This window comes from Hoplias malabaricus, chromosome 2, assembly GCF_029633855.1.
Source record: "Hoplias malabaricus isolate fHopMal1 chromosome 2, fHopMal1.hap1, whole genome shotgun sequence".
Classification (NCBI taxonomy): domain Eukaryota; kingdom Metazoa; phylum Chordata; class Actinopteri; order Characiformes; family Erythrinidae; genus Hoplias; species Hoplias malabaricus.
Window position 1 is genome coordinate 82,964,227 of NC_089801.1, and position 260,858 is coordinate 83,225,084.

At 41.2% G+C, this 260,858-nt stretch overlaps 9 protein-coding genes and 1 long non-coding RNA gene across 10 annotated transcripts in view; all 10 read left to right on the forward strand.

Annotated features, from left to right (window-relative positions):
• Positions 1-1,348, forward strand: part of LOC136678695 (GDP-L-fucose synthase-like) — a 1,653-nt gene extending 305 nt beyond the window's left edge. The window contains exons 2-4 of the mRNA XM_066656799.1: positions 578-711; positions 874-1,005; positions 1,335-1,348. Coding sequence (XP_066512896.1) covers positions 578-711; positions 874-1,005; positions 1,335-1,348 — 280 coding nt within the window. The remainder of the gene's footprint in view (positions 1-577; positions 712-873; positions 1,006-1,334) is intronic.
• Positions 1,349-2,913: 1,565 nt separating this feature from the next.
• Positions 2,914-209,727, forward strand: LOC136687421 (myelin-oligodendrocyte glycoprotein-like). Its single transcript, XM_066661826.1, has 4 exons — positions 2,914-3,049; positions 208,228-208,280; positions 208,511-208,858; positions 209,041-209,727. Exons 2-4 carry the CDS (start codon positions 208,235-208,237, stop codon positions 209,184-209,186), a joined length of 540 nt encoding a protein of 179 aa, XP_066517923.1. The 5' UTR covers positions 2,914-3,049; positions 208,228-208,234; the 3' UTR covers positions 209,187-209,727.
• Positions 4,518-17,267, forward strand: LOC136687673 (uncharacterized). The gene is made up of 12 exons (XM_066662193.1): positions 4,518-4,572; positions 4,762-5,109; positions 5,823-5,903; positions 7,152-7,314; positions 8,048-8,209; positions 8,328-8,498; positions 8,879-9,046; positions 11,143-11,316; positions 12,279-12,452; positions 13,926-14,000; positions 14,997-15,037; positions 16,606-17,267. Exons 1-12 carry the CDS (start codon positions 4,518-4,520, stop codon positions 17,151-17,153), a joined length of 2,160 nt encoding a protein of 719 aa, XP_066518290.1. The 3' UTR covers positions 17,154-17,267.
• LOC136687676 (ribonuclease inhibitor-like) lies at positions 21,427-32,271 on the forward strand. Its single transcript, XM_066662196.1, has 12 exons — positions 21,427-21,519; positions 22,582-22,641; positions 22,870-23,217; positions 23,395-23,478; positions 24,949-25,111; positions 25,458-25,616; positions 25,737-25,907; positions 26,047-26,217; positions 28,261-28,434; positions 29,548-29,730; positions 30,975-31,157; positions 32,094-32,271. Exons 2-12 carry the CDS (start codon positions 22,587-22,589, stop codon positions 32,269-32,271), a joined length of 1,869 nt encoding a protein of 622 aa, XP_066518293.1. The 5' UTR covers positions 21,427-21,519; positions 22,582-22,586.
• Positions 34,391-40,958, forward strand: LOC136687645 (stonustoxin subunit beta-like). Its single transcript, XM_066662156.1, has 3 exons — positions 34,391-34,549; positions 38,660-38,706; positions 40,255-40,958. The coding sequence occupies exons 1-3, from the start codon at positions 34,401-34,403 to the stop codon at positions 40,797-40,799; spliced, it is 741 nt and encodes a 246-aa protein (XP_066518253.1). The 5' UTR covers positions 34,391-34,400; the 3' UTR covers positions 40,800-40,958.
• On the forward strand, positions 67,979-69,672 carry LOC136687680 (GDP-L-fucose synthase-like). Its single transcript, XM_066662201.1, has 5 exons — positions 67,979-68,023; positions 68,073-68,146; positions 68,898-69,031; positions 69,204-69,335; positions 69,659-69,672. Exons 1-5 carry the CDS (start codon positions 67,979-67,981, stop codon positions 69,670-69,672), a joined length of 399 nt encoding a protein of 132 aa, XP_066518298.1.
• LOC136687681 (uncharacterized) lies at positions 74,401-128,384 on the forward strand. The gene is made up of 15 exons (XM_066662202.1): positions 74,401-74,540; positions 83,797-83,856; positions 100,011-100,070; positions 101,202-101,543; positions 101,720-101,797; positions 102,339-102,501; positions 106,130-106,291; positions 106,367-106,531; positions 106,640-106,807; positions 107,918-108,091; positions 116,327-116,503; positions 119,578-119,751; positions 123,062-123,217; positions 125,534-125,580; positions 127,817-128,384. Exons 3-15 carry the CDS (start codon positions 100,016-100,018, stop codon positions 128,371-128,373), a joined length of 2,418 nt encoding a protein of 805 aa, XP_066518299.1. The 5' UTR covers positions 74,401-74,540; positions 83,797-83,856; positions 100,011-100,015; the 3' UTR covers positions 128,374-128,384.
• LOC136687424 (uncharacterized) lies at positions 191,949-196,855 on the forward strand. Its single transcript, XR_010800468.1, has 3 exons — positions 191,949-191,966; positions 194,627-194,773; positions 195,594-196,855. It is a non-coding gene; the product is annotated as an uncharacterized lncRNA (long non-coding RNA).
• A 2,809-nt stretch (positions 209,728-212,536) lies between the features above and the next one.
• On the forward strand, positions 212,537-216,014 carry LOC136678704 (ribonuclease inhibitor-like). The gene is made up of 7 exons (XM_066656811.1): positions 212,537-212,622; positions 212,757-212,927; positions 213,063-213,233; positions 213,333-213,503; positions 213,638-213,808; positions 213,943-214,113; positions 215,987-216,014. The coding sequence occupies exons 1-7, from the start codon at positions 212,537-212,539 to the stop codon at positions 216,012-216,014; spliced, it is 969 nt and encodes a 322-aa protein (XP_066512908.1).
• Positions 216,015-250,230: 34,216 nt separating this feature from the next.
• On the forward strand, positions 250,231-257,713 carry LOC136685040 (GDP-L-fucose synthase-like). Its single transcript, XM_066659278.1, has 9 exons — positions 250,231-250,311; positions 251,697-251,811; positions 251,896-252,024; positions 252,457-252,530; positions 253,272-253,405; positions 253,564-253,695; positions 253,835-253,914; positions 254,398-254,497; positions 256,591-257,713. Exons 2-9 carry the CDS (start codon positions 251,764-251,766, stop codon positions 256,644-256,646), a joined length of 753 nt encoding a protein of 250 aa, XP_066515375.1. The 5' UTR covers positions 250,231-250,311; positions 251,697-251,763; the 3' UTR covers positions 256,647-257,713.
• The last annotated feature ends 3,145 nt before the right edge of the window (positions 257,714-260,858 follow it).

Consider the following 260,858-nt stretch of genomic DNA (forward strand, 5'->3'; position numbering starts at 1 on the left):
ATGAATCGTGATTAATCACATGGCCCTTAAGACTAAAGTTTTAATTAATGGAGATTTAAGTGTGAAATAAAAGAACCAATGTAAGATCAACACAATAATATATTTATATTGTATCAATGTAAAAATATAATCACAACAATAAAGTTAAAATGCTAGCAGTTCCTTGTATTTTCAGGAGGGAGATTTTAGAATTACAAGCTCTTAATTTGCTGAGTGAAAGCTACTGGGAGTGTGTGTGTGTGTGTGTGTGTGTGTGTGGTAAAATGATTAATTAGCATTAAAACATAAATAAATAAATCTACTCTAATTAATTCCCACATGTTTTTACCTGTTTATTTTGACAGCACTAATATGAAGCACACGTTTAATGGTTTCTTCCCCTACGTTTGTTAAAGCAGTTATGGTTAAAGGATGTTGAAGGAACTGCAGGACTCCAGGGTCTGAGTCAGGTCTGAGTCAGTCATGAAGAGGAATTAGATTCTGATCAAGCAGAGCTTAGAGTTAGTGGTGGTCTGTTGTAAACGTGCTGAGAGCTGATGTAAACGCCCCGGTTCTCCTGTGTCCCTGCCCTGCGCAGGGCTTGTTTTCAACAGTACGGACGCAAATACACAGCCATCATCCCCACCAACATCTTCGGCCCCTACGACAACTTCAACTTGGACGACGCTCACGTTCTTCCAGCCCTCGTCCACAAGACCTTCACGGCCAAGAGTAAGAGGCGTTTATCCACTTTAGAGAACGGACTCTGATGTGACCAGGGCCTTTATATAATATCCAATATTTACCTACAATTCAGGCATTTATCAGGCTGTTAAAATAGGAACCCAGAGTTTACAGTCTCCTTGAATGTGTGTGTGTGTGTGTGTGTGTTAGGAGATGGCACGGCTCTGGAGGTCTGGGGTTCTGGTCGAGGACTCCGTCAGTTCATCTACTCTCTGGACCTGGCTCGTCTCTATCTGTGGGTTCTGAGGGAATACGACGAGGTGGATCCCATTATACTCTCAGGTACACACTTTATCTTTAATGAAACACACACACGCTCAAGACATTGGTTATAGATGTAGAGGGTATCCAACAGGCAGCGGTCTGATAAAAAAAAATATCACTGTATCCTTCACCAATGAATACTACAAACATATTCTTTATGAATATGAAATATAATTATAATAAGTGTCTGAGTCATGTACAATTCATCCAATGGATAATATCAGTGAGAATGAATACTATGATTGCACCCTATAATAAATAACACTTTCAGTATACATCATGATCAATCTCTGTAGATGGATTTTCTCTATGTTTTTAACCTCAGCTCTGTGTCACAACTTGAACAGAAGAACAGAATTAAGATGAATATTGACTCTTATTCTAAGGGACTAATAAATTACACTTCAGAATATTTTTCTTATAATAAAACTGTAAAATAATTATAAAGAGATTTATTTCACTTGAGAATTTCATCTGTTTCTTACATCTAAAAGTTTTGTCCCTACACTCTCAGAAAAGAGTAACATTACAGGTTCATCATTGTCAAACGGTGTAAAGGAGAGGGGGATATCTGTAATCCTTCATTATAGAACTGTGTCCACTAAAAGAACATAAATCCTGAAGGTGTAACTGGGCAAATGAAATCAACAGAATTTTAAAATCAACAATTATAATAAGCTACAGTTCTGTTCCCTAATTAAAAGTAATCGATAATTACTCTTAAAGATACTACCACTGTTATAACCTCCTCACAGATGGAGCCAGGGGTAAAGGAGGGGTGATAACAATAGGTGATCCGACTTGTGAAATTAGTAGAACAATAGACAAACACAGGAATGTTTACCACAGGAATTTGTAAATGTACAAAGAATAAAGGGCAAGAACTATCTGTGCCTGTAATAGCATTGGAGTAAATGTGGATTTAACATTCATTCATTATCTGTAAGTGCTTATCCAGTTCAGGGTCATGGTGGAATCACTGGGCAAGAGGTAGGAACACACCCTGGAGGGGGCGCCAGTCCTTCACAGGGTGACACACACTCACACATTCACTCACACACTCACACCTACGGACACATTTGAGTCTCCAATCCACCTACCAACATATGTTTTTGGAGCATGGGAGGAAACCGAGGCACCCGGAGGAAACCCACACATACACAGGGAGAACACACAACCTTATTCAGTTCACGGTCACAAGGAGCCTACCTGGAATCAGTGGGCACGAGGCGGGCACAGCCTGGATGGGGTGCCAGTCCTTCACAGGCTGTGGTAAATTCTCAGGGGATTTATGTTGGATTTACTTGAGAAATGTTATTTAAGTGGAAACCTCTGGTAACTGACTGACACTTTTAAAGCTTTTAAAAACAGTCGGTTTTAGGAATCTGCACTGTACATAAAAACAATTTGATAAATATCTGCTTTAAATTCCAGTGAAAATTTCTGGTACAGTTTTGTGTTTTCATTGGTCTATAAATACTGTTATATCCAGTAATATATGTACAGAAATATTATATTTTTTATGATACTGCAGTGCTGTTAATTACATTCATACAATAAAATATATGACGATATGCTGAGTATTTGATGACGTGTATTTCAAAAGTGCATTGGGGGTTTCTGGTAACAATTCGACTATAAATTTTAATCAGAGGAAAACAACACAACAACCAACCGACTCTGTGATGTTTGGGCTTCATAAAGTCGAATAACCTTGTCTTTAAAGAAAAGCTGTGCAGATATACGTTGTACATCAGTTTACTCGTCAGAAAGGGCTTTCAAACTTTCACAATTTGACAGCATTGCATCTCATCTGATCTCAACACTTGCCTTGAACGCCATTTGTACTCACCATTTTGACTGTTCATCTGTAATCTGATTGGCTGTTGCAACCATGACTGACAGTGTCTCCGCCTCCTCGCACCGCCCCTTGGTTCACCGCGCTGTGGTTGCTCGCGCTTGGGTGGGACACGAGATGGAATGTTGAGGGGGATCGGAAACTGAAAGTAACTCTGACCGCGGAAAGAGGAGGTTTGCGTTACAGCGTTGAGGCTTTAATTCGGTGAGTGGAACAACATTAATAAGTTATTTAAAATGTGTATGATACTAACAGCTTTAAAACTCTGAAACATGAGCGTGTTCCCTGCTCTATTTTATCGGCTGAGGTTTAGCACTTCTTCCAGACCACACCTCTCAGCAACGCCAGGGTGGAAATGATGAACATCTGCATGGTGTTAAACCGCTGTGTTTTGGGGGATACGCTGCTGAAGCTGTAGATTAACCCTTTAAAACCTGAACGTACAGCAGATGGATGAAACGCTGGTGATGATCTAGAGACTAAACTGAACTTGGAGCTGGGAGTTGTTTTTGTTTTTAAGTTTTCTTTCAGTGACGAGGTCTTTGGACTCAACTGAAAGAAACAGGATGTGGTTGAACGCTGCATCTATAAACAGATTCTCTCTGTGTTACATTTAGTCAGTGCTGTTGGCTGCTTTATGATTCGGGACCGTTATCCTGCTCCATTTTGTCGTAAAGGAAGTCTCCCTGTGTTCACGCTGGTGAATCTGATTCTTCCTTACCAAACAAGGTCTTCAGAAAATTAAAAGTATTCCTAAAGATTTTCCTCAAGTTCTCTACTCTTCTCAACATTGCCAACCTTCCCTTAAGCTGTTTCTGTAGTGCCTTAATTCCCTCTTTCCTCTTCCCCTACTCGCCTCCACTGCTTTCTAGGAGCCCTTAACTCCTGTTTTAGTTTATCTATTTCTACTTGCTGTCTTGACTTCACTACATCTTGTCCCCTTTCCTTTTTCTGCAACCTACCATACCTTTCCATTCCATATTCATGAATAACTTTACACAAACTATTGAATTTATTCTCTGCTGATCCCTTGAAACATAACATAAAATAACATTTAAATCCATCTTGAACCACCACAGTTTAATTATTATATCCCCAACATGTACATTTAAAGTAATGTCATTGTTGTTTTAAGTGGGAAACAATGAGTATTGTTGGAAAACAAGTCCATAACACAGGTTTGTGTGAAAGAAAACTGCAAATCCTTTAATATTTCTCTCCTTTTCCTTATATCACAACTTATCTCTAAGCTTGCACAATGTAATGGTCACTCACAGCTCAAAAACATCAAGTTTAAAAACCTAAAAATCAAGTTGTGGTGTTTAAAACCGAGTGTTAAATGATGACTGTGTATTAAGACTTGTTTATAAACGAGTCATTGCTTAAAAAATGTGTATATTATTAATAATAACAGTTAATTTATGCATACACACATGTTCACAGCACATATATATGACATGATGTAGTCACCAGGAACTAAGCTTCTAACCACAGCTGTATATCTGTTGTTTCGACCTACACTCATTCTGTGGAACTAAGGTTTTGAGAAATGTAGTTAGCAACTATGCTTTTGGGAATCACACCCATGGCCAACTATTTCATGCCAGTGATGCCTCTAGGAAAACAATATAAAAGGGTGGTGCTACTAAACTCATCCTTTTATTCAGGGAGGATGTTCTCCAGTGTGACTCTGCTGATTCTCTCTGGCTTCATAAAGACTCTCTCAGGTATGTGATCACTTAACAAACTACTCAGAGTGTGTTTAGGTGTCTAAGAATGCTGCATGAAACTGGTTCACACACAAACAAACAAATAAATGAACAGATAAATAACTGTCATGTTTTGGCATTTGTTCATGTTACAGATGAGGTCATTTTTTTGCAGTTAACTATATGTTGTGGTGGTTGTTGTTTTAGTTGCAGAGAGTTTGAAGGTGGTTGTTTCAGAAGATACTGTTGTTGCACACGTTGATGAAGACGTGGTTCTGCCCTGTTCTCTCCAAAACACCACCAGTGCTGAGGATATGGAAGTGTCATGGCTTAAAAAAGAAATGACGGTGCATCTCTACGAACATCGTGCAGACAGAAAGGATAAGCAGGCTGAGTGTTACAGAGGGAGGACAGCCTTATTTAAAGAAGAGCTGAAGAATGGCAACGTCTCTCTGAAACTCTCAGCCGCCCAGTTTTTTGATGAAGGATTTTACACTTGTTTAGTTGTGTCAAGCTCTGGGCCTCAGAGTGCAACTCTTTACCTTAAAGTCATATGTAAGTACCATCACCAGTTTTTTTACTAAATTATTTTGTGTGTATGTCACGCCCTGGCCCTGTCTTGTCTGTTTCCATCATGTGCTCACATAGCACATGGCTATTTGTTGTTGTTGTCACCGCCCTTGTCCCTCCTTAGTTCCTCCCTCTCGTTGTGTCTCATTTGTAATCCTGCCTCCTCGTTGTCTGTTCCAGGTGTCCCTTGTCTGTGTTGTATATTTAAGTTCCTTTGTGTCATTTCCTGGTTGTTGGACATTTGTGTCACTCTCTCTAGTCAGTCTGTCTTGATGGTTCCTTGATTTGCTGCTCCTCCCTTTGTTTGTCAGTCTGGTATGTTTGTTTCTTCCTTGTGCTTTGTGTACTTGTTCAGGTTAGTCTGTTTACCTTTCTTTGTCTGTTTAGTTCTCTCTGTCTAGATTTGTCTGTCCAGTTCCCTCTCTAAGTCCAGGTTATCCTGTCCAAGTCTGTCTCAGTCTTTCTTTAAGTATTTTGTCTGTTATGTTAGTCTTCTTTTGTTTAAATAAAGTCACTGTTATAGCAAGTGTGTCCGCCTCCGTCAGTCCGCCCTGCGATCCTGACAGTGTATACCTGTACATAATTCACTTTCTTTTACTGTAAAATCTAGAAGGAAACAGCTATGGGAATTTTTATTTATATATTGACTAATCTATACACTTTGGGGTTTTTTTTGTCTTGCATTTTCTCATTTTCAGATGTTTTTGCTGCTTGGAAAATTGCCCTGATCTGCACTCCCCTTTGTGCTGGATTAATTGTATTTGTAGCTTATGTGAACAGTAAGTTTTAATAAAAACATTTGTCAAATTATTACCTTAGATTTTCTGAATTCTCACTTCATGCTCTTGTTGAACAACATTGCACCCAACTCCTCCCAGTCTCTTCCCCTCTCTTTGACCACTCAAGCCCTGGATGTGGGGGCACTGCATTTAGCACACACATCCAGTCCAGCCAGAACTTCAGCCTAAGTCCTCCTGAGTTCACCCTTTAACCATCACGTCTCCAGGTGTGGTCTATGCTAGCAAAATTACAAATACGTTTACCAACACCTAAGACACTACTTCTAAACACTTAACCCGGAAACACAACATCACCCAAGTCGCCAAATAGTTCATTTTTAACTAAGACCACATTTTGTTCATTAAATCTGTTTGTCCAGCTCTACATTTCAAAATTAAAACAAAACTTTCTCTAAATACACTAACAAAAACACAGCAAATGCTCTTCAATATATGATGATTCTTTCAAAACACTAGCACTAAGAGGAACAGTCAGTCATAGCACAACACCTGTCAAAATACTAACACTTAATGGAATTACAGAAACAGCAGTATTTTCCATGTGTTACTTCTACCAGCGAACAATAGATGACATCCACTGTATTTTACAATTCACTGGAAGCCTTTATGTATTTTTCTTGAATGTCAAATGTATGCATTTTTGGTAACATCTATCCAAAGTAGAGTTCGTGACAGTGTTGTCCAGTAAAAAGAATTTAAATTACAGTAGAGTCATGAAATCACTGCAAGTTATCAACAAAAAATGCAACGTAGAACCCTATTGCTTTTGTTCATTTCATTTGTTACAAAGAAGTCTGGTCAATTAGTTAAAAATTAATCTAAATTAACATTTAGAACTTATGCTCGACATAATCTTGATGTCAGTATGTGCCCTCAGTTTGTTCATGTACTGTTGCCTTAAAACCACAAGACCGCACATCTAACCACATAATTCTGCCCCATCCAAAAGGAAACTGACCAAAGCAACAGAAAATATCCAAAGTGAACGTGGATTGTTTTTCCTTGACCACAGCCCTGGAGTATTTTTCTGATTTATTTCCCTTTTCTGTTTTCAAATCAGAAATTGGCTAATGGTTAATTTCCTTTTGTCCTTTTTCTTAATATAAATCCATTAATATAAACATAAGGAATTATAGATATTTAGATTCATGGGTGTCATTTTAATAATAGCAGTAACTGCTATATTCACTTCTCTCATCTTTAATAAATCATCTTTATTATTCTCAGGAAAGAAAATAAGGGAAATGTTCACTGGTGTACAATACTCAGCTGTAGCCAAAAGCCTTATCAACTCAGATGAGAAGGATGAGTTGGATTTGAGGGAATACAGCAAAACAGAGGAGGGTTATATGGACATCATCCCAGCCATCCCATATTTCACAAAGGCTCGGTGAGTGGTTAATCTATAAACATTTGGGTATGAATTATTAATGATAAACATATTAGATTCAGGGCAGTACGTTGGTGCAGCAGGTAGTGTCTCTGTCACAACTGCAGGGTCCTGGAAGTTGTGGGTTCGAGTCCTGCTCCGGGCGACTGTCTGTGAGGAGTGTGGTGTGTTCTCCCTGTGTCTGCGTGGGTTTCCTCCGGGTGACTGTCTGTGAGGAGTGTGGCGTGTTCTCTCTGTGTCTGCGTGGGTTTCCTCCGGGTGACTGTCTGTGAGGAGTGTGGTGTGTTCTCTCTGTCTGCGTGGGTTTCCTCTGGGTGCTCTGGTTTCCACCCACAGTCCAAAAACACACGTTGGTAGGTGGATTGGTGACTCAAAAGTGTCCGTAGGTGTGAGTGTGTGAGTGAATGTGTGAGTGTGTATTGCCCTGTGAAGAACAGGTGCCCCCTCCAGGGTGTGTCCCTGTCTTGCACCCAGTGATTCCACGTAGGTTCCAGACCAACCGCCACCCTGAACTGGATAAGGATTACAGACAATAAAGGAATATTAGATTCATATTAGAAATTCTACAGTGTGAAGTTGTGATGGTTTTTATGAACATGCAGGTGGGAGAAAGTGCTGGACTGTGTATTACAGGAACTAAATAACTCAGAGCAGTTCATGACTAAATCTTAATCACATCAACCATAAAAGATCATTTATAATAGACACTCACTCTCTTTTCTTCCACTTGTAGATTCTATGACTGCAACCTTACTGATCAGTTACTGAAAACATTAAAAAAAGCTTTAATGTCAAAAAACTCCTCTCTGAAAGAACTGGAAATTAGTGACGATGACCTGCGGGGTTCAAGACTGTGCATCCTCTCTAGTGGACTGAAGCGATTGGAGGCATTAATGTCAGTGTTACTCAGTCTATTATATTACCTTTCAGAATTTTATAAAACTGAATTAATATTTTTTGGTGTGTAACACGATTTGTCTGAAAGATCCATTGTATATATTCTGCCTTTACAGAATTAGACACTGTAAACTCAATAAAGAATCCTGTGCCACTGTGCGGTCAGTTCTACAATCAGAAAACTGCCTGAAAATACTGGACCTCAGCAACAATATCCTGGAGGATTCAGGAGTGGAGAAGCTCTGTGAAGGGCTGAAGAGTAAACACTGTAAACTGGAGCGACTCGGGTGAGAATTAGTTCAATGAGTGATAAAATGTTAAAGCTTCATCTTCAGCGATTCATGAATGTCTTTATCTAACTTTAAAATATGTCTTAATTTTTTAATGTCATATATAAAATGATATGTTTTTAAACAACTCAGGTTTTCACAAGTGATTTTAACGGGATTTCACGTTTTATTAAGACTGTGTCTGTTTATTCAAAACTCATTTCTCTACATCAAGTCTCTAAAAACCCAGATTTAGGAAGCCAGGAGCTTTAAAGTCACAAAACCTTCACACAGTGCAGACACACCCTAGTTTTTGATTTTAGTTTTATTTTTTATTTGAAAGTAATCTAATATGATAAAATGATATTGGAGTAAATATTTTGACTCCCCTTTTGCAGACTGGTTCGGTGTAAACTTGGTCCCTGTACCATATTAGCATCAGTTTTACAATTAGAACACAACTCTCTAAAGCTGCTGTACCTCAGCAACAATGAACTGAAGGATTCAGGAGTGGAGAAGCTCTGTGAAGGACTGCAGAGTTCACACTGTAAACTGGAAAAACTCAGGTGAGATTTCTCTGAATTACTTCAAGAACCTGTCTGAAGAATCTCAATAAAACATTAAAATGTTTTCAACTCATTGAAGACACCTCTGGGAAGAGTTAGCATTGCTATTACAGCATGTGTCTATGCCAAGTTTGGAATTGTTGTGTAGCTGATTACACACAGAATAACAGAGTGATACAAATGTGAGCATTTCAGTCTATTTAATAACTTATATTAATTTCACTACCACTAAGTATCTAACTGTATAGTCCTGCCCCCATCAGGACAAAGTGGTTTGACTTGTAATTTAAGGCCTGTCATTATGATGTTTATCTTATTGGCTAGCACGATTTGAACCGCAAAAGGTTAATAAAATGGAGGCTGTAGAGGGACCAGAGCTCTGTATTCTTGGTGGATAGTTTGGCATTGTTGTTATACATTCATTTGTGCTTGTTTAATGTTTAATCTTTTAGTAATTTTAAAAGAGTGATTACTTCATTCTTAGTTAATACTATATTTGGTCAATGGTTTAGCTCTACAACTTTGCTTTTGCATCTATTTTTAAGGCATCAGATATAGTACAGATATTGCTGTTCTAGTCATCTGCTTAGTTATCATAAGTTCATGTTTCCTAGATATTTAAAATATACTTTTCCCAGAAATTGATGTAAACAAATAATAATAAAGTAGATAAATGCATAACCTGTGCTCAGATGTGACATCCCCTTTAACTGATGAATACAGCCCCATCTTTTCATTCTGATAAAACTGAATAAACTCTCCAAAATACCCCCCAAACCTAAAGAGAGTTTAATTATTTTCTGAGTGATTCTTCTAAATGTGGTTATGACGTATTCATCCTTATCATTTAACTACCAGATTATTACTTAATCATCAGTAATCACAAAACCATTGGTTTTCTCATTAGGAAACTGACTGGTTTAGCACTGTATATTTTGAAAGGTGCCAGTTTCTTAAGAACTGCTCAGCTCTAATCCATCACTCTGTCTAATAGACACACAACACATAATTTTCACTTCTGTTATTTTTAAACAATAGTATAAAATGTGTGCTAATATGTCACAATTTGGAGCTGATCAATTTTCACATGGCAAATGACCAAAGATCTCAGGTTTTCCTGAAATTTAATGAATTTTCCAAACATCCTGTGGTTTCCAGCTTTGCCAGGCTTTCTTTGTGCACTGGAACACACAGGACAAACCTGTGATGAATTGCAGTGTCAGATCAAAGGTTGTCCTTGAACAAATTCAAGTTAAAAATTTTGTGGATTTCTGGACATCTGTTCAGATAGTTCATATAGAACATGAAAAATGCACAAATTCCGATATGGACAAAACCCAGGTAGGAGCCAATACTACTCAATGAGTAATATGCCTGTCGTATACTTTATTTACTTTATCATTGAGGACAATATTCCTACCAAAATTTGTGAGCACTGACAAATTCCCTTAAAAGTTTTAGGGGGTGTTCCTGAGTCCACTGGCCACACCCAATTCAAATGAGAAAATAATTGCAATTTATTTACCAAATTTTGCTGAGATTTCCAACATTGAAGGCATCAGATTTGCACTTAAGTCAGGTGACACTATACGGCCAGGATGGGGAACACTTTTCCACCAGCAAAGTCATTGTCCAGAATAATATCCACACCTTCAAAATGTAATTCAGTTCTCACAGCAACCAACCATTCCTCTGACCAACTCTGAACATAAATGATATAATGCAATGGTACACTTACAGGGATTGACAAATCAATCCCACACACAAACACAATAGATTCAGAACAGTGGTGCTCACCCAAAACAAGAAAGTATTGGGCTGCACCTGTATCACGTAAGATCTTAACTACCACACAAGCAGCCTCTGCCACTGATGTAACAGGGAAGTGTTGAACACGCCTTTTAATGCAGGAAAGTAAAACTGGATCTTATCTGGTCAGGCCTGAGACGCATTTTACTGACAAGTATGAACAGAACCCTTTCAAAGTGAGCCCAGATGCTATTTGGATACATATAGCAAGTTAATACTAGGTGTAAACAGAACCCTAGTTTTATTACATACCTGTTTGACTAAAATTTTTGACTCTGCTTTTCCAGACTTTCAAGGTGTAAACTTAGTGGAGATTCCTGTGTCAGTCTGGCATCAGTTTTAAAATCAGATACAAACTCTCTGAAGGAGCTGGACCTCAGTAGCAATGACCTGGAGGATTCAGGAGTGGAGAAGCTCTGTGATGGACTGAAGAGTGAACACTGTAAACTGGAGACACTAGGGTGAGATTTCTGTGAATTACATACTTGAGTGGGAAAATGTTACAAAAAATGTCAGGTGTGTATGCAGGGTTTTATAAATCTGACTTTTTGGTGCATGGATGCAGTAGAGCTAAATACAGGGGCTAACATAGAGAGCAAACACAGAGACCTGGAGACCAAAACAGGACCATGAAGAGTGGGTTAAAGAATAAATATGGTGCACAAACAGGAACCACAAACATGGGCTGTAAAAAAAACAAAACAAAACAAAAAACACCAAAGACAAGATACACATGGGAAATAATCAAAACATGTGAAACTAGAAGCATGAGGGAAGGGGGAAATGAAGGACATGAAGATCACATGAAAAGGGGAACACAACCAGGACCCAAAGCTGTACACTTTGGCCCCTTGGGATTATCAGGTTCTTTCTGCATTCTGAGCAGTTTTGAGATATTGTGCTTCAAAGATTTGGCATTCCAAAAAGCAAAACTGTAACGTGGAACTGAAACTCTTTCATACATAAAAATATATTCTAAATGTACAATATCAAAATACCTAGATTTTTTTGGGAAGAGATTAAATGCAGATAAAACTGTTAAATCCTAAGAACTCACTTTTGAATTATAAAGTTTTGGCAAACCATGAAAAAAAAAGTAATGATATTTGAAGGAAGACAGTGAGTTTACTCATAACTCCTTTTTAAATCTTGTGTTGTAACAGATTGTTTACATGTATCAGGAAATTAAACATAATGCTTTAAAAATATTTGATATTTAATGCATTTTTATGACATTTATTATTTCTTTTAATGCATTTCTTGTTTTAGGACCAATACTAGTTTGACAAGTGTAAACCAAAGTCAGATATGGTTTGGATATATAAAGCAAGTTAATACCAGGTGTAAACATACGCCTAATTATCTATCCCTGTCTGTCTTTATTTGTAGGCTATTATATAACTGTTTGACCCTCCTTTTGCAGACTCACTGGGTGTAAACTTACTGGAAAATCCTGTGTCAATCTGGCATCAGTTTTAAATTCAAATCAAAACCTTTTGAAGGAACTGGACCTCAGTTACAATGATCTGCCTGATTCAGAAGTGAAGGAGCTCCATCGTGCACTGAACAGTTCATCTGGTAATTGGAAGGAATTCAGGTGAGGATTTCAGTGAATTACTTCCATCATCACTGTTTTATTGCTATTTCTGATTTCAAAAATGTATGAGGTGAATTGAGTTGTTGAAGGTAAATTTTTTTTTCTGTACTTAATCATGGACTCCAAGTAAACTTCCTGCTCATATGAAACACTGAAACAGAGATGGAACACCTTGATGCACTTAGGGGCTGCATGACTCTCTTCTGTTCAATTCCTTAGTGCCACGCAGCATTCTGACAGCACTATATTTTAATCAAGACACACAAAGGCAGTAGATCACACATGGCCAGAAATTTACACAGAGGAAGGCTGCCTTTGTTAAGCAAATACTAAGAGAAAGTTACTTCAGTTAACATTACTGTCCCAGGGCACAGGGCGACACACACTCACAAATTCACTCACACACACGTTTGTGTCGACAATCCACCTACCAATGTGTTTTTGTAGCTTGGGAGGAAACTGGAGCACCCAGAGGTACCCACGCAGACACAGGGAAAACACACTACACTCCTCACAGACAGTCACCCGGAGGAAACCCACACAGACACAGGGAGAACACACCACACTCCTCACAGACAGTCACCTGGAGGAAACCCACTCAGACACAGGTAGAACACACCACACTCCTCACAGACAGTCACCCGGAGGAAACCCACGCAGACACAGGTAGAACACACCACACTCCTCACAGACAGTCACCCAGAGGAAACCCACGCAGACACAAGTAGAACACACCACACTCCTCACAGACAGTCACCCAGAGGAAACCCACGCAGACACAGGGAGAACACACCACACTCTTCACAGACAGTCACCCGGAGGAAACCCACGCAGACACAGGGAGAACACACCACACTCCTCACAGACAGTCACCCAGAGGAAACCCACGCAGACACAGGTAGAACACACCACACTCCTCACAGACAGTCACCCAGAGGAAACCCACGCAGACACAGTGAGAACACACCACACTCCTCACAGACAGTCTCCCGGAGGAAACCCACGCAGACACAGGGAGAACACACCACACTCTTCACAGACAGTCACCCGGAGGAAGCCCACGCAGACACAGGGAGAACACACCACACTCTTCACAGACAGTCACCCGGAGGAAACCCACGCTGACACAGGGAGAACACACCACATTCCTCACAGACAGTCACCCGGAGGAAACCCACGCTGACACAGGGAGAACACACCACACTCCTCACAGACAGTCATCCGGAGCGGGTGGTGTATATTTGGCCAGTTTTATCCCAATCATTATTTGCGTGTGTGGGTGCTCTGGAACTCCTGAACCATGATCAGGCCCATGATCTATGTAACATATTGATTTTATAAACATTATAATAATAATAAACACCCCTCTTGTGCTCGGGCCCTAAATAGAAGGATTTAACTTTACAATTTTAATTTTAATTGTTTTTTACAAGGTATCATTTATTTAACAATAGATTATTTTGTCTCTCTTAGCTGTCGACTTTATAAACTTGAAGTAGAGGAGGAGCGCTGTGAACGAGTGCAAATGCAAAGTGAAAAGGAGGAGAGGTGAGATTTCTTTGAATTATTCACTGACTCATAACGTTTCATATTTATCATCTGTGTTTCAGACTCTGCGTTTGTAAAAACGATTTTAAAATTGTCACACGGTTTTAAGTGCAGTTCACAGTTTACTTCTCTGTGTACACGGATTGCTTTGTTTACAGGAATGTCTTAAAATGTAAAATAATAATGATACAGTACAGAAATGCTCCACATACTCAGTGTGAGCAATAAGTTCAGAAATTTATATAACTGCAGAAATGAGTGTTTAGGGTTTAAAACACTGTAAATATGATGCAGAAATTCCTGAAACCCACAACAACATTTGCAGCCTATGTCTCCCACCATGTTACACCTTCAATTACACAATCACATTACTCTTCCCCACTCAAGTTCAGCATTTTTGTTTATCTACAACCACTTACTAGATTTTTCAGCTACATCTGACTGCTCCTTCATTTCTTTATAGAACTGCTAGTTTTATTAAATAGACTATCCACTGGCTTTCAGAGTATAAGAAAAAATCTGACCTCTGTGAAGTTACTGCAGTGCAGTGCGGAGCCTTAAGTTAAGTGTCTACGTTTGCTAATCTCCTGCAACACCCCATTTTACCAATAATTTGCTCTCCATTACACAAATTTAATTGCCTTGCTGCCACTAGCAATGGGCATACTGTGAACCTCTAATCACCTCTTACCAAATGCACCTGCTGAAGACCTACACTTGATTATACCTGTATTTGTTGAAGTGCTTTGGTAAAAGGTCAGTTTGAACTATTCAGAGACATCCCATATTTCTTTAATAATGTAATAGAAGGATATTTTACACTGAAATGTAGTGAAAATACAATTATCAAAACCCTTTACTAAATCACAGATACATGAAACGCGCAGAGAAAATGCATCACCTGTGAAAGAGGAGAGTGAAACTCAAACCAAAACATAGCCTGAGTGGGATTTTAAAGTTTTGGTAAAAATTTGGATGTATGTTTTCTCGTTTCAGAAAGGACCCTGCACATATGACCCGAGACGAACTAAAGCCATGTAAGTTCACGGTGTTCAGTGTAAAGTTCACACATGAATTATTAATTACCAGTATTTATTAGCCATCATTAATGGGAATATATTATAATCACTTTATAGTCAGTTGTTCAGTGCATATTCACATTAATGTGTGGATCTGGAGTCCACCAATCCACACACTGTGAAACAAGACCACCCAGTCAGTCTTCTGTGAACTGCCTCACTGAAAAAACAAGGGATAAACCGAGACATTCTGATTGTTCTCCATTCAACGAAAGGTTTAATAAAAACCCTCACTCCACCTGTATGTTTAAGAGAATCAGATCAGAGTACAGCTGTCATTTCTCTGATTCATGTTCAGCTCTGTCTCTGGAGGCTGCTCTTAATCGTGAGAGTGTAGTGGAGTTTGTGGAGATTAATACACTGTAATAAATAATATAAGATTTATAAGTATATAAATAATATATAGAGAGAGCTGTGATGATAATGAGGCACTGATGATGTGGAGGAGAAAGAGAGTGATCACTGGAGTCTGAGCACTGTGTTCACTATAGACCAGTTTGGAATGTATGTCACTATTACGTCACGGGCAGCTGTGTACGCATTGTGGTGGCAGTAAAACACCATGATCAAGTGGAGCATGTCGTGTTGTGCTGTTCGATGCCAGAATCAGAACAGAAAAGCAAATTACCTTCATTTTTATAGAATAACACGGTCAAAGACGCCCTTTGAGGCAAAATCAGATGTTTATAGTTACAAGCTCTTAAAAGGACAAACTGGACTGATGAAAGCATCCAATACTCTCGCCTCTGTGGGGCACATTTCATTTCAGGCAAAGTTTATCTCAAGTGTTTATCACACAGCAACATCAATGATGTACTTAATAACAGCAAATTAGTGAAAGCAGCACCCACAAAGTTGGCATTCTCAGCTGTTACATAATGGTAAATACCAAAGGCAGTACGTCGGTCTGTAAAACACAAAAAGCATCCGTCAAATCTGGGTATTCAGTGTCCTGGACATTGTAGGCATAGAGAGATGTCATGCCTTGAGTGTTTTTGTTGTACACACTCCATGTTTTTCCACAAGTGATGTGAAGATCTCGGGCCACTGTATCTTTGGCCATTTAGTTTGTTCCTTGACCCACTCACCCAACAGTGAGTACGGGTCCAGAAACCTCGCCCTGTTACTGAGAGTTATCTCATTAGTGTAGGACAACCTCTCTTTTACTCGTAAGCTAATAAAATGACAGGAGAAAGCATCTGAATTAGCCACATTTCCATTTTCCTTCACTTGACACCGCTATTATCACTGTGACATTCTGCCACCAATTAAGCTCCTCCCACAAACTACGTCATTTCTGTTTGTAAACAATAAAATGGTCTCTAACTGCACAGTGGAGGAAAAATAGCATTCATCAATAGATTAATAAACACAGTAAGTTAATTAACTGTAAAATAATCACTATTAACATCATTAAAATTTTATTAAGCTTGTTTTGTTTTGTTAAAAGTTTTTTTTTCCTCATCATTTCTCAGATCTCTCTTTGTGTGTTGTCTCTTCTTTTTTGTTGTGTATCTTGTGTGCAGATGCCTGTAAACTCACACTGGACCCAAACACAGTGAACACACTCCTTTCTCTGTCTGAGGGGAACAGGAAGGTGAAGTGTGTGAAGGAGAAACGGTCGTATCCTGATCATCCAGAGAGATTCAGTGATGAGAAGCAGGTTCTGTGCAGAGAGAGTCTGACTGGATGCTGTTACTGGGAAACTGAGTGGATTGGGAGGGGCGTCGTGGATATTTCAGTGGCGTATAAATCAATCGGAAGAAAAGGAGACAGTGATGAATGCGAGTTTGGAGCGAATAAAAAGTCCTGGAGTCTGATCTGCTTTAACAACAGTTACTCTGTCTGTCACAATAAGAAGCTCACTACTCTCCCTTCTCCTTCCTCCAGCTCTAACAGAGTAGGAGTGTATGTGGACTGTCCGGCCGGCATTCTGTCCTTCTACAGTGTCTCCACTGACACACACACACTCACACACTTACACACATTCACCACCACATTCACTGAACCCCTCTGTGCTGGGTTTGCTCTTTGCAGTCCAGACTCCTCTGTGCGTTTGTGTCAGATAGAATAATCATGTAAGAATTCTGTGTTTCAGCATGTGATTTGTTCCATTTTTGCAATCCATACACTTTCAAGAATTATTTTCATATGTTTCCTTTCATCTTTTCTTTTTTTCTCATTTCTTTGTGACACATACTCATTGTAATAAAATGTTTGATTTTTAAGTCATTGGGCCTTATTCTTGTGTCCTTTGTAAAACCAATGTGTAATTTACAAGTAAAATGGACCTTCCCAAAAACGTTCTGCCAGCTTCCTGTGTGCTGCATAAACACCAACTATTTCAGTAGAATGTGTGTATCTTTGTGCATAACAAATGTTAGCAAATTTGGAGGCTGTGCATGTTTATTTACAATTAACATAACATTAGCATAGTTCACTCCCATGAATTGTGCTTGGCAAAAGAAAACAACTGTTCTTAGTGGAAATAGATATTTTATTGATGTGCATTTAACCCGGCAGCTTTTATTTCATTCCGTTTATTTTTGTTGCTCACTTTTGAGAAATTATAGCGAGATATTAGGTGGACAATGCTGTTTAAAGGCTGAAATACACAGTAGGGTACAGAGTTTTAGGCACTTGAGAAAATCCATTCATCCAATCCATTACTGCTGACGTTGCACCGATCCGCCTGTCAATCTCACGCTCCATCATTTCCTCACTCGTGAACAAGACCCTGAGGTATTTAAACTCCTCCACTTGAGGCAGGATTTCACTTCCAACCTGAAGAGAGCACTCCACCCTTTTTCTGAGTACCATGAACTCGGACTTGGAGGTGCTGATCCTCATCCCTACCGCTTCACACTCGACTGCAAACTGGTCCAGCAAGAGCTGGAGGTCCCGGCTCGATGAAGCTAACAAGACCACATCATCCGCAAAAAGCAGACTTGGAATCCTGAGACCACCAAACCGAACACCCTCCGCCACTTGGCTACGCCAAGAAATTCTGTCCATAAAAATTATGAACAGAACCGGTGACAACGGGCAGCCCTGACTGTGTCCAACTCCGACTGGAAACAATTCAGACTTACTGCCAGCCATACGAAGCAGATTCCTGCTCTGTTTGTACAGGGACTGGATAGCTCGTAGCAAAGAGCCCAGTACCCCATACTCCCCGAGCACCCCCCACAGAATACCCCAAAGGACACAGTCGAATGCCTTCTCCAGATCCACAAAACACATGTAGACTGGTTGAGCAAACTCTCATGCACCCTCCAGGATCCTAGCGAGGGTAAAGAGCTGGTCCTGTGTTCCACGACCGGGGCGGAATCCGCATTGTTCCTCCTGGATCCGAGGTTCAACTACCAGTCGGACTCTCTTCTCCAGTACCCCCGCATAGACCTTACCGGGGAGGCTGAGGAGTGTGATCCCCCTATAGTTGGAACACACCCTCTGATCCCCCTTTTTAAAAAGGGGAACCACCACCCCAGTCTGCCAATCCAGAGGCACTGACCCCGATGTCCACGCGATGTTGCAAAGACGTGTCAGCCAGGACAGCCCCACAACATCCAGAGCCTTGAGGAATCCAGGGCGAACTTCATCCACCCCTGGGGCCCTACCGCCAAGGAGTTTCCCTACCACCTCAGCCACCTCAGCCCCAGTGATAGACGACCCCCACCCCACCCCACCCCCGGGGTCCCCAAGCTCTGCTTACTCTGCAGAAGACATGCTGGTGGGATTGAGAATATCCTCGAAGTATTCCTTCCACCGACTAATGATGTCCCCAGTCGAGGTCAACAGTTCCCCACCCCCACCATATACAGTGTTGGTGGAAAACTGCTTTCCCCTCCTGACTCGCCTGATGGTTTGCCAGAAACTTCTCGGAGCCGACAGAAAGTCGTTTTCCATGTTCTCATCGAACTCCTCCCACACCCAAATTTTTCCCTCAGCGACAGCGGAAGCCGCCAGCCGCTTGGCTCCTCTGTACCTGTCGGCTGCCTCCGGAGTCCCCTGAGCCAACCAGGCTTGATAGGACTCTTTCTTCAGCTTGACAGCCCCCCTCACCCGCGGTGTCCACCACCGGGTGCGGGGATTGCCACCCTGACAGGCACCGACAACCTTGCAGCTACAGCTCCGTTCAGCCGCCTCAACAATGGAGGTCCCGAACATGGCCCACTTGGACTCAATGTCACCAGCCTCCCCCGGGATGCAGTCGAAGCTCTGCCGGATGTTCGAGTTGAAGATCTTTCTGACAGGTTCCTCTGCCAAACATTCCCAGCAAACCCTCAGTACTCGTTTGGGCCTGCCAGGTCTGTTTGGCATCCTCCCCCGCCATCTGATTCAACTCACCACAAGGTGGTGATCAGTTGACAGCTCAGCACCACTCTTCACCCAAGTGTCCAGAACATATGGCCGCAGGTCAGATGATACGACTATAAAGTCGATCATCGAAATGCGGCCTAGGGTATCCTGATGCCTGGTGTACTTGTGGACACCCTTATGCTCGAACATGGTGTTCGTAATGGACAAACTGTGACGTGCACAAAAATCCAATAACTGAACACCACTCGGGTTCAGATCAGTGGGGCCGTTCCTCCCAATCACGCCCCTCCAGGTCTCACTGTCATTACCCACATGAGCGTTGAAGTCCCCCAGCAGAACAATGGAGTCCCCAGAATGAGTGTTCTCCAGCACCCCCTCTAGGGTCCACAAGAAGGCATGGTACTCTGAACTGCCAGTTCGGTGCATAATCACAAACAACAGTCAGAGCCCTTTCCCCAACCTGAAGGCGCAGGGAAATTACCCTCTCGTCCACTGTGGTAAACCCCAACCTACAGGCGCTAAGCCGGGGGGCTATGAGTAAGCCCACTCCTGCTTTACTGGCAACTCCAGAGTGAAAGAGCATCCAGCCCCTCTCAAGAAGATTGGTTCCAGAGCCCATACTGTGTGTCGAGGTGAGCCCAACTATATCTAGCCGGTACCTCTCAACCTCGCGCACCAGCTCAGGCTCTTTTCCCACCAGAGAGGTTACGTCCCATGTTCCAAAAGCCAGTTTCAGTAACCGAGGATCAGAACGCCAGGGCCCCCGACCCTGACCGCCACCCGATCCACAATGCACCAGACCTGGATTACTACCTCTCCCACAGGTGGTGGGCGCATGGGAGAGCACTTGAGAAAATGAGATTTAAAAACTATTTATCTAAACAGTAAGAGTTTATTTGCTCTTACACTGAGGGGGTTTAAAATCTCCAGCAGCTCTGCTGTGTCTGATCCACTCAAACCAGCACAACACACACTAACACACCACCACGTCAGTGTCACTACAGGGACCTGGAAGTTGTGGGTACTAGTCCGGCTCCGGGTGACTGTCTGTGAGGAGTATGGTGTGTTCTCCCCGTGTCTGTGTGGGTTTCCTCCGGGTGACTGTCTGTGAGGAGTGAGGTGTGTTCTCCCTGTGTCTGTGTGGGTTTCCTCCGGGTGACTGTCTGTGAGGGGTGAGGTGTGTTCTCTCTGTGTCTGCATGGGTTTCCTCCGGGTGCTCCGGTTTCCTCCCATGCTCCAAAAACACACGTTAGTAGGTGGATTGGTGACTCAAAAGTGTCCGTAGGTGTGAATGTGTGAGTGTGTGTCGCCCTGTGAAGGACTGGCGCCCCCCTCCAGGGTGTATTCCCGCCTTCCACCCAGTGATTTTGGGTAGGCTCTGGACCCACTGCCATGCTGAACTGGATAAGGGTTACAGACAAAAAAATGAATGTTTATATATAACATATATCACATTTTTGGACCAATTTTGAATACTTGCAAATATATGTATAAATATTGTGAAGTGTATTTGAAATATAATGCTTTTACATATGGGTGGTTATGTTTTTTTTCAACAAGTATTTTAAAGAAGCAAAACAATGTAAAATTAAATGTAGAATGAACAATGTAAAAAATGTAGATTAAACTACACCCTCTTCTGAATAATTCAGCGTTCAAATACTAATAACACTCTGGTCTTGATGTGCCAGAAGATATTTATTCCTGAAATCCATACCATAGTAAAACTTCAGCAATACATTGCATTTTGCAAAGAGTTGTGTCTGCCTCATTATACATACAGTGACAGGTAGTGCCTTTACAGATAACAGTGACTTTTTTCCTCAGAATGTTTCAGACTTTAATCACAGAATTTTTCTGACTTTATTTTCAGAATTCTGACTTTCTTTTTTCTCCAATGCCGTAGCCGTAATACTTCATCGTAGTTATCTGATTGGCTGTTGCAACCAATGACTGACAGTGTCTCCGCTTCTTCGCACCGCCCCTTGGTTCACCGCGCTGTGGTTGCTCGCGCTTGGGTGGGACACGAGATGGAATGTTGAGGGGGATCAGAAACTGAAAGTAACTTTGACCGCGGGAAGAGGAGGTTTGCGTTACAGCGTTGAGGCTTTAATTCGGTGAGTAGAAAAACATTAATAAGTTATTTAAAATGTGTAAGATATTAACAGCTTTAAAACTCTGAAACATGAGCGTGTGCCCTGCTCTATTTTATCGGCTGAGGTTTAGCACTTCTTCCAGACCACACCTCTCAGCAACGCCAGGTTGGAATATATAAACATCTCTTTGACGTTAAACCGCTGTGTTTTGGGGGATACGCTGCTGAAGCTGTAGATTAACCCTTTAAAACCTGAACGTACAGCAGATGGATGAAACGCTGGTGATGATCTAGAGACTAAACTGAACTTGGAGCTGGGAGTTTTCTTTCAGTGACGGGGTCTTTGGACTCAACTGAAAAAACAGGATGTGGTTGAACGCTGCTTCTATAAACAGATTCGCTGTGTTACATTTAGTCAGTGCTGTTGACTGCTTTATGATTCGAGACATTGTGTTGAAAAGGTTCACACTGAAATGGAAACATATCTATGGAGGTATATTTTGTGCAAAACACCTGAGCACCAGTCACACTTGTGTACCAGTAACTTTGAAGTCACAGTTGCAAGTTGTTTTCCCCTCTCCCGCAAATACATATAGACAATTACACCTTCACAAATTCACACACAAGAACAAAAAACTATCATACACTTAGTTTTGCTACAGTTTCAATGATGAAATAGTGCAAAACACATTCATACATTGGTATAAAACCTGTGCAATCCTTTCCTTTCCTGCACCTCTAGGTGTTGACAGCTCTTTTTTTTTTGTTGTTGTTGTTGTTATGGAGGGGATCAGATTATTGGTGTTGGACAATTCAATAATCGCTGAATATTGGTGGGGACATGTCACTTCCGTCTATGCTAATTCTACATCCTTGGTATTGATTAATATAGTATTTTAGTAATAAATAAATAAATGTACTGGAGTTTGGGGAGATATAACGTGTAGAGTGTTGTTAATGTAACGTACAATAACAGCATTTCAAAGTGGCGTTTGAGTGAGTCGTCCTTTCAACAGTGTTTTGTCGGTCTGATGAACCCTGATGAACCTAAACTAAAAGTTATTAAACTCATCTGTTTATTCAGGGAGGATGTTTCTCTGTGTGACTCTGCTGATTCTCGCTGGCTTCATAAAGACTGGGTCAGGTATGTGATCACTTAACAAACTACTCGGAGTCTGTTTAGGTGTCTAAGAATGCTTCATGACACTGATTCACACACATGGGCAGTCCTCCCCCACCACAGAATCATTCATTCATTCATAAACAGATAAATGAACAAATAACTGTCAGACTTCATGTTTTGGCATTTGTTCATGTTACCGATGAGGTATTTTTTGTAGTAAACTATATGTTGTGGTGGTTGTTGTTTTAGTTGCAGAGAGTTTGAAGGTGATTGTTCCAGAAGATACTGTTGTTGCACACGTTGATGAAGATGTGGTTCTGCCCTGTTCTCTCCAAAAGAACATCAGTGCTGAGGATATGGTAGTGTCATGGCTTAAAAAAGAAATGACGGTGCATCTCTACGAACATCGTGCAGACATGAAGGATAAGCAGGCTGAGAGTTACAGAGGGAGGACAGCCTTATTTAAAGAAGAGCTGAAGAATGGCAACGTCTCTCTGAAACTCTCAGCCGTGCAACTTTCTGATGAAGGATTTTACACTTGTTTAGTTGTGTCAAGCTCTGGGCCTCAGAGTGCAACTCTTTACCTTAAAGTCACATGTAAGTACCATCACCAGTTTAAACATCACAAACATATAACTAAAAATAAATAATATTTTCATGTGAAACACTGTATCTAATTAATTACCGTATACTCGTAAATGGAGAAGTAATGTGTACGTCAATACATACTTTTACATTATAGCTTATTTATAATGCTTCTGTAATATTTTTCAGATGTTTTTGCCGTTTGGAAGATTGCTCTGATCTGCACTTCACTTCTCTCTGCTGCATTAATTGTATTTGTTGCTTTTGTGAACAGTAAGATTCATAAAAGATTCCTTAATTTCTATATTCATACTCAATTAACATGTATCAATTATAAAGACAAAGGTTTTTAGTAAGGTGAAAAATACAGAATTATAATGAAAAGTAATGAAGAATATACTTTCTTGTTCATTACAGTCAGTAAACTATCAGTGAGGCTTTACTGAGCTGTCACTGCACAAGGTTTAAATCATTATAAATTAACGTTAGTAACAAGCTTGAGGTTAAAATCTAAGCCCTCAGTTATGCTTTTGTTGTTGTGTCAATGCTGTGTATTTTCTGGTTGGTAGATTACACCTGGGAATGAAACCAAGAGCCAATATTGTGTGCTCACTCAGGCCCAGTCCACACGGATCTGGAGTTTTAAATACGTCTTTTCTGCCCCTCAGCCCCATGTAATCATGGGATACCACAGTGTGCTCCAATTATATACTTCAGAATCTCTCCCAGTGCAGTGCGTCCTCTGGGGACTTTTCATTTTTTAACAGTTTTTGCCTCCCACATAGTGTAGCTTCAGCTTTTGGGTTTGCTACAAGTGTAATTTTCATCTCATCTGATCATAGCCTGCAGTTCCAAACAGGGACTCATAGAAGATACCATTGTGTAGAAAATTGTAGGGGTTTAATTTTAATGTGTGTGTTTCTTTCTCATGCCATTATTTCCAAATGCTTTGACCTTGTTTAATTAGTTCAGCCCTGTGAAGAAAGTTTGGACACGTCTGTTCACTTTACAAATTTCAGAATGAAAATCCTGTAACCAGTTATTATGCTAAACATGGCATGCTCTGCTAACTTTAGTGGATTTTTATCAATTTCAAAATGTTGTGGAAAATGCCACATTTTAGGATTTTATGTGCTAGAAATAAGCAGCCACAAAATGGATATTTCATGAGTACATCACCAACTGAATGAAATCATACCAGAGCACTGCTTGAAACATGTTTTAAAACAAACGACACATTGCTGCCATCTAGACTCAACACCCTTAAATGCATTCACCTATATCCATGAAGCTGTCCAGAAAGCCATAGCTGCTATTTGTGTAAACCTTCCTCCGAAGCAGTGTGTCATGTTTTACAACACGTTTTGAATTGTGCATTGGTATAATTAAGTGTTGATTCCTGAGCAGTGAATATCTTTGTACATGAGTACATTAGTTTAAAATGTAGTAGTGAATGGTGTATTCTTTACAGGCCAGAGTGGGTAATGTGCTGTTGTTTTCCATGTGATTGCCTTTCTATGTTATAATTATACTGAGAGAATTAATTTGATAAAAAATTCTCAAGACGTTTTGCAGGAAGGTGGATTTTTTTAAATCCTAGATATAATTCATATTTGTGGCTATAATAAATGTTTTTAAATAGTTTTGATTAAAAAAAAAATAGCACTCATAGATTATAATCCTTACTGTTTTTACATGATATCAATAAATGGTTCATTTCTCTTAAATCATCTTTATTCTCAGGAAAGAAAATACAGAGAATGCTCACTGGTGTAAAATACTCAGTTGTAGCCAGTAAGCTCATCTTTTCAGATAAGAAGGATGAGTTGGATCTGAGGGAACACAGCAAAACAGAGGAGGGTTACAGGAGACTCATCCCAGTCATCCCACGCTACACAAAGGCTCGGTGAGTGTTTAATCTGTCAATATTGATGAATACCTGATTAATGAAACACATATTAGACTGCAAATCTGTAGCAGTGTATTCCTCTTCTGCTCACTCCACAGAGTTTAAGTTGTCTTTTAAAATCCTTCCTTGCTTTCTGAGATTCTTATCAATCCCAGAGGCACTGTGAAGTCGTGATGTTTTGTGTGAACATGCATGTGGGAGAAAATAAAGTGCTGGGCTGTGTATAAGAATTAAACTAATTAATCTAAAAACCAGCTCAGTTCAGTTAATAACTAAAGGTGAATCACAACAACAACAGACAAATTCATAAACTGACGCTCTCTCTTTTCTTCCACTTTTGTAGATTAGCTGGCTGTAATTTCTCTAAAGAGTTAATTATCACCTTAAGAAATGCTTTAGTGCCAGACAACTCTCTGGAAGAACTGGAAATTAGTGACAATAATCTGCAGTGTTCAAGACTGTGGATCCTTCTTGATGGACTGAAGAAACTGCGCACACTCAAGTCAGTGTTACTCTTTTAAAATAGTATTTTATGATATTTCAGAATTTAATAAAACTAAATTAACATATTTTTTGTCATGACTTGTCTGTAAGATCCGTTGTATGTATTCTGCATTTACAGAATTACACACTGTAAACTCAATAAAGAGTCCTGTGACACTCTGCAGTCAGTTCTACAATCAGAAAACAGGCTGAAAATACTGGACCTCAGCAACAATGACCTGCAGGATGCTGGAGTGGAGGAGCTCTGTAAAGGACTGAAGAGTTCACACTGTAAACTGGAGACACTCAGGCCAGTATTAATGATAATTGTTTATAGTCTTTTTAGAATGTTAGCTCAAAAATAATAAGTGATTAAATAATCTTTGTGTTTAATTGTTCTTCTCTGTAATATCACCTTACACAGTAATTTGTTTACACTCTCTGTACAGACTAGCTGTGTGTAGTCTTCAGGAAAAGAGTTGTGACCTTCTGAGATCAGTGTTACAACAAGAGAATTCTCTGAAAGAACTGGACCTGAGTAACAATGATCCGAAAGACGCAGGAGTGGAGAAGCTCTGTGAAGGGCTGAAGAGTGAAAACTGTAAACTGGAGCAACTCAGGTGAGATTTCAGAGACTTAGTTCAATGAGTGATAAAATGTTAAAGGTTCATCTTCAGCGTTTCGTTAATGTCTATTTCTAACTTCAAAATATGTCTTAATTTTTTATAGGAGAAAGATAAACTGGCTAAAATTGTACCTTTCCATGTTTTTAAACGACTCCGATTATCACAAGTGATTTTAAAGGGAGTTGACCTTTTATTAAGACTGTGTCTGTTTTCTCAAAACTCATTTCTTGACATCAACTCTCTAGAAACACAATTTGAAATTAGAAACATTGTTTTTCTTATAACCTCAGCCCCAGTGTGAGCTCTGTATTTAGAATGTGGTTTAACTGAGGAACTGAGTCACACCACGCACTCAGTTCGTGGAGAAATGTATAGTCTGAGCATGTGAGAATCAAATCTGTGGAAAAGCAGGAATAATCTCAAGGCTACAGGTCCATCTTCATTAAGAGGTTTTGCTTTGCCCAGGCCACATATTCCAACTTCACTGGATGAGGCCAAAGAGAAAAGAAGCATGGAAGATTGTAGCAAATTACATTTTGAATTGTGGATAAAGAACCTCAAGTTCTGAACAAATTCAAACTAAGTTGCAGACACAGGGTAAAAACATGTTAGCTCACACTTACTATCATATTCAGTAAGTAATCTACATTAAAAACGTAATATTATAGCAAATGACGTTATACTCACAAATGTTCTAAAATGTTTGTTACTAAATGTTCTGTTAAAAGTGGTAATGTCTTTTGAAAGAACTTATACAACATCGACACAAAAAGTAATGAGTGATAAAAAATAGCCAAAGATTAAATGAAATGGATTATGTTAAATCTACAGATCACTACACTGTGTAATATGAGCGGTAAACATCAGCTCTCAGTAACACTGTCATTAAACATGTGATTACATACAGTGTCATAGACGCACAACAGTTGATAAAATAATGAGGCTGCCTGTGTTATTACTTGGTTTGAGGAGGAGAAACATTAAGTTTTTCTTGTCTTGGAGCTCAGGCTGTGCCCGTCTGTCTCCTAGCAGTGGCATCGATGTGTGTTTCTCAGAGACACTGTGTGGACAAGGGCATTCTGTACAGACATGTTACAGTTTTATTCACACAAACCAAAAATAATGACAGATTTTGCCTAATGTAGTGAAGTAAAAGGTGAGATATTTGACTTTTGAATACAGTGGAATTAAAGTAAACTGAATTAAAATATTCAATCCAAAATGAAGATATTTCAGTAAATTACAGATACATGAGAAAACGTAAGCATGGTACTGTTTAAGACTGGGGTAAACGTGTAACATTAGCCAGCTAGTGTCCTACTCTGCACAGTCTCTCTTGCTATGGTCATGGCCTGTGATTCTCTGAGATGAGAAGCAAATGCATGAATTTGAGGTTGTGGTTCACTCGCAGACCCCTGCAGCTCAGTGGGATAGGCGGCCCCCTGCAGTTCACTGGAACAACACCCATGATTTGACGAGAATAGTATTGTACAGCCTGAAAACAAGAAATGTGAAATGAAAAGTAAATCAGCAGTAGGTGATGCTGCTCTTTTTCATTTTAATTTTGGTAGTGAATGTGCAGTTATCTCTGAAAACGACCTTTTAAATTGTGACTTTTATTTACCCATATTTGTGTTTTGTCAGATTTGTAGCATATTGCAGTTGAAAGGGAAAAGCCAAATTAATATTGCATTTTTATTTCAATTTTGAATAGTTTCTGTTTGATCTGTAACTGTGGTGAGCGGCCTGCTATCACTGCTGTTATCTGCTGCTGGTGTCAACCGGCAGAGTCCTTCTCCAGTTAAGGGCCTGCTATCAATGGATATCTACTGGAATCTACAGTCACTGTAAAATTGTTTAATGTGTTTTAATTCTGTGGCTCAGTGCTGCTCACAGCCCGGATATTGCTGTGTGTCTGTTTGTCTTTGTTGTTTATACAATCTTTGTTAGCATTTTAGGTTCTTGAAAAGCAGTATACACCAATCAGCCAAATTATAGAATGGTGTTTGAGTAAATATTTTGACTCTTCTATTGCAGACTAGCTCAGTGTAAACTTGGAGGTGAAAGTGGAGAACCCTGTACGATATTAGCATCAGTTTTAAACACCACTCTAAAGGAACTGGACCTCAGCTACAATGACCTGAAGGAATCAGGAGTGGAGAAGCTCTGTGAAGGACTGAAGAGTCAACACTGTAAACTGGAGACACTCAGGTTAGATTTCTGTGAATTACTGCAATGAGCTGGAAACATTTTAAACCTTCATTAAGAGATTAATAAAATGGTTAAAAATAAATTGGCCATATTTTTTTCTGTTCTTAATAAAATACAGAATAAGATGTAAAATATCTTATGCCCGGTCTATTTCTGTAGTCATCTATCATTTGCCATTTAAATCCTAACCCAAACCAATAAGGTTGCTATGGTCATTTATGATCCAATCAGCAACTAGCTTCACCTAACACTGAAGGTTACTCATTGGGCTCCGCCCGTGTGTACCCACCTCAGCAACTGCATCGCTAGCTTTTCACAGGGGTCATCAGGTAGATACCTCCTCTAGTCTATGTTTGACTGAATTAAACCCACGACACTTCCAGAAGGCTTGACAGCTTTACAGTTTTACCGTAACCTTTACCTTTACCAACCATAAATCCACACTGGCCTCCTGTGTGACTAAGGCTGTATCTAGCCCCACACGCACCATCAATGCATGCTCAGTGCCACCAGTTCCATCACTGGCAACCGCAATAACACACACAGCATCCCACTCAGCTCACCTGTCCTCTATGTACATAAAACACATTTGCAGTATGCTTCACCAACTTGTCTGTGCTGTCCTACACTAGACTTTTCAGCTACTTCAGATAACTGACATAGTTCACACACATAGTTTTTGGCCCCTGATGCCAAACTGCACAAGCAGGGATGAAGCAGACCTGGCTACAAATCCCCTAACACCTATCTTCACTGGTCTTACATGCCACCCGCTTTCCCTCACCTCAGCCTCTGAGTCATGTACTAAGTCCTCAAATGGTATTGTTAGCTCTATAAAATAAATTGGCCATTCACTTTCAGATTACAACATCATGTCTGGCCTCAGTGTAGTTAACCCCCTGGAGCCTGAGGCCTTTCAGTCATGTTTGAGATGATCTGACATGCCTTGACATTTTTACAAATTTCACCTACCTAAAAAAGTTTGTCCCCAAACAACTACACATGCTAATATTCAACACAAACCCAGCAACAATAATGCGAGTGAAGTCACTCCTAGTTGTTGACTTATCTCTCTTTTTTATTTTAATGTATTGATTGACTCTCCTTTTGCAGACTGGCTCGGTGTAAACTTGGAGGTGAACGTGAAGTTCTATCTTCCATATTAGCATCAGTTTTACAATTAGAACACACCTCTCTAAAGGAACTGGACCTCAGCTACAATGACCTGCAGGATTCAGGAGTGGAGAAGCTCTGTGACGGACTGAAGAGTCCACACTGTAAACTGGAGTCACTCAGGTGAGATTCCTGTGAATTACTTCAATGAGTAGGAAACATTTTAAAGCTTCATTAAAAGAGATTTAGTTAGAGAAATTGTTAAACATAAATTGGCCATATTTTTTCTGTTCTTAAAGACTGGCTCACACAAAGATTTTCACACATGGCTTTGATTTCACTTCACATTATTTCACATTTGGACACAGTTTATCACATCTGGTGAGTGGTGGTTATGGAGGGGGACACAAATGTAATGTAACAGAATTTCTTAAAACAGAAGAAAATCAAACAAAGCAAGACTGCCAAAAAAGAAACAAAAGCTACCAGAGACTAAGACTAAAGACAAAGATAAACTAGAGACAGAGCTAGTGAAAGGAAACCTGGGAACTAGACTAAATACAGAGAACTAGTGTCAAACATGAAACAAGTAAACAACAAGAAAACTACAGACCGAGACCAGATAAACAAGGCTAATCTAAGGAACAGAAGAAGACCAATCAGAATGCAACTGGCAGTATCCTGACACTAAGGCCAAATTAGTGCCACCAAAAGTATCAGACTCTCTGACAAGTCGTGGGTGGAGTATCTGTGGCTGAGACTAATGTAGAAAGACCCATGGATTAAAATATGTTGGTCATCTTTGTAAAGCAATGAAGAAAATTTGTGGAGTCTCTGCTGACTCGGGTCTAAACGTATTATCCCTCCAGTGTAAGATTCTGACATTAAAAGTAAATTGCTCAGGTGCTCTCATGAAGGGGGGTGGGGGTAAGGGACAAGAAAGAACAGAGGTGTACACATAGAGGTTTATTTACATGACCAGGACACTAAGCATGATTCTGCACCACAGCACCATAGGAAACAAAAGGATCAAAGTAATATAAACAGATCACACAAGACTACAGGTTATAATACTTTAGAAACAAATGAGCAAAAACTAAACTAAGACCGCCACTAACAAGGAAACAAGCTGGAAACACAGAAGGACTGAGGACCATAGAAACACCATGAATTAGGACAAACACTAACAAAATGGGCAAGCTAGAAACATTTGTGAATTAGTAAATGTAAACTGTGGGCCAAAAAGAAAAGGATTATGTAGAAAGAAACCCTAGAGTCAGGAAGTCAGGGGCTTTAACGTTACAAAACTATAACACAATGCAGAAGAACACTCCTAGTTGTTGATTTCTCTCTCTTTTTATCTTTTTTATTTTAATAGAATCGATACAGAATGATGTTGGTTAAATATTTTGACTCTTTGTTTGCAGACTGGTTCATTGTAAACTTAGCGGTGAAAATGGAGGCTCCTGTACTAAACTAGCATCAGTTTTACAATCGGGTCACACCTCTCTAAAGCTACTGGACCTCAGCTACAATGACCTGCAGGATTCAGGAGTGAAGGAGCTCTGTAAAGAACTGGAAACTTCACACTGTAAACTGGAGACACTCAGGTGGGATTTCTGTGAATTACTTCAGCGAGTTGGAAAAATTGAAAAGCTTTGTTAATGCCTATTTCTGACTTAAAATAGGTGATAGACTAAAAGTAAATGACAGAACTATGCTGTGATCTAATAAGACTGATACCCTTTTTAAAAATACCATTTTTTTCTGAGAGTGTAAGTTGTGTTTGAAGATCCACTAGGTGTATAATTACAGTAAATCTGTTGTTGTCCACTCTCACCTGCATTGACCACCAGTGTCTGACCACAGACTGGTTTAGTCCAGATTTGATCTGAGTGGTTGATCATCATCAGCAGAGCAGTGAGTCTGGACCTGTTCACACCAGGCAGTAACCTGAGTTTTGAGAGATCTAATAATAATAATAATAATAATAAGTGTATAGCACAAAGTACGGATGTGAACTCAAATCCTGACACAGCAGTGCTGCTGGAGTTTTTAAACTCCTCAGTGTCACTGCTGGCCTGAGAATAGTCTATGAACCAAAAACATCCAGCTGGCAGCGTCCTGTGTCACTGATGAAGGACTAGAGGGCGACCGACACACACTGTGCAGCGACAGATGGACTGTGGTTTGTAATTGTAGAAGTACAAAGTGCTTTTGTATGGTCAGTGGAGCAGAATAAATGGACAATGAGTGTAGATACAAGGAAGATATTCCTTTAAAGGCACATTTACACTGTACCTATAGTGACCAATTCTATACCTTTAATATACCTTTTTTCTGAGAGGGTACATTGTGCGTCCAGAGGAACAAAATTTACTCAGAAAGAACACACACATTTAGGAAGACAGGCACCTTATATATTACAAAACTATGACAATATACAAACAGGCACTCATAGTTGTTTGGTCAATTTCTTCCTGTTTTTGTCATTTGTAAGTAATCATTATATAACAGGGTCTGAATAATTTTTTTCTTTTTTGCAGACTGTCTATGTGTAATCTGGGAGAAGCTTCCTGTGTCAGTCTGGCATCACTTGTAAATTCAGATCAAAACTACCTAAAAGAACTGGACCTCAGTAACAATGACCTGGAGGATTCAGGAGTGAAGGAGCTCTGTGAAGGACTGAAGAGTTCACACTGTAAACTGGAGACACTCAGGTAAGACCCCTGAGAATTACTTTACTGTGTGGAAAAATGTCAAAGCCCTATATTCAGAATTTAATTAACATCTGTTTCTGGCTTAAATGGTTAAATATAAATTAGTCAAATTTTCTGTTCTTAAAATGAATTTCACACATATTTTAAATTGAATTTCACATTTGGACACTGTCATATGTGGAGAAAGGAGAGGAAGTAAGTAAATGTTTTTTAAAGATTTATTTACAAGAGGTGTTTACAAAATAAAACAGAAACAAAACCAGAAAACTCCACAGAAGTAGTATATGTACACTTGGAAAAACCCAAAGGATGGCAGAAAATGTAATGACTCAATAGACATGCCCAGGTAAATGGAAATATGGCTAATGCCGATAAGAAGCAGACAAACATAAAATAACAAGGGCCATAGGTAAAGACATAAAGACCTGAAGTGAAGAAGTAGTGAAATGCTTTGACAACTATCTGCACCGAATCATTCAAATGCATATTATTGTTGGGCAATGGAATTGCTTCAGGAGAGGGCTGGACGGTGCTAGCAGGCCAACATTGTAACAGTAGGATGTTCAATAATCAATAGTATGTGCAATTTGATGTGCATGCTGACACACACTTTTTTATTGCTAATGGCTATTAATCCAATAATTTGATCTATTAAAATGTTTAAATACCTATACATTCCCCTAGTATTATAAGGTTCTATATTTGTTCTGAGCTTTCAGATAATGTGCTTAAATTTTGCATTCCAAATATCAAACATGTGAAGCAATCTGATCACGAAAATGAGAAACATTGTAAAAGTATTGTAAAGGTACAATATCAAAGTTCTATCAAATATATAAATGATTATTTTGGAACAGATTAAATACAGACAGAGATTAATCTGTATTTAATAGATCTGAATAGAGTTATAAGGTTCTAGCTGAAACATGGAACATGGAAGTAATGGTTTTCAAGGAAATTATAATTTAAAAAAAACAGAGTTTCTGCTCCTCGCTCCTCACTGCTGTACGCTCAGGGTCGGGGTGAACAGCGAGCAGCTCATTATCGTTTAAAGGATCATTTAAAAACAGTTCCTTCACTCCCACCACCCACAATTTTCCTGCTGGTCGTTGGGAATAGAACAAGCCACCTTTCAGTCCTCAGACCTCCTCTCTAACCATTAGAGCATTAACTTTAACACATTTATTTTTAACACAGATTAATCATTTTAACAAACTTGACCATGAGTTCCTCCCATAATTCATTAGTTTTACAGAGTCTAGTGACGTATTAGCGGTTTCATTAGGAGATGTACACACAGTGTCACTTTTGCTGAAAGCAGTGGATAGATTATTATTTTTATGCTGAAATATGGTTGAAACCTCTTAACTAGCTCTAACCCAGTCTAACTCTCTTTCATTGTCAGTTTTCTCATATCCACTGATCACAAAGGGAGCACTTTGCAGCATTACAATTAAAGACGTTAGTCCATTTGTTGCTCTGCATACTTTCTTATCCCCATTTCCCCCTGTTCTTCAGCGTTCAGCATTCAGAGCAAGTGTGATGTGGCCGGTGGGTTCTCAGTGCTGCAGTGACACTGACGTGGTGGTGGTGGTGTGTTAGTATGTGTTGTGCTGGTACGAGTGGATCAGACACAGCAGTGCTGCTGCATAAGAAATAATAAGAAGTCACAGGCTCTAGATATTTCACCCATGACCAGCAGCAGATCTGACAGGTCTGAAACTGAGTGTCTCAGTAGAATGTCTCGAATTTAACCTGAGCATGGATTTGATGAAGCACCATGTAGAGAGTATGTTTTAAGTCAGTAACTGATTCCCACTGTAAAAAGACTGTGCTTTTAGTGGAGCTTGCAGTAGGTGCTTATAGTGACCAAATGACCTCTGCACGTACAATAGTTGACCTCATTAAGATTCTAAAGTGACATCATACTATCGATCTCATTTGGACCATGTTTATTGTGTTAAAGAAGTCATGATGTTAAACGCTGTCCGAGAGGTCACCTGATATTAAGACAGACTCTAAATTTAAAACATGGGTCAGATTTTGATACGTGATTACAGAGGTTTTCTAAACCACAGTTAATAAACCTGTATGTTAATTATTTACCCCACTCTCTGCAGATTGTCTGGTTGTATGATCACAGAGGAAGGCTGTTCTTATCTGTATTCAGCTTTAAAAAACATACAAAACCAGTCCTTAAAATTGAAAGAACTGGATCTGAGATACAATCACCCAGGAGCAAAAGGAAGGAAGAAGCTCTTCAATAAAACAGAGAAACTGAGGTATGTAAAACATTTTCAGGTTGGACCCCCGTACACCAGAGAGGTTTGTTTACCTGCAGATCTTATGTAGTGGACAATGTACTTATTTTGTACTTGAGTGAATTTGGGAATTACTTCAAAATTACTTTTTTTTTTTTTTTTTATAATTGACTCAATGTACAAAAGTCTTTACATTTACTTACGCCAAAGACACAAATACAGTTATCATCAATTTTAATTAATATACGGAATATAAATTAACCTTTTTGTTTCCATAATACACCCTACAGACTGACACACAACATTGCAGCACACATTTTAGAGGCAGCCTAATGCAGTGGTTCCCAATTTTATTCTGTAGTGCCCCATTTGTAGATAAGAATATATATGAAGCACACATCTTTTGCTTTCAGAATCTGAAATGTATTTGAAAAACTGTAATTCATACAAAACTGCAAGTAAATTGACAAATCATTTTAACTGTGGAATTATTACAAGTGACTAAAGCGCTTTTGTAAGTCGCTCTATATAAGAGCATCTGTTAAATGCTGGGAATGAAAGTGACATGCATTTTATATATATCTCATTCATTTGCCATGCTACAGCCCCCACTATTGAAACCACTGGCCTAATGATTAGCAAAGTGGGCTTGAGAGATGTAACACGCCTACTTAAAGATGAGAAGACCTGGTTATAAAGTGTGTTTATGGGGAAGTGCTTTGGTTTGAAAATAAACCATATTCCTTTAGATAATTTAGAGAAAACACACTCCATTCCTCTCTATATTACTTTTTTTTTCTTTTTGACATTTGATGGTTTAAAGGAACCAGAATTTAAACTAAATCAAAAGGAATAAGCCCATGTGAGCAAGCAAAAGGTGAAATAAAAGAATAAAATGAAGGAGGAAGAAACCTACTAAGGAACTGTTATCGTCCTCTTTCTATGCTTGTTTTTAATGACCAGGGGTAAGAGAGGACATAACATGAGATGTGTGAAAATTAGGTACTATTGATGGCAGTTAAGACAATCCACACAGCTGCTGCTCTTAATTAGATTTAATTTGACACATGTAACAATACAAAAAAAAAACATGGAAAAAGAAAGAGCACAAGATGACTTGACAAGTGTCCACAAAAAGGTACAAAGGTGAGTTAATTCACATAGCTGTCACACCTGTCTCTGTGGACATCTCACTTCCTTCATTCATTCATTCATTTTCTGTAACCAAGGACTGGCGCCCCCTCCAGGGTGTATTCCCGCCTTGCGCCCAATGATTCCAGGTAGGCTCTGGACCCACCGCGACCCTGAATTGGATAGGGGTTACAGATAATGAATGAATGAATTTTCTGTAACCACTTATCCAGTTCAGGGTCACGGTGGGTCCAGAGCCTACCCGGAATCATTGGGCGCAAGGCGGGAATACACCCTGGAGGGGGCACCAGTCCTTCACAGGGCAACACAGACACACACATTCACTCACACACTCACACCTACGGACACTTTTGAGTCGCCAATCCACCTACCAATGTGTGTATTTTGGACTGTGGGAGGAAACCGGAGCACCCGGAGGAAACCCACGCAGTCACGGGGAGAACACACCAACTCCTCACAGACAGTCCCCCGGAGCGGGAAACAAACCCACAACCTCCAGGCCCCTGGAGCTGTGTGACTGCGACACTACCTGCTGTGCCACCGTGCCGCCCAGGATTACCACTTGAGTCTGTGAATTACTCTGGAGACTTCAGTTCCCATGGTTCAGCGGATGATCACATGACTCCATCAACCAATGGGAACTCTTTGGTGCGCTCCTGGTCACCTGAGTTTTAAGTTACAGCTGTTTTGTATTTGACATAATCATTCATTTAGTATATAAACCCAGGCTTTTGCATCTGCCACTTGCGAAGTATTGCTAACTCTTTGTTACTTACTGAGCGAACCTTGTTTATGAAAGCCAACCCATATATGACAATTTCTTACGTTTTCTCTTGACTCCGTGTTTTTGGATCCAGACTACCAGTGTTTGATACGTTGTGTTTTTGACCTCAGCCTGTACCTCACTATTCTTTAGATTGCCCTTTTGGTTGTGACTGCTCTCTCTTTACGGTGTGCTTTGCACTTTATCTTCTCTGAAGTAAAGCTCTTCCTGCTAAAAACCCGCGAGCGTCTCTCCTGTTTACGTAGCCTGACAATAGCCAACACACTCAGGTGGACTACTGACGGCGCCAAAGAAAAGAAAACAAAACAACTTGCCTGCCTATCCTACTAACTTCCCTAAGAAGAAAAAAATACATATGTGCTACTCGCCCCTTACCTAGTGTATACAACAAACAATTAGCTATCAGTACTGTTGGGTGTTTTACTAGCCTGCCCACACTGAGATAGTAAACAACTGAAGGTTAGCACATAGTCACATTTGCTTACATAAACAAACAAAAACAACAAGGCCTCCTCTCCCCAGCTCTCTCTCCTTTATTCCAGTATGGGCCACCTTTAAACCAGAAGCCCCGCCTTCACTCCAGAAACAGCTCGTTTCATTGGTCAGATACAGGGACTGCTGTTGATCACCTGTGATAGGACAGGATTAAGAGAACAAGGAAAAAGGGGTGTGGAGAGGAAAAAAAATCAGACAGCCTTTCTGGCATGTAACGGGACTCATGGTGGGACGTATCATCCTCTAGTCACACACAATATTAAATAATAAATATAATAATAATAATAATAATAATAATAATCAGTGTGACATTTATATCACCCTTCAAATACCCAAAGTCACTTTATGAAATAGGGGGGAAAAAATTAAGATTGTTGTTTGTGAGTGAGTGGATGTATTCAGTTAAGAGATATTTTAAGCAGTACTTTGTAGAAAGAAAGAGATGTACAGGAGCAAATGAGAAAGTTAGCGTTCTGGAGAGAAGGGTCAATAGAGCTTGAATTTAAAATGCTGTAGGCTGAAGCAGATTTGGAATCTGAACACTTAGTGAAGGTCTTTGATAAAGGTTTGTGCTGAATGAGTCCCGTCACAGATCCAGAAGTTTCCAACAATCATTTGTTATCACTATCTGAGTACACTAGAGTGTACAGTGTGTTGTCATTCCAGGTCTAATAAATTCTGATGCTATCCTAATCCATATCGTCCATCACCTGCAGATCCCAGTGACTAATTTGGAATCCCCCCTGTTCATTGTTGCTCTCAGTAACAACCTCCATTAGGAAAGGGGCCATCAATAAAGTGAATCCTTCTCTAAATTTAGGAACCAGTTCTAATCAGATTTTTGTCTTAGACAATTCAAAATATGCTATGGCCCTAGGACTTCCTTGTCTGGAGGTAATGGTGCTCGGTGGTTCTGTGGGAGCGGTTGGATCATGGGCTGGGTCTGAGCTGATTGTAAAACACGGAGAGGTTTTTAACAAACAACACAGTCAGGTTGCCTCCTCATAGACATTACAACTGTTCCATTGAATTAATAAGGGTACTACATTAACTAAGGCCAGGATGTTTATACCCTTACTCTTGAGGAAGATTGTGTAAGAATACATCCTAATTTGGTGCCACTTCAACCATTGATTTCTCCTGTAAATTGTAGGGATCAAACCAGCCCAAGCCCCCTTCTCTAATCACAAGGCCACGGCTGCCCCCATAATGTTAAACAGTCTGTTAGTCTGTCCAGTTCTACTGGGTCAAATGCAGAGAAAACTAAAAATGAATAAATCCAGAAGATTTAACACTGTATATGGTATTACTGAGTGTTTTCTGCAGTAAAAAAGGGATGTATTGACTGAGGTATATGCAATGAGCTAATTATCTGAGGTTAATGTGGTTTAAGGAGGAATAGTTAGTTATACGAACACCCAGTGTCAAAACTAAATCATGATTATAATACACTGTATATTGTATAATATTGTACCACAGTGTTCTCTAACATTGGATTTAGTAGCAGAATCCACAGTAAATGGTGAAGAAAATATGTTACTTTGAAGTGGTGTGAAAATCAAATCATATTAATAATCACGCATGCAGAAAATACAAAGTCAAACTAAATTTGCAGAGTCTGAATTGAGCTAAGAGCATGAGCAGTGTTTTCCAAGCTCAGTTATAAGTTGTTATAAAAGTAAGTGTGTTTCTTCTTTTAGGTTGGACCATGCAGGAGAGGACCGAATTAAATCAGGTCCAAAGAAGTGTAAGTTCACTGCATTCAATGCTCTTACATGAATAACATGCTAATAATCATAATCATAATGTAAACTTTCCATGAAAATTTTGGGCACTTTGGGAATTTATTGGAATTTATAGGAAATATTGGATAATTTAAAGGAAGTATATCATACACTATCATCAATGTATGTTTTTTGTCAAAAGCAGACATGAAGGCATAACAATACAAATGATAACTATGACACTTGTGATGTCATAGTTGATGCATGTGGCATTCTTCTGTTAAATAAAACGACAAAGTGTAAAAACACTAAAGCTCTTCAAAATGTTAAATGAATAATTAATAAGTATTAATTATTAGTTACAGAAACTGTAACTAATTGAGGCAAAAAATATAGATAGCTTTCCAAGGCTAGCGTAGTACCAGAGCACTACATAAAGTCAGGTAATTTTTGATTAGGTTTATATTTTTATTGACAGTAATCGTATTGAAACATTTAAGCTGCTTGTGTGTTGTGTATCTGATTGTGCGTTGTGTGTCTGATTGTGTGTTGTATATCTGATTGTGCGTTGTGTGTCTGATTGTGTGTTGTGTGTTTGATTGTGTGTTGTGTGTTTGATTGTGTGTTGTGTATCTGATTGTGCGTTGTGTGTCTGATTGTGTGTTGTATATCTGATTGTGTGTTGTGTATCTGATTGTGTGTTGTATATCTGATTGTGTGTTGTGTATCTGATTGTGTGTTGTTTATCTGATTGTGTGTTGTGTGTTTGATTGTGTGTTGTGTGTTTGATTGTGTGTTGTGTGTCTGATTGTGTGTTGTATATCTGATTGTGTGTTGTGTGTCTGATTGTGTGTTGTGTGTCTGATTGTGTGTCGTGTGTCTGATTGTGTGTTGTGTATCTGATTGTGTTGTGTATCTGATTGTGGGTTGTGTGTTTTGTGTCTGATTGTGTGTCGTGTATCTGATTGTGTGTCGTGTATCTGATTGTGTGTCGTGTATCTGATTGTGTGTTGTGTGTCTGATTGTGTGTCGTGTATCTGATTGTGTGTCGTGTATCTGATTGTGTGTCGTGTGTCTGATTGTGTGGTGTGTGTCCGATTGTGTGGTGTGTGTCCGATTGTGTGGTGTGTGTCCGATTGTGTGGTGTGTGTCTGATTGTGTGCCGTGTGTCTGATTGTGTGCCGTGTGTCTGATTGTGTGTTGTGTATCTGATTGTGTGTTGTGTATTTGATTGTGTGTTGTGTATCTTGTTGTGTGTTGTGTGTCCGATTGTGTGTTGTGTGTCTGATTGTGTGCCGTGTGTCTGATTGTGTGCCGTGTGTCTGATTGTGTGTTGTGTATCTGATTGTGTGTTGTGTATTTGATTGTGTGTTGTGTATCTTGTTGTGTGTTGTGTGTCCGATTGTGTGTTGTGTGTCTGATTGTGTGGTGTGTGTCTGATTGTGTGCCGTGTGTCTGATTGTGTGCCGTGTGTCTGATTGTGTGTTGTGTGTTGTTAATCTGATTGTGTGTCATGTGTCTGATTGTGTGCCGTGTGTCTGATTGTGTGTTGTGTATCTTGTTGTGTGCAGATGCCTGTAAACTCACACTGGACCCAAACACAGCGCACAGACTCCTCTCTCTGTCTGAGGGGAACAGGAAGGTGGAGGGTATGAAGGAGGAAAAGTCGTATCCTGATCATCCAGAAAGATTCAGTCACTCTATGCAGGTTCTGTGCAGAGAGAGTCTGACTGGACGCTGTTACTGGGAAACTGAATGGAATGATGGGATAGGGGGTGGAGTTAATATTGCAGTGGCGTATAAATCAGTTGGGAGAAAATGTAAGAACAATGGGTTTGGAGAGAATGAAAAGTCCTGGAGTCTGAGCTGCTGTGGCAGATATTATGATGTCAGTCACAATGATATCAGCACCAATATCCGTCCCTCCTCCATGCCTAACAGAGTAGGAGTGTATGTGGATTGTGAGGCTGGAATTCTGTCTTTCTACAGCGTCTCCACTGACACACAACCACTGAAACACATTCACACATTCACCACCACATTCACTGAACCCGTCTATGCTGGGTTTAGGGTTTGGGATTCAACCTCCTCAGTGCGTTTGTGTCAGATAGACTAGTTGTGTGTGATTCTGTAAATGATTTGATGCTTTATGCAGTGTTTATTTGCATTTCTATTGAAACCTAACAATAAACATCTGGCTATATCCTGTTCAGAATGTTCTTACAATATGTAATGCTAAGTCATTTTTTTGTACTCTGTAATTACTTTTCTCTGTTTACACAATAAAAGAAACATTTAAAAATCAGGCAGAGTTTCTTGTTTGTTTTTCTGTTTACAAACATCAAGGTATCAAAGCCTGTGGCCCGGATGAACTCTGTCAGTGTGTGCAGCGAGCCTGTGTACCAAAGCCCACAAAGTTATACTGCTGAACCCAGTCAAACAGCCGATAACTTCTTTGAATTATCTCATGTAACAGCTGAAGTGAGTCTATGAGAGAATGCCCTTATACATTGACAATGAGGGACACATTTCTTAGATTAATTAATACATTTGTCTGAAACATTGCCAAGTTATTTGGCCAAAAATGTGCTCTTGAAAGCATTTTTTTATTTTTTTTGCATAAAAAGGTTGCATGAAATTAAATGTACATTCAGATATAAAATGTATGAATGAGTACATGTTTCTCAAATTATAATCTCTGGATATAGATGTTTAATTTACATGCAACCTTTTGAAATAAATTCAAAGTGTCATTTGTCATAGTGTAGCTAGGTGTTAACATGCATTGTCAGCAAACATTTGTTAAATTTTCTGGTTTCCTCATTTTTTTTTAAGAGCTAGCATGCTGTATTATTAAGTAGACAAAGGTACAATAAAACATGGCACTCTAGTTTATTATTAATGATTACAGTGTAGGAATAGTCCAGAATGGCAGTGGACAATTCAAGTTTCTGGACCTTCAGGTGTGCATACATTAAATGGCCTATTGTATCTCAACTGTGGAGCAGAATTTGCAAAATGTTTTTCCGGACTGACTTCCGGCCCGGATGTAGAACAGGCATTTTCCCTTATTGACTGACTGACTCCTAATGTTAAAATGTGCAAGAGCAAGTAGGAACGGTAAGACACCTTAAGTTAGTTCAGCGATGTTACACATAGCACTTTTCCACCAGCGAGGAAATGGTATGGTTCCACTTTGTGAACTACATTTGGAAACATTTGGCACATTTCCACAGACACAAACTGGTTTTCAAACCAGAAACAGTAGGTTCCTCAGCGTGGGCGCGTGGAGATTCTGTAACTAAAGAAAGAGCTCAGAGACTCGCACACAGCGTTATCACCCAGTGGAGATGGATGGGGTAAATAAGATGCCATTGGAAATAAGAATCTGTTCCTAATGACTTTCCCGGTTAATTAAAAGTTAAATAAAAATAAATGGAATATCCCATCTGTCTAGCATCATATCTCTGATCATTTTCTGATAATTCCTATCACTTTGCCATGAGTGCACTGTCTAGAGGTCAACCTCATTCTGAACAGATCTTCACAACCTATACAGGGTAGGGCATGCCCAATTCATAATCAGTTTACTCACTGCTATCCTATGACTTTTGACACGCCAGTACATGCGGCTCACAGATGAAGTGTAAGGGTCCAGTGCCCCTCCTACCTATGTCCTGAGATTTTAACTGACAGCCTGTAACTGCATAAAAATAATACCATTCTGTATCTTCAATATTCCACTATGATTATTTAGGTAAGTAAGCATTTCATGAAGTAAAAACCTAAGGAAAACCCTAATGTATTCCCCATCTCACTTTTATGCAGATTCACAATCAACACACGAAAACACACTCAACATGCAAACTGTGCACTGATTAGTGGGAAATATTTAACAGAACAGAATATTTAACAGGTAGAATATTTTTGGAGATCCTGTGGTTTTTAAGATAGAACAGTTCCATTCTGGGCGGCACGGTGGTGCAGCAGGTAGTGTCGCAGTCACACAGCTCCAGGGACCTGAAGGTTGTGGGTCCGATTCCCGCTCCGGGTGACTGTCTGTGAGGAGTTGGTGTGTTCTCCCAGTGTCCGCGTGGGTTTCCTCCGGGTTCTCCGGTTTCCTCCCACAGTCCAAAAACACACGTTGCAGGTGGATTGGCGACTCAAGAGTGTCCGTAGGTGTGAGTGTGTGAGTGAATGTGTGTGTGTGTCTGTGTTGCCCTGTGAAGGACTGGCGCCCCCTCCAGGGTGTATTCCTGCCTTGCGCCCAATGATTCCAGGTAGGTTCTGGACCCACTGCGACCCTGAATTGGATAAGCGGTTACAGATAATGGATGAATGAATGGACAGTTCCATTCTGCTGCACATGTTCCTCAATCAGATTTTGCAGTGCTTTGACCCATGATTAAAAAGTGTGTTCATTTACCACAAATTATTCCATGGACTTCTACTAAAACTATAACATTTTCAAAGTACAATTATTTTACATTACACTAAAGAGTAAACTCTTTAACATATAACGATTGTATACTGAAAGACTCGTGTTCAGTCTTAACTTCAGTAGAGAGGCTGGTTGTGGGTAGAGGTGTGACATGCAACACTCATCAAATATGTGAGCTTCACAAGTAAAAATATAGACTCTGAGATTATTTCTGTTCTTTGGTGTAGGTCAGGGTTTCCTGATAAAGACAGAGCTGAACTTTTCAACTGAAGACTCCTCTGAGAGACTCTGAAGATCCAGCTCAGAATCAGGTAACTGCTCTCACATTTCTGATGGGTGTCATCACTGCTTCATGAGTGTGTCCTGGACTTCAGTCTGAAACATGGTTTAAGTGAGTGTTCAGTGATGTGAGTGGTGTGATCCTTTAGTGAAATATCTGTGTAAGAACATGAGCAGGTTCTGGGTTTTCCTGTTATCATTTTACACTCAATAGCCAAGGAATTAGGTGCAGTAGGTTTAAAAATGATAAAACACTTCATTGTCTTCAGCATAACCTCACAGCTTTAGATTTATTTTAAAAAGCAATTCATAATATAAGTTTACTTAAAACAATGTGGTTAATAATTCAGTATCCATGGCAACTTTACATTGGAGCATACCAATTTCTTTTAGTGCTGTTCTATGTTGATTCTATGAGCTGAAAATCTGTACTATGGGTGCAGACAAGCTATCAATCAACCTTAATTTAACCTCAGAGTACACTGAGGGTGACCCTCATTTACAATGTAGCTAAATAGATACAGAAAAATGAATTGATACATTGAAATCAAATAAATGCAAATGTAAATCAAGTAAATCTAAAACAATAAAAACAATAACACTAAATAAACTAAAAGGTATTAAACTTGTCTTTTTATTCAGGGAGGATGTTCCCCAGTGTGACTCTGCTGATTCTCTCTGGCTTCAAAACTACTCTGAGGGTGTTTATGTGTCCGATGATGCTGCATGACACTGATTCAAACACCCCATGAAACAACAAACAAACAAAAGTGAAACAACATTTGTAAACATTTAAAATATAATGACGTTCAGTTGTTTTAGTTGCAGAGGGATGGAAGGTGGTTGTTCCAGAAGATACTGTTGTTGCACACGTTGATGAAGATGTGATTCTGCACTGTTCTCTCCAAAAGAACACCACAAGTGCTGAGGATATGGAAGTGTCATGGCTTAAAAAAGAAATGGCGGTGCATCTTTACGAACATGGTGCAGACAGAAAGGATAAGCAGGCTGAGAGTTACAGAGGGAGGACAGCCTTATTTAAAGAAGAGCTGAAGAATGGCAACGTCTCTCTGAAACTCTCAGCCGTGCAACTTTCTGATGAAGGATTTTACACTTGTTTAGTTGTGTCAAGCTCTGGGCTTCAAAGTGCAACTCTTTACCTTAAAGCTGAAGCTAAAGGTAAGCTCTTCCACAAGTTTAAATATCCTTTACATACACTGTATGTGAATCTCAGTTTTACTGCTAATGAAAAGGACTCCGTGATCACTTGTGCTTTAAGATTGATCCAATCTGCATTTCACTCTCTTGTTTTGGATTACTTGTATTTGGAGCTATAATTCTGAAATGTAAGTGTTATCAAACAGATCTTCTTAATTATTAAAAAAATGAAATTAAAATGTTTTGAAATTATACAAGTAAAGCATTCGTAATTAGGTCTCATCATTTATTTGGATATTGGATAACAACTTTATTATAATAAATGATGACACAAACATGACATAATTAATGTATTACAGAGTGTGCAATTTGGAGACATACTTTGAAATAGTATTTATATTCATAATAATGTTTCCTAATAACTTACAGTAATTATACAGGATGTTTTTTAATCAGTTTTATTATCAGCATTTGTTTTCCTGAACTACATTTCTGAATATCCACTCACTGTCCACTTTTATTAGACACATCTACCTTATATCTACACTGTAGTTCTAGACTGTAGTTCATCTGTTTCTCTGCATACTGTGTTACCCCTCTTTCCCCCTGTTCTTCAGCGCTCAGGACCCCCACAGAGCAGGTGTGATGTGGTGGTGGATCATTCTCAGCGCTGCAGTGACACTGATGTGGTGGTGGTGTGTTAGTGTGTGTTGTGCTGGTGTAGAGTGGATCAGACACAGCAGTGCTGCTGGAGTTTTTAAACCCTGTGTCCACTCTCTGTCCACTCTGTGAGACACTCCTCCCTCGTTGGTCCACCTTGTAGATGTAAAGTCAGAGACAGTAGCTCATCTGTCGCTGCACAGTGTGTGTCGCTCGTCCTCTAGTCCTTCATCAGTGACACAGGACGCTGTCGGCTGGATGTTTTTGGTCGGTGGACTGTTCTCAGTCCAGACACTGAGGGGTTTAAAAACTCCAGCAGCACTGCTGTGTCTGATCCACTCTACACCAGCACAACACACACCACCACCACGTCAGTGTCACTGCAGCGCTGAGAATGATCCACCACCGCATCACACCTGCTCTGTGGGGGTCCTGAGCACTGAAGAAAAGGGAAAAAAACTTGCACATTTATTTCTCATAATGTAATTTCTAACTTGTAGATTCTGCATGCACAAAATCAGGAGAATTAAAATCTACAATCCAAACAGAGGACATCTATGAAACTGCCAAGTGAAAGCTGGGCAACAAGATTACTCAGCGGGGGCGGGACAGAACAGCCTCAACATTTCTACTGATGAACAGAGAACACACTGAATGCAAATCAATTCTTTCTGATATTTAAAAAAAGATTAAAATAAGGTGTATGTATTAAAAAATATGATTGTATAGTGTCACCTAATCACACATATGACCTACTTTCTGTGCATCTCATCTACTGCAGTGACAGATGACAATCTGAGACATTTCATAATAAACTGCTTTGTTCTGACCAAGTGTTTGTTTGTTTAATCAAAAAGTAAATAAATAATGTTCACATATATGCTCAGACGTGTTCGTGGGGGCTTAATACTCCAAAATAAGAGCCACTATAAAATACAAGTCAGGTGTATAAGTACCTCATCTTTAAATCTTCAGTATTACATCATATGAAAATGTTATTATATTTATGTTATTTATATTATATATTTTATTATATAATTACATACATTTCATTTAATAAAATAAGATATTTGCTGTTAGGTACAGTGATGACATTTGAACAGATCTCACTGTAGTTACAGTCTGTTATAGAGAATCAGTGTGACACAGCTTTACATTAGGGTTAAGTACGTACACCATGTCACTACTTTAGTGTTTAACTCTCACTGAGATCCCAGTTTTTGAGAAAAAGACTTTTTTAACTGTAAATATTTGACCATTACTTTACTTTTAGCAAAGCATTAAAAGCATGTGATTGGATCTCAATGATTAATTAAACTCCAGCAGACGCAGAAGTTTCTTGTTTCTTATAAAAACCTGTCAGGAATGGTATGAATATGAATAACATGGGAAAAATGTTAAATGTTAGGGTAAGTTTAGGGTCAGATTGTTGGCCTGCATTAAAGGGGACATAGTCCACATGTTCTCCACAAACAAACACAGTTCTGAGGTCTTAAAGGAGCAATCTGTAATACCTTTACTGTACTAAATGATAAAATATCCAGGGTGTGTCATCATTAAAGAAACACTCAAAGTTGAAGCAGTAGACTCTCGAACAGTACATTCTTCTGAAAGGAGGTCGATCCCAGTTTTTCCCACAGGCCATAGTCTGACTAACAGTGACCTAACTTCAGAAGAGAAACAATCTGTACCTGAAACAAAGTGGATAAAGCAGTCTGTGAGTAATGAGCAATGAGCCTAAATATGGAAGCTATGATACATAGTGATGTCATGTGGAACCCTAGTTAAATATTAAAGCAAGGTAACAATATGCAGTTAAAAAGAAATAAAAAAACACCTTAATTCTCTGTAATAACCTTCAGTGTGGGGTATTTCTTGGTGTTACGGAGCATAGCTTCATGTTGGTCATATTTTCTCTAAATTATTTACAGTGGTCAGGGTTCACTTGGTCATTCATTGCAAACAGTGCTGTGTTTCACGGTGGGAGAAGAGTGCCTCTCCAGTCCATCAGGGGGCACCATTCATTTCTGAGCACTTTGTAGTCTCTAAGTTTCACTGACTGTGGAACACAACTGTTCTCAAAACGACTGGAAAACAGGACCGTTCTCACACAACAGACATTTATAGATATGATATTTATTATCATATTTAATAAAATGTCCATATTCTACTGTGCTGGGTTTTGAAGAAACTTATACGGAGTATATTTTTTGCACTCAAAACATCACAGAATTAATGTTTATGTGCTGAATTTAACCAAATATGAAAAAAAGAAAACGTTTCCACTGTGGCCTGTGGGACACAAACAGCATATTTATTTAGTTATTTCTGTGTGTGTGTGTGTGTGTGTGTGTGTGTGTGTGTGTGTATGAGGACAGATAATCAACTTAGTAACACCCATCTCTGTTCACTGTACATCTTCACTGTCTGAAAAAGCTCTTAAATATCTCCAGCTGTTTAACAGAACTGAAATCTCCCACAACGGGATTCAAACTTGAGATTGTCACTGAGCACCGTGTGAATCCTCGCTCCACCACATTCACAGTAGGATTGGGGGAAAACAGCTGGTAAATCCAACAATGACACGCCACCGGCTCAAGCTCAGACCGAGAGGATACGCTTATAAAAAGAAGACCAACATAAATAAGAAAGGGAAAATTCCCAACACAAAGACAACTCAAAATATAAAGGAATCAAATACACATTGATAACCTCCTTCTCTAACATTCTGTGCACTGTTTGGACGTAGTGCACTATGTAGGGAGTGTGGTGCTATTAGGGAAGTTCCTCTGTACTGAGTGGCGCTGGCAGAACAAGGCTCTGTTTACAAATGTGACGCGACTGAAAGGGTCAGTGTTCCTCGTGTACATTTCTTTAATCTTAACGTCTGAACGAGAACTAAATATTGTAATAGTAATGGAGTCCATTCCCATGTGGAAATGCAGAGCCGACTGTACAGGGCTTTCTTTCTTTTAAAATTTCATTCATTCATTCATTATCTGTAACCCTTATCCAATTAAGGGTCGCGGGGGGTCCAGAGCCTACCTGGAATCATTGGGCACAAGGCAGGAATACACCAAGTCCTTCACAGGGCAACACAGTCACACACACACATTCACTCCTATGGACACTTTTGAGTCACCAATCCACCTACCGACGTGTGTTTTTGGACTGTGGGAGGAAACCGGGGCACCCGGAGGAAACCCACGCGGACACGGGGAGAACACACCAACTCCTCACAGACAGACAGCGGGAATCAAACCCACAACCTTCAGGTCCCTGGAGCTGTGTGACTGTGACACTACCTGCTACGCCACCGTGCCGTTGCAGCACAGATTTAATCAAAAGATTAAGCACATGGTTAAAGGACAATATTGTTGATTTTCTGAGGATCAATAAGGGAATATATTACATACACTGCTTCAAGTTTTGAATAACAGTGACTGTTTAATATAAATACCTGGGGCTGTGTGTGTGAGGGGGGAGTAGTGGTGGTGGGGGCTGTGAGTGTGTGTGAGGGGGGAGTGGTGGTGATGGTGGGGGCTGTGAGTGTGTGTGAGGGGGGAGTGGTGGTGATGGTGGGGGCTGTGAGTGTGTGTGAGGGGGGAGTGGTGGTGATGGTGAGGGCTGTGAGTGTGTGTGAGGGGGGAGTGGTGGTGATGGTGGGGGCTGTGAGTGTGTGTGAGGGGGGAGTGGTGGTGATGGTGGGGGCTGTGAGTGTGTGTGAGGGGGGAGTGGTGGTGATGGTGGGGGCTGTGAGTGTGTGTGAGGGGGGAGTGGTGGTGATGGTGGGGGCAGTGAGTGTGTGTGAGGGGGGAGTGGTGGTGATGGTGGGGGCAGTGAGTGTGTGTGAGGGGGGAGTGGTGGTGATGGTGGGGGCAGTGAGTGTGTGTGAGGGGGGAGTGGTGGTGATGGTGGGGGCAGTGAGTGTGTGTGAGGGGGGAGTGGTGGTGATGGTGGGGGCTGTGAGTGTGTGTGAGGGGGGAGTGGTGGTGATGGTGGGGGCTGTGAGTGTGTGTGAGTGGTGAGTGGTGATGATGGTGGGGGCTGTGAGAATGTGTGTGGGTGGATTGGTGGTGATGGGCGTGAAAAATTCTGAAATGTTCCGCATCCTAATACACAGCTGTGGTTTCTTTTTTCTCAATTGACATGAACACACACACAAACTAGAGCTGTGTAAGGGTTTCAGTTCCTCCTGAGGATCGGGCTGCAGTCCCAGACTGCTTGAATGCAAAGTGCAAATGAAGTTGGGGATGATGATATGCGCCCAACCTGTAGTAGTTAATCCTAAAAGGGACTATCAACTGAAAAAGCTGCTCAAGCGTGTCACTATTGAGGGCATCACATCAGTGTTCAATTCTCTCGTCACTGCTGGTGTGATTGTTCTCCGCCCTAAATCAGCGGTTCATACCCTAATTTATTTGGTGAAGAATAATAAACTCTAGTGCTCCAGGGGGAATCTGGGGAGTGGAGATTAGTGTAAGACCTGCAGGCAGTAAATTCTGAGATTAATCCTGAGATTCATCCACCCTCTCCAGAAGTTCCAAATCAGCACATAGTCTTACCCCAGGCACCTGTTAAACCTGTTAACCGCACTTTTTTATGTGATTAATTTAGTGAATGCGTTCTTCAGCATTCCAGTGCACCCAGAAATCCAGCACTGGTTGGTATTTTTATTAAAGGGTAAACTGTGGACATGGACCCGATTGCCTCAGGGTTATTCAGAATCACTGATCATTTTTAATGCAGCACTTAAGGCTGATTTAAGGATCTATTTTTCCAGGAGGCAGTGCACGTCTTCAGTAGATTATTTGTTGGTGTGTTTGTCTGATGCTGGAGCATGTCATGAAGATAATGTTGCATTGTTGTGTTCTCATGGGGTTGTTTATAATTAATATTAATGTGCACAGGTGCATATTTCTCCAGCAAAACTGGTGATCCTAGCTTCTAGAGACATCATGGTGTTAAAATAAAATAAAATAAAAATGTTGATGTTGGTGGTTCAACATGAGGTGTTAATGGTTTTTGTCAGAACAGGAAACATGTGATTTGTCAGCTGCACGCTGGTTACTTGTGGCCTTGTTGCTTTAAGTGCTGAATGTTACTATTCAGCGTTGTACAATTTTAAATCCAGAAACTTTACTCCCTACATCAGATGATGGAGAACCTCATGACTGTTTAGCAGCCATTTCACAGGTGTGTTCTCCCAGGTCTGATTTAACTGATGTTCCAATTCATAACGCTGATCTCAATTTGTATGTGGACGGATCCGCGTCTCGCGATGACTGCGGAAAAAACAGAGTGGGATTTGCAGTTGTGACCTTGCATGAGTGTTTGTGTTCTGGCAGGCTTTCGAGTTCTCTATCAGCGCAAGCAGCAGAATCGGTGGCTCTCACAGAAGCATGCAAACTGGCTGAGGGTAAGACTGTGAATATTTGGACTGACTCCAAAAATGCATATTCCTGTGTGTTTGATTTTGGAATGATATGGTCCTACAGGAATTTTCTGACATCCACAGGGAAACACATTGCACATCACACATTGGTGGCAGCATTATTAAAAGCACTCCTGTTACCGAAAGCTGTTGCTGTGATTAAATGCCAGGCTCACACAAAAGACACTTGTCTGAGGAAATGCTTTTGCAGATGAAGCAGTGAAAAAAGCAGCTGGTAATGACCTAATGTTTTCTCTTTTCCAGGAATCCTGTGTTCCGGAGCCCCACCCTCTCACACTCTCACACACAGAACTAACCTCGCAGGCCTCAGAGGCAGAGCGTTCTGCTTGGCGCAAAGCAGGCTGTGTTTTCAAGGACGGAATGTGGCAAGCTTTAGATGGTAGGCCTTGCCTACCCTCTGCTTATTTTCCCTATTTTGCAAACTTGTCTCATGGGAGAGATCATGCATCTAAAGGGGCTATGGTATCTGCAGTACAGCGAATCTGGTACACAAGAGGGGTCACTATTTTTGCACAAAGAGTTTGTGAAAAATGTCTCATATGCGCCCAGCACAATGCAGCTGAAGGCATTAAAATAACACCAGGGGCACATCCTCCACCCAATGAGCCATTTGAACATTTGCAGATGAATTTCATTGAACTCAACCAGTGTGAGGGGAAAAGGTATTGTCTGGTGGTAGTGGAAATGTTTTCTAAATGGGTTGAGTGTTTCCCTATCAGCAAACAAGACGCTCAGGCAGTGGCCAAAGTTTTGATTCAGCACATTATTCCTCGTTGGGGTATTCCTCCACGCATTGGGAGTGACAATGGACCAGCTTTTATCAGCACAGCACTCACTCAGGTAGAAGAGAAATTGGGCATTGATGTGAAATTACACTGTGCATATCATCCACAGAGTGCAGGAGCAGTCGAGAGAGAGAATGCAACAATCAAAAGCAAGCTTCAGAAATGTTGTGTAGAAACAGGGCTCAATTGGGTGCAGGCATTACCACTGGTCTTGATGTATATGCGGATGCGAGCCAGAAACAAAACTGGTTTAACACCTTTTGAAATTTTGTTTGGCAGGCCACCGAGATGGGGTTTGGATCCACCAGGCCACGTGGACGATATGGGACTCTTGGAAGATCACATGTCGTCCTATTGTAAGAAATTACTAACAATTCTGCGTTCTGTTCACTCACAGGCAGCAGCTGCTTTGCCTAAGCTGTTGGAGGGGAAGCTACACTCTCTAGAACCAGGAGATTGGGTGGTGATAAGGGATCACAGGCGTAAGCACTGGAAGAACCAACGGTGGTTGGGGCCTTTCCAAGTCCTGCTCACTACTGAAACTGCGGTGAAGGTCGAGGGACGCGCACCCTGGATACATGTGTCGCACTGCAAAAAGGCACCAACCTTACAGAGGGACGACAGCGACGCCGCGAAGCAAGAATGAAAGATTACCAACTGTTAATCATTTGGGTGAAATTGTTGGGACCGGCACTGGCTGGGTCATTTCCAGGTTCAGACTATCCCAGCGGCACCATACGTTCAGGTACAAATCTTTGGTATCAAAAAGCTAAATACGCTGTAACAACAGCCACAAATTCATCATGTTATGTCTGTATGGGGGCACGGGACGTTCCAATTATCATGCCGTTTACTTACAAGGCATCCACTTGTGCCAAATACATGAGGAAAATGCATCCAGATCCATTAAAGGTAGAATGCTTACTGCAGGGGAATAAAGGTAAAATGTGTAAGGATGAAGACATCCTAGATCAGTCAATAAAGGGGGGGCTTTATGTCCTAGAGATTGTGCTCTAGCAGCTGGCTCCGGAACGTTCAACTATTCAGTTATACATCGTGAATGTCCCACATGGCTTAACTCCTTCTTAAGGTTGTCCCCTACAGAGATGATTGAAAACCCAGATGATTATGTTGACAATTTGAACGCTCCCTATGAGTGTTACACTAGAAACTTGTCAAAAGATGTAATGTGTGTTGTAGCAAACCGCTTGTGACCCTGTGCGATAGAAGTGGGACATTTTCCAGGGCATTGCTCCATCATGTGGGTGGTTGATCAACATTAAAGAGTGTTTCAACTGGGGTCTGATCAAACAACTACATTTCAGAACATGTATGATCTCTATCCCCCATGCTACACGCTCCTGGTGACCCAACGGAGACCAAGGGCTGACATATTTTGGCGGTGTGGTAACGGAGGTCATCTTAGATCGACCCTTCCTTCAAACTGGACCGGTACATGTGCTCTGGTCATGGTGGCAGAGCCAACACTTATTTTTCCTGAATCCAAATTGTCTAACTTTCCGACTAAAAAGGTGATTCACAGGGCCAAGAGAGATTTCTTGGGGGACCGTTTGATTTACTTAGATGCAATAGGCATTCCACGTGGGGTCCCCGATGAATTTAAAGCGCGGAACCCTATAGCAGCAGGGTTTGGGTCCATTTTCATATGGGTAACGATGAACAAAAATGTGGATTAGATAAATTTCATATGGTATAATCAACAGCGTCTGGCCAATATGACTCGTGACACACTGAAAATTCTGGGGGAACAGTTGCATTACACTTCACAAATGACATATCAGAACCGAATTGCCCTCGATATGGTTTTGGCTGAAAAGGGAGGTGTATGTCACAGGTTTGGTGATCACTGCTGCACTTACATTCCTAATCACACAGCAGCAAACGGGTCATTCACTAAGGCAATGAAGGAGTTAACAACTTTTACTGAGGAGTTGTATGAATTTTCAGGTATAAATAATGACTGGATGGCTTGGTTTGATTCCTATTTTGGTAAATGGGGAGCATTGGGGCTGAAGCTGGCTGTCGCAGTAATTACTTCTCTATCAGTATTTGCACTAATCGGATGTTGTATTATTCCCTGTGCCAGACGCCTAATCATCAAAATTATTGAACGAGCTGTTGGTATACAATTCAGTACGGTGAGTGCAGATGTGTACATGGAGCTTGACCCTGCAGCCGAGAAAAATCCGCTGGATGAGATGCCTCTTGAAATGCCCCAGCCACTCCATGCCTCATTTGATGAGGAGTAAATGTTTCCATTTATTTTTCACTTATTAATGCTGATTTCAAGTTGATTTTATAATTTTATAAGTTTAAATAATCATTTGATTTAATCATTTGACATGTAATCATTAAATATGTTTGATTTTTACGTGCATTAGTTATGATGCCTAGACTGAAAGCTTAGCTAGTCTATGGTTGATGTTATCTTTTGCATTTTCTTTTGCAATATTATGATTAAAGATTTTAAATCATAAAAAGGGAGGAATGTAATGGAAAAATGCAGATTAACACTAATGAGTAATGATTAGTAATAACTAATAACATAATATATATGGGGCTTGATTAATCTTGGTGGATTCTTACTAAATTATGTAGGCCTTAGTGCTTGGAGGTGAAGGGACTTATTGCATTGTGTGGTTACGGTGACCTGTGGGAGAAAGACGCTGAGCAGATTAGAAGGAAGGCAGTCAACAACTGAAGGACATTCTCACCATTTCTCCCTGGCAACTATAAAGTTGGAGATAATGAGGAACCAATAAGGGAATGTTTGGGTTAAAGGAATGAGAAATGTTGATGGTGTACGTGACTGGGGCTCTATATGTACGACTTGATTTTGTTCAATAAACTCGTGAGATAAGAGAGAATCTTTGACTGCGTTTTTTATTCCTCTGTTATCTCACGAGTTTATTGAACAAAATCAAGTCGTACATATAGAGCCCCAGTCACGTACACCATCAACGTTTCTCATACCTTTAACTTAAACATTCCCTTATTGGTTGAGAAATGGTGAGAATGTCATTCAGTTCCTTCTAATCTGCTCAGGCCTGTATTTTTCCACAGGTCACCGTAACCACACAATGCAATAAATCCCTTCAACTTCAAGCACTAAGGCCTACTATATGACTAAGAATTAACCAAGATTAATCAAACCCCACATCATTTGTCATTAGTTATTATGAATCATTATTGTGAGTGGTGGTGATTGTTGGGGCTGTGATTGTGAGTTTGGGGGGAGTTGTGATGATGGTGGGGGCTGTGAGTGTGTGTGAGGGGGAAGTGGTGGTGATGATGGTGGCTGTGAGTGTGTGTGAGGGGGAAGTGGTGGTGATGATGGTGGCTGTGAGTGTGTGTGAGGGGGAAGTGGTGGTGATGATGGTGGCTGTGAGTGTGTGTGAGGGGGAAGTGGTGGTGATGATGGTGGCTGTGAGTGTGTGTGAGGGGGAAGTGGTGGTGATGGTGGGGGCTGTGAGTGTGTGTGAGTGGGGAGTGGTGGTGATGGTGAGGGCTGTGAGTGTGTGTGAAGCGTGAGTGGTGGTGATGGTGAGGGCTGTAAGTGTGTGTGAGGCGTGAGTGTGTGTGAGGGGGGAGTGGTGGTGATGGTGAGGGCTGTGAGTGTGTGTGAGGGGTGAGTGGTGGTGATGGTGGGGGCTGTGAGAGTGTGTAAGGGTGGATTGGTGATGGGGGTGAAAAATTCTGAAATATTCCGCATCTAATACACAGCTGTGGTTTCTTTTTTCTGAATTGACATGAACACACACACAAACCAGAGCTGTGTAAGGGCTTCAGTTCCTCCTGAGGATCGGGCTGCAGTCACAGACTGCTTGAATGCAATGTGCAAATGAAGTTGGGGATGATGATATGTGCCCAACCTGTAGTAGTTAATCCTAAAAGGGACTATCAACTGAAAAAGCTGCTCAAGCGCGTCACTATTGAGGGCATCACATCAGTGTTCAATTCGCTCGTCACTGCTGGTGTGATTGTTCTCCGCCCTAAACCAGCGGTTCATACCCTAATTTATTTGGTGAAGAATAATAAACTCTAGTGCTCCAGGGGGAATCTGGAGAGTGGGGATTTGTGTAAGACCTGCAGGCAGTAGATTCTGAGATTAATCCTGAGATTCATCCACCCTCTCCAGAAGTTCCAAATCAGCACATAGTCTTACCCCAGGAACCTGTTAAACCTGTTAACCGCACTTTTTTATGTGATTAATTTAGTGAATGCGTTCTTCAGCATTCCAGTGCACCCAGAAATCCAGCACTGGTTGGTATTTTTATTAAAGGGTAAACTGTGGACATGGACCCGATGGCCTCAGGGTTATTCAGAATCACTGATCATTTTTAATGCAGCACTTAAGGCTGATTTAAGGATCTATTTTTCCAGGAGGCAGTGCACGTCTTCAGTAGATTATTTGTTGGTGTGTTTGTCTGATGCTGGAGCTTGTCATGAAGATAATGTTGCATTGTTGTGTTCTCATGGGGTTTTTTATAATTAATATTAATGTGCATAGGTGCATATTTCTCCAGCAAAACTGGCGATCCTAGCTTCTAGAGACATCATGGTGTTAAAATAAAATAAAATAAAAATGTTGATGTTGGTGGTTCAACATGAGGTGTTAATGGTTTTTGTCAGAACAGGAAACATGTGATTTGTCAGCTGCACGCTGGTTACTTGTGGCCTTGTAGCTTTAAGTGCTGAATGTTACTATTCAGCGTTGTACCGTTTTAAATCCAGAAACTTTACTCCCTACATCAGATGATGGAGAACCTCATGACTGTTTAGCAGCCATTTCACAGGTGTGTTCTCCCAGGTCTGATTTAACTGATGTCCCAATTCATAACGCTGATCTCAATTTGTATGTGGACGGATCCGCGTCTCGCGATGACTGCGGAAAAAACAGAGTGGGATTTGCAGTTGTGACCTTGCATGAGTGTTTGTGTTCTGGCAGGCGTTCGAGTTCTCCATCAGCGCAGGCAGCAGAATCGGTGGCTCTCACAGAAGCATGCAAACTGGCTGAGGGTAAGACTGTGAATATTTGGACTGACTCCAAAAATGCATATCCCTGTGTGTTTGATTTTGGAATGATATGGTCCTACAGGAATTTTCTGACATCCACAGGGAAACACATTGCACATCACACATTGGTGGCAGCATTATTAAAAGCACTCCTGTTACCGAAAGCTGTTGCTGTGATTAAATGCCAGGCTCACACAAAAGACACTTCAGAAGTGGCACGGGGAAATGCTTTTGCAGATGAAGCAGTGAAGAAAGCAGCTGGTAATGACCTAATGTTTTCTCTTTTCCAGGAATCCTGTGTTCCGGAGCCCCACCCTCTCACACTCTCACACACAGAACTAACCTCGCAGGCCTCAGAGGCAGAGCGTTCTGCTTGGCGCAAAGCAGGCTGTGTTTTCAAGGACGGAATGTGGCAAGCTTTAGATGATAGGCCTTGCCTACCCTCTGCTTATTTTCCCTATTTTGCAAAATTGTCTCATGGGAGAGATCATGCATCTAAAGGGGCTATGGTATCTGCAGTACAGCGAGTCTGGTACACAAGAGGGTTCACTATTTTTGCACAAAGATTTTGTGAAAAATGTTTCATATGCACCCAGCACAATGCAGCTCAAGGCATTAAAATAACACCAGGGGCACATCCTCCACCCAATGAGCCATTTGAACATTTGCAGATGGATTTCATTGAACTCAACCAGTGCGAGGGGAAAAGGTATTGTCTGGTGGTAGTGGATATGTTTTCTAAATGGGTTGAGTGTTTCCCTATCAGCAAACAAGACGCTCAGGCAGTGGCCAAAGTTTTGATTCAGCACATTATTCCTCGTTGGGGTATTCCTCGACATATTGGGAGTGACAATGGACCAGCTTTTATCAGCACAGCACTCACTCAGCTGGAAGAGAAATTGGGCATTGATGTGAAATTACAATGTGCATATCATCCACAGAGTGCAGGAGCAGTCAAGAGAGAGAATGCAACAATCAAAAGCAAGCTTCAGAAATGTTGTGTAGAAACAGGGCTCAATTGGGTGCAGGCATTACCACTGGTTTTGATGTATATGCGGATGTGAGCCAGAACCAAAACTGGTTTAACACATTTTGAAATTTTGTTTGGCAGGCCACCGAGATGGGGTTTGGATCCACCAGGCCACGTGGACGATATGGGACTCTTGGAAGATCACATGTCGTCCTACTGTAAGAAATTACTAACAATTCTGCGTTCTGTTCACTCACAGGCAGCAGCAGCTTTGCCTAAGCTGTTGGAGGGGAAGCTACACTCTCTAGAACCAGGAGATTGGGTGGTGATAAGGGATCACAGGCGTAAGCACTGGAAGAATCAACGGTGGTTGGGGCCTTTCCAAGTCCTGCTCACTACTGAAACTGCGGTGAAGGTCGAGGGACGCGTACCCTGGATCTACATGTCGCACTGCAAAAAGGCACCCACCTTACAGAGGGACGACAGCGACACCGCGACGCAAGAATGAAAGATTACCAACTGTTAATCATGTGGGTGATGTTGTTGGCACCGGCACTGGCTGGGTCATTTCCAGGTTCGGGCTATCCCAGAGGCACCATACGTTCAGGTACAATTCTTTGGTATCAAAAAGTTACATACGCTGTCACAACAGCCACAAATTCATCATGTTATGTCTGTATGGGGGCACGGGACGTTCCAGTTATCAGGCCGTTTCCTTACAATGCTTCCACTTGTGCCAAATACATGAGAAAAATGCATCCAGATCCATTAAAGATAGAATGCTTACTGCAGGGGAATAAAGGTAAAATGTGTAAGGATAAACACATCCTAGATCAGTCAGTAAAGGGGGGCTTTATGTGTCCTAGAGATTGTGCTCTAGCAGCTGGCTCCAAAACTTTCAACTATTCAGTTATACATCGTGAATGTCCCACATGGCTTAAGTCCTTCTTGTCCCCCACAGGTATAATTGAAAACCCAGATGATTATGTTGACAGTTTGAACGCTCCCTATGAGTGTTACACTAGAAACCTGTCAAAAGATGTAATGTGTGTTGTAGCAAACCGCTTGCGCCCCTGCGCGATAGAAGTGGGACATTTTCCAGGGCATTGCTCCATCATGTGGGTGGTGGATCAACATTAAAGAGTGTTTCAACTGGGGTCTGATCACACAACTACATTTCAGAACATGTATACTCTCTATCCCCCACGCTACACGCTCCTGGTGACCCAACGGAGACCAAGGGCTGACATATTTTGGCGGTGTGGTAACAGAGGTCGTCTTAGATCGACCCTTCCTTCAAACTGGACCGGTACATGTGCTCTGGTTATGTTGGCAGAGCCAACACTTATTTTTCCTGGATCCAAATTGTCTGACCTTCCGACTAAAAAGGTGATTCACAGGGCCAAGAGAGATTTCTTGGGGGACCGTTTGACCTACTTAGATGCAATAGGCATTCCACGTGGGGTCCCCGATGAACGGGGTCATTCACTGAGGCAATGAAGGAGTTAACAACTTTTACTGAGGAGTTGTATGAATTTTCAGGTGTAAATAATGACTGGACGGCTTGGTTTGATTCCTATTTTGGTAAATGGGGAACATTGGGGCTGAAGCTGGCTGTCGCAGTAATTACTTCTCTATCAGTATTTGCACTAATCGGATGTTGTATTATTCCCTGTGCCAGAAGTCTGATCATCAAAATTATTGAACGAGGTGTTGGTATACAATTCAGTATGGTGAGTGCAGATGTGTACATGGAGCTTGACCCTGCAGCCGAGAAAAATCCGCTGGATGAGATGCCTCTTGAAATGCCCCAGCCACTCCATGCCTCATTTGATGTGGAGTAATTTTTTATTATTATTTTTTTTTTATTCATTCATTCATTCATTCATTTCATTCATTTTTCATTTATTCACTTTTCATTTATTAATGCTGATTTCAGGTTGATTTGATGATTTTAAAAGTTTAAATAATCATTTGATTTAATCATATCACGTGTAATCATTTAATATGTTTTTTTTTTAATGCATGAGTTATGATGCCTAGACTGAAAGCTTAGCTAGTCTATGGTTGATCTTATCTTTTGCATTTTCTTTTGCAATATTATGATTAAAGATTTTAAATCATAAAAAGGGAGGAATGTAATGGAGAAATGCAGATTAACACTAATGAGTAATGATTCATAATAACTAATGACAAATGATATGGGGTTTGATTAATCTTGGTTAATTCTTAGTCATATAGTAGGTCTTAGTGCTTGAAGTTGAAGGGATTTATTGCATTGTGTGGTTACGGTGACCTGTGGAAAAATACAGGCCTGAGCAGATTAGAAGGAACTGAAGGACATTCTCACCATTTCTCAACCAATAAGGGAATGTTTGGGTTAAAGGTATGAGAAACGTTGATGGTGTACGTGACTGGGGCTCTATATGTACGACTTGATTTTGTTCAATAAACTCGTGAGATAAGAGAGAAACTTTGACTGTGTGTTTCATTCCTCTGTTATCTCACGAGTTTATTGAACAAAATTGTCGTACATATAGAGCCCCAGTACGTGGTCACGTACACCATCAACGTTTTGTGTCTTAGGTTCATCTGACTGTGGAATACAAATGTTCTCAAAACAAATGGAAAAATGAAACTTTCTGACACTACAGAGACATTTAGGTGATCTCAGTATGGTAAAGTATTTAATAAAGTGTCCATACTTTACTGTGGTGTATCTTAGGAAAGTTTATACTGTGTATTAAAACATTGCTTTGAAGATTTGATTGAGAAACACACTAGCATGACTGAGGTCAGGTTCTGATGTTGAATAATTCGTTGTGGATCACAAACCATTGCAAAAGTACAATACCTCTGCTCCCCAGTACAGTGCTGGGGGTCTTTATCCCCCTCTGGCTGATACGTGGCACTGAGCATGCTGACATTACGCTCATGTGCAGCTGTACTATCTAACATGACTCATACAGGGAATATATACAATCAGTATGAGCACAATGTAACACCTGTGTCCACCAAATATGAACTTTACTGTAGTATTTTACAGTGCAATTAATATTTATGTGTTGAATTTAACAAAATAAGAAAAAATGCACCGACTATTGCCTGTGGAAAACAAACAGTTTATTTATTTATTTATTTATTTATTTATTGCAACTGAAACTCAACAAGTAAATTTTCACAAATGAGAGAGAGAAATACACATATATATTAAAATATCCTCCCAATTCACACACACAAATATACATATATCAAGGACAACACTTTTAAAGCTGGATAATTATTTTTCTGAGGGGAGGTCATCCTGCCAGTAACACCCATCTCTGTTCACTGTACATTGTCTGAAAAAGCTCTTAAATACCTCCAGCTGTTTAACAGAACTGAAATCTCCCACAACGGGATTCAAACTTGAGATTGTCACTGAGCACCGTGTGAATCCTCGCTCCACCACATTCACAGTAGGATTAGGGGAAAACAGCAGGAAAATCCAACAATGACACGCCACCGGCTCAAGCTCAGACCGAGAGGATACGCTTATAAAAAGAAGACCAACATAAATGAGAAAGGGAAAATTCCCAACACAAAGACAACTCAAAATATAAAGGAATCAAATACACATTGATAACCTCCTTTTCTCTAACATTCTGTGCACTGTTTGGACGTAGTGCACTATGTAGGGAGTGTGGTGCTATTAGGGAAGTTCCTCTGTACTGAGTGGCGCTGGCAGAACAAGGCTCTGTTTACAAATGTGACGCGACTGAAAGGGTCAGCGTTCCTCGTGTACATTTCTTTAATCTTAACGTCTGAATGAGAACTAAATATTGTAATAGTAATGGAGTCCATTCCCATGTGGAAATGCAGAGCCGACTGTACGGGGCTTTCTTTCTTTTAAAGTTGCAGCAAAAATTTAATCAAAAGATTGGGCACAGGGTTAAAGGACAGTATTGAACTGCAATCACAGAAAATGTTGAATTAATGGCTAACGCAGATGATCTCACTGTTTTTATCAGAAACCAAACCTTAACCCTAAACAAATGGAGTTACACACAACAAACCAACACTTCAAAGATCATGAAGTGGTAGCAGGAGCAAAATTAAACATTGACAAAAGGTATTTGGTTGGAGAATATGATCCCCACCTTTAAATATTATGTTAAAAGATCAAATAAAAATGATAGGGCTGAATATTCCTGAGAATTAATGATCTGATTATAACTGGGAGTTAAAGGAACAGAAATGAATTCTGAATTGCAACACTGGGATATAGTAAATTATTAAACACGGACACAGGTCATTACAGGTCACCTCATTCTGTAATAAGCTTTGTTCCTAGCGACTGCTTTCCCACCCACAGATAAATGTATTCAACGGATTAATAAAATGTGTGTATGGTTTGTATGGGGTACCACTGGGGAGGTGACAAAAAGAGAGGTCTAGTACAAAGTGAAACAACTGGTGGTAGAAGTGGGCTCTAAATTAAAAATTGCTTTTTGTAAAAATGTTGCACACACTGTGAACAGAACACAGCCTGGGTTGGTAATGTAACAACATGGACCACAAAAAGAGGAAGGGCCAGGCAAGGCATTCCTTATTTCAAGTTAATTTATGGAGATTTCCTGGAAGAACACAAGCAATTAAACGTCGACTGGGTCACTCTTAGAAGTAAAAGTATTTATAATAAAAGAACATCTGTTCCTTGAATGTGGACGAGCAGCAGGAATATGGACTAGAATGAAAGATCTGGGCTTTAATGTGGATATTAACTGTAAAACTCCAATGTATGGCATGTTCGATGATACACTCTCAAAGAAGGTAAGAGATATTTATTGGTTTATATTATGTACAGTTTATAACAAACTCTGTAAAACCAGATGTAAAATGATTATAAATCAAATTCTAATCCCTGCGGAGGTTGTTTTTAAACAGATGTTGTGTGAATTGAAAAGACTGAGAACAGTGGACAGAAGAACAAAAGACAAACATCGATGGACTCTTACAATGATAGAAGTTTGGTATGAATTATGTGGTATGTACTGTTTTTACATGTTAAAAGAAAGAAAAGGTGTATTATCTTGATGTGTTGTGGTTGCAGTGGGATGCTTTGATGTTTTTTTTATGAAGTTCCTAATAAAGTATGTATAAAAAAGGCACTTTTCAGGACTTTGCTTTGGTATTTCTCCAAATTCCCACGTTAAAAACACATGAAAGTTTAACTCTGTGCTTCTGTAAAGTTGTTCTTAAAGACTGCCTTGTAGTGCACTGATACAATACGAGACTAAACTTTTAATGACAGGGAAGGTGTGGACTTTCCTTAATTACAATTATGTATCTTTGCTTTTGACCAATCAGGATTTGTGTTTGTTTCTAGGCATCTGTTGACAAGGGATAATAAAGTTTGAGGACACTTTGGATGTTCAATATCTGCACAATAACCAGCCCTCCTCCAGATAATCTGAGTCACATTTTACTGTAACATGCTCTGTAGGCATGCACTCAGGTCACGTTAACAGGGAGGGAGAGTGAATGCTCCACGATGCTCCCTCTACCACTTAAGAAACCTGTTTGCTCTAAGATGCTTTTGCCAAACCCAGCCCAGAGCAGTGAGGTTGCAGTTGTCAGGTCGTGACTTACTGTACCATGAGTTTTGGGTTTAGATCAGAGTTGGGATTGTGTAGTAGGTAACACTGCTGAGATCAGACACAGCAGTGCTGCTGGAGTTTTTAAACCCCTCAGTGTCTGGACTGAGAACAGTCCACCGACCAAAAACATCCAGCCGACAGCGTCCTGTGTCACTGATGAAGGACTAGAGGACGAGCGACACACACTGTGCAGCGACAGATGAGCTACTGTCTCTGACTTTACATCTACAAGGTGGACCAACGAGGGAGGAGTGTCTCACAGAGTGGACAGAGAGTGGACTCCAGCAGCAGTGAATGACCCATTTTGAGTAGTGCTTTTGTACATGTGCTCATTGCAGCCCCATCTGTAAGTGGTTTTAATCTTGTGACTGGATTGAAAAATCCGCTGGATGAGATGCCTCTTGAAATGCCCCAGCCACTCCATGCCTCATTTGATGAGGAGTAATTTTTTATTATTATTATTATTTTTATTCATTGCCTATGCCTAGACTGAAAGCTTAGCTAGTCTATGGTTGATCTTATTTTTTTGCATTTTCTTTTGCAATATTATGATTAAAGATTTTAAATCATAAAAAGGGAGGAATGTAATGGAGAAATGCAGATTAACACTAATGAGTAATGATTCATAATAACTAATGACAAATGATATGGGGTTTGATTAATCTTGGTTAATTCTTAGTCATATAGTAGGCCTTAGTGCTTGAAGTTGAAGGGATTTATTGCATTGTGTGGTTACGGTGACCTGTGGAAAAATACAGGCCTGAGCAGATTAGAAGGAACTGAAGGACATTCTCACCATTTCTCAACCAATAAGGGAATGTTTGGGTTAAAGGTATGAGAAACGTTGATGGTGTACGTGACTGGGGCTCTATATGTACGACTTGATTTTGTTCAATAAACTCGTGAAATAAGAGAGAATCTTTGACTGTGTGTTTCATTCCTCTGTTAGCTCACGAGTTTATTGAACAAAATCAAGTCGTACATATAGAGCCCCAGTACGTGGTCACGTACACCGTCAACGTTTTGTGTCTTAGGTTCATCTGACTGTGGAATACAAATGTTCTCAAAACAAATGGAAAAATGAAACGTTCTGACACTACAGAGACATTTAGATGATCTCAGTATGGTAAAGTATTTAATAAAGTGTCCATACTTTACTGTGGTGTATCTTAGGGAAGTTTATACTGTGTATTAAAACATTGCTCTGAAGATTTGATTGAGAAACACACTAGCATGACTGAGGTCAGGTTCTGATGTGGAATAATTCGTTGTGGATCACAAACCATTGCAAAAGTACAATACCTCTGCTCCCCAGTACAGTGCTGGGGGTCTTTATCCCCCTCTGGCTGATACGTGGCACTGAGCATGCTGACATTACGCTCATGTGCAGCTGTACTATCTAACATGACTCATACAGGGAATATATACAAACAGTATGAGCACAATGTAACACCTGTGTCCACCAAATATGAACTTTACTGTAGTATTTTACAGTGCAATTAATATTTATGTGTTGAATTTAACAAAATAAGAAAAAATGCACCGACTATTGCCTGTGGAAAACAAACAGTTTATTTATTTATTTATTTATTGCAAATGAAACTCAACAAGTAAATCTTCACAAATGAGAGAGAGAAATACACATATATATTAAAATATCCTCCCAATTCACACACACAAATATACATATATCAAGGACAACACTTTTAAAGCTAGATAATTATTTTTCTGAGGGGAGGTCATCCTGTCAGTAACCCATCTCTGTTCACTGTACATCTTCACTGTCTGAAAAAGCTCTTAAATACCTCCAGCTGTTTAACAGAACTGAAATCTCCCACAACTGTGACTGATTGGCTGCATGGGATATAAGTGTGTAAAAAAATTCCCTACTTAAATATTGAATCTGTCTGCAAAAAAACAGAACGTGCAGAAGACTTTTGCCTGAGTGTCCTGCAGAGGACCCCCACCGTAACGCCCCTACCTCAACACACACACCCACGCACTGCAAGCCGCCCCTCCCCGTGTTGTATGTATCGATGGTGTGTTGAGGTGCTTTAACAGGGTTGCGATTTAGCGTTACCTGAACAGGTGAAGGGGCGGAATGATACATGAGAGAGCGAGACAGTCAAGTAGTGCCCTCTTGGGTGTGACGCGATATAAACCACCGCAGGTCGCGTGTCCCGCTCAGAATTCATCAGCAGCGCGCGCGAACCTGCTCTGAGGTAAAATAACCGCTCCATTTTCGAAATAACCTTCAGCTTCACGGCGCTCATAGTCTTAATAACCGTCATTAAACTTCTCGTTGATATTAATGAAGCTAATTATAGTCTTCATGAGGCTCGCGCGCCGTTATTCTGAATCAGACTTTCAGGATAAGATTTTAAAAGCCTTTTGAACCTTAAAACTTCATTCTGTGAGTGTGTTATTATTGGTGCGAGAGAGAAATTTACACAGGAGACAATGTCAGGATAAAAAAATATAAAGAAGGCAAATACGTAGGAAATATAATTAAACTAAATAAATAAGTGAATAAATATTAACTTTAAATCAATACATAAAATTACAGAGAAAAATAAGTACATAAGGAGAAAACCTATTTTTACTTAACAAAAATGTATAGTCCAACAAAATGAACAAATGAAAATAAAAGTAAATACATAAACCGATAATAGAGAGAGAGTGTGTGTAAATAATGCTTTCCTATAAAAAAGAGATAAAAGGACCTTTCATGCATAATTTGTATTTTTCCCAACATTTTAAACTAAATAAATAAATATTTTACGATTAAAAAAAAAAAAACAAATTCACCACTTTTTCAAACACAAATGTCCCTGTGAATGTCTAACAGTATAAACCCATAAACTTTATTATGACTATTAGATTATTACTTTTAACATTGGATGATAAATTATTGATAGGCTTTCACTGCTAGACTGTTGCGGACATTGTTGTAATTGCATCCCCTCATAATCCAATGTGGTTGCCGAGGGTTTGCTAGGTAGTTGCTAGGGTAAGCATGGTGGTTGCTGAAGTCTTGTTATGGTGTCCAAACTGATTGGTAAATAGATACTAGGTGAATTATGTTGCTCTGATCTCTAAATTTGTTTCTAGGAGGTTGCTAATTTTTCATTAGGGGCTTGCTATGATATTCCAAGGGGTTTGTAAAGAGTTGGTAGGCTGTTGCTATGGTATCATTGGTAGGCTGTTGCTATGGTATCAATGGTGGTTGGGTTCAAGGTCCCTACCCCAGTGTTAGATGATTTCTACAGGATCAAAGGTTGCTGCTGTGGTGTTGTTAGGTGGTTGTACTGGTGTTGCTAAATGGTTGAGATGGTTTTCATGTGGTTACCATTGTGTTACTAGATGATTGCTTTGCATTCCATAGTGGTTGCTATGGTGTTGCTGCCACACTGAATAGGGAACTACACTGTAAGGGTGTAAAAATAACAAGTGTTCTGACTGCAAACAGTGGTTGACCTGCTAAACAGGGAAGGATAACTTGTTTGTGTACTGTGAAGGAATGTTTATGTGAGAAATGTGCATTGTGACATCATTGCTTGCAGTTACACTGAATGTGTGGAATGTTTCTCCAGTCGTGTTCTATGGAGAAAAAATACTGGATTTGATTGGTCCATGCCCAGTCACTGTATGAGTCAAATGCACTAGTGTTGTGTCTGATCCACTCTACACCAGCACAACACACACTACCACCACCACCACGTCAGTGTCACTGCAGCGCTGAGAATGATCCACCACCACATCACACCTGCTCTGTGGGGGTCCTGAGCGCTGAAGGATGGTGGGGAAAGGGAAGTAACCATTATGTAGAGCAAGAGTTGGCCTACAGTCTTTAATACTTTACAAAGCAGAACAGGTCCCAGTCCCAGTTCCCTATTTCCTTCCTTCAATATTCATTTGCATAACCTGTTTTACTTTCATTGATAATAAGTCAACATGTCATTAGTGTCCACAAAACCTGCATTGTTCAACACAACGGAACGTTTACTCAGTTTTTAGAAACTACAGCTTCATACACACAGCTCTGTATTCAGCCTCCACTCAGACTCTGAGCCTCAGAGCTGTAGAACACTGCTATAATCCTAAGATCACCACATGTTGATGTGTTTGATGTGATTTTGATATGTTCACTACTCTACTGATCTCTGATTGGTTATTATCATTACATCACACACCAGGGCGTGGCCTTTTCTTTAGAGCGGGATACACTTGAATATTTGGGTTTTTAAAAAGTAGCAGATTTCCCAACAGCACTGCCTTATGTTTCCAAAATGTATACTTTATAAAACAGAGGTGTATCTACAGTGTGCTGCCCACGCTCCAGTTGAAGCTTAAATGGTTTTAAAGGAAGGTTTTCATGTCCTAAATAAACTTTTAAATCCAGTCTCTTGGGTACAGTTCCCGCTCGCTACAATTAACCCATTACTGTAGTGTGTGAATGTGTTTATTTTCCCCACAAAGCCTGTGTTGGTCTTACATTAATATCAAGACTGATCTACTGAGTTTACTGAGATCTCCTGTTATTGTGGATATTTCTGAGCCTCACTCCTCTCTTGTTGTGCTCAGATGGAGGGACAGACAGAGGGACAGTCGGGGGGTCAGAGTGGACGGGTGTGTGTGGTGGTGACCGGGGGCAGTGGTCTGGTGGGGAGAGCCATAGAGAGAGTGGTGAAGGAGGAAGGAGGCGCGAAAGAAGGAGAAGAATGGATCTTCCTTTCGTCCAATGACATGGATAAATGAATCAGAGAACCATACGTAATTCTTTAACGTTAAATGTCTAAATGAGGACTCAGTGTTGACAGAAACAATAAAACCATTTAAAATATCACTGAGTCAATGAGTAGGTCCCCAATATGGCGGCTCCTCTACACTGTGATATCAGCTGCAACACGTGGATAGTGACATCACTGGGGTCTAAAACAACTCATCCCCATCATTCGTCCTCAGATCCATAACGGACCCCCTCACCCGTCCAACTCTGGTTACGCCCACGCCAAACGGATGGTGGACGTCTACAACAGGTGAGGAATTATGGACTGACCGTCTGAAGTTTAACCCTTTTAAAGTCTACAGTAGCATTGGTTATGATTATACTGTTCTTTAACAATCACAAACTGAGCCCCCATCCACTGGTGGCACTGTTTCACTGAACGTAAATAAAATTGAGTAACAATAACAAATAAAAACGTTTTCTGAAATGAATCGTGATTAATCACATGGCCCTTAAGACTAAAGTTTTAATTAATGGAGATTTAAGTGTGAAATAAAAGAACCAATGTAAGATCAACACAATAATATATTTATATTGTATCAATGTAAAAATATAATCACAACAATAAAGTTAAAATGCTAGCAGTTCCTTGTATTTTCAGGAGGGAGATTTTAGAATTACAAGCTCTTAATTTGCTGAGTGAAAGCTACTGGGAGTGTGTGTGTGTGTGTATGTGTGTGTGGTAAAATGATTAATTAGCATTAAAACATAAATAAATAAATCTACTCTAATTAATTCCCACATGTTTTTACCTGTTTATTTTGACAGCACTAATATGAAGCACACGTTTAATGGTTTCTTCCCCTACGTTTGTTAAAGCAGTTATGGTTAAAGGATGTTGAAGGGACTGCAGGACTCCAGGGTCTGAGTCAGGTCTGAGTCAGTCATGAAGAGGAATTAGATTCTGATCAAGCAGAGCTTAGAGTTAGTGGTGGTCTGTTGTAAACGTGCTGAGAGCTGATGTAAACGCCCCGGTTCTCCTGTGTCCCTGCCCTGCGCAGGGCTTGTTTTCAACAGTACGGACGCAAATACACAGCCATCATCCCCACCAACATCTTCGGCCCCTACGACAACTTCAACTTGGACGACGCTCACGTTCTTCCAGCCCTCGTCCACAAGACCTTCACGGCCAAGAGTAAGAGGCGTTTATCCACTTTAGAGAACGGACTCTGATGTGACCAGGGCCTTTATATAATATCCAATATTTACCTACAATTCAGGCATTTATCAGGCTGTTAAAATAGGAACCCAGAGTTTACAGTCTCCTTGAATGTGTGTGTGTGTGTGTGTGTGTGTGTGTGTGTTAGGAGAGGGCACGGCTCTGGAGGTCTGTGGTTCTGGTCGAGGACTCCGTCAGTTCATCTACTCTCTGGACCTGGCTCGTCTCTATCTGTGGGTTCTGAGGGAATACGTAGAGGTGGATCCCATTATACTCTCAGGTACACACTTTATCCTTAATGAAACACACACACACTCAAGACAGTGGTTATGTAGAGGGTATCCAACAGGCAGCGGTCTGATAAAAAAATATCACTGTATCCTTCACCAATGAATACTACAAACATATTCTTTATGAATATGAAATATAATTATAATAAGTGTCTGAGTCATGTACAATTCATCCAATGGATAATATCAGTGAGAATGAATACTATGATTGCACCCTATAATAAATAACACTTTCAGTATACATCATGATCAATCTCTGTAGATGGATTTTCTCTATGTTTTTAACCTCAGCTCTGTGTCACAACTTGAACAGAAGAACAGAATTAAGATGAATATTGACTCTTATTCTAAGGGACTAATAAATTACACTTCAGAACATTTTTCTTATAATAAAACTGTAAAATAATTATAAAGAGATTTAATTCACTTGAGAATTTCATCTGTTTCTTACCTCTAAAAGTTTTGTCCCTACACTCTCAGAAAAGAGGAACATTACAGATTCATCATTGTCAAACGGTGTAAAGGAGAGGGGGATATCTGTAATCCTTCATTATAGAACTGTGTCCACTAAAAGAACATAAATCCTGAAGGTGTAACTGGGCAAATGAAATCAACAGAATTTTAAAATCAACAATTATAATAAGCTACAGTTCTGTTCCCTAATTAAAAGTACTTGATAATTACTCTTAAAGATACTACCACTGTTATAACCTCCTCACAGATGGAGCCAGGGGTAAAGGAGGGGTGATAACAATAGGTGATCCGACTTGTGATATTGGTAGAACCATAGACAAACACAGGAATGTTTACCACAGGAATTTGTAATTATACAAAGAATAAAGGGCAAGAACTATCTGTGCCTGTAATAGCATTGGAGTAAATGTGGATTTAACATTCATTCATTATCTGTAAGTGCTTATCCAGTTCAGGGTCATGGTGGAATCACTGGGCAAGAGGTAGGAACACACCCTGGAGGGGGCGCCAGTCCTTCACAGGGTTACACACGCTCACACATTCACTCACACACTCACACCTACGGACACATTTGAGTCTCCAATCCACCTACCAACATATGTTTTTGGAGCATGGGAGGAAACCGGAGCACCCGGAGGAAACCCACACATACACTGGGAGAACACACCAACTCCTCACAGACAGTCACCCGGAGGAAACCCACGCAGACGCAGGGAGAACACACCACACTCCTCACAGACAGTCACCCGGAGGAAACCCACACATACACTGGGAGAACACACCACACTCCTCACAGACAGTCACCCGGAGGAAACCCACACATACACTGGGAGAACACACCACACTCCTCACAGACAGTCACCCGGAGGAAACCCACGCAGACACAGGGAGAACACACCACACTCCTCACAGACAGTCACCTGGAGGAAACCCACTCAGACACAGGGGGAACACACCACACTCCTCACAGACAGTCACCCGGAGGAAACCCACGCAGACACAGGGAGAACACACCACACTCTTTACAGACAGTCACCCGGAGGAATCCCATGCAGACACAGGGAGAACACACCACACTCCTCACAGACAGTCACCCGGAGGAAACCCACGCAGACACAGGGAGAACACACCACACTCCTCACAGACAGTCACCCGGAGGAAACCCACGCAGACACAGGGGGAACACACCACACTCCTCACAGACAGTCACCCGGAGGAAACCCACACAGACACTGGGAGAACACACCAACTCCTCACAGACAGTCACCCGGAGGAAACCCACTCAGACACAGGGGGAACACACCACACTCCTCACAGACAGTCACCCGGAGGAAACCCACGCAGACACAGGGAGAACACACCACACTCTTTACAGACAGTCACCCGGAGGAATCCCATGCAGACACAGGGAGAACACACCACACTCCTCACAGACAGTCACCCGGAGGAAACCCACGCAGACACAGGGAGAACACACCACACTCCTCACAGACAGTCACCCGGAGGAAACCCACGCAGACACAGGGAGAACACACCACTCTCCTCACAAACAGTCACCTGGAGGAAACCCACGGAGACACAGGGAGAACACACCACACTCCTCACAGACAGTCACCTGGAGGAATCCCATGCAGACACAGGGAGAACACACCACACTCCTCACAGACAGTCACCCGGAGGAAACCCACACAGACACTGGGAGAACACACCAACTCCTCACAGACAGTCACCCGGAGGAAACCCACTCAGACACAGGGGGAACACACCACACTCCTCACAGACAGTCACCCAGGGCGGGACTCGAACCCACAACCTCCAGGTCCCTGGAGCTGTGACAGACACACTACATGCTGCAATGACATTATTCCCAGTTTCTACAATGTAGTGTAGTAAGGTACACTGAAAAATATAAATATATTTCTATATTTATATTTATAGTTTTATAGCGTTGACCTTATTCAAACTCCTCTAATCTCTGATATTTGACTTAATGATATTAATTAAAGTTTATAATTGGCTTAGGCAATTAAAACATTACTAATTAGTTTGAGAGTGAATAATAATCACGCTAAGTGAGTACGTCAGGATTTTCAGGAAAATAATGAACAAATTGCAAACACTGTGATTTCAAATAATGAGAGTTTTATTAATAAAGAGAAGATATTTAATTAACATAGCGTAGCCTTATAATCTCACGGTATCATCGCAGGGAAAACCGATTTTGACCTTAAGGTGGGCTAGGCGCTACTGTCTTGTGATTAAATTGTTGCTAACTAAGGTTAATAAAGGGTAAATTATAAAGAAGGGTTTACTTTAGACATTAGCTCCTGGAAAAGGTTTGAGATACGCTAGCTTACTCGTTTGCCGTTTCACCGAGCCGTCGCGTCCTGCTGTTTAATCTCCGTGCTCTGGGGTTGTTCTCGTCGTTCCCACGTGGTGAGAGACAGGCCCGCTTATGGGAAGATCTCTTTCCGGTTGAGTTGACAACTTTCGGCTTCAGGCTGAGCTGCGTCGATCGAGATTTCCCCTCTTTGGAGTTTCGCAGTCGTGGCTGGTTTTCCACCGGAATGGAGCGGCTTTCTCCGAGTATTAGCTCGTCTCGTTGTTCAGTTTTCCAGGAGTAATGTCTTCAGGAATCAGCTTATAACGTTAATATATCTGCTATCGACTAATCAAAAGGTTGATATCTTATTCTGGCCACAAATAAGTTTCACCCGCTTTGATCACTCGTGAGATCACACTTCTATGGGTAATAAAACATAAACAAGATTAAAAGAAAAGAAGATATTCAAATTACTCGACGTATTAGTAAAACTTCATACTCTTAGCTAATTTCGAGACGTCTCTCGTAAGCTTTCAATGAAGTCTCTGAGGTTTTCCTTTGTTTCGTTGTCGGCGTGGAGAAGAAAGCGTTTCTTCGTAGTTTCAAAGTTTCTCGGATGTTCTCGCCGTTATTGTTGTCTTTTCTTCTCCGTGAGCTGTTTCTTTTTGGCTGCTGAACTCTTCTGAACTTCTCTTGAACTTCTTCTTTTTTGTCTGAATACTCTCTGTTCTGCGTTGCTGCTCTGTGTTTTCAAGGCTGGCGCGGTCACGCCCTAACGGGAGGCGTCCTCTTTCTGATTGGACACAAATTCAGTCTCACGTGACTCTCGCGAGGGGGAGAGAGTAGAAGGGGGTTTGAGTCATTGGTTCACAGAGAAAGAATATGAATTTTGCGTATCGAAATTCTTATACCTGTTATCAACATATAACAATGAGTACACTGGACTATTAATATCAAACGTTTACATAAGGTTCCATCTTTACGTCCCATTTATGATGCTATGCTGGGAAAGAATATTAATTCGTTTAATACTATTCAGAGGTAGGATTTCTCTTCATGATAGAAACAGTCCACAATATACAACATTTCATTAGGAGGTAGGCATTCATCTGAGGGTACAGAAAGTGACATTAATACATTTATTTATACATGAATAATTCAGAGTTCGGCTATTTTCCGCTATGGTTTCGGCGACTCCGAGCGAGGCGTAGTTTCGCCAGTGTCCATTTGGGGTCGCTGTTGATCCATGTGTAGGTTGTCGCTTAGATGAGTCAATGGGGTTCAATTCGAGGTCACCCCCTCTGAACATCTGTTGATTCCCGTGGAAGATAACGAGACATTGAGGTGCCACTTTGTCCCAAGCGGGATTATAACCCTTCCTTTTGTTTGAGGTCCCTCTCTTAAAAGCATTATAAAAATTGGTTATCTCGACAGTTCCTGTTAGTTAAAAGAGAGAAGGGGGGTGTTGGGGCCATGTGTTACTTTAAAGGGTTCTTTGATGTTTTAGCTTATGTGTGTGCGGGCTGTAGGGTCTTGCACCCTGTGGTTCGTGGAATGCTGACTTAAGGATCAGACGAAAGTCCTGGTCAGAGTGAGAAAGGTTTAATTCGAAGCCTTTCATTTCATTATTTCTTCATTGTCCGGTATTCATATTTGGCCCATACTCCACTACAACAATAAAAAGTCATTCATTCATTCATTAGTTGCCAGTAAGCACTTATTCAGTTCGGGTCAGAAGGAGCCTGGATGGGGTGCCAGTCCTTCACAGGTTGTGTTAAAATCTCATGAGATTTATGATGGATTTCCTTGAGAAATGTTATTTAAGTGGAGGTGTCTGGTAACTGATTGACACTTTTAAAGCTTTAAAAAACAGTCGGTTTTAGGAATCTGCATTTTACATGAAAACAGTTAGAAAAATATCTGCTTTAAAACTCCAGTGGAAATTTCTGGTACAGTTTTGTCTTTTCATTGGTCTATAAATACTGTTATATCCAGTAATATATGTACAGAAACATTATATTTTTTATAATACTGCAGTGCTGTTAATTACATCCATACAGTAAAATATATGACGATATGCTGAGTATTTGATGAACGCCCCTGATACAACAACCAACCCACTCTGTGATGTTTGGGCTTCATAAAGTCTTTAAAGAAAAGCTGTGCAGATATACACTGAACATCTGTTTACTCGTCAGAAAGGGCTTTCAAACTTTCACAATTTGACAGCATTGCATCTCATCTGATCTCAACACTTGGCTGTTGCAACCCTGATTGACAGTGTCTCCGCACCGCCCCTTGGTTCACCGCGCTTGAATGTTGAGGGGGAACGGAAGCTGAAATTAACTCTGACCGCGGAAAGAGGAGGTTTGCGTTCCAACGTTGAGGCTTTAATTCGGTGAGTGGAACAACATTAATAAGTTATTTAAAATGTGTATGATACTAACAGCTTTAAAACTCTGAAACATGAGCGTGTTCCCTGCTCTATTTTATCGGCTGAGGTTTAGCACTTCTTCCAGACCACACCTCTCAGCAACGCCAGGGTGGAAATGATGAACATCTGCATGGTGTTTAACCGCTGTGTTTTGGGGGATACGCTGCTGAAGCTGTAGATTAACCCTTTAAAACCTGAACGTACAGCAGATGGATGAAAAGCTGGTGATGATCTAGAGACTAAACTGAACTTGGAGCTGGGAGTTGTTTTTGTTTTTAAGTTTTCTTTCAGTGATGGGGTCTTTGGACTCAACTGAAAGAAACAGTATGTGGTTGAACGCTGCTTCTATAAACAGACTCTCGCTGTGTTACATTTAGTCAGTGCTGTTGGCTGCTTTATGATTCGGGCCGTTATCCTGCTCCATTTTGTTGTAAAGGAAGTCTCCCTGTGTTCACGCTGGTGAATCTGATTCTTCCTTACCAAATAAGGTCTTCAGAAAATTAAAAGTATTCCTAAAAATTTTCCTCAAGTTCTCTACTCTTCTCAACATTGCCAACCTTCCCTTAAGCTCTTTCTGTAGTGCCTTAATTCCCTCTTTCCTCTTCCCCTACTCGCCTCTACTGCTTTCTAGGAGCCCTTAACTCCTGTTTTAGTTTATCTATTTCTACTTGCTGTCTTGACTTCACTACATCTTGTCCCCTTTCATTTTTTCTGCAACCTACCACACCTTTCCATTCCATATTCATGAATAACTTTACACAAACTATTGAATTCATTCTCTGCTGATCCCTTGAAACATAACATAAAATAACATTTAAATCCATCTTGAACCACCACACTTTAATTATTATATCCCCAACATGTACATTTAAAGTAATGTCATTGTTGTTTTAAGTGGGAAACAATGAGTATTGTTGGAAAACAAATCCATAACACAGGTTTGTGGGAAAGAAAACTGCAAATCCTGTTAGGGACGCGGGGTGCGGACAGACTGAGGGCGGACGCAAACGCTAATAACACAGACTTTATTAACAAGAACTTAACAGAACAAACACAACACGACTGGGGCATGAAGCGAGCATGAAACGGGCGTGAAACGAGCACGAAACGAGCAAGAGAATGACACGAAACAAACCATACTAAGCACAATACAAAGAACAGAGCAAACGAAACAAAGAACACTACAAAGAACAATGAACGACCCCAGGAAGTGCGGGAAGGGGACTTAAATACACCAACAAACGAGAAACACCTGAAACGGATAACGAGGGTAATGAACAAGAAGGCGGAACAAAGGCGGGGCGTGAACGACAACAAAACAAAGCCATGTGCTGAGATAGGAAAACAGACGAAACGAGGGCGTGACAGATGCCCCCTCCTGAACGCGCAACTCCCGGGGCGCGTAACCTAGACCCCCCAGAAGCTGGCGCAGGAGGGAGCCCGGAAAACAAGACTGTAACAAACACAGGAAATAAGGCTGGAGACAAGAGACTAGACTCTGGACAGAACAGAAGACTGACAAAGGGGAGAAACCAGTGAACAATCTAGAAACGGAGATAGGAAAGAACTATAGACGGGTGGCAAAGCACTGAAACGAAGAGAACGGACTGGGGACAGAACTTGAGCGGGGACAGAAGACTGAATTAACAGGGGATGGGACCTGGGTCTGGAAAGGACTAGACTGAACGAGAGTGTTTACATGAGACTGGACAGGAGTGGACAAATGTGACTGATATTCAGGATTTTGAATAAATGCAACCCTCCACTCCACCGACATTCAGGCTCCAGCAGTACACACAGTGCTCTCCCCACTCCACCCATATTCAGGCTCATCAACATAAATGTCTTTGAGCAAATGAAGCCTAAAACTCAGTCATAAAATGGCATTCATTCATTATCTGTAACCGCTTATCCAATTCAGGGTCGCGGTGGGTCCAGAGCCTACCTGGAATCATTGGGCGCAAGGCGGGAATACACCATGGAGGGGGTGCCAGTCCTTCACAGGGCAACACAGACACACACACACTCACACACACATTCACTCACACACTCACACCTACGGACACTTTTGAGACGCCAATCCACCGGCATCGTGTGTTTTTGGACTGTGGGAGGAAACCGGAGCACCTGGAGGAAACACACCAACTCCTCACAGACAGTCACCCAGAGCGGGAATCAAACCCACAACCTCCAGGCCCCTGGAGCTGTGTGACTGTGACACCTACCTGCTGCGCCACCGTGCCACCCACTTCAGAATTATTTTCTTATAATAAAACTGTAAAATAATTATAAAGAGATTTATTTCACTTGAGAATTTCATCTGTTTCTTACATCTAAAAGTTTTGTCCCTACACTCTCAGAAAAGAGGAACATTACAGATTCATCATTGTCAAACGGTGTAAAGGAGAGGGGGATATCTGTAATCCTTCATTATAGAACTGTGTCCACTAAAAGAACATAAATCCTGAAGGTGTAACTGGGCAAATGAAATCAACAGAATTTTAAAATCAACAATTATAATAAGCTACAGTTCTGTTCCCTAATTAAAAGTACTTGATAATTACTCTTAAAGATACTACCACTGTTATAACCTCCTCACAGATGGAGCCAGGGGTAAAGGAGGGGTGATAACAATAGGTGATCTGACTTGTGATATTGGTAGAACAATAGACAAACACAGGAATGTTTACCACAGGAATTTGTAATTGTACAAAGAATAAAGGGCAAGAACTATCTGTGCCTGTATTAGCATTGGAGTAAATGTGGATTTAACATTCATTCATTATCTGTAAGTGCTTATCCAGTTCAGGGTCATGGTGGAATCACTGGGCAAGAGGTAGGAACACACCCTAGAGGGGGCACCAGTCCTTCACAGGGTTACACACGCTCACACATTCACTCACACACTCACACCTACGGACACATTTGAGTCTCCAATCCACCTACCAACATATGTTTTTGGAGCATGGGAGGAAACCGGAGCACCCGGAGGAAACCCACACATACACAGGGAGAACACACCACACTCCTCACAGACAGTCACCCGGAGGAAACCCACACAGACACAGGGAGAACACACCACACTCCTCACAGACAGTCACCCGGAGGAAACCCACGCAGACACAGGGAGAACACACCACACTCCTCACAGACAGTCACCAGGAGGAAACCCACGCAGACACAGGGAGAACACACCACACTCCTCACAGACAGTCACCCGGAGGAAACCCACGCAGACACCGGGAGAACACACCACACTCCTCACAGACAGTCACCCGGAGGAAACCCACGCAGACACAGGGAGAACACGCCACACTCCTCACAGACAGTCACCCGGAGGAAACCCACGCAGACACAGGGAGAACACGCCACACTCCTCACAGACAGTCACCCGGGGGGGGAACTCAAACCCACAACCTCCAGGTCCCTGAGGTCCCTGGAGCTGTAACAGAGACACTACATGCTATCCATCAGTTCAATTGCCCCTGTCAAATACAACAAATAAATTAACTAAATGCACCAAACTCCTCAGTCACTCAGATCAGGAACTGTAAAAAGAGTGAATCATGGGAGGAAACTGTGGCCAAATTTGGCAAAATGATTAAGTTTTCATTCATTGTCTGTAACGCTCAGTTCAGGTGTATATATATATATATATATATATATATATATATATATATATATATATATATATATATTATATAGGACAACAATGCAAGCTTTAATTCAAGTGCCTTCATTTGGTAGAAAAAAAACCCACACATTAAGAAATTTATTTTCTTCATCTTTTGAATGAAATAATGTGTGCCACAATTATCGGCACCCCTGGTGTTACTACTTGTACAACCTTCTTTTGCCAACAAGACAGCACTTAATCTTCTCTTATAGCTCTTCAGAAGATGGAGAACACAGAAAGAGGGATCTTCGACCATTCCTCTTTGCAGAACCTTTCTAAATCATCCAGAGTCCTGGGTCTTCTCCTATGCACTTTCCTCTTCAGCTCACCACAGGTTTTCTATTGGGTTGAGGTGTGGGGACTGAGAGGAGCTTGATTTTGTGCCCCGTGAACCATTTATGAGTAGATTTGGCCACATGTTTGGGGTCATTATATTGCCGAAAGACCCAGTGACGACCCATCTTCAGCTTTCGGGCAGAGACCACCAGATTCTGATTCAAAATGTCCTAATATTTCAAAGAGTTCATGATCCCATGATCCCATGATTACAAGGTTCCCAGGTCCTTTGGAGGAGAAACAGGGCCACAGCATCACCGATCCTCCCTCATACTTAACAGTGAGCATGAGGTGTTTTACTGCGTACTCATCCTTGGTGTTACACCAGACCCACTTAGAGTGTTTGTTGCCAAAAAGCTCTATCTTGGTCTCATCTGACCAAAGCACACGGTCCCAGTTAAAATCCCTGTACCGCTGGCAAACTCCACCCGTTTACACTCATGAGTATAACTCAGAAAAGTCTTTCTCCGTGCATGCCTCCCAAACAGCTTGTTGGCATGTAGATAGTGCCTGATGGTTGTTTGGGAGACCTCGTAATCCCAAGATGCTACCATGTCATTCAATTCTCTTACAGTGAGCTTTGGAGAACTTTTTACTTCTTTAACCATCTTTCTCACTGTGCGTGGTGGCATGACACTTGTGTCCTCTTCCAGGCTTGTTTGTCACAGTTCCAGATGGTTTGAAATTTTGATGATTGCTCTGTAGATAAGGACATCTGCAGGTGAGGGGCTATTTTCTTGTAGCCATTGCCTGATTTATGAATGTCGACACACATCTGCTTTACTCGAATAATGTGTTCTCTTGTCTTTCCCATGTTTAAGAGATGAGTAAGAGAAATAGGCCTCTGTGTAACGCCATATTTGTACCCCAGGGAAACAGGAAGTGATGAATTACTAATTAATGGTTCCTAAATACTTTGATCCACTTTATACACTACAGTAGAAATGATGTAAATAGTTCATATACATTTATTTACAAGAAATTGTTAAGGTGCCAATAATTGTAGAACAGGTCATTTTATGGGAAATAAAACCGGGTTCGATTCCCGCTCCGGGTGTCTGTCTGTGAGGAGTTGGTATGTTCTCCCCGTGTCCGCGTGGGTTTCCTCCGAGTGTTCCGGTTTCCTCCCACAGTCCAAAAACACACGTTGGTAGGTGGATTGGTGACTCAAAAGTGTCCATAGGTGTGAGTGTGCGAGTGAATGTTTGTGTGTGTCTGTGTTACCCTGTGAAGGACTGGCGCCCCCTCCAGGGTGTATTCCCGCCTTGCGCCCAATGATTCCAGGTAGGCTCTGGACCCACCGCGACCCTGAATTGGATAAGCAGTTACAGATAATGAATGAATGAAATACTGTCAATGCTAGGGGTATAATAGAAATACTTTATTAAGAGGAATGATAATAAGTTGATAAACATAGCATACTCCTCAAAATATCATGGAATCAATGCAGGCGGAACCCATCCGATTTTAATAGTTGGCTAGGCTATATGACTTGTGACTGATAGGTGTTGCTAAATGAGATTTAATTAATATGTAAATTTATCAAGAGACTTAAATAGGCATCAGCTTCTGAAAATGAGGAATTTACTTGCTTACTCTTGTCACTGTTATAACAAAGCCAATGGGTCCAGCAGATTTAATCTCCGTTCTTCCAGTTCTTGGCTTGTCATGGCTGAAGGTAGGCTTGCTAGGGAGGAGATTCCCTCCAGGATGAGTAAGCCAGTTTTGGCGTCCTTAGAGGGTGTGACGTCAGTTGGGGGATTCCCTTCACAGATTACTGCTGGCCTGGCTGGATCATCCCCGGAGTGAGGGGGGCGTCAAAGAGTAGCTCGCTGTTTCCTCAAATCCTCAGAAGCGATGCCCTCAGAAGTCAGAGTATAACGCTAACATATCAGCTATCAACTAATCTCAGAGGTGGTATCTTATTCTGGCCAAAATAAGTTTTGATCAGTCATAAAATTACACTTTGATTGGGCTACAAAAACAACAAACACAAAATAAAAGATACGTTGAAAGTTACTGACCGAGCTAATCAATGTTTTCACTGTTTTAACTTCTGTATTGCAATGCTAACTGACACAAGACGCCCCTGTTAGTTCTCACGAAGATTGGTCTTTTAAGAGTGTTCTGGAGAGTCGGCTCCGTCAGCTTCAGAAAGGGAAGAGCATAGAAGCGAAGGAAAAGCAGAGTGCAGTGTGTAGAAAAAGCTGAGAATAAAAAAGCAGAGTCGAGAGTCAAAAAAGCAAAGAGAGCAGAACTGAGCAACTCCTTTTTCATAGGTGGCGCGGTCACACCCACTTGGGAGGTTGCTGTTCTCTGATTGGTTCCTGGGTTTGGGGAGTCCACGTGACCGTCTCAAGTTCCAGAGAAATAAAAATCACTTATGGTTTGGCGAAAATAGAACATCCTGGAATTAAAACTTCGTATATACTTGAATATAACATAATGAGTATACTGATGCAATTACACCAACTATTCTAGTTACTACAGATTATTTAACATTCTTTTAACTTGATAGGAATCTTTCTTCATGATTAAAACATTCACGTCACTCAATTATTTAGTAGACAGTCACCTGAGAATAACAGAGGATAACATTAATAACACATTGCATAATACATGCTTAGATTCAACAGAAACATATGCGTCTGAGATAATTCTCTGTTAATGAGAGAGAAAAATGATTAGGGTGGCATATGATTTCGCAAATGTCCATTGGGTGCACTGTTGGTCCATGCTGTTTGTCTGGTTTGAACTCGGGTTGAGAGGTCACGATTAGGAAGTCCTGGGGCCATCTGCCGATTTTGCGATAAGATAAGCGTTCGGCAGTCCGACGCTGGAGGGTAATAAATGCTGGGGGTTCCGGGGTTCTCTCTCTTCTCGGGTGAGTTCTGTAATCCCGTCTTGAAGGCTCTGATTGATCTTTTAGGCTTAATGGAGTCAAAATTGGGAAACAGTGTCCGTATGAATCCTTCTTGCGAGCATCTCCCGGTCACTGAAAAGGGGGTTTTATAGTTTTATAACTAGGTGTGTGCGTGGCTGCTATCACACACACATTCTGTGGAATGTGAGGTCTTGATGAATCATTCAATGTACAGTGGGACATCTGTGCACACATGGCCCAAAGATCCCAAAATATCCAGAAAATTGACTAAATTTGTCCACTTTAAATGGGCACTTTGGAAAGGACTCTCCGCTCACTCCGTTATCTGTAGCTCATTTCACTGGCGCTTTTCCAACAATATGGGAATGTAAGGACACCAACGAAAGGTGTTCAAGAGCCTCTGTAACATGGAGGTAAACAGGGTAAGGACACTGACTTCGCCTGTTTTAGTTGGTGTTAGTTAACGTTAGCTTGACTTGCTAAACTCGGTGGCTCAGATTATACTTGGCTACGTAGCTGCATTACGGAGGTTTATAGTGTCGGATGAATTCGAGTTCGACTTCGATCACATTTACAAGAATAACGGTACCTCTAAATTTGAGTTTAGCTTATTGCTAGGCTATTGTCATGAATAATGTTGGTTATTTAGCTAGATACTGTCATAACAGTCAGTCATAACGGTGTTTTACCGCGGCGTTGTTCAGCTGTTGTCCACCAGTGACGTCACGGTTGCGGTTTTCGTAGCGAGCTCAGGTTTTTCTGTCAATTTAATAAAATTGTCAGTTTTAAAGCAGATTAAGCTGCTATTTTCATTTTAATTCATACTTATATATGTCAGTAACTACAATAATTTAAAATATTCATGGAGGTCCATTAAGTGGTGCTTAGCCTTTAATATCGAATTTACAGCTTAAAACCACAGAAATCTCTGCGTGAAAGGAACACTGAGTATTCATTCATTCACTCACTCATCTTTTGTAATTACTTCATGTTGAGTAGAGTCACAGAGCGTCAGAAACCCGCCCGGAATCAAGTTAAATTTTGGAACTCAGCTGAAGGGAATGAAAAATGTATATTAACTGTTCTGTACATCTGTAAGTGTGTTACATTTGATCATCTTGTCCCCTTTATGCTACTGGACTGTTTACCAAGTACTTTCTTGTTTCAACTGGTATTGCATGTGCACACACACACACACACACACACACACACACACACACACAGGGCAGATAAAAATAACATGTAAAAGGTGTCGTTCACAATAGTTAAAAAGTCTACTTATTGGATAAAGTATTAAAGCCAAACTCAATTGCAAGAGTCTGTCAATTAAGACACAAAATGATCTATAACACTATAATAAGAGAGACACTGTGGCCCACTAAGAGAGGTCTAGGGAGGATACATTTTTTAAGTAATTTAAAAAAGGGTCCCAAATGTATGAAATTTCTGTGTGGAACTACATTTACCACAGTACACATTTTTTTAATCCATGGTATGAAAGGGAGATACCGGAGATTCCCATTTCAATATTAATCTTGTAGATAAAAGTGTGGCAAAAGACCCAAATTCAGCCTTCCCAGCTGAAAGGGAAATTGATGAGGGAAAAACACCAAACAAGGCAAGGAGGGCATTAGGTTCAATGAGTTTCCCTATAATAAATTCAGAAGATTCCTCCTCACCTCTGATGTGTTTATGAAACCCCAGTGTCTGTAAATGAGTGAAAAAACTAACTGGATCACTAGTCTTTCTCTTTCTGTCGCTCTCTCGCGCTCTCTCTCTGTCTCTTCATGAGAACAGAGCACTGAAAGTAAACACGGGCAGTGCAGTGCAGTGGCTCTGAAGTAAATGGTGGATTTATTAAAATCCCCAACCTTGCAAAGTAAAAGTTTCACTTAGACATTTATCATCAGACTAGGAAATTGTTATAGAGAAAATTAACAATACAGTGCAGCTTATGTCTGAGAACTGGAGGAATTAATCAAATTCATTATATATATATATATATATATATATATATATATATATATATATATATATATATATTCAGTAATTCCATTCAAAAAGTGAAACTTGTATACTATACTCATTCATTACACACACACTGATATATTTCAAGTGTTTATTTATTTTAATTTGATGATTAAAAATATAGTTATTAAATATAATTTAATAAAATAATTATTAGACATTGGTATTACATTTTTTTTATTATTAGACTTTTCAGACATTTTCATTCATGTGTGTGTGTGTGTGTGTGTGTGAGAGAGAGAGAGTTGGGGCCAGTAGGCGGGACCTGAAAGTAAATATAAACCTTGTGGTTGCAGTTGATCTGTTACTGCAGCAGAAGACGACACCGATTCCACACTTCAGCGTCTCAGACAGCGGTAAGTCCAAGTTCCTTTAATGTGTGAAACCAGCTGTGTTTAAATACACACCTAACCTCTCAGTGATGGTGGAAATAGTGAATGTTAAACTGCTGTTTGTCTAGATAAGCTTCTGTAGCTGTAGATTTGTTATTTTAGTTGCTTTTGCTGTTATTTGAATGTAATTGCTGTAATAACCTGTAATTTCTCTTTGTTCTGTTTGGTGTGTGTCAAGCTTTTAACACTTGGTGTATTGTCGCGTTAATGCAGGGGTGAACTTTGTCCCATATCTTTGTTTAATTAAGCAACTGTTTTAAGATTTTTCATGTAGACTCAGAAGACATCTATCTGTGGTAGTGTAACTCTCACTCTCAGTGAAAGTGGGGTGGGGGGGGGGGGCAGAATGTGCTGCAGCACCCCCAGCTTTTCAGGGTTCTTAGAAATTCAACTGCTAAAAACAACGTAGTAATAAAATTCTAAATAATTGAATATGATATATTTTGGGCAAATACATGTTTTAGATATGTAGATATTAAAAATACATAAACTACAAATATTCAAGGGTAAAGTAATTTTTTGGGAATATTAATCCTTTGTGTATTATCAGATGGCTTCTCGTTCTACTTTTTTTTTTCGTACATTCTACATCCTATGTCAGTTCCGGGTGAGAGTATCGCTGGCGTCGGCCTGTGACTGGCGCTTCTCCCCGCCTGTGTTTTATGTGTCTTCAGTATTGTTCCATGTGACTATTTTTATTAACACAACTGTACGAACGCGGTCACCGCTGTTGCACTGCAGTGCTGCCGACTGACTGTGGCAGTCATTAGCGTTGCTGCTCTGCTGTTCACGCTGGCCCAGTGTGGCCTCTGCCTCCGTTGATGCTCTACTGTGCCGCTAACTGAGTATCGTCCCCGACACTGCTCTGCTGTGCAAGCCGGCCCAGTGTGGCCATTTGCCGCTTCTGCTCTGCTGTGCACGCCGGCCCGATGTGTCCTCTGTCTCTGCTGTGCTGTTAGCCGATTGTGATTATCATCCCTGGAGGTGCTTTGCCATTCATGACACTGTTTTCCACTGCCATCCGTGTGTGGTTGCTGTTCTGCTGTGCTGTCATCCCCGCTGCTGCTCTCCTGTCCACAACTTACCAGTTTGGCCACTGTCTCCACTGCTACCCTGTTGTGTATGCCGGCCCAGTGGGGCTGCGTCTCCACTGCTGCTCTGTTGGGCACACTGACCCCGTGGAGCCGTTGTCTCCGGTCAAATCTGGCTGTCATCCCCGCACTGTCTTTGCTTCTACTCTGCTACACGCCGACCAAGTAACTATTTACCACCACTGTTCTTCTGATTCTTCATCTAAATCAAGTGTAACTGCACCTACTGTTGTTGCCCTACATTGCCAATCCTCTCTTCTCTAATAATGAACAGTTAAACCTACTGCTTTAACCACCAGTAAAGCTGGCATACTGTGGCTGGCTGCTATGTTCACCGGGGTTCTAGACAACTGCGCAACAGAACTGTCAGTTTTTTTTAACTGGTGGAACAAATATATGCTCATTCTGGACTACATCTCATCCAGCTGCACATTCTGTATATCGTACCCCTATCCTTTCTAACTTGCGCTCTCTTACCCCCTCTCATCCTCTGTCTTCTTTTGCATTGTTGAAAGTTCACTCTCTTTCTAACAAATCATCTGTACTCCAAGAATTTATACTAGATAATAATGTTGACATGCTTTCACCTCACTTGCTGCTAATTGGTGACTTTAATATTCACATAAATAATCTTTAGTAATGGTAATGGTTTTCTGACACCTCTTCATTTTCAATTCATACAACACATACATTTTCCCACACATGACAAAGGCCATAGTCTGGACCTTGTCTGTTCATCTTCCTTTGTCCTCATCACTTTCCAATATCTGATCACAGGCTTATTCTGTTCACAGTGCTGATGGCTGTCCCTCATTGTTCCAATCAAAGATGCATTTTCTTCTGTTAGACACATTCTGTAGATCCTCTTATTCTTAACCATTCTATTGCCAGTATTTTCCTGTTGATTCTGCCCCCCCTTCTCCTGAGGAACATGCCACACTGTTAAATTCTGCACTCTTTGAGTCGCTTAATACACTAGCCCCTGTGAAATCTAGAACGGTGACTTTTACTTCTTCTTCTCCCTGGTACACTAATGAATTATGCATCATGAAGCAGACTGGCCATCAGCTGGAGAGACTCTGTAGGAAATCAAAACTCTCAGTTCATGCTGAGGCCTATAGGTAGGACCTAGCTGCCTACAGAGATGCCTTACATTCTGCCAAATCAGCCTATCTGTCCAGCCTTATTAACAATGCTTATACAAATCTTTTTTCACCAGTCACCAAACTATTTAAACCTCATGACGGCGCTATAGCTGCTTCTCCGGCTCTTTGTGATTCATTTCTGCATTTCTTTGAATCTAAAGTTGTGAAGATCAACAGTGATCTTGTGTTTCTGCTGCTAATGACTCTTCACTTTCCACTTTGACCTTCTATTCACCAGGTGTACACATCCTCCTTTTCTCTTTCTGCTTTTCATAGTGTTGACTCCTTTTTCATTGCTAATATTTTAATGAAATCTAAAGCTACAACTGCTTCACTAGATCCTCTTCCTTCATCTTTAACTACAGCCTGTCACTCTGTCCTGGTCCTTCATCTCACAACTCTTATTAATCAATCACTGCATACTGGCCTGGTTCCATCTATCTACAAAATTGTAGTATTTGTAAATTGTGTTTGTAGTTTCTACCAGTGGCGGATGCTGGTCTTTCAAGGAGGGGAAGCTCAATTTCGGCCTCAATTTCTACCCTCCGTTCCTTTTCAAGAAAATGATCTGTGACCCTGTCGTACCAACAAGGCGTCTTTTCCAGGGACTTGACTAGTGTCCTCTCAATGGCCAGCAGAGCTAGGCTTAAACGGCCTTGGCCCATGTGAAGTGTGTCCGCCTGTGAGTGCTTTGTGACGGTGGAGGGGCTCAGCAGCACCCGCTGGACAGAAACTGTGATAGAAGTCAGAAAGAGTGATAGAAGTCAGTCTCCAAACACAAGCAGCTACAAAAAACCCACCAGAAATAGAAGCTCAAATTGTCACTAGCCGTTTTTAACAAAGAAAATGCCGCTAAAAGGATTAAGAAAATCTCCGGTTCAACTCAGAACAGAATGAAAATTTAATGTTCCCACGGATCTTCGCTGCTTCGCTATTGAACTCTGTGGACACTCAACTGTTTAAAGCACTGTGAAGCTACGGGAATGATTGAGAGGAAAGCTGCGTCTTTACCAGTGATAAGAAGCTGATTCTGAACAAAAGTTGAGCACTTTGTAGTGCATATTTATTCAATGACATATATACACACAACTGTATATATCTGATCACTTATTTTTTGACATTTTAGGGAAAGCCGAGCTTCCCTTGCAGTCTTAGAGCAATCTCCTCTGGTATGTGCCTACCAAAATTGGTCCTGACAAGGTGAATCAGTGACAGAATCTAGTATTCAGTTCAGACACTGAATTTTGAATAAAACTAAAAATGAGAAATTAAACCAGCCTGAAGACTATATCTGTTAGAAGACAGGAATAAGTGTCAATTTATTGATCCCCTAAGGAAAATTGTTTCTGTGGATTTAAAACATCTGTGGCTGTGAACACAAACACACATACACTAGTGAGCAACTATTAACACACAGTGATGAATTACTTTAGTCACACACACTAGTGGCTGTGAACACACACACACACAAACAAAAGAGGAGCAGTGGGCTGCCAAACACCTCAGCACTGGGGAGCTGTTTGGTTTTAAGTGCTGAAATTGTTGACACCTACCAAACCACCAGAACACTTATGAATGATGAAAACATAGAAAACTGCTGATGAAGTTATAATTAAAAGAAGTAAAGAGGTTTCAGCATCACAAATAAATTATATTATTTATTTAAATAATAAGGACACAAATAAAGCTAATAGTTCTGTGATTAAAAGGACACGTCACTAAATATAAAATCTAACTTTTATAATCAGAACATTCTGAAATTTATACTAGTTATGAAAAAGCTTGATCTAAATGATTACAGAGACATAAGGTTCAATCATAAAACAGAAGAGTACAATGATGAAACTTTAGACTAAACTTTAAATATTTAAAGCATCAGCATTAAAGCATCATGATGCAGGTGGTTTAGAACTGCAAATTACAGAATGATTTTATAATATTTTCCTCAGAATTGAGTGATTTAAATTTTTTTCATCTACTTGATCTAAAAAAAATGATGACTGACTACAACATTTATGTCTTTCTTTTTTTTATTGTTCCTCAATGCCAGAAGGTTGGAATTTTAAAAATAAGATTTTTTGTGGCATGTCCCCGTGATGTGTATTTGTAAGATTATAAAATCTTTATTTTATAATTATAAAATAAAGATTTGATTATTTTTCCACTTAGAGAAAAAAAAAAAAAAAAAAAACAGAAAAAAACCCACTTGGTTTCAACAGAAACTACGGATACTGGAAACCTGTGCTAGCATTTCTCCTGTGGTGTTGCTTTCAGTGTGTGAAGAGTGTAAAATTGACTCTGCATTAGTTTTGTTCAGTGTTGACTGCTTTCTGCTCCTGGAGCGTTAGTTTCAGTTCTCCACCATTTCAGTGAACAAGGGCGTCTACCTGTGTTCATGTTGGGAACTCTGTGTAAATTACTGTTTCAGGGCGTTCAGAACTGAACTTTATTGTGGAGCCAAAGATATTTTAACTTTTCCTTCAGATGTTAAATAACTCCAGGTCTGGGGCCTTCAGAACTGTGTTCTGTTCTAAAACGTATTAATAACAGTCTGATTAATCACAACACAACAAAACTTATCAATACATATATTTTAGAGCTTGTAGACGATTGCTCTAGATTTATCATGTAACTCAAACCAAACGCACTGCTACACAAAAATTCTATTGTGATAACAGGCAGACACAAGTTTCCAAATCACAATTTTTTAGCCCCAAAGCAAAGAAACATGGATATTTAGTTTATTCTGTATTTCTGTAAAAAGCTGCAGAAAATTACTTTTAAAGACTCTTCACACTAACTTCTCCAGTGACAACACCTCCATGCCACAAAACAACTAACCACCCTCAGTGGATGCAGCCTGGAGAAAGAGAAGTGAAGAAGAAAAACTATGCAGTGCACAAAACAAACACAAGTTTGAGCAGACTAAAATGAATTAACCCTGACCTCCCCAATGCTACCTGAAGACACTAGCCAAAATAAGGTGACCTTGGGCTAAAAATGTACACAATAAAATGCCCTAGTACAAAAACTAGTCAGACACAAAACAGTAAATTGGACTTGGAGACAGGAACACTTACAAAAACTAAAACTAGACAAAATAATAAAATGGCAGGTAGCTGGAAGTGTAGGCCTTAAATAGAAATATGTTTACACTACTTTGTGAACACTAATCATAAACTGATTTATCAGCACTCAGAACTAAGTGGAATCCCTATTTAGCACCACAGCCAGGAAATGACCCTAATCAATGTAAAGCACTCATTTATAATCTTTAAGCTTATCCAAAAATGGATGTTTTAACCAAAGGAAAAGGACCATCTTGTTCCAATAATGAAAACCATTATGATCAAACATTAAGTCCTCATCCCCACGATTCTGTATATTTAAAAATGTTTCATTATCATCTCTCCATTTTTGAAAATGTCCCTGTCCAGACGAATACAAAAGTCATAGTACCTCTTAAAGAGAGACAACAAAACACCACAAAACATGAGAGAAACAAAGAGGATTAATCCCAAATCACTACACTGACGGCATAGGCAGCTGTTTAAGTGATCAGCATTTTAACAGACAAACAGTTTTCATGAGGCTGATTATTGAGACAATGTAGTTAGAGAGCGATTGTGTCATGGATTGTTCCCGCCCAGTGCTCACAACCATTAACTTCCATCACAGTCAGCGCCATGGAGCCCCCTCTTCCCATTTTTATGGAGATTGATTTATTTCGCTCTAGGAGAGGAGCAAAATATATGGGAGTTGTGCTCGCATTGCATCATGGGATTGCCTTCGCAGAGGAGGAAGGGCTTGAAGCTGCCTTAAAATTTGGCCAGATTAAATTCTCAGTAGGCAGCATTTTAAGGTATCTAAGTACTGGGCCAAAAAATTCAAATATGTGTGGACAGGGCCTAAAATCAAGCCCACACACATCTCTGGTTACCAGCAGGAGATGTAAAAAGCAAATCAAGAGGAACTGAACTTTTTTTTTTAAAGAATTTACAAACCCTGTGAGAAGCCAATGAGAATGCAGAAGACACCAATTCAGTAATCCACTGTCAAATGCAGAGAGAGGAAAGAACAGCATCAGAAAAGGCAAAGAACCAGGGAGAAATGAAGGGGTAGAGCATTTCCAAATGGCAGGTTGTGTTGAGTGTTGGAGTATGCAGGGGTTAGTACTTACAGGGTGAACCAGTGAAAGGGCCATGGGTGCCCAAGGCACAATGTTGTGTGAGAGTATGAGGGCATCAACATCGATAAAATATCAGTGTCAGTCACAGCAGTAAGAAACACAGAAGACTTTCTGTCTTCTTAATCACTTTAGGGAATTTTATACATGAACCTTAAAGTTATCACATACAATCCAAAGTATACATTTTCTCCAAACAAATGCACAGTCTTTAGAATCTAGGTTATGTCCTAAGAGGAAAATAAAAAGTTATTTTAAAACTGAAGATGAGAAATGAAACCAGCCTAAAGACTATGTTTCTTAGAACACAGGAAGTTAGCTCAGAATGTTGAGAACAATTGCAAACTGCTGATGAAGGTATAATTCATGGAAGGACAGTCCCCTTAAAGCAACAGTGGGTATTATGTTCACCTTAAAATTGCAGCTTCAAAATCATTGTGCTAATCCAATGAGCTGTAACATTGAGAATAGGACATCTGTCATTGCTACTGCGGGCTCTGCACTGCAGAAACTGCACTATGTAGAGGCATAAGGTTCATCCATAAAACAGAATATTAATATGAATATATCATAGAAAAGTCGATAAAGAACCTGATTTAAAATATCACAGTATCCTTCAATCCTTCACCAAGACATCCTTCAAACGTATTCTTGATCAGTGATACATCTGAATATAACAATGCTGAGTCATGTTCAGTTCATCTTATAGATAATATTCGAAACAATACTACAGTTGTATTCCATAATAATTTACACTTTACATATAGCTCATTATCAAACTGCAGGTGGATTTTTCTCAAATTTTTAGCCTCACCTCAGTGTCACAGACTTAACAGAATAAAGACAAATATAAACTCATGTTCTGAGAGACTAATAAATTACACTTCAGAATCTTTCTCATGTTTAACAAAAGTGTAATTTTATATAATCTATGATCTAAATATAATCTCCACAGAAAACAGGAAAGGAAACCACAAGCAGCCAATGTCCGCTTTTCAGCAGCAAAGCTACAAACCTCTTTATTATTTTACCTCAAAGTCAAGGAAAATGATTAAAAAAACATACAAATGTATGACAGTCTAAATGAAGCATTAAAACATAGTTCTGATCTAACATTTACAGGTTCCTGCTCTGAATATTAATTTCTCAAAGTGTTTAAGTTAAAAAAAGGAAATGAAAGCTATTCCTTAATCTATGGTTTATTATTAATTACTGTTAGTTTTAGTTTGAAAAATATTTAGTTTGACCAGCAGTGTCCAAACAGTTTTTAAATAGGCGTTTGCCCATTTAAAGTGGTGCTTGTGTGTGTGTGTGTCTGTGTGTGTGTGTGTTTGTGTTTGTGTTTGTGTGTGTGTGGTATGGAGAAGGCTCAGATTTGTGTTTCAGATTTAACACAGTTATGTCATAAACCATCATTATTATGTGATATCAACAGTGTAACTATTTCCGCTTACCCATTAACAGCTTAAACAGGTGAAGGCTGAACATGTAACACTGAAGTTTATGCCCCGTTCACACTGATCTAGATATTTTAAAAACTGAGATTTTCCTCTCTCTATTTTTTGAAAATATCCCCATCAACATGAATATGACAACTGCTGCATTATCACTCCAGTCCAGTATGGGGCCTTAGTACCTCTTTGATACATCAAAACACCACCAAGCCTGAGAGAAAATGCTTTAATCCTAAATTACTCCATCCTCCCTCTGTAGTGCACTACACACGTCCTGAAACAACTGAATCTAGATGTTAACAGTGCAGTATATATTTCTAACCCACATCATTTCTATTTATTCATCTCTGTGAATCTGAACTTTAGTGCTGTCTGTGTGTGTACAGTGTAGTTTGTGACTGATGTAGTTCACTGTAGAGGGAGTGAGGAGGTGTGTGTACAGTGTAGTTTGTGACTGATGTAGTTCACTGTAGAGGGAGTGAGGAGCTGTGTGTGTACAGTGTAGTTTGTGACTGATGTAGTTCACTGTAGAGGGAGCGAGGAGCTGTGTGTGTACAGTGTAGTTTGTGACTGATGTAGTTCACTGTAGAGGGAGCGAGGAGCTGTGTGTGTACAGTGTAGTTTATGAGTGATGTAGTTCACTGTAGAGGGAGCGAGGAGCTGTGTGTGTACAGTGTAGTTTCTGACTGATGTAGTTCACTGTAGAGGGAGAGAGGAGCTGTGTGTGTACAGTGTAGTTTGTGACTGATGTAGTTCACTGTAGAGGGAGAGAAGAGCTGTGTGTGTACAGTGTAGTTTGTGACTGATGTAGTTCACTGTAGAGGGAGTTAGGAGCTGTGTGTGTTTGTGACTGATGTAGTTCACTGTAGAGGGAGCGAGGAGCTGTGTGTGTACAGTGTAGTTTATGACTGATGTAGTTCACTGTAGAGGGAGCGAGGAGCTGTGTGTGTACAGTGTAGTTTATGAGTGATGTAGTTCACTGTAGAGGGAGCGAGGAGCTGTGTGTGTACAGTGTAGTTTCTGACTGATGTAGTTCACTGTAGAGGGAGAGAGGAGCTGTGTGTGTACAGTGTAGTTTGTGACTGATGTAGTTCACTGTAGAGGGAGCAAGGAGCTGTGTGTGTACAGTGTAGTTTATGACTGATGTAGTTCATTGTAGAGGGAGTGAGGAGCTGTGTGTGTACAGTGTAGTTTATGACTGATGTAGTTCACTGTAGAGGGACTAAGGAGACGTGTGTGTACGGTGTAGTTTGTGACTGATGTAGTTCACTATAGAGGAAGTGAGGAGCTGTGTGTGTACGGTGTAGTTTGTGACTGATGTAGTTCACTGTAGAGGGAGCGAGGAGCTGTGTGTGTACAGTGTAGTTTGTGACTGATGTAGTTCACTGTAGAGGGAGTGAGGAGCTGTGTGTGTACAGTGTAGTTTGTGACTGATGTAGTTCACTGTAGACGAAGCGAGGAGCTGTGTGTGTACGGTGTAGTTTGTGACTGATGTAGTTGAGTATAGAGGGAGAGAGGAGCTGTGTGTGTACAGTGTAGTTTATGACTGATCTAGTTCAGTATAGAGGGAGAGAGGAGCTGTGTGTGTACAATGTAGTTTGTGACTGATGTAGTTCACTGTAGAGGGAGCAAGGAGCTGTGTGTGTACAGTGTAGTTTGTGATTGGTGTAGATCACTGTAGAAGGAGCGAGGAGCTGTGTGTGTACAGTGTAGTTTATGACTGTTGTAATTCACTGTAGAAGGAGTGAGGAGCTGTGTGTGTACAGTGTAGTTTGTGACTGATGTAGTTCACTGTAGAGGGAGCGAGGAGCTGTGTGTGTACAGTGTAGTTTGTGACTGATGTAGTTCACTGTAGAGGGAGTGAGGAGCTGTGTGTGTACAGTGTAGTTTGTGACTGATGTAGTTCACTGTAGAGGGAGTGAGGAGCTGTGTGTGTACAGTGTAGTTTGTGACTGATGTAGTTCACTGTAGACGAAGCGAGGAGCTGTGTGTGTACGGTGTAGTTTGTGACTGATGTAGTTCAGTATAGAGGGAGAGAGGAGCTGTGTGTGTACAGTGTAGTTTAGGACTGATCTAGTTCAGTATAGAGGGAGAGAGGAGCTGTGTGTGTACAGTGTAGTTTGTGACTGATGTAGTTCACTGTATAGGGAGCAAGGAGCTGTGTGTGTACAGTGTAGTTTGTGACTGGTGTAGATCACTGTAGAAGGAACGAGGAGCTGTGTGTGTACAGTGTAGTTTATGACTGATGTAATTCACTGTAGAAGGAGTGAGGAGCTGTGTGTGTACAGTGTAGTTTATGACTGATGTAGTTCACTGTAGAGGGAGCGAGGAGCTGTGTGTGTACAGTGTAGTTTATGACTGATGTAGTTCACTGTAGAGGGAGTGAGGAGCTGTGTGTGTACAGTGTAGTTTTCTGACTGATGTAGTTCACTGTAGAGGGAGTGAGGAGCTGTGTGTGTACAGTGTAGTTTGTGACTGATGTAGTTCACTGTAGAGGGAGAGAGGAGCCGTGTGTGTACAGTGTAGTTTTTGACTGAAGTAGTTCACTGTAGAGGGAGAGAGAAGCTGTGTGTGTACAGTGTAGTTTGTGACTGATGTAGTTCACTGTAGAGGGAGCGAGGAGCTGTGTGTGTACAGTATAGTTTGTGACTGATGTAGTTCACTGTAGACGAAGCGAGGAGCTGTGTGTGTACAGTGTAGTTTGTGACTGATGTAGTTCACTGTAGAGGGAGCAAGGAGCTGTGTGTGTACAGTGTAGTTTATGACTGATGTAGTTCATTGTAGAGGGAGTGAGGAGCTGTGTGTGTACAGTGTAGTTTATGACTGATGTAGTTCACTGTAGAGGGACTAAGGAGACGTGTGTGTACGGTGTAGTTTGTGACTGATGTAGTTCACTATAGAGGAAGCGAGGAGCTGTGTGTGTACGGTGTAGTTTGTGACTGATGTAGTTCACTGTAGAGGGAGCGAGGAGCTGTGTGTGTACAGTGTAGTTTGTGACTGATGTAGTTCACTGTAGAGGGAGTGAGGAGCTGTGTGTGTACAGTGTAGTTTGTGACTGATGTAGTTCACTGTAGATGAAGCGAGGAGCTGTGTGTGTACGGTGTAGTTTGTGACTGATGTAGTTGAGTATAGAGGGAGAGAGGAGCTGTGTGTGTACAGTGTAGTTTATGCCTGATCTAGTTCAGTATAGAGGGAGAGAGGAGCTGTGTGTGTACAATGTAGTTTGTGACTGATGTAGTTCACTGTAGAGGGAGCAAGGAGCTGTGTGTGTACAGTGTAGTTTGTGATTGGTGTAGATCACTGTAGAAGGAGTGAGGAGCTGTGTGTGTACAGTGTAGTTTCTGACTGATGTAGTTCACTGTAGAGGGAGCGAGGAGCTGTGTGTGTACAGTGTAGTTTGTGACTGATGTAGTTCACTGTAGAGGGAGTGAGGAGCTGTGTGTGTACAGTGTAGTTTGTGACTGATGTAGTTCACTGTAGAGGGAGTGAGGAGCTGTGTGTGTACAGTGTAGTTTGTGACTGATGTAGTTCACTGTAGACGAAGCGAGGAGCTGTGTGTGTACGGTGTAGTTTGTGACTGATGTAGTTCACTGTAGAGGGAGAGAGGAGCTGTGTGTGTACAGTGTAGTTTATGACTGATCTAGTTCAGTATAGAGGGAGAGAGGAGCTGTGTGTGTACAGTGTAGTTTATGAGTGATGTAATTCACTGTAGAAGGAGTGAGGAGCTGTGTGTGTACAGTGTAGTTTATGACTGATGTAGTTCACTGTAGAGTTAGCGAGGAGCTGTGTGTGTACAGTGTAGTTTGTGACTGATGTAGTTCACTGTAGAGGGAGAGAGGAGCCGTGTGTGTACAGTGTCGTTTTTGACTGGTGTAGATCACTGTAGAAGGAACGAGGAGCTGTGTGTGTACAGTGTAGTTTTTGACTGATGTAATTCACTGTAGAAGGAGTGAGGAGCTGTGTGTGTACAGTGTAGTTTATGACTGATGTAGTTCACTGTAGAGGGAGCGAGGAGCTGTGTGTGTACAGTGTAGTTTATGACTGATGTAGTTCACTGTAGAGGGAGTGAGGAGCTGTGTGTGTACAGTGTAGTTTGTGACTGATGTAGTTCACTGTAGAGGGAGCGAGGAGCTGTGTGTGTACAGTATAGTTTGTGACTGATGTAGTTCACTGAAGAGGGAGAGAGGAGCTGTGTGTGTACAGTGTAGTTTATGACTGATGTAGTTCACTGTAGAGGGAGTGAGGAGCCGTGTGTGTACAGTGTAGTTTGTGATTGAGTTATTTCACTGTAGAGGGAGCTAGGAGCCGTGTGTGTACAGTGTAGTTTATGACTGATGTAGTGTACTGTAGAGGGAGAGAAGAGCTGTGTGTGTACAGTGTAGTTTATGACTGATGTAGTTCACTGTAGAGGGAGAGAGGAGCTGTGTGTGTACAGTGTAGTTTATGACTGATGTAGTTCACTGTAGAGGGAGTGAGGAGCCTTGTGTGTACAGTGCAGTTTGTGATTGAGTTATTTCACTGTAGAGGGAGCTAGGAGCCGTGTGTGTACAGTGTAGTTTATGACTGATGTAGTGTACTGTAGAGGGAGAGAAGAGCTGTGTGTGTACAGTGTAGTTTATGACTGATGTAATTAACTGTAGAGGGAGCGAGGAGCTGTGTGTGTACAGTGTAGTTTAGGACTGATGTATTTCATTGTAGAGGGAGCGAGGAGCTGTGTGTGTACAGTGTAGTTTATGACTGATGTAGTAAACTGTAGAGGGAGCGAGGAGCCGTGTATGTACAGTGTAGTTTATGACTGATGTAGTTTACTGTATAGGGAGAGAGGAGCTGTGTATGTACAGTGTAGTTTGTGACTGATGTAGTTCACTGTAGAGGGAGTGAGGAGCTGTGTGTGTACAGTGTAGTTTGTGACTGATGTAGTTCACTGTAGAGGGAGCGAGGAGCTGTGTGTGTACAGTGTAGTTAGTGACTGATGTAGTTCACTGTAGAGGGAGCGAGGAGCTGTGTGTGTACAGTGTAGTTAGTGACTGATGTAGTTCACTGTAGAGGGAGCGAGGAGCTGTGTGTGTACAGTGTAGTTAGTGACTGATGTAGTTCACTGTAGAGGGAGCGAGGAGCTGTGTGTGTACAGTGTAGTCTCTGACTGATGTAGTTCACTGTAGAGGGAGAGAGGAGCAGTGTGTGTACAGTGTAGTTTATGACTGATGTAGTTCACTGTAGAGGGAGAGAGGAGCTGTGTGTGTACAGTATAGTTTATGACTGATGTAGTTCACTGTAGAGGGAGAGAAGAGCTGTGTGTGTACAGTGTAGTTTGTGACTGATGTAGTTCACTGTAGAGGAAGCGAGGAGCTGTGTGTGTACAGTGTAGTCTCTGACTGATGTAGTTCACTGTAGAGGGAGAGAGGAGCAGTGTGTGTACAGTGTAGTTTATGACTGATGTAGTTCACTGTAGAGGGAGAGAAGAGCTGTGTGTGTACAGTGTAGTTTGTGACTGATGTAGTTCACTGTAGAGGAAGCGAGGAGCTGTGTGTGTACAGTGTAGTCTCTGACTGATGTAGTTCACTGTAGAGGGAGAGAGGAGCAGTGTGTGTACAGTGTAGTTTATGACTGATGTAGTTCACTGTAGAGGGAGAGAGGAGCTGTGTGTGTACAGTATAGTTTATGACTGATGTAGTTCACTGTAGAGGGAGAGAAGAGCTGTGTGTGTACAGTGTAGTTTGTGACTGATGTAGTTCACTGTAGAGGAAGCGAGGAGCTGTGTGTGTACAGTGTAGTCTCTGACTGATGTAGTTCACTGTAGAGGGAGAGAGGAGCAGTGTGTGTACAGTGTAGTTTATGACTGATGTAGTTTACTGTAGAGGGAGTGAGGAGCTGTGTGTGTACAGTGTAGTTTGTGACTGATGTAGTTCACTGTATAGGGAGTGAGGAGCTGTGTGTGTACAGTGTAGTTTATGACTGATGTAGTTCACTGTAGAGGGAGTGAGGAGCTGTGTGTGTACAGTGTAGTTTGTGACTGATGTAGTTCACTGTAGAGGGAGCGAGGAGCTGTGTGTGTACAGTGTAGTTTGTGACTGATGTAGTTCACTGTAGAGGGAGCGAGGAGCTGTGTGTGTACAGTGTAGTTTGTGACTGATGTAGTTCACTGTAGAGGGAGTGAGGAGCTGTGTGTGTACTGTGTAGTTTGTGACTGATGTAGTTGACTGTAGAGAGAGCAAGGAGCTGTGTGTGTACAGTGTAGTTAATGACTGATGGAGTTCACTGCAGAGGGAGCGAGGAGCTGTGTGTGTACAGTGTAGTTTGTGACTGATGTAGTTCACTGTAGAGGGAGCGAGGAGCTGTGTGTGTACAGTGTAGTTTATGACTGATGTAGTTCACTGTAGAGGGAATGAGGAGCTGTGTGTGTACAGTGTAGTTTGTGACTGATGTAGTTCACTGTAGAGGGAGCGAGGAGCTGTGTGTGTACAGTGTAGTTTGTGACTGATGTAGTTCACTGTAGAGGGAGTGAGGAGCTGTGTGTGTACAGTGTAGTTTGTGATTGATGTAGTTCACTGTAGAGGGAGCGAGGAGCTGAGTGTGTACAGTGTAGTTTGTGACTGATGTAGTTGACTGTAGAGAGAGCAAGGAGCTGTGTGTGTACAGTGCAGTTAATGACTGATGGAGTTCACTGCAGAGGGAGCGAGGAGCCGTGTGTGTACAGTGTAGTTTGTGATTGATGTAGTTCACTGTAGAGGGAGAGAGGAGCTGTGTGTGTACAATGTAGTTTGTGACTGATGTAGTTGACTGTAGAGAGAGTGAGGAGCTGTGTTAATTTCTCACAGAGATAGAGAACAGTGGCTTTTCTGAAAAGCTGCACACCACTGTCATGTAACTGTCAACAATGCACCACTGTCAAGAGTTATTTAAAAGTCTCTATCTTGGCGAGCACTTTGATTTAAAGTGTTGTTTTTGTGTGGCAAGAGACAAATGCAGACAACCACCTCAGGTTTTACAAATACCTGTATCTATGCGGATGTGAATGTGGGTCTTAGTTTACTCATCGAGCCCAAACCTCAGTGGTGGTGATGTTAAACTGCTGTGATGTGGACATAAGCTGTTGTAGCTGAAAATTAACACTTTAAAGTGAATTCATAGCAGAGCTGCTGTCATTTTAATGTGACAGAAAATTCTCCTTCCACCAAGAGCTGTGTGTCCTTCAACTATTAATAATTTCATTAATCAAAGCCTCCGTGCTGGATTTTATCTGAGGAGGAATGTGTTTGTGCTTTGTGAGAGATACACAACATTTGGCAATATTGTCCCTTTCTCTCCCTCACATGCTCAATGTTGCGTTTTTTTTTTTTTTTTTTTTGAGTCTATGCTTTATCAAATTAGAACAGGATCTAATATGATCTTTTGTAATTCATTTCATTTTTACATTAATTGGAAACTGTGCAGCTGTAGGGAGGATGAGGACACGGAAGTACATGCAAGGAATCATTATTTAACAAAAACAAAACCAAACACAACAAAAGAAAGACACTGGAAACTAAACTAGGAAATACTAAAACAAAGAGGGAAGAGAAACATCCAGAAAACAACCGTGAACCAGTGTTGACGCACATGAGACTCTCTGACACAAAAAAGCACATACATTTACACACAAGACCACTGGAGCACTGAAACCAAAGGGGTATACATAAGAAGCACAGACAAGAAACACATGGGGAGAATAACAAAAGGGCAGGACCAGAAAGGAGGCACAGCTGGGAGCACAAATGACAGGGCTAAGGCGGGGCTAGGGTGGAGCTAAGGGAGGAGATGGGAACCAAACAAAAAAATAATACTAATTGAGCCATCTGTACCCCTGTTCTGTTTTAAATTCAGGAGAGAAGTTGTGTGTGTGTGTAGTCATTTGTACATTACCAGTATGCTACTGATTTTCTTTATTCAAGCAGTGAGTAAAGAATATCAGTGAAAACAGTCAATTTAGAAATCTGTTTTGTCCACATTTAAACAATACATCATAGTTAAGTGTACTTAAATTAATGCAACTCAAAGCTGTCAGTCAGATAATCAAACAACTGTGTAACATATCTGGCAATCTTAGTACACATTTTCATTCTATTGCTTTACTGTGGAAATTCTACAAGCTGTGAACATACATCTTTACTACAGTGGATGTGCTTTAAAGCAGAGGAATTCACTGATTTTAACCTGTGTTAGGCTTGAGGAACAGTTGACATTTAATAAATTTGTCTTTCAGGGAGGATGTTCCTCTGTGCGACTCTGCTGATTCTCTCTGGCTTCATGAAGACTGGGTCAGGTATGAGATCATTTACCAAACTACTCTGAGTGGGATTAGGTCCAATAATTCTTCCTGAAACTAATTCACGTAGGGAAACCACCCCTGCTCCCACCTATACACACACACATACACACGCACACACCCACACACAAAATCAGTAATAAAAAAATATTTAAAACATTAAAATTCCAAAGAACTGTGTCACACTTTCAGCTTTTGTTCACAGATGAGGAAATATTTATTCATTCATTCATTCATTCATTCATTCATTATCTGTAACCGCTTATCTAATTCAGGGTTGCGGTGTGTCCAGAGCCTACCTGGAATCATTGGGCACAAGGCGGGAATACACACTGGAGGGGGCGCCAGTCCTTCACAGGGTGGAAATATTTATGCAGTTCATCATTTGTTGTGGGGCGGCATGGTGGCGCAGCAGGTAGTGTCGCAGTCACACAGCTCCAGGGGCCTGGAGGTTGTGGGTTCAATTCCCGTTCCAGGTGACTGTCTGTGAGGAGTGTGGTGTGTTCTCCCTGTGTCTGCGTGGGTTTCCTCCGGGTGACTGTCTGTGAGGAGTGTGGTGTGTTCTCCCTGTGTCTGCGTGGGTTTCCTCCGGGTGACTGTCTGTGAGGAGTGTGGTGTGTTCTCCCTGTGTCTGCGTGGGTTTCCTCCGGGTGACTGTCTGTGAGGAGTGTGGTGTGTTCTCCCTGTGTCTGCATGGGTTTCCTCCGGGTGACTGTTTGTGAGGAGTGTGGTGTGTTCTCCCTGTGTCTGTGTGGGTTTCCTCCGGGTGACTGTCTGTGAGGAGTGTGGTGTGTTCTCCCTGTGTCTGCGTGGGTTTCCTCCGGGTGACTGTCTGTGAAGAGTGTGGTGTGTTCTCCCTGTGTCTGCGTGGGTTTCATCCCACAGTCCAAAAACACATGTTGGTAGGTGGATTGGTGACTCAAATCCACTCTGTAGATGTGAGTGAATGTGTGTGTGTGTCTGTGTTGCCCTGTGAAGGACTGGCGCCCCCTCCAGGGTGTATTCCTGCTTTGCGCCCAATGATTCCAGGTAGGCTCTGGACCCACCATGACCCTGAACCGGATAAGCGGTTAGAGATAATGAATGAATGAATGAATGAATCATTTGTTGTTGATGTTTTTATTGCAGAGGGCTTCAAGTTAGCTGTTCCAGTTGATCCTGTTGATGGTCAAGTTGGCGAAGATATGGTTCTGCCCTGTTCTCTCCAACCTAGCACCAGTGCTGAGAATATTTTACTGTCATGGCTTAAAAAAAACATGACCGTTCATCACTACGAACACGGTGCAGACATACCTGAAGAACAGGATAAAATTTACAGAGGGAGGACAGCATTATTTAAAGAAGAGCTGAAGAATGGCAACATCTCTCTGAAACTCTCAGCCGTGCAACTCTCTGATGACGGAATTTACACTTGTTTTGTTGAGCCAAGCTCCGGGCCTCAAAGTGCAGCAGTTTATGTTAAAGTTAAATGTAAATACCATCAGTCATTGCAACATTACACATATTTATCTAAAAATAATTGTCCTAAAATATTTTTCTTGTGGAATTGTGTACATTTTATTTACTTTAAATATCTAAGGAAATTTATGTAAAAGAACACTTGTGTCTCATAACTTATTTATAACATCTGAATTGTTTCCCCCTAGATGTTTTTGCTGCTTGGAAGATTGCTGTGATCTGCACTTTACTTGTTGGATTAATTTTATATGTAGTTTTTATGAGCAGTAAGTTTTATTATAAATATCTTTCAAATTATTACATAACATCAGTGTCCAACAGTGAGTAGTGTTGAGTAGAGTAGGTACCAAAAAGCTGGCACAGAGACATGTATACCACAAGTTCCAGGCATCTGTGGCATGTGAAAACCATGTTTCTGGCTGGTAGTTGCTCCAGGCATGAAGCTCTTTTTCATATGTCTGATTGTTTTTCTGTGGAGTGGAGTGGAGTGGTCCATGTTGCTCATTAGCATAGAAAAGCAGTGCCTTCAGGCTGCTTTTTTCACCCACACCACTTGCAGTGTGAATATATTTTTCAAAATTCAAAGTGAACATTCTCGACAGTGACCAACCCTAATCTTGGCATTTTTGTAAATTTAGTGCATTTTCATTTATGCTAAAATACTGGGGGAAAACAGCCGAATATGTCACATTTTAAAGGTGATGGAATTCCTAGCTGAAATAACTCAGTATTTTGTGGATACCATTTATTAGTTTAATTAGTAAACATGTTGTGCTCAATTGTCTCTAAAATCATGTTTGTTTTCAGGAAAGACAATAATAAGAAAGCTCACTGGCATATATTACACAGTCAAAGCTAATAGGATTAAAAATTGCCGTGTGAGGGATGAGTGGGATCTGAAGAAATACAAGGCAACAGAGGAGGGATATAGTAAACTCATCCCAGCAATCACAAACTGTACAAAAGCTCGGTGAGTGTTTATTAATATTGATAAATTACTGATTAATGATCTACACTTTACATTATAAATCTGTATATATGTATTCCTCTTCAACATATCCCACACATTTTACATTGTCATTTAAAGAAATCTGAAAATTGTGAACTTACTATGGTTTATATGAACATACAGGTAGATTAAAAAAAGCTGAACTGCAAATAAGAAAATAAGCAAATTCCATCCATCCATCCATTATCCACCGCTTATCCGGATCCGGGTCGCGGGGGAAACAGTCGGAGCAAAGAAACCCAGACCTCCCTCTCCCCAGCCACCGCCTCCAGCTCCTCCGGGGGTATACCGAGGTGTTCCCAGGCCAGTCGAGACATGTAGTCTCTCCAGCGTGTTCTTGGTCTGCCCCGGGGCCTCCTCCCCGTTGGACATGCCCGGAACACCTCACCAGGAAGGCGTCCAAGAGGCATCCGGACCAGATGCCCGAACCACCTCAACTGGCTCCTCTCGACGTGGAGGAGCAGCGGCTCCACTCCGAGTCTCTCCCGGATGTCCGAGCTCCTAACCCTGTCTCTAAGGGAGAGTCCAGACATCCTGCGGAGAAAACTCATTTCAGCCGCTTGTACCCGCGATCTCGTTCTTTCGGTCACTACCCAAAGCTCGTGACCATAGGTGAGGGTTGGGACGTAGATTGAACGGTAAATCGAGAGCTTTGCTTTTCTGCTCAGCTCTCTCTTCACCATAACGGACCGGTACAGAGCCCGCATTACTGCTGACCCTGCACCGACCCGCCTGTCAATCTCACGCTCCATCTTTCCCTCACTCATGAACAAGACCCCGAGGTATTTAAACTCCTCCACTTGAGGCAGGATCTCACTTCCAACCTGGAGAGAGCACTCCACCCTTTTCCTGACTGAGTACCATGGACTCGGACTTGGAGGTGCTGATCCTCATCCCTACCGCTTCACACTCGGCTGCAAACTGGTCCAGCAAGAGCTGGAGGTCCCGGCTCGATGAAGCCAACAAGACCACATCATCCGCAAAAAGCAGACATGGAATCCTGAGACCACCAAACCGGACACCCTCCGCCAGTTGGCTACGCCGAGAAATTGTATCCATAAAAATTGTGAACAGAACCGGTGACAACGGGCAGCCCTGACGGAGTCCAACCCCGACTGGAAACCAGTCGGACTTACTGCCAGCCATACGAACCAGACTCCTGCTCTGTTTGTACAGGGACTGGATAGCTCATAGCAAAGAGCCCAGTACCCCATACTCCCTGAGCACCTCCCACAGAATACCCCGAGGGACACGGTCGAATGCCTTCTCCAGATCCACAAAACACATGTAGACTGGTTGAACAAACTCCCATGCACCCTCCAGGATCCTAGCAAGGGTAAAGAGCTTGTCCTGTGTTCCACGACCGGGGCGGAATCCGCATTGTTCCTCCTGGATCCGAGGTTCAACTATCAGTCGGACTCTCTTCTTCAGTACCCCCGCATAGACCTTACCAGGGAGGCTGAGGAGTGTGATCCCCCTATAGTTGGAACACACCCTCCGATCCCCCTTTTTAAAAAGGGGAAACAACACCCCAGTCTGCCAGTCCAGCGGCACTGCCCCCGATGTCCACGTGATGTTACAAAGACGTGTCAGCCAAGACAGCCCCACAACATCCAGAGCCTTGAGGAACCCGGGGTGAACCTCATCCACCCCCGGGGCCCTACCGCCAAGGAGTTTCCCTACCACCTTGGCCACCTCAGCCCCAGTGATAGACGAGCCCCCCCCGGGGTCCCCAAGCTCTGCTTCCTCTACGGAAGACGTGCTGGTGGGATTGAGAAGATCCTCGAAGTATTCCTTCCACCGTCTGGTGACGTCCCCAGTCGAGGTCAACAGTTCCTCACCCCAACCATGGAAAACTGCTTTCCCCTCCTGAGTCGCCTGATGATTTGCCAGAAACTTCTCGGAGCCGTTCGAAAGTCGTTTTCCATGTTCTCACCGAACTCCTCCCACACCCGAGTTTTTGCCTCAGCGACCGCCGAGGCCGCGAACCGCTTGGCTCCTCAGTACCTGTCGGCTGCCTCCGGAGTCCCCTGAGCCAACCAGGCTTGATAGGACTCTTTCTTCAGCCTGACTGCCCCCCGCACTCGGTGGTTGCCACCCCGACAGGCACCGACAACCTTGCAGCCACAGCTCCGTTCAGCCGCCTCAACAATGGAGGTCCGGAACATGGCCCACTCGGACTCAATGTCACCAGCCTCCCCCGGGATGCAGTCGAAGCTCTGCCGGATGTGGGAGTTGAAGATCTTTCTGACAGGTTCCTCTGCCAAACGTTCCCAGCAAACCCTCAGCACACGTTTGGGCCTGGCAGGTCTGTCCGGCATCCTCCCCCGCCATCTGATCCAACTCACCACAAGGTGGTGATCAGTTGACAGCTCAGCGTCTCTCTTCACCCGAGTGTCCAGAACATATAAAGTCGATCATCGAAATGCGGCCTAGGGTGTCCTGATGCCAGGTGTATTTGTGGACACCCTTATGCTCGAACATGGTGTTCGTAATGGACAAACTGTGACGAGCACAGAAATCCAATAACTGAACACCACTCGGGTTCAGATCAGCGGGGCCGTTCCTCCCAGTCACGCCCCTCCAGGTCTCACTGTCATTATCCACGTGAGCGTTGAAGTCCCCCAGCAGAACAATGGAGTCACCAGAATGAGTGTTCTCCAGCACTCCCTCTAGGGTCCCCAAGAAGGCATGGTACTCTGAACTGCTGTTCGGTGCATAAGCACAAACAACAGTCAGAGCCCTTTCCCCAACCCGAAGGCGCAGGGAAATTACCCTCTCGTCCACTGGGGTAAACCCCAATGTACAGGCGCTAAGCCGGGGGGCTATGAGTAAGCCCACTCCTGCCTTACGTCTCTCACCCTGGGCAGCTCCAGAGTTAAAGAGCATCCAGCCTCTCTCAAGGAGATTGGTTCCAGAGCCCATACTGTGTGTCGAGGTGAGTCCAACTACATCTAGCCAGTACCTCTCAACCTCGCGCACCAGCTCAGGCTCTTTTCCCACCAGAGAGGTTACGTTCCATGTTCCAAAAGCCAGTTTCAGTAACCGAGGATCAGAACGCCAGGGCCCCCGACCCTGACCGCCAACCGATCCACAATGCACCAGACCCAGATTACTACCTCCCCCATAGGTGGTGGGCCCATGGGAGCGTGGACCCATGTAACTCCTTCGGGCTAAGCCTGGCCGGACCCCATAGGTGAAAGTCCGGCCACCAGGCGCTCGCCAAGGAGCCCCTCCCCCAGGCCTGGCTCCAGGGTGAGGCCCTGGTAACCCTACTCCAGGCAAGGGAGGCTGTGTCCATGCTTGTGTTTTATTCATCCGTGTCTTTATGGATCACTCTTTGTCTGGCCCATCACCTAGGACCAATTTGCCTTGGGAGACCCTACCAAGGGCTATTGCCCCCAACAACATAGCTCCTAGGCTCACGCAGGCACGCAAACCCCTCCACCACGTTAAGGTGGTGATCCAAGGAGGAGAATAAGCAAATTCATCTTAGAAAAAGCTCACTGCAGTTCATGGCAAAAAGTGAATCCTATGAACAACAGATCAGTTCAAATACAGACTCACTTTTTTTCTTCCTCTTTTGTAGATTAGATGGCTGTAATCTCTCTGAACAATTATTTATTACATTAAGAGAAACTCTTCTGTCACCAAACTCCTCTCTGATAGAGCTGGACCTTAGTAACAATAACCTGCAAGGTTCAGGACTGGAGATCCTCTATCGTGGATTGAAGAAACTGGAGACATTAAGGTCAGTGTTACTCATAATCTATTTTATGATCTTTTAGGATTGAATGCTTTTATTGTATGTATTTTTCTTTTACAGACTAACGATGTGTAATCTTATTGAAGAGTCCTGTGACATTTTGCAGTTAGTACTAAAATCAGAAATCTCCTGCCTGGATCTCAGTAAAAATAACCTGCATGACACAGGAGTGGAGAAGCTCTGTGTTGGACTTAATAGTGTGAACTGTGAACTGAAGACACTGAGGCCAGTATAACTGATAATCTGTTTATATTTTGTCCTTATAGGATTTGAACAAAAAATATATAAATATGCATTAATAAAAATTTATTTTGTTTCTCTCTCTCTGTACAGGCTAGCTTTGTGTCGTCTTGGTGATGTAAGTTGTGAACAGCTCAGTTCAGTTTTACCAAATTCCTCTCTAAAAACACTGGAGCTCAGCTTCAATGACCTGTGGGATTCAGGAGTGGAGAAGCTCTGTAAAGGACTGATAGATCGACACTGTAAACTGGAGACTCTCAGGTAAGATTTCTGTGAATTACTTCAATGAGTGACAAAACGTTAATTTCATCTTCAGTGTTTTTTTAGGCACAATTTACCCTTCAGTGTACCCTAACTGATTTGTCTGCATCAACTGTTTTCATATATCCTCAACACTGGTGTAAGCAACATTTACAGAAATTGGTGTAACTGAGAAAATGATGAATTTACACTGATTTGTGCACTTGTGAAATTAGTGTTTGGCACAAATAGTGTCAAACAGTAACATATACATTTGGAAACAGCAGTGCTGTGTCTAATACATTCTTACACACACGCACACATACACACACACACACTCTCTCTCTCTCTCTCTCTCTCTCTCTCTCTGTCATGTCCACTACTATGTCAGAGTCATAGCTATATTAACTTAAGCAGTTGTCTGTGATGGTCTCTTTTCTCTGATTCTAACCAGGAGATGAAAAGTGAAGAATGCAGGGAAAACAATTTCTTTAAAATCACTTGGTACATATTTTAAAATATAGATTAAAAAATAATATTACATGTGATCATTATGTTTAACATTTAGCAAAGTTTAACTGAAAATAATAGAATCATGATAAAACACTTCTCAATAAACAACAGCATCTCATCTAACTCCTCTAAGAAGTGTTTGAGCTTAGTATAAATGTTTGACTGTCTTAGAGTGTATGGAAAGCCCATGTGTTTTCTTATTGTAGAATAAAATACAGTGATCTTATGCCATAAAATCCTGTATTCAAATTCATTTGTACATTTGTTGATTGAATATAATTTACCTTAAAAAGTGTACAACAGTACAGAAAGCAGGCAAATCACACACTACATCCACTGCTCATGCACAAGATTTTCTTTGGCTTTCCTTGGTGACACACCACCCTAAGACAGAACAGTTAGTGTGGTGATTGGTTAAAGGATGTTTACATAAGGGTTTCCACTATTAGGGCCCATTTTTCCATCAGCACTGTGAGGAAATACTGGTGAAATACAGCATTTCTTTGTTAAACTTTAGGACGAGAGACATACTTTGTACCTGTACATTGAAAAACACTCCTTGTGTGTTTCTTTCTGTGTTATTTGTAGAATGTTTGAGTACAATGTCTATTTTTGCAGGCTCGTTATGTGTAAACTTAATGAGGGTACTTGTTCCACTATGGCATCAGTTTTAAAAACAGATAAAAACTCTCTAAAGGAACTGGATCTCAGTAACAATGACCTGAAGGATCTAGGAGTGAAGGAGCTCTGTAAAGGACTGGAGAGAGAACACTGTAAACTGGAGACACTCAGGTGAGATTTCTGTGAATTGTTTAAATGAGTGGTAAAATGTCAATACTTAATTGTCTGTCTTTATTTTTATGGTACAAAAATTGTTAATTTGTTAATTGTAGATTTTTTGTGGTGAAATCTGATTATATATATATATATATATATATATATATATAAACACACACACACACACACACACACAAAAAGTCAAAAAGTACTGTGCAAATGTTTTAGGCCCCAGAGTTTGAGTGTCAGGCTCGAGGGGGTGCGGACTGACTGAGGCGGACGCACTCGCTAAAACATAGTACTTTTAATTAACGAAATATAACAAAACAAAACAAAGAGACTTTAACAGAAGGACAAGAAACGGGGAGCCAAGCAGGCTAAACGGGACACGGGGAGCTAAACAGGGAAAACGGGACAGACAGACTAAAGAACGAAATGACAGAGGAAATGAAACGACAACGTGGAAAACAATAACGGAGGAACTTGCAGAGACAGACAGACTTGATAACACGACTGACTTGACACAGTACAAAGAACGAATGACCAACAAACAGGAAGTGCAGGAAGGGGACTTAAATACAAAACACAGACAAGACGCGAGGAGGCGGAACAAAGGCGGGACTAGAACAACAACAAACATAGCCATGTGCTAAAAGAGCACATGGCCGGGGAATACAGACGACATGACGAGACGAGGGCGTGACAGATGACCCCCTCTGAACGCGCAACTCCCGGGGCGCGTACACCTAAACCCTGCAGGAGCTGGCACAGGAGAGGGCATGAAAAACAAGACAAGACAACTAACCAATGGGTGACAGGACTCAGGACAAAACAGGAACAGACACTGGAGCTGGGGACATGACAGGAGACTGAACAAGAGACTGGACAGGTGATTTACAAAATGGAACAGGAGACGGGACTAGGGACTGGAACAGACTAGACAGGATGGGAGTGGAAACACAAGGCTTGACAGGAGACTTGGTTGCACATTGGACATGACACTGTATGGGAACAGGGACTGGACAGAAGACGGGACAGGTGACAGGACTTAAGACTGGACAGAGGGTTGAAACAGGGACTGGACAGGAGACGGGACTTGAGACAAGACAGAGGGTTGAAACAGGGACAGGACCTGAGGCAGGACAGGTGACAGGACTGGGTGCTGGGAATGGACGGGAGCAGAGACTGGTGACGAGACAGGGGACAAGACACTGGACAGGATAGGAACAGAACCGTTAGACTGGACAAGGGTATGTGATTGGACAGAGGCTGGGTGTTGGGACTGGACAAAAGACCGGACAGAGGGTTGAAAAGGGGACTGGACAGGACTAGGCAGGGGAACAGGGACCAAGACGTTTACAGGAACAGACACAAACACAATGACAGGGACCGGAACAGAGATAAAGGCTGACATAGGTACTGGGACAAGGACAGAGACAGGGACCAGGACAGGGACAGACAGGGGAACCAAAATAACATGGGGGTGCCCAGGACTGGCAAATGTCTGTGGGGCAGTCTGAGGAACCAGCCTGGGCACAGTTCTGGGGATCGGCCCCGAAGTCCCTGGGGCCGACCTATGGACATGACCAGGAGCGGCCGGGGCCACAGTCACTGGTGCAGAGGCAGCCTTCGCTGGGACAGGTATGGCCGTGGAAGCCGCCTTCGCTGGGACAGGTGTGGCTGGAGGCGCCGCTTTCACGGAGACAGGAGCAGCTGGAGGCGCCGCTTTCACGGAGACAGGAGCGGTGGGCACCGCGTTCATGGAGACAGGAGCGGCGGGCGCCGTGTTCACGGAGACAGGAGCGGCAGGTGCCGCTTTCACGGAGACAGGAGGGGCGGGCGCCAAAACAAAGAGACTTTAAAAGAAGGTCAAGAAACGGGGAGCCAAGCAAGCTAAACGGGACACGGGGAGCTAAACAGGGCAAATGGGACAGAAAGACTAAAGAACAAAACGACAGAGGAAATGAAACGACAACGTGGAAAACAATAACGGAGGAACTTGCAGAGACAGACAGACTTGATAACACGACTGACTTGACACAGTACAAAGAACGAATGACCAACAAACAGGAAGTGCAGGAAGGGGACTTAAATATGCACCTGAGACAACAAGGGGGCAGGGTAACAAATGACACAGACGAGGAGGCGGAACAAAGGCGGGACTAGAACAACAACAAACATAGCCATGTGCTAAAAAGAGCACATGGCCGAGGAAAACAGACGACCTGACGAGACGAGGGCGTGACATTGAGATTTAAAAAGCTATTTATCTTAGCAGTAAATGTTAATTTGCTAAAAAAAAGAAACAAACAACAAATAACACCCAACATTAGAATAAACCCAATCACATTATTCCAGTGTGATTCTCTGTGTGTGAATGTGTTTAACTTTGTCCAAATCTCTCCTCATGGAGTTTGTATTATTTGAGGTGATCACCCAGTACCTAGTTTTAGTGGTGAATTAATAATGGTTTTAAATAAAGTGTGCTGTTGATTTAACAAATTCATACAAATCAAGGAGAATCTGAACAAAACATTGTTAATCAAACTCATTCTCACCTACTACTTTATAGAAAAAAAATTACAATCCCAATTTGAATGATGTTGGGACATTGTGTAAAACACAAATAAAAACATAATATCCATCCATTATCCACCGCTTATCCGGATCCGAGTCGTGGGGGAAGCAGTCGGAGCAAAGAAACCCAGACCTCCCTCTCCCCAGCCACTGCCTCTAGCTCCTCCGGGGGTATACCGAGGCGTTCCCAGGCCAGTCGAGACATGTAGTCTCTCCAGCATGTCCTTGGTCTGCCCCGGGGCCTCCTCCCCATTGGACATGCCCGGAACACCTCACTAGGAAGGCGTCCAGGAGGCATCCAGACCAGATGCCCGAAGCACCTCAACAGGCTCCTATTGACGTGGAGGAGCAGCGGCTCCACTCCGAGTCTTTCCCGGATGTCCGAGCTCCTAACCCTGTCTCTAAGGGAGAGTCCAGACACCCTGCAGAGAAAACTCATTTCAGCCGCTTGTACCCGCGATCTCATTCTTTCGGTCACTACCCAAAGCTCGTGACCATAGGTGAGGGTTGGGACGTAGATTGAACGGTAAATCGAGAGCTTTGCTTTTCTGCTCAGCTCTCTCTTCACCATAACGGACCGGTACAGAGCCCGCATTACTGCTGACGCTGCACCGATCCGCCTGTCAATCTCACGCTCCATCTTTCCCTCACTCGTGAACAAGACCCCAAGGTATTTAAACTCCTCCACTTGAGGCAGAATCTCACTTCCAACCTGGAGAGAGCACTCCACCCTTTTCCGACTGAGTATCATGGACTCGGACTTGGAGGTGCTGATCCTCATCCCTACCTCTTCACACTCAGCTGCAAACTGGTCCAGCAAGAGCTGGAGGTCCCGGCTCGATGAAGCCAACAAGACCACATCATCCGCAAAAAGCAGACATGGAATCCTGAGACCACCAAACCGGACACCCTCTGCCACTTGGCTACGCCGAGAAATTCTGTCCATAAAAATTATGAACAGAACCGGTGACAACGGGCAGCCCTGACGGAGTCCAACTCCGACTGGAAACCAGTCTGACTTACTGCCAGCCATACGAACCAGACTCCTGCTCTGTTTGTACAGGGACTGGAGGGCTCGTAGCAAAGAGCCCAGTACCCCATACTCCCTGAGCACCCCCCACAGTATACCCAGAGGAACAGGGTTGAATGCCTTCTCCAGATCCACAAAACAAATGTAGAGTTGTTGAGCAAACTCCCATGCCCCCTCCAGGATCCTAGCGAGGGTAAAGAGCTGGTCATGTGTTCCTTCTGGATCTGAGGGTCAGTCGGACTCTCTTTTCCAGTATCCCCGCATAGACCTCACTGGGGAGGCTGAGGAGTGTGATCCCCCTAAAGTTGGAACACACCCTCCGATCCCCCTTTTTAAAAAGGGGAACCACCACCCCAGTCTGGCAGTCCAGAGGCACTGCCCCCGATGTCCACACGATGTTGCAAAGACGTGTCAGCCAGGACAGCCCCACAACATCCAGAGCCGTGAGTAACCTGGGGCGAATTTCATCCACCCCTGGAGCCCTACCGCCGAGGAGTTTCCCTACCACCTCGGCCACCTCAGCCCCAGTGATAGACGAGCCCCCCCCCAGGGTCCCCAAACTCTGCTTCCTCGTAAGATGTGCTGGTGGGATTGAGAAGATCCTTGAAGTATCCACCGCCTAATGACATCCCCAGTCGAGGTCAACAGTTCCCCACCCCCACCATATACGGTGTTGGTGGAAAACTGCTTTCCCCTCCTGAGTCGCCTGATGGTTTGCCAGAAACTTCTCTGAGCCGACCGAAAGTCGTTTTCCATGTTCTCACTCAACTCGTCCCACACCTGAGTTTTTGCCTCAGCGACAGCCGAAGCCGCGAGCCGCTTGGCTCCTCGGTACTTGTCGGCTGCCTCCGGAGTCCCCCGAGCCAATCAGGCTCGATAGAACTCTTTCTTCAGCTTGACAGCCCCCTTCACCCGGGGCGTCCACCACCGAGTGTGGGGATTGCCACCCCGACAGGCACCGACAACCATGCAGCCACAGCTCCGTTCAGCCGCCTCAACAATGGAGGTCCGGAACATGGCCCACTCGGACTCAATGTCACCAGCCTCCCCCGGGATGCAGTCGAAGTTCTGCCGGATGTGGGAGTTGAAGATCTTTCTGACAGGTTCCTCTGCCAAACGTTCCCAGCAAACCCTCAGCACGGGTTTGGGCCTGCCAAGTCTGTCCGGCATCCTCCCCCGCCATCTGATCCAACTCACCACAAGGTGGTGATCAGTTGACAGCTCAGCGCCTCTCTTCACCCGAGTGTCCAGAACATATGGCTGCAGATCCGATGATACGACTATAAAGTCGATCATCGAAACGCGGCCTAGGGTATCCTGATGCCAGGTGTACTTGTGGACACCCTTATGCTTGAACATGGTGTTCATAATGGACAAACTGTGACGAGCACAGAAATCCAATAACTGAACCCCACTCGGGTTCAGATCAGCGGGGCCGTTCCTCCCAATCACACCCCTCCAGGTCTCACTGTCATTACCCATGTGAGCGTTGAAGTCCCCCAGCAGAACAATGGAGTCACCAGAATGAGCGTTCTCCAGCACCCCCTCTAGGGTCCCCAAGAAGGCATGGTACTCTGAACTGCTGTTCGGTGCATAAGCACACACACCAGTCAGAGCTCGTTCCCCAACCCGAAGGCGCAGGGAAATTACCCTCTCATTCACTGGGGTAAACCCCAACGTACAGGCGCTAAGACGGGGGGCTATGAGTAAGCCCACTCCTGCCTTACGCCTCTCACCCTGGGCAACTCCAGAGTGAAAGAGCATCCAGCCCCTCTCAAGGAGATTGGTTCCAGAGCCCATACTGTGTGTTGAGGTGAGCCCAACTATATCTAGTCGGTACCTCTCAACCTCGCGCACCAGCTCAGGCTCTTTTCCCCCCAGAGAGGTTATGTTCCATGTTCCAAAAGCCAGTTTCAGTAACCGAGGATCAGAACACCAGGGCCCCCGACCCCGGCTGCCACCCGATCCACAATGCACCAGACCCAGATTACTACCTCTCCCATAGGTGGTGGGCCCATGGGAGAGTGGACCCATGTAACTCCTTCGGGCTAAGCCCGGCCAGACCCCATGGATGAAAGTCCGGCCACCAGGCGCTCACCAAAGTGCCCCTCCCCCAGGCCTGGCTCCAGGGTGAGGCCCCGGTAACCCTACTCCGAGCAAGGGAGGCTGTGTCCGTGTTCTTAACTTCATCCTTGTCTTTATGGACCACTCTTTGTCTGGACCATCACCTAGGATCAATTTGCCTTGAGAGACCCTACCAGGGGCTATTGCCTCCGACAACATAGTCCCTAGGCTCACGCAGGCATGCAAACCCCTCCACCACGTTAAGGTGGTGATCCAAGGAGGATAAAAAACATAATATGATGATTTGCAAATACTTTTCAACCAATATTCAATTGAACACACTACAAAGACAAGATATTTAATGTTAAACAGATAAACTTTATTGTTTTTGAAGTATATTTAAACATAAGGCCTTAAGTGCAGTATTAAGAAATGTTCACTGTTCTATGTGTTTAGACGCATTGCTCTGTGTCTGGGCTCCAAAGAGAGAAATGTTTAGGATAAGCTGTCAGTAAAGATAGAAGACTATAAATTTTACTCATCCTTTAGTCCCTTAAACATGCAAATGTAGACCAATCTTTACATTCACCATATTTGGAAAGGAGAAAGAACCATATAGATCGGGGTCCTACCCAAGAGAAGGGAGAGAGAATTTGAGGCCTGATCCAGACACCTCTCTCACAGGATCCTTAAGAACATGTAAGACACTTTTTCTGTAAATAAAGATGTATTTACATTTTTAACCGTGTCTGCGGAGATTCTTTTTCATCACCTGTCTTCACAATACAGCAAAGTTAACAACATTTTTTTGGCCTGCAACAATTTCCAAAAGAGTTGGGACAGGGGCAACAAAAGATTGGGAAAGTTGAGGAATGCTCAAAAAAAACCCTGTTTGGAACATTCCACGGGTGAACAGGTTAATTGGAAACATGTGAATGTCATGATTGGGTGTAAAGGGAGCATCCCTGAAGGGCTCAGTCATTCAAAAGCAAGGTGGGGCAAGGTTCATCACTTTGTGAACAACTGTGTGAGCAAATTGTTCAACAGTATAATATTTCATCATCTACAGTCAATAATATCTTCAAAAGATTCAGAGAATCTGGAGAAATCTCAGCGAGTAAGCAGCGAGGCTGAAAACTATCATTGAATGCCCGTGACCTTCGATCCCTCAGGTGGCACTGCATTAAAAAGCGACATCATTCTGTAATGGATATTACATGGGTGCAAGAACACTTAAGAAAACCATTGTCAGTGAATGCAGTTCATCGCTCCATCTACAAGTGCAAGTTAAAACTCTACTATGCAAAGCGAAAGCTATATATCACCAACACCCAGAAAAGCCTCCAGCTTCTCTGGGCTCAAGCTCATCTGAGATGGACTGACGCAAAGTGTAAAAGTGTCCTGTGGTCTGACGAATCCACATTTCAAAATGTTTTTGGAAGTCATGGACATCAGGTCCTCCAGGGACCAAAGAGGAAAAGGACTGTCCAGAATGTTATCTGCACAAAGTTCAAAAGCCACCATCTCCAGTGGTATGGGGTGTTAGTGCCCATGGCATGGGTAACTTGCACATTTTATTTGTATGTCTTGCTCAATGGCAGGCAGGGTTAGGTCAGAGAGTCTGCCTTCCCCAAAGAGACTCCTGAGCCTGTTCTTTATGATCTTCCATTTTGAAAATGATCTTTCCATTGAAGCTGTTGTCACTAGCAGTGTGTGTAGCAGAGGTTTGGCCTTGTGTTCAGCACTGCATGAGTGCTAACAGGAGGAGGAGGATGGAGGAGTAGGGCAGGAGTTTGTGAGTGCCAAGGCTCAGATCGGGGCATAATTCTCACAAGAATTCAAATAAATGCCTGTCAGATATCAAAACACTTTTGGGGGAGGAATTGATGACAAAGAAGGCCATTTTTATTTTTAAATATGGATGAGGGCAGCACGTTGGTGCAACAGGTAGTGTCTCTGTCACAGCTCCAGGGTTCTGGAGGTTATGGGTTTGAGTCCCGCTCCGGGTGACTGTCTGTGAGGAGTTTCTATTGAATGTACTATGTAATATAAAATGTAAGAGGCTGCAATATTTAATGTGGAACCTTTCAAAAAGTTTACACAAGATATCTTGTTTGTCATTAAAATGACAAAATAACAACAAAAAAGTGTTTACAAGAGCAGCAGCATCATTTGGCCTATATTTAGTTTATTTTCATTTTCAAGACTTCAGGAGCTCTGGAACAACATAAACCCACAATCGGTGCTACTGGGGCTGTGTCTTGGAGACTGTTGCTGTTTGATTGAGGCTGTACATGAGTTCTTCAAACTACCTTCATCAACTACAATTTTTAAATTGTAAATAAAATATAAATATGCACACCTAGTCTGGACAGTTTTATGAGGCACATACTGGTTTTGTATTTGACAAGGCTTAAAGCATATCACACTGCCTTCAGATACACTCAAAATATCATCAAGTTTGAATTATATAAAAAATATATTTCAGGATTCTTGGACTTTTGGCACAGTGTTTGTTATTTGTATGTAATATGTATATATCAATATTTGAGTCAAATGTTTTAACTATCTATTTGCAGACTCACTATGTGTAAACTTAGTGAAGATTCCTGTGTTTATCTGGGATTGGCTTTAAGTTCAAATCAAAAGTCCACTCTAAAGGAACTGGACCTCAGTAACAATGACCTGCAGAACTCAGGAGTGGAGAAGCTCTGTGAAGGACTGGAGAAGTCAAACCATAAATTGGAGACACTCAGGTGAGATTTCTTCAATGACTGGCAAAATTAATTAATGTTTTTTTTCTGATGTAAAAAGATGCCTGAAATGAATTAAATGAATAAAGAAAAATGGGCCTTTATCTCTTAAATATTCCAGAAGTTTCTCTAGCTGAACATTACATTCCAGTGTAATTAAATCTTTGATAAAATTTTGCACATTTTGTGTTAAGAAAATAACTCAGTCTGGCCAAAGCTCCAATATCATGTCTCATCTATTTGTTCAGGTGATGCAAAAGCTTAAAAAGCAGGTGTCACAGGGCACTCCAAATTAGTTCTATCTAAACTTTAATAACTCGTTGATTACATTTTGCCTGGGATTTGGAGAAAACTGGATCAAGGAAGTTTACCTTATAATGTCATGTGGTGAGAGGTCCATTAAAGAATTTACAAAAATAGTGGTTGTCCCTACTTTACGTACAAACACCAGTTGTATGTACCAGAATATGTTCATTCCCTTTAACCCATGAAGTTGCTAGAGCTGTTCTAGAGTCCACCAGGAAAAAGTAAGATATGCTTTGACAAAAACACAGCATCAAAACAAGTTTGAGCAGTGTTACCTGCGTTGCACAACCATTCTACAGGTCCCTAAGATGTAAGAGAAAAAAATCAATTGACACAAATGATGTAATTGTAAATCCCGATAGAAAAAGATAATCTAACATCTGCCACATCAACCTTCTGATAATTTACCTTTCTCATTCACCTCAGCTCCATTCTTTTAACTCCATAGCTGACTCTTTTATGAATATGCCCTGTACTGTGTACTCTCCTGAATCTGATCATTTTGATATAGGCTGCTCAATTGTCCCATGGGCCTGTTTGCCTAATTGTGGAGCTCTTCTTCAGTTAGACACCAAAATACACTTACACTCCAATATTCAGAAAGATCTTAGAAAACTCATCCAGAAATGTTCTTGTGTTCTGACATTCCTTCATGTACATCAGTAATCCAGCATGATATTTATGTCAGTGATCACAATTCCATTAAGCACCATCTATACAGAGAAAATCCTACTAAGCATGCCATCTTAAAACAAGAAATAGTGTATTTGCTTAAACATGGACTTAAATGCCCAATTCTAGACTTTCATCTTCCCCATGTTTGTTAGTTCTTTAATCATATGGTACTTACTGGTTTTGTACTGAATATAGAAATGTAAATGTTATCAATAAGCCAAATTAATTTCCTCTGCCCTGTATAATTGTGGCTGTGTTGTGGAAATAATTGGATTAGGCTGGATCTGCAAAGTTTCTGACCAAGTTCAACTTACTACAATTGTATTGGCTAGAACCTCTTATCTCTCATGCCCTAGAGACATTAGTGTTTGTCACCCCAGTGCCCAGTTGTGAAAACAAAGTTTTTACATTCATTATAAACCTTAAGGGAAGATTTTCACTTACTTAAGGATTAACTTAGGTGCATGGTATAAAATTCCTCAGGCATTTCACTTAAACCTAGGTGAAACCTAGGAAAGCCTAAAGGGGATTAATGCAGTGACTAAAGATTGAGGCGGTATTTGTTGACTGTTTCCATGACAACGATGCCTTAGGAGAAAAAAAGTGAAGTAATGGCTTTTAAAATAAACACATTGGAAAGGAGAGGAGCAAACAAGAAATGAAAACCTAACAGTACACAAGAAGAAAAATATATTATTTTAGAAGTATAAAGTGAAAGAAATAAAAGAAAAAATCTCTGCTATCAGAGCTGTAAATTGCAGGTTACATGGATGCACTGTGTGGAGAATCAGAAGTCATCTTTTAGCTCACTAGTGATTTCATAAATTGAAATCTGTCTCTTAATAACTGCTCATCACAAGGGTCTACAGAATTGTTTGACCTAGGAACAGCTTTGAAATCCTCCAAAAAGACCATGTTTCTATATTTTCAGAATTAAGAGAACTTTTACAACCCTTTAATAATTCTAAGAGAATTAACATTAAAGGAACTTTATGCAACACTTATCAGTTTTTAAAGGAATACTTAAGGGAACACCCTTGAATCGAAATGCATATTTGCCCTTTTATAAAGGGACTTTTACTGTAAGGATATGTTAGAGGAAGGTATCATCAGTGACTGTATTTTTATCCTTAAGCTTAAGAAGCTGGCTGAGTTGAATGAACTTTTCTGAACAATCTGTAGAACAGTATTTCTGTCCGGATAACACATTGTTTGGAGCAATGATGTCATTAGACCCATTTTAGGTGGGCTAGAGCCTCACATCTGCCAGCAAGCCCAGTCCTTCCCTCCACTCATAAATATCTAGTGACATCAGAGAGCACTTAATTAAACTGACTTGTGGTTAAAATAGTGGGACATTAATATGAAATACTGAGGCGTGTGGTGAGGTGGTCATCTGAGTGTGTACATAGTGTATTTTACAATGGGTTTGAAAATGGCTCAGCCAATCAGATTTTAGGACTGGAAATATCCATTTTATAATTTTATTTTTACCTCAGTATAGTGGGGGGCATGATTTGAGATTGTGACTAAGGCCTTGATGTGAGTTATGTAAAGTTGGATTTTTTATTTTTGAAGTGGAGATGCGTTACGCTTGGGACATAACTTGGGTCTTGTGCCTGGGCCTACCAGATTTTGTTGCATATAATATTTCATAACACTGTTGCATATTTTAAATATGAAAATGACAGTACTGCCCAATACATTTAAAATATTTCCCTGTTGCCTAATGACGGCTTCATTTTATAGTTATACATAATGTATGCATAGGTCTGGCATTGCAGCATTTGAACTATGCACATGTTCAAAATGGATTCAGTAATAAGCTGTGGGACATGATCATGCTGAACTTATGATGAGAGTAAACATAGATGATTACATAATCATTAACCACTATTAGGACCACCCGTGTTCTGCTGGAAAATATTTAAAAAATACAAATTTAGAAATCCAGGGCCTTTAAAGGTTACAAAACTCACACAATACAGACTGTCACTCCTAGTTGTCTATTTCTCAATGCTTTTGTTATTCATAAATAGTTATTATATACATAAAAATATTTGAGTAAAATTATTTTTTTGATTCTCCTTTTGCAGACTTGCTATGTGCAAACTTAGAGAAGGTCCCTTTGCCAATCTGGTGTCAGTTCTAAAAATATATAAAAACTCTCTAAAGGAACTGGACCTCAGTAACAATGACCTGAAGGATCCAGGAGTGAAGGAGCTCTGTAAAGGACTGGAGAGTGAACACTGTAAACTGGAGACACTCAGGTGAGATTTCTGTGAATTAATCAACAAGTGGTAAAGGGTTAAATCTTCATTTTTGTAGCGGTGTCAGTAATTATTGATTAATCATTTAATTTTTTGATTGAATTTTATTATGAGTGATCTGCTACAAAGGTAATATATCCCTCTTAATTTGTGAAGAAATCTATCTGCAATTACCCTGGTTTAAAGTAGATTCTTTGTATGGATTATAGTCAAATTTCTATTAGCAAAATTCCATACAGAAACACAACACACTCAAATGATATGAAAAGGGGTTATTTATTTAGATAAACAATAAACATTCATAACATAACATATAATTATTAAAGCCTTATAGGCTGGACTATTTGGCAAACCAAAGCCCTTATATAACCTTTAATAATTTATAATAAAAAGATTAATATATGTATTATATAATATATGTACTGACTAAATACTAGGGGAAGTAAATAACTAATGATTAAGAGGAGTGTGTCTGAGAGTCTTACTATACACAATGGAAAAGTTCTCACAGCAGAGGGCTCCAGTTGGGTAATTTGTAAAAAAAAAAAAAAATATATATATATATATATATATATATATATATAATTTTTTTTTTTTAATGGATGATCTGGACCTGGAAACAGGCTCTTGGTTCCTCAAAACATTAGAGGCACCGGTGGTTCTTGGTCTGGGCTGGCTGGAGTTTTTTGTAGCAGCAGGTTCAGTGACCCTTTAACATGTACTTCAATATAAAATTCTAAATAGGCGTTTAGACTGCTGTTGATTAAACCAGAGTAGTCTGGAAGTGGTGGTGCGGAGGTGGTATTTTGCAGTTTGATGCATAGTTCAACTGAGTATCATCAGTGTGTGTGTGTGTGTGTATATATATATATATATATATATATATATATATATATATATATATATATATATATATATATCAAACAATGTATTAACCCACATCTATATTGGATATATTGGACATTGGAAAGTTTGCAACATTATACAGTCTTAATTAAATAAGGAATGCACACAAATGTTTAAATGAAACATTTTTAAAAAAGACAAAGAAAAGTCTCTTTTTGGTCTGAGGTAGTGTGGCATTGCATTTTGGAGCATCGGCATGAGGGCGCTGTTGTTAGTACAGTCACTCCACGTTGTTCCTGAAGGCTTCCTACTCAAATGAGTAGTTCCTTTCGAATTTACATGTACATTCTGTTGCACACATAAGTTTGGTTTGACAACAAAAAGTGATAGGAGAAAGTCCTTTGAAGGACCTGCATGGTTGACCTATATCTAGTAGCAACAACCACCTGTCATTTGATGGCATGACCCCTTTAAAAATAATTATTTGCACTGGATGGAATTCCAGAGCCCTCCTTATATGACTTTTCCTAGAAATGTCCTTTTAATAATTTATATAATTCATTCCTTTTTCACTCCTATCTGTAGGGATAGGCTCCCTGTTGGCAGCAATTTCAAAGCTGTGATTCTCTTTTCTACTAGTAGGTGTCAAAAATGTTTAATTTATTCATTATCTGTAACCGCTTTTCAAGTTCAGGTCCACGGTGGGTCCAGAGCTCTACCTAGAATCATTGGGCGCAAGGCAGGAATACACCCTGGAAGGGGTGCCAGTCCTTCACAGTGCAACACACACTCACACATTCACTCACACACTCTTACATCTACAAACACTTTTGAGTCTGCAATCCACCTACCAATGTGTGTTTTTGGAGTGTGGGAGGAAACCGGAGCACCTGGAGGAAACCCACACAGACACAGGGAGAACACACCACACTCTTCACAGACAGTCACCTGGAGGAAACCCACGCAGACACAGGGAGAACACACCACACTCCTCACAGACAGTCACATGGAGGAAACCCATGCAGACACAGGGAGAACACACCACACTCTTCACAGACAGTCACCCTGAGGAAACCCACACGGACACAGGGAGAACACACCACACTCCTCACAGACAGTCACCCGGAGGAAACCCACACAGACACAGGGAGAACACACCACACTCCTCACAAACAGTCACCTGGAGTGGGATTTGAACCCACCACTTCCAGGTCACTGGAGCTGTGACAGAGACATTATTAGAATAATAACAATATAAATTCATATAAAGGGTGGTACGGTTTTTAAATTTAAACTATTAATTGTCATATTTAATTTTGTTGATTATGCATTAAATCTTTTATTTTACATTTAAATAATGTAAGCCATATTATAAGCTTAATTCTTAAGAAGTGGCAATATGATTAATCATGAATGATTTCACAATTAATTTATTTTTAAATTCAGAATTGATTTCATGCACCAACACACACAATATTGGCAAAAGAATTAGGTCATCTGCCTTTGCATGCACATGAATTAATTAATCAGGTGGAGGTCAGTCAATTTCTTCCAAACCAAACTTGCTCATCCATGTCTTTTTGGACCTTGCTTTGTGCACTTGTGCACAGTGATGTTGTAACAGGAAGGAGCCATCCCTAAAGCCAGATGGGCAACAAGTAAAACTGATTAGTGAGAACTGAGGAATCTGTGAGAACTAAGACACAAGCCGTGTTCAGTCTAAAAAAAATAAAAAACAAAAAAACAAGCAAATACACAATGAGTAAACATTGCCTAACATAACTTCTGCTGTTGTTGTGGTTTTCAAAGCCACATGGTTAGAGACATGGTTTTGCTATGCCTCTGGCTCCATTTTATGAGGGAGCTGTGCGAGTGTAAAAGTGAACAGATAAAAATGCTTCGAGCCATGTTTAGCCGAGTGAAGTCTAGTTGATCCCATGCAATGGAAAAGCACCATAAGTTGCTAGCATTACAGTCCCACATCCAGTCTCATTATAAAAGAGATTACAGAGACAAAATAATCAGTGCTGATGTCAATGCTTGTTTTACCCTACCACATGCATCTTGTGAGTTTTTATTGTTTTTTAATTATGTTATGTTTGGATTAACAATAAAATCCATCATTTTCATTTTCTGCATTCAGACAAAATAAAATGAAAAAGACAAGTGATTTTTCTGCTTTTAAACAATGTATCCTTGGTGTTATATTAAGGACTTCAGAAAGAGAATGTATAAGGTTTCTAAGAACTATGAATATTGTGTCATTAAATACTGTGTATGTTGAGTGATCACCCAGTTTTGAGACTTACCCATAGATTATAATATTGGGTGACTTTTGTCAATTTGTTTCTATTACACCCTGTTCGATACAGACTTTTGGTAAAAAAAAAATTCAGTTTTTAGTTTTAGTTACTAAACCCCAGCTGACAATTCAGTACAATATATTTTCCTCTGCTCTTTGCAGATTGTCTGGTTGTATGATCACAAAGGAAGGTTGGAATTCTCTGGATGATGCTCTGAAGCCAAAACAGTCACAACTGAAATATCTGGATCTGGATTACAATCACCCAGGAGACACTGTGAAAAAGGATCCAGGCTACTGGTATTGGGGCATACTCAAGTATGTAGAATTATGAGTTTGGGCAGTAGTCAGCTATTTAGACAGTTCCAGGTAGCACACCAGAGGGGCTTGTTTACTGCAGTGACTTACTTCAGTGCACAGTATACTACATTTCGAACTTAAGTAAATTAGGCAATTGCTTTTAATTTTATTTAAAATAAAAGTCCTTTGTTTATATTTTTAATTGACTCAATGCTCAAAAGGTTTGCCTTATGTCCTTATACCAAGTACATAGCTACAGGCAACACCTCATGTAATTAATATAACGAATATTACTGAAGCCCCCCCCCAGGGTGTATTCCCACCTTGCGCCCAATGATTCCAGGTAGGCTCTGGACCCACCACGACCCTGAATTGGATAAGTGGTTACAGATAATGAATGAATGAATGAATATTACTGAACTGACCTTTCACTTCCATTACGCACTCTTAGATTGGTAAAAAAAATAGACTGTCCCTCTTGAAAATCAAGTATCTCCAAAATACCAACTAAATCAGTTCATATTAAAAAAAAGCCTTCTTAACTTTCAGTGAAAGTCAGTGTAAAAAGACTTTATTCCAGGAGTAATTTTGGAGCATTTCTATTGGGCCATTCATTATGAAATTTTGACACAGTGTGAAGGACAGCTGCTGTGTTGATGTAGTAAACTGAAAATTGACAAAATTGCAGATCTGGACAGTGTTGATAAGAATGTAGTGTATCTGAAATCTAGAGAACCTAAAGCTTACAGACCTATATTTTTAGTATGCAATCTTTTAATCCTTTAATCAACATCCTACGTTTCTGTTGTTTAGGTGATGGGTCAAATTTAACAAACTCATTTGCTATTTAATTTCTCATTTATAAATCACACACAGCACTGTGGCATAGCATTGCATTTCAAAAGTCAAACTGTCAGGATTGCGGGCGCGGACTGACGGAGGCAGACACACTCGCTAAAAACACAGTGAACTTTAGTTACAAAATATAACAAAACAAAGACAGACTTGGACTAAACAAAGAACAGCAGAGATGGACAGACTAGACTGGGAAACGACGACAGAGTATATGAATGACGGAAAACAAGTAACAGCAGAAACAGACAGACTAGACCAGGCAACACAACATGGAAGACAAATCGAGTAACAGCAGAGACAGACAGACTAATCCTAAACATGGAGAGCTAAAGCAAACAGTAAACAAGATGACATGGCAAACAAAATGAATGACCGACAAGAGGAAGTGAGACAAGGGAACTTAAATACATTACATAGACAAGAGACACAGAGACAGAGATAACGAGAGGGCCGGATTACAAATGAGAATGACGAGGAGGAGGAACAAAGGCAGGACAAGGGCTGAGACATGAACAATAACAAACAGAGCCATGTGCTAAGAGAGCACATGGCAGGGAAAACAGACACGACAGGACAAGGGCGTGACACAAACAGATACGACATTCCAAGTTATAGATGTGAGTGTGTGTTTCATGTTATGTTCTGTCTCGTAGTCTTGTTATGTATTCTTCCACTGTTTTTATTCTGTGGTTATGTTTCCATGAGTTGGCTGCGTTTTTTTTTCTTTGTTTCTTTCATTGTGCTTGTGTTCCTGTTGTCTTTTCCTGACTGTTCCCCAAGCAATTATATTTTGATATTTATAAGTGTGTTTTTCTTGCTCCAGGTTGCCAGTTATTGTCTGCTGCATTTTCTCTCTCAGGGTTTTTTCCATGTGTTTCCTCAGTCTACCTACCTGTGTTTCGGCTATGCTCTCTGTGTTGTGTTCCTGGTTCCTAGTCTGTTTCCCCTTTTGTGTTTATTTTTAATATTTCAATTTCCTTTATACTGTTTCCACCACACCAACCTCCTATGCATTACACTGTGATTAATAAGCTTTATTGTGGATATGCTTTATTGAATAATTGGATAGGATTAATTTGCTTCAGTTTGAAACAATCATATTCCTTTGGATAATGATATATATATATATATCATTATATATATATAATGATATATATATATATTATATATATATTATTATTATAATAATAATATTATTATTATTATATATATATATATTATTATATTATATTATATTATATATTATATATATATTATATATATATATATAACTAAATATATATATATATATATATATATATATATATATATATATATATATTTAGTTACTAAATAATCCTTGAAGAACCATTCTTCAAGATAGTGTAGACATCTATCTATCTATCTATCTACATATGAATGTGTACAGTGAGACTATGAGATTAAAAATGAGCCAAAGTGGGTTTTTAAAGTGTAGGATAATTGTGTTTCTTCTTTCAGGGTAGACTATGCAGGAAAGAACCGAATCAAACCGGGTCTACAGAAATGTAAGTTAACTTACATTCTCCCGCAAAACTTGGATTTTCTCCCAAAAATATTTAAAATATATCCAACTACATTAAGCTCATCAGCTGTATCTGAACAATGAGCAGGTTCTAGATTAGTTGGTTGAAGGCAGTTTATATTTCTGATTGGTTGTCAACAAGAGCTGTTCTACACTTTGTACATCACTGAATGTACTCGTTTCAAATGCTGCATGTGTGTGATCAGACTCGCTGTGTTCTTGGGTCTGTCTTAGCTCTCTGGAACCTTTATTTCCATTAAACACCACAGATGAGGCCATGAAGATGTAAGTGAGGAACATAGGTAACAGCACAAACACATGCCTAAGGCTGTTATTTCACAGCGACACACAACCTTGAAGGTTCTACTGCTTTTATACAACTGTGAGTGAAATAACTAGGGTCATATATAATTTCTGTATTTTACAAACCTTTCTTTAGTGTCAGCTACTGCATTCATTTATACAAGAAATATGTAAATAAATAAATAACACTGAAAAGAAATAATCAGTGTGACCCTGAAATGGATAACTGAAAAAGATGGTGATGATGATGAAGAAATTATTTTTATCTGTATTAAATTTAAATTTAATTAATACACCTGACTGGTGTTAAATATGACCTGAAGTTTTATATACTGGTCAAACACACCTTGTGGAGAGCTGCAGCATAATATGGAGTAATACAGTGGTTGGGATCTGTGCTTTTATCACCACATAACAGGTTGGAACACTACTCAACCAATTAGATTGCAACAAGTCAGCTCCTGATTTCTTTCCCTTCTTTCCCATATTCCATGATCAACTCTGAGAGTTGTAACTGAAAATAAAAGTAATTTAGAAACCACAGCAATAAAGTGGAGGATTATGTAAAGTTAGCAAGCAGGGTCAAGAGTGCTGAGGGGTACAGTGCATAAACGTCACTAATGCTTAGCTAAATCAATAACTACAGAATTCCAAAACTTCTGTTATAGCTGGAAATAGGGCCAGCTCCATAATAATTCATGTGGATTTAGAATGGGATATCATAAAAGCTCCTCTAGATTTAGTGTATGTTTCCCAATTTTTTTGGCATATAGTGTATATTACATTGTGTTTACCATAATTATGTATATGTATAATGATTCAGCAAGCTTGCTTGTGGTTGGAATTTGTAGAACCAAAATTACAGTAATACAAATATCCTCAGAAAAGCAAATATATTACAAATACTAATGCCATTTTATTCTTTCTGCCTAACTTACTCAACTGTGTGTCATTTCAAATCTCCCTCCAACAAATTCCTCAAAGTTGGCAGTTAAGGACACATCCAGATAGACCAACCCACATTTGTAATAGATTGATTAAAACTTAGAACTGAGACCTTGTTTGCAGCCGCACTGGATCTAAGATCATTGGCTGATTGTTAATGTACAGTGATTTGATTTAAAACCTTACTGGAATTTCTCCAAGATACCATTTATATTTAAAAAGCTATTTAGCTGGTTAAAAACTACTTTTTCTCATATCTCACTCATGAAAGGTAAGTTAGATATAGGCCTGTAATCACTTTAAAGACTTTAGCCTGTAGTGGTGGTGGCGTGTTAGTGTGTCTTGCACTGGTACAAGTAGATCAGACAAAACAGTGTTACATTTATACCATTAGTCATTCCTTAATTTCTATTACAGTATGAGCAGTTAATATTTTTTATACAAAAAACAAACAGAAATTAAAAATCATTTCATTTATTTTTTTCATTTGTCATCTGTTCACTCTTTCCATTCAATGAAAAGTTCAACAGAAATCCACTGGAACTGAACCAAACCCAACCCTCAGAGCATCTTTATATTTAAGAGAACCAGATCCTAAAACAGTCATATTTCTTTCAAACGTGTTCTAGTTAGGAGTTGGTCACAGTCAGCTTGAGGCTGCTATTAATTGTGAGGGTGTAGTAGAGTTAGTGACGGAGATAAAAACACTTAAATAAATAATTAATGGTGAACGTGTAGAGAAAGGTGTGAGAATAATAATGCAGCTCAATATGTGAAGGTGAAAGAATAATCACAACGACCTGTGACCTGTTCAGTATAACACTGCACAGTGAAGGAAAACCAATTTCATCCATCAATTTCTGCTTACCTTTGTCCTCTAATAATTTTTATGGTAGTTTTGTTTTCTCATTTGTTCTGTTCTTATCTTTCTTTATTTGTGACTTGTTTTCCTCAACTTGTGTTGTGTTCAGATGCCTGTGAGCTCACACTGGACCCAAACACAGTGAACACACACCTCTCTCTGTCTGAGGGGAACAGGAAGGTGGAGCGTGTGATGGAGGATATGTCATATCGTGATCATGCAGAGAGATTCAGTGGCTGGGAGCAGGTTTTGTGTAAAGAGGAACTGACTGGACGCTGTTACTGGGAAACTGAGTGGAATGTTGGAGAATCAGGGGAGGGGGTTTATATTTCAGTGGCGTATAAATCAATCAGGAGAAAAGGAAACAGTGTTGATTGTAGGTTTGGAGAGAATGACAAGTCTTGGAGTCTGTTCTGTTTTAATAACAGTTACTCTGTCATTCACAATCATAACAGAACTGCTGTCTCTAGTCCTCCCTCCAGCTCTAACAGAGTAGGAGTGTATGTGGACTGTCCGGCCGGCACTCTGTCCTTCTACAGCGTCTCCACTGACACACACACACTCACACACTTACACACATTCACCACCACATTCACTGAACCTCTCTATGCTGGGTTCTGTGTTCATGATATTAAGTCCTCAGTGCATTTTTGTAAATTAGAATAGTGTGTATGTTTGTGTGTGTGATCTAATGATTTGTACAGTATATATATATATATATATATATATATATATATATATATATATATATATATATATATATATATATATATATATATATATATATATTATAATTCTATTTCTTCTATAAATATAAGTATAAATCTAATTCTTCAATCTGTCAATTAGATCCCCTTCTGACTATTCTTATAAAAAGACACTCCCTTCTTTGTCCCCCCTTATCATGGATATCATCCATTCTTCCCTTACCACTGGAAATGTTCCCTCTCTTCTTAGAACAGCTGCTGTTACTCCTATACTCAAGGTATACTCTGGTTTAGAGCCCCCTTTAATTTCTAAAATTCTCAAAAAACTAGTTCCAGCCCAACTCCATACCAATCTTTCCTGTTATCATCTACATAAACAATTCCAGTCTGGCTTTCATCCCCTTCATAGCACTGAAACAGCACTCCTTAAAGTCACTAATGACCTTCTCCTTGCTGCTGAGTCTGGTTTACTTTCCATTCTAGTATTGCTTGACCTGGGTGCGGCTTTTTGACACAATTTCACATACCCTCCTTCTGGATAGACTTTCTTCTATAGGCATCACTAACATGCCCCTCAACTGGTTTCTTTCATATCTTTCGGGCCACACTCAGTACATTCAGGTAAAATCATTCACCTCTCATTCAGTCCCTGTTACCACATGCGTACCCCGGGGCTCTGTTTTGGGGCTTCTGCTGTTCATTATTTACCTTCTTCCCCTTGGTTATATTTTCCTGCACACATTATATCAACTTACACTGTTACATGGATGACACCCAGCTCTACCTCTCAAACAAACCTAACGCCACATGTCCATTTTCCTCCCTCACCAATTGCCTTCTTGAAATAAAATATTGGTTCACTTCAAATGTTCCCAAATTAAACGGTAATAAAACCGAATTTCTTTTAACTGGCACAAAATCCACATCACATAAACTCCATAACTTCTGTATCTCCATTGAAAACTCTATCTCCTTTTTCCCTCAGGTAATGAGTCTGGGTGTCATCCTTGATAGTGCTCTCTCTCCTTTACTTCCCACATCAACAATTCTACCCGGTCTGCCTTTTTCCATATTCATAACATTAAACATTAACTTTAATATTTTAGATACAAATATTTTTGTATTATTGTGATTGTTTCTATGTTTGCAATTTAAGGTGACATTGAGTGTCAAGAAAAATAAAATTTATTATTATTATTATTAGCCCTGTGAAGGACTGGCGTCCCCTCCAGGGTGTATTCCCGCCTTGCGCCCGATGATTCCAGGTAGGCTCTGGACCCCCCGCGACCCTAAATTGGATAAGCGGTTACAGATAATGGATGGATTATTATTATTATTATTATTATTATTATTATTGTTTTATAGTTTTATTCTTGTAGCTTTTATGCATTTTCTTGGTCTCACACACACAGTAAATATAATAATAATATTTTACCTTCTGCACATATATTTTTTCTAAGATTTTGTTCTTTCTGTCTACAGTGTTTTTCTGTGTTTTCTGTGATTTATTTTTTTACAGAAATTCTTTATCTGTTACAAATTTTTTATTGAAATAACAATACTTGTAAGATTCAAAATCCAGTGTTAATTTGCTTGGTGGATGAGGTTGCATTTGTTACTGAGAACATTCTGAATGAAAAGCTGGTAGATCCATTACTATATTGTTGTGTATTCTTGCAGTATTTCCTTGGTTTTAAAAATTAATTAATACATACATCATGAAAACAAACATATTTCTTAAATAAAGTGTTTTTTTCTTGTCTTCACATGTACATAATTCTCAACCTGATTCTGCCTCTAGATTTTATTATTATAGGCTCGGGAATATTTCTGTCGTTTGTTTTTCTCATTTCCACTTTGCCTTTTTTGTAATAAAGTCCAAATTGCTCATGTCTGCCTCTAGCTTTTGCTTACATCCAGTAAGAAGCTGATATTGCTTTCTTTATGTGGACTTCACACAATACTGGGGATTGAGTTCCCTCAAAAGCAAAATTTCTTTTCTAAATTATTGTGTTAAAAATGTGGTCAGTTAATTAATTAATGTGGATTATTTCAATATAAAAGAGTTTAGGGTCTGTAATAGCCACCTGTGTAAGTGTCATTTATCTCTCTGAGAGACCACATAGATAATCAAATGGCTCAAAATGTGTGAAATATCAATGCTTTTAGCTGTCACATAGGAATTAGATGCAGCATTTGTGGAATCCTGAGCCACAATCTGCAGTGAAAGTACAATTTAGGCTTTAGATGCCATAATCTGTCTTATTATTCACTATATCACATTCCCCTGAGTGAGCAACACATATACAGAAGGAAAATAAAAATGCAGATTTCTGCCCAGAACAGTTGTTTTTTTTTTTTATTATTATTTGCTTTTCTTAGAGACCTTGAAGGCTTTTTTTTTTTTTTTTTGCTGGGATTCCTCTGTCTGAGCACTTCCTTATATGGTGGTTATTTGAAATTCATGGGCATATATTATGGTAATGATATGCTAATTGTAAATAAATGTGCAGGTGTACCCAATTTGTTTTCACTAACATTCATACATCCTACTAATACAACATGAGTTTGTGCAGCATTTGTGAATCTGACAGAATATTTTCTGCAAGGTCCATTTTAGTCGTAAATTACTTGCAGTTTGCTCATGTTTGTACGATAATTTCATGAATAAGGTCATGAATGAATGAATCGGTATTGAATAATATGCTGCAGTTACATGCACGTGGGTCTCTCTCTCTCTCTCTCTCTCTCTCTCTCTCTCTCTCTCTCTCTCTCTCTCACACACACACACACACACACACAAACACACACACAACTTCTGAATATTCACATCAGTCAGAAACAGCTCTCAGGTCTTCAACAAAAAACAGTCCTCTAATGTCCAATTATTATATAATAGATAATGTCCAATCTTATGAACCCAGAGGAGACATTGTGTCATGTATTGTGGTGTTAACAGAGGCACTCTTGTGAGTCTTGTGTACCCATTTCCCATGGAAGATAAAGAATGCTGCACTGACCTGGCTATGTGTGTGGAGCATCCTGAACTTAATGTGGAGGTGACTTCTGGCAGAGTTGCTGCTCTGTTTGCATGGATAATTCTAGCCAGAAAATTATTACTATTAAGCACCCATGGTCACTGCACTTTCCACTCTGGGTGGTAATGCCTTCTATGACCTATTCCCTTTACACATGTGACACTATGGATTGACACACTATGGATGTGACACATGTGACACTATGGATTGAGGAATGATAGATGCCTTGCACAGGAGTTTCTGCCTTTTTCCAGGATGCCATTGTAAATACTAATCTATTCTTAATGATTTTGCTGGTTAATTGCATATTGAATAAAAATAAAATTAAATATGGGGTATCCTATCTGTCTAGCATCAAATAAAATCAAAAAATAATTTTCTGATAATTCCTATCACTTTGCCATGTCTCCAAATTCCACAATCTGTAATACATTATGTCATGTTTGTGTTATCATTGATTATAATTAAGTTGTTATCCAATATCCAAATAAATGATAATGACCTAATTAACAATGCTTTACTTTTACAATTTCAAAACATGTTAATTTGATTTTTTAATACTTAAGAAGATCAGTTTAATAACACTTACATTTCAGAATTATAGCTCCAAATACAATTAATCCAAAACAAGAGAATGAAATGCTGATCGGATCAATCTTGCAAAAAGTAAGAACACCTGAAAAAATATTTAATGTTTCAGAAAAGTTAAACCACAAGTGATAACAGAGTGATTTTCATTAGCAGTAAAACTGAGATTCACATAAAAGTTTTACAAAAATATCCTTGCTTTCAGGGCAAATGTAAGGGATATTTAAACTTGTGACAAAGCTTACCTTTAGCTTCAACTTTAACGTAACGTGTTGCACTTTGAAGCCCAGAGTTTGACACAACTAAACAAGTGTACATTCCTTCATCAGAAAGTTGTACGGCTGAGAGTTTCAGAGAGATGTTGCCATTCGTCAGCTCTTCTTTAAATAAGGCTGTCCTCCCTCTGTAAGACTCAGCCTGCTTATCCTTTCTCTCCACACAATGTTGGTAGAAATGCACCTTCATTTCTTTTTTAAGCCATGGCACTCCTATATCCTCAGCACTGGTGTTGTTTTGGAGAGAACAGGGCAGAATCACATTTCACCAATGTGAGCAACAACAGTATCATCTGGAACAACCACCTTCAAACTGTTGTTTGATACTGTTGATACTTGATACTGTTGTTTCACTTAGGTTTTGTTTGTTTGTTATTTCAGGGGGTGTTTGAATCAGTACCATGCAGAATTCTTAGCCACATAAACCCACTCAGAGTAGTTTGTTCAGTGATCACATAGTGACAGAGTCTTTATGAAGCCTGAGAGAATCAGCAGAGTCACACAGAGAAACATCCTCCTTGAAAGACACATTTAATGCTCTTTTAGTTTATTTAGTGTTATTGTTTTTATTGTTTTAGATTTACTTGATTTACATTTACATATATACGATTTCAACGTATCAATCCATTTTTCTGTATCTACTCAGCTACATTGTAAATTAGGGTCACCCTCAGTGTACTCTGGGGTTAAATAAAGGTTGATGGATACATTGGCTCATCAGCACAAACATCATCTGTTCATCAGATCGACATAAAGTCTACAGATGCCCTTGAAACTAGTGAAACCATCTGCTTTAAGGTGCACCCATAAAACAGATGTTTAGTTGTGTATGCACAGCTCATAGAATCAACATAGAACAGCATTAAAAGAAAATGGTACACTCCGATGTAAAGTTGTCAGAGTTATATATGAGTTGCAATGAAGAATCCATCCATCCATTTTCCACTGCTTATTCGGGTCCGGGTCACGGGGGAAGCAGTCCGAGCAAAGAAACCCAGACTTCCCTCTCCCCAGCCACTGCTTCCAGGTCCTCCGGTGGTATACCGAGGTGTTCCCAGGCCAGTAGAGACATATAGTCTCTCCAGGGTGTTTTTGGTCTGCTTCGGGGCCTCCTCCCCATTGGACATGCCTGGAACACCTCACCAGGAAGGCGTCCAGGAGGCATCCGGACCAGATGCCCGAACCACCTCAACTGGCTCCTCTCAACGTGGAGAAGCAGTGGCTCCACTCCGAGTCTCTCCCGGATGTCTGAGCTCCTAACCCTGTCTCTAAGGGAGAGTCCAGACACCCTGCAGAGAAAACTCATTTCAGCTGCTTGTACCCGCAATGTCGTTCTTTCGGTCACTGCACAAAGCTCCTGACCATAGGTGAGGGTTTGGACGTAGATTGAATGGTAAATCGAGAGCTTTGCTTTTCTGCTCAGCTCTCTCTTCACCACAACGGACCGGTACACAGATCGCATTACTGCTGACACCGCGCCGATCTGCCTGTTAATTTCCTGCTCCATCTTTTTCCATCAGCTCCCTCATGAACAAGACCCCGAGGTACCTCCTCCACTTGAGGCAGGATCTCACCTCCAACCTGGAGAGAGCACTCCACAATTTTCCAACTGAGTAAAATGGACTCGGAGGTGCTGATCCTCATCCCTACCGCTTCAACTGGCATCCCCACTTGGCTGCAAACTGGCCCAGCAAGAGCTGGAGGTCCTGGCTCAATGAAGCCAACAAGGCCACATCATCCGCAAAAAGCAGACATGGAATCCTGAGACCGCTAAACTGGACACCTTCCACCACTTGGCTATGACGAGAAATTCCGTTCATAAAAACTATGAACAGAACCAGTGAGAACGGGCAGCCCTGACGGAGTCCAACTCCAACTGGAAACCAGTCGAACTTACTGCCAGTCATATGAACCAGAATCCTGCAGCACTGCCCCCGATGTCCATATGATGTTGCAAAGATTTGTCAGCCAGGACAGCCCCACAACATCCAGGGCCTTGAGAAACCTGGGGCGAACTTCATCCACCCCCTGGGCCCTACCGCCAAGGAGTTTTCCTATCACCTCGGCCACCTCAGCCCCGGTGATAGATGTGCCCTCCCCGGGATCCCCAAACTCTACTTTCTCTATGGAAGATGTGCTGGTGGGATTGAGAAGATCCTCGAAATATTCCTTCCACAGCCTAATGAGGTCAACAGTTCCCAACCACCACCATATACAGTGTTGGTGGAAAACTGCTTTCCCCTCCTGAGTCGCCTGATGATTTGCCAGAAACTTCTCTGAGCCGACCGAAAGTCATTTTCCATGTTCTCACTGAACTCCTCCCACACCCGAGTTTTTGCCTCAGTGACAGCTGAAGCCATGAGCTGCTTGGCTCTTCAGTACCTCTCAGCTGCCTCGAGAGTCCCCCGAGCCAACCAGGCTTTATAGGACTCTTTCTTCAGCTTGACTCCCTCACCCGGGGTGTCCACCACCAAGTGCGGGGATTGCCACCCTGACAGGCACCGACAACCTTGCAGCTACAGCTCGGCTCAGCTGCCTCAACAATGGAGGTCTGGAACATGGCCCATTCTGACTCAATGTCACCAGCCTCCACCGGGATGCAGTCGAAGCTCTGACGCATGTGGGAGTTGAAGATATTTCTGACAGGTTCCTCTGCCAAACTTTCCCAGCAAACCCTCAGCACACGTTTAGGCCTGCCAGGTCTGTCAGGCATCCTCCCCCGCCATCTGATCCAACTCACCCCCAGGTGGTGATCAGTTGACAGCTCAGCACCTCTCTTCACCTGAGTGTCCAGAACATATGGCCATAGGTCCGATGATACGACTATAAAGTCGATCATCAAAATGCAGCCTAGGGTATCCTGATGCCAGGTATACTTGTGGACACCCTTATGCTCAAACATGGTGTTCGTAATGGACAAACTGTGACGGGCACAGAAATCCAATAACTGAATACCACTCGGGTTCAGATCAGTGGGGCCGTTCCTCCCAATCACGCCCCTCCAGGTCTCACTGTCATTACCCACGTGAGCGTTGAAGTCCCCCAGCAGAACAATGGAGTCCCCAGAATGAGTGCTCTCCAGCACTCCCTCTAGGGTCCCCAAGAAAGCATGGTACTCTGAACTGCTGTTCGGTGCATAAGCACAAACAACAGTCAGAGCCCTTTCCCCAACCCGAAGGCGCAGGGAAATTACCCTCTCGTCCACTGGGGTAAACCCCAACGTACAGGCGCTAAGCCGGGGGGCTATGAGTAAGCCCACTCCTGCCTTATGCCTCTCACCCTGGGCAACTCCAGAGTGAAAGAGCATCCAGCCCCTCTGAAGGAGATTGGTTCCAGAGACCATACTGCGTGTTGAGGTGAGCCCAACTATATTTGCTGGTAACTCTCATCCTCGCGCACCAGCTCAGGCTCTTTTCCCATCAGAGAGGTTACGTTCCATGTTCCTGATATTCGTGTACTGAATTATTAACCACATTATTTTAAGTACACTTATATTATGAATTGCTTTTCAAAAAAATCCAAAACAGTGAGGTTATGCTGAAGACAATGAAGTAAACATGTGTTTTATCATTTTTAAACGTACTACACCTAATTCCCTGGCTATTGAGATTAAAATGATAACAGGAAAACCCAGAACCTGCTCATGTTCTTACACAGATATTTCACTAAAGGATCACACCACTCACATCACTGAACACACTCTTGAAGACTGAGGTCGAGGACAAACTCATGAAGCAGTGATGACACCCATCAGAAATCAAGACCAGTTACTTGATTCTGAGGTGGTCTTCGGTAGCTTCAGTAGCAGCTCTGTCTTCATCAGGAAATCCTGTCCTACAACACAACAGAGAACAGAAATAATCAGAGGATCTCTATTTTGACTTGTGAAACTCACATCTGATCACAGTGTTGGATTTCACACCTCTACCCAGTCCCAGCTCCTCTGCTGACGTTAAGATTGAACACTGGAGTCATTCAGTATACATCAGGAATTGTTATATGTTAAAGTGTTTACTCTAAATGTAATGAAAACCAATACAACTTTGAATGGAATGGAATTGTAATGGAATTGGAATCTATTTTAAAACCCACAGGATCTCCAAAAATAGTCTATCACAGAACTTTTCATGAACCAAAAACTAGTGTTTCCAGAACCATATGTTCTTAACAGAACATAAAGGCATTTACCAGCCATTTTTTGGTTTGGTGGTTTGTTAGTTTTAAGTTGGTTTTGTTAAATCTTCCCAACTTATTAAATGTATATCCAGTATATTCACTGCATAAGAGTGAGGCAGGGAAAAAATTGCTAATTTATTTCTCATAGTGTAATTTCTAACTTGTAGATCCTCCATGCACAATATCAGGACAATTAAAATCTACAATCGAAACAGAGAACATCTATGAAACTGCCAAGTGAAAGCTGCTCAACAAGATTACTCAATGGGGGCGGGACAGAACAGCCTCAACATTTCTACTGATAAACAGAGAACGGAATGCAAATCAGTTCTTTCTGATATTTAAGAAGGATTAAAATAACGTGTATGTATTGAAAAATATGATTGTATAGTGTCACCTAATCACACATATGACCTACTTTCTGTGCATCTCATCTACTGCAGTGACAGATGACAATCTGAGACATTTCTTAATAAACTGCTTTGTTCTGACCAAGTGTTTGTTTAGTTATTTACTTTTTGAATAAACAATGTTCATGTATATGCACAGACATGGTCTGGGGCTTAATACTCCAAAATAACAGCCACTACAAAAAAACGTTAAGTGTATAAGTACCTCATCTTTAAATCTTCAGTATTACATCATATGAAAATTTTATTGTATTTATATTAATATTATATTATTATATTATATTTTATTATATAATTACATGCATTTAATTTAATTAAAAAATAAGATATATGCTGTTAGGTACGATGATGACATTTGAACAGATCTCACTGTAGTTACAGTCTGTTATAGAGAATCAGCGTGACATAGCTTTACATTAGGGTTAAGTACATACACCATGTCACTACTTTAGCGTTTAACTCCATGAAAAATTCAGTGCACTCCCTGGACCCTCACTGAGATCCCAAAACTTGAGATTGTCACTGAGCACCGTGTGAATCCTCGCTCCACCACATTCACAGTAGGATTAGGGGAAAACAGCAGGAAAATCCAACAATGACACGCCACCGGCTCAAGCTCAGACCGAGAGGATACGCTTATAAAAAGAAGACCAACATAAATAAGAAAGGGAAAATTCCCAACACAAAGACAACTCAAAATATAAAGGAATCAAATACACATTGATAACCTCCTTCTCTAACATTCTGTGCACTGTTTGGACGTAGTGCACTATGTAGGGAGTGTGGTGCTATTAGGGAAGTTCCTCTGTACTGAGTGGCGCTGGCAGAACAAGGCTCTGTTTACAAATGTGACGCGACTGAAAGGGTCAGTGTTCCTCGTGTACATTTCTTTAATCTTAACGTCTGAATGAGAACTAAATATTGTAATAGTAATGGAGTCCATTCCCATGTGGAAATGCAGAGCCAACTGTACGGGGCTTTCTTTCTTTTAAAATTGCATTAATTCATTCATTCATTATCTGTAACCCTTATCCCTTTTAGAATTAACTACTACAGGTTGGGCGAATATTATCGTCCCCAACTTCATTTGCACTTTGCATTCAAGCAGTGTGGGACTGCAGCCCGATCCTCAGGAGGAACTGAAACCCTTACACAGCTCTGGTTTGTGTGTGTGTTCATGTCAATTGAGAAAAAAGAAACCACAGCTGTGTATTAGGATGCGGAACATTTCAGAATTTTTCAGCCCCCATCACCACCAATCCACCCTCACACATTCTCACAGCCCCCACCATCACCACCAATCCACCCTCACACATTCTCACAGCCCCCACCATCACCACCACTCCCCCCTCACACACACTCACAGCCCTCACCATCACCACCACTCCCCCTCACACACACTCACAGCCCCCACCATCACCACCACTCCCCCCTCACACATGCTCACAGCCCCCACCATCACCACCACTCCCCCCTCACATACACTCACAGCCCCCACCATCACCACCACTCCCCCCTCATACACACTCACAGCCCCCACCATCACCACCACTCCCCCCTCACACATGCTCACAGCCCCCACCATCACCACCACTCCCCCTCACACACACTCACAGCCCCCACCATCACCATCACTCCCCCCTCACACACACTCACAGCCCCCACCATCACCACCACTCCCCCCTCACACATGCTCACAGCCCCCACCATCACCACCACTCCCCCCTCACATACACTCACAGCCCCCACCATCACCACCACTCCCCCCTCACACACACTCACAGCCCCCACCATCACCACCACTCCCCCCTCACACACGTTCACAGCCCCCACCATCACCACCACTCCCCCCTCACACATGCTCACAGCCCCCACCATCACCACCACTCCCCCCTCACATACACTCACAGCCCCCACCATCACCACCACTCCCCCCTCACACACACTCACAGCCCCCACCATCACCACCACTCCCCCCTCACACACACTCACAGCCCCCACCATCACCATCACTCCCCCCTCACACACACTCACAGCCCCCACCATCACCACCACTCCCCCCTCACACACACTCACAGCCCCCACCATCACCACCACTCCCCCCTCACACACGTTCACAGCCCCCACCATCACCACCACTCCCCCCTCACACATGCTCACAGCCCCCACCATCACCACCACTCCCCCCTCACATACACTCACAGCCCCCACCATCACCACCACTCCCCCCTCACACACACTCACAGCCCCCACCATCACCACCACTCCCCCCTCACACACACTCACAGCCCCCACCATCACCAACACTCCCCCCTCACACACACTCACAGCCCCCACCATCACCACCACTCCCCCCCTCACACACACTCACAGCCCTCACCATCACCACCACTCCCCCCTCACACACACTCACAGCCCCCACCATCACCAACACTCCCCCCTCACACACACTCACAGCCCCCACCATCACCAACACTCCCCCCTCACACACACTCACAGCCCCCACCATCACCACCACTCCCCCCTCACACACACTCACAGCCCCCACAATCACCACCACTCCCCCCTCACACACGTTCACAGACCCCACCATCACCACCACTCCCCCCTCACACACACTCACAGCCCTCACCATCACCACCACTCCCCCCTCACACACACTCACAGCCCCCACCATCACCACCACTCCCCCCTCACACACACACAGCTCCAGGTATTTATATTAAACAGTCACTGTTATTCAAAACTTGAAGCAGTGTATGTAATATATTCCCTTATTGATCCTCAGAAAATCAACAATATTGTCCTTTAACCATGTGCTTAATCTTTTGATTAAATCTGTGCTGCAACGGCACGGTGGCGTAGCAGGTAGTGTCACAGTCACACAGCTCCAGGGACCTGAAGGTTGTGGGTTTGATTCCCGCTGTCTGTCTGTGAGGAGTTGGTGTGTTCTCCCCGTGTCCGCGTGGGTTTCCTCCGGGTGCCCCGGTTTCCTCCCACAGTCCAAAAACACACGTCGGTAGGTGGATTGGTGACTCAAAAGTGTCCATAGGAGTGAATGTGTGTGTGTGACTGTGTTGCCCTGTGAAGGACTTGGTGTATTCCTGCCTTGTGCCCAATGATTCCAGGTAGGCTCTGGACCCCCCGCAACCCTTAATTGGACTATCAGCTGAAAAAGCTGCTCAAGTGCGTCACTATTGAGGGCATCACATCAGTGTTCAATTCGCTCGTCACTGCTGGTGTGATTGTTCTCCGCCCTAAATCAGCGGTTCATACCCTAATTTATTTGGTGAAGAATAATAAACTCTAGTGCTCCAGGGGAATCTGGAGAGTGGAGATTTGTGTAAGACCTGCAGGCAGTAAATTCTGAGATTAATCCTGAGATTCATCCACCCTCTCCAGAAGTTCCAAATCAGCACATAGTCTTACCCCAGGCACCCGTTAAACCTGTTAACAGCACTTTTTTATGTGATTAATTTAGTGAATGCGTTCTTCAGCATTCCAGTGCACCCAGAAATCCAGCACTGGTTGGTATTTTTATTAAAGGGTAAACTGTGGACATGGACGCGATTGTCTCAGGGTTGTTCAGAATCACTGATCATTTTTAATGCAGCCCTTAAGGCTGATTTAAGGATCTATTTTTCCAGGAGGCAGTGCACGTTTTCAGTAGATTATTTGTTGGTGTGTTTGTCTGATGCTGAAGTCTGTCATGAAGATAATGTTGCATTGTTGTGTTCTCATGGGGTTATTTATAATTAATATTAATGTGCACAGGTGCATATTTCTCCAGCAAAACTGGTGATCCTAGCTTCTAGAGACACCATGGTGTTAAAATAAACTAAAATAAAAATGTTGATGTTGGTGGTTCAACATGAGGTGTTAATGGTTTTTGTCAGAACAGGAAACATGTGATTTGTCAGCTGCACGCTGGTTACTTGTTGCCTTGTTGCTTTAAGTGCTGAATGTTACTATTCAGTGTTGTACTATTCCAGAGCCTGCTCCTTACACAGGATGATGGAGAGTCTCATGATTTTTGACAGCCATCTCTCGTGTCTGCTCCTGGACATCTGTTTTAAAGGATATTCCAGTTCCTAACACTGATTTTAATTTGTTTGTTGATGGGTCCCATGACACTTGTGGAACGAATCAAGTTGGCTGTTGTGTGTCTGCATGAGTGTTTGTGTTCTGGCAGGTTGCCAGGGTCATTCTCAGCTCAAGCAGCTGAATCGGTGTCTCTCACAGAAGCATGCAAACTGGCTGAGGGTAAGACTGTGAATATTTGGACTGACTCCAAAAATGCATATTCCTGTGTGTTTGATTTTGGAATGATATGGTCCTACAGGAATTCTCTGACATCCACAGGGAAACACATTGCACATCACACATTGGTGGCAGCATTATTAAAAGCACTCCTGTTACCAAAAGCTGTTGCTGTGATTAAATGCCAGGCTCACACAAAAGACACTTGTCTGAGGAAATGCTTTTGCAGATGAAGCAGTGAAGAAAGCAGCTGGTAATGACCTAATGTTTTCTCTTTTCCAGGAATCCTGTGTTCCGGAGCCCCATCCTCTCACACTCTCACACACAGAACTGACCTCGCAGGCCTCAGAGACAGAGCGTTCTGCTTGGCGCAAAGTAGGCTGTGTTTTCAAGGACGGAATGTGGCAAGCTTTAGATGGTAGGCCTTGCCTACCCTCTGCTTATTTTCCCTATTTTGCAAAATTGTCTCATGGGAGAGATCATGCATCTAAAGGGGCTATGGTATCTGCAGTACAGCGAGTCTGGTACACAAGAGGGTTCACTGTTTTTGCACAAAGTGTTTGTGAAAAATATCTCATATGCGCCCAGCACAATGCAGCTCAAGGCATTAAAATAACACCAGGGGCACATCCTCCACCCAATGAGCCATTTGAACATTTACAGATGGATTTCATTGAACTCAACCAGTGCGAGGGGAAAAGGTATTGTCTGGTGGTAGTGGATATGTTTTCTAAATGGGTTGAGTGTTTCCCTACCAGCAAACAAGACGCTCAGGCAGTGGCCAAAGTTTTGATTCAGCACATTATTCCTCGTTGGGGTATTCCTCGACGTATTGGGAGTGACAATGGACCAGCTTTTATCAGCACAGCACTCACTCAGCTGGAAGAGAAATTGGGCATTGATGTGAAATTACACTGTGCATATCATCCACAGAGTGCTGGAGCAGTCGAGAGAGAGAATGCAACAATCAAAATCAAGCTTCAGAAATGTTGTGTAGAAACAGGGCTCAATTGGGTGCAGGCATTACCACTGGTCTTGATGTATATGCGGATGCGAGCCAGAACCAAAACTGGTTTAACACCTTTTGAAATTTTGTTTGGCAGGCCACCGAGATGGGGTTTGGATCCACCAGGCCACGTGGACGATATGGGACTCTTGGAAGATCACATGTTGACCTATTGTAAGAAATTACTAACAATTCTGCGTTCTGTTCACTCACAGGCAGCAGCTGCTTTGCCTAAACCATTGGAGGGGAAGCTACACTCTCTAGAACCAGGAGATTGGGTGGTGATAAGGGATCACAGGCGTAAGCACTGGAAGAATCAACAGTGGTTGGGGCCTTTCCAAGTCCTGCTCACTACTGAGACTGCGGTGAAGGTCGAGGGATGCGCACCCTGGATCCACGTGTCACACTGCAAAAAGGCACCAACCTGGGGACGACAGCGACGCCGCGAAGCAAGAATGAAAGATTACCAACTGTTAATCATGTGGGTGATGTTGTTGGCACCGGCACTGGCTGGGTCATTTCCAGGTTCGGGCTATCCCAGCGGCACCATACGTTCAGGTACAAATCTTTGGTATCAAAAAGCTACATACGCTGTCACAACAGCCACAAATTCATCATGTTATGTCTGTATGGGGGCACGGGACGTTCCAATTATCATGCCGTTTCCTTACAATGCTTCCACTTGTGCTAAATACATGAGAAAAATGCATCCAGATCCATTAAAGATAGAATGCTTACTGCAGGGGAATAAAGGAAAAATGTGTAAGGATGAAGACATCCTAGATCAGTCAATAAAGGGGGGCTTTATGTGTCCTTGAGCTCTAGCAGCTGGCTCTGAAACGTTCAACTATTCAGTTATAGATCGTGAATGTCCCACATGGATTAACTCCTTCTTAAAGTTGTCCCCTACAGAGATGATTGAAAACCCAGATGATTATGTTGACAATTTGAACGCTCCCTATGAGTGTTACACTAGAAACTTGTCTAAAGATGTAATGTGTGTTGTAGCAAACCGCTTGTGCCCCTGCGCGATAGAAGTGGGACATTTTCCAGGGCATTGCTCCATCATGTGGGTGGTTGATCAACATTAAAGAGTGTTTCAACTGGGGTCTGATCACACAACTACATTTCAGAACATGTATACTCTCTATCCCCCACGCTACACACTCCTGGTGACCCAACCGAGACCAAGGGCTGACATATTTTGGCGGTGTGGTAACGGAGGTCGTCTTAGATCGACCCTTCCTTCAAACTGGACAGGTACATGTGCTCTGGTTATGTTGGCAGAGCCAACACTTATTTTTCCTGAATCCAAATTGTCTAACTTTCCGACTAAAAAGGTGATTCACAGGGCGAAGAGAGATTTCTTGGGGGACCGTTTGATTTACTTAGATGCAATAGGCATTCCACGTGGGGTCCCTGATGAACGGGGTCATTCACTGAGGCAATGAAGGAGTTAACAACTTTTACTGAGGAGTTGTATGAATTTTCAGGTATAAATAATGACTGGATGGCTTGGTTTGATTCCTATTTTGGCAAATGGGGAGCATTGGGGCTTAAACTGGCGGTAACTGTCGCGGTAATCATTTCTCTATCAGTATTAGCACTAATCGGATGTTGTATTATTCCCTGTGCCAGACGCCTGATCATCAAAATTATTGAACGAGCTGTTGGTATGCAAATCAGTATGGTGAGTGCAGATGTGTACATGGAGCTTGACCCTGCAGCCGAGAAAAATCCGCTGGATGAGATGCCTCTTGAAATGCCCCAGCCACTCCATGCCTCATTTGATGAGGAGTAAATTTTTATTATTATTTTTTTTTTATTCATTCATTCATTCATTCATTTCATTCATTTTTCATTTATTCACTTTTCATTTATTAATGCTGATTTCAGGTTGATTTGATGATTTTATAAGTTTAAATAATCATTTGATTTAATCATTTGACATTTAATCATATCACGTGTAATCATTTAATATGTTTTTTTTAATGCATGAGTTATGATGCCTAGACTGAAAGCTTAGCTAGTCTATGGTTGATGATATCTTTTGCATTTTCTTTTGCAATATTATGATTAAAGATTTTAAATCATAAAAAGGGAGGAATGTAATGGAGAAATGCAGATTAACACTAATGAGTAATGATTAGTAATAACTAATGACAAATGATATGGGGTTTGATTAATCTTGGTTAATTCTTAGTCATATAGTAGGCCTTAGTGCTTGAAGTTGAAGGGATTTATTGCATTGTGTGGTTACGGTGACCTGTGGAAAAATACAGGCCTGAGCAGATTAGAAGGAACTGAAGGACATTCTCACCATTTCTCAACCAATAAGGGAATGTTTGGGTTAAAGGTATGAGAAATGTTGATGGTGTACGTGACCACGTACTGGGGCTCTATATGTACGACTTGATTTTGTTCAATAAACTCGTGAGATAAGAGAGAATCTTTGACTGTGTGTTTCATTCCTCTTTTAGCTCACGAGTTTATTGAACAAAATTGTCGTACATATAGAGCCCCAGTACGTGGTCACGTACACCATCAACGTTTTGTGTCTTAGGTTCATCTGACTGTGGAATACAAATGTTCTCAAAACAAATGGAAAAATGAAACTTTCTGACACTACAGAGACATTTAGATGATCTCAGTATGGTAAAGTTTTTAATAAAGTGTCCATACTTTACTGTGGTGTATCTTAGGAAAGTTTATACTGTGTATTAAAACATTGCTCTGAAGATTTGATTGAGAAACACACTAGCATGACTGAGGTCAGGTTCTGATGTGGAATAATTCGTTGTGGATCACAAACCATTGCAAAAGTACAATACCTCTGCTCCCCAGTACAGTGCTGGGGGTCTTTATCCCCCTCTGGCTGATACGTGGCACTGAGCATGCTGACATTACGCTCATGTGCAGCTGTACTATCTAACATGACTCATACAGGGAATATATACAAACAGTATGAGCACAATTTAACACCTGTGTCCACCAAATATGAACTTTACTGTAGTATTTTACAGTGCAATTAATATTTATGTGTTGAATTTAACAAAATAAGAAAAAATGCACCGACTATTGCCTGTGGAAAACAAACAGTTTATTTATTTATTTATAAATAAATAAATAAATAAATAAATAAATGTGAATGAAGATTTACAGCTGTAACCCTCAGTCAGTGGAGGACCAGCATGAAGCTCTGCTCCAAAACACCAAACAATGCCTCACACTGAAACAGTCTTTGAGGGTTTTTACAGGGAATAAATGTGTGTTTTATATTGTATTTTTACAGGATATTTTGTACTGTGTGTATGGTTGTCTTGCTTTTCTAGTTTCCTAGGGTTCCACATGGCATCACTATATAATGCAGCCACCATTTTGAGAATTACTCAATCAAAAACAAGAATGTTTACATTTTTAATTTGTTTATACCACTATATGTTTTTTCATTTAGACGCTATGATGCACTATGAGTGCAGAATTGATGTTATTATCTACATTATGCACTACATAGGGTGGAGAGAGATATAAGATTCAGTTTCTTTGTGGTGTGAAAACAAGATGTCTCCAGTCTCCCTTTTTCAGACAGCTTGTCCCCCTGCTCTACGAAACACAACAGGCTCCCTTTAACCTGCTGATGCCACGAGGTGATGGGCTTCTGTGCTTTTAAATGCTACGAGACCCTCTCCAGGGCAGAAAGAGTGGGTAAATATTCCGCCAAAGTGGGGTCCGGAGTTTTGGGAAAGTGTGAAGAAGGCTCTCTGCTCACTTTTTCTCCCCAGCACTTTGTTATTGTGGTTTTTTCTCTTCCAAACTTAGGAGAATGGTTTAAGCCATCTTTTACATTGCTGTCTGAGATTGTTGTCCACAAAATGACAGACACAGCAAGCACTTGAATGGAACCCTATAATGTTTTTAATTTTTTTGCTGATGGCTTTTTACTTCAAATGCATTATTCTAAATCTTTTATGAATTGTTTGTGGGGTTTATTTAGAAAGCTGTTGTAAATTATTTTGAGGCCAGTGGGAGTTTTTACAAAAACAAACCCAACATTTATATATAGATAAGATAAATTATAAAATGTTAAACTCACCTGAAGTGCCATACTGAGGTTTGATCTCTACAGGGAATGTTTACTCATTGTGTCTATTGTTATTGATGTCATTGATTTGATGTTCTGATTTAAATATATTTAAAAACTGATATATAAATGTTTAGCAGAAGTTTTGTGTTTCCTCTTTTTTTCTCAAGATGTTAATTTCAGAAAATAATTTGTTTGGATTTAAATGCAGTGTGTGGTCTTTGTTTTTCAGGAAACACTGATGTGTCCTGGAAGTGTTTTCTATTCCTTCTTAGACTCCGTATTTTAGTTTATTTATATAGTGTTTTGATGCATCAGTCTTAATCATCAGTTTCAGAACAGAACACAGCTCTGGAGATTAACTTCTGAAGGAAAAGTTGAAATATCTTTGGCTCCACAATTCATCTCTGAACGCACTGAAACTCTGATGTACACTGTTTCTGCAGATAGTTCAAAAAAAAGTCTAAAAACCTACATTCAGAAAACATTTAAGCACTTTCAGAACTCACATTTCTTTTATGTTTGGGCTCCACACAAACATGAGCCAAACTCTATAATGACACAAGATACGTTTAGTTCATTATGAATAACCACAATATAATGAGCCTTTAGCCATTCTTTAATTTATCATCAACATTTTATAAGGCACAACTTCAGCCTCGATATTAACAAATTAAAAATAGATTGGGATTTCAGTTCTTATCAATTTTATCTCAACAACTGCTTTCCCCAAATGTTGTAATAATGTATTCCCTAGTCGTATGTAAGCAGCATATTTACAGAGGACTAAAGCCTGTTGAGTTTGTTACTAAACCAGTGTTTGAGGGTCATTACAGGGAATGTGTTTTGGTTTTTATAGCTTTGTGAATGTTATTGGTCAGATTTCACTAAAAGGCTAATGAGAATCTACAGGACAGTCTTCACTGTGTGGGACTTGGTGCCATAATATTCCAAACCTGTTTATAATTAGACTGGGTGAGTGTGTCCTGTGAAAGACTGGCGCCCCCTCCTGGGTGTGTTCCCACCAGGGTAGGCTCCTGACCCACTGCCGCCCTGAACGGGATTACAGACAATCGTTAATTTGTAATTAATAATGGAGCTACTTGATGTGTTACTTTATTAAATGTTAATGAGTGAACTCTAACGTTAGTGAGCTTGTATTTAAACACATGCTTTGCTCACACTGTAGCCACTGTGACTTTTAAACAGATTATATATTCATCATTTTCCTATATCTTAAATCTCACTTAAAAATATAGCGTTTAAGTTATTTATTCTGTTCCTTATAGAGGATATGTTACTGATACAGAGTCTAAATGTAGAAATTTTCCATTTCTTTTGATTTGCTGTGACTTTAACAAATTAAGAAACAAGCAGCAATCTTGGCACTGACTGTGGACTGCTCATATCCACCCCTCACTCCAGTGCAACGGTGGTGGCTTATCAGCCTGTAGAGGTGAGGACAGCCAGGGTGAAGTTCTAAATGCTTACTAGGTTAGTCACCACAGGTTAGAAATGTAGGAGTCGAGTGTTGGGCAGAAACACAAGTAAGTTTAGCTTAAGTTTAAAGTTTTAAAACTTGACAAGCTGGAGCTCAATACCTCCCTCTTCAACTCACTGCTGGACTGCTGTGTGCTCAGTCCCCTGCTCTGCACCCTGCTGACACATGACTGCACAACAACCTACAGCACAAACCACATTGTGAAGTTTGCAGACGACACAACTCTGGTGGGTCTCATCACCAAGGGAGATGAGACTCACTACAGGGGGGTGGTCAACCTTCTGACCACGTGGTGCAGGAACAACAATCTCCTGCTAAATGTCAGCTAGACCAAGGAGATTGTTGTTGATTTCCAGAAAGTTCATACCCAACACTGACCATCGATGGTGCTGCGGTGGAGAGAGTTAGCAGCACCAAATTCCTGTGGGTGCACATCAGTAAGGACCTCCAACACTGCCTCTCTGGCAAAGAAAGCACAGCGACACCTCTACTTCCTGCCCAAACTCAAACAGGCAAATGCTCCACCATCCAACATCCTTTCCAGCTGCATCACTGTATGGGACAGAAGGTGCACAACAGAGAACAACAGGAAGGCACTGCAGCACATTGTGAACACAGCTGGATGAATCATTGGTGGCTCTCTACCTTCCCTGCAACACATATACACCACCTGCCTCAACCGCAAAGCGATCATTATTGTGGGTGATGTAAACCACCCTGCACACAAGATGTTCAGCGTCCTTCCCTCTGGAGAAAGGTACACAAACCACCAGATTCACAGATGCTGAATTCTCTCTCCTCAGCCACTTGCACACTGTCAGTAGAAACCTTCTGCTGCTATTCTAGTCTTACTGAATGTCTTACACTATTTCAACTTGCTGCTACCCATGACATTTAGGTTTACACTGATCTTACTCTTTACTGTTTATCTGGTCTTTATTGTTTACTTACACAGCAAATCCTCCACTGTTAATTCAGCACTATTAGTGTTAACACTGAGAGTGTTAAATTATTACACTAACAGTGTCAATTCAATTGATTTAACACTGGTGAAGCTGCTGTGTAGTTCATTTCTTATTTTAAGATTAGGAATTTGTTTTCAACACCGAAGGATAGTGATAAACGAAATTTTGATTATTTTTTATGTCTCGTATATGTGATGAATTAGAAATTAAGTCGACTTTGACTTTGACTTTGACTTAAATGTCGAAAGTTAGGCCCGCCCACTGCCAGATGATGGATGATAGTACTGCAAGGCATATAAAATATATATAACTAGTTAAATAATTAATTAAATGATTGGTAATGTTAAAAATATTAAAATGTGCATTTAAATTACTATTAAATAAATAACATAGAATTATTTAAGCTTTTATTTCAAATTGTAATTTTTTTCAAATTTTTGAATCCTTTTACATAACTAGGAACTAATGATTAACACCTACATCACTCCTATTAACTACTAAAGAGCACTGACTGATTACTCAGTAAGTAATAGTGAACTAATGTTTATGAAAGTTCACTATTAAGTAAGCAATAATTAGTTGTGTGGTGATGGTGGTGGGGGCTGTGAATGTGTGTGAGGGGGAGTGGTGATGGTGGGGGCTGTGAATGTGTGTGAGGGGGAGTGGTGATGGTGGGGGCTGTGAATGTGTGTGAGGGGGAGTGGTGATGGTGGGGGCTGTGAATGTGTGTGAGGGGGAGTGGTGATGGTGGGGGCTGTGAGTGTGTGTGAGGGGGGAGTGGTGGTGATGGTGAGGGCTGTGAGTGTGTGTGAGGGGGGAGTGGTGATGGTGGGGGCTGTGAGTGTGTGTGAGGGGGGAGTGGTGGTGATGGTGAGGGCTGTGAGTGTGTGTGAGGGGGGAGTGGTGGTGATGGTGAGGGCTGTGAGTGTGTGTGAGGGGGGAGTGGTGGTGATGGTGAGGGCTGTGAGTGTGTGTGAGGGGGGAGTGGTGGTGATGGTGGGGGCTGTGAGTGTGTGTGAGGGGGGAGTGGTGATGGTGGGGGCTGTGAGTGTGTGTGAGGGGGGAGTGGTGGTGATGGTGAGGGCTGTGAGTGTGTGTGAGGGGGGAGTGGTGGTGATGGTGAGGGCTGTGAGTGTGTGTGAGGGGGGAGTGGTGGTGATGGTGAGGGCTGTGAGTGTGTGTGAGGGGGGAGTGGTGGTGATGGTGGGGGCTGTGAGTGTGTGTGAGGGGGGAGTGGTGATGGTGGGGGCTGTGAGTGTGTGTGAGGGGGAGTGGTGATGGTGGGGGCTGTGAGTGTGTGTGAGGGGGGAGTGGTGATGGTGGGGGCTGTGACTGTGTGTGAGGTGGGAGTGGTGATGGTGGGGACTGTGAGTGTGTGTGAGGGGGGAGTGGTGGTGATGTTGGGGGCTGTGAGTGTGTGTGAGGGGGGAGTGGTGATGGTGGGGGCTGTGAGTGTATGTGAGGGGGAGTGGTGATGGTGGGGGCTGTGAGTGTGTGTGAGGCGGGAGTGGTGATGGTGGGGGCTGTGAGTGTGTGTGAGAGGGTGGTGGTGATGGTGGGGGCTGTGAGTGTGTGTGAGGGGGGAGTGGTGATGGTGGGGGCTGTGAGTGTGTGTGAGGGGGGAGTGGTGGTGATGGTGGGGGCTGTGAGTGTGTGTGAGGGGGAGTGGTGATGGTGGGGGCTGTGAGTGTGTGTGAGGGGGGAGTGGTGATGGTGGGGGCTGTGAGTGTGTGTGAGGTGGGAGTGGTGATGGTGGGGACTGTGAGTGTGTGTGAGGGGGGAGTGGTGGTGATGTTGGGGGCTGTGAGTGTGTGTGAGGGGGGAGTGGTGATGGTGGGGGCTGTGAGTGTGTGTGAGGGGGAGTGGTGATGGTGGGGGCTGTGAGTGTGTGTGAGGGGTGAGTGGTGATGGTGGGGGCTGTGAGTGTGTGTGAGGGGGGAGTGGTGGTGATGTTGGGGGCTGTGAGTGTGTGTGAGGGGGGAGTGGTGATGGTGGGGGCTGTGAGTGTGTGTGAGGGGGGAGTGGTGATGGTGGGGGCTGTGAGTGTGTGTGAGGGGGGAGTGGTGATGGTGAGGGCTGTGAGGGGGAGTGGTGATGCTGGTGGGGACTGTGAGTGTGTGTGAGGGGGGAGTGGTGATGCTGGTGGGGACTGTGAGTGTGTGTGAGGGGGGAGTGGTGATGGTGGGGGCTGTGAGTGTGTGTGAGGGGGGAGTGGTGATGGTGGGGCTGTGAGTGTGTGTGAGGGGGGAGTGGTGATGGTGAGGGCTGTGAGTGTGTGTGAGGGGGAGTGGTGATGGTGGGGGCTGTGAGTGTGTGTGAGGTGGGAGTGGTGATGGTGGGGACAGTGAGTGTGTGTGAGCGGGGCGTGGTGATGGTGGGGACTGTGAGTGTGTGTAAAGGGGGAGTGGTGATGATGTTGTGGGCTGTGAATGTGTGTGAGGGGGAGTGGTGAGGGCGTGAGGGGGCAGTGAATGTGTGTGAGGGGGAGTGGTGAGGGCGTGAGGGGGCAGTGGTTTGTAGCAGCAGGTGGGATCTGAAAGTGATTATAAACCTTAGGGTAAGGAGAAGACGCTGGTTCACTGCTGTGATTTTGACAAAGGTAAGTTAATTCAAATTTGTGATTGAATGTACTTAGTTTTCATTTCAAAATTTTGCAGTGAATTAAATTATTTAAAATAATACACATTCTACAATGAATCCTATAATATTCAAGCTTGACTATTTAGTTAATAACGTAATTAATGTAAACTGACAAAGATGGTGGTGACTCAGTTGGAGAATGGGAAAAAACAATATGAAATATGAAAAAAAAACAATTTGAAATCAAATATTTGAAAATATGACATTACAATTTGAATTTTCTTCATTTTTTACATCAACAATGTGCACAAAATTAAATAATGTACATCAGTGGTTCTCAACCACTGTCCTACGTACTTTAGAGAATCAGCTGAGGTAAGTCATGAACTAGTTACCCTAACCTTAACTTCTGCAGTACACTTATGGCCCACAGTTGGCCTGGAATGACGGCGTTGACTCAGGGTGAGTCTGGCTGCCTCAACTCAGCCACCCCTCCACTTTACATGGGCTGGATGTCTACATTTGGCCAATGATCTGACCCAAACTGCACTCAACAGTGCTGTGAACCAGAAGACCAATGTAAAAAAAATTGTGAGGGGGAAGTTCTTGTTTCAGAGGTTGAGGCGAGGAAAATTGTTGTCTAGTAACTCAGTCATGGCTTTAACAACAACCATAAGTGTGTTGAATGGCACCATGTGGTTGCATCAGTGAACCGTGGTTAACCGGCTCATTGACCACAGCTAGGTCTTCTAGTAATGCCCAAAAAATTCAATATGACAGACGATGCACTAGCTGTTCATACTTATAATTAGCTGCAGATATTACCAGCCCATAACAATTTATTGTCTGTCTATTTATTATGAACATTAATTTATATAATAAATTAAACTTAATAAAGCTAATTCAAAGTGTTAATTTTCCTTAATCCATCCTTAGTCTTCAGTTCTTAGTGTTAAGCTATGCCATATGGACTGTTATATGTGAAGATGGTTTACGCTTTACTTGGAATTCTTTATTTTAGTACACGATGCCTCTATTTCACATGCCTTCCTTAAATGTACACTCATTTTTTTGCCAAGTATTTCTTGTATTATATTTGTATTTCAAGTATTATAAATCACAGTTTCAGTGTGAGATGTTGCACACGTTACACCATTTCAGGTGTTGCTAGTACACAGTGATTAGTACGTACCTAAAGTGGTGGAAGTGGACCAGCGTAGGGTCATGGGCATTGGAAGCTCAGTGATGTGTCGTGAATATATCCGTACAGCTTCATACACACTGTGTTCTGATATGTTTAAAGAAAATATAAAATCACTAAAGGCTAAGTAATCAACGCAGTGCAGCTTCTTTAGAAAGTAGGTGATATCCCGAGCGGTAAATAAGTTATTTTAAAACTAAAATGAGAAGTGAAACCAGGCAGAAGATTTTTATTAGAACACTATGATTATTCAGCACATTTTATTTTAATTTAAGGAAGTGAAGATGTTTGAGAATCACTGAAGCCTTAAGGATGCAGCTAACCTCAAACCTAAATGATATAGGAACTAGTTCTTTATCACCTAGCTGATAAATAAATATCATTCTAAATGTATAACAGTGTCTTAATCATGTATACTTCATCTGATACATAGTATGGTTGTACCGTATGATAAATGTCATTAATAAATTTGTAGTTATGCATTAACAATACATGTAATAATTGTGCAACTACTGGTTATATATTGTGTCTGGTATGTTAGTACAACCATATACCAGAGAGGGCAGCAAGACACTGTGGTGTGTACTGTTTCTAAAATTGTAGATTATTTAAAAAATTTGATGGAAGGAAAGCATTAATAATCTACAAAGATAGTGCCCACCCTGAAGAGTACCTTTTTAAAGACGCTCCCTTTTGGGAAAAGGTTTCAAAGCATTTTATGTAGAATATAGAAAAAGCAGCCAATTTCCACTTTTCAGCAACAAATTCTCAAAGCACCTGTTTTATTTTAAGACTGAATCGGCTCATTATCAGCTTGTTTCAATCAGTCAGTATACTGAGATCACATAATATATCAATATATTGACACAGTATCTCAATATATTTACTTAGTATCACAAATTAATGAGATACTACCTCAATACATTGACTTAGTATTTCCAAATGGCTCTGGATAAGAGCATCAGCTAAACACCTCAATGTAAATGTAATGTGAGTTAGCATCGCTGAATTTCCTGTTGCTTTAGAAAACACTTCACTGAACTCAGAGCAGAGCTGCTGCTATTTTAGTGAGGTGGTTGAAACAAGCTGATAATGAACTGATCAGAAGGTGCAGTCTTCATGCTTCAGTGCAGTGTAAAAAAAAAGCAGATAATTTGAGACTCTGCTGCCGAAAAGTGGAAGTCGACTGTGGTTTCCTTTCGTGTTTTCTACATTGAAAATATTTAGTTCTATGCAAATTAAAATTAAACAGAACTGTTTTGTTAAACCAGAGGCTATTCTTATTTCTGTACTCCTTCTATTTTGACACTGAGGGCAAGTTAAAAAATAGAGAACTTCCACAAACAAATCTATATAATGGAGGACACTCATATACACAAACTCAATGCTCACAATAAAACAACAACAAAGCATTATTAATAAATAGTATAATGGAGTTGAAAAGTCTGATAGCGGAGTATTGTTTGTAAAATTTTGAAACCTTTGAAACCTTTTCCCACAAGAGAGCTTTTAAAAAAAGGTACTCTGTGGGGTGTGTGCTACCTTTGTAACTTTTTAATGCTTTCCTTCCATTCTTTTGGAGTTTATAAAGTTTGCAAACATCAATTTTACAGGCAGTGCACACCACCCTCTATAGCTACACTCTCACATACCGTTGTAATCCCACACCCGAACACTTATAATGAACATTCATGAAATGCTAGTTTTATTTCCTGAAACATTCAGGGAAGAGTTTTTTTGGGTGCTCATTGGTTTTCCAGAAACTTTCTTTTATTTTTTAATCTCTTTAATTTTTTGTTGTGTGTTACCATTCTGAGGAAATGACCATGTGGTTTGGTGAAGAACTGGTGTGGTTTATATTTGATTAATCCAACTAGAATATAATCTCACCTGATCTTTTAGAACTAGGTCAAACATTAACATTATTCAGCTCATGACTGCAAAGTGTGCGTCTTTATCCTGTACATTATTCTGTGTATTTACGCTAAAATGGATAATATCCAAATACATAGTATTTTTAAAATGGTAAGTTTTAGTTTAAATACTGAACAGGATGAAGACACATTTAAACAATGTAACAGTTGACATATTTAAAAAGGATCCGTTTAGATCATATTCTAGTTGAATGAATCAAATATAAACCACAAAAATTAATGGGCATTTTCTTAGAAAGGTAAAGCACAACAAAACATTTAAGTTGTATTTCCAAGAGTTGCTAGAAAACCAATGGGCAAGAATAATCCTTGACCTTTGGGGAACCAAATACTCTTAGATGTTCATATAGACACTTAAGATATTTTCATCATTTCACAGTGTGTTTGTGGTTGTGTGTTTGGACACTCAGCTGATGTCCGTGTTCGATGCATGGAGGTAGGTGTCACACAGGCCTTGATCCGGTAAAGTTTGAACTGAAGGGTATTTCAGACTCCTATCTAAGGAAGCCCATTTCTGCCATATAAAATAATATTTAAAAAGAAGACATCAATTATTTTCATTAATATGTACGTTGCTATCCTAGTATTTCAAGATTCTATCTCATTATTTTGAGATAGCATACTATCAAAAAAGTGTGATACTACCTCAAAATAGTGAGATAGTATCTTAAAATATTGAGATGGCACCAGATATAAAAGGAGGTTCCTGGAAAACATATGGACACTCAAAAATAATTCTTCCCTGAATATTTCGGGAACCAAAACTTTTAAAAATGTTCATTTTAAAACTTATTTACGGTGGTTTATTAAGAGAAGATCCTCATACCAGTTTACCCCTTATTGTCTTGAGCTCTGAAATTACAACTCCCAAAAATATGATACAACACCACCACCAAACACAATAACAACACCCCACTTACTTGCCTTGTCTCCAACAAATCCTAAAACACTTCTCTGTTATTCTACGTTTACAGTGTATTTCCTCAACTACAACCACTGACTAGACCTTCCAGCTAATCCTGATAACACCTTCAAAGCTGTCCGTAATTTGGTGGCTACAAATCCCCAAACACCTATTTCCACGGGTCCTACTGGTACGTTCCCTCACCTCAGCCGCCAAGTCTGGGCACTTTGTCTACTGCTGCTCAATTGGAATTGTTATATCTAAAATATTACAAAATCCGGCAGTGTATAATAAAAAAAACAAAAAACTTATAATGAAAGTTCAAAAAAAAAGTAGCCATCACCACATCTGTTCTGCCTTAACCTATGTGTGTAGAATTGTTAAATGCAATGCTGTGTGCTTTTGATGCTTCCATATTACAATAGAAATAAATATAATTATTAATGTTCTCTGTTTTAGGACTGTGTTTCCTGATGAAGATAGAGCTGAACTTCTCTTCTGAAGACTCCTCTGAAAGACTCTGAAGATCCACCACAGAATCAGGTAACTCCGGTCTTGTCCTGGATTTCTGAAATTTTAAACTTCACTTTAAAAGTGGTGTTCATGATTTTAGTTAAAAATAAATAAATAAACATGTTTTATAAAATTCTGAGGATATTTCCTCTCCATGTGCTGTTCTCCAGTCAATTTGTGCTGGAAACCAGTTTAATGTGTTTAAGAAGCCCCATTGTGTGTAAACGTGTAAAAAGAAAAGCATAAAAACAAAGTGTCTCGGTCCGGTATGCAAGGCTTTCCTTCTCTCTGCTCACAGCAGAGAAACAGCATCTGGAAGATTTAGACAATGAATAGACTTTTTAAACTGAGCCATTTTTATTAGGCCCTCAAGAAAACTAATTCACATCACATCTCAAGTATGTTCTGCGCTGCTTGGGAGATTCTACGAGCTGTGCATGCACAACAGGGATGACCCATAAATTAAATGATTTCACCAGTTTTTAAGGGTGTCCACAGACTTTTTGTGCTGATGAGCCAGTAATAAATGTGATTACACTTGTCTTTCAGGGAAGATGTTTGTCTGTGTGACTCTGCTGATTCTCACTGGCTTCATGAAGACTGGGTCAGGTATGTGATCACTTACCAAACTACTCTGAGGGTGTTTAGGTGTCCAAGAATTCTGCAAGGCCCTTTTCAAAAACAGTAGAGCAGTTAGACTTCAACTTTTGGCTTTGTTCATATAGATGAGGTAGCATTTATGCAATTATTTGATTCTGTTGTTGTTTTAGTTGCAGAGAGTTTGAAGGTGGTTGGTCCAGACGATACTGTCACTGCTCACGTTGGTGAAGATGTGGTTCTGCCCTGTTCTCTCCAAACTAAGACCAGTGTTGAGGATATGATAGTGTCATGGCTTAAAAAAAATGTGACGGTGCATCTCTATGAACGTTATAAAGACAAACCTGAGGAGCAGGCTGAGTCTTACAGAGGGAGGACAGACTTATTTAAAGAAGAGCTGATGAATGGCAACATCTCTCTGAAACTCTCAGCAATACAACTTTCTGATGAAGGAATGTACACTTGTTTGATTGAGTCAAGCTCTGGGTACGGACATTCAAAAGTTTACATTAAAGTTGAAGGTAAGCTCCATCACTGGTTCAACACAGAGAAACAAATATTTTTGCTGTGTGATGACCTGTGGTTTAAAATTCTCTCTGTTTTTCCAGATGTTAGTTTTCCTGCTTGGAAGATTGCTCTGATCTCCCTTTCACCTCCTTTTGTTGCATTTATTGTATTATTGACCTATATTGTGAACAGTAAGGATTTTTATGAAAGTCTTTTTTAAACATGTATTATTTTAATACTCGGTTAACATATGGAGAAATTATGCACTGGAGCCTTCATACATTTTCTTTAAGTATGACATTTCTTCACATTGAATTACTGGCTCTGTGTGCTAAGTATCAGTGAGGTTCTCTAAGATGGGACGGCTTATATATCACTAAAACAAGAACATTTGATCAAAACTATATATATTAATCTATATAGTAATATAGATATAGATATTTTACTATATATTACTTTATTATATAAAAAATAAGAAAATAAAAATACAAACACAAGAAAGTCCATACAATATACATATTAGTATTAATTGATTTTGACAAGACTGTGAGAAGTGTGTTGTGTTCTCCCCGTGTCTGTGTGGGTTTCCTCAGGGTGCTCCAGTTTCCTCCCACGCTCCAAAAACACACGTTGGTAGGTGGATTGGAGACTCAAAAGTGTCCGTAGGTGTGAGTGTGTGAGTGAATGTGTGTGTGTTGCCTTGTGAAGGACTGGTTCCCCCTCCAGGGTGTGTTCCTACCTTGCCCAGTGATTCCAGACCCACTGCAACCCTGAACTGGATAAGGGTTACAGATAATAAATGAATGAATGAGAATTTTGACAAGAAAAATGATGTAAACAGTTTTTAAATATTTCAAATATTCCAAATTTTAACATGAATATTTTAGCCTGGATTAACATCCTGATATATTATGGAAATATGGGATTTCAGACACAGACTCTTTTAATACTTTACCATAAAAAATATTGATTCATTATCTGTAACCGCTTACCCAGTTCAGGGTCCAGAGCCTACCTGGAATCATTGGGCGCAAGGCAGGAACACACCCTGGAGGGGGCACCAGTTCTTCACAGTGCAACACAACACACACATTCTTTCACACACTCACGGACAATTTTGAGTCACCAATCCACCTACCAACGTGTGTTTTTGGTCTGTGGGAGGAAACACAGACACAGGGAGAACACACCACACTCCTCACAGACAGTCACCCGGAGCAGGAATCGAACCCACAACCTCCAGGCCCCTGGAGCTGTGTGAGTGTGACACTACCTTTGTGCCACCCATTCGTTTGTTTGTCATCTGATCATAGAGTACATGTCCCAGCAGTGGTGTGGTACTGTGTAGAAAATTACTGGGGGTTAATATTTTACTCAATGAAAATTATCATTTTTTTCTAAATACTTTGACTATGTGAATGAATGAATTCAGCCATATTCAGGAACTTTGGACAGCCTTTTTTTTTTATTAACTTTCAAAATTCATATTTTCTACAGGTAACATTTTTCTTCCTAGTGGTTATGGAACTGGGCGTGTAAAAGTTTCAATTCTCAGAGCTGGCAGGTCATGACTGAAGTGTCCTTGAGCAAGGCACATAACCCACAACTGTTCCCCGGGTGCTGTGGCTATAGGGCTGCCCACCACTCCGGGCATGTGTGCTAACTGCCCCCTATAGTGTTCACTAGTGTGTGTGTAAATGTGTGTTTCACTGCACAGATTGGGCTAAATGCAGAGAATTATCTGCGTTTTTTCTCTGCACAGTGTTTCATAAAGTGATTCTAATTCTGGTTTAACATCTTGGGGGAAAACTATGTGTTATTGGTTCTAAATGAAAAGTAAAAGTTCTGAGCTATTAAAATTTCTAAAATTTGATTTGCATTATGAAAGCACCGGTATTTGTAGTACTTTCATTTTTTTCAGACGATAGCAGTAAATGCTGTACTGATTTCTCTCTAAATTTACTTTTAATTTTAGGAAAAAAAATAGAGAGAAAGTTCACTAGTGTAAAATACTCAGCCATAGCCAAAGAGATTATTTACTCCAGTGTGAGGGATGAGTTTGATCTGAAGAACTACAACACAACAGAGGAGGGTTATATGAAACTAATCCCAGCGATCACCAACTGCAGAAAGGCTCGGTGAGTGTTTAATCTGTTGAATCAATTAAAAATGAAACATATGTTTTGAATCTGTATCTGTGTATTCTTCTTCTGCTCACTCCACAAAATATACATTGTCATTTAAAACACTTTCTTGCTTTCTGAGATTGTGAACATGCAGGTTGGAGAACATAAAGTGCTGGAACGTGTATGATAAGAACTAATCATTTTAAATCATCTCAGCGCAGTTCCTGATTATATGCAGATTATAAGAACAAAATATCTATTCAAATATACTCTCTTCTCTTCCACTTTTGTAGATTAGCTGGCTGTGAACTCTCTCAAAAATTAATTTTGAAATTAAAATTAGCTCTTCAGTCGGAAAACTCCTTTCTGAAAGAACTGGATCTCAGTAACAATGAGGGTTTAGGGTTGTGGGATCTCCTTGATGGACTGAAGAGTTTGGAGGTTCTTAGGTCAGTTTTACTTAAAAGCTTTTTATGAACTTTATGCATAAAACTAATCTAAAATATAATGTACTATGATTTATTAAATTGTTATGTCCATTGTATGTATTTTGGTTTTACAGACTTACAATGTGTAATCTCAATAAAGAGGCCTGTGACACTGTACAGAAGGCCCTAAAATCAGAAAACCAACTGAAAGAGCTGGATTTTAGCTACAATGACCTGCAGGATGAAGGGCTGGAGAAGATCTGTGATGGACTGATGAGTGAGAATTGTAAATTAAAGACTCTGAGGCCAGTATTACCCATTCGGTTAACAATTTATAAAGATGCAGGTTTAAAGCCCATGTATATGCTCTTAATTCATTATAAACTAATCATGACCTAATAAAGTATGTAAAGCTATTAATCATTATTTAATATTTTAAAACACAAGTTCCTAATTCATGATTAACAAATAATGAATAAATCAGGAATTCAGTTGTTATACATAAGGTTTGCACTAGCTACAGCAATAATGTACATGTAAGTAGAATACTTACAAAAGATTGTATGTCTTAGGTGTTCTACAATCACACAATAAAACATCCGTCAAAAGGTTGCATGAAGTGAAAGCATTTACATCCATAGATTTAAGTGTAACTTAAGCGATTTAAGAGTAACATGTACTCATTCTCAATATTTATATTGATGTAGATGATTAAATTCCATGCAAACACGTAAAATTATGTAATTTCAAAATGTACTTATATTCAGTGTAGGGATAGGTATTTTCCAAGTGAACAACAAAGCACTTTTGTCTTGATAAACACTTTTGCTATGTGCATTAAATGTAAATATATGTGCTAATATTAAAGATGAGGAAGTTATTATTCACTTTTACTGAATGTAAGTTTATTTACAATAATTTAGTAAACCAATCTTCTCTAATCCCAGCTGCTGCTGTAATGTTCCTTATGTAAATCCCAGTAAATTCAGAAAATGCATTGGGCCTACAAATGATTTTTAAACCTTAAGAAACAGCAGTGACTTTATTACTCACATTTTATTAGAGATGATAATTACATAGAAACATATAACTATAATATAGCATTTTTGCAGCCCCTAATCTAAACTGTAAAATTAAGCCATTCATAAATTACTGATCATTTATTAAGTCATTTATATGTTAATTGGTCAAAATATATGAAATATTTTACATCTAAAGTTTAAAAAATGTAGTATATATGAATAACAATGCTTTACTAAAATTGTTTGTTATGTAATATACAAATTAATTTTTCAAACTTGTTTTGTAGCTCTTTTGCTAAAAGTTGAACAAAAAAATTTATCGACATTTACTCAGTGTAAAAAACCTGTTTTTTGTTAATGTTTAACAAACATTAGTGTACACTTAGTCTCATGTTGCCAGACTCTCTAGGGACAAGAACCACCTACTACAGCAGGAAAAGTAATCCAAAAAGACCAATCATGAGTCTGCTATATTGGCATGAAGTGTAGATTCACATTGGACCAATAGCATGTTATTATATGGGTCTTTACTCTCTCTGCACAGACTAGCTGAGTGCCGTCTTACAGAACAGGCTTGTGAAAATCTGGGTTTAATTTTACAACATGAGAAATCCTCGCTGAAAGAACTGGACCTCAGCTACAATCCTCTGAAGGATTCAGGAGCAGAGAAGCTTTGTGCTGCACTGATGACTTCACATTGTAAACTGAAAACACTCAGGTGAGATTTCTGGGAATAACTTCAAATTTAAAATAGTAAAACCTTATCTTTAGTGTTTCATATACATCTATTTCTGACTTAAGGTTATGTGAATAAAGTGAGTTCAAATATTTAAGCAAAACTAGCTAAAATGTGCTGTTTCCATGTTCTAATCAGAACTGATGTAACTGAATTAATGAGACCACCACTTACTAGGGCCAGCCATAACCATAAAGGTACAGGGACAGACTTGAGGCTGGAGGGTTGCCAGCTCAATCCCCTGGAACAGCAGGGAAAATTCAGCCTTGGATCAATTGATGGTTCAACCATGGATGGGTTAAGATCTATTATTAACTGATTGTTCAGGCACAATAAGTTTTCAGTATTAGAATCATACTTCATACCATACCTAAATCAGCTTGTGTTTTCATCAACCAAATTTGAAAAAGAAAATACACTTTTGATGAAAGATGTAGAGAGAGAACAGCGAAGTTAAGTCTAATTTATTTGTATAGGGCTTTTTTTTAAAACCTGATTGTGTCAAAAAGCAAAATAGAGGGCTGCGTCAGGAATGGCATAAAAACTGTGCCAGATTGAAGGTGCGGATCGCGGTTAATCTGCTGTGGCCATCCCTGACTGGAGAAAGCAGCCAAAAGAAGAAGAAGATGGTGTCACAAAGCATCTTTACAGACATTAAGAAAGGTGTGACAAACCTGTGGAGCCTTGTAAATTGTGCCTCAATAAATAAGTAGCAACAATGGCTACTGCTTATGTCTCAACTATAAATTCATTCATTCATTCATTCATTATCGGTAACCACTTTTCCAATTCAGGGTTGCGGTGGGTCCAGAGCCTACCCAGAATCACTGGGTGCAAGGCAGGAACTCACCCTGAATGGGGCGGCAGTCCTTTCAACTATAAATGATTTGGGCAATACATTGATGCAAAATTGGTGTCCTTGTCACACAACTCCAGGGTTTCTGGTTATTGGTTCAAACCTTGCCTTGGGTCACTGTTTGTGAGGAGTGTACTGTGTTCTCCCAGAGTCAGTGTGGGTTTCCTTCCATGGTCCAAATATACATGCAGATAGGTGGATTGTCCTGAAGAAACTGTAGCTGGCCCACCTCAAAACTCTCACCATGTAGCCCTAATATCAGTTGTGCTTTGAAAAGCAGATCAGAGACTTCACCTTTTCACTGCCGGCAACTATGGACCCTCAAACTCACCACAAATTTGCAAGACCAATCCCTGTGTCACAGGATCTCCACAGACAACACACCATACTCCACACAAACAGTGACATGAGATGAGGTTTGAAACCTCAACTCCATTGTATGTACAAGTAATCATAATATAAATCATATTTGAGGAAAAGCTTTGCCCTTTTCATTTTGCAGACTTGCTAAGTGTGAACTTGGTGAACCTTCCTGTAACTCCCTGAAGTCAGTTTTAGAAACAGATCAAAATTTCTATCTGAAAGAACTGGACCTCAGCAACAATGACCTGCAGGGTTCAAGAGTGGAGAAGCTCTGTGAAGGACTAAAGAGTTCACACTGTAAACTGGAGACACTCAGGTGAGAATTATTTCAAAGTGTAGTAAAGCTTTCTTCAGCTTTTCAGCTGCTCTGTTTGGTTGTTTTGGGCTTATCTAAGGATTTTTAATGGAGCTGTTGGGGTGGGGAGAGGTGGTGATTTCAGGACATTTATGTTGAATAAATAACATAGATGGGTAAGATATGCTCAGATGTGAAATAAAATGTATTCCCATTTAATTACAGCCTCATTTATTTCATGCTAAAAATGAAAAAAAAAAAAAAAAAAAAATATATATATATATATATATATATATATATATATATATATATATATATATATATATATATATAGTGTGTGTGTGGGTGTGTGTACAGCATCAGAGGTGCACACTATGTTCAATGCTCACATATGAGCTTTCGTTTATGTTGACTTGAAACAGATAGTTTGGTCAGCCTTGTGATTGGTTAGTGGATGCTTACGTATTACGCACAGTTAGGACTGATTTTCCATTGAACTGTGGGGAAATACTGGTGAAATATAGTGGATATTTCCACTGTATATTAGACTTTGGGATGGGATTCCTATGCCATACTTTGTACATGTACATAGAAAGACACAGAGATTTAAAAACCAGGGGTTTAATAGTTACACATCTCAGAGACAATGCAGAAAAAACACGTGTAGCTGTCTATTTTTGTCTGCTGAAATTAATCATGATATAACATGGTTTGGATAAATATTGTTTTACTCTACTCTTTCAAGCCTCACAATGTGTAAAATTAGTAAAGGTTCCTGTGGCATTCTGGCAACAGTTTTAAATTCAGAGAACAACATTCTAAAGCATCTGGATCTCAGTAACAATGACCTGGAAGATTCAGGAGTGGAGAAGCTCTGTGTTGGACTGAAGAGTGAACACTGTAAACTGGAGACACTCAGGTGAGATTTCTGTGAATTAAATCAATGAGTGCTAAAATATTGAAGCTTCATCTTCAGTGTTTCACAGACATTGATTTCCAAATTAAATCAATGACTTAAGTGAACACATTTGTTAAAGGTAAATTGGTCAGGTTTTCTCTGTTCTAAAACAAAGACTAAAAGATTGTCACACATGATCTAAGGGATCATTATATTTCACATTTGGGAACAGTTTACCTGTGTGCCTGTGTATGCTAATTGTTATGTCTAAATCGAATTTCTAAAAACTTAGTTTAATTAAATAATACACACAATTGTGAGTCAAATTGTAAACACATTTAGCTTTTGTGCATGTTTGTAGACTATTTGCTGTGTTGTGCAAGATAATATGACACAAACGTATAACAGCCTGTATATGGCTTTACACATAATCTGTGTAAAGCCTCCCTTATGGTTATCATCTTTCTGAAATCAGAATAAAGAACACAGGACCCCGGTGTAGGAACCAGGAACCAGAATGTACTTGTTTTCAGCTGCAGTCAAGCAGATACCATCAATTTGTGGTCAAACATTTATTAACAATTGCCATCAAGAATTCAAGAGAGTTCAAAGCAGATGCCTGTAAAATCTTGAAAATACTGTAAACTTATATTTAAATATCAATTAATATAAAAAAATTATTTTCAGGTCAAATTGTGTGACTAATTAGTTAATTCTTTAAACTGATAAACAGCCCTATTTCTAGTAAATTCTGTTCGACACACATTGTTGGTTAAATGTTTTACAGAATGTTTTAATTTTAGTTACTAAACCCCAGGTGATAATTCTGTATTGTATTTTATACTCTGTCTATACTATGTCTTATGCAGTTTGACTGGTTGTATGATTGGAGTGGAAGTCTGTACTTCTCTGGCTTCAGCTCTGAACTCAATGCCCACAAGCCTGAAAATACTGGACCTGAGATACAATAACCCAGGAGAAACCGCACTGAAACGGGTCTCAAATAAAAAGGAGGACTCAGAAAATATCAAGTATGTACATATGTATAGCACCCATTTTTCAGCTAGAACCCTTGGGTAGAACCCATTTTTCAGAGTCAGCTATTAGAAACTTCCAGGGAGCATCGTATTAACTCAGTATACAAAAGACTTGATCTTAAATGTCTTTAAGCCATGGGCACAACTACACGCAGTGCCATATATGATCAATATGCGTAATGTAATGAAACTGATATTTCCCTCCCATAATGCTCCCATAAACCTTCTAAGCGTCTTAAAAATGTATTTGCTACACTTTCAAAAATTCATAAAAAAAATATACCACCAATAAATGTAAATAGCATATCTGTTGTCTTGGCTTCTTATCAGAACTAAAGGCCAATTCATGCTTCTGATTTGACTCAAAGCAATGTTTTCACCATAGCCCTATGCCATTGTGAACATTTATACTTGTGAAATGGTGTTTCCCTATTGTTCTGCAGTAATACCTCCACAGCTCTAGGGCTGAGTTACAAATATATTCCTAAACCCTTTGTACTATGCAATGGAGTGGTGTAGTATTAATTTTTTTAAGTGTACTTGTAGGGAGTAGGGTGCAAATTATAACAGCATGAACCAATCATAGTCATTGGAGTCTGTGTTGCCACAATGCCTAGTTAAGGTATAATGTAGGGTTCACATCTATATGCTGGACCCTAGTGTTGTTTACAGTGAATATTCAACACAGAAACTTAAACTGGCCTTAAAGAAATGCTAAAACCTCCTATAATGCTGTAATTTTCTTTTTACCCATTTAATCAACATCCTAAATCTCTCCTTTTACCTTTACTTTAGGAAATTGGTCATATTGAATTCCCTACTCCAGAGATTTAAAAATACAACACACAACACTGCAGCATGGCATTACATGTTACAAGTTTGCCAGACTGAATGATAATCCTTCAGATAAAGAAAAATCTATTGTTTCTAAATTATCATTAAATTTAATAATGAACAGTTGCTGCAGAATGTCATGAATTAATAGAAGGAAATGTTCCTTTGAAGTGTAGTGGGGTGAAAATAAAAGTCCCAAATCACTATATAATAAAGTATGGATGCCTGGAAAATGCAGTGACAAAATATCACCTGTGAATGTGCAGTTTGAGACTCTGAGACTAATAAAGAGATTGTGGGAGTTTAAAGCTCACACAGAAGTTGAATAAATGTGTTTCTACTTTCAGTGTGGATAATGGAGGAGAGAACCGAATCAAACCGGGTCTGAAGAAATGTAAGTTTATGTGTTTAGTTTAATATGCACATAGGAATTACTACTCGAAAACATTACAACAGGCAGCCAGTTAATGGTTAAAACAAACTTAAAACAATTTATATTTCCATCGATATACCTCTTGTTAGAAATTTGGCTGCAGGTGTCAGGAGGCTTTATTCAGATTCTGAGATTATTTATATGCATGCAGAAAAACACAGGCACAGTTTGGTCATCAGTATTACACTAAGATTTTATACTATCTTAATATATTGACTTAGTATCTCAAAATATTGAGATAGCAACTTGCATATTAATGAAAATGATACGGGCTTCCATAAATAACTATAAGAGAGGTCAGTTCAAGGAGAATGAAAACAACAGACTGTAGTGGAGTATAGACCGGATAACGAGATCAAAATGAAGAAATGAAAAGTTTTGGATTAAAACTTTTCCATTCTGAAGAGGACCTTCCGTCTGCGACCAAGTCACATTCCACAAACCGCAGGGGTGCAAAGACCCTGCAGCCCGCACACACATAAGCTCTAACATCAAAGACTGGAGCGGGACACTTCCCAGCGACACCTGGCCCCCGACACCCCTCCTCTCTTCAGGAACTAAAGATAACAAGTTTATAATGCTTTCAAGAAAAAGGACATAGAACAAAGAGGGGAGTTTTACTGCCCCCTTTTACGACAGGGGCGCCCTTTGACTTATCTAAACCCCCGTTGACTTATCTACACGACAACCAACGGCATGGACCAACAGCGACCCCAAATGGACACTGGCGAAACTACGCCTCGCTCGGGGTCGCCTAAACAAATAACGGAAATGAAATCAAATTCTGATTAATGTGCATAAACAATATGTATTAATGTCACTTTCTGTGTCCTCAGATGAACGTCCACCTTCTAATGAAATGATGTGTATTACTGTTGTCAATCATGAAGGAAGTTTTGTCTCTGATTAGAAAAACGAATTAATACTTCTAACGTATCATCGTAAATGGGACGTAAACACAACGTACCCAAGATGAAATCTTATGTAAATGTTTGATATTAATAATCCAGTACGCTCATTGTTGTATATTACTAACATGTATAAGGAATTTCAATACGCGAAATTTATATTCCGTTTCTGTGAATCGCTGATTCAAACTCCCCCTCCTCTCTCTCTCTCGTGAGAGTCACGTGAGCCTCGAACTCGCATCCAATCGGAAAAGGACACCTCCCATTAGGGCGTGACCGCGCTGGCTTTGAAAAACAGTTCAGCTCGGCACACAGACAGTGAGTTGAAAACAAAAGGAGAGTCGAGTTGGGACAGCAGGAGAGAGAACAACACAATTCAGTTCAGCGGTTCAGCTCAGAAGATCGGAAGCTCAACTCATCTCAACTCTTTGTCTCTCTCTGACTCTCAACTTCGCTTCCGCTCTGAACGCCTGCACGCGTTCTCTTTGTTCTCCTTCAAGTTCAACCTCTCCAAGCGAGACGCCTATCTCTTCTTCACGCCGACGAATGAAACAAAGAAGAACCTTAAAAAGACTTCATCAAAGCTCACAAGAGACGTCTTGAATTAGCTAGAGTATGAAGCCTTACTAATAGGTCGAGTGATTTGAATATCTTCTTTTCTTTTAATCGTGTTTATGTTTTATTGCCCAATCTAAGTTTAATCTCATGACTGATCAAAGCAGGTGAACTTATTCGTGGCCAGAGTAAGAAAACACCGCCGAGATATAAGAAAGTCGTAGAATAAGTAAGTCTATTGAATCGATTTTCAGTTCTGGATCTGCAGTAACTAGCGAAACTTTCGTCCAAAACGTCCATATGGTTGGACACTCCTGCTCAGAACAGTAAGCCAAAGAGAGGATCCTGCCGCCTGCGTCATCACGCTCCGAGTACGCCGAGGCGACTCAACCGACGAAGAAAGACCTCCACGCTGACTCAGCCTGGAAACCTTCGCGGGAGAACCGCGAAATTAAGTGAGACGCCTTCACTCCCAGGACCTCAGAGAGCCTCTGTATCCAACGAGTGGTGAGAATCGACGAAAAAGTAAGCTTAACTTACACATCTCCAGAGCTGAAAATTGAATCAAGTCTCTTGATAAATTTTTGTATTAATTAGACCTCAGTTAGCAACACTTTAGTCACAAGCCAGAGTGCCTAGCGTATCGTTAAAGTCGAATCGGCTTCCCCTGCAATGATGCCGTGAGATTTCAAGATCACGCTATGTTAAGTAAATATCCTTCTCTTTGTTAATAAAACCTTCATTATTTGAAATCACAGTGTATACAGTTTGTTCATTAATTTTCCTGAAAATCCTGAAGTACTCACTTAGCTTGACTATTACCCATTCTCAAACTAATTATTAACGTTTTAATTGCTTAAGCTAATTATAAACTTTAATTAATATCATTAAGTCAATATCAGAGATCATAAGAGTTTGGATAAGGTCAACGCTATAAACACAAACTATAAATATAAATATAAAAATATATTTATATTTCACGGTGTATAACCAACATACACTACAAGACTTTACCACTCAGTAATTCACAAATAAACAAAAAGTATTTTTCTATGATACATGCAAGCATGCAGAGCACACCAGTTAAACATTTTATACTCCAGGGTATTACTGTGCATTACCATGGTCAAATCTTAATGATCATTATTATTTTTAACTGCATGGAATAAATGAAGAATTTAGTGTTTCTATAAAACAATCCTTTAAATTAGTGGAACATGTCATTTTTATGCACATGTGCTTCCAATTTAAGGCTGAATGCCACTCAGTTTTATTAGGGGTCCAAGCACTGCAAGTGCTGGAGCCCTATTGTTTTTGGTCTGTTTCCTCTTCTTCTTCTTCTTCTTCTTCTTCTTCTTTTTCTCTGATGAAACACGATGGGCAGCCCAAACCGTAGGTCCTACAGACTTGTCGTTTGGTCAACTGGTAGTAAACCCTCCCGCTACTCAGGCACTAAGAATCAGCCCAATCAGCCTGATGGTGGCGCTATAGCGACGCGGAATGCATCACTCCCTATATCTCCTACCCCATGTGGCGTAGAGACGAAATTCTTTTTTTCTCTGATTCCTCAGGTCAGACCCTACAAAAAAGCCTCAAGAACCCATAAGCTCCGTCTACTTACATTTTGAGCTAATTTGCATAAATTATGCAAAATCACACATATTTTTGAGCACGAACTAGTCTCTGGAAATGTACCCAATATGGACATATGTGGTATCAGCAGAATCCTAAGAAACTGAACTTTAATAATTATTCAAAAAAAGTTGGAATTTCATCACTTGTTGGCTTCCAGACTCCACCCAAATACAGGGGTTGAGCTCGCGTTCCAAAAATCACACAAATACAGCTATAACTCACAAACACTTTCTTTGAAAGTTACGATACTTCACATGCTTGATCCCTATAAGGGCTGAAAGACATAAGTACTTGGATGTGCAACTGCAAGTCTAGGGGGCACTATAACAACAAAACATTTATTACGCTTCACAGGATTATCAGATTGACATGCTGAGTGGTATGCATGTAGTGGGTGATGTTTTGAATGAGATTTTATGACGATGATGTCATATTCAAAAAAACATGTCCGCCATCGGCCAATCAAATTTCAGCAGCTGTTTAATGACCTTCACAAGGTCCTATCATCATGGGACTTGCATGGTCTGTTCATGGCAGCACTTCCTAAGCACATAAAAAGTTTCATAACGCTAGCCACTAGGAGGCGCATTTCAAATTATGGAATATAAAAATATGGAATATCTCAGCGAAAATTAAACATATCAACAAGCAGTTTGCTTTCTTGCATACTCTTCATAGTGTCTTACAACTTTGCATTTACAACTATTGTCAAAAAATGCATAGTTTATCCACAATAGACAGGTATGTGAAAATGGAGCTTTTCGAACTCCTCCCTGGAAATTTGTCTTATCAATAAACACCTGGTATTTTTCATATCTCTATAGACTGTAGGTCAATAATTATTTAAAATAGTTGGAACTTTTGACATGCTGTTGCGGCAGTAATTTAACAAATATGCATGGGCAGGGCTCCATGCACTCTTTGAGCTATAACTACAACAAACTGAACCTAAATCAAACGCAACTTGGTGCACATATGTATGTCATTACTCTGAAGTAGTCTGCTAAATATGCCCGCATTGCACAGAAAGGGGGCGCTACAATTAGACAACAACTGGTTGCATAGGTTCATAATTGATTACACTGCCACCTAGAGATGCAGTACCAGCAAGATGAGACAGATCTTTTTCTTACCTTATGAATAAAGCATTTGTGAGTTACAGCTGTTTCTTATGCAATGTTTCAACGGCCAGCTGCACATCTCTATTTCAGCAGAGGCTGCAATCACACAGTAAGGAAAGTTCCACATATTTTTGACAATTACTAAAGTTCAGGTTCTTACGATTCTCATGATACCACATATGTCTATATTGGGTTTTAACCCAAGGACTAGTTCTTGATCAAGTATATGTCGGCTACATCTCATGTATGCCTGCAGACTCTGTTTTGCAGATTCCCACCTCAGCCCCTCCCTCTCCTCCTCACAGACTATCACCTTTTCCCCTCCCCTCCCCCCTGCCAGTCAGAGAAGGCCAGAGAACACAGACAATTGACTGCAGATCTAAACAAATCAACCATAACATTATGACCACCTCTTTATTTTACAGTGTTTTCAGCTCCACTGTCCACAGGAGAACTTTGCAGATCTAAAATGACAGAGAGGGGTCCACCTCTTGCTCTGCATACTTTCATTGCCCCTTATCACATGTTCTTCAATGGTCTACACAGCAGCTATGCTGAAAATGTATGAGCTATTGCCTCTGCCTTCATTTCTATAATGTGGACCAACAGAGTAGGTGTGTGTAACAGTGTGGACAGTGAGTGGACACAGGTTTTAAAGTCTCCAGCAGCACTGCTCTGTCTGATCCACTCATAAAAGTACAATACACACGGCCATTACACCACAATGTCAGTGTCACTACAGTGCTGAGAATGTATGAGCAACTGTCTCTGAATGTATATCTATAAGTTGGACCAGTAAAATATGTGTATCTCAGTGTGGACAGTGAGTTGACACAGGTGTTAAAATCTAAAGCAGCACTGCTGTGTCTTATCCACTCATAAGAGCACTACACACACTGACCTATCACCACAATGTCAGTGTCATTGCAGTGCTGAGAATTCTCCACCACCTAAATCATATCTGCTTTGTGGGGGTCCTGAACATCAATCCTTGGTGAAATTCCAGATTCACTTCTGTGCTCTGTGCTGTCTCTGTAACCCAAGCCCCACGTTCACCTGTCTGCAGACCAGAAATTCACCAACTCATTCACTACCACTCCCTCTTAAAATCCTGCTCTGCTGAGACACCAGAACACCAAGGATCATATGTAAAAGCTCTACAAAGTCTATACTAAAGTGTGGCTCCTGTATCATGGCATGTCATATGCTAACCTCTTGCTCTGCAAAAGATTTCTCACTTTCACACTGGTCTTCAATGGTCAGGACACCCATACAGCAGGTATGACTCAGGTGTTGGAGTTGTAAATCCCTCAGCATCACTGCTGGACAGAGAATAGTCCACACCCAAACACATCCAGCAGACAGTGTCCTGTGTCCACTGATGACGGACTCAAGTACAAGCAACTCCACATCATATCTGCTGTTTGGGGGTCCTGAACATTAGGGTGAGAAACCAGGGTGCAACTGCAGAGTGACATCTGTGCTCTATGCTGTCTCTGTCATCCACTACTCTTCCATCTCATGCTACACCTCCAAAGAGATGCCAGTACAGCATGGAACACCTTACAAACACTACTCAAACTTCCCCAAAAAGCCCCTACTATCTCAGGACAGCTCACATGCTAGCACATTGTTCTTCTACAAGCGAATACAAGCTTGGACCCCGGGAATTGTCGCTTGCGGCTATATTTATTATTATTTCTTTCACACTTCATGTCACTGTAAAGGCATCATCTGAGATCCAATCTGTGGCTCAGATGTAGATTTCTATATGTAAACCTTTATTTTGCATTTACTCAGGCCTGTATACATAGGATCACATATGGCATCCCAGAGTATGTAAGCATACTTTGCATGGCTTGTTTTTTGGCAATACTGTAAATTATCACTCTCTTGCCACTTTCACATATTAACTCTCTAGAGAAACCCTGGAGTATCAGGTCCCGATATGTCCTAAAGTGATCCTTTTTTTAATAAATTTTACATTTTAATAAATGAAGCAATAACAAATACACCTAATACACACATTTATCGTGGTTTAAATGTTATTTTCTCTATCTTCTCTTTACCTTTTTTTGTGTGTGAGTGTGTATGGTAATATTCATCATTGTTTCATTTTATATTAGTTTTCTTTGTGTATTCATTGGTAATAACTTCTTTTCTGCTGCACTTTAATCACTCTTTTAATTTGTTCTTGTTTGTTTTAACTTTTTCTTCTTTTATATATTGGTTTCTTTCATGTGTGTTGTGTTTCTTCTTGTGTGCAGATGCCTGTAAGCTCACACTGGAGCCAAATACAGCACAAGCACGTCTTCATTTGAAGGAGGGCAACGAGAAAGTGATCCGTGAAAGGAAGACCCATTCAGGTCCTAATTACCCAGAGAGATTCAGTGACTGGCCGCAGGTTCTGTGTAAAGAGAGTCTGACTGGACGCTGTTACTGGGAAACTGAGTGGGAAGGGAGGGATGTTAATGTTTCAGTGGCGTATAAGTCAATGGAGAGAAAAGGGCGCAGTGAGAAGAGTGCATTTGGACGGAATGAAAAGTCCTGGAGTCTAATCTGCTCTAATAACAGTTACTCTGTCCGTCACAATAACATCACCACTGATCTCCCTCGTCCTCCCTCCGGCTCTAAGAGAGTAGGAGTGTATGTGGACTATGAGGCTGGCATTCTGTCCTTCTACAGCGTCTCTACTGATACATACATACACATTTATACTTTCACCACCACATTCACTGAAGACCTGTATGCTGGGTTCTGGGTTTATTACGACTGCTCAGTGACCCTGTGTAAAATGGAATAGTTGTTTTAGTGCTGTACAAGATTCTACCATGACTGATTACACCAGGGTCATGTTTCTAGTACAGGAGGTGTAACCATTGCTGAACCTGATACAAATGGACAGTGGAAAACCTGTGGATCCATTTGTTGTTTGCTGAATATATGCTGTTAAATCTTTCTTTTTTTTTTTTTAGAGTAAAGATATGTTATTATGTCCTTAGACTTATATATTGTTTTGTTGAGGATTTATAAAAGCCTGCTTCCAATGAGGGTTAGGCACCATCTGATACCCAGCCATCCACATGTTAGCATTGATACAGCAGTTAACCTTCGTGTTTTAGTTAATATTGTTTATTAACTGTATCTTTGTTTTGTTTGTTGTTTTCAAAGCAAGGCCTGACTTTAACACTGATCCCTTTGTTGTAGTTTCATTTTTTTCTTTATAGATATTTTGTTATTATACTTTTTTTTTGCTTTCAATTGTGATTTTTAAAAATATTTTAACCAAATAATGAGGAATAATTATCTCTTTTTGTGGTGAACATTTGTTCAGGTCTTTTCTACTTATATTATGTACTTTTTAACCCTAAATAAAACATTCATAATTCCTTTAATAACAATAAAAACACATGTTTAATCAATACACACACTTCTGAGATGAAGCTGGTGTTACTGATGTTGGACTGCTCAGCGTTCTTGACCGTGTGAAGCCCACTCTCAGCAGTTAGTGGTCAGTGAGGTGTGGCCGAAGTCAGGCAGCAGAGTGGATCAGCGGTAAGGGATGGGCACACAGCTGGGACACACTCCAGCCACCAGAGGGAGACAGCACGCACCTCCCAGGGCCAATCAAGTCCAACGACCTACACCTGGGCACAGGGCTTTATAGGAGCTCAGATGGAGGCACTCTATGCTGTGTCTTTGTCTCATGTTTGGCAACAAGTTTTGAACTCCCCCTGATTATCTTCCTTATTTTGAACCTATGAAGTATTCTCCTGGGGTTCTTCCTCTCTCTCTCTCTTTCTCAAAGCAGGAAACACCCTTACATTCCTCTTTCAGTGTGCTTTTAATTAAGAAGGTTGTTAATTTCTTTATTTTGTCATTTTCTGGAGAGAGATTTTGTGACTTCCTTGGTTTTCCCACCTGTCGTCGCAAGAATAGTGTCGGTTTGGCCTGGGTTCAGTCCCTGAATAAATAACTTAAATTTTAAGTGAGATTTAAGAAATTGGAAAATGATGAATATATAATCTGTTTAAAAGTCACAGTGGCTACAGTGTGAGCAAAGCATGTGTTTAAATACAAGCTCACTAACGTTAGTGTTCACTCATTAACATTTAATAAAGTAACACCTCAAGTAGCTCCATTATTAATTAACAATTAACAATTGTCTGTAATCCAGTTCAGGGCAGCAGTGGGGCTGGAGCCTACCCACTGGGTGCAAGGCAGGAACACACCCAGGAGGGGGCGCCAGTCCTTCACATGCTGCTTACATACAACTAGGGAATAAATTCATAAAATATTACATTTGGAGAAAGCAGTTGTTGAGATAAAACTGATAAGAACTGAAATCCCGATCTATTTTTAACTTGTTAATATCGAGGCTGAAGTTGATGATAAATTAATGAATGGCTAAAGGTTCATTATATTTTGGTTATTCATAATGAACTAAACATATCTTGTGTTATTATAGAGTTTGGCTCATGTTTGTGTGGAGCCCACACTCAGCTGTGTGTTTCATAAAAGAAATGTGAGTTCTGAAAGTGCTTAAATATTTTCTGAATGTATGTTTTTAAACTTTTAGCCTCAGTGAATCCTGAACTATCTGCAGAAACGGTGTACATCAGAGTTTCAGTGCGTTCAAAGGTGAATTGTGGAGCCAAAGATATTTCAACTTTTCCTTCAGAAGTTAATCTCCAGAGATGTGTTCTGTTCTGAAACTGATGATTAAGACTGATGCATCAAAACACTATATAAATGAACTAAAATACGGAGTCTAAGAAGGAATAGAAAACCGTTCCAGGACACATCAGTGTTTCGTGAAAAACAAAGACCACACACTGCATTTAAATCCAAACAAATTATTTTCTGAAATTAACATCTTGAGGAAAAAAAAGAGGAAAATTAAAACTTATGCTAAACATATATATCTCATTTTTAATACATTTTTAAATCAGAACATGAGTTTAACATTTATTTTATTAAATTCTTTTTTTAAATATAAGGCAAAACATTTGCAAAAAAAAAGAGATAAAAATCTGGCCTCAAAATAACTTACAACCACTTTCTAAATAAACACCACAAACAATTCACAAAATATTTAGAATAATGCATTTGAAGTAAAATCCCCTCAGTAACAAAATATAAACATTCTAGGGTTCCATTCAAATGCGAACCTGGTGAGATGTGAGACTGAAGACACAAGCTGAATCTCATCTCTCTCCACCCTATGTAGTGCAGAGTGTAGGTATGACTTCATCTTCATTCACAGCTTTTTAATTCTTTAGTAGCCAGGCTTCAGCTGGTCATTCAGAATTTCTTCAGTGCAACAGCACAATTGGCAGCAAACCAATCACATGTTTCCTTGATGGCTGCAGAAACACACAAACAAGAGTTTCGGGTTTTAAACACTGATTGTAGACCATCTGTTGCTGCTCATATCAGATACAACAAGACCACTAATGACCAGCAGTGGATCTCAATCTTAACTTAGAGCCATCCCTTGGTCTTTCTGCCCTCAACTCATGGGAAATAAAGTCCACCATCTTGAAGGACTTATAATATTTATTTTGGGAACTTCCCCTAGTATATTTTTAAAATATTACTGAAATCAAGGTGGCGCAGCAGGTAGTGTCGCAGTCACACAGCTCCAGGAACCTGGAGGTTGTGGGTTCGATTCCCGCTCCGGGTGACTGTCTGTGAGTTGGTGTGTTCTCCCCGTGTCCGCGTGGGTTTCCTCCGGGTGCTCCGGTTTCCTCCCACAGTCCAAAAACACACGTTGCAGGTGGACTGGCGACTCGAAAGTGTCCGTAGGTGTGAATGTGTGTGTGTCTGTGTTGCCCTGTGAAGGACTGGCGTCCCCTCCAGGGTGTATTCCCGCCTTGCGCCCGATGATTCCAGGTAGGCTCTGGACCCCCCGCGACCCTAAAATTGGATAAGCGGTTACAGATAATGGATGGATGGATGAAATCAAGGTGGTGGGAGGGACTAGCAAGCACTTGGGAAGTAATAAGATATTAGCAAGCACTTCACATACCATGGCAACAGCATAGCAACCTTAGCAACCATCATTAAGCTTATAATAATATCTATATATTTTTATTATTATTAATTGCACAGTAGCAACTAAATAAATAAATCAAGTTATTTGCTCCTTCACTTGCTGTAAAGGACTGGCGCCCCCTACAGGGTGTATTCCTGCCTTGCGCCCAATGATTCCATGTAGGCCGCCGCCCTGAACTGGATAAGTGGTTACAGATAATAAATGAATGAAAAAAAAGCTATTTGCTCTTGGGCTCCCCTACAGTTAGAGTGTAATTCTCTTTTATTACAGCACTGTTCTAATAATCAACAGGAAGAATGGAGTTCTATCCTCCTGCTAAAGTTACATAGCACAGTTTCTGCAGGACTGAGCCTGAAGTAGCAAAGACAGAGGCTTTCTTCTCTGTTTCAGCTCAGTGGAGCAGCACAATGATTTCGAAGCTGTAATTTTAAGGTATAAACTTTACATAGTGTTCCTTTCAATAGTTACCAGAGGAACTGAGGGAGGGTCTTAGTTGGTGAACAAACACTTTCTCTTCAAACCTTTGTTTATACAACACCTGGACAACACTAACTACCAGCCTCTGTTTCACAGCTAGGTTTATGTACAAGTCCTGGCTCAGTTCAGTGTGGTTAACTTGACTGAGTCAGGTTCAGTCTGCAGTCGTCATCATCATTAGAGAGGAGGGGCTAATTGTGCTCCACAGCCCTGTTAGACCCTCCTCATCCACCAGAGGGAAACAGAGGGCTACACTAAAGTCACCAGGGTCAGACACGCCTGTGCCTTTTGGTATTTAGAGTGTCTCTGAGGCACTTAATCTTAGTCTTTCAGTGTTCTTTCAGTGTTTGTTGCAGAACAACTCACACAACCGTGAAATATTAAAGTGGGGTTAGGTGGCATTCTGGGAATAAGAGACAAGAAGCGCTGTCCTCCCTGGATGGGCTTGAGGCTTATTTCCCACATTCTCCCACATCCATTTGGAGTATGACTCTTAAACATCTGCATTTGAAGGGGCCCTACAAGAACTGAGGGGTAGGGCTAAGGGGTGAAATGGGACTCTGTCTTAAGTTCCCACATAGAAAAGCTAGGTTATTTCCCACATTTATGACTGGTCTGACATTTTAGAAGCAGCACTTCCCTACTGTGTGACACCCTGTGATTATTAATCAAATTAAACTGCTACTATCCCACAGTGGAATAGGCCTCGAATTAAGGGTGGATCCCATTTCTTATTTTTACCCCTACCCCTCATTTTCGAGTGTTATCTTGCCCCTTTTGGAATGGAGTTACATGGTGTAGTGTTTAAAGCTTTCATCAGAAGCAGCAATTCAGAGGCACTCTGCTGCAATATCATCAAAGTTCTTTATGACTTTAGTGTAGTTTAAATTTAAGGTGTCGCACGTTTTCAGAAGAGTTCCACCATCAGATAATCACCCACTCCACACTCTTCTGTGATTATGGAGCTGAATTCAGCTCTTATTCTACGGCTTTTCATTCAAAACTTCCAGTTCCACCTTAAATGCTGCTGTAGCCACAGGAGCTAGACTGTAAATGCTTCACTATTTTAAGGTGGAACTGGAAAGTCAGAGATAGCAGGTTCTATTTGTGATGTGTTCTTCTTTTTACGAAGTAAAGGGCTGTAATCTACTGAACATACATTAAACTGATGTAATACACTGGTGATCATAGAGTTTTAAAGGAGAAACACTGACATCTTTAGTCACTGCTCAGTGCAAATCTGTTTCAAAGAGTGTAGTTAGCCCTCACCTTTTTTGAAGTCAGTAAAGACAAAGTCTGGACGGTAGCGGCGGAGTTTGGCGTTGCTGGCTGTTTTCTTCAGCTGATCGTCTGATTTACTCGAGTCGTACTGACCACAGAGTCAAGGACAAAGTACAAGTGAGCATTCCTATTTCTGAACTTGAGAAACTGGTCTCCTCTGTCCCCAGACGTCTGTTGAGTGTTGTAAGAAGAAGGGGGGATGCCACACAGTGGTAAAAAAATGGCCTTGTCCCAACTTTTTGGGGATTTGTTGACGCCATATTTTTCCCTTAAAATGATACATTCTCTCAGTTTAAACTTTTGATCTGTGGTTTGTGTTCTATTCTGAATAAAATATTAGATGTTGGCACCTCCACATCATTGCATTCAGTTTTTATTCGCAATTTGTTTAGTGTCCCAACTTTTTTGGAATCTGGTTTGTAGAGCAGTGCATTAAATTCTACCAGCCTCAATAAAAAGTATTTTTCACATACTTTTCCAGATATAAAGCTGGGTGTCGTCTGTGGGGAGGTGGAAATGAACCTATCAATGCTCCTATAAATCAGTTACATTTTTGGAAGATCTGACAGAATATGATTTTTAAGGAACACTTTGTAGTATTTTATCCTTAAAATTGCAGCTTCAAAATCATGACTTTTCACTGAGCTTTCACAGGAAAGCTGTCATTGTTAATCCAGGTTCTGTACTGCAGAAACTGCACTGTGTAATGCCTGGACAAGGTTAGAAAGCATGTATAGGAAACTGTTTGTATACTTTGAACCACCCTGACCCCTCACTACTTCACTCTGTAGGCCTCCAATGAATCTGTCCCTCTGCTGACATTATATATATATATATATATATATATATATAATCATCTTGATACGCCACAGCTGTGAGGTGGATGGATTAATTCGGCAAAGGAGAAGTGCTCACTAATACATATTTAAACAAATATTTGAGAGAAAAAGGCCTGTTTTGAACATAGAAAAAGTCTTAGATCTTTGTCAGCTGATGAAAAATGGGAGCAAAAACTAAAGTGTTGCGTTTATATTTTTGTTCAGTGTATATATAAAAAAGCAGGAAACTTTCAAGGGGTGAACACTTCACATAGACACTATGTGAACATTTATCTCATAATGTAATGTTTAACTTGCAGGCTCTACATACAATAGGTCGGGACGATTAAATTCACACAGGGAACATCTATGAAAACTTCAGGTGATAGCTGGCTGATTAGACTACTCAGTTGGGCTGGACAAAACAGCCGGTAACACTTTAAATTGTAGCCCGCTAATTACTGGGTAAGTACATTCCTGTTTGAGCAGCTACAGCTCGGTTTAAAACACTCTGCACTTTTTATTCTGTAACGGTACATTAGTTCTTTTCTTTTATTGTACAATTTTAAATTGTTTGAATCATTTTTATCATGTTTTCTTTTAATCTTTTTTATGTCATTTCTTTTATTGCACCATTTTAATTGTTTTAATGGAATTTTATGAGTTTTATTTTTGCTTTTAATTTTACTGTTTGGTTTTTTTTCTGTAAAGCACTTTGAATTGCTCTTGTATGAAAGGTGCTCTATAAAGAAACTTGCCTTGCGTTACCTTCTGAGCATAAATATAAATATGTAGATAATATAGGCAGTATGCAAGTGACTATTACTGTTATTTTTTTTTCTAACAAATAAGTAAATTTACTATTTTTTTTATTCAGTGTTTCTGAATGTAATTATAGATCATTTAAATTTATTTACAGTGCACCTACTGTATAAAAGGCCCTTGAAATTAGTGTTATTAATTTAGAATACAGACTACAGAGTCCTACAGCCATGTTTATCATACATTTTTGTAAAGGAAAGAAAAAAAATGTTTTATCCCAATAAAAGACATCCTAATTGTGTCCAAATATATTTTAAAGCATGTCAAAACACAACCTGAGCCTGGACTGCAGCCTACATTTTAAGTCAAACCCTTACATGGGGTGTGGGTGGTGAGGGGTTGTGAGTGGTTGCTGGGCAAAAAAAAAAAATTAAGAAAAAAATAACTTTCTAATCTACTCTACATCTTCTAGTTGGTATATAACGCTTGTTCAGAAATCTGAATCTAAACCTTTTATTCTTTTCTTTATTATATCCTTCTATAAATTATACAGTTATGAGAAATTATACTGAATGGATTTTTGTATATTTGTTGAGTTTTTCATTAAAGGAATACAATAAGAAATATAGCCGCAAGCGGCAATGGCGGGTCCTAGCACGGATAAGCCACATCAGAGCACTTTGACAGTCTCAGCCAACAATGAGGCCTTTGGGAGCATGGGCCTGTTTGGCCAAACAAGGGAAATTTGGGTGTAAGATATTGTTGTAGATGTCGTTATAATGTTTAGCAAAAGACATGTGAGATGTGACATGTGTGTGTTATGACCGGCGAGTGCTGGTTTCAATTATGATAAATATTTATGTTCATATGTTATGACCTTTCACTTGTGCAGATGAATAGGATTTCATGAATGAAGTTGAACAAAGCAATATTTGGTCTTAGAGTGCCATCTGCTGGTGAAAGCGTGTACTTTTGACTCATGGAGCTGCAGAGGAGTTCATGTTAGAAATGCACACACACACTTTTTAATCGTCTACTGCTCTGTGAATATGTAACTAACATGGACATATGTGGTATCAGCGGATTCCTAAGGACCTGAACTTTAATAGTTATCAATAAAATGTTAAACTTTCATCACCATGTGGCTTATAGGCCCCTCCCAATAATAGAAATCCAGCATGAACACAGAAACAGCATATAACAAAATAAACTCTAATTGTAGCATCACCTTTTGGTAGATTTGAGTCATATTATACACAATGCTTCAGAGTAAGGCTCTAAATAGTTATGTCAGGTTTGGTCTTGATTGGGCTTAGTTTGTTTAAGCTATAGCTGAAATAATTTATAAATCGCAGCACGGCTCAATTTATTAATTTATTGTGGCACTGGTTTGACTAAATGTTGAACTTTTTTGGATAATTATTGATCAACAGACTCTGCAGATTCCAACAAGGTCAATTGTTTGGGAACAGAGTGAAAATCCAGGGACTAGTATAAAAAAGTTAAATTTTGAACAACTGGTTATTGAGAAAAGACGATGCATTTTTTGACAACACTTGCAATTACAAAGTTGTTAGGCCCTGTGCAGAGTATACAATGAAGAAAACTGCGTGTCAATATGCTTAAATTTTGCTGAGAAATATCAAATTTTCTTGATATAGCGCCCCCTAGTGGCTATCGTTATGTACATTTTTGTGCACTTAGGAAGTGCCACCAGGGACATATGAGTCAATTCTCATAATGATTGGACCTTGTTAAGGTTGTCAAACAGCTGCTGAAATCTAATTGGCCGATGACGATCACAATTTTGCCCGAATCGCGTTGTTCTTAAATTTCCACTTATAGCCTTGCAGGTAGAAGCAGCATGCCAAAGGGGGTTCCGATCTGCCTTACGTATGTTGAGTTATAAATTTGTAGCATTTAGAGCGCCCCCTATATGAATATTGGCTTCTCCTTTGACATGGTACCTCAGAATCATGTTTGAAAGTGTAATATGAAATTTGAACACATTTGAGTTAAGTATGAAATTATTATGAATTTTTAAGCAACACATATGAAAAGCCGAAGAGGTTCATTTGCATATGGCGGCCATTTTGAATCGAAATTTTAAATTTTTTTGGATAATTCCTGACCTTCGAACACCTGTGAAGATTTTGGTACCAAGTTCTAGGGAAATGGACTAAAATCCAGGGACTAGTTCACAAAAGTACATTTTACAATTTATCAATTTTAACTCAAATTTATTGTGGGCGGAGCTAAGTTTTGACACATTTTAGATACAATAAGATGCAAGGATTCAGAGAAAAAAAGAATTTTGTTTCTACGTTATACGGTTTAGGAGATATGGACGTAAAGGCGTTTGGTATTGCTATAGCGCCACCTTGAGGCCAATACGTATAATTTTCCATAGTTCTCTAATTGCACCTCAGCTGTACCTTGCCTTAAATTTTGGTGGCTCTGGGCCTTACGGTCTTTGCTCCAGAATGAGTTTTAGTCGAGAAAAATAATAATAATAATAATAAATATAGCCGCAAGCGACAATTAACGGGGTTCTCGCAGAATAGGCCTGTTTGGAAAAAATAGGCCTACATCGCTGATATGGTATCCTTAAAATCATGTCCTTAAGTAGAATCTGAAATTTGAACCCATTTGAATAAAATATGGAGGAGTTACAGACGTTCAAGTAAAACATACGATAAGCCGAAGAGGTTCATTTGCACATGGCAGCCTTCTTGAATCGAAATGTCAACATTCATTCTATAATTATACATGGTCAGACTCTTGTGAACGTTTTGGCACAAAGCTCAAGAGAATTGGACAAAAATTCACAGACTTGTGGAAAAAAGTAAGTTTAGCTAATTATGCATATTTGCTCAAAATCTAAGTGGGCGGAGGTAAATGGTCCAAATGGCAGATTAGTTTGAATTAAGCCAAGGAATCAGGGAAAAAAAGATTTCATCTCTAGGCCTTACGGTGTAGGAGATATAGACCTAAACGCGTATCCCTTTTCTATATCGCCACCATCTGGCCAAAGAGTGTCATTTTCCTTGGCTGAGTCATGTCATACCTGCTGTACCTTGCTGGCAAGTGAAGTGTTTCTGGACCTTATGGTCTTTGCTCAACATTGCATTTTGCCTCAGATCCACTGTAGTTCAACATCACAATGTATAGTCTTATATGAGAAAGCTGTTATTTCTCACCAGCAGATGGCAGTCTGTTTGGATCAGAAATATTTCACAAACAGAAATATTTGAGCGTGTACTCCTATGTGGATAATTACCTTACATGGGCATATGTGGTATCAGCTGAATCGTAAGGATCTGAACTTTAATAATTATCAAAAAAAACTTGCACTTCTATTACTATGTAGCTTACAGGCCCCTCCCAAAAAGAGAGATCCAGCATGTATTCCACAAGTCAAATGTATGCTATATATGTACACATATATACACCTATAACTCAAAAACGCTTTCACCAAAAATTTCAAAATTTCACAAGCTTGATAAGCCTGAGGAGCAGATGTCATAATTAAATTGTGGTGCCACTGCAATCCTAGATGGCGCTATAACACAAAAAATACTTTTTAATAAGTTATTGTCCAATTGTAGCGCCCCCTTTGGGTGGATTTAGGCCATAATAGACATGCTCCTTCAAGGTATGGTCTTACATAATCCTATAAAGTTTGGTCTGGATTGGGCTTCTTTTCTTGGAGTTATAGATGAAAGAACCTATAAAGCAGCTCACACTTCAGTTTATTGACATGTTGTAACAACACAATGTTAAAAAGTCATACTTTTTTTTAAAGATTGTTGACCTACAGACTCTACAGATTGCAACAAAACCAATTGTTTGGGAATAGCTTCAGATTCCACGGACTAGTTTGAAAACCTCAATTTTCAAACAACTGGCCATTGAGAAAAAACAATACATTTCTCGACAATACTTGCTATTACAAAGTTGTTAGGCAATATACAGAGTACAGAGTCCAGCAAACTGCATGTCAATATGCTTAATTTTCGCTGAGATATTACATATTTTCTTGTTATAGCGCCCCCTAGTGGCTATCGTTACGAAACGTCTTCTGCTCTTAGGAAGTGCGTCCATGGACATGCCAGTCAAGTATCATAATGATTGACCTTTGTCAAGCTTGTCAGGGAGCTGCTGAGTTCTGATTGGCCGATGACGTTACAATTTGGCGAGTATCGACTTGTCCTTTATTTTCCACTTAGAGCCTTGCCTAAAGCAGCTGTATGCCAAGCGGCGGACCGATCGGACTTGCGGATGTTGAGATATGAATTTCTAGTATTTAGAGCGCCCCCTATGTGAATTTTCGCACCACCGACGACATGCTACCTCAAAATCATGTCCCTAAGCAGAATCTGAAATTGCAACCCATTTGAGTAAAGTATGCAGAAGTAACAGCTGTTCATGTAAAAAGGGCGATAAGCCGATAAGGTTCATTTGCATATGGCAGCTACATTGAATTGAAATGTCAATGTTTTTTTGATGATTATTAAGCTTCAGACTCCTGCGAACGTTTTGACACCAAGCTCAAGAAAATTGGACAAAAATCCACAGACTAGTACGCAAAAGTAGGTTTTGCAAATTATGCAAAATAGCAAAAAATCTAAGTGGGCGGAGCTTAGTGGTTGTATCGACCTTTTTGATTCGGCAGGACTCAAGGAATCAGGGGGAAAAAAAATTTCGTCTCTACGCCTCACGTGGTAGAAGCCCCGTAAGAAAAGGTGTTGTCCTTCGCTGTAGCGCCCCCATGAGGCCAATCAGTCTGATTTTTTTGCGCCTGAGTAGCGGGAGGGTTTACTACCTACTGGCCAAGCCTCAAGTCTGTAGGCCTTACGGTTTGGGCTGTGCGATCACTTTTAGTGCAGAAAAAGAACCGGAATAATAATAATAATAATAATAATAATAAAAATCCTAACAATTATAATAGGGTTTCAAGCACTTCGTGCTCGAACCCCTAATAACAAATTAAAATCAGAAATATACTGATACTATATACTAAATATAGCCGCAAGCGACAATTAACGGGGTTCTCGCAGAATAGGCCTGTTTGGAAACAATAGGCCTACATCGCTGATATGGTACCCTTAAAATCATGTCCTTAAGTAGAATCTGAAATTTGAACCCATTTGAATAAAGTATGGAGGAGTTACAGACGTTCAAGTAAAACTTGTGATAAGCCGAAGAGGTTCATCTGCATATGGAGGCCATCTTGAATCAAAATGTCAACATTGTTTCTATAATTACCTAATGTCAGACTCATGTGAATGTTTTGGCACCATGCTCAAGAGAATTGGACAAAAATGCACAGACTTATTGACAAAAGTATGCTTTGCATTTCGTGCTCGAACCCCTAAATATAGCTGCAAGCGGCAATGGCATGGTCCTAACACGAATGGGCCTAATTGGGACCTTTGGCCAGTCTGAGAGGTCAATGAGGCCTTAGGACACATGAACCATTTAGGCCAAACAAGGTAAAAATGAATCTATGATTTTGTTATATCTTCAATTAGCAGCTAACATTTGGAAATGTCTCATGTACTTACGAAGTGCCCCATAGACACCCTGTAAATATTTCTTTATGATTGGGCCTTGTTGGGCCTTTCAAAGAGCTGCTGAAACCTCAGTGGCCAATGGCAGCCATTGTGTATAGTAAATATCAACAACAACATGGAATCGGATTAAGTACATCACTCACTAACTGCATGTCACGTGTCCATGAGGTGTCCATTAAAGCAAGGATCTGCACAATGAGGCCTTAGTGTTGGTGTAAGGAGCATCAGTACAGAGAGACCATAAGCAGTTTTGGACAGTGAGGTTTCACAAGTGCTAATGAACCATTTGTTTTAGTTTAGCAAAGGACATGATATGACTGGTGAGCACCGTTTTTAATTATGATAAATATTTTTGTTCATATGTTATGACTTTTGACCTGTACAGAGAAATAAGTTCTTGAATGTAGATGAACAAAGCAATATATGGTCTTAGAGTGCCACCTGCTGGTGAAACAATTTACTACTGTCCCATAGAGGAGCTGAGCTGTTACAAATGCACATACAGATTTTTCAATCAGGTACTGCTCTTTGAATATTTCACTCACATGGACATATATGGTATCAGAGGAATCCTAAGGACCTGAACTTTAATTATTGATAATAAAATGTGGAACTTTCATCACTATGTGGCTTACAGGCCCCTCCCAATTACAGAAATCCAGCATGAACACAGAAACTGCACATAACATGTAATTGTGCAATTGTAGCTCTCCCTTTTAATGGATTTCTGTCATATTGTACAGGCTCCTTCAGGGTAAGACTCTACATATGTATGTAAATTGTGGTCTTAATTGGGCTTCATTAGTTTGAGATACAGCTGAAAGAATGTAAAAACTCAGCACACTTCGACTAATTGATTTATTGTTTCAACAGTGTGTCCAAATGTTGTACTTTTTTGGATAATTATTTACCTACAGACTCTGCAGATTCCAACAAAGTCAATTGTTTTGGAATAGAGCCAAATTCCACGGACTAGTTCGAAAAAGTTCAATTTTGAACAACTGGTTATTGAGAAAAAAGGATGCATTTTTTCACAACACTTGCAATTACAAAGTTGTTAGGCCCTGTGCAGAGTATACAAAGTTGCAAACTGCGTGTCGATACACTTAATTTTTGCTTAGATATATCACATTTTCTTGATATAGCGCCACCTAGTGGCTATCGTTACGTAATTTTTTATGCACTTAGGAAGTGACCCCAGGAACATACCAGTCAAGTCTCATGATGATTGGACCTTGTTAAGGTAGTCAAACAGCTGCTGAAAACTAATTGGCCGATGACGATCACAATTTTGCCCGAATCGCGTTGTCCTTAATTTTCCACTTATAGCTTTGCCCATAGAAGCAGCATGCCAAAGGATGGTTCAAACTGCCTTGCGGATGCTGAGATATACACTTGTAGCATTTACAGCGCCCCCTATATGAATATTGGCTCCTCCTTTGACTTGGTACCTCAGAATCATGAGAGTAAGTTCAATATGCAAATTGAACACATTTGAGTAAAGTATACAATTGTTATGAATTTTTAAGTAAAACAGACGAAGAGCCGAAGAGGTTCATTTGCATATGGCGGCCATCTTGAATCCGAATTCTAACATTTTTTGGATAATTATTAACCTCCAGACTCTTACAAACAATTTGGCACCATGCTCAACAGAATTGGACAAAAATCCACAGACTAGTTCGCAAAAGTAGGTTTTGCAAATTATGCAAAATAACAAAAAATCTAAGTGGGCGGAGCTTAGTGGTTGTATTGACCTTTTTGATTCGGCAGGACTCAAGGAATCAGGGGGAAAAAAAATTTCGTCTCTACGCCTCACGTGGTAGGAGCCCCGTAAGAAAATGCGTTGTCCTTCGCTGTAGCGCCCCCATGAGGCCAATCAGTCTGATTTTTTGCGCCTGAGTAGCGAGAGGGTTTACTACCTACTGACCAAGCCTCAAGTCTGTAGGCCTTACGGTTTGGGCTGTGCGATCGTTTGTAGTGCAGAAAAAGAACCGGAAGAATAATAATAAAAATAAAAATCCTAACAATTATAATAGGGTTTCAAGCACTTTGTGCTCGAACCCCTAATAAATATAGCCGCAAGCGGCAATGGCGGGTCCTAGCACGGATAAGCCACATCAGAGCACTTTGACAGTCTCAGCCAACAATGAGGCCTTTGGGAGCATGGGCCTGTTTGGCCAAACAAGGGAAATTTGGGTGTAAGATATTGTTGTAGATGTCGTTATAATGTTTAGCAAAAGACATGTGAGATGTGACATGTGTGTGTTATGACCGGCGAGTGCTGGTTTCAATTATGATAAATATTTATGTTCATATGTTATGACCTTTCACTTGTGCAGATGAATAGGATTTCATGAATGAAGTTGAACAAAGCAATATTTGGTCTTAGAGTGCCATCTGCTGGTGAAAGCGTGTACTTTTGACTCATGGAGCTGCAGAGGAGTTCATGTTAGAAATGCACACACACACTTTTTAATCGTCTACTGCTCTGTGAATATGTAACTAACATGGACATATGTGGTATCAGCGGATTCCTAAGGACCTGAACTTTAATAGTTATCAATAAAATGTTAAACTTTCATCACCATGTGGCTTATAGGCCCCTCCCAATAATAGAAATCCAGCATGAACACAGAAACAGCATATAACAAAATAAACTCTAATTGTAGCATCACCTTTTGGTAGATTTGAGTCATATTATACACAATGCTTCAGAGTAAGGCTCTAAATAGTTATGTCAGGTTTGGTCTTGATTGGGCTTAGTTTGTTTAAGCTATAGCTGAAATAATTTATAAATCGCAGCACGGCTCAATTTATTAATTTATTGTGGCACTGGTTTGACTAAATGTTGAACTTTTTTGGATAATTATTGATCAACAGACTCTGCAGATTCCAACAAGGTCAATTGTTTGGGAACAGAGTGAAAATCCAGGGACTAGTATAAAAAAGTTAAATTTTGAACAACTGGTTATTGAGAAAAGACGATGCATTTTTTGACAACACTTGCAATTACAAAGTTGTTAGGCCCTGTGCAGAGTATACAATGAAGAAAACTGCGTGTCAATATGCTTAAATTTTGCTGAGAAATATCAAATTTTCTTGATATAGCGCCCCCTAGTGGCTATCGTTATGTACATTTTTGTGCACTTAGGAAGTGCCACCAGGGACATATGAGTCAATTCTCATAATGATTGGACCTTGTTAAGGTTGTCAAACAGCTGCTGAAATCTAATTGGCCGATGACGATCACAATTTTGCCCGAATCGCGTTGTTCTTAAATTTCCACTTATAGCCTTGCAGATAGAAGCAGCATGCCAAAGGGGGTTCCGATCTGCCTTACGTATGTTGAGTTATAAATTTGTAGCATTTAGAGCGCCCCCTATATGAATATTGGCTTCTCCTTTGACATGGTACCTCAGAATCATGTCTGAAAGTGTAATATGAAATTTGAACACATTTGAGTTAAGTATGAAATTATTATGAATTTTTAAGCAACACATATGAAAAGCCGAAGAGGTTCATTTGCATATGGCGGCCATTTTGAATCGAAATTTCAAATTTTTTTGGATAATTCCTGACCTTCGAACACCTGTGAAGATTTTGGTACCAAGTTCTAGGGAAATGGACTAAAATCCAGGGACTAGTTCACAAAAGTAAATTTTACAATTTATCAATTTTAACTCAAATTTATTGTGGGCGGAGCTAAGTTTTGACACATTTTAGATACAATAAGATGCAAGGATTCAGAGAAAAAAAGAATTTTGTTTCTACGTTATACGGTTTAGGAGATATGGACGTAAAGGCGTTTGGTATTGCTATAGCGCCACCTTGAGGCCAATACGTATAATTTTCCATAGTTCTCTAATTGCACCTCAGCTGTACCTTGCCTTAAATTTTGGTGGCTCTGGGCCTTACGGTCTTTGCTCCAGAATGAGTTTTAGTCGAGAAAAATAATAATAATAATAATAATAACAATTATAATAGGGTTTCAAGCACTTTGTGCTCGAACCCCTAATAATAAGAAAAAACCCGACAATCGCTATAGGGTCCCCACACTACGTGCTAGGACCCTAATAAGAAAAAACCCGACAATCGCTATAGGGTCCCCACACTACGTGCTAGGACCCTAATAATAAGAAGAAGAAGAAAAAACCCGACAATCGCTATAGGGTCCCCACACTACGTGCTAGGACCCTAATTAGCTTTAATGTCTCCTTAGAAAAAGAAGAAACACCCTTATTGATCCCCTTACAGAAACTGGCTAACCCTAACCCTGTGTCTCCCTCTGGTGGCTGGAGGTGACCTAGCAGGTTGTCCAGCTCCATTCTGTGAAAACCTGCTGAGGCCATAATTATTTATGTAATTAAAAATACTACAATTAAAAGATTAATTAATACACTGACTTTATTTACAATCCTTCACTGAGAAAGTTCATCAGAAGAATTTTATGCAACCTTCAGGCCTATTTTAACAAAGTATTTACACAGCATTTACACTGTATTAGGTATTGTAAGTAATCCAGGAATGATTTAAAGTGTAGAGGAGTGTGTGCTTATGTTATATACAACTACTAGTCCATTTTAATTAAGGGACTTGGGCAAATTCTGATATCAGCAGCGGGCCCAATCCCCTCTGGATAATGACTCCAAGTTACATTGGTTTCATACGTCTTTCTTCACTTCTAGGATTTTCTTTATGTTTGAACATAAGGTCTACAGGTGAATCTGTTATATTTAGGTGATTGTGTGTTTTGTATGTAATGGTTACAAACAGAAGGAATGGAGTGTAAAAGAAGGAGGGTGATTGATTTTTCACACCTAAAAACTAGTGGTGAATGATTAATTTTACCCCTACCCCTTGTTTTCTAATGTAATCTTGACCCTTGGAGCTGAGTTACAGGGTGTAGTGGTTAAAATCATAGTTTACGAAATGATGAAATTCCACCTCAAATGTTGCAGTAGTGTCAGGCAATTTTGTCAGAATGTGTACTGGGGAACATTTAATAGTCAGCTGTAAATTAAAGGTTTTAAAATTAAAGGCCACATTTGTACCTAATGAAAGTGGTCCAGGTGAACCTCAGACAGAGTCATGGGCTCCAGAAGCTCAATGATGGGCAAGAACCCAGGTTTAGAGCATAACCTGAAATCAGAATCAGAGAAGTTGGGAACACTGCAGAGGGGGCAATCCAACCTGGAGGAACATGGTGGCCTTGTCAGGGTGGTCCAGTATCTTTTGAGAGAGAGAACAGAAGCATGGGAAAGTCTAACTCCAGGAAAAAGATATAACTGATTGGAGGAGTGTGTCTGCATTCTTATCTACATGTCTTTTTGGTGCTGCAGACAGCTGTTCTACATTCCACTGTACATTCAGTGTACCTTAGGTGCTTTACACCGTCACTACAACATTAACCAATCAGGTATGTGCATTGGCCTGCCTTCATGTGAGTGATAGAGCTATGCCTATGATACAATTCAGTTTCTATTCACTCCATTGGCTCTTACACAACAAACTACCATTAGCTCTGATCTTGAGGTGCTGCTATAAATCAGTGTAATTTTTGGAAAATCTGACAGAGAACATGAGATTTTTAAAGGAACACTGGGTATTGTTTTAACCTTAAAATTACAGCTTCAAAATCATGACTTTTCACTGATCATAACAATGCAAACCCTCAAAAACAATGGACTACTTATTAGAAATAACCATATTATAAAACAGTGAACTTGACTCATGTTCAAAAACAATGGACAATTATGGGAATTTTGAATGTCATTTACAGAAAAAACTATACAGTAAAATCACTTCATATTTTATAGGTACATAGTGTCGTACACACAGAACTGATATATTTTGGTTGTGTGGACTACTTATTCAAAATAACCATTTTATAAAGCAGTAAACTTGAGTCATCATTAAAAACAATGGAGAATTATTGTGATTTTGAATGTCATTTACTCAAAAAGTATACAGTAAAATCACTTCATATTTTATAGGTACATAGTGTGGTACACTCTGAACTGATATCTGTTGGTTGTGTGGACTACTTATTAGAAAAGACCATATTATAAAGCAGTGAATTTCACTTATGTTAAAAAACAATGGAGAATTATAGGGATTTTGAATGTCATTTACAGAAAAAACTATACAGTAAAATCACTTCATACTTCATAGATACATAGTGTGTGTGGAATGGATTTTAAAACTGAAGTGTGGAGGGTACGGCTGAAGAAGTGTGGGTTCACTCAGCAATGAACAGGCAGGACTCGAAATAACTCTAGAATAGAGAATAGAATAAAGAATAGAATATAATAGGAAAGAATAGAGTAAAAAAAAGAGTAGAATAGAATAGAAAAGAAAAGAAAAGAAAAGTAAAACAAAACAGCGCATTAGCACTAAACCGAGCTAGTTTGTCCATACTGCACTTCCTTCTACCTTCCCCTGGCTACCGCAGCCAAATCCCCCTGCTTTTAGGAACTTAGCCCCACCCCTCTCTTAATTGGACTAACCCAACTCTGGCAAAGGGGTAACAAAGTTACTTACAGGAAGATATTTATTCCCTTCAATATAATCAATAACTGATATCCCCAGCATATCTTATTCCAGCTTCACTGGTAAGTATTTATCTATGTACATAGTTTGTTAGTATTTTTACTTATTTGCTTTTTCCTTTCACAGGTTCCCAAATCCAGCTCTTCCCTCCCCCTCTCTATACCTCACCGTGGGCCCTTCGGCTAGCACAAAGAGAGACAGGAAATTCGCTGCCATTCCTGTAGGAACAGGAACTGACACACAAGGTAAGTAATAATACCAGCATACATTCCTTAATGTATATTCCAGTCTTGGTGATGGGGCTAATTCACTGACCTCGTCACAGTGTAGTAAACCCTGAACTGATATCTGTTGGTTGTGTGGACTACTTATTAGAAATGACCATAGTATAAAGCAGTAAACCTGACTCAGGTAAAAAAAACAATGGACAATTATAGGGATTTTGAATGTCATTTACATAAAAACTATACAGTAAAATCATCTCATATTTCATAGATAGATAGTGTAGTAAACCCTGAACTGATATCTGTTGGTTTTATGGACTGCTTACTAGAAATGACCAATATATAAACCTCTTAAATGCCGTTACTTTTGCTTTAAAATGAAGGGTATAAGCTCAGGTATTCACGCTCATTGAGTATTACCGGTTTGTCGCTAGTGTACGCGCACTAAAATCTGACGTGCGGCTAGTTTAACCGTGTTTTCTCAAACGGCGGCTGGCTTAACCGCAGTGCGGGCGTCGTTGCGGAAAAAGGATGGACGTGTTGCGCTGTTACAGCGTTGGGGCTTTATTTCGATTTAATTCGGTAATTTGGGGAGATTTTAATGTTATTTCAGATTTAGCCTCTTCATGTCGAATATTAACAGCTTTAAAACTCTGAAACCTGTGTGTGTTTCCAGCTCTGTTTTATCTTCGGGCTGGTTTTAGCACTTCTTCCTGTCAACAACACCAGGGTGGAAAATATATTCATTTTTTATTGGTAGAATTTCTTTTTTTGCAGTGGTGACATTTGTTGAGAAGGCTGAGAGCAGGGATTGTAGTTGTGTCAGGGGTGATGGGTCTTTTGTTTTTCGCCATCTCCTCTCAGCAGCTCTGAGGTTAGTGCGCATTGATCGAAGGGAGTCAGTAAGCCATGGGTGGGGCTGCATGGGTCTTGCGGGTCTGGTAGTAAGAGGGCACAGGCGATCTAAGCATTAAAATATTAAATTTAAAAGGTTGTGGGTTCAAGTTGCGTTCTGGGTGCTCTGGTTTCCTTCTGCGCCCCTAGAGAGCAGGTAAGATTTGAGTGGTGTATAATTCCAGCTGCAGTGACACTGACGTGGTGGTGGTGTGTTAGTGTGTGTTGTGCTGGTGTAGAGTGGATCAGACACAGCAGTGCAGCTGGAGTTTTTAAACCCTGTGTCCACTCTCTGTCCACTCTGTGAGACACTCCTCCCTCGTTGGTCCACCTTGTAGATGTAGAGTCAGAGACAGTAGCTCATCTGTCACTGCACAGTGTGTGTCGCTCGTCCTCTAGTCCTTCATCAGTGACACAGGACGCTGTCGGCTGGATGTTTTTGGTCGGTGGGCTCTTCTCTGTCCTGCAATGACACAGGGATTTTTAAAAACTGCAGCAGCACTGCTGTGTCTGATCCACTTTCACCAGTGCAACAGCACCACCACATCAGTGTCACTGCAGAGCTGCTGAGAATTATCTACCGTCCAAATCATGCCTGTTCTCCTGTGGGGACCATTGAAGAACAGTGTAAAAGGGGGTTAACAAGGTATGCAGAGCACTGCAGTCTGTAACTGATTTGTTGTCAGTGGAGCTGAGAATGGACAGTGAGTGTAGAAACAAGGAGATGGTTGTAATGTTATGGCTGATGGGTTTATTTGGCTTTAGTATTCTTAACAGTATTTGCATTTACGAATGGGCTGTTGGTGTAAGCTGCTATGAAAATGTTATTTTAATTATTTAAATATAATATTCACTGTTGGGTTTTCAGTGGATTTGTTCTTAACCAATAGGAGCGCAGAGACAGCGCTGGGTGTGTAGAGTATTATTTAGAGTTATTGTGTAGTGGTTTAGTGTTTAATGTGCAGTTCTCCACTGTAACAGAGGGTTTATTTGCAGATTTGAGGCTGTATGTAGGTGTATGTAGACAGTTTATTAGACAAAAGCCTTATAGCTATTTAAGTTACTCTTGTTTTGTTGCCTCTAGTACCACCATATTTACAGAGTGTATGTGTCCACAAACCTATGGTCATAAAGTTTATTTGAGGTAAATAAGGTGATAGTATGCAGAGGAATGAGCCGGTGTCCACAAACTATTGGTGATTTTGTGTATTAGAGATAAATGATCTAAGAGCTGTGTTCTGTTCAGTCCCAGTGGACCATCAGACTGTGGTGTTGGCTCTGTCTGATTCTGACAATGTGAAATATACACAGCACGCCTTCTTCTGAGGGAACACCCCAGCTCTGTTTCTCCTCACTCTGTGTTAGGAAGTGGTCAACACTGAAGAGCAAAGAAAGCTTTGCTTGTAAACACAAAAGAGGAGTGTACAATTAATAAAAGAGAAGCATGGAAAGAAAAGAGTGGTTTATATAAGAACTCAAAGCAATATTATATTAATTTTACATATTAATTAACTTAATCTGACAGCTGATTAAAGAGTGTAATATTTTGTGCTATAATATTGTGTTTCTTCCATGTAACTTTTTAAACACAGTGAAATTTCCCAGTGTTGTGTTAGACTTATGTGCAGGCAGTGTCAGGGGACCTCACATCATGAAAACATGTTGGTATTTTGGAACCACTCAGATAATGTCACACACATTTCTTTGTGATTTTAAAGGCAGTTACGTGGTAGGTGTATTTACCTGGTGTAAAATGAGAGATTAATGTTTTGATTGTTGTGTATTAGGTGGTACTTTGTAGTATGTCATTTTCCTTCATGTGGAAAGATGAGTTCTGAGGCACCGTGGCGGAGGGGGGAACTCCACGTGAGTGGGTGTGGAGCTTAACTGTAAACTCCTTTCAGCAAGAGCTGGATGTTTTGAGGAGAAACTTGGTGAGTAAAGCTTTCTTCCCTTTCTCTCTCACTCACTCACTCATTCTGTCTCTCTCCCTGTCTCATTTGCTCATACACAGTGTACACACACAAACCAAATAAAGAATTTTTAAATTTATTAGCTGGACTGATTAATAAAGTCAGGCTGCAAATGCTTTCATACCAATCATTATATAATAATTTTAATCTTCAGGAACCCTTGTAGTAACATTGAGTTCAGATAAAGTTCCCTTACTTCAGCTTATGACAGATAAACTAAACATTAACTGGATGTTTCTCCAGTTGTCAGAATCAAAATTTGAAGTTAATAAAAAGTTAATAAATCTAACTTATTCAGTGTTTTTTATAGATGTCCAGTTCCACCTTAGATTTTGCAGTAGTCTGAAGAGCTAATGTATTTACTTCACCATTTAAGGGAGGAAAGCGACATCTGCAAAGTACTCGTAATGTTTTCTGCTTTTTGTGAACCAGATGTTTATAATTAGTTTTGTCAGTTGATTAAAATATTTAGAGTTAATCACAATGACGTTCTGTGATTAATCATGTGAGTGTATATATCCAGTCAAATGTTTGGACACGCCCACTCAGCGAGGGTTCACTTTGTTTTGGGCCGTTTCCCACATGCTGTGAAGGTACAACACCAGCCAAAAGTTTGGAAACACCTTTTATTCAATGGTTTTACTTTGTTTTTTTTTTTATTATTATTATTATTATTTTCTATGTTGTAAATGAATGAGGAAGAAAATAAAACCATGAAGGAACACATTTGGAATTATGTAGTAAACAAAAAATCTTAACCAGAATGTGTTTTATACTTTAGACTCTTCACAGTAGCCCCCTGTGGCTTTGACGACAGCTTCACACACTCTCTCCGTTCTCTCAGTCGGCTTCATGAGGTCGTCACCTGGAACGGTTTTCAGTGAACAGCTGTGGCCTCGTCGAGAGTTAATCTGTAGAACCGCTCTCTTCTGAATGTGTCTGAGACTGTAACTGGGGTTGTGCGGAGGTAGGGGCTGGTACACAGTTCTGTACAGTGACTAGCTCTACTCCACCAATCACTGATGAGATGATGTGTCTAAACTTTTGACGGGTAGTGGATATATATAATGCCTGAGGTCTTACATAGGTTTGCTGGTAATACTTGTGTTAAATGTAAAATATAAAAACATTTCATCATGAATATAACAAAGTCTTTGGGTACTGTAGGGTTTGATTGGCCGCTCAAAATAACAACATATGAAATAATAAAACAGCCTTATTTTACTATAAAAGGTGTTTAAGTGCAGAAACAACTGAAATACCTGCAGCAGAAGAGAGTGTTTGAGTGTGTGTGGGTGCATCAGGAGGAGAGAGGACACAGTTCTTTACAGTGTCTCTCAGAGCTGCTGGTTTGGACATGAACATTACCCAGTGTTTGTCTGAGAGTTACAGTAGGGCTCAGTGTTTGTGCTGTACTTTCTGAATCTAAATTACACCGCTGTAAATATTGGTCTGCACTTTTTTATTGTATATAAAATCTAACATGTACTTTATGCAAGAAACACAAACCGTAGGATGAATTTTAAACTGTACACAGCCCAACACTATTAAGTAGTATTTAACCCTTTAAATTACAGCTTCAGAATCATTGTGATGCTCCACTGAGGTGTAAAATGGAGAATAGAGCCTCTGTGGTTTCTACTCTGGACTCAGCACGGCAGACACTGCTCTATGTAACTTTTGGAGGATGTTTTGTCTGACGTAATATAAGTTGTTTATGAGGAGAATGTGGAAAATTAAAACGTTACAGTTCTTTCAGAAAAGAAGCAAATTCATTAACAGCCTTTGTTTCTGAATTAAATTTGAATATTTGTGTTCACAAACTTTTGGTCATAGAGTGCATTTAAAATAAACTATCAGCTGTGTTCTGTTCCTGTTTCTGGGATAAGAGTTCAGTCCTGTGGTGGACTGTCAGGCTCTGGCTGTGGCTCTATCTGATGAAGTGAGACACAGACTACACACATTCATCTCAGGACATACCCTAGTCATGTTGTTACATCCTTCACATCTATTAAAACTCTCAAGCAAATGAATTTGTCTTTATTGGTGTTCAGCTGCTGATATGGCAACTTTTAATTAAAAATTTTAACCAAGAACTAGTGATTAGATGATTATCTCTCTCTCTCTCTGTGTACTTTAATGAGTCTGCATTAATAGTGACGTGACGAGGCTGGATTTTAACAGACGATCCTCTGAGTTATAAAACTGCTTTAATGAGGGTTTAACGTGTAAAAGAACAGTTTTAAATTTCTCAAAACTCTTTTGTAGCTTGATGTTGAAGTTGGTTTTCATTTCAATAGAGGAATTATATGAATTTAGTAAAAGCTTGTTATAGCAGGGAAAAAGGCCTCCACTGTTAGTCTTTCTCTAGTGTAGGTTGATGTTTTAGTGAACACTTTTTTTTTAACACAAATATTTATATTTGTGAATAATGTTGTGAATTTATTATGATTTTTTTCAACACAACACACTAAAAAGGAAAAGAAACAGACGCACATTTAAGGGAGGAAGCAAAAACGGAAAAATAGTGAAAGAAAGAAACACACTTCATACAATTTCACAAATCAGCCAACATGTCTTTAACAAATGCAATAGCTTCAGACCATCGCTCAATAAAAAAAGTCCAAAGATCTTCATTTTTTTGTGTAGGGTTAGGGTTAGATGAACCTGGATGAGCTTCACATCTGTGGAGGAGGGGGAGGAGGCAGACAGCTCTCTCCACTGGTTTGAATGTGTATTGTAGCTCCTACTTTATACACTTGTATAAATTGTATAAATATTACAGATTGTTCCTTTGAAATGGTTCAGAGGTAAAATTTGTGTGCGTCTGCCTTCTCTCTCTGTGTCTGTCTTCTCTCTCTCTTCTCTCCCTGTCTCTCTCTGTCTCTGTCTCTCTTTCCTCTTTCTGTGTCTCTCTCTTTGTCTCTTTCTGTGTCTCTATTTTTCTTTCTCTCTCTGTCTTCTCTCTCTCTCCTGTCTCTTTCTCTGTCTCCTCTCTCTCTCTTTCATGTCTCTCTGTCTGTCTCTCTATTTTTCTTTCTCTCTCTCTCTTTCCTGTCTCTGTCTCTCTCTCTCTCTCTGTGTCTCTCTCCCTGTCTCTGCACATGCGTGGGCGTCCGAGTGAGCGGAGTGCGGTTTGTGAGAGCGACCGGATCTTTTTTCGGTTTATTTACGTTTTCCAATTCTTTTTTTCACTAGTTTTTTGTCTTTAGTGTGTTTGTTTGTTGTTTGGGCACAGAGGGGTGAGGGGTTTAGAGTAAGGATGTATATCTTCACCACTAAGGTCGATTCGATACACTGCCACCGATACGATATAATTGCGATACACTGAAACCCCTTGTCGATACGATGCGATACAAATCACTCCTGTTCACGATATGATGCCATTCAAAAATGATTTGATAACGATATGACTTAATTATATGAGGATTTGGTTTGATAAGTGATCATTCAATGCAGTTAGTTGTGGTTTGAGGATGTATTGGCCTAACCCATCAGTTTTCTTAACTCAATAGCACAATTCTACTTTACTCTATAACAATTTAAGGGATGTATGCATCTGGTTGTTTTCAATGGAGCAAAATCAATACATAATATAAAAAAATGCATAATTCAGTATATTCAGACAGAGCATTAATTTATTCAACTGAATTATTCAGTTATATTCTCATCTATATTTATACAAAACGTATAAAACTTAAGATGAACAGTTTTTAAAAGAACTGTATTAACAATGTGCATAGTGAAAATTATGATCTGCAACAGTCTGCTAGACTTAACTGCTACACAAGGTTTCAGATAGTTGACTGAGTAGTGAACATAAATGGCTCTAATTCCATTTTACAAATAAAAATTAAATAACGCAAAAATAAAACTATTATTGCAGCATGTAGCAGCTGCTGTAAACAATACTTTCACTAAGGTGCTCAAATAGAAGTATTGCTTTCCAAAGTGCAATGTCCATAGTACTCCTGTGTACTTAGGAAAAAAAAGTATTGTGTGATTTATATTAGAAATGGAACATGTAAACAATACTAAAAGTGCCAACACCTTTCTTCACTTCATGATTTATCTCACATGGCTTAGTGTAAGGTTTTTCTTTAGAAATATTAACTGGTCAACATGTTCTGGGAGTAGCAGACTACGCTGAGCAGTCACGATGTCACCGGCTGTACTGAATACACATTCAGATGGAACACTTGTTGCAGGGATAGATAAGTAGGTTTTGGCCAATTTGGACAGAAGAGGGAGATCCACCTGCTCTTTCCACCACTGCAACACATCACCATGCAGATCTAAACAATCCCTCCCCCTGTACTTGGCAGTTTCCTCCTTAGCTCTTTCTCTTGAACTCTTCTGTGCTCTTGGAGAGGAGAAACTTCCAAACATCAGGTCCAATGCTGACTTCTTCATGGGAGGCTCTGGGTCATCATCTAGAAAAGAAAAGAAAAATTTAATACAATTTGACAAGAACTATATTATATCAAAATACATTTGAATAAAAACAAGCATTTACCCTCGTCTTCCTTCTATCTGTGGGAGCTCTGTTCATTCTCTGGGTTGGTTGCCTGTCTTTCATTCAGCCTGCCATCCTCTTCTGCCTGAGAATAATGAGCAGATATAAACAATTACACTTTTTTGTTTGTTTGTTTGTTTGTTTTTTTTGTTTTGTTTGAATTTTACAAAATCATATAAAACACATCAGTTTGACATGGCAGAATGAATTTAGGAATAAGAATAAACGTAATGAGCATATTACCATGTTCTCCAATTCAGCTGTTATTCCCAGGTATACGGTGTCCCTGGTGTGGTCATCATCCAGAAATTCCAGTGCCTTGAAGCGGGGGTCGAGTGCTGAGGCTTTCCAGAGAAAGTCTTGAATGTATGTGTAACGGGTGCTGAAGTCCTGTCTAAACTTATCTTTCATCTCAGAGATGACTGGCAGGTCACTGTCATCAGGATTAAAATGCTCCAGCAGTTTGGCCAGTGTTGGGGCGATGATGGAAATAGTGGGCGTCTTTTCTTCACTGAGACACTTGGTTGCTGTTTTCAGTGGTGTCAGCAGCTTAATGATCTCAGGCATCAAGGTAATGTCCTCCTCAGTGAGATCAGGTAGGTTCTCTCCTCGACTCCTTGACTTCATCTTCCTTGTTGTCAAAGTCACAGCAGCCTGCTGCTCCCACAAACGCTCCATCATGTCCAAGGAACTGTTCCACCTTGTGGTGACATCATGAATCAGCTTGTGGTCTTTTAGTTTTAACTGGGCTTGCACTTCATGCAGAGCTCCACAGGCTTTGGGGCTTTTGTGAAAGAATGTTACAAGTTTCCTTATCTTAACCAGCAGTGCTGAAACAGTTTCAACCTTGAGAGCTTTTTGGGAGGACAGATTAAGAGTGTGAGCAATGCATCTGATGTGTGGCTCCATGTCTGCACCTGCTCCAGCCAGTAGCATGTTCCTAGCATTGTCAGTTACTAAAGCAGGCTTCTTGTCTTCAAGTTTCCATTCACAGCAAACATCACGCAGAAAAACTGACAGATTCTGTCCAGTGTGGGCTTCATCATATATTCTTGTTTGTAGAACATAGTTTTTCATATTCCACTCATTATCAATATGACGTGATGTGACTGTGATATATGAATGAGTGGCACATGATGTCCAGCCATCCACAGTGATAGCAACTTGTTTGGCATTACTGAGGGATTCCATCACCTCTTTTTTCACTTTTATGTACAGAGAGGAATTTGTGTCAGTAAAAAATGCCCTTTGTGGTATTTTATACCTTGGGTCTAAGATGTGGACCAGTTGTTTAAATCCCTCATTCTCTACGACGCTGTAGGGCTGAATATCTTTGCAAATAATGTAGGCTATGGCATCAGTTATGGCTTGGGAGCGAGCAGAGTTAGCTGCCATGGGTGTGTTTTGCCTAAATAAACTTGCGATAGACCTGTCACCTCCTTTGCTACTGCTCAGTGTGGCTCGTGTTTCAGCAGGATCCGAAGAAAACGAGGGGGTAGCGACCGCAGAGATGTCCACACCGTGCCATCTTTTCATGTGTGTCGCCAAGTTCGTTGTGCTACTAACGTATTTGATAGACCCACGGCATTGTTTGCAGATTGCGTGCGTCTTGTCAAGTTGACCACCTCGCTTAAAAAAACCCGAAATATTGCCACACGTTTGATTTGTGTGTCTTTTTTGGTGCATTAAATATCTTTGTCGTTGCTAATGCTCTTGTTTCCCTCCATATTTGTTGTGTACGTCTGCGTGCATTCGTCAGTACCTGAGGACACGATGGTGCATTTATGTTGCCTCGAAAAAGTAAGAAATCAATAAAAATAAATGTTGCCTCTGAAAATACGTTAGAATAAGGAATAGATACTGGAAAACAAAACACCCGATTTAACCATGGTATTCGCCGATGCAAAAAGGCTAGAGGAGATGCACCGTAAATTTGCCCACAAATTAAACCCGATGCACGTTGAATCTACCGGTGCAGTCGAATCGCAGACATGTGTGCCGAACCACCGATGTGAATCTCCCCGTCCCTAGTTTAGAGGCAACGGGGTGAGGGTTTTTTCTCTAAGCCTCGGCCGGGTGTAGTGGGGGGTATGGGGTGGATGGGCCTAGAGGAACTTACTCGCCGGCATGGCGTCAAAGTGCCGGTCGGAGTGGACTGCTCGGTGGAGGAGTGTAGTTTGGCGGTGGGGAAGGTGGTGGGACGCACGGGTAGAAACAGGCATTGTTCTGAAAGACACACAGCGGTGTTTCCCCTCGTTAATCCGGCGAGGAAAGTTGTCCTCAGCAACGTCCCCCCCGTTTGTTAAAGACGAGATGTTACTGCGTGAGCTCTCCAGACACGGACAGATTGTCTCCATCGTTCACACAGTCCCTTTCTGCTGTAAATCTCCTCTGCTGCAGCATGTCTCGTTCAGGAGGAGGGTGTTTATGGTTTTAAAAAGTAATGATGAGGATTTAAATTTGGCTATGAAGTTTAGAATTGATAACTTTGACTATGTAGTTTTTGCCACGACTGCTGCTATGAAGTGTTTTGGGTGTGGTTTAGAGGGACATTTGGTGAGATCATGTCCGAATAAGGCCGCAGAGCCTCAGCCCGGACCGAGTCGCGCCGAAACAGCTCCCGCCGGCAGGAAACAGCCGGAGGCCTCGGCTGAAGGAGACGTGGACGGGCTCGGGGCGAATGATGGAGAAGAACATAGTGGTCGTGAGGGTGAAGGGAATAGGGATCAGGAGCAGACGGACAGTCAGGATGTCACTGAGGAACAGGGGGATGTAGGGGCAGAGCAGGTGACTGAAATGGAGGTGGGTGAACAGGTGCTGAGTGAGGAAACGAAGGGGAAAGAGTCTGTGTTTAAGAGGCCGGCAAACAAGGCTAAGTCCAACAGACGTTCTAAAAAAATCAAAGCCAACTAAACCCTCAGCATCTCCATCTCAGTCACAGGCGGCAGGGAGTGAGTCCGAGAATTCGGCGTCGGAATACGAGTGCGACTCCTCGGACTCCTCTCTCACTGAGAAGAAGGCGGGTAAAGCGGGGTGTACAGCGTGGAGCAGGTGCGCATGGTTCTAGATAACACCAAAGGTAAAAGGAACGTCAAGGTTGAGGACTATTTTCCGAATCTAGAGCTGTTTATTAAGTCTGAAAGGTTTTATGAGAAATGAAGGGGAGGGGGGGATAGGGGAGCCCGAGATACATCGGCTTAAAAAATTACTGTTAAAAGTCCGTACGCAACTAGAACGCGATGATGACGCGAAGACCTGAGCTCTGTCTCGTGGCTCTCGCACTGAAGTGTTTGATAGCCGCTTTTCTTTTAGTGATGTGTGACATTAAAATCTCGACACTGAATCTGAACGGGGCGAGGAAAAGAGCGGCACTGTTCGAGCTGCTGAGGGTTAAACGGGTGGACGTTGCTATGGTACAGGAGACACACAGCGACAGGCGAAATGAGGCGGACTGGCACAGGGAGTGGGGGGGCACGGTGGTGATGGGACACGGGAGTTCCACCACTGCTGGAGGAGCTGTGCTCTTCTCAAAGGGTTTTTTACCGCAGTCTTGTGATCACGAGGAAGTGGTGGAGGGACGGCTTTTAAAAATTACAGCTACGTTTGAGAAAGTTCATCTGGTTTTAGTGTGTGTTTATGAACCTGTGGGGTTCACTGATCACTCTCTGGTGATCGGTAGTGTTTATATAAACTCTGTTAAGTCTAAAAGTGCGTATTGGCATTGGCACACACAACTCTTGTGGATGATTTTCATTTTAAAACTTGTTTCAGTTCGTTGTGGGACATGTGGAGGTTGAACAGGGACAGGTTTGAGTCTATGCAGCGGTGGTGGGACATCGGTAAAGTGCAGATCCAGCAGTTTTGTAAACAATACACTCTCAATGTCACCAACAGCATCAAACACTCTGTCACTGAGCTTGAGAAGGAGATAGTGTTTATTCAGAATTTGGTGGAGTCCAGTGGGGAACAGGGTCACATCCAGACGCTTCAAAATAAAAGAACATCTTTGGCAGATCTGCTGGGGGTGAGAGCGCAGGGAGCATTGATCAGATCTCGTTTCCAGCACATCTCTGAGATGGATGCCCCATCAAAGTTTTTCTTCAGTTTGGAGAAAAAGAACGGACAGAGCAGGTTCATTCACTGCCTCCGCTCCGCTGACGGCCGGGAGCTGACGGACCCAGCGGAGATCAGAAGGCGGGCTGTGGGCTTTTTTTCGGAGCTGTACTCTAGTGAGTATAGAGTGGACGGGTTAATTTCACAGCAGTTCTATGACGGCTTACCGCAGGTATCACCTGAACAGAACGAGGAGCTAGAGCGGGTGATAAACATGCAGGAACTGCAGGGGGCGTTGCAAAGCATGGCAACAGGCAAGGCTCCGGGAATCGATGGCTCAATGACAGCCTGCTCGGAGGACGACTGCCGTTGAACTGCAGGAGAGCGGTCCTCGCCCTGCTGCCCAAGAAAGGCGACCTCAGCGAGGTTAAAAACTGGAGGCCTGTGAGTTTGCTGTGCGTTGATTATAAAGTCCTCTCTAAAGTCCTGGCGAATCACCTGAAGGAGGTGATTGGGCAGGTCACACACGGATCAGGCTCACTGCGTTCCTGGCAGATCGATCCATGATAATATCTCGCTTATTAGAGACATTTTGGAAGTGTCTGTGTCGTGCCCCCCTTTTGGGCTCCTCCTTAGATCAGGAAAAAGCCTTTGACAGAGTGGAGCATCAATATTTGTGGAGTACTTTTGATGCATTTGGTTCCTCACCAGGTTTTACTTCCATGATAAAGGTGCTTTACGAGGACATTGAGAGTGTATTGAAGGTCAATGGTGGGTTGTGTGCCCCTTTCACCGTGCAGAGGGGAGTCAGACAGGGCTGTTCATTGTCGGGGATGCTGTATGCTCTGGCCATTGAACCAATGCTCCACTATGTGAGGAGAAACCTCAGTGGAGTTGTAATGGCTGAGAACATCCCACGGTTTTATTTAGCTGCGTATGCAGATGATGTAGTAGTAGGAGGAGTCACTGGAGCCAGAGACATTACTGTTTTAAACAACACTTTTAAGGACTTTGCTCTGATCTCCTCTGCGAGAGTGAACTGGGGGAAGAGTGTGGGTTTGCTGGTGGGGGACTGGGACGGTGGAGAGCCAGCTTTGCCAGAGGGACTAGTTTGGTCCAAGGGAGGTTTTAAATATTTGGGGGTGTTTTTAGGAAATCAAAATACTGAAAAGAAAAAGGGAAGGTGTGTTACAGGACGTACAGAACAGACTGAGTAAATGGAAATGGATTTTACCGAACATGTCTTTTAGGGGTAGAACACTCATAGTCAATAATTTAATAGCGTCGTCCCTCTGGCATCGTTTGGCCGTCCTGGAACCTCCACAGGGCGTTTTAAAGGGGATTCAAGCTTTTATTGTTGATTTTATTTGGGACAAACTTCACTGGGTCAAGAAAAGTGTCCTATACTTATCTAGAGATGAGGGGGGTCAGGGTGTCATACACCTCGAGAGCAGAAGGGCAACTTTTAGGCTCCAGTTTTTACAGAAAGTTTTATACGGTCCTGCGCAGGCCCTGTGGAGGAACGTGGCGAAGGCTGTTTTGCGCAAGGCTGGTGGACTGGGCCTGGAGGAGAGCGTCTTTTTAGTGCACCCTGATCAACTGTCTTTTTATGGACTCCCTCTCTTTTACAGCAGTGTTTTTAAAACATGGACTTTATACGAGGTGGAAAAACAGACACCAGCAAACTCTGTCTACTGGCTTCTGAGGGAACCAGTCCTCCACGGGGCTCCACTCTCACTGACAGACGGGAGAAACCATGGACAGTCTGAGAGGATGAGGAACGCAGGTCTGATCACAGTGAAGGACCTAATAACATCTACTGGAGTGGACTGTGACAAACCTGATGCTCTGGCACAGACTGGGGATGAGGTCCTGCAGGGTCGCTCTGCAGATGCTCTGCAGGTTTCAACGGGCTCTCACCGACGACGAAAAGAGACTGCTAAAGAACTGGGACTGTCTACAAACAGGTCAGGAAACAGAGGAGCCCTTCCCCTGTCTGTGGATCAGCCCCAGACTCCCGGCTCCTGACTCTGGGAGCCCCCTGCTGAAAGTTTCGCCAACTTTTCAGTTTTTCTTGATTTTCATTTTACAAAACCAGTTTTTATTGTGGGTTTTCTATATTCTCTATAGTCTCTGAAACAATGTCAGCTGCTGAGTTTTGTCCTTGGGTCGGCTCAGATTCAGCCGTAGTGACATTTTAACTGTGTTTAAACGGCTGGTGAAAATCCAAATCATAACTGATGTTAAATACTATTCTACCGTGTTTGGACAGGTTTGAACGCTGCTGCAGGGGTCAGCCCTCTGCGTGCACCTGCGACCCGCGTTGTTGTGTCTAACGTTCTGCCGTTCATTGAGAATGACGCGATTATGAAAAAACTGGTCCGGTTTGGTAAATTCACCAGTGCCATGAGAATGATTCCTCTCAGATATAATACTGCAGCTGTTAAACATGTCCTGTCCTTTCAGAGACAGATCTTCATGTTCCTACACAATCGTGATCAGTACATTGACGTGAGTTTCAGGGTTAAACACAGGGAGGGCTCGTATGTAGTGTTCGCTGGTACAGAAAGACTCCGCTGCTTTGAGTGTGGAGACATCGGCCGTGAACATTTCGGCTGCCCACACAGAAAAGAGCAGGGGGTGATGGGTCTCAGCAGAGTGATTCAATAGAGTTTCAGCAGGTAGGGGACAGAGGTGAGGAGGTAGCTGAGGACTCGGGGCCTGAGAGCAGGCCTGAACCCATCCGCTCTGCAGGTGGAGAAGTGGTAGATGGTGATGGGACTGAAATATCAGTGAATGAAACTCACAATACCAACAGTACTATCACTGCTATTATATCTGTGAACACACCCAGTGACCTCTCTGACTCGGTCGGGCCTAGCGTTAGCTCCCACAGAAAGGCCCAGTGTAAGACTGATAAACCCGTGGAGGAGGGTGGACAGTCAGTTTTGAAGCAGAATGAAGTTACTGCAGGCTGGGTGTGTGATGAGTGTATAGGCGACTCGGGGGACGCTGTGCTGGACTCTGAGGAGGAGAGTGTTTTATCGGACTGTTCAGGGCTGTCTGAAGTATCAGCCAGTTTGTCCTGCAGGCCGGTCTTTTCAGCTCGGGCCGGTCCGTCTGAGACCTCTGCTGGAACACCTGGGCCCTCAGGTGATGTTTATTCATTCTCAAAGATTAACCTTTTTTTCTGGAAGTTACGAAAGGTAAAAGGAATGTGTCTTTAGACAGTTTCTTCTCAGATTCACAGACGTTTATTAGATCAGTGCAGTACCTGACTGTCCTCTTTGGGTTTTTACACGGACTTTGACAGAGGCTTGTGTCTGAGGAATCTGCACTGGACTCACAACTGACGGAGAAACAGAGTGGGGACTCGGGCTCTTTGAGCTGGATGTGAGACTGAAGTGTTTGAATCTGAAAGTCGTTATATATTTCTGTTCAGTTTGTTTGAGTTTGTGGTGTGCTGCTCAGATACTGTGATGGATTGTGTGTTGTGTTTTTTTTACGTGGTTTGTTAGATTAATATCTATTTTTGTTAAATAAAGTAAAATGAAAGTCAGTCTCTCTCTCTCTCTCTCTCTCTCTCTCTCTCTCTCTCTCTCTCTCTCTCTCTCTGAGTCTCTTTTCCAGTTCTCAGTAAGACAATAAAAAAATGACAGGGGTCCAGCCCCAGCCTCATGTACACTGTGCTCCACATGACATCACACGTCCCGTGATGTGAATATCACACATTTTCATATTGTGATTACACTGCTAAAATAATACATCATGCAGTAGTAGTAGTAAAGGTGTGCAGTGTATCAGAGTGTTCTTCTGTGAGGTACATAGAGATCCTGTGTTTATTTCTGTTCTCAGACAGAGCTGAACTTCTCTACTGAAGACTCCTCTGAGAGACTCTGAAGATCCAGCTCAGAATCAGGTAACTGCTCTCACATTTCTGATGGTTGTCATCACTGCTTCATGAGTGTGTCCTGGACTTCAGTCTGAAACAGAGTTTAATTGAGTGTTCAATGATGTGAGGAGTGTGATCTTTATTAAATATCTCTCTATCACTTTATGGGTTTTTCTGACCTCATTTTTAATGTCAGCAGCTGGAGGAATTATGAGCAGTAAGTTTACATCAAACAAATAAAGACAAATGATGACAGAAGAACAGACCTTTACCTCACTGACTAAACTGGAATGTTTTCTCCCTTATTTCTGTGTCTTTGGTTAAATGTTATTTACAGAAATAAGGCAAAGACAGATGATCTTAAAGTGGCCTGTCACGAGCATGAAATCTGAGCTGGTAACAACTGTCACACAGATAATACAGATGACTACTGTCCATGTGACAGAATCCTGAACAGCTCTTTGTTAGATGGAGTATCACTCTCCAGGAGCAGAGCCCTAGTCTTGCCCTGTGTTCACACTAGAGAACTAGTCACTCACTGAAACCCCTTGTCACTTGTAGAGTGTGTGGAAGCTTGAAGATCTGAACTGGATTTGTCAGTGTGTGTCAGTGTGTGTGCTGCCTGCTGCCAGGTTGTGGCTAAGACCCTCTGCTCTGGTAGAAATGACTGTTTCTCACATTCTAGTGTGAAGAGGAGGTTAGGTTTAAACAGTAAGTAAACTTTAAATAATGTACTGATCAAACAAATCATTAAAATCACCTCTCTCTGAACTCACTGTTTATTTTATCAGCTCCACTGAACACACAGGGGCTCTGCTTACTTTGTTAACCCCCCTTTCACTGAGCTGCAGTGGGTTCACCTTAAAGCAGATCAGTTCACTGGTTTTAAGTCGTCTACAGAATCATTAAAGTTCTGATGAACCAGATGTAAAAGGTATTACACTTGTCTTTCAGGGAGAGGATGATTCTCTGTGTGACTCTGCTGATTCTCTCTGGCTCAGTGTCAGGTATGTGATCACTTACCAAACTACGCTGTGTGTGTTCAGGTGTTCAAGGATGCTGCATGAAACACAGTCAAACACCTGAGTAACACTCTGAAAAATCAACAGAAATAAAACAGCATTAAAATGGTTTATATTTTTAAACACAAAAAGCTGTCAGAACTCAACTTGTGGTTTTTGTTCACATTTCACAGATCAGTTAATAATCATTAGTTAATTATTTGTTGTTGTTTTAGTTGCAGAACGCTTTAAGGTGATTGGTCCAGAGGAGGCTGTTGTTGCTGACATTGATGAAGATGTGGTTCTGCCCTGTTCTCTCAAACCTACCACCAGTGCTGAGAATATGATGGTGTCATGGTTTAAAAAAGATGTGATCGTTCATCACTATGAAAATCATAAAGACAGAAATGATGTACAGTCTGAGTCTTACAGAGGGAGGATAGACTTATTTAAAGAAGAGCTGAAGAATGGGAACATCTCTCTGAAACTCTCAGCCGTCCAACTTTCTGATGAAGGAACTTACTCTTGTTTAGTTGTGTCAAGCTCTGGGTATGAAAGTGCAACACTTTATTTAAATGTCAGAGGTAAGTTCTAACACTGGTTCAAACATCACAAACTTTGCTTGAGAATAATTGTTCTATAATGTTTTTGATCTAATTCAGTATCTAATCCATTACAGTTTAATCTTAATCTAAAACTGATTTGTGTTCATACACATTACTGCACTGTTATTTATTTATAACATTTCTCTAATGTTTTTTCTCAGATGTTCCTGCTGCTTGGAAGACTGCTCTGATCTGGATTTTAGTTCTTCTTCCTCTTCTTTTTGTATTAATTATATTTGTAATGATCATGAAAAGTAAGTTTATTGTAAATATCTCAGTTTTCACTAATTATGTTAATACTCAGTGAATGTGTAGAAATTGTGACGACAAAGATATTTAATCAAATGAAAACACTGTAAAAGAATAATTAATGAAGAATATTAAACCTCTCATATCATTAATTCCAGTGTAATCCTGCACTGAGGAGAAATGCTCAGTGAACAGTTCGGCTCATGATTAAATCCATAACGATGAGTGACCTGCGTCTGTCTGAGGGAGCTCTCTCAGTGAGACTTTACTGAGCCGTCACTGCACAAAGATAAAGTGTTACTGTCACAGTCATTGTTATAAAATCAGAAGGTTCTTCTCCCACACCTCATTCTTTAGTAAAGTTCATGAACACAGACACCACTCAGTGCGGTAAACATCAGGAATCTTCTTTCACTCTGTACTTCCACAAACAAAGCTCAACAAACTGCTGCAGGATCTAAACCTCTCACGTGTGTTTAATGGGACGTGTCCACAATCACTGACCACTTCACTGCTGAAGAGGGATAGAAGGTCAATACACAAGACCTACAGGGAAACTAGTGGCAGTGGGAGTGAAGGAACAGTGCTGTCCTCCTCCATCAATCCATGGCTGAGGTGTCATTGAGCTTTGAGCACCTAACCCCCAACTGCTCCCCTGGTGCCGGGGGTGGCTGCCTGCTGCTCTGGGTGTGTCCACAGCCCCTAGTGCACTAGTGTGAGTGTGTTCACTGCCCCTAGTGCACTAGTGTGAGTGTGTTCACTGCCCCTAGTGCACTAGTTTGAGTGTGTTCACTGCCCCTAGTGCACTAGTGTGAGTGTGTTCACTGCCCCTAGTGCACTAGTGTGAGTGTGTTCACTGCCCCTAGTGCACTAGTGTGAGTGTGTTCACTGCCCCTAGTGCACTAGTGTGAGTGTGTTCACTGCCCCTAGTGCACTAGTTTGAGTGTGTTCACTGCCCCTAGTGCACTAGTGTGAGTGTGTTCACTGCCCCTAGTGCACTAGTGTGAGTGTGTTCACTGCCACAGAGGGGTTAAATGTGGAAGACACATTTCGTTGTACAATGACAAATAAACGTCAACATTTTATTTTTGTATAAATTTAAGGCTGAACCCTTTCACATCGCTCATAATTCTCACTTCACGTCACTCCATGTGGCACACTTCATTCATTCATTCATTCATTGACTGTAACTCTTATCCAGTTCAGGGCAATGGTGGGTCTGGAGCCTACCCAGAATCACTGGGTGCAAGGCAGGAACACACCTTGGAGGGGGCGCCAGTCCTTCACAGGGGAACACACACTCAGACATTCGCTCACACACTCACACCTATAGACACCTGTCCACCTACCAACATGCGACGGTGAGTCTTGATCCTACCTAGAATCACTGTCCTTCACAGGGCATCACACACACACACACACATTCACTCACACAATCATACCTACGGACACTTTAAGTCTCCAATCCACCTACTAACGTGTGTTTTTGGAGTGTGGGAGGAAACCCTTTTTTTGTCTGGTTTAATTATCAGGTTAAAAAATAACATGCAGTGAAAATGTTTTTAAAAACTGAGAACTTAAGAACAGCAGAAATGTTTACATGTTATGGTGCAAAAATATCAAAATCTGATTTGTTTAGCGGCACGATGGCGCAGCAGGTAGTGTCACAGTCACACAGCTCCAGGGACCTGTATAAACTTCTTGTATAAAGATTTAAAAATTAATACAATGATGAAAGCTTATATATTTACTGTTAGTTATAAAGGACTTTCTAATCCTAAAGTCTTACTGTGCCCTTTTAACCTTATTTGTGTTGATTTGAAAATTGGATTTTGGATCATGATCCAGTTTGATCTTTTTCTGTGGATCCTAAAAACGGATGCAGGGCCTTTGGAGGAAAATTACCCTCACCAGACCTAGCTATGGAAATTGGTTCTTTTTTGTAGAGCCATTTTTTTTACTAGTCACTGTTCCTCACACAGATTCTTGCACTACATTTCACTGCCACCTGAGTCCAGACTGGACATGACACATTTATATGCCTTCTCCTTAATTCATGAAGCTGTCCAGAAAGAAATGGCTGCTCTTGAACAAATAAACTCTATCTTTATGTGATATAACTGTGTACTCCTTCCTCCAGAACACTCTTTCACTTTTTACAATGTGATTCAAATGGTTTATTAAGACGACTGTTGGTGACCACTGGGACTACGTCTTCGCACAGTTCTAAATAAATATTGTGAAGAAGTGTAAGAAACGTCCACAGTCCAGAGTAAGCTTCCTCTGTTATTGCCATGGAATCAATCACCTGAGACTTTATCTTACATTAATTATCTAGAGATACACCAAGATAATTATTCATTCATTCGTTGTCTGTAAGTGCTTATCAAGTTCAGGGTCTCTGTGGCCTCTCTTTAGCCTCCTGGATTCACTGGGCTCGAGGCAGGAACACACCCTGGAGGGGGCAAGATAATCATCCTGAAATAATGATTCTGAGAAAAAAATTTGAGGTTTCTTAAGTTTTTTTTTTTTTTTTTTTTACACCAATTGTATAAAACCCCATGTTTTCACTTCTCGTGTCCTATTGGGGGCTCTTTATACAAGTTCTAGGTGAAAAGCAGTTATTTTTTGAGAATGTCATAAATTATTGTAAGATTTGTTTTTTGAAAACACCCATTGATTTTTTTAACCCTTAAGGTATTTGGATGATGTCAGTGAATGCTGCGCTCATTTCTCTCTACATTCACCTTTATTCTCAGGAAAGAAGATAGAGAGAATATTCACTCGTTTAAAATACTCAGCTGTAGCCAGAGAGATTATCCGCTCTGATGTGAGGGAGGAGTTTAATCTGAAGGAGTACAACACCACAGAGGAGGGTCATCTGAGCCTCATCCCAGCGATCACCAACTGCAGAAAGGCTGTGTGAGTGTTTAATCTGTTAATACTGATAAGTAACTGATTAATGAAATACATATCACACTGTAATTCTGTGTTCCTCCTCCGCTCCCTCCAGAGTTTAATCATCATTTAAAATCTTTCTTGTTTTCTGAGATTCTTATGAACCCCAGAGGGACTGTGAAGTGGTGATGTTTTATGTGAAATGTACAGGTTGGAGAAGATAAAAGGCTGGACTGTGTTTTACAAAAAACTAAACCTGTTCATCTTTAAATCATCTCAGTGCAGTTCAACAGATCAGTTCAAACACAGACTTGTTTCTTCTCCTTTTACAGATTATCTGGCTGTAATCTCTCTGATCAGTTAATGGACAAATTAATAGAAGCGCTTCTGTCAGAAAACTCCTCTCTGAAAGAACTGGATCTTAGTGACAATGACCTGAGTGGTTCAAGACTGAAGAAGCTCTGTGAGGCACTGAGGAGATTAGAGGCCCTCAGGTCAGTCACCATAAGAATGGGTAAGAATCACCTGGAGGATTCAGAAGTGAAGAAGCTCTGTGACGGACTGAAGAGTCCACGCTGTAAACTGGAGACACTGGGGTCAGTGATAATGATGAACTTATTTTTATCTTCTTTAAAATGTTAATGTTGACTCAGTAATAAAATGCATGTTTATTTTCCTACTCAGTGATATTCTCTCCGTACACAGTATTGTTTTTACTCTCCCTGTACAGACTAGCTCGGTGTCGTCTTGGGAAACAGAGTTGTGAACATCTGAAATCAGTTTTACTGAAGAATTCCTCTCTTAAAACCCTGGACCTCAGTGACAATGACCTGCAGGATTCAGGAGTGGAGAAGCTCTGTGACGGACTGAAGAGTGAAGACTGTAAACTGGAGACACTGAGGTCAGTGATAATGATGAACTTATATTTATCTTCTTTAAAATGTTAATTTTGACTCAGTAATAAAATCCATGTTTATTTTCCTACTCAGTAATATTCTCTCCGTACACAGATATTGTTTTTACTCTCCCTGTACAGACTAGCTCGGTGTCGTCTTGGGAAACAGAGTTGTGAACATCTGAAATCAGTTTTACTGGAGAAATCCTCTCTTAAAAACCTGGACCTCAGTAACAATGACCTGCAGGATTCAGGAGTGAAGAAGCTCTGTGACGGACTGAAGAGTGAAGACTGTAAACTGGAGACACTCAGGTCAGATTTCTGAGAATGTATTACTGATATTACTGAATGTAAAAATTCCCCACTCTTACAGCCCATTCCCTCTCTTTATTTCTTTCTTTCTCTCTCAAGGTTGAACTACTGTGACCTCAGTGAAGACAGCTGTGACTCTCTGGCATCAGTTTTGAGTTCAGATTCAACACTGAAAGAACTGGACCTCAGTGACAATGACCTGGAGGATTCAGGAGTGAAGAAGCTCTGTGACGGACTGAAGAGTCCACGCTGTAAACTGGAGACACTGAGGTCAGTAATAATGATGAACTTATTTTTATCTTCTTTAAAATGTTAATTATGACTCAGTAATAAAATGCATGTTTATTTTCCTACTCAGTGATATTCTCTCCGTACACAGTATTGTTTTTACTCTCCCTGTACAGACTAGCTGGGTGTCGTCTTGGGAAACATAGTTGTAAACATCTGAGATCAGTTTTACTGAAGAATTCCTCTCTTAAAAACCTGGACCTCAGTAACAATGACCTGCAGGATTCAGGAGTGAAGGAGCTCTGTGACGGACTGAAGACTGAAGACTGTAAACTGGAGACACTGAGGTCAGTGATAATGATGAACTTATTTTTATCTTCTTTAAAATGTTAATGTTGACTCAGTAATAAAATGCATGTTTATTTTCCTACTCAGTGATATTCTCTCCGTACACAGTATTGTTTTTACTCTCCCTGTACAGACTTGTTCGGTGTCGCCTTGGGAAACAGAGTTGTGAACATCTGAAATCAGTTTTACTGAAGAATTCCTCTCTTAAAAACCTGGACCTCAGTGACAATGACCTGGAGGATTCAGGAGTAAAGAAGCTCTGTGACGGACTGAAGAGTGAACACTGTAAACTGGAGACACTCAGGTCAGATTTCTGTGAATTTCTTCCAATAAGTGGGACATTATTAAATCTTCATCTTCAGTTTTTCATTAACATTGATCTTATAAATGTCTAAATTGAATTGAAAAGTTAGTTGTCCTCAGGCATGTGCTAACACAAAGACTCCAGGAATTGGAATAATTTATATATATATATATATATATATATATAAAATCATTTCCACATTCACTTTAAAGAAACTATGCAAGGCTGAAAGCACCTTTATTCACTTAAAATAGGTGACTACGGGAGGCTGAATAAAACTGTTGAAACACAACCTAGTATTTCTCTTCTTTGTTTAGAACAAACAGTTTACATCTTTAATCCACGCATAGGTGTCTGTGCTTTTATAGTTTTTCAGAAAGTTAGTTGTTTACCTGTTCAGGAAAAAAAATTGCAGACTCTTTGTCCATCTGAGGGTTTTTAGGTCCAGTAAAATCTAACATTATCTCTGTACATTCTGTTTCATTGCTGCTGCATTTCGTATTTTTGTCTGCTATTGTTTCATACCTGGCAACCCAGGCTGTGTTAGGTGTGTTGTGAATCGACAGCCAAAACACCAGTAGAGCTCTGGAGTGGACACCTCTCAAAAAAAAATATACTGTTGTAGCACAGCTCTCAAAGGCTCAGGAAGTCACAGGAAGTGCTCAGGGAGTCAGAGGTAAACACAGGGTAGGTTTTTATTACAAGAAATGGACACAAAGGAAACAAACAAAGAATAAACTAACTACAAACAACAGAACACGAAACTTCCTACAAGACACTAGACACAGATCTGACCCAGAAAGCTAAATTAAACACAGAGACCTAGACAGAGAACCAGGAACGCAACAGAGAGCTAAAGCTAAATCTAAACCTAAGCAAAGAGACACTTGAACAGAGAGACAGAGACCTGAAATGTAAATAGTGGACAAACACTGAGAGAAGGACAGGGCTTATAAAATAGGGGGAAATACAAAACACCTGGGAACAAGAGTCACATGAGGAGACACTGATGAGAGGATGGAGCTACGGACCAAGGTGGGGCTAAGGTGGAGACAAGGGAGAAAACAAGAACAAAACAAAACAAAAAGAGTCATGTGCAGCACAGGACGGGCAGAAATACATTCATTCATTCATTATCTGTAACTCTTATCCAATTCAGGGTCGCGGTGGGTCCAGAGCCTACCTGGAATCATTGGGCGCAAGGCGGGAATACACCCTGGAGGGGGCGCCAGTCCTTCACAGGGCAACATAGACACACACACACACACATTCACACCTACGGACACTTTGGAGTCATCAATCCACCTACCAACGTGTGTTTTTTTTTTTTTTTTTTTTTTCTTTTGGACTGTGGGAGGAAACCGGAGCACCCGGAGGAAACCCACGCGGACACAGAGAGAACACACCACACTCCTCACAGATAGTCACCCGGAGGAAACCCACGCGGACACAGGGAGAACACACCACACTCCTCACAGATAGTCACCCGGAGGAAACCCACGCGGACACAGGGAGAACACACCACACTCCTCAAAGACAGTCAACCGGAGGAAACCCACGCAGACACAGGGAGAACACACCAACTCCACACAGACAGTCACCCGGAGCGGGAATGGAACCCACAACCTCCAGGTCCCTGGAGCTGTGTGACTGCGACACCTACCTGCTGCGCCCTCTGTTCAGTTCAATGTACATAAATTATTTAAGTAGATATAAAATCCAGGCTTACATGTAACAGAGGCTTTATTTGCAGATTTGAGGCTGTATGTGTATGTAGACAGTTTATTAGATAAAAGTCTTTTTATTAGATAAAATAGCTATTTAAGCTACTCTTGTTTTGCCTCTAGCTCCTCTTTCTTTAATTCTGGTGCAGTTTTGAGCCCAAGTGCAGTGCAGCTTAAACATCTACAGTGAATATAGTGGGTACCGTGCCGCCCGGCAGAAATACACTAAACAGGAGAATACATGACAGACACCAGTGCTTCAACTTTAGCCTGTTTCCTTAATCTATGACTGAACCTTTAAACAAAGACAGGCTTTAAATTTCATGTTTGTGACATTTTACCCATCTGTGTGTGTAACTGATTTGTGATAAATTAATAAATAAATAAATTAATTAATTAATAAATAGACTCCACACTTATTTCTTATTGAGAGCACCGTGTCCAGAATGGTGTAATGGACGAAGTGTTTACACTGATTCAGTCTCTCGACTGGAGATAGATCAGTTCCTATAACAGTATCAGGTCCTACATAGACATCATTCACTTATCAGATCTCGGATAGAGCCAGTCCACTTACAGATCCATATCCCAGTCCACAGCTTGAACTGGACAATGAACCTACTTTAAGAACAGAAGTAACGAGGAACATCACCGGTCCACATTCCATTCCACATCTTTCCATGAACCCATGACAACTTCAGTCTATGACTGAGAACATGGTTCACAGGTAAACAGTGTTTTAGTTCAGTGACAAAGGAGGATTTAGAAAACGCTGTACATGGTGGAGGTGTTACTGGAATAAAAATGTAAGAATTGTTTTTTGTCTCCTGAGCTGATGTAGAGCTGGGTGATTGTGTTTAATTGAATCAAATAATGTTGACTACATGATAAAACCCATATATCGCTCATAATACACACTGGACCGTGTTATTACAGCCATAGAGTGTGACTGTGGTGGTACTCAGCCGTTAACCACAGCAACTGAGAGTAAAGCACTTATTACAGTGTATTGATTATTAATCAATGTGAAACGCTAAAAAGTGAGTTAATTCAACTAAAGTTAACAGCTGCAAACACTGGCTCACTGCTCAGTGACTCTCAGAAACTGATTATAACTAACACTGCAACACATGAAAAAACTTGTGTCCTCAGGTCTGTTTCAGCTCACTGTCTCTGTCTCTCTCTCTCCCACTATATTCACAGTAGATGTTTAAGCTGCACTGCACTTGGGCTCTCTCTCTCTCTTTGTCTCTCTCTCATTCTCTCTCTTCCTCTCTCTCTCTCTCTGTCTCTCTCTCATTCTCTCTCTTCCTCTCTCTCTCTCTCTGTCTCTCTCTTTCTCTCTCTCATTCTCTCTCTTTCTCTCTCTCTCTCTTTCTCTGTCTCTCTCTAACTCTCTCTCTTTCTCTGTCTCTCTCTAACTCTCTCTCTCTCTGTCTCTCTCTCTCTTTCTCTCTCTCTCTCTCTGTCTCTCTCTCTTTCTCTCTCTCATTCTCTCTTTCTCTCTCTCTCTCTTTCTCTGTCTCTCTCTAACTCTCTCTCTGTCTCTGTCTGTCTCTCTCTCTCTCTAAAATGTACGACTACTTAATTAAACCTGAAAGAACACGTTATTCCAAACATGAGATCTCTTTCTTGGAAAATCTCTCCTTGACCAAGCTCTGACCTCATTGGAGCCCTAGGCACCTAAGCTACATTACAGTCTTTCTAAACACAAACAGCAAGAGTACAGTTCTCCCCTTCACTTCTCAGCCTTCACTGATGTGGTCCATAATAGCAAAAAGGTCCTGTACAAATGGGATGATTTCATATGATTTTTTTGTGTGTACGCTGCAGTATTTTTGCTTATTGACCTGTTTGTTTTTTTGGGGGGAGGGAGCATGTTCTCATCTTCAGACCCATAGATTATAACATGTGTCACTTTAGTAATGATGTTTCATTCACATCCTGTCTGATACAGACTGATGGTTTATGTTTTCAGAGATGTTGTTCTCTTTAGTTAATAATCCCCAGGTGATAAATCCGTACATTAATTCTTTACCCTGCTCTCTGCAGATTGTCTGATGGTGTGATCTCAGAGGAAGACTGTTCTTCTCTAATCGTCTTCTCAAACCTGGAAGAACTGGATCTGAGTGACACAGGAACACAGAGGTGTGTAAAACTCAGTAGATTGAGACACTTTCAGGTGTAGATCCCCACACTCCAGAGAGGATTGTTCACCTGCAGACTGTTTGTAGTGAACCATGTACTTATTTGGTACTTGATTGAATTTAGGAATTACTTTAAACGTTCTTAAGTAAATATATCTTTTTTTATATTTTTATGATGATTTTTCTGGTCAAAAGTCAAAAGGGCTTCCTCATTGTACAAAGGACTTGTTATTAAATGTAATAAAGCCAACGTCACATACATGTAGCATCACAGAGAATCAATAAACAGAATATAAATGAATTATTTGGTCCTATAACACACCCTCTGTGATTCATAATAACTTTTAGATTGTTTTTTTCTAAAAGCTGTGAGACACAAAGAGCCATGTGTTTTTAAGCCCATGACAAACAAGGAAAACAAGGTAGAAATACACTAAACATGAAAATACACGACAGACACCAGGGCTTCATCTTCAGCCTGTTTCCTTCATCTATGACTGCACCTTTAAACAAAGACATGCTTTAAATTTCACGTTAAAAATAAATAAATAAGTTCCACACACTTATTCCTTATTGAGAGCACCGTGTCCAGAATGGTGTAACGGACGAAGTGTTTACACTGATTCAGTCTCTTGACTGGAGATGGATCCGTTCCTATAACAGTATCGGGTCCTACATAGACATCATTCACTTATCAGATCTCGGAAAGGGCCAGTCCACTTACAGATCCATATCCCAGTCCACAGCTTGGACAATGAACCTCTCTAAACAACAGAACTAAGGAGGAACGTCACCGGTCCACATTCCATTCCACATCTTTCCATGAACCCATGACAACTTCAGTCTATGACTGAGAACATGGTTCACAGGTAAACAGTGTTTTAGTTCAGTGACAAAGGAGGATTTAGAAAACGCTGTACATGGTGGAGGTGTTAGAAACGTCTGCTGTCTGTGTTTGGATTTTAGAAAATGCTGTTCAAACTGAGCCACACAGCTCTGTTCACATCAGTTTAAAAATGCTCGTCTCAGCAGCAGTGTAGAGGAAGCACTGAGAAGAGCAGCACTGTGTAAAAGTAGAAATCATAATAAAATACGTCCATATTTTAAAGTAAATTATCAGATCATTAATTAAAAAGAAGAGAATGTAAAACAAAATTAAAAAGGAAGATAAATCTTTTGAGAGGTTTGCCGTTCTCATGAAGATGTGGATATATTTTAAAATGCTGTTGGTGTTGATGATGAAGCTGTGAATATTCAGATAAAACGTCTGAAGCTTCATGGTGTTTTTAAAAGTATCTGGATGCGTCTGGACGGGGCCTGAGTGACCACAGAACATTAGCTGGTGGTGTGACTGGATTATGCCCAGTGTATTCCACCATCCTGAAAATACACAGCACTGACATGACCCCGAGAGGATACATGTGTGTGTTTAGGGGTTAACCACAGCGCTGCACTGTTACTAACGTTACTTTATAAAGACTGTAACCTCACTGACTGTGTGTCTGAGTGGATGTGTAGGAGAATGTGACAGGAGCAGAACATTAATAAATTCCTTTAAATTCAGTGAACTGTGTGTAGATTTGAACTCTTCTCATTTTAACTGGGGTCCATTTCTTCCTCACGATGTAAGAAACACAAACCCACAGCAATAATGATCATGTTAAAGAGCTCTTGTATCTGAGTCAGTAACAGTATCTGCATTTGTCAGAATCAGAACTGAAAATATGTCGATCGGCCCATCACTGCTCTGCATTAATTACCCAACCCTCAGCTACAATATTGTTTTACTGCCTTAGGGTTAAATGTGTTCTTTTTTATATTTTTCAGGAAATTGATATCAATAACTCTATGAATGTACGGTAGATAGATGGTAAACAGTGAAATAATGTGAACTCCCCTTTATTTGACAGCTACAGTCTCAATATTTACTACTAATAAGACATAAATTCTCCAAATGACTGCAGATAAACTGATCCACATTTTCAATCTGATACACAGCTCAATCAGATCAACTGATGTTGTCAGAAAGCAGCTTTACAGAAGAGTAATCAGAACAAAAGATCAATAATCTGCTGTTATTGAGAGGAACTAAGACTCACAGTGGACTGTCCTCCTCTGATCAAACTCTTAATAGAAATCAACAGTAACAGTATTCACTAGTTACAGGAATACAGTGTAAGAATTGTTTTCTGTCTCCTGAGCTGATGTAGAGCTGGGGGAATGTGTTTAATTGAATCAAATAATGTTGACTACATGATAAAACCCATATATCGCTCATAATACACACTGGACCGTGTTATTACAGCCATAGAGTGTGACTGTGGTGGTACTCAGCCGTTAACCACAGCAACTGGCAGTAAACACTTATTACCAGAATCAATGTGAAACGTTAAAAAGTGAATTAATTCAGCTAAATTTAACAGCTGCAAACGCTGGCTCACTGCTCAGTGACTCTCAAAAACTGATTATAACTAACACCGCAACACATGAAAAAACTTGTGTCCTCAGGTCTGTTTCAGCTCACTGAGTACATTCAGTCCTTAACTCTTGTACGGCCTCTCTCTCTCTCTCTCTCTCTCTCTCTCTCTGTCTCTCAGAATCAGAATCAGAATCAGAATCTCTTTATTTCGCCAGGTATGTTAGACATACTAGGAATTTGTCTTGGTGACAGCAACACATGTATGACATGTAACACGTACACAGACTGTTAACAAAACTTTAAAAGAGGTACAATAAACAATAAATAGACTAAAAGATACAGTTAAGTACTAGAAAAAAAGAGCCTTAAGACATAAATTAGACAACATAAAATATAAAATCTATACTGTACAGATATGGGTATGAATATAAATGTTTCCAGATATTCCTAAAGTAGGTTATATTATATATTGTTGTAGAAGTTACAGAAATAGAACTTCTGTACAGCTGTGCAAAATAGCATAGTGCAAGTGAGTAAAGTGTCCTGTTCAGTGCAGTTATGTCCAGTCGGTTTAGTTCAGTGGTTTGGAGACTCAGAGGTGTTCACTTTGGTTGAGGAGAGCTACAGCTCTGGGAAAGAAGCTGTTAGCATGTCGTGTTGTGCTGCTTTTGATGATCCTTAGTCTTCTACCAGAAGGGAGAGTCTGGAAGAGGTGATGTCCAGGATGTGAGGGGTCAAGCATAATTTTGCGAGCGCGTTTCCTCACCCTGCTGGTGTGGATCTCCTGAAGCGTTGGCAGGTTACATCCAATGATCTTCTCTGCTGATCTGATGATGCGCTGGAGCCTGGCTCTTTCTTGTGAGGTAGAGGAACCAAACCAGGTGGTTATGGATGAGGTGATGATGGACTCGATGATCGCTGTGTAGAACTGGATCATCAGGGTCTGTGGCAGGTCAAATTTCTTGAGCTGTCTCAAGAAGAACATTCTCTGCTGAGCTTTCTTGGTGATGGAGACGGTGTTCCTCTCCCACTTCAGGTCCCTGGATATGGTGGTGCCCAGGAACTTGAGTGACTCTACAGTGGAAACTGCGGTGCCCTTGATGTAGAGGGGGGATACAGGGGGTGGGTTGCGTCGGAAATCCACCACCATCTCTACAGTCTTGTCTGTGTTCAGCAGCAAGTGGTTGTCACTGCACCAGGACACCAGCTTACCAACCTCCTTTCTGTAAGCAGACTCATCACTATTGGCTATGAGGCCCACCAGAGTGGAATCATCTGCAAACTTCAGGAGCTTTACAGCTGGTTCCTTGGAGACACAGTCGTTGGTGTAAAGGCTGAAGAGAAGGGGTGAAAGAACACACCCTTGTGGAACTCCAGTACTGAGTGTTCGAAGGTCTGAGGTGTGTTTCCCAAGCCGCACATACTGTCTTCTGTCTGTGAGGAAGTTTGCAATCCACTGACACATGGAGTCCGGCACTGACAGCTGGGACAGTTTGCTTTGAAGTAGCTGCGGCACAACGGTGTTGAAAGCCGAGCTAAAGTCAACAAACAGAACCCGAGCGTAGGTTCCAGAGCTGTCTAGATGCTGAAGGATGAAGTGGAGAGTTAGGTTGACCACATCATCAACAGATCTGTTTGCTCTGTATGCAAACTGCAGGGGGTCCAGCAGGGGGTCTGTAATGGTCTTTAGGTGGGCTAAGACCAGGCGTTCAAAGACCTTCATGACCACAGATGTCAGGGCGACAGGTCTGTAATCATTAAATCCAGTGATGGTGGATTTCTTGGGGACTGGAATGATGGTGGAGGTCTTGAAGCAGGCTGGAACACAACGGAGCTCCAGTGATCTGTTGAAGATGCTGGTGAAGACTGGTGCTAGTTGGTCACAGCAGTGTTTTAGGATGGATGGAGAAACTGAATCAGGTCCCGGGGCTTTCTTCACCTTCTGTCTGCTGAAGAGTCTGTGGACGTCCTGCAGGCTGATGGTGAGACAAGCTGGGGGTGGAGGTGTGAGAGCCAGTGTGGGGGAGGAGGGGGGTTGATGATGGGGTGAGAGAGTCTGCTGATTGTCTATTGTTTGAAATCTGCAGAAGAACTCATTCAGGTCGTTGGTGAGCTGACGGTCGTTCAGGTGGAGGGGGGTATTTCTCACCTTGTAGCCAGTGAGAAGCTGAAGACTGTTCCAGGCTGACGATGGGTCGTTAGCTGTGATGTGGTTATTCAGCTGCTCTGAGAACTTTCTTTTCGCTGCTTTAACCCCTTTCTCCAATCTGTACTTGGCTTTTTTGTAGACAGCTCTGTCTCCACTCCTGAATGCGGCCTCCTTCTCTCGCCTAAGCTGTTTCAGTTCTATAGAAAACCAGGGTTTGCTGTTACTGTGTTTAACACGTTTTCTAGTTGAAATACAGCTGTCTTCACAGAAGCTTATATATGACGTCACAGCGTCTGTGTATTCGTCCAGTCCGTCTGTCGCCTCCTCAAACACAGCCCAGTTTGTGGATTCGAAGCAGCCCTGCAGCTTCTCTATGTCTCCACTGGTCCACCTCTTCACTGTTGTAATGGCCGGCTTGTTGGTTTTGAGTTTCTGCCGGTACGTGGGAATGAGGTGAACGAGGCTGTGATCGGAGAGCCCGAGAGCGGCGCGCGCAACAGCGCGATAGGCATTCTTGATGCTTGTGTAGCATTTGTCTAGTGTGTTGCCTTCACGTGTAGCGCACGCGATATGTTGCCTGTATTTGGGCATCTCCTTCGTGAGGTTAGCGCTGTTAAAGTCCCCCAGAATGATCAGCAGCGAGTCTGGATGATCTCTCTCTAGTTCCATTATCTGTTCGGCCAGTTGTCTCTGCGCGTCGCTGGTGCACGTGCTCGGCCTGATGTACACGCCGGCCAGAATGAAGGAACTGAATTCTCTGGGAGAGTAAAACGGCCGACAGTTAATGAAGAGAGACTCCAGATGAGGAGAGCATGATGTTAACAATACTGTAGTGTCTCTACACCAGCGCTCGTTGATGTAGAAGCAGATTCCTCCTCCCCTACTCTTCCCGCTACGTTCCACGTCTCTGTCCGCTCTCAGTAGCTGGAAGCCCGGTACGTCCAGCGCACTGTCCGGGATCAGCTCGTTCAGCCAGGTCTCCGTGAAGCAGAGGGCAAAAGCAGAGGAGAAGTCCTTGTTGGTCCGGTGGAGCAGGAGTAGTTCCTCAGTTTTGTTGCTGAGAGATCGGAGGTTGGAGAGGAATAATGATGGTAGAGGTGTGCGAGGCCCGCGCCGCCTGAGACGCACGAGCGCGCCCGCGCGTCTGCCCCTTCGTCTGCGACTCCAGCGTCTCCTTACGAGGCCGAGCAGCGTCAGCGCGGCCGTTGTAAAGATTTCCACACACTCTGAAGGTTTTTGAATAAATTCCGGCATAAAATCAGGAGAAATGTTGTCCCTGGCGGTTAATAACTGTTCTCTGTTCCAGCTGACCAAGTTTGAGGTACAATAGACAACATTAATTAACAAAAACAAACATAACACGGAGGAGCTCGTCACCGTGGCTGCCATCCTCGGCGCCATCTTGAAGGACATCTCTCTCTAAAATGTACAACTACTTAATTAAACCTGAAAGAATATGTTACTCCAAACATGAGATCTCTTCCTTGGAAAATCTCACCTTTCTTGGTCATCTCTCCTCGTCTCCACCCTTTGCCCCACCACATCTCTACCCTCTTCTCTTTCTTCCTTCTAACGCGGGGCTTTTTCCACGCACGCAGGGCCGGCCCTGACCAAATTGGAGCCCTAGGCACCTAAGCTACATTACAGTCTTTCTAAACACAAACAGCAAGAGTACAGTTCTCCCCTTCACTTCTCAGCCTTCACTGATGTGGTCCATAATAACAAAAAGGTCCTGTACAAATGGGATGATTTCATATGATTTTTTTGTGTGTACGCTGCAGTATTTTTGCTTATTGACCTGTTTGTTTTTTGGGGGGGAGGGAGCATGTTCTCATAAAACAGGTTTGGGGGTCTTCAGACCCATAGATTATAACGTGTGTCACCTTAGTAATCATGTTTCATTCACATCCTGTCTGATACAGACTGATGGTTTATGTTTTCAGAGACGTTTTTCTCTTTAGTTAATAATCCCCAGGTGATAAATCCATACATTAATTCTTTACCCTGCTCTCTGCAGATTGTCTGATTGTGTGATCTCAGAGGAAGACTTTTCTTCTCTCCTCAACCACTCAAACCTCGAAGAACTGGATCTGAGTGACCCAGGAAACACAGGAACACAGAGGTGTGTAAAACTCAGTAGATTGAGACACTTTCAGGTGTAGATCCTCACACTCCAGAGAGGATTGTTCACCTGCAGATTGTTTGTAGTGAACCATGTACTTATTTTGTACTTGATTTCATTTAGGAATTACTCTAAAAGTTCTTCAGTAAATATCTTTTTAATATTTTTATGATTAAGGACTTGTTATTAAATGTAATAAAGCCAACGTCACATACATGTAGCATCACAGAGAATCAATAAACAGAATATAAATGAATTATTTTCTCCCACAACACACCCTCTGAGATTCATAATAATGTTTAGATTAATAAAGCTAAAGTTTGAGTACTTGATAAATAACAGCTGTATATCACATGGATGCACTAAAAACAGTCTAAACCCTAATTCAGCCTTTTAACAGTTTGATCAACATCCTACATTTAACCTCTTCACTTCAGGAAATGGTCTAAATTTCACACCCTTCTCTAAACTATTGATTCACTGGGATTCTGATTAAAACACTTTAATAAAACACAGATACCTGAAAAGTACAGAGACAACGTATCACCTGTGAGTGTGAAGAGTGAGACTCAGACTAAAAAGAGCCTGGGTGGTTTAGATAAAATTTGTATGAGTTTAGTTTGATAAATTGTGTTTCTTCTTTCAGGGTGGACCCAAAAGGAGGGAATCGAATTGAAAAAGATCCAAAGAAATGTAAGTTTACAGTGTTCAAAGCAGGCTGCATGGTGGTGCAGCAGGTAGTGCCACTGTCACAAAGGGTCCTGAGGTTGTGGGTTCGAGCCCTGTGTACCGGAGTCAGACATAAATAGTCATTTATTAATTATTAATTAATAATTATTTATTTGTTTAATTTTATTATGAATGAGCTGCGGAGCGAGTAACAAATACAACTTTATTTAAGGATAAGTTACTGGTTTAAGAGTGGGGTCTTTTTCTCTGATTTACTGTTGTCTTCATCAAGCAAATTCCACACAAACACAGCACACTCAGATAATATAGAAGTTATTTATTTAGATAAACATTCATAACATTCATAACATTGAATTTTTAAAGCTTCATAGACTGTGCTCAATGGCAGACCACAAGCCTCTTATGACCTTCAATAATGTGTGATTAATAAAGTGATTAAAGCATGGAGTGTGTAAAGTAAACACTACTGGGAGGTAAATAATAATTAAGAAGAAATAATCACTAAGAAGAGAGGCACATATTTATCAAAAATGGACTTGGAATTCAACCCTGAAAAGCACACGAGAGCCTACTGTAATCACTGAAAGATAAGCTTTCCACCGCCGTTGGCTCCAGATGAGGATCCAGGTCTGAAGTGAAGGTTCTGGTGTCGGTTCGCTGCATGGTCAGGGAATCTGAAGGACTGCCTCTCTGGGTTTGTCCAGAGTACAGTGGGTCCAGGAGGTGAAGGTTTAGTTCACCACACCTTTGATGACACTGGTTCTTGCTCTGGACTGGTTTGTTGATGCTCTGAGCGGCAGATTCAGCGACTCAGTGAAGCGTTCGTTCCTGAATGAATGCCAAAAGACTGTGGTTCTATAATTTCTGGTCTATAAACTAATCTTAGACGTGGTCTGCTTTCTTGGCCAAGTCAAGTTTACAAGCCTTTGATTAGTATAAACTCAGAAGCTTTTGTTGAGCAATAAAGACAAAAGAACAGAGAAACAAATTACAATTAATTTAAAGTACTACTTCTTTCTGCAGAAGGTTCAGTACTTTAACCCACTGATACATGCTCCAACTGAACTCCAACTGTTCTCAGACTCCAACTGATGATTCAGTCTCTGCTTGGGGCTTTTCAATATCTCCTTGTCCCCGTCCCAGGGGAGGAACTCATGCTCTGATTGGACCCTGAGTGTTTGGTAGAGCTGCTGGGATTGACTCGAGGGGTCTGGGGTGGTGCCTGCCCTTTGTATTTGGTGGAAATCAAGACAAAGGAATTCAGTCAGAATTAATACATTCATTGAGTCCTTACATTGCTTATAACAAAGATATAAAGGGTACAACGTTTCCTCGTAGTTTGGTACATTGTTTGGTTTTATATAAACAGACAAGCAAACCAGGCACTGTTACCCATCTATGTTTGATTACATTGAAATATATACATTTAAGAGAACACACGAGAACAGAGGTCTCTTTGAAGTCGCGTGATGTTGTTCCACGTGAGGCTGCAGTTGCTCCACGTTGACTCCAAGTTTTGATCCTGAAAACTATTCCTCTTGAATAGGAAATCGTACTTAATAACAATTATTGAACATGGAAAATATTTTAATGTTGAAAAACCTATAAAACTTGTAAAGCAGTGGTAACACAGTGATTTCCTGATTGTCTCAACTCTTATTGATTAGATTATCTCCAGCTCTGAGGAGGGCCATGTGTTACCTTTGTGTCATGAATTTTCACAAAGGTCCCCCAATCATCCTTTACCTTTTAGAGAAACCATACGGGTCGCTTAACAAAAGGTGTCCATGTTGCCCCCTTTCCTTGAGTAAGCAATAAAAGATAACTTGGGGCATCTGGTTGACTTGAAAATGATGTTACTTTGAGATCGTCCCGAGTTCACTACACTACCGCTCCGGGTGACTGTCTGTGAGGAGTGTGGTGTGTTCTCCCTGTGTCTGCGTGGGTTTCCTCCGGGTGACTGTCTGTGAGGAGTGTGGTGTGTTCTCCCTGTGTCTGTGTGGGTTTCCTAAGGGTGACTGTCTGTGAGGAGTGTGGTGTGTTCTCCCTGTGTCTGCGTGGGTTTCCTCTGGGTGACTGTCTGTGAGGAGTGTGGTGTGTTCTCCCTGTGTCTGTGTGGGTTTCCTCCGGGTGACTGTCTGTGAGGAGTGTGGTGTGTTCTCCCTGTGTCTGCGTGGGTTTCCTCTGGGTGACTGTCTGTGAGGAGTGTGGTGTGTTCTCCCTGTGTCTGCGTGGGTTTCCTCTGGGTGACTGTCTGTGAGGAGTGTGGTGTGTTCTCCCTGTGTCTGCATGGGTTTCCTCCGGGTGACTGTGAGGAGTGTGGTGTGTTCTCCCTGTGTCTGCGTGGGTTTCCTCCGGGTGACTGTCTGTGAGGAGTGTGGTGTGTTCTCCCTGTGTCTGCGTGGGTTTCCTCCAGGTGACTCTCTGTGAGGAGTGTGGTGTGTTCTCCCTGTGTCTGCGTGGGTTTCCTCCGGGTGACTGTCTGTGAGGAGTGTGGTGTGTTCTCCCTGTGTCTGCGTGGGTTTCCTCCGGGTGACTGTCTGTGAGGAGTGTGGTGTGTTCTCCCTGTGTCTGCGTGGGTTTCCCCCGGGTGACTGTCTGTGAAGGAGGGTGGTATGTTCTCCCTGTGTCTGTGTGGGTTTCCTCCGTGTGACTGTCTGTGAGGAGTGTGGTGTGTTCTCCCTGTGTCTGCGTGGGTTTCCTCTGGGTGACTGTCTGTGAGGAGTGTGGTGTGTTCTCCCTGTGTCTGCATGGGTTTCCTCCGGGTGACTGTCTGTGAGGAGTGTGGTGTGTTCTCCCTGTGTCTGCGTGGGTTTCCTCTGGGTGACTGTCTGTGAGGAGGGTGGTATGTTCTCCCTGTGTCTGTGTGGGTTTCCTCCGGGTGACTGTCTGTGAGGAGTGTGGTGTGTTCTCCCTGTGTCTGCATGGGTTTCCTCCGGGTGACTGTCTGTGAGGAGTGTGGTGTGTTCTCCCTGTGTCTGCGTGGGTTTCCTCTGGGTGACTGTCTGTGAGGAGTGTGGTGTGTTCTCCCTGTGTCTGCATGGGTTTCCTAAGGGTGACTGTGAGGAGGGTGGTATGTTCTCCCTGTGTCTGCGTGTGTTTCCTCCGGGTGACTGTCTGTGAGGAGTGTGGTGTGTTCGCCCTGTGTCTGCGTGGGTTTCCTCCGGGTGACTGTCTGTGAGGAGTGTGGTGTGTTCTCGCTGTGTCTGCGTGTGTTTCCTCCGGGTGACTGTCTGTGAGGAGTGTGGTGTGTTCTCCCTGTGTCTGCGTGGGTTTCCTCCGGGTGACTATCTGTGAGGAGTGTGGTGTGTTCGCCCTGTGTCTGCGTGGGTTTCCTCCGAGTGACTGTCTGTGAGGAGTGTGGTGTGTGCTCCCTGTGTCTGCGTGGGTTTCCACCGGATGCTCCGATTTCCTCTCACACTCCAAAATCCCACGTTGGTAGGTGGTTTGGAGACTCAAAAGTGTCCATGGGTGTGAGTGTGTTGCCCTGTGACGGACTGGTGCCCCACCAACGTGTGTTTTTGGAGCATGGTAGGAAACTGGAGCACCTGGAGGAAACCCATGAGGACACAGGGAGAACACACCACTCTCCTCACAGACAGACACCTGGAGCAGGACTCGAACACACAACCTCCAGGACCCTGGAGCTTTGAAAGAGACACTACCTGCTGCGCCATGGATATCCTGCGCCAGGATAAACTGCAAACACATCCCTCACTCCACCTTTATTCTTTAGAGAATCAGATCATAGTACCACAGTCATTTCTCTCAGACATGGTCTAGATTAGACTTGGACACAGTCAGCTCGGTCTCTGCTGTGGTTCAGGAGGCTGATCTTAATCCTGAGGGTGTAGTAGAGTTAGTGCTGGAGATTAATACACTTCAATAAATAATAAATGGTGAAAATGTAGAGAGAGGTGTGAGAATAATAAGGCACTGATTATGTGGAGGTGAAAGAGAGTGATCAGTAAACCCTGAGGACTGTGTTCACTATAACACTGCACAGTGAAGGAAACAATTCACAATCAGTGGATTAATGAACAGAATCACTTTATTCTCATGTTACTCGTCACATTAAAAAACACAAACAGTTCATTAACAGTGTAATAGCAGTCGTTAATACAAAATTATTATTATTTTTAAATATTTTTATTAATATTTGTCATGTTTTCTTAAAATAAAATGTTTTATTGTGTTTTGTCTCATTGTGTATCTTGTTGTGTGTCTGATTGTGTGGTGTGTATCTGATTGTTGTGTCGTGTGTCTGATTGTTGTGTCGTGTGTCTGATTGTTGTGTCGTGTGTCTGATTGTTGTGTTGTGTGTCTGTGTGTTGTGTGTCTGATTGTGTGTCATGTGTCTGATTGTTTGTCTGATTGTGTGTGGTGTGTCTGATTGTGTGTCGTGTGTCTGATTGTGTGTCGTGTGTCTGATTGTTGTGTGGTGTGTCTGATTGTGTGTCGTGTGTCTGATTGTGTGTCGTGTGTCTGATTGTTGTGGTGTGTGTCTGATTGTTGTGGTGTGTGTCTGATTGTTGTGTGTCTGATTGTGTGTTGTGTGTCTGATTGTGTGTCTGATTGTGTGTCGTGTGTCTGATTGTGTGTCGTGTGTCTGATTGTGTGTCGTGTGTCTGATTGTTGTGGTGTGTGTCTGATTGTTGTGTTGTGTATCTTGTTGTGTGTCTGATTGTGTGTTGTGTGTCTGATTGTGTGTTGTGTGTCTGATTGTGTGTCGTGTGTCTGATTGTGTGTCGTGTGTCTGATTGTTGTGTCGTGTGTCTGATTGTTGTGTCGTGTGTCTGATTGTGTGGCGTGTGTCTGATTGTGTGTCGTGTGTCTGATTGTGTGTCGTGTGTCTGATTGTGTGTCGTGTGTCTGATTGTGTGTCGTGTGTGTCTGATTGTGTGTCGTGTGTGTCTGATTGTGTGTCGTGTGTGTCTGATTGTGTGTCTTGTGTGTCGTGTGTCTGATTGTGTGTCGTGTGTCTGATTGTGTGTCGTGTGTCTGATTGTGTGTCGTGTGTCTGATTGTGTGGTGTGTGTCTGTGTGTCGTGTGTGTCTGATTGTGTGTCGTGTGTGTCTGATTGTGTGTCGTGTGTCTGATTGTGTGTCGTGTGTCTGATTGTGTGGTGTGTATCTGATTGTGTGTCGTGTGTCTGATTGTGTGTCGTGTGTCTGATTGTGTGTCGTGTGTCTGATTGTGTGGTGTGTGTCTGATTGTGTGGTGTGTATCTTGTTGTGTGGTGTGTGTCTGATTGTGTGTCGTGTGTCTGATTGTGTGTCGTGTGTCTGATTGTGTGGTGTGTATCTGATTGTTTGTCGTGTGTCTGATTGTGTGTCGTGTGTCTGATTGTGTGTCGTGTGTGTCTGATTGTGTGTCGTGTGTATCTGATTGTGTGTCGTGTGTCTGATTGTGTGTCGTGTGTCTGATTGTGTGTCGTGTGTCTGATTGTGTGGTGTGTGTCTGATTGTGTGTTGTGTATCTTGTTGTGTGTCTGATTGTGTGTCGTGTGTCTGATTGTGTGGTGTGTGTCTGATTGTGTGTCGTGTGTGTCTGATTGTGTGTCGTGTGTGTCTGATTGTGTGTCGTGTGTCTGATTGTGTGTCGTGTGTGTCTGATTGTGTGTCGTGTGTGTCTGATTGTGTGTCGTGTGTCTGATTGTGTGTCGTGTGTCTGATTGTGTGTCGTGTGTCTGATTGTGTGGTGTGTGTCTGATTGTGTGTCTGATTGTGTGTCGTGTGTGTCTGATTGTGTGTCGTGTGTGTCTGATTGTGTGTCGTGTGTCTGATTGTGTGGTGTGTATCTGATTGTGTGTCGTGTGTCTGATTGTGTGGTGTGTGTCTGATTGTGTGGTGTGTATCTTGTTGTGTGTTGTGTGTCTGATTGTGTGTCTGATTGTGTGTCGTGTGTCTGATTGTGTGTCGTGTGTCTGATTGTGTGGTGTGTATCTGATTGTTTGTCGTGTGTCTGATTGTGTGTCGTGTGTCTGATTGTGTGGTGTGTGTCTGATTGTGTGTCGTGTGTATCTGATTGTGTGTCGTGTGTCTGATTGTGTGTCGTGTGTCTGATTGTGTGTTGTGTATCTTGTTGTGTGTCTGATTGTGTGTCGTGTGTCTGATTGTGTGTCGTGTGTCTGATTGTGTGTTGTGTATCTTGTTGTGTGTCTGATTGTGTGGTGTGTGTCTGATTGTGTGTTGTGTATCTTGTTGTGTGCAGATGGCTGTGAGCTCACACTGGACCCAAACACAGTGAACACACTCCTCTCTCTGTCTGAGGAGAACAGGAAGGTGGAGAGTGTGGAGGAGGAACAGTCGTATCCTGATCATCCAGAGAGATTCAGTCACTGGAGGCAGGTTCTGTGCAGAGAGAGTCTGACTGGGCGCTGTTACTGGGAAACTGAGTGGAGTGGGAGGAGGGTTGATATATCAATCAGGAGAAAAGGAGGCAGTGCTGGCTGTGGGTTTGGAGAGAATGAAAAGTCCTGGAGTCTGATCTGCTCTAATAACAGTTACTCTGTCCTTCACAATAAGAAGTACATTGCTCGCCCTTTTACTCCCTCCAGATCTAACAGAGTAGGAGTGTATGTGGACTATGACGCTGGCACTCTGTCCTTCTACAGCGTCTCCACTGACACACACACACTCACACACTTTCACACACTCACCACCACATTCACTGAACCCCTCTGTGCTGGAGTCAGGGTTGATTTAGACTCCTCAGTGACGTTGTGTCAGATTAAATCGTTGTGTATTTGTGTGATTTGATGCTCTTTGCAGTGTTCACACATTTTCATTTTATTTTTTCTTTGTTTCCTTTACTTTTCCTTTATGCCTCTCATGTGGGAGTTTAGTGTAAAAGTTTGACTGAAAGTAATAAACCTCCTGTGTCTGAATTTCAGGAAAGTCCGCTGATGTATAGTGAATTTATACAGCGCTGTATCTGTTTAATAACAGCAGAAATATGAGTGCAGTAACAGGTGATAAAATTAAACACTGAATGAAGGACATTAAACACCGTCTGGGGATGATTCTCCATCCTTTCATTCTTCCTCAGTTTCTCAGGGGGAGGAGCTAAGGCCATTATTCAGGGTGGGGTTAGAGAGATGGAGGAGTTGGAGAAGTTAGTCCTAAAAGTCCTGTGATTGCCAAATTCTTTAAAGTATTATCCTATTATCCATACAATATTTGATGTAATGTACTTATTTTACAGTTGGCTGACTTTTATATTTTATATTTTCCTAGTCTCTTCTACATCGGCTAATTTTCTAGTTTTCAGAAAAATGTTACTGAAGGGATTCATGTATGTTTTTGTTTATGTTTGTTTTTTTTCATCAACGTTAAGGACAAATTCTTTTGACATGTTTTATATTTAACCTGTAAAAACCAGACTCTAACACATTTTTATGAAGGGTTAGAATCTGTTAGATCAAGCAGTGAAGTACACTGTATGTAAATGTTACAAACAAACACAGCTCTGGTGTCTAAACACAATATCCTTTAGGAAACAAACTAAAGATGAGAATTTAACAACTCTTTAAAAAAGAGTACAATTCATTTTTTTTACAATTTATTTTAAAAAAAAAACCTTATTTTATACAAGTCTTCAGTGTGAATCAAGTCCAATCGGATTAGATGCATTTATATTGTATTAAGCATTTACATTGACCTCTGTATTATGTTAATAATCAGCGTAGAGGTGATTTAAAGTGTATTAGAGGATGTGACTGTGGTTATTCCCAAATACTATAAATTACAGAAGGGACGTGATCACCTGCAGATTGTGGTGTCAGAGGAGGGTCCAGTCCCCTGTGGATATGGAGGGTCCACTGTACGGGGGTTGGGTTCAACAGTAATGATGAGCTTCCTTTCTATCACTAACTGCAGTACAGAGTTAATCAAACGTTTGAGCACACTGTTAGATCAGTGTATTGTTGATTTTCAGAGGGGGAGGAGAGTGAACATATTATATAAACCGCTGCCCTTTTAACTGCTGCACCTGTTAATTTACTGAATATAAACATTGGAGGAAGAACACATTAAATATAAAATGTATGAATAACTGATAATGTTTTATGTTTTACTATCCCAGTGTGTTACAAATAAAAGCTAATAAAATGTTTCTTAAGTTTTTCTCTTATTATTATTGCTATTAGGTTCATTTACTTTGACAAGGAGTGTCCAAGCACCTGTACTGGTGGGGGTTGTGAGTGTGTGTGAGGGGGAGTGGTGATGGTGGGGGCTGTGAGTGTGTGTGAGGTGGGAGTCTTGATGATGGTGAGGGCTGGGAGTGTGTGTGAGGTGGTGGTGGTGGTGATGGTGGGGGCTGTGAGTGTGTGTGAGGGGGGAGTGGTGGTGATGGTGGGGGCTGTGAGTGTGTGTGAGGGGGGAGTGGTGGTGATGGTGAGGGCTGTGAGTGTGTGTGAGGGGGGAGTGGTGGTGATGGTGGGGGCTGTGAGTGTGTGTGAGGGGGGAGTGGTGGTGATGGTGGGGGCTGTGAGTGTGTGTGAGGGGGGAGTGGTGGTGATGGTGAGGGCTGTGAGTGTGTGTGAGGGGGGAGTGGTGGTGATGGTGGGGGCTGTGAGTGTGTGTGAGGTGGTGGTGGTGGTGATGGTGGGGGCTGTGAGTGTGTGTGAGGGGGGAGTGGTGGTGATGGTGAGGGCTGTGAGTGTGTGTGAGGGGGGAGTGGTGGTGATGGTGAGGGCTGTGAGTGTGTGTGAGGGGGGAGTGGTGGTGATGGTGGGGGCTGTGAGTGTGTGTGAGGGGGCAGTGGTGGTGATGGTGGGGGCTGTGAGTGCGTGTGAGGGGGGAGTGGTGGTGATGGTGGGGGCTGTGAGTGTGTGTGAGGGGGGAGTGGTGGTGATGGTGGGGGCTGTGAGTGTGTGTGAGGGGGGAGTGGTGGTGATGGTGGGGGTTGTGAGTGTGTGTGAGGGGAGAGTGGTGATGGTGGGGGCTGTGAGTGTGTGTGAGGTGGGAGTCTTGATGATGGTGAGGGCTGGGAGTGTGTGTGAGGTGGTGGTGGTGGTGATGGTGGGGGCTGTGAGTGTGTGTGAGGGGGGAGTGGTGGTGATGGTGGGGGCTGTGAGTGTGTGTGAGGGGGGAGTGGTGATGGTGGGGGCTGTGAGTGTGTGTGAGGTGGGAGTCTTGATGATGGTGAGGGCTGGGAGTGTGTGTGAGGTGGTGGTGGTGGTGATGGTGGGGGCTGTGAGTGTGTGTGAGGGGGGAGTGGTGGTGATGGTGGGGGCTGTGAGTGTGTGTGAGGGGGGAGTGGTGGTGATGGTGGGGGCTGTGAGTGTGTGTGAGGGGGGAGTGGTGGTGATGGTGAGGGCTGTGAGTGTGTGTGAGGGGGAGTGGTGATGGTGGGGGCTGTGAGTGTGTGTGAGGTGGTGGTGGTGGTGATGGTGGGGGCTGTGAGTGTGTGTGAGGGGGGAGTGGTGGTGATGGTGAGGGCTGTGAGTGTGTGTGAGGGGGGAGTGGTGGTGATGGTGAGGGCTGTGAGTGTGTGTGAGGGGGCAGTGGTGGTGATGGTGGGGGCTGTGAGTGCGTGTGAGGGGGGGAGTGGTGGTGATGGTGGGGGCTGTGAGTGTGTGTGAGGGGGGAGTGGTGGTGATGGTGGGGGCTGTGAGTGTGTGTGAGGGGAGAGTGGTGATGGTGAGGGCTGTGAGTGTGTGTGAGGGGGAGTGGTGATGGTGGGGGCTGTGAGTGTGTGTGAGGTGGGAGTCTTGATGATGGTGAGGGCTGGGAGTGTGTGTGAGGTGGTGGTGGTGGTGATGGTGGGGGCTGTGAGTGTGTGTGAGGGGGGAGTGGTGGTGATGGTGGGGGCTGTGAGTGTGTGTGAGGGGAGAGTGGTGATGGTGAGGGCTGTGAGTGTGTGTGAGGGGTGAGTGGTGGTGATGGTGAGGTCTGTGAGTGTGTGTGAGGGGGAGTGGTGATGGTGAAGGCTGTGAGTGTGTGTGAGGGGAGAGTGGTGATGGTGAGGGCTGTGAGTGTGTGTGAGGGGTGAGTGGTGGTGATGGTGAGGTCTGTGAGTGTGTGTGAGGGGGAGTGGTGATGGTGAGGGCTGTGAGTGTGTGTGAGGGGAGAGTGGTGATGGTGAGGGCTGTGAGTGTGTGTGAGGGGGGAGTGGTGGTGATGGTGAGGTCTGTGAGTGTGTGTGAGGGGGAGTGGTGATGGTCAGGGCTGTGAGTGTGTGTGAGGGGTGAGTGGAGATGATGGTGAGGGCTGTGTGTGTGTGTGAGGGGGGAGTGGTGATGATTGTTGGGGCTGTGAGTGTGTGTAAGGGTGGATTGGTGATGGTGAGGGCTTTGAGTGTGTGTGAGGGGTGAGTGGTGGTGATGGTGGGGGCTGTGAGAGTGTGTAAGGGTGGATTGGTGAAAACAATTTGGGGTGGGCGTGAAACAATTTGAAATATTCCGCATCTAAAACACAGCTGTGGTTTCTTTTTTCTCAATTGACATGAACACACACACAAACCAGAGCTGTGTATGGGTTTCAGTTCCTCCTGAGGATCGGGCTGCAGTCCCAGACTGCTTGAATGCAAAGTGCAAATGAAGTTGGGGATGATGATATGCGCCCAACCTGTAGTAGTTAATCCTAAAAGGGACTATCAACTGAAAAAGCTGCTCAAGCGCGTCACTATTGAGGGCATCACATCAGTGTTCAATTCACTCGTCACTGCTGGTGTGATTGTTCTCCGCCCTAAATCAGCGGTTCATACCCTAATTTATTTGGTGAAGAATAATAAACTCTAGTGCTCCAGGGGAATCTGGAGAGTGGAGATTTGTGTAAGACCTGCAGGCAGTAAATTCTGAGATTAATCCTGAGATTCATCCACCCTCTCCAGAAGTTCCAAATCAGCACATAGTCTTACCCCAGGCACCTGTTAAACCTGTTAACAGCACTTTTTTATGTGATTAATTTAGTGAATGCGTTCTTCAGCATTCCAGTGCACCCAGAAATCCAGCACTGGTTGGTATTTTTATTAAAGGGTAAACTGTGGACATGGACCCGATTGCCTCAGGGTTATTCAGAATCACTGATCATTTTTAATGCAGCACTTAAGGCTGATTTAAGGATCTATTTTTCCAGGAGGCAGTGCACGTCTTCAGTAGATGATTTGTTGGTGTGTTTGTCTGATGCTGAAGAATGTCATGAAGATAATGTTGCATTGTTGTGTTCTCATGGGGTTATTTATAATTAATATTAATGTGCACAGGTGCATATTTCTCCAGCAAAACTGGCGATCCTAGCTTCTAGAGACATCATGGTGTTAAAATAAAATAAAATAAAAATGTTGATGTTGGTGGTTCAACATGAGGTGTTAATGGTTTTTGTCAGAACAGGAAACATGTGATATGTCAGCTGCACGCTGGTTACTTGTTGCTTTAAGTGCTGAATGTTACTATTCAGCGTTGTACCATTTTAAATCCAGAAACTTTACTCCCTACATCAGATGATGGAGAACCTCATGACTGTTTAGCAGCCATTTCACAGGTGTGTTCTCCCAGGCCTGATTTAACTGATGTTCCAATTCATAACGCTGATCTCAATTTGTATGTGGACGGATCCGCGTCTCGCGATGACTGCGGGAAAAACAGAGTGGGATTTGCAGTTGTGACCTTGCATGAGTGTTTGTGTTCTGGCAGGCTTTCGAGTTCTCTATCAGCGCAGGCAGCAGAATCGGTGGCTCTCACAGAAGCATGCAAACTGGCTGAGGGTAAGACTGTGAATAGTTGGACTGACTCCAAAAATGCATATTCCTGTGTGTTTGATTTTGGAATGATATGGTCCTACAGGAATTTTCTGACATCCACAGGGAAACACATTGCACATCACACATTGGTGGCAGCATTATTAAAATCACTCCTGTTACCAAAAGCTGTTGCTGTGATTAAATGCCAGGCTCACACAAAAGACACTTCAGAAGTGGCACGGGGAAATGCTTTTGCAGATGAAGCAGTGAAGAAAGCAGCTGGTAATGACCTAATGTTTTCTCTTTTCCAGGAATCCTGTGTTCCGGAGCCCCATCCTCTCACACTCTCACACACACAGAACTAACCTCGCAGGCCTCAGAGGCAGAGCGTTCTGCTTGGCGCAAAGCAGGCTGTGTTTTCAAGGACGGAATGTGGCAAGCTTTAGATGGTAGGCCTTGCCTACCCTCTGCTTATTTTCCCTATTTTGCAAAATTGTCTCATGCGAGAGATCATGCATCTAAAGGGGCTATGGTATCTGCAGTACAGTGAATCTGGTAAACAAGAGGGTTCACTATTTTTGCACAAAGAGTTTGTGAAAAATGTCTCATATGCGCCCAGCACAATGCAGCTCAAGGCATTAAAATAACACCAGGGGCACATCCTCCACCCAATGAGCCATTTGAACATTTGCAGATGGATTTCATTGAACTCAACCAGTGCGAGGGGAAAAGGCATTGTCTGGTGGTAGTGGATATGTTTTCTAAATGGGTTGAGTGTTTCCCTACCAGCAAACAAGACGCTCAGGCAGTGGCCAAAGTTTTGATTCAGCACATTATTCCTCGTTGGGGTATTCCTCGACGCATTGGGAGTGACAATGGACCAGCTTTTATCAGCACAGCACTCACTCAGGTAGAAGAGAAATTGGGCATTGATGTGAAATTACACTGTGCATATCATCCACAGAGTGCAGGAGCAGTCGAGAGAGAGAATGCAACAATCAAAAGCAAGCTTCAGAAATGTTGTGTAGAAACAGGGCTCAATTGGGTGCAGGCATTACCACTGGTCTTGATGTATATTCGGATGCGAGCCAGAACCAAAACTGGTTTAACACCTTTTGAAATTTTGTTTGGCAGGCCACCGAGATGGGGTTTGGATCCACCAGGCCACGTGGACGACATGGGACTCTTGGAAGATCACATGTTGTCCTATTGTAAGAAATTACTAACAATTCTGCGTTCTGTTCACTCACAGGCAGCAGCAGCTTTGCCTAAACCATTGGAGGGGAAGCTACACTCTCTAGAACCAGAAGATTGGGTGGTGATAAGGGATCACAGGCGTAAGCACTGGAAGAATCAACGGTGGTTGGGGCCTTTCCAAGTCCTGCTCACTACTGAAACTGCGGTGAAGGTCGAGGGATGCGCACCCTGGATCCACGTGTCACACTGCAAAAAGGCACCAACCTTACAGAGGGACGACAGCGACGCCGCGAAGCAAGAATGAAAGATTACCAACTGTTAATCATTTGGGTGATGTTGTTGGCACCGGCATTGGCTGGGTCATTTCCAGGTTCAGACTATCCCAGCGGCACCATACGTTCAGGTACAAATCTTTGGTATCAAAAAGCTAAATACGCTGTCACAACAGCCACAAATTCATCATGTTATGTCTGTATGGGGACACGGGACGTTCCAATTATCAGGCCGTTTCCTTACAATGCTTCCACTTGTGCCAAATACATGAGAAAAATGCATCCAGATCCATTAAAGATAGAATGCTTACTGCAGGGGAATAAAGGAAAAATGTGTAAGGATGAAGACATCCTAGATCAGTGAATAAAGGGGGGCTTTATGTGTCCTTGAGCTCTAGCAGCTGGCTCCAAAACTTTCAACTACTCAGTTATACATCGTGAATGTCCCACATGGATTAACTTCTTCTTAAGGTTGTCCCCTACAGAGATGATTGAAAACCCAGATGATTATGTTGACAATTTGAACGCTCCCTATGAGTGCTACACCAGAAACTTGTCAAAAGATACAATGTGTGTCATAGCAGACCGCTTGTGCCCCTGCGCGATAGAAGTGGGACATTTTCTAGGGCATTGCTCCATCATGTGGGTGGTTGATCACACAACTACATTTCAGAACATGTGTACTCTCTATCCCCCACACTACACACTCCTGGTGACTCAACGGAGACCAAGGGCTGACATATTTTGGCGGTGTGGTAACGGAGGTCGTCTTAGATCGACCCTTCCTTCAAACTGGACCGGTACATGTGCTCTGGTTATTTTGGCAGAGCCAACACTTATTTTTCCTGGATCCAAATTGTCTGACCTTCCGACTAAAAGGGATTCACAGGGCCAAGAGAGATTTCTTGGGGGACCGTTTGATTTACTTAGATCCAATAGGCATTCCACTTGGGGTCCCCGATGAATTTAAAGAACGGAACCCTATAGCAGCAGGGTTTGAGTCTATTTTCATATGGGTAACGATGAACAAAAATGTGGATTAGATAAATTTCATATGGTATAATCAACAGCGTCTGGCTAATATGACTCGTGACACACTGAGAATTCTGGGGGAACAGTTGCATTACACTTAACAAATGACATATCAGAACAGAATTGCCCTAGATATGGTTTTGGCTGAAAAGGGAGGTGTATGTCACATGTTTGGTGATCGCTGCTGCACTTTCATTCCTAATCACACTGCAGCAAACGGGTCATTCACTGAGGCAATGAAGGAGTTAACAACTTTTACTGAGGAGTTGTATGAATTTTCAGGTGTAAATAATGACTGGATGGCTTGGTTTGATTCCTATTTTGGTAAATGGGGAACATTGGGGCTGAAGCTGGCTGTCGCAGTAATTACTTCTCTATCAGTATTTGCACTAATCGGATGTTGTATTATTCCCTGTGCCAGACGCCTAATCATCAAAATTATTGAACAAGCTGTTGGTATACAATTCAGTATGGTGAGTGCAGATGTGTACATGGAGCTTGACCCTGCAGCCGAGAAAAATCCGCTGGATGAGATGCCTCTTGAATTGCCCCAGCCACTCCATGCCTCATTTAATGAAGAGTAATTTTTTATTATTATTATTTTTTTAATTCATTCATTCATTGATTCATTTCATTCATTTTTCATTTATTCACTTTTCATTTATTAATGCTGATTTCAAGTTGATTTTATAATTTTATAAGTTTAAATAATCATTTGATTTAATCATTTGACATGTAATCATTAAATATGTTTGATTTTTACGTGCATGAGTTATGATGCCTAGACTGAAAGCTTAGCTAGTCTATGGTTGATGTTATCTTTTGCATTTTCTTTTGCAATATTATGATTAAAGATTTTAAATCATAAAAAGGGAGGAATGTAATGGAAAAATGTAGATTTACACTAATGAGTAATGATTCATAATAACGAATGACATAATATATATGGGGTTTGATTAATCTTGGTGGATTCTTACTAAATTATGTAGGCCTTAGTGCTTGGAGGTGAAGGGACTTATTGCATTGTGTGGTTACGGTGACCTGTGGGAGAAAGGCGCTGAGCAGATTAGAAGGAAGGCAGTCAACAACTGAAGGACATTCTCACCATTTCTCCCTGGCAACTATAAAGTTGGAGATAATGAGGAACCAATAAGGGAATGTTTGGGTTAAAGGTATGAGAAACGTTGATGGTGTACGTGACTGGGGCTCTATATGTATGACTTGATTTTGTTCAATAAACTCGTGAGATAAGAGAGAATCTTTGACTGCGTTTTTTATTCCTCTGTTATCTCACGAGTTTATTGAACAAAATCAAGTCGTACATATAGAGCCCCAGTCACGTACACCATCAACGTTTCTCATACCTTTAACTTAAACATTCCCTTATTGGTTGAGAAATGGTGAGAATGTCATTCAGTTCCTTCTAATCTGCTCAGGCCTGTATTTTTCCACAGGTCACCGTAACCACACAATGCAATAAATCCCTTCAACTTCAAGCACTAAGGCCTACTATATGACTAAGAATTAACCAAGATTAATCAAACCGCATATCATTTGTCATTAGTTATTATGAATCATTATTGTGAGTGGTGGTGATTGTTGGGGCTGTGAGTGTGTGTGAGGGGGGAGTTGTGATGATGATGGGGGCTGTGAGTGTGTGTGAGGGGGGAGTGGTGGTGATTGTTGGGGCTGTGAGTGTGTGTGAGGGGGGAGTTGTGATGATGATGGGGGCTGTGAGTGTGTGTGAGGGGGGAGTGGTGGTGATGGTGAGGGCTGTGAGTGTGTGTGAGGGGGGAGTGGTGGTGATAGTGAGGGCTGTGAGTGTGTGTGAGGGGGGAGTGGTGATGATGATGGTGGCTGTGAGTGTGTGTGAGGTGTGAGTGGTGGTGATAGTGAGGGCTGTGAGTGTGTGTGAGGGGGGAGTGGTGGTGATGGTGAGGGCTGTGAGTGTGTGTGAGGGGGGAGTGGTGGTGATGGTGGGGCTGTGAGTGTGTGTGAGGTGTGAGTGGTGGTGATGGTGGGGCTGTGAGTGTGTGTGAGGTGTGAGTGGTGGTGATGGTGAGGGCTGTGAGTGTGTGTGAGGGGTGAGTGGTGGTGATGGTGAGGGCTGTGAGTGTGTGTGAGGGGGGAGTGGTGATGATGATGGGGGCTGTGTGTGTGTGTGAGGGGGGAGTGGTGGTGATGGTGAGGGCTGTGAGTGTGTGTGAGGGGGGAGTGGTGGTGATGGTGGGGGCTGTGAGTGTGTGTGAGGTGTGAGTGGTGGTGATGGTGAGGGCTGTGAGTGTGTGTGAGGGGGGAGTGGTGGTGATGGTGAGGGCTGTGAGTGTGTGTGTGAGGGGGGAGTGGTGGTGATGGTGGGGGTTGTGAGTGTGTGTGAGGGGGGAGTGGTGGTGATGGTGGGGGCTGTGAGTGTGTGTGAGGGGGGAGTGGTGGTGATGGTGAGGGCTGTGAGTGTGTGTGAGGGGGGAGTGGTGGTGATGGTGGGGGCTGTGAGTGTGTGTGAGGTGTGAGTGGTGGTGATGGTGAGGGCTGTGAGTGTGTGTGAGGGGGGAGTGGTGGTGATGGTGAGGGCTGTGAGTGTGTGTGAGGGGGGAGTGGTGGTGATGGTGAGGGCTGTGAGTGTGTGTGAGGGGGGAGTGGTGGTGATGGTGGGGGCTGTGAGTTTGTGTGATGGGGGAGTGGTGGTGATGGTGAGGGCTGTGTGTGTGTGTGAGGGGGGAGTGGTGATGGTGGAAAGATATGGAGCATTATGAATTTGCCCAGGATGTTATTTATATGACACAATTAATGTATAAAAAATCCACAGCTGACATTAATGTGAATGGAGTGCTAAGGGAGGAATTTGAAATGCACCACGGGGTAAAACAATGCTGTCCTTTATGTGCTGCACTGTATGTACTCACTATTAATCTCTTATTAAATAAATGATTCCAGAATTAGAAGAACTGCAATCACAGAAAATGTTGAATTAATGGCTAACGCAGAAGAACTCACTGTTTTTATCAGAAACCAAACCTTAACCTTAAACAAATGGAGTTACACATAACAAACCAACACTTCAAAGATCATGAAGTGGTAGCAGGAGCAAAATTAAACATTGACAAAAGGTATTTGGTTGGAGAATATGATCCCCACCTTTAAATATTATGTTAAAAGATCAAATAAAAATGATAGGGCTGAATATTCCTGAGAATTAATGATCTGATTATAACTGGGAGTTAAAGGAAGAGGAAATGAATACTGAATTGCAACACTGGGATATAGTAAATTATTAAACACGGACACAGGTCATTACAGGTCACCTCATTCTGTAATAAGCTTTGTTCCTAGCGACCGCTTTCCCACCCACAGATAAATGTATTCAACGGATTAATAAAATGTGTGTATGGTTTGTATGGGGTACCACTGGGGAGGTGACAAAAAGAGAGGTCTTGTACAAAGTGAAACAACTGGTGGTAGAAGTGGGCTCTAAATTAAAAATTGCTTTTTGTAAAAATGTTGCACACACTGTGAACAGAACACAGCCTGGGTTGGTAATGTAACAACATGGACCACAAAAAGAGGAAGGGCCAGGCAAGGCATTCCTTATTTCAAGTTAATTTATGGAGATTTCCTGGAAGAACACAAATCAAATCAAATCAAATTAAATCAAATTTATTTGTATAGCGCCTTTTACAACTGACGTTGTCACAAAGCAGCTTCACAGTTTCAAAACAGAACATTTAAATCAAAGCCCAATGCAAGCAAGCCGAAGGCGACAGTGGCAAGGAAAAACTCCCTCGAGGCTGGAGGAAGAAACCTTGGGAGGAACCAAGACTCACAAAGGGGACCCATCCTCCTCTGATCAAACTATAGATTGAATTTTAAATGATCACCAATGAAGTGTCATTATGCTACATAATAATAATAATAATAAGGTGAGCAGCTGGTCTGGTCTGGTCTGCAGGAGAATCCAGCAAACAATCTTCCATCAGTGGGCCACCATTCTCTCAGAAAACAGTAAAACAGTAAAAGGGAAGCAGTTAGTTTAGTTGAGTGCAGCAGAGAATAAGAGCATGTGAATATTTTCTTTAGTGTAGTGACGGATCAGACTGTAACAGACTGGGAGTAGGGAAACCAGAAGGAGCTCAGGCAAAGACATCCTTTCGTTCCAAGCAAGAGAAATTGTGAGCACATCATCCGGGTTTACCCTGATTCTCCATGTCCATGAGTTCCTGAAATGACAACCTTAAACTAGACAGAGGTTAGTTGCCAAAGGCTAAACTAAACAAGTGTGTTTTGAGCCAAACTTAAACATAGTGACTGTGTCTGCGTCCCGAACTCTAGCTGGAAGATTGTTCCAGAGCTGAGGGGCTTTGTAGGAGAAGGCTTTCCCCCCCGCTGAAGTCTTATGAATTCTGGGTACTAGTAAGAGGCCGGCGCCCTCAGATCTGAGTAATCTTGGTGGTTCATAGTGTGTGATGAGGTCTTGCAAGTATTCAGGGGCGAGACCATGTAAGAATTTATACGCGAGTAAAAGAATTTTGTAATCAATACGGAATTTAACTGGAAGCCAGTGAAGGGCCGATAAGACTGGACTGATATGATCAAATTTTCTAGTTTTAGTGAGGACCCTGGCTACAGCATTTTGAATTAACTGGAGTTTACTCAAGTTTCCGCTGGAGCATCCTGATAAAAGTGCATTGCAATAATCTAATCTTGATGTAATAATAGCGTGAACTAATTTTTCCGCATCTGGGAGGGATAAGGAGTTTCTTAACTTAGCGAGGTTCCGAAGATGTAGGAAAGCTATTCTTGTAATGTTACCTATATGCTGATCAAATGATAGATCTGAATCAATTATAACACCCAGATTTTTAGCTGATGAGCCCGGGAGAACAGGGAAGTCAAAATTATGTATTAAGTCTGATACCTTATTTATAGCAGGTTTTGGACCTAGAAGGAGAACCTCGGTTTTGTCACTGTTTAGCAGAAGGAAATTGTATGACATCCAATGCTTCACTTCTTTAACACAGTCCTCCATTTTCTTTAGTGTAGGTTTGTCATCTGGTTTGGCTGATATGTATAACTGTGTGTCATCTGCACAACTGTGGAAGGTAATGCCATGCCTGCTAATAACTCTGCCCAGTGGCAGCATGTATAATATGAATAGTAAAGGTCCTAAAATGGAGCCTTGGGGAACTCCAAATCTCATTTTTGTATGAGTAGAAGAAACATTATTTACGTTTACAAACTGATAGCGATCTGTGAGGTAAGACTTAAACCATGATAGGGCTGTTCCTGTTATTCCAACCATGTTTTTTAATCTTTCTAGCAGAATAGTATGATCAATTGTATCGAAAGCTGCACTGAGGTCTAGTAGAACTAGCATGGATACGCAGCCTCGATCAGAGGCGAGAAGAAGGTCGTTTGTTATCTTAACTAAAGCTGTTTCGGTGCTATGGTGTGGCCTAAAACCAGATTGAAATTTTTCATATATGTTATTCTTATGCAAGTATGACCTAAGTTGTTGGGCCACAACTTTTTCTAAGATCTTAGATATGAAGGGAAGGTTAGAGATGGGTCTGTAATTGGATAGTACACTAGGATCAAGATTCGGTTTTTTGATCAGGGGCTTAATAACTGCTAGTTTAAATGCTTTGGGTATGTGACCCAGTCTAAGGGACGAATTTATGATTGTTAAAAGGGGATTGGTTATGACTGGTAATACTTCTTTAAATAGTTTTGTTGGTATTGCATCACGTGTGCAGGTCGTACAATTTGACGAGTAGATGATTTTCTCCAGTTCTAGCTGTGGTAGTGGGTCAAAGTCCTCTAGTCTTTCTTCTATGTTTTGTTCTATATCATCCACACCAGATGACAGACAGGCTGGATTTAGTAATATGGTATTTATTGTTTGTCTAATATTTTCAATCTTATTGTTAAAAAAGTCCATAAAAGCATTGCTGGTGTGAATGGCTGGGATCTGTGGATCAGTAGCTGCCCGATTGTTTGTAAGTTTAGAGATTACATTAAAGAGTGCTCTAGGATTGTGTTTATTATTTTCAATTAGTGAGGACAGATGTGCTGAACGTGCATTGACGAGTGCCCTTCTATATTGGATAAGGCTGTCTTTCCAAGCACAGTGAAATACTTCCAGTTTAGTCGACCGCCATTTCCGCTCTAATTTCCTTACGGTTTGTTTTAGGGTGAGTGTTTCTTCATTATACCAGGGAGCGAGTTTTTTCTGTTGTAGCTTTTTACGCTTAAGCGGTGCTACACTATCTAAAATTGATCGAAGAGTGTTATCTAAGTAGTCCGTTAGTCTGTCCAGCTCCAGTGGGTCTGCTGGACTACTGACTGAGGTCAATTAACACACAAGCAATAAAACTTCGACTGGGTCACTCTTAGAAGTAAAAGTATTTATAATAAAAGAACATCTGTTCCTTGAATGTGGACGAGCAGCAGGAATATGGACTAGAATGAAAGATCTGGGCTTTAATGTGGATATTAACTGTAAAACTCCAATGTATGGCATGTTCGATGATACACTCTCAAAGAAGGTAAGAGATATTTATTGGTTTATATTATGTACAGTTTATAACATACTCTGTGAGAACAGATGTAAAATGATTATAAATCAAGTTCTAATCCCTGCAGAGGTTGTTTTTAAACAGATGTTGTGTGAATTGAAAAGACTGAGAACAGTGGACAGAAGAACAAAAGACAAACATCCATGGACTCTTACAATGATAGAAGTTTGGTATGAATTATGTGGTATGTACTGTTTTTACATGTTAAAAGAAAGAAAAGGTGTATTATCTTGATGTGTTGTGGTTGCAGTGTGATGCTTTGATGGGTTTTTATGAAGTTCCTAATAAAGTATGTATAAAAAAGGCACTTTTCAGGACTTTGCTTTGGTATTTCTCCAAATTCCCACGTTAAAAACACATGAAAGTTTAACTCTGTTCTTCTGTAAAGTTGTTCTTAAAGACTGCCTTGTAGTGCACTGATACAATACGAGACTAAACCTTTAATGACAGGGAAGGTGTGGACTTTCCTTAATTACAATTATGTATCTTTGCTTTCGACCAATCAGGATTTGTGTTCATTTCTAGGCATCTGTTGACAAGGGTTAATAAAGTTTGAAGACACTTTGGATGTTCAATATCTGCACAATAACCAGCCCTCCTCCAGATAATCTGAGTCACATTTTACTGTAACATGCTCTGTAGGCATGCACTCAGGTCACGTTAACAGGGAGGGAGAGTGAATGCTCCACGATGCTCCCTTTACCACTTAAGAAACCTGTTTGCTCTAAGATGCTTTTGGCAAACCCAGCCCAGAGCAGTGAGGTTGCCGTTGTCAGGTCGTGACTTACTGTACCATGAGTTTTGGGTTTAGATTAGAGTTGGGATTGTGTAGTAGGTAACACTGCTGAGATCAGACACAGCAGTGCTGCTGGAGTTTTAAACCCCTCAGTGTCTGGACTGAGAACAGTCCACCGACCAAAAACATCCAGCCGACAGCGTCCTGTGTCACTGATGAAGGACTAGAGGACGAGCGACACACACTGTGCAGCGACAGATGAGCTACTGTCTCTGACTTTACATCTACAAGGTGGACCAACGAGGGAGGAGTGTCTCACAGAGTGGACAGAGAGTGGGCTTCAGCAGCAGTGAATGACCCATTTTGAGTAGTGCTTTTGTACATGTGCTCATTGTAGCCCCATCTGTAAGTGGTTTTAATCTTGTGACTGATCGGCTGCATGGGATATAAGTGTGTAAAAAAATTCCCTACTTAAATATTGAATCTGTCTGCAAAAAACAGAACGTGCAGAAGACTTTTGCCTGAGTGTCCTGCAGAGGACCCCCACCGCAACGCCCCTACCTCAACACACACACACACACACACACACACACACACACACTGCAAGCCGCCCCTCCCCGTGTTGTATGTATCGATGGTGTGTTGAGGTGCTTTAACAGGGTTGCGATTTAGCGTTACCTGAACAGGTGAAGGGGCGGAATGATACATGAGAGAGCGAGACAGTCAAGTAGTGCCCTCTTGGGTGTGACGCGATATAAACCACCGCAGGTCGCGTGTCCCGCTCAGAATTCATCAGCAGCGCGCGCGAACCTGCTCTGAGGTAAAATAACCGCTCCATTTTCGAAATAACCTTCAGCTTCACGGCGCTCATAGTCTTAATAACCGTCATTAAACTTCTCGTTGATATTAATGAAGCTAAATATAGTCTTCATGAGGCTCGCGCGCCGTTATTCTGAATCAGACTTTCAGGATAAGATTTTAAAAGCCTTTTGAACCTTAAAACTTCATTCTGTGAGTGTGTTATTATTGGTGCGAGAGAGAAATTTACACAGGAGACAATGTCAGGATAAAAAAATATAAAGAAGGCAAATACGTAGGAAATATAATTAAACTAACTAAATAAGTGAATAAATATTAACTTTAAATCAATACATAAAATTACAGAGAAAAATAAGTACATAAGGAGAAAACCTATTTTTAATTAACAAAAATGTATAGTCCAACAAAATGAACAAATGAAAATAAAAGTAAATACATAAACCGATAATAGAGTGTGTGTGTGTGTGTGTGTAAATAATGCTCTCTTATAAAAAAGAGATAAAAGGACCTTTCATGCATAATTTGTATTTTTCCCAAAATTTTAAACTCGGAGAATTGATTTAAACCTAAATAAATAAATATTTTACGATAAAAAAAAAAGGAAATTCACCACTTTTTCAAACACAAATGTCCCTGTGAATGTCTAACAGTATAAACCCATAAACTTTATTATGACTATTAGATTATTACTTTTAACATTGGTTGATAAATTAGTGATAGGCTTTCACTGCTAGACTGTTGCGGACATTGTTGTAATTGCATCCCCTCATAATCCAATGTGGTTGCCGAGGGTTTGCTAGGTAGTTGCTAGGGTAAGCATGGTGGTTGCTGAAGTCTTGTTATGGTGTCCAAACTGATTGGTAAATAGATACTAGGTGAATTATGTTGCTCTGATCTCTAAATTTGTTGCTAATTTTTCATTAGGGGCTTGCTATGATATTCCAAGGGGTTTGTAAAGAGTTGGTAGGCTGTTGCTATGGTATCAATGGTGGTTGGGTTCAAGGTTCCTACCCCAGTGTTAGATGATTTCTACAGGATCAAAGGTTGCTGCTGTGGTGTTGTTAGGTGGTTGTACTGGTGTTGCTAAATGGTTGAGATGGTTTTCATGTGGTTACCATTGTGTTCCTAGATGATTGCTTTGCATTCCATAGTGGTTGCTATGGTGTTGCTGCCACACTGAATAGGGAACTACACTATAAGGGTGTAAAAATAACAAGTGTTCTGACTGCAAACAGTGGTTGACCTGCTAAACAGGGAAGGATAAGGGGGTCCTGAGCACTGAAGGATGGTGGGGAAAGGGAAGTAACCATTATGTAGAGCAAGAGTTGGCCTACAGTCTTTAATACTTTACAAAGCAGAACAGGTCCCAGTCCCAGTTCCCTATTTCCTTCCTTCAATATCCATTTGCATAACCTGTTTTACTTTCACTGATAATAAGTCAACATGTCATTAGTGTCCACAAAACCTGCATTGTTCAACACAACGGAACGTTTACTCAGTTTTTAGAAACTACAGCTTCATACACACAGCTCTGTATTCAGCCTCCACTCAGACTCTGAGCCTCAGAGCTGTAGAACACTGCTATAATCCTAAGATCACCACATGTTGATGTGTTTGATGTGATTTTGATATGTTCACTACTCTACTGATCTCTGATTGGTTATTATCATTACATCACACACCAGGGCGTGGCTTTTTCTTTAGAGGGGGATACACTTGAATATTTGGGATTTTAAAAAGTAGCAGATTTCACTCGTTAAAATTTAAATATTAGAAACTAAGCAGAATCCTCATATGGACCTGAGCTGTATGGAATGAGTTACTGAATTATCAGTTATTACTAATTTACACTGGATTCAACAAGCAGAAGCCAACTGCTGTACACATTACATATGATTATAAATCAGACATATGAATAAATATGTCTATAATGTATTTATTTATTTACTTCTGTCAGGTCCTGATATGGAAATGTGTTCAAATGTTTTACAGTTGGAAAAAAACATGCACAGCACATCCTTAGAGTATTTATGGAAATCTAGCGTGGCCCAACAGCACTGCCTTATGTTTCCAAAATGTATACTTTATAAAACAGAGGTGTATCTACAGTGTGCTGCCCACGCTCCAGTTGAAGCTTAAATGGTTTTAAAGGAAATGAAGATGAAAGTCTGCTGAGATATAAACCATGATAAATGTAATGTGAATTTGGAACAATAATTAAGTGATGAATAAATGACCGAGGTAACTTTTCATGTCCTAAATAAACTTTTAAATCCAGTCTCTTGGGTACAGTTCCCGCTCGCTACAATTAACCCATTACTGTAGTGTGTGAATGTGTTTATTTTCCCCACAAAGCCTGTGTTGGTCTTACATTAATATCAAGACTGATCTACTGAGTTTACTGAGATCTCCTGTTATTGTGGATATTTCTGAGCCTCACTCCTCTCTTGTTGTGCTCAGATGGAGGGACAGACAGAGGGACAGTCGGGGGGTCAGAGTGGACGGGTGTGTGTGCTGGTGACCGGGGGCAGTGGTCTGGTGGGGAGAGCCATAGAGAGAGTGGTGAAGGAGGAAGGAGGCGCGAAAGAAGGAGAAGAATGGATCTTCCTTTCGTCCAAAGACGCCGATCTAACGTGAGTCCGACCCTCTGTGGTTTATTTTAACCTTTTCTTTTGGTAAAAATAAATTGGCTAATGTTCTTCATCAAAGCTTCTGTTAATGATAAAAATAGCATGGATTCAGGGGCTGTTTTAATTTTCCTAAAGTATTAATATTGGTCTGAATTCGCTTGAACATTAAAGTCCCTCATGATGTCTTTTTTTAAAATAAAAGTCTCAGGGCCACTTTTTAAAGTATAATTAAAGATTTCTACAATAAATTTGAAAAGTGCTCCTAAATCAATCTTAATTACACAGTATTTACTGAGATTTAGTCACAGAATTAACCCCTGACTGGTCGAAAGTTAGTGTTTTAAATGATAGAAAAACCATTTCACCGTTTTCCTGTTCTTAAAAACGGAAATTAAACTGTTAGAGAACAGTCCTGAGAACAGTCTGAAACCCTTCAAAACTGTAGCCGTTTGGAGTCTGGCCGTTCACAGTGATTTATTTAATGCCTGAAATCTTATGACGTTATTCTCTCAATGTTATATTTCTCTATACATCTTATATTTTAAATACTGACCATAAAATATAGCGTCAAATATTCAGATACAATCCAACCCACGGACAGAAGGTGATTTGTGTTCACCCTGAAACCCAAGAGCAGGCTTTAAACCCAACACAGAACACGGCCTGAGAGTTTTTACACCAGCACACGACAGATTTTCACCCCATATGACGAGAACTGCTGAAACAGAGCTGGGGCAAGGGGTACATTGCACTGATTGTGGTTAGGAGGCTGACCCACTGCCTTCCTCTGGTGGTGGTGAGTGGTAATTCCAGTAGAACTACACAGGCTCTTGTAGACTCCAACACTGCCTTGTCACGTGAACAGGGCTTAGTGCTTTTGGCTTTGAGATTGAATTAAAGACTAAGATAGCTCAGAGCAAACAACCGGGGGCAGTTAATTTAAATGGTTTAATAAGACAATTGGGTAAGAGAAAAACATCAGGACAAAGCAATTAATGCATAATCTTTAAGAAGAATCACACACCTGTGCAACCACTTACACATCTAAAGTAGAGCTGGGGCAGGTGTTGTGGATTGATTGCACGGAATACAGCCGGAAATCTGACCCTCTGCCTCCCTCTAGTGGTGGTGAGTGATATTGCCAGTTATTCTTCACCCCCAGAGACTGAGAACTTGGCTCTGATTCAGGGACTAAAGATTATACTCAGACCTCAGAGACTCCTACCGTAAAGACTTCAGACTCAACCCAAACTAAACAACACTTGCCTGGATCAGTTTGGGAACTGCGTCATATTTGACCCACTTTGTCCGCACTGTGTCCTAAAGGTGGAGACTGGTGTCCTCTCATGGGTACAGATGTCACAGCTCTGTTGCTTTTCTTCTTTCAGAAACACGGCTGAGACTAGAGCGATCTTTGAGAAGTATCGCCCAACACACGTGATTCACCTGGCGGCCATGGTGGGAGGACTTTTCTTGCACTTGAGGGAGAACCTCAACTTCTTGGTAAAGCTCCTCCTCACAAACCGACTTGTGTATAGACGTCTTTCCTGAGAAAGAGGAATGTAAACACTGTCTGTTACCTTTCAGAGAAAAAACATCGCCATCAACGACAACGTGCTGCACACAGCCCATGAGTTCGGAGTGGTCAAAGTGGTCTCCTGTCTGTCCACCTGCATCTTCCCCGACAAGACCACCTACCCCATCGACGAGACGATGGTACGTACAGCCAATGACATCATCTTTATTCAACTCAGAAACACTGAAACCCACTGACTGTGTGTGTCTGGGATTGTAAAACATACCACAGGCAAAAAACAGTTATCCAATGTTAGCCATAGTAGCATTTTCTACATTAGGTCTAATGGAAATCTGTTAGCACGTCAGACACCAATTTATTTCTCTACTCTGAACTATACATACATAGATCATACACATTTGGTAACTATCTTGTTTCAATCAGTGGGAGGAATTTCAATGCCACAGTGAAGCTGAGACTCAGTGTTGACAGAAAGAATAAAACCATTTAAAATAGAGTCAATGAGTAGGTCCCCAATATGGCGGCTCCTCTACACTGTGATATCAGCTGCAACACGTGGATAGTGACATCACTGGGGTCTAAAACAACTCATCCCCATCATTCGTCCTCAGATCCATAACGGACCCCCTCACCCGTCCAACTCTGGTTACGCCCACGCCAAACGGATGGTGGACGTCTACAACAGGTGAGGAATTATGGACTGACCGTCTGAAGTTTAACCCTTTTAAAGTCTACAGTAGCATTGGTTATGATTATACTGTTCTTTAACAATCACAAACTGAGCCCCCATCCACTGGTGGCGCTGTTTCACTGAACGTTAAATAACATGGAGTAGCAATAACAAATAAAAACGTTTTCTGAAATGAATCATGATTAATCACATGGCCCTTAAGACTAAAGTTTTAATTAATGGAGATTTAAGTGTGAAATAAAAGAACCAATGTAAGATCAACACAATAATATATTTATTTTGTAACGATGTAAAAATATAATCACAACAATAAAGTTAAACGCTAGCAGTTCCTTGTATTTTCAGGAGGGAGATTTTTGAATTACAAGCTCTTAATTTGCTGAGTGAAAGCTACTGGGAGAGTGTGTGTGTGTGTGGTAAAATGATTAATTAGCATTAAAACATAAATAAATAAATCTATTCTAATTAATTCCCACATGTTTTTACCTGTTTATTTTGACAGCACTAATATGAAGCACACGTTTAATGGTTTCTTCCCCTACGTTTGTTAAAGCAGTTATGGTTAAAGGATGTTGAAGGAACTGCAGGACTCCAGGGTCTGAGTCAGGTCTGAGTCAGTCATGAAGAGGAATTAGATTCTGATCAAGCAGAGCTTAGAGTTAGTGGTGGTCTGTTGTAAACGTGCTGAGAGCTGATGTAAACGCCCCGGTTCTCCTGTGTTCCTGCCCTGCGCAGGGCTTGTTTTCAACAGTACGGACGCAAATACACAGCCATCATCCCCACCAACATCTTCGGCCCCTACGACAACTTCAACTTGGACGACGCTCACGTTCTTCCAGCCCTCGTCCACAAGACCTTCACGGCCAAGAGTAAGAGGCGTTTATCCACTTTAGAGAACGGACTCTGATGTGACCAGGGCCTTTATATAATATCCAATATTTACCTACAATTCAGGCATTTATCAGGCTGTTAAAATAGGAACCCAGAGTTTACAGTCTCCTTGAATGTGTGTGTGTGTGTGTGTTAGGAGACGGCACGGCTCTGGAGGTCTGTGGTTCTGGTCGAGGACTCCGTCAGTTCATCTACTCTCTGGACCTGGCTCGTCTCTATCTGTGGGTTCTGAGGGAATACGATGAGGTGGATCCCATTATACTCTCAGGTGCACACTTTATCCTTAATAAAAACACACACACACACACACACACACACACACTCAAGACAGTGGTTATAGATGTAGAGGGTATCCAACAGGCAGCGGTCTGATAAACTAACACCTCTCTCTCTGTCTCTCTCTGTAGTTGGTGAAGATGAGGAGATCACTATTAAGGATGTTGTTGATGCAATCGTTGAAGCTTATGAGTTCACAGGACCAGTGATTGTATCCTTCCAGTCGTACTCCTACTCCATGGCAAAAGAAATAAAAATAATAATGCATGTATATTTTTGACTGCACAAGTTTATAATGTAATAGCTTTTTTATTTTATTTCACATTTCAGGCACCAGTACTATACAGAACTAACTTTTGCACAGGCCATCTTTATATTTAAGCTTCCCACAGTGTTAAATTCAGCAGAAACAGTAAATATACAGTAAAACAGGACGAAAAACTAAAATATACATTCCCTGTATACGTCATGTTCGATAGCTCATCTGCACATGAGGCACATGTCAGCAGGCTCAGTGCCAGGTGTCAGCCAGAAGGGTATAAAGACTAGAGCAGAGGAGCTGTGCTTTTGGGATGGTGTGTGATCCACAGCTAATCCTTCTACATCAGTCCTGTAGTGTGAGAACGGTCCTGTGTTCCACAGTGGGATGAATCTAAGACAAACACTTGTACTTTGTCCTTGACTCTGTGGTCAGTACGACACGAGTAAATCAGACGGTCAGCTGAAGAAAACAGCCAGCAACGCCAAACTCCGCCGCTACCGTCCAGACTTTGTCTTTACTGACTTCAAAAAAGGTGAGGGCTAACTACACTCTTCGAAACAGATTTGCACTGAGCAGTGACTAAAGATGTCAGTGTTTCTCCTTTAAAACTCTATGATAACCAGTGTATTACATCAGTTTAATGTATGTTCAGTAGATTACAGCCCTTTACTTCATAATAAGGAGGACACATCACTAATAGAACCTGATATCTCTGAATTTCCAGTTCCACCTTAAAATAGTGAAGCATTTACAGTCTAGCTCCTGTGGCTACAGCAGCATTTAAGGTGGAACTGGAAGTTTTGAATGAAAAGCCGTAGAATAAGAGCTGAATTCAGCTCCATAATCACAGAAAAGTGTGGAGTGGGTGATAATCTGATGGTGGAACTCTTCTGAAAACGTGTGACACCTTAAATTTAAACTACACTAAAGTCATAAAGAACTTTGATGATATTGCAGCAGAGTGCCTCTGAATTGCTGCTTCTGATGAAAGCTTTAAACACTACACTGTGTAACTCCATTCCAAAAGGGGCAAGATAACACTCGAAAACGAGGGGTAGGGGTAAAAATAAGAACTGGGATCCACCCTTAATTTGAGGCCTATTCCACTGTGGGATAGTAGCAGTTTAATTTGATTAATAATCACAGGGTGTCGCACAGTAGGGAAGTGCTGCTTCTAAAATGTCAGACGAGTCATAAATGTGGGAAATAACCTGGGTTTTCTATGTGGGAACTTAAGACAGAGTCCCATTTCACCCCTTAGCCCTACCCCTCAGTTCTTGTAGGGCCCCTTTGAATGCAGATGTTTAAGAGTCATACTCCAAATGGATGTGGGAGAATGTGAGAAATAAGCCTCAAGCCCATCCAGGGAGCACAGCGCTTCTTGTCTCTTATTCCCATAATGACACCTACTCGACCCCCCCTTTAACATTTTGCACAGATTAACACGGTTGCATGAGTTGTTCTGCAATTCTGAAAACAAATAACACCGAAAGACTAAGATTAAGTGCCTTAGAGCCACTCTAAATACCAAAAGGCACAGGCGTGTCTGACCCTGGTGACTTTAGTGTAGCCCTCTGTTTCCCTCTGGTGGATGAGGAGGGTCTAACAGGACTGTGGAGCACCATTAGCCCCTCCTCTCTAATGATGATGATGATGACTGCAGACTGAACCTGACTCAGTCAAGTTAACCACACTGAACTGAGCCAGGACTTTTACATAAACCTAGCTGTGAAACAGAGGCTGGTAGTTAGTGTCCTCCAGGTGTTGTATAAACAGAGTTTTGAAGAGAAAGTGTTTGTTCACCCACTAAGACCCTCCCTCAGTTCCTATGGTAACTATTGAAAGGAACACTATGTAATATTTATACCTTAAAATTACAGCTTCAAATCATTGTGCTGCTCCACTGAGCTGTAACAGAGAATAAAGCCTCTGTCTTTCCTACTTCAGGCTCAGTCCTGCAGAAACTGTGCTATGTAACTTTAGCAGGAGGATAGAACTCCATCCTTCCTGTTGATTATTAGAACAGTGCTGTAATAAAAGAGAATTACACTCTAACTGTAGGGGGAGCCCAAGACCAAATAGCTTTTTTTTCATTCATTTATTATCTGTAACCACTTATCCAGTTCAGTGCGGCCACCTACATGGAATAATTGGGCGCAAGGCAGGAATACACCCTGGAGGGGGCGCCAATCCTTCACAGCAAATGAAGGAGCAAATTTATTTATTTAGTTGCTACTGTGCAATTAATAATAATAAAAATATAGATATTATTCCTTTAAGTGGTAGATGTTGAAAAGTAGATATTATAAGCTTAATGATGGTTGCTAAGGTTGCTATGTTGTTGCCATGGTATGTGAAGTGCTTGCTAATATCTTATTACTTCCCAAGTGGTTGCTAGTCCCTCCCACCACCTTGATTTCAGTGATATTTTAAAAATATACTAGGGAAGTTCCCAAAATAAATAGTATAAGTCCTTCAAGATGGTGGAAGATTGAGATCCACCATCAAGATTTAAGATTGAGATCCACTGCTGGTCATTAGTGGTCTTGTTGTATCTGATATGAGCAGCAACAGATCAACAATCAGTGTTTAAAACCCAAAACTCTTGTTTGTGTGTTTCCACAGCCATCAAGGAAACATGTGATTGGTTTGCTGCCAATTATGATAGTGCTCGGAAGTGAGTTGTGCCCCCTGCTGGACTGGAGAGGTGGAGGGCTATCACAGCTTGAATCAAAGCACTGTTTGCGCTGAAGAAATTCTGAATGACCAGCTAATAAATAAATAAATAAATAAATAAATAAATAAATGTGAATGAAGATTTACAGCTGTAACCCTCAGTCAGTGGAGGACCGGCATGAAGCTCTGCTCCAAAACACCAAACAATGCCTCACACTGAAACAGTCTTTGAGGGTTTTTACAGGGAATAAATGTGTGTTTTATATTGTATTTTTACAGGATATTTTGTACTGTGTGTATGGTTGTCTTGCTTTTCTAATTTCCTAGGGTTCTACATGACATCACTATACACTGCAACCACCATTTTGAGGATTACTCAATCAAAAACAAGAATGTTTACATTTTTAATTTGTTTATACCACTATATATTTTTTTCATTTAGACGCTATGATGCACTATGAGTGCAGAATTGATGTTATTTTCTACATTATGCACTACATAGGGTGGAGAGAGATATAAGATTCAGCCTGTTTCTTTGTGGTGTGAAAACAAGATGGCTCCAGTCTCACTTTTTCAGACAGCTTGTCCCCCTGCTTTACGAAACACAGCAGGCTCCCTTTAACCTGCTGATACCACGAAGTGATGGGCTTCTGTGCTTTTAAATGCTACGAGACCCTCTCCAGCGCAGAAAGAGTGGGTAAATGTTCCGCCAAAGTGGGGTCCGGAGTTTTGGGAAAGTGTGAAGAAGGCTCTCTGCTCACTTTTTCTCCCCAGCACTTTGTTATTGTAGTTTTTTCTCTTCCAAACTTAGGAGAATGGTTTAAGCCATCTTTCACATTGTTGTCTGAGATTGTTGTCCACAAAATGGCAGACACAGCAAGCACTTGAATGGAACCCTAGAATGTTTTCAGTTTTGTTGCTGAGGGCTTTTTACTTCAAATGCATTATTCTAAATCTTTTGTGAATTGTTTGTGGGGTTTATTTAGAAAGCTGTTGTAAATTATTTTGAGGCCAGTGGGAGTTTTTTGCAAACGTCATGCATTATTTTACAAAAACAAACCCAGCATTTATATATAGATAAGATAAATTATAAAATGTTAAAAACTCACCTGAAGTGCCATACTGAGGTTTGATCTCTACAAAGAATGTTTACTCATTGTGTCTATTGTTATTGATGTCATTTTTGATGTTCTGATTTAAATATATTTTAAAAAATGATATATAAATGTTTAGCATAAGTTTTGTTTTTCCTCTTTTTTTTTCAAGATGTTAATTTCAGAAAATAATTTGTTTGGATTTAAATGCAGTGTGTGGTCTTTGTTTTTCATGAAACACTGATGTGTCCTGGAACAGTTTTCTATTCCTTCTTAGACTCCGTATTTTAGTTTATTGACCGTGTTTTGATGCATCAGTCTTAATCATCAGTTTCAGAACAGAACACAGCTCTGGTGATTAACTTCTGAAAGAAACTTTTGAAATATCTTTGGCTCCACAATTCATCTCTGAACGCACTGAAACTCTGATGTACAACGTTTCTGCAGATAGTTCAGGATTCACTGAGGCTAAAAGTCTAAAAACTTACATTCAGAAAACATTTAAGCACTTTCAGAACTCACATTTCTTTTATGAAACACAGTGTGTGGGCTCCACACAAACATGAGCCAAACTCTATAATGACACAAGATATGTTTAGTTCATTATGAATAACCACAATATAATGAGCCTTTAGACATTCTTTAATTTATCATCAACATTTTATAAGGCACAACTTCAGCCTCGATATTAACAAGTTAAAAATAGATCGGGATTTCAGTTCTTATCAGTTTTATCTCAACAACTGCTTTCCCCAAATGTTGTAATAATGTATTCCCTAGTCGTATGTAAGCAGCATATTTACAGAGGACTAAAGCCTGTTGAGTTTGTTACTAAACCAGTGTTTGAGGGTCATTACAGGGAATGTGTTTTGGTTTTTATAGCTTTGTGAATGTTATTGGTCAGATATCACTAAGAGGCTAATGAGAATCTACAGGACAGTCTTCACTCTGTGGGACTTGGTGCCATAATATTCCAAACCTGTTTATAATTAGACTGGGTGAGTGTGTCCTGTGAAGGACTGGCGCCCCCTCCTGGGTGTGTTCCCACCAGGGTAGGCTCCTGACCCACTGCCGCCCTGAACGGGATTACAGACAATCGTTAATTTGTAATTAATAATGGAGCTACTTGATGTGTTACTTTATTAAATGTTAATGAGTGAACTCTAACGTTAGTGAGCTTGTATTTAAACACATGCTTTGCTCACACTGTAGCCACTGTGACTTTTAAACAGATTATATATTCATCATTTTCCTATATCTTAAATCTCACTTAAAAATATAGCGTTTAAGTTATTTATTCTGTTCCTTATAGAGGATATGTTACTGATACAGAGTCTAAATGTAGACATTTTACATTTCTTTTGATTTGCTGTGACTTTAACAAATTAAGAAACAAGCAGCAATCTTGGCACTGACTGTGGACTGCTCATATCCACCCCTCACTCCAGTGCAACGGTGGTGGCTTATCAGCCTGTAGAGGTGAGGACAGCCAGGGTGTAGTTCTAAATGCTAACTAGGTTAGTCACCACAGGTTAGAAATGTAGGAGTCGAGTGTTGGGCAGAAACACAAGTAAGTTTAGCTTAAGTTTAAAGTTTTAAAACTAGACAAGCTGGAGCTCAGTATCTCCCTCTTCAACTGGCTGCTGGACTGCTGTGTGCTCAGTCCCCTGCTCTTCACCCTGCTGACACATGACTGCACAACAACCTACAGCACAAACCACATTGTGAAGTTTGCAGACGACACAACTCTGGTGGGTCTCATCACCAAGGGAGATGAGACTCACTACAGGGTGGTGGTCAACCTTCTGACCACATGGTGCAGGAACAACAATCTCCTGCTAAATGTCAGCTAGACCAAGGAGATTGTTGTTGATTTCCAGAAAGTTCATACCCAACACTGACCATCGATGGTGCTGCGTTGGAGAGAGTTAGCAGCACCAAATTCCTGTGGGTGCACATCAGTAAGGACCTCCAACACTGCCTCACTGGTGAAGAAAGCACTTCCTGCTCAAACTCAAACAGGCAAATGCTCCACAATCCATCATGTGCACACTCTACTGAATGTACACATTCTTTCCATCTGCATCACTGTTTGGGGCAGAAGCTGCACAACAGAGAACAACAGGAAGGTACTGCAGCACATTGTGAACAGCTGGATGAATCATTGGCGCCTCTCTACCTTCCCTGCAACACATATACACCACCTGCCTCACCCGCATAGCGATCATTATTGTGGGTGTTGCAAACCACCCTGCACACAAGATGTTCAGCATCCTTCCCTCTGGGGAAAGGTACACAAACCACCAGACTCATACATCCTGAATTCTCTCTACTCAGCCACTTGCACACTGTCAATAGAAACCTTCTGCTGCTACTCTAGTCTTACTGAATGTCTTACACTATTTCAACTTGCTACTAACTATGACCTTTAGATTTACACTGATCTTACTCTTTACTGTTTATTTAGTCTTTATTGTTTACTTACACAGCAAATCCTCCACTGTTAAATCTACACTGTTAGTGTTAACACTGAGAGTGTTAAATTATTACACTAACAGTGTCAATTCAATTGATTTAACACTGGTGAAGCTGCTGTGTAGTTCATTTCTTACTTTAAGATTAGAAATTTGTTGTCAACACCGAAGGATAGTGATAAACGAAATTTTGATTCCTTTGTATGTCTCGTATATGTGATGAATTAGAAATTAAGCCAACTTTGACTTTGACTTAAATGTCGAAAGTAAAAGCTGCCCTGGACTCTTAAGGGAGGCTGCAACTTTAATTTAAGAGGCATTAAGGCACACGTCTGCTGCTCCATTATCTGCCACTCCATTAGGTTCCACCCCAGCACTGGACAGACCACCTGTAGCTAGCGCTAGCTACGTAGGAGAGATGCTAGCGTTAGCCAGCAGCAGAGTATCAATCAGACATTTTAGCCTCTTAGATTCATCAGTAATTGACGGAAATATGAATCTAATGTACATGATCAATTGGTCTTGCCTTACTGCACGTTCTAGCCAATCACACGGACTGATCGGAGTTAGGCCCACCCACTGCCAGATGATGTATGATAGTACTGCAAGGCATATAAAACATATATAAATAGTTAAATAATGAATGAAA

Bases quoted from the DNA above. Each gene is read 5' to 3' on its own strand.
- LOC136687673 (XM_066662193.1), top strand. From the start codon at position 4,518: ATGTTCTCCAGTGTGACTCTGCTGATTCTCTCTGGCTTCATAAAGACT. The intron at 8,210-8,327 runs GTCAGTGTTACT...CTGCCTTTACAG, and splicing joins AAGCGATTGGAGGCATTAAT to AATTAGACACTGTAAACTCA. The intron at 8,499-8,878 runs GTGAGAATTAGT...CCCCTTTTGCAG, and splicing joins TGTAAACTGGAGCGACTCGG to ACTGGTTCGGTGTAAACTTG.
- LOC136687676 (XM_066662196.1), top strand. From the start codon at position 22,587: ATGTTTCTCTGTGTGACTCTGCTGATTCTCGCTGGCTTCATAAAGACT. The intron at 26,218-28,260 runs GTGAGATTTCAG...CTTCTATTGCAG, and splicing joins TGTAAACTGGAGCAACTCAG to ACTAGCTCAGTGTAAACTTG. The intron at 28,435-29,547 runs GTTAGATTTCTG...CTCCTTTTGCAG, and splicing joins TGTAAACTGGAGACACTCAG to ACTGGCTCGGTGTAAACTTG.
- LOC136687645 (XM_066662156.1), top strand. From the start codon at position 34,401: ATGATCACAGAGGAAGGCTGTTCTTATCTGTATTCAGCTTTAAAAAAC. The intron at 34,550-38,659 runs GTATGTAAAACA...TTCTTCTTTTAG, and splicing joins AATAAAACAGAGAAACTGAG to GTTGGACCATGCAGGAGAGG. The intron at 38,707-40,254 runs GTAAGTTCACTG...TGTTGTGTGCAG, and splicing joins TAAATCAGGTCCAAAGAAGT to ATGCCTGTAAACTCACACTG.
- LOC136687680 (XM_066662201.1), top strand. From the start codon at position 67,979: ATGGCGGCTCCTCTACACTGTGATATCAGCTGCAACACGTGGATA. The intron at 68,024-68,072 runs GTGACATCACTG...ATTCGTCCTCAG, and splicing joins TCAGCTGCAACACGTGGATA to ATCCATAACGGACCCCCTCA. The intron at 68,147-68,897 runs GTGAGGAATTAT...TGCCCTGCGCAG, and splicing joins ATGGTGGACGTCTACAACAG to GGCTTGTTTTCAACAGTACG.
- LOC136687681 (XM_066662202.1), top strand. From the start codon at position 100,016: ATGTTCCTCTGTGCGACTCTGCTGATTCTCTCTGGCTTCATGAAGACT. The intron at 108,092-116,326 runs GTGAGATTTCTG...ATCTATTTGCAG, and splicing joins TGTAAACTGGAGACACTCAG to ACTCACTATGTGTAAACTTA. The intron at 123,218-125,533 runs GTATGTAGAATT...TTCTTCTTTCAG, and splicing joins TGGTATTGGGGCATACTCAA to GGTAGACTATGCAGGAAAGA.
- LOC136687421 (XM_066661826.1), top strand. From the start codon at position 208,235: ATGATTCTCTGTGTGACTCTGCTGATTCTCTCTGGCTCAGTGTCAG. The intron at 208,281-208,510 runs GTATGTGATCAC...TTGTTGTTTTAG, and splicing joins TCTCTCTGGCTCAGTGTCAG to TTGCAGAACGCTTTAAGGTG. The intron at 208,859-209,040 runs GTAAGTTCTAAC...GTTTTTTCTCAG, and splicing joins ACTTTATTTAAATGTCAGAG to ATGTTCCTGCTGCTTGGAAG.
- LOC136678704 (XM_066656811.1), top strand. From the start codon at position 212,537: ATGGGTAAGAATCACCTGGAGGATTCAGAAGTGAAGAAGCTCTGTGAC. The intron at 212,928-213,062 runs GTCAGTGATAAT...CTCCCTGTACAG, and splicing joins TGTAAACTGGAGACACTGAG to ACTAGCTCGGTGTCGTCTTG. The intron at 214,114-215,986 runs GTCAGATTTCTG...ATTCTGGTGCAG, and splicing joins TGTAAACTGGAGACACTCAG to TTTTGAGCCCAAGTGCAGTG.
- LOC136685040 (XM_066659278.1), top strand. From the start codon at position 251,764: ATGGTGGGAGGACTTTTCTTGCACTTGAGGGAGAACCTCAACTTCTTG. The intron at 253,696-253,834 runs GTGCACACTTTA...CTCTCTCTGTAG, and splicing joins GGATCCCATTATACTCTCAG to TTGGTGAAGATGAGGAGATC. The intron at 254,498-256,590 runs GTGAGGGCTAAC...GTGTTTCCACAG, and splicing joins CTTTACTGACTTCAAAAAAG to CCATCAAGGAAACATGTGAT.